Below are 281,160 nucleotides of genomic sequence, written 5' to 3' on the forward strand. Positions count from 1 at the left end.
ATTCAATGTATGTACTCATTTATTTGTTCAACAAATATCTATTGGCAGTGTACCTCAATCTAGTGGCAGGTGCTGAGGTAGGTGCTACCTTGATTAACAGGGCGGATATGTCAGCCAATACAACAAAAATTATACTTTTGATAAATTGAACCTGGCATGTAGCAGGCTCAGTAAATGTTGTTTAAACTCCTGACAGCACATCAAGAAATACAGAAAGTATCCCAAGTTACAGGCAAAATACTTACACAATGTGAATTGTTTAACCATATTTTTTTTATGTTGGTGACATTTTGTCCTCACACTTGTAGTGCTGGGTCACTTAGGAATAACTTGCTCACATGGACATTAAAACTACTCAAAACAAACTGAACCAATCTCATTTACAGCTAAGTATGCATCTATTTTGTCCTTAAATATGGAAATGACATACTTTATAGCTATCAGTTCGTCCGTTCCTCACATATTCATGAAATGCCTGAGTAGTGTCAGCTATTATTCTAGGCATACAGAGATAAATACATTAATAAGTCAAGACTCCTATCTGTAGTGATTTCACATTTAACTATATTTGTTAAACTTATCCATCTGTATCTAAAAGAGTGGTCTTTTAGCTTACTTAATATTGAAGGTCAATCAGCATGCATTGATATTAGAAATAATACCTGCTTTAAAATCATTAATATCAGTAGACAGCATGTGATCACCAGAAAATTGATGAGAATTTTGGCACACACGCAAACAAACATCTCCATCTTCAAGGTCTTCCCCAGTGTCCTGCTCTTTAAAATATTAAAATCAGAAGTATATTATGATACGATTATATAGAAGAGATTGCTGGTGAATTGTGCTATCATGAAAGGTCTTAGAGTTTTATACCATGTCTAGGTGCTACATAAACCAATTGGTTATCAGCACTTTACATCAGAAAGGTGCTCCCATCTGAGAGTTTATTGCTCCCCACCCTGCAGAGAACCCCTCTATAGGATAGTCTTTGGTTAATTTGACAGTGAAGAAATGTAAAAGTCCACCTTCCCAATGTACTATGCACTAAATGTTCATCGACAGATGAATGGATAAAGATGCTGTGGTATCCATACTCCATGGACTACTACTCAGTTATTAAAAAGAAGAAAATTTTCCTTTTTGGGACAACATGGATGGAACTTGAGGTGATTATGCTAAGCAAAAAGCGAAATAAATTAGAAAGTGAAAGACAGTTTCTGGATGACTCTTCTCATTTGTGGAATATAAATAACCAAAGCAAAAGACCTAAAAAATCACAAGAAAAGTAATTCTTAGACTCTGGAAATATGGTGGTTGCCAGATGGTGAAGGGCAGGCAGTGGGAGGACAGGAAGAGAGTATCAACTTAATAGTGGGACATACATTAGAACTCCGGTGGCAGATACAGTGAGGCATGGACATGCATCAAGGTGAAGTTACAGGATTGTAAGGCCCTGGTAAATCAACAAAATTTTATTTAAAAGAGAAAATTGCTTCATTTAACGCTACAAGCACATACTAGCTCCCAAAAGTTTAGGAGCTCCTTGAAAGAACAATATCTAAGACCTCTTTGTGTCCTGATAGCTGAACACAGTGTCCCTAGTTGTCCTAAAACACCTGTTTATTGTTTGTGGTGATGACAGAAGAGCTGCTTGCCACATATGTCTCACATGTATCTTTCAAGGAGTTTAGAGGCTTAATATACTGATAACAGACCCAATTTACTTTTCGGTCCAAGAAGACTTAAATTTCCCAATGTACTCCAAAGGAAGCCAGAAATTACTAACAACCAGATTGACTACCTCAGCTCACCTCACCACACCCAGAACGGCTGCCTTTTCCTAGTGCCGCGGAAGCTGGCACAGAACCTTGTCCAGGGATGGTTGCATCAGCTCAAGGTTTCTTCATGATCACAGAGGACACAACATGGGAGGACTGTACTTCCAGCAGGACACGCACCTTTCAGAAAAACAAACACTCCTGGATCCAAGGTATAAATTCCGCCACAACCATTACAGCCGGCCAGGTAGTCCCACAGAAAGAGACAAAAGAAGGCTGTCTCATATACACCTGTGTCAGTTTTACTTAAAGGTAACATCCATTCTTCTTTAATCAAAAGCTGCAATTTGGTTTAGGTTTTCTAAATGTGACCTACTTTCTATACAAGGTGAATATTTTAAATGATACCATTTAGAGATAAAGAAAAATAATTCAATGAAATGATGTTAACTTGCCAATAGCTTTAGCAAGTGTATATTTGACTTTTAACAGGTCTTCCTGACCCCGAAGCTGTGTGGTATATGGAAAAGCACCCTGGCAATAGAGCCAGAGAGCCTAGGTTTTAGGTTCTTATCTGGGCTCAATCACAGACTTGTGGGGCCATCTCTTGGGGTTCACCTTTCTCATCTCTGGAGTGAGAAGGACTTTCTGCCAAATGGAATGAACTGTAAAGTCCTTTGGGTTCTAATTTTGTCAGTTTAAAGTGTACTGGAAATTGGGCCTTCCTGGTGGTGCAGGGGGTTAAGCACAAAGCAGTCCGCGGCCTCTGCAGCATGAGTTCAATCCCCGGCTTGTCAGGGAGAAACCCACATGGCGCAGTGGACCTCTCCTGTCTCACCCTCTGCTCCCCTCAGCAGTGTATTTCAGTCAGTCTGCCTTTTCTGTGCCCCACTCAGTCTCTGGTGAATACTCTCACCCCCTGCATCTCTGGCCTGTACCCCAACTCTTGTGTGCATAAATAGATAAGTCTTTAAAAAAAATTTTTAGAAAATTAAGTGTACTGGAAGTTACTCCCATTAATGTTACTCCCATTCATGTCCTACTACCAAGTTGCTTTCCCTTTTCATACCTAATTGCTGATTATGGGGACTGTATGAAAGACATTTGCACGTGGAAAAATAACACCTAAGAGTAAACTGAATGTCTCAAAAAACCAATTGCAAAGTTCCTCTTATCACCCCCTCAAAAAGTTAACTTGCCTGACAAAGAGCATAACCTGTCTCACTACTTTCTAGAGTTCAATTAAATAACTCAAACACATCCCATGTCAACCTTTCACTTATCTGAAACTCTCCAGTAACTTGGTTTCTATCATAATAAAACACCATTGGCTATTTTACCAATCGATACATATTTACGTTGTAGGAAATCCTAACCTCGAAAACACACATCTTCACCATTGTCAGACCTTACCAATCAAGTTTTCAAGGTCAGTTATATGGCGATCCCCTAGGTAAGAGCCACACTAGGAACCAAGGTCTTACAGCGAGCTTAGCGTCAGAAGGCTATATGAAGGCGAGTTTATGCAAAATAAGCAACTTAATGGAGTTGTGATGATGCTAAAGGAAATACATGGACTGCTGAGGTCACAGACTGACAAAACTTCACACCAGGGAGAACAGCACATTCAAACTCTGCATTCCAGATATAAGAAAAATGGGTTTCTGAGAAACGAAATGATTTGTTTGAGGTATTAGCAGATAATTAGTAGTATAGTGTGAGCTAAAAATCAGGTTTCTTCATCTCTACATCAAAGCTCCAAACTGCTTTATCTCATTAAAATGCTCAAATAAATTGCTCAATTATCTTTAATGTCAATAATCACGCCAGAAGTCTATCAGCATGAAAGCATTTGTACTATGATATGATTCACGTAAAGTGGATGAGTCACCTGTGAGAATGCCATAGTTCATCTCAGAGCATAGGGACACTGCTTTCTACAAAGTATTCAAAAACAACTTGGTAATTAAAATTTAATAATATTTGAACAATCAATTCAGGAATTCATTTTGCTGATAAATGTCCTTTTGCCTCACTCATAAATTCTCCGTGAGTCACCCTAGCATTCTAGAGTTCTTCTGGTACTAATTGTTGTCGTTTTTATTGATATAGTTCCTTGCTTTTATGAAAACAGTAAAACTGCTACTTGAAAACTCCCACTCTAAATTTTAAAAAGGACCTTAGAGCCATACAGTGTTTTTAACTTCAGCTGAAGTTCACAATAACTCCGGCGGTTATTCACAGCAAAACAAGGAGAGCTTCAACAGAGACCTTGGGAATGGTTTTGGCAATAAAGATATACCTCATTTTCTATCAAAACTCTGATTGGTTTCATGACTAAAATGCATCAACTTCAGCTGAGTGAATTTAAAAATTCATCCATGTTTTTGGAGATTCTGTACTCATATATCATTTCTCTGGGAAACATATTTATGTTCATGAAACGTATTTTAAGAACAATAGAGATGCTAGTAGTTGAATGCTCTTTTTGTTACTTGTTTAATCAAGCTGCCACACATAAGACTTCAAATTTTGATAAGAATTTATATTATAATTTTGAAAGCCTACCCTGTTCTAGGCAATGATTTTTTAAGTCATCTTGAATTCTCATACCCACTCTTTTAGAGGAGAAAACAGGTCTAGAGAAATAAAGTAATTGCCCCAAATAAGAAGACATATAAGTGACAAGAGTTTGAATTCAAACACAGGTCTATTCGACCCTCTGTACCATATTCACTAGAGACAAATAGGCAAAGTTAAAGTCAAAAACTATCACCAAATGTTGCCGAAGACACTGAAGGGTTTCTAATCTCTGGATCTACTTTCCTCAAAGGAAACATTAAAAAAAAAAAGATTTATTTATTTATACAAGAACTGGGATACAGGTCAGAGGCAAGGGAGGGTGAGAGAATTCACCAGAGACAGAGAGAAGAGCAGGACAGGCAGAGGGACTGAAAAACTGCTGAGGGGAGCAGCAGGCGAGACAGGAGAAGTCCACTGCGCCATGTGGGTATCTCCCTGGCCGGCTGGGAATCAAACCCCCAACTTGCACTGCAGAGACTGTGGACAGCTTCACAGCGCTGTGTTCAACCCACTGCACCACCAGGGAGGCCCAAAGGAAACATTTTTATTTTACCTCAAGGGCAGGAAAGACTGTTGTTCTATTATTACAAAATCAATCAATGTTCATTGTTGAAAACTTAAAAAACTATAGACTGGTAAAAATAAAATAATTACATTTCTATTACCCATGAGATTATCAATGCTGAACTCCTAGTGTTTCTCTATCTGGATCTTTCTTCTGGGTATGATCCTAAGTATATCTATATACAATATACATAAGTACACAACACACACACATATAGGGTTATTTGTTTTTTAATCAAAATGAGACATGGTACTTCCTTGTGGTAACCTGTTTTTTAAAGTCAATAATCTTTCTCTTTCCATTTCAAACCATCTATTTCAAACCAATCCATATCCAATTTTTCCCAGTTGACCTAAATGTGGTTTGTTTCAAATCGGAACGTAATCCAGGTGATGAAATGGTTGTATGTGCCTTTAAGACTTTTAAAATCTAGTACAGTCACCTTCTCTTGATTTTTTTAGGCCATGACTAAATGAAGAGATGGGTCCAGTTACCATGTAGAACATCTCACTCCCTGGATTTGTCGGGTTGTTTTCTTATGGTATAATTTAGCTCGTTTTTCTATGCCAGTGTTTCCTATAAACTGGATGTTCTAGCTAAGGACTTATGGATTCAAGGTAACACATTCTGGACTGAATGGAATAGAGGTGGTGTTCGAGGCTTTCTATTCATCACATCAAAGACACATGGTATGTGACTGACCATCAATGACACTAAGATCTGTTGCTAACTTAGAAGGATGACAGTTTGATTTCACCACAATAGTTACTTTTTTCTCCACTAGAACATAATCTGTGTGTAGTTATTTTGACATTAGAAGGATGTTCATTTTCACTGATCATTCACTAAAATACTTCAACTTGAATTTATGAAATGAGGTTATTCTATCATTCCTTCTCTATTGGCTGACATTTCTCTATAATGTCGGACTTTCCTTTTGGAACTAAAGCTATGTGGATATTCTGAAATATAGTTCCTACTGAAAAGGGAGAAGAAATTTGTTGTTACTACAAAGGCAGTTATCTTCAATAGCTAATTCTCTAGGTTAGGCACATGTTTCTCTTGTCCATGGAAGGCTCAGGTCACGAAATACTGACATAGCTAAGCTTCTCCTTTTTCACTTACATTTAAAGAGTTCATTTCAACTTCACTTTTCTCTGTTATCCTTGGCCCTAGGACAGATACTGCCCCACCCCATCCCCTGGTTCCCTAGGTATCTACTCTTTTTATTGTATATACAACACCCCTTATCAAGCCCTGGCAATAGATCCATTCGGTTTTACCTAACAATTTCCCTTAATGGGGATTTTCAGTTTTTAGCAAGTGGTTATTCCTCAATTACAGGAGAGAAATCGAATGCACACTTAACTGGTTCTTCTAAAGCTATGCTTTGTGTCAGTTTAGCTTTAGAAAGAGATTCTCAGATTCCTGACAGTTTCGGGAGCTAATTAAAGCACATTCCAACCACCTAGCTGGTTCTGCATCCTCTAGGAGTTGTTTTCTTCAGATATACTAAGCCCTAGGACGTATGATGCTATGGCTTTGTATTTACAAACATGAGCTCCAGTTTAATAAACTTCATTTTAAACATTCAGAAACATCTTGTTGAACACAAAGAGAAAGAGAGGAAAGCTAAATCATAAAGACTGAAAAGAAATAACTTTTTCAATTCTAAAGCACACCCCCCCCCCCAAAAAAAAACAGTCTTAAGTCAGTTCTCCTCCTAATTATGTTTTTGTTATCTATTCCACACAGTCAGATGAACTGCTCAAAATGCCGAAAGTCACTCTGGGCAATTTGACAAATATCCTACACATTGAAATGAGAAGTGGGAAGCAAGCCAGGTTGCTTCATTGTTACTTGGGAATCCAAGGAGGTGGACAAGCCAAAATCTTCAGGGGCTCCAAAGAGAACAACTTCTTCCTTAGGCAGTAGAAGAAAACAATGGGTCAGATTCTCATCCTGGATGATTTTTATAGGATGATCCCATTGTATCTCCCATTGTTTCTTTCATGTACTGCCTGAAGGGGAAGTGTATTGTTATCTCTGGGAGAGCCCCCATGAGAGCTACAGAGGAGGAGAACATAGCCTCTGGGAGAATAATGAATGAATGACATTCAGTCTAGTATGGAAATTTTAGATAAACATTTGGGAACTGTGTACCTGAAAGACCTATGCAATAAGGTCAGGAAGTTCTAAAGATGAAGGGTTAATAACTAATGTGCCAAACTGATTAAAGAAGCTTTGAAAAAAGCATGGTGGGAGTGAGGGGGTGGTAAAGAGGGATTAAGAGAGGATATGGTATTCACAGATAACAGAAATGTGAAGAGACCATCAAATCTGCAGGAAGTCTTATAGAACATCTAATCTACCTCCTCTTCATTTATAGATGAAGACACCAAGGCACAGAGAGATTAAGTGACTTGCCAAATACAGAGCTAATGACAAAATCAAGGCTAGAATCCATTATTCCTAATGCTGACACCCCCGCTTAAATTATTTTTTCAACTGAATCTCCTTATTATGGGGGAGATATATCTATAGAGATAACCTTAGGAAGTCCGAGGGGGGAAAAAAAAAAACTTAAAAGGCTTTATTGAGTTATATTTTACATACCATAAAGTTAATAAACTTTACACTTACAAAGATTCAATTCAACCAATCTTAGTAAACTTACCAAGTTTTGCAACCATTGTTATAAAGATTTTCATCACTGGATAAGAGGCCTCATGCTGATTTACAATCGATCCCAGTTCACACTCCCAAACCCAGGCAATCTCTAATCCACTTCCCTGTCGTTATAGATTTGCTTTCAATGGACATTTCATATAAATGGAATCATACAGTGTATCATGCAATATACAATATATGGCCTCCTCTGTAGTTCCCATGGGGGCTCTCCCAGAGATTACAATACACTTCCCCTTCAGGCAGTACATGAAAGAAACAATGGGAGATACAATGGGGTCATCCTATAAAAATCATCCAGGATGAGAATCTGAGCCATTATTTTCTCCTGCTGCCTAAGGAAGAAGTTGTTCTCTTTGGATCCCTTAAAGATTTTGGCTCGTCCACTTCCTCAGATTCCCAAGTAACAATGAAGAAATCTGACTTTTTTCACTTTGCCTAAACATTCTGAGGGTCATCCATGTTGTCAGCAGGTATTGTAGTAAATTCCCCCTTACTGTTTAACAGTCTAGCCTAGACTGTGTACAAATATACCGTATTTTGTCTATCCATTTAGTTGAAGGATTTTTAAATAGTTGGCCAGTTTTGAGAAGTATTTAACTCAACGTTTTCATGACACAAAATTTGCAAAAATTTGCATTTTATATTATCTGGAGAGCTGGCTGATCTTACAACTGCATACAAGCAGGCTCAATGCCACTGTTCTATGATTTTGTTGGTGCCTAACATCACTACTATTATTGTCCAGGGTTAATGCCAGAAGGACATATGGCATTGAGTAGCTGCGGGTACTGAACCCCCACAAAGCAGGTGTTATAGAAATCATTTCCCCAGTTGAACTGTTAATCCAGATGTTAAGGGATTTATAACTTGTTATTTGTTTTGGTTGTATATAAGAGCAATACACATAAAAAGTTTACAACTACTTTTACATGTATTTAAGTTACATTATAATAAAAATTATGTGAACACTGAGAATTACAGAAACTTTTTCCTTAAAAGAAGTCTGCACTTAACTCAAGTGATAAAAATCTATAGCTATATAAAATTACAGTTAAAATACTTTTTGAAAAGAGTTTCTAAGCCTTTCATGTTATAAATAAAAAGGGGTGACAAAACCTGTGTAAAATTATGCAGTTAGTAACAGAGCTGGGTCTAAGCACAGCTCCTCACTGTCTTGGCAACAAAACACTGATTTCAAGTTTATATTGTTCATTTTATGGAGCCTCCAGTCATTTCATAAATAAGACATCCATTGAGATTGAGACATGAAACAGATTCATTTTCTTTTTTTTTTTTTTTAATAGAGGCATGCTTTTATTTATTTGTTTGCTGGTTTGTTTGTTTGTTTTTGTTTATACATGCACTGGGTACAGTCAGAAGCGCGGGAGGGTGAGAGAATTCACCAGAGCCAGAGCGGAGAGCAGAGCAGGCAGAAGGACCGAAGTACACTGCTGAGGGGAGCAGCGGGCGGCAGGAGAGGTCTGCGCGCCATGTGGGACCCTCCTCCGGTGGCCTGGGAGCAGCCGGGGATCAAACCGGAGCTGCAGAGGCCACGGGCAGCTTCGCAACCCAGCGCTCAACCGCTGCGCCACCGGGGAGGCCCAAAACAGATTCATTTTCTAACTCATTTTTCTACTGATGACTAAATAATGATTACAATCCAAACCTGTAATTTAGGACCTAAGATCTGCTATTAACATGGCTGGTGTGGGGAAGAAGAGGTTTTAGCTAAATTCAAGACTCAAGAAGCAGAGTGCTTTAACTAGAGAGGAGTAGGAGGTTACAAATGCAGTTTAAGCAAGTCATGGCCCTGGTCTTCATTCACTGTTTTTAAAGTGGAGATGAGGAGAGGCGAGGAGATTAAATGGCTTCTAACATTTTCTTTTACCTCTTTCATTCAGTGAAGTTTAAATATTAAGGGATAATCTATTATGAATGCCTGGCCCTAATCAGAACCACACCTAAGCTCTGTATCGGTTAACATCATCGCTATAATCTGCTCACCCATCTACCTTATTGTTCACTATTTCCTAACATGTAACCTTCAGTTCTATTTAAAAGATCTATCTATTCATGTGACTGGACAGTACTGGCTCAGTAAATGCTGAATGGATACATTGATGTATGACTGAATGGTTATCTCCCTATTTTCTGCTACTCACCAGGACCTGTTTCTGACTTCCTGGACTTACGTAGGCAATAACACTTAATAACATGGCTTTTTTTAAATTTATGATTTCTGAGGTAACAATGATGTATAACACTGTATGTTTTAGGGGTATAGTTCACACTTCCACAAATAAAGTTTGATATGGCTTTCCTGATTTACATGAAGTACATGTTCTTTGACTATCAATCATTAGTTCTTACCCATAATAACTCATTGTATATAGAGTCAATTCCACAATAATTTATGCCTCGGTTGCTCCATATATGCTTGTTTTTTTTTTTTTTAAAGATTTTATTTTTATTTATACAAGAGCTGGGGTACAGGCCAGAGGCGCAGGAGGATGAGAGGGTTCACCAGAGACAGAGCAGGGAGCAGAAAAGGCAGACACCAAAAGCACTGCTGAGGGGAGCAGAGAGTGAGACAGAAGAGGTCTTCTGCCCATGTGGGTATCTCCCTGGCTGGGCTGGGAATCGAACCCGCGCTGCAGAGGCTGCAGACAGCTTCACAACGTGGTGCTCAACCCGCTGTACCACCAGGGAGGCCCTATGCTTGCTTTTTTTCCCTCCAGGTATATAATTAAAACTTCTGAAAGAAGGACTGGCTTTAACTTAATTTGTTCTTCTTGGTATTGAAGTAGGTTTTCAAGATTTGGTGAACTGTTAATTCCAAAGAGATAATATGCATTCTTCTCAAAGGCCTTCAGGAAAGTTTCCCACCCAAACTTAAATGTCCACAAGCTCACCTCCCTACATTTTACTTTCAGAAGAGGTTTGAAACTAAGGACCATTATTTAAAGTCAACATTTCCCTTCTCTACTTGCTTTTTCCCGCTAAATGATCAGTTTCTCATAATCAGTTCTTTAGACAGGATTCAGGTTTGTATCCTTGAAAGTTCCAGTATGATACTTTTAGTTGTATGTAGAGAATATGATAGAGGCTCCACTGCTCACCGATATCTTCGAGAAAGTCACCTAGTTGTTCTGGGCTTCAATTTCCCTACAGCTAAAATGGGAAGTAACATCTGCCTTGCAGGGTTATTACCAGGAACACCTATGTCACTATATGGAAGAATTTTATACATTTTAAAGTTCTCTGCAAATGTAAGATGTCATTATTTTCCTATTGTTACCAGAACTATAAACATTTTCTTTAAGGTTATTAAATTTGAGAGTTTCACTGAATAAACATTAAAAAAATGTATGTGTAAGAAAGTTGAAACTGTTATTTCTGAGTGATGTCATTATGTGATTTTTTCCTTTATATATTTCTGCATCTTTTTTCAATAGTAGCTATTAATCTTGTAAGTTAAAAAGTTATTTTAAATAAAGATACTGCCAACAATTGAGGATTGAAAAATAACAAATATCAAATCTAGATGATTCTTTAAAAGAGACTATTAAGCAAGTTTTATATAGTTGATAAAATTAAATTAAGGTAAATGGCAGAGAAGTTTAGCTAAGCTTTTCAAAGAGAGGAAAGTTATCAAGGGTAATGTATTTCCATTTTCTCTAAAGAACTATTATCTTCTATCTTCTTTCTCTGGTATCAGCATCACTAGTCCTCACAGAGTATCAAGAGGTGAAAGCCTCCCAATGTGGAAAACCTCAGACAGGAAGTTTAACGTTAGTATTGCATAAAAGATACCACAAACTCCTGACCTGGTTACTCTTCTCTGCCTCTCCCCAACCCCCAAGAGCAACCAGGATTAATCGAGTATCTTGTGATGTTTGCAATGTATTCACAAATCATTTTCCAGCTCAGATTTTATCTCATTTACTGAGAGTTCTGGTCTTTGGTTCTGACAGTCTCAGCATGAATATCTTTTCCCCTCTTGATACATTCTTATCTTGTCCACTTCTCCTGATGAGTGTCTCTGAAATGCAGGGATTATATAAAATGACCACAGACTTTATTACCCAAACTGGGACACTTTTAAGAGTGGAAGAGGAAACTATCAAAAACTATGCCATGACACCAGTCATAAACTAGGCCTGTCATGACTAACCAAAACATAGAATCACTTCAAAATTAAGCAAAGCAAGGAGAAATAAGAGAAGTTTCATGATGTGTTTGGTCGTGAAAGAACTAGGTCACCACTGCCATTCTTTTTTTCCCCACTCATGAATCTAGAAATCATATTAACACTTTGTATTTGAAATCTATCATTAAATGTGGTGGAGTAAATTTTCTGTTTGCTTTTCTTCTCCTTTTTTTTTTTTTTTTTAATACTAAAGGTTCACACAGGGCAGCTGTTTTTGCAAAGGAGGATGAGAATTGCAAAGGTTCTGCCCCAGGCTCTCTTGCATTAAGAATTGTTGCATCTGGCGTTGGTGGTGTCATGGTGAACATAGCTGCCTTCCAAGAATTGTTGCATCTGGCCACTTTTCAAGCAACCAGATGTGAAGTAAGCTTTGCCCATTCGGATTACAAATCTCATTTTAATATCTTTCAACATAAATGACAATAACAATAGGCAATATATTTACCACAAGCTTTCCAAGAGACATTAACCACATGAGAGCCAAACTCAAGAAAAGCTGGCAAAAACAATGATGCTATTAAAGATCTATTTTTTCAATGGCCAAAAAACATAACTTAGCTTGGTTTGATAGCTCGGGGTGTAACTCTGGGCAAGCTTTTTAAACCACTATGTCTCAGTTTCCTCATTTATGAAACAGAATAGCTGTGAGGATTTAGATAAATAATGTAAATAAGGTACTTAGGAATAAGTACTTGCCAGAGAATAAGTAATATTATGTTTCTTCTCCCCAGACCACATTATAAAGAGCATTTTACTTTATTAAAATGCACCAAAAATAGCAAAGACCAGATAATTCAATTCAGTAAATTCTTAACACTGTGAAGACTTAATCACAAACCTTTGCAATTGAAATGATTGTATTTGGGGATTATTACTAAGTCTACCAATGCCCCAGATACATAAACACATAATCTCTAGAGAATATGTAAAGGTCTAATGTGGACTATAAAAAAAAAATCTTAACATCAACACTTAACATCTTAACACTTCCAATTTTGTAGCAGGGTGGCCCCATTAATATGATGGACCTTGTGATCTGTCAGATTAGATTATTCTGATGACCGCTGATATCATTTTACAGTCATAAATAAGAGTTAGATTCACAGTCATAAATAAGAGTAAGATTTAGGAATGCACAAGATAAAAGAGGGGGCCTCCCCGATGGCGCAGTGGTTGAGCGCTGGGTTGTGAAGCTGCCCGCAGCCTCTGTAGCACCGGTTCGATCCCCGGACACCGGGTGAGGGTCCCACATGGCGCGCAGACCTCTCCTGCCGCCCACTGCTCCCCTCAGCAGTGTACTTCCTCACTCTGCCTGCTCTGTTCCCCACTCTGGCTCTGGTGAATTCGCTCACCCTCCTGCGCTTCTGACTACACCCAGTGCTTGTATAAATAAATAAATAAATCTTGAAAAAAAAGAGAGAGAGAAAAGAGAAAAAAATCTAACATATACTTAGAGCAAAGATGTTAAACTGTGAAGCATTAAAATGATAATAGAGGTGGGCCTCCCTGGTGGTGCAAGGGGTTAAGACGCAACCTATGAAGTTGTCTGCAGCTTCTGCAGCATGAGTTCGATCCCCCAGCCGGCCAGGGAGCAATCCACATGGCGCAGCAGACCTCTCCTGACTCGCCCGCTGCTCCCTCAGCAGTGTATTTCATCACATCTGCCTGTTCTGCTCCCCACTCTATCTCTGGTGAATCCTCTCACTCCGCCCCCCACACCTCTGGCCTGTATCCCAGCTCTTGTATGCATAAATAAATAAATCTTTAAAAAAAGGCCTTCAAAAATTTTTTTAAAAAATGATAATAAAGGTAAGAGAGGCCCAAGTGAACAGCTGAAGTAAATGTTGGGACACAAAAGTCTACTGGTAGAATTCAGGACAGGGCGACATTCACCACAAAGCATAAGATAATCAAGAATACTTGTTCAGTTTTTTAGAGTATACAAAACATTTTTACAGATATTATTTATTTAACCCTGATAGGTAGGGATTATTTCCATCATATTAAAAAACAGAAGCTCAGGGTAATTACGTGACTTGGCTAATATCGTTTGATCAGGTAGTAAAATCTGAACTTAAAAACTTAACCCATATCAACAAACATTTGTTGAGTGAACCACAAAGAAAAAGGTGCTATTTATAAGACACTGTGGGAAATACAGAGAAGTGTAAGCCTGCCCTTAAGGAATTTATATCTTGTTGGAGGAACAAGCTGCAAAGAGGTGAAAAGTTAAGTAATTTAAATAAGAATTCTAGCCAATGATAGAAGAGATGTCACAAGGTAGCATCTGGGTAATTGCCAAATAAGTGCGAAAATGACTAGTTTCACAAGGATTCTGAAGAGCAGGTCAAAATGGGATGGCTCATGGAAAAGGCTCCAGGGAAAAAAATGGGATTTCAGCCAGGGCTTACATAGAGATCTGAATATAGATAATAAAGGAATATGGCCTCCTGTGACCACGTCATCTGTGGCACTCAGTAGAGCCTTAATAACTACTGTATGAATAAAGGCTATATTCTTACTGAACTGATTAATGATGGAATGAATAAAGACACGGAGAGCAAGTATGGCACATTTCAGGCAAGGGGAAGAAGGAGCAAAAATATATGTGGGGGGATAGTGAATGTAAATCACCCATTTATAGTATGTAGCCTAGTCAGTGGCTTATCCAATGTCATACATGTAGAGGACACAGCAGGAAAGAGAATACAGATCTGATTTCCAGTGAGGAAGAAAGATGTAAATGGAAAGAATATAAACCTATGTTAGAACCCCAGCATTGGGTGCAACTCTAGGGAAGCAATTTAAGCCACTATGTCTCAGTTTCCTCATTTGTGAAACAGAATCATGAGGATTAAACATAATAGTAATGTATATAAAGCACTTAGAAGCGCTTGGCACAGAATAAGTACATTATGTCCCTTCTCCCTCAGACCACATTATAAAGGGCATTTCCCTTTTTTAAAAGGTTCACTTTATGAAAGATGACCCTGTGCCAGTGTCTTATGACTTAATTTGCTCAAGCCTCATTGAGAGGTAACTTTTCAGACGGCTGTTCGCGGCACACATGTCCATAACGTTGGCAGAGTAATTCTGAACTAACTGCGTTACACAAGAGATCCGTAACCAAGGAGTTCACATTTTGATGAAACTAATAATACTGAGGAATGTACTGATAAACCTGGTTCTACTGGGTTGGAACCATACAAAACACACATATTAAATAAAAGTGAGTAACTTTCTTTAACTATTAAAGATACTTCACATATTGAAAGATGTTCCTAGAAAAGAGTGGACAAATGCTAAGATTAAAAAAAAAAAAGGAGGTTAAAAGTGATTAAAAAAAAACAACTTCTGGAGCATTTCCTGAGATTATCTTCAATAATTTCTATATCTCCAGTCAAATGTCATTTGCAATTCAAAATGAAACTAAGACATTAAAAGTTCCTGAATCATCAATTCACTTATCTTAATTCAATTTATATTTTACTTCATCCCCACTATTTACCCAGACAGAAAAATGGCTTAATGTGTCAAAGAAAGATTTTACACAACCAGAAATGAAAGAGCTTTCTGGTTGACTGAGTTAGCCAGAAATTCAATTGCACCAAGAACAAGGCAGACATTGTACATCCCAGTTCATCAACATTTCATGTGACTAGATTCAGATGAAAGAACTGGAAAACTGTTTAATTTGACAGCCAGTAGCATAAAACTATCTTGGTAAGTAAGGTAGTTAGACACTGCATGGAACTAACCATCTGGCTTCATCAGAGAGAAGATCTGGATCCTGGCCTTTTTGCCACTGCTGTCTTCTTTCTGGCTCCCAAGATTCTAATCACCCTGCCACTCCGGTTGCTCCTTCCTCAAGGCTGTCTTAGGCAATTCTCTGCTCCAATTCTATATCCTCTCCCTCGGCAATCCCATTACAAATGGGGATATGGTCCCATTATATGGTATAATCCCCATTACACATCTATTCCCTTAAACACATCTCTATCTTCCAGTCATCTGTTCTCTATCACATCTCTATCTTCCAGTCATAGTTAGGGCATCTCAGCCCTAAATATAAATACCTACTTGATATGTCCATTGAAAAACATCACAGGCAATGGAGACTCAGCAATCAATAGATGCATTCTCCCAAACTGATCTCTTTTAGTGAGCCCTATCTTAGTAAACGGTTCCATCAATCTCTTAGCTGATCAGTCCCCTCTATACCTGGCAAAAAAAAAAAAAAAAAAAAAAAAACCCCAAAACTGTAACTGACTGCTCTAATACTCATCTCCAACTAACTGCCGTGTCCTTTTGATTCTACTTGTTAAATACATTTAGTCACTTCTCCAGTCTTCTCTCCCACCAACCCTAATCCAAGCTACTCTCATCTCTTACCCACATCTTCCAACCTGGGTTCCCCACAATGCTTGTATCTCTCTCCAAACAATGATGTGTACTGCAGTCAGAGTGACCTAAAAATGCAAATCCAATTGTTGTCTTCCCTGTGTCCACTCTATATTGACTTTGTCTTAAATCCACACGCCTTGAAGAATCTAGTCCCTGTTTATCTCTGAATGAAGCTTTTTCCAATTAAATCAGTGAGCAAATTATGTCTTTCCCCACCCCGTAATTTTTTTTGTTTGTAACACTGCTCTCACAGTATGCCTGAGATAATTCCTTTTCTCTCTTTGATTATCAGTATAAAATTCCTTCCCCAAACCCTCAAACTAGGCTAATCACTCTGTACAACTTGTGTTACCCTTTTCCTCCTTCATAGCACTCATCATTTTAGTTATGACTTGTTCATTTTCTACTTTTCCCGTGGTATTATAAACTCAATGAGAATGTGACCATGGCAGTATCCCCGCAGTACCAAGAACGTTGAATAAAGCCTTAGAAGGCTTGCATTTTAGAGTTGGTTGGTTTCATTAACTTGCCATGTTATTCTGGCACATCATTTAACTTCTCCAGGCTACCTTTATAAATGGAGAGGAGCCGGACTTGCTGACAGTTTTTTAAGCATCACTAATATATGGGGTCCCTTTGAAAGGAAGAAAAAAGTCTTAGAGACCTGCCAAACGCTGTATTCTCACATTCCCCAGAGATCCCATAACTCTAGGTTGAGAAAACTGATGTATGACACCGAGAATGGCCTTGAATTGTGAAATGTGGGCTTTATAATGACCTTGAAGGTTACTGTGGATATAAAAACACAGTATTTTTAAATTCTACAACCTTCAGAGCCCAAGAATATAAATGTGGATCCGAAGAATCTGTGGACCCCAGTTTGAAGTCTTTTAGATCTAAAGAATACAATATTTATTGTATGTTAAGAAAATAGACATTTATCTTCTGGAGTACTTCTCAGTGAGTCACACTCTACATGTGGGCTCACCAAACTGAGATTTGGGAGTGAATGCATGGAATTCCATAACATCAAAGTATCAGAAAAAATACTTTATTTTAGAGACTGAGTCTCAGCTTGGCAACAGGATGAAAAGCAATCAAGCTTAATTCAACCTATGTGGCAATAAAAGATTGGTAGAAAGCATTTCTCTGGGCTCAAATGAAACGATCTTTTTGATTATATGGAGAAGTAAGACAACAAATTAAAAACTGAGGAAAGAACAATCAGAAGGCAAATGGCCAACCACCCCATGAAAAAATGGCAAATGAACAGACATTTCTCCCAAAGAATTACTGATATGTACAAGCACATGAGAAGATGCTCAGCTTTATTAGTTATGAGGGAAATGCAAATGAAAACCATAATGAGATACCACTTCACACCTAGTGGGATGACTACAATAAGAAATATGGAAAATAAGTGTTGGGGAGGATGTGGAAGTTGAAACCCTCATACATTGCTGATGGTAAAGTAAAATAGTGCAGTAACTGTGGAAGAGTTTGGCAGTTTCTCAAAGAGTTAAAGAGAAGTACCACTCAAGCCAGCAATTCTACTCCTAACTATGTATCCAAAAGAAGTGAAAACAGAGACTCAAACACACACTGGAATACTTAGATGTTCACAGCAGCATTATTCAAGTCAAACCATGGAAACAACCCATGCTCACCAACAGACAAATGGATAAACAACCAGTGTTAAATGCTTACAACAGAATATTATTTGCTTACAACAGAATATTATAAAAAGGAATGCTACAATATGGATGAACTCTGAAAGCAGTGTGCTGAATGAAAAATGGCACACATCAAAAGCCAACATTGTATGATCCCATTTATACGAAATAACTGGGATTGGCAAATTCAGGGAGACTGAACATAGAACAGCGGTGACCACAGGCTTTTTGGGGTGGGGAGAGATTGTTTAATGGGGCACAGAGTTTCTGTTTGGGTGATAAGAAAGTTTTGGACATTGATAGGGCTGATGATTGAACGGCACTGTGAATATAACTGATCTCACAGAACTGTATACTTCAAAATGTTCGAAATGGCAAATTTTAAACACAAATATTTTACCACAATAAAATAATGAGAGAACAGGGGCAGCTTGTTATTCTAATTTGTTAACCTGTTAATGATTTAATAGGGATATAAAATATGTAATACTGTTTTAACAGGAAAACGTGTACAATCAAGAAGTAGCAGAAGTAAGTATATAGCTAGTCACCTAGGCTACCTGCTTATTTTGGAATTACAGAGGTCCCTATAACTGGTTTAAACCCTATCAAGCAGGACAAACTTTAATTCTATGGTTAAAGTTAATTATTAACCACCCTTAGTGATGACTGTTAAAGACCTCAAGGATAACTGAAAAACAGGTGAATTACAAATGTAAATATTCTAATTTCCTATTATACATTTTATCCCCTAGTATGGTGATAACAAGTGATTAAAGGACTATCAGAATCTAGAAGAGAAAAGTTAGACACCTGCACGGTAGGTTCTCAGAACAGGGTTTAAGACTATTGATTGCAATTTTTACCCAACAGTACACATTTTACAGAGGAAAACAGAGGTCTGCAAGTGCCATTTCAATACTAACAAATTATTTTTTTTGTTCAGTTTGTCCAATCACCTTGAATGATTCTGGCAGAAGCCAGTGCTGTTCTTAATTGGTGGGATTTTAACCTCTTTTGTGACATGAATCTGTATGTTTCAAAGGTCGTTCATATGGAACAATTGTCACTCTTACTACCTCTGCAACTCTGGGTCAAAGGCCTCTCTCAACAGTGCCAAAGAAGCCTTCACACCAGCAGTCACCTTATACTCTCTGCTGTGACCTCCATTCATTGGATCCGAGCTCCTCACTGTCTTTTAAAAAATGTGCCAACTGAGTTAGAAGAGTCAGTCTTTAGTTTTTCTCAAGTTGCTTGGAATTAAAATCCTGTGTGAAGACAGGTGACATCAATAAATATTTGTATTCTTCAGTATTCTTTTTACTGGATTTCTTACTGAATCCAGAGGCCAGGCTCTCAAATTATATAAATATAAATAAAATGCTTGTTTCCTGACTGGAGGCCTCAGCTGTCAAGATTGCATGCAGACTGCTGATTTATAGGTGGTGCAAACTCAGTAAGTAGAAGATGGTAGCAGAAGTTGTGACACGGCCAATGGCCCGGCAAACAGAACAGCTAAAATAAAATCAACAGCAGTCCAAAGAGGAAGAAGAAACTAGGTTAGAACTTCCAGCTTCCTTCTCTTTTATTGCTTGATTCCTTGTACTCTATTTCTCCTGTTTTAAGTGACACGATAACTTCTTTCCCATAATGCGTGGGCAGAGCATAGGTGTAGGGTTAGCACAGTGTGTTGGTCACTCTTAAAATAGTACAGTAAGCTTGCATACTTTGAAAAAATACAAAAATGTAAAACTGCACAAATTTTTCAGGGAGAAATAAAAAAAAAATCTATCACTCTCTTCCTTCACATTCATATTTTCACAGAATGGCTGATTGCATAAGCTGTGCTACTATTTTTATTCAAAACCCAGGATAACTACCAATTCTGCTGAAACTTCATTTACATACTTGGTTGTCTTGCTCAGTGTTTTACCCTCCCAGTATTGTAGTTTCTCTCCAACAATCATACAGTCATTTGCTAGGTCTGCATTTTCATATACCCCAAGTAAACAAATACCTCTCTAGCTCAGGGAAACAGAAGACCCAAAACAACCTGCAAGCTTGAAGCTGAGTAATAAAAGAGAGACCAAAGGCATGTTCAGATTGCCAGATGGCAGTGAATGCCAACTGTGGCTCGAATTCCCAAACAGAAAGATGAGAACAATCAGTGACCCCCCCCCACCCTCTAAAATAGTGCTATGTAAGACTGATAGCACTCTGGAAAGTCCTTGTATTTGGGAAAATAGTCCTGCAGTCAATTTTCTCATTTAAGGAGATTAACTAGAGATGTCTCCTGATTTTGTTAAAATTGTAACTTTTCCACTGTACTCAGCATTAAAGTCACAAATTGGCTTGTTGTTTCAGTGGTCTGGAAAGAGTATATTTTGTATCACTGGGCTGCTGTAAATTAAATTAATTTCCTCTAGTTCTTAGTTCATGCTGATAGACTACTTCTAACTAAAAATGAAATAAACTATGTTGTCATACTGCAGAGTTTTGACAAGTCTACCTACCATATTTGGGGGTAAGGAGGATGTAGCTAGAACCAATAAGGAAGAAAATGGTATTATTGTGACATTTTATAACCTCCAGCCAGCCCAGAACAACTGAAATCATGAGTTTAAGATGGGAAGTGTTACTAAATTTGGGGTGACTTCATGTAGCTTTTTTTTCTTACACCGGCATCACTAAATTTGCTCAGAAATAGAATTATGGTTTTTTCTTAAATCACTCTTCTTCCACAATATGAAACACAATTCCTTTTTATAAAGGAAATATTCTTGGTAATGTTTAAATTAACAAAAGATGGAAAACAAAGATACTAATTAATTTTTAAGTTACTACAAAAGATATTTTTGAAAAATCCTAAGATGCCAATTTAATGTTGTTAATTCACTAAGTTTAGTTTCCTTTTACAAAAAAGTCAACATAGCAACCAAATGAGAAAACAATTAAAAGGAAACAAAAACAAGGCAGCGCATGAAAAGCTGTCTTAACACAACTCTCAAGTCTCTGATTGTTATGGGAGACTAAGAGATCAAAGAAAGAAAAATGGATGGGAAGAGAAGCCTTTTTATTGGTGACATTTTATTTTCTAATCCAACTTTCACTCACTTATTAAGCATTGAGTAGTTGCTATCTAGCAGGCATTGTGTTCTGAGAACTCACTGGAGAAGACAGTACTTACCTTTGAGGGTTTATGGTAGTAACACATTCAGACATTTTAACAAATTTTAATAAGGGAAGGCAAGTGATACATCCAGAAATTTTGACTTGTGGACTTAAAGTTTAAACATTTCCCTTGTATCTCTAATTTCACTCATCCCTGCAAATGCCTCTGATACATCATGCAATATGATTGCTGTGTCTATGAGCAGATTAAGGATATTCAGTTTCACAATGCTCAGAAAGTATTGGGTCCTTAAGCATCAATTTGTCTAACTTGACCTAATTTCTCCAACATACCAGAAAACCAAGGTTGGAAGAGGGACAGTGACTTGATTAAGTGACTTAGCTGCTATGTTTTTATTTTTATAAATTCTTGCAAGTAAGATAAAACTTTATGGTATTGACATAATTACTGCTTTCATGAATCTGTTTATCTGCTGTCGTCCTCATCTGCCCTCCCCCCATCTCCAGGGGGGGCAGGTGTCAACATCTACCTTGACATCTTTTCTTCCACTCTTTCTCATAGGGCCTGTCTCATCCTAACGTGTATTCTGGGACCTCACCCCTATAGTCTCACTCTCCCCTGCTTCACTTGACTCAACTGCTCCAGTAGAACTGCCCTATTTGCTGCCAACATTCTCATTGGTTAACATCATGCTTTCCATCCATTTACCATCAGTTAGCTTCTAAGTTCCTTGTTCCTACCACTGTACCTAAGCAGCATCTCCTTGCAGCTACTGATGGCTTTTTTTTTTTTTTCATTCTTCTTGACCTTTCATTGTCATTTTATATTCAGTAAAAGAAAACATAAGCTTGGGAGTCAAAGATGTCAGTTTAAATCCAGCTTCCACCTTAGACTAGTGGTGTGACCTTAGGCAAGTTATGTAAACATGCCCATCTTTATTCACCTGTAAAATAGGGATGATCACAATTTCTCCTTTACAGGGGTATCATGAGGACGAAAGAAGACTATGCTTGTAGTTATTAACAGATACGATGTTGGGCACAAGATAGGTACTAACTGGATTTCCTTTCCTCTTCTTAAACTTTCCTCATTTGGCATCAATGGTATGAAATTTTCCAATTGCTCATCTTCGTTTTTTATGCACTATCTCTGTTGTTTCCTAAGACCTCAGCTTTCAATACATTCCTCACTCTATGCAGATAATACCTAAATCAACACACCTAGTTTAAACCTCTCCAACAAGGTTCACCCCTGTATCTTCATATCTTCTCTTTCTCTCTCTCTCTCTGTGTCTCTCTCTCTCCCCCCCTACTCAGATATTTTCTACCCTCACTTCAAACTCACCAACTCCAAAATCAAACTTAGCTTTCTTTCTCTCCCTGAAAAAGTCTCTTCCATATTTCTTTTTTATCTCCATCTCTCTATACATCAGGCAAAAATTCATTTTGACTCTTCTTTTTTCTTTTATTCTCTTTACTTTTTCTGCAGTCACCAAACCTTATAAGCTATCAAATGATCTCTTTCATTGGCCCCTTCCAGACAGAGCTTTTGTCATACCCTTCCTAGTCCTGAACGCTTCCAGTTCCCCAGTGACTCTCACACTGAGTCCAAGTCCACTCTACTGTGGTCTTTGGTCCTGCCACACTCAGCTTCTGTTCTCTGCTCCCAGGTGAACTGCGGCTGAGGGTAGAGCACAGAATGCCCACTGGTGCCTTATGATGCTTATGTCTATAATTTCCAACTTCCTCCTTCTCGTGTATCCATGTCCTTTAAGGTTTGGTTCGGTTCTGCCTCTGCATGCACATTTTCTTCTATGAACTTTTACTGTGTGTTTTCCCCATAATCACATATTACCCAGTCCTGTTATTGAATTCTTTCATGTGGTACAGTAGGTATTGTCTTTACGGGGAGACTGTGAGTTAACAACTGTGTCAGAATTGTATTTTTGACTAGCTCAGTATAGGGCATATAAAAGTAGTTAAATAAATACTTGTTTTATAAATAACACAAAAAAATAGGAACCCAAAAAATCTCAATGTAAATAACAATGCCAGCCATTTACCTGACTGAGAAGCCCTGCTTCACATTTTATATAAAGTTGGAAGTATGAATGGAGTATTCCTCATCCACAAATAATATAGGTAAAAAGGACCTGACAAGGTCCCTGTCTGCTTTTATGGGTTCATTTTCAACATTTGCAGGAAAAAAACAAAACCCATGCAAAGGTGAAATCTATAAAATTGTAAATGCATACCATACCATAGAAAATCTGAACTTAAATATCAACAGAAATAAAAAGGTTGGAAGATAAATTTATAGCAGCAGCAATCACAAGTTTATATAAAGAATGGTGGTTTTCAAACCCCAGCAGCACAAAAGAGCAAAAGTACAAAAAAAAAAAAAAAACTTACTCTTCTTAGGCTACTTGCTACTGCTATTACTTTTATTCCAAAGTCTGATTGCCAAAAATAGTCATTCCATATGTTGAGAACACCTGTTAGTGACATTTTCTGTAACTTTCAACTATTACTTAGGGTGAAAGTGAACATTCTCACCAGCTTGCAGTCACCACTGATCCCAGGTCAGTAGACCTTGAAAGGATATTGACTTGTAGGAATAGAGTTTACTTTGTCAAACACGGGAGCATTACATTTTTAAAAGTGTGATTGCTTCCCATGAGCACTTTTTCCTGTGAATACAGGGTAGGATGTAAGCCTCCTACATCTTACCCTTTTCATGTTAGTACATGAAATAAAAATTTTAAAACTAACTAGTACAGTGGAATCTAATCAAGCATATTAAAGACACACTGAATATTTCCAGAGAGTCCTTTGAACACATGTCATATCACTCAGGTAAGCAGGTAAGTGAATTATGTATTTCCCTATGTGTGGCAATATATTATTGTGGGGTCTGAAACTAAAATAACTAAATGTGGAAATACCTAGTTATTTTCAACAAGTGGCTCTGGGGTCCGTTAGGGTCCCAGCACGTAGAGTACCCAGTTATGTTCCTATAAATCTTTAAATAGCTGAAAACACATAGTCACTCCTAAGGGCTGCTAATGAATAGCAGTAGGTTGAGAAGGCAAAAAGCCACATTCATCTCTGCTTTAAATTGTAATAAGAAAGTAGAGACTAAGGAATACAGATGTACATTTTTCTAAAGCAGGTAGATAGATAAATTAGCAAGTAAATATTCAAGACACATCACTAACAAGACATCCTTTAAAAAATGTTAATACATGCTGGAAACAACCACGTCTGACAGCAGAATGCAACCCCTGTGTGCTCAGCACAAGGAAGTGGATTCCACGCTGCCCCAGCCTCTACAGGATGACTTAGAACAGTGAGAGCAGCACAGATGAGGGTAGACTGGGGATTCACAGTATGAGTGGGATTGAATAAGTTACTACATCTCTGTCCATTTTGACTTCTTCATTTGGGAAAGAAAAACTAAAGGCAACGATAAAGTAACCTGAAGCTACATAATGCTGGACAAATTTTCTAAGTCCTTTCTATGTTTGATCTTACCTGATCCTCACAATAAACACCTCCCACTTAACAGGTAAGGAAGTTGAGGTCCAGAGCTGTGGAGAGGTGGCCAGTTAACCGAAAGGGGGAATAAGAGGTGACTTCAACCTAGGTGTTTAGATTCCTGGGGCAGCAACCTCCTCTGAAATCACATGTGAGGGTTCTTCTAAATGATAACTGGAGGTCAGTGTCAATAGAAAGTGGACTATTAACATCTCTAGCGTAATAGGAAAAACTGTGTGATTATTATACCTCCTGAGTAATAAACCATGTATTTTTAGTGAAATGAATAAAATAAAATGTGCAGTTCATTTGTCATGCTAGATTTCCCTGAATATTCATATTAGACTGCTAAAAACAAATTCGGTCTTGTCGATTATATTTATACTTCAGTGGTTACTTCTGTACACAAAAGTGCTCTCAATTTTACCACACTCTCTGGAAGAAGTTCAACAACACATTGTTAATATTCTACTCCTACAAAATCATTTTAAAGCTCCATGGGAATTTAGATTTGCACAAGTTATTAGGATGTGACCTTTCCCTTAGATTTCTTATTTTAGGATTGACTTAACATGGTATTTCCCCAGTGGGAGCTGTTGTACTTCCTTCGCAGATAAGAAAAATAGCAATCACAAATTATAGTGAGTAAACTTAGGGAAACATATATTTCTATGATGCAGAAGAAACTGAAGTCATGAGAGGAGATCACCCTACGTTTGCCTGAGTTTGAGAGGAAAGCCATGTGGCTTGCTAACAAAAGAAAACAAAAGTCATGCCATTATGGTATTTCCCTGCAATTTATACCTAATTGTTTCTTGTCCCAGCTACAAGTCTTATGACTTTTAAAGATTATTAAAGACGTTTACGTCACCAAATTTCCTATGTCCTGTCTACTGGGAGTATAAAAGGTTAAAAATACCAAACTTTCAATAATTTAAATGATTTCAGATCACAGGATCTGGACTGAAGAACAAGGAGTTCATGAGCGTTAAAAAAAAAAAAAAAAAAACACCCAACAACAAACAAATCTAGAATAACATAAAAGAGATCACAGTTGCTTCATTTTATGTTCCGTGGACTAACAGTGGCTGCAAATTACTGAGCTCTTATGAAGACACTGTGGTGGAATTTATACCCATTATTTCTGACGTGTGAATCAAGAATGTAAGACGAGGGCTGCTGAGTTTATTATTATTACTGGCATTTTTCAAATTGAGGTAACACTGGTTTGTAACATGGTGTAAGTTCCAGGTGTACAGCATTATACTACAACATGTGTATGTAACATCGTATGAGCACCACAAAAGTCTAGTTTCCAACATTTTTTAAAGCAAGCAAAATTACAGAAGCAGTATATTTGTGTGTGTTAGTAATTTGTTGGTTAAAATGAAGTACAGGGAGGAATGAAAATACAAAAGGCAGAAACAGTGGTCCAATAAGTTGAATTTTTCCCAAATAAAAAAGGAAGAAATTTTCCTAGTGTCTAATATAGTACCTACTACAGCTCTCTGCACAAAAAGGCCCATTTCAATACTTTCACATGGTTGGTAGGTAATGAAAATATTAAAATAAGATTTCATGAAAAAAAATTTAAACCCTCATGAGACTGAAAGTACAGGACATAATGGAAAGTTAAGAAATTATCAAAATTAATCTTTGCATCTATTCTTATCAGACATAAAGTAGGTTTAATTAAAATTACCACTTGAAAATACTGCTTTAAGCAAGAATCTCAAATAATCAAGCCCCTCAGTCTATTATGCATTCTGTAGTTTAACAAACTGTTAATTCATAGTCTCTATCTCACAGAAGCTTTTCTTTCAGACTTAAGTTTTAGGAATTAACCCTCTACATTTTATAGCAATGCTCCCCTTCCCCTTTTTAAATAAAAATAGCACCCCTTGTGATTGACCTATGAATTTTTCCAAAAAATACTGAATAGTTGAGACACAGCTAGGTTTTAGAACATTATTTTTTTAGTGGAAAGAGATTTTAGTAGTCATTTACCACAGTCTTTTAATTGTATAGACACTGAGGGTTAGGGATAGCGATGTATTTACTTATTCACACATAGAAATATGTATTTTACATCAAGAACTGGAAGGCAACTAGAAATAAAAATTGTTTAAATAAAGATAAGATTACAGGCAATGTTTTTCCTTAAAATGACCCCTATTGTTGATTTACAATTGAAAAATGCAATATACCGCATTGTAGCTAAAAGCTATAAACTGTATTTCATGTCATTAATTGTAACACTAAACCCAAATGAAAGTTTAGAATAAACAGGAAAGACAATCACTCAGTCTTTTTTTAAAATTCCCTGTAATACATTTTAGCTATGAAATTTCCTCACTTAAAATTCCTCTCAATATTTTTATTGTAAGCTTATTCTTGTCAAATACTCAAACCACAAACTTTAAATATTTGATTTAAATAATTCTTTTTAAAACTCTGTGTCCATCTCTCTGGAAGTACTACTTTGCTAAACCTGCATTTTCAAAAGCACTCATTCCTTTCTGATAACTAGCAACATGTGGACTTTGAGGCCACAAGAAAGGGGTGCACAGTCTTTACACTTCATTTAAATACAGCACAACCTCAGAAAATAATCTGCCACTTCCTTGACGTTAAGTAGTTTTTCTAACAACAACAGCAAACCCCCACGCTGTTCTGGTAGTTGACGACTGGTGAAACGCCTCTATTCTTCACTCTGACACATACAAAGTCACAGCTAAATGATAAGTGATTTGAATGAACGGAAGTCATGTAAACGTGTTTTGGAAGTATGTTTATTTTGTTCATTTTGCTATTAACATATCCTCACAGCAATGTGAAATGTCACAAAAACGAATTATGTCAGAGTAATGAAGTTGCTCAAATCCCTTAACCTAGAACTCCTGGCAAATTAACTGAAAAAAGCAGTATTTTAAAAAGTGAAATATGTGCATGAACACTCACTGCATGTGATATTATAAGAATAAACAGTGGTTATATGATAATAACAAACTAGAAACATTCTAAAAACTACTTAGTAAATTATGTAATCGCTAAGTTATCACTAAGATGGGCTCTGTGGCTACTATGGCAGATCCAGACGCCAGGCAGACACAAAGAAAAATGTCTGTGACCTCACAAAGAAAAAAGCAATGACATTAAATATGCTAAGTAACCCCAATGTTAGTATGTAAAAAAATGCATACCCATTAACAAAAACTGGAAGAAACGATGCAGAAGTAAGGAAAGTGGTTTATGTGTGATTAAGGATGGTCTTTTTACTTTAAAAAATACTTCCAGAACTTTTCAGTAAAAAAGAAATGAGTCTTAAAAAATATTAATGTAAAAAGAAACAAATGTAATGGCCAGAATTCAAAGGAAAAAGTAATTTGTCCTAGTTCCTCATCTTGTTTCTAAACGCACCACCTACCCACCTTAAGGTTTTAAAGGCAAACATTATCTACACTCCGATCCTGAAGCCCCGAGTTCCTACACAGCAGGATAGCCAGCCAGCGAGTTATTGACAGAAGGCAGGACTGAACTTTGCATGTGAGCACATACAGAAAATGATAAAGATCGTCGTGTCCTATTAGTAATTTACAGAATTGTGATTTGCTCCACCCAGTACACCTATAATTGAATTCCTCAGCCATAAAATCATTGGGACCAAACAAGTTCAGATATCTTTTATCTAAACCTTTTTTCTTCCTTACCATCAGTTAACATATTTCTTATGGGGCTTTTCTTCTTTTTATAGATTCATTTGCCTTAGTTATAAATTAACCCCAGAAGCAACTCTCCCAACCACCCAGCTCCACTGCTCCCTGGTCACCAGGTTTCTTTCTGCTTGCACAATTTATGAAATGGGGGTCACTCAAACCGAAGTTGGTAAATGATGTCCAGGGAATCATCTCTGGATTGGAAAAAAAAAATTCCTAAGGATAAATGCCTCCAAGCAGAGAATCCCCTCATAGCTGGACACCCTGGCAAAAAAGTAGAATATAACTGCTGAAGACTTCTGCTATTTCATTTTTTACTTTTCCTTTATTTACTCACTATTTTAACTAAAGTAATGCTGCATTATTTACTTTTTAAAATTTGGGCAAAATATACATAGTATGGAGTTTTACCATTTTAACCATTTTTAATTGTATGATTCATTGACATGAAGCACATACCTGCTCCTGACTTCCTCTTGCAAGGGTTTGGTTGTTTTTTTATTTTAACTGGCTGTAGGTTTTTCTAAACTTAAAACCTGATTTTTCTGTGCCCTGGTGGCGCAGCAGTTGAGTGCTGGGCTGCAGGGCTGCACACAGCCTCTGCAGCACCGGTTCGATACCCGGCCACCAGCGAGGGTCCTACATGGCGCAGCAGACCTCTCCTGCCTCGCCTGCTGCTCCCCTCAGCAGTGTATTTCGTCAGTCTGCCTGTTCTGTTCCCCGCTCTGTCTCTGGTGAATCCTCTCACACACACCCCCAACACACACTTCTGGCCTGTACCCCAGTTCTTGTATGCATAAATAAATAAATCTTTAAAAAAAATTAAAAAAACATCCAGTGAAAATCTAATGAGGATGTTTTCTATTTGGTGACTCCAATGTGACCTTTAAAGAAGCTTTAATTCTGAAATAACTTGAGGAATATGGAAAAGCCACACAGATAGCAGGGAAAGTTCCCATGTGCCCTTCGCCTGACCTGCCTGCTGTAGTATCACAGCCTCAGTTCCATTGAAACTAATAGTGACTTTACACAGTTCTGTAAATGATGTTCTGTGCATCCCACTAATGCCCTATTTTTGGTTCCAGAATCCAATCCAGAATCCTACGCCGTATTTAGTTGCCTAACTGCCTCCAAGTCTGTAGTATTTCCAATCTTTTTAATTCTTACAGCTAAAGCTAGATTGCAGTAGAGTTGATATATACATTCATTTCTCTTATACCTTGAAGAATGATGGCAGGTATTTTGCAGACTGTATTTCCATGTAGGTTTGTCTAAAGTTTTCACGTGATTTAACTGAAGTTATGGATTTGGGGGAAGAATACCAAAGACCTCCTGTGCTCTTTCCAGGACATCTTATCTTAGGGTATGTGAGCTCCATATGGCTTTTAAGTATGGATATTAACCTTGATCACTTGGTTAAGGTGGAATCTCCCAGACTTCTCCACTGGAAAGCTACAATCTCTCTCTGAAGTTTAATAAATATTTGGGGGAGATACTTTGAGGTTGTGTACATATTCTACTTTTCCTACCACTTTTACCCACTAGCGTTAGTATTCATCAGTTAGCCTGGGATGCAGCAATTATAACTGTGATTCTCTGGTGGCGATTTTCTATTACCCTCATTCCTTTTATATTTACCAATTTAAATTCTATTGTAAGGAAAAGTTCTCCTCCTTCTGTTTACTTATTCAAATATTCAGTCATTTATACCAGTATGGAATCATGTACATATATTTGGAGGGTTGTAATCCAATACTACAGTTATTTTGGTACTCAAATTATTCCAGTTTTAGCCATTGGGAGCTAGAATAATTTGAGTAATAGCATAAACATCTATAGTACTGGATTATAACTTCCCCATAAACGATTATACCTGAGCATTGGCTGTTGGAGCGACTTTCCCCTTTGGGACAAGGGATCATCGTTGCCTGTCCTCCAAGAAGCCAGGCAAGGTATTTTAATTCCTATTTCAATTTAATTATAATAGGAATATAAATTATCTTTATTTTATTTTATTTATTATCATAGGAATATAAAATAATGCGTTTGAGACTTATTTCTAAGAATCTGAGTTATTTTTCAACTTCTAGGTCACTTTCCTATCTTTGTTTTGTCTTACACAAAACAACTGACTGGTAACAACAAAGTAGAAGGTATCCTGATAGTCAAAATAAAAGCCCCCTAAGCAATTTTGCAATGAAATACTATAAAGATTCTTCATGTTCATTAAAAAAAGAAAAAGATACTTTAAAACACAAATTTGGAACAGTAAATTCGGAGTTTACATACCGTTAAAGGGTGGCTCTCGTTTGAGAAAAAGGATTTCTTGAGTATCTGTGGCTTAGAGTTGACTTCTTTCAAATCTGGAAAATTAAAAACAAAAATTTTAATATTTACACATATTCAAACTTCTTAGAAACCTAGGCTGCCAAAATGTACAACCACAAATAAATGTATTTTCTCTGTTGGATTTTATTCTGAATATTTGCCTCCCCTGAGCTTATAATGCTTTGCATTCCCTGTAAATTGCACAGGGCTAGGAGATCTTCCACTGATTACAAGTCCTTTATCGCCTCTGTCTCACACACCTCCATTATTGTGTAGACTTCAGAAAGCCAGATCTCAAAAGGATGAATCATCTTAAAAGACAGATGTTTGACAAAATGTATAGATAGCAAAATACTCATTAAAATATAGCCTTATTCTAGATGGCAACTGGCTGTGAAGCTCAGGTAAAGGTAAAGTTGTGCGTCCACCGTTTTGGGAAGGTGGATGGAGCACAGTCCAAGTGCAGCAGATTTTTAAAAGGAGGACCCATGGAGCAGATTAGCTAAGTAAACGTGTCTATTGTCTTAGGATTCATATCCTTGGCTCTTACAAAGGGCTGAGGTATCCTAGAATAGCTGTGCTACATTCCATAAAGACAAAACAGCACCCAGTGCCAAAAGCCTTATCATCGGTGCCTTAATGGTCCCAATAACATTCAGATACAACATTCTGCACAGTCTAATCTACAAAAAAATACTCAAATTTTTACTTTTTAAATTCTGCACCTTTTGGTTTGGAATTTGCAGAATCTATTCTGTCATCCTATGCATAGTATAGAATCAGCAGATCATGAGTATAAAATGCTTTTCCATTTTGGTGTTCTGAAAAAAATATGAACTATGGTCAATGTATTTTGTATGATTGTTTTATATTTGCTTGGAAATTAATTTTCAATATCAATGACAAAGTAACAATTTTGTTTTCCGAATGGGAGGTAGTCTCCTACAGAAAGAGCTAAATTTGTCAGTGTTTTGGATCTGTTTTATTTTCTGACTGACCATGGACCTATCTCACAGCAATTTACATAAATGCCAAGCTGTTAGTCAAAACAAATGGTATAGCCACACCAAAACTGTTCATGCAGAACATTCAAGAAACAGCTTTACAAAGATTACCACTTTAACTTATGAGCTTTAGAGTCAAATAAAAGGACTGAAATATGTAAAACAAAAGGAAAGAATATTAATAAAAGATAAATTTGAACAAACTTTATCTGAAAAATTAAAGAAGGCTGAGCTCAGGTTCAGATTGAGTAATACTGGCTTAACTGGGCACTTATCCCATCTCCTCTTTGAAATATGTATGAATTTGTTAAGGAGTAGTTGGGAAATAAAAATTCTGGAAACTGCTAACTATTCCTCACTTGTCACCCTAAGTCTTGGATCACACAGAAAACTAGGCATCTCCTGTGATTTTTCAAAGGCAACACAATTCTATAACCTTTCCCAAAACCCTGCCTCACCACTAAGACCAGTTATCTCTTTTCTGTATTCATTCAACATTTCTTTGCACCATAGAAGATATAGTTTCCAAACATAAAGTAGAGCAGGAACAAGATCTATCCTGGGAATAATATATTTCAAGGGCTATAGTTCTACCACATTCTCCATCTGGCCAGTAAAACACAAAATGTTGATATTCATTGGATTATAAATCCTTCTACTCATCCCTCAAGTCAGAGAATGGGGCTATGAAGAGAGCAGACCAGCCCCTCAGCAGAACCCACATTAAATAGGAGCTGTTCATATCTACTCACCCAACTTTTTTCTATTGGAGAGAGGGTTTTTATAAGGATCAGGCCAAAAGGGAATTAACTTAGACTACTTTGTCTGAAATAGTATCAATGGTAAATGTTGATATAAATAATTAGAAATGGAAATTATTGAAAACTTATTAAAGAATTACTTTCCCATAAAGTTCTGAGTCTAGATACTTTTTAAATGAATTTTTGCCACATGAACTATTTCTGTGTAGAAATTTTTCAAAAGTAGTATCATATTAGTATTAAAATCTAATAAATAGAGAAAAATGCCAGTTCCACTATTAATATTGATTTTAATACATAAAATGCTAAGGAGAACAGTTCTATATCAAAAGAATAAACCATCATAATCAAACTGGATAAATCCAAACCTAAAATACACTAACATACAGCAAAACAGGACTGCTGTGATATAGGATTGAGTGATAAGAGGACAAATTTTAAAAGAAAAACAGATGATTAGCTCAAAAAATGCAAAAAACAAAAACCTCAATAAAATTCAGCATCTATTTTTGCCAGTATTTCTTCTGAAAACTAAGAAGCTTTAGTAACAAGAATATTTATTTCAAATTTACAGCCAGTATCATCTTAGTTATGAAATACTAAAGCAGCATTTCCCAAAAGCTATTCCTTAAGATTTTCCAACAAAAAAGGTTCTACCATAAAACAAATTTGTTTTGCTGTTTCTTGAGATTAATAAAGTACATTAGCATTGCATATACTCTACAATTTTAAAAACTGTAATTTTAAATTATAATTTAAAAAATTTATCCACCAAAATTTTTTTTAATTAGCAACAATCATACCCTTAATCATTTAACTCAATAGTTCTGTAATTTAAACATTTGTTTATTCACTTTCATTATCTCATTCTTTAAGCCACTTCACTGTAGTTTCTGTCATCCACCTTTCTACTGAAACTCAAGCAAAAGTGACAAGTTTTCTCCTTGCTAAAAATCCATTAGACTTTGCTTAATTTATATTCTTTCTCTAATGGTGTGCTAATAAATGTTTAACAGCTTGCTCTCCTTGCAAGCAAAAATATCTAACTTACAGTGTTGGCCAATTTCTGTGGTGTAAACACTCCCACTAAAACTGACTTCAAGCTGCCAGTGTGATGTCACTGGGTGCAGAGGTGGGAAGGGCTGATACAGGGCCTACAACATTTACAGTTAGGTTTACCCCACTATCCAAAAGAGAGTTCCTATGAAACCCTTCATAAGCCAAAATGGTGTAAAATGAAGCAGCAGTTTCTAGTAATTTATAGGGAAAAAACTTTGAGCTTTCCCAGACCCAAAAACCAACCTACCAAATGATACCAAACAACATTCAAACCCTAAAATACACTAACATACAGCAAAGCAATATTGCTGTGATAAATATATAGCTTGCACAGAGTAGTTCCTGGGGAAGGAGTCTGGTAGAGCCACTCTTGCCTCCTGGAGTGCCACTGCATCTCGACAGACAGCTGCAAAACAAACACTAAATGCTGTTTTCACTTTTCACCTTCTGTTGTAAAAGCCAAAATCCTCTTTGAATTCCATTTCATCAGTGACATTTTTGAAAAGTAAAGTGGAATAATGGGAACTTTCAAAAAACAGCAAATACTGATACCCTATATTTCCACCACATAGGTACAATCAACACCTCAACACTGCAAAATAATTTGAATGAGAGGTGGCTGGTGTGTTTATTACCTTTGTTTCTAACAACACTTGCTTAATTGCAAGAATATATGGTTTAAATTTTAATAATGACTCTACAACTTGCTCACAAAAATCCGGAAAAGTTCGCCATCAGCTTTCACAAGCTGTTCTGAGCTGGCTCTAAGACCTACTGTCTGCCCTTGCGATATTTGATTTTTTTGTCCATTCTCAACTGTTGAGACCATCTCCTCCCATAGCTACCCAGAGACCAGAGTCCCCTAATTCTTATCCTGCCACATCATGGCTATTTGAGTCATTTTCCCTGGTTCCTCTTCAGTCTGAGCTTCTCTGCTTTATCTGTTCCAAAAGTTCCTTCTAGGCCTCACTCTTAGCCCTACACACTCTCTTGCTTATACTTCCCAAATTTCTCTCTAACCACAGCTCTTCTCTCAAGAGTTCTAAAGCTGTCTTTTTTTTTGAACCCCCCTACCTGTGGTCATTCCTAAATGTTGTAGGTACCTCAAACTCAGTATCACTCAAACTGACTTTCTTCTCCCCCTCAAGAATAAATGTACAGTTCAACACACAATTGCACTATTCTTTATTTCCTGCAAGAGTCAAAGGAATTCCACTCTACTCAGGTTTTTCAAAATAAAGGAGATTCAATTCATGACCACAAGTGACCTTTCTCATGGCTTCTCCCTTCCCTTAAATCTTTTTCATACACTATACTCTCCAGAATGTCTTCTTTGCCAAAGCCCCCCCGCCCCGCAAAACAGTTCTCTTTCCCCTGCCCAGTGAATTCATAATCTCTCCTTCCCTGTACCTTATTATGTATATTAACATAAATCTCTTCTCCAGTCCTTCTGATTTTCCAATACTCCATAGAAATCTAGGAACTGATCCAGTAAGATCAATTTTTCTAAGGCCTTTACTATCAAATGAAAATTCTCTTCACTGGATTGGAAGAAAATAAAAGTATATGAACTAATGACTAATGACTAATCTTTATCCCACCAAACTATATAAATACACGGGTCTGCCATCTTGACCCTTCCCCAAAGGGCTGACTGGCTCCATTAAAGGCAAACCTCAAGATGGGCTCATTACATCCTGCCTTTGATTTCTATATTGAAAATTTCGCACAAAATTTTCTATTAGATTGGCCTTTATATCCTTGATGACAAAATAAAATGACTTCTATTTGGATTTAGAGGAATTTAAGAAAGAGCTAAAAATGGAAATAAAGAATCTCCAAACAGTGGTTGGTTTCAAGTGGTGGAATATATCTTAAAGATTTGGTGATACAATTTACCTTGTCATAAGTAACAAGAAGAGGTACTTTCAAGTTGCTTGCTACTAACCAGACACATAAACTTCTTTGCAGTGAACCAGAGCAACTAAAAGTTTAGATATAATCCGTGGTTATACTTGAATACAGTTACATTTGTGTAGCTCTGACTGTTAAGTGTGGAATTGTGGTAGTGGTGGAGCTGGTGGTGGGGTGTAGACATCTCATTCTCTAGCAAGTTAAATACTGAAAAATCAGTCTCTTGCTAAAAAGTGCAAGTCAGGGTGACGGGGTTTAGGTTTCATGGATTCATATCCTAGCTTTAGCACCTGGCAGGTTATTTTTTACCCTCAGTACTCTCAGTGCTTAATTCTTCATCTGCAAGACAGAGATAACAGTGTATACCTTATATCATTGGAAGATTAAAATGAGATAATGTATATTATTTGCTAAAAATAGTGTGACACAGAATAAGTGCCCCATAAATATTAACTATGACTATCAATAGCAAGATTACTTTTTTGGTGCTTGAGATAATTAAGGAACAGTCCTTCAGAAGGATGGTTAAATGACTTTTTGGCTAAGAATTTAAACTTGATGATGTAGATTAAAGGGTAGGTGAATGGAAAGAAAACATTCTCTAAACAGGAACTCATAGAGTGACATTTATAAATCAATTACAAACTAAGTTATCCTAATGAGTAATATTAATTCCAGAGAGACATAACAGCTATTTAGGATCAGGGAGCAGAATGAGACAGGAGATTTGAAAAAAAAACAAAAACAAAAAAATTACCTGCTGTCAGTCTGATACGCTGATATGTACTTGCAGTGTTTAGGCACTGGGGATAAAGAACAAAACTGACATATATTCTAACTCTGGGTAATTGCATATATGAAGATGCAATGAAAAATTAGCTGTCCAAAGACCCTATGCTATAGCTAACATATTTGCCACTGGAAAAAAGAGGCTAGAAATTGAAGTTGTTAAAGACAAGCCTGGAGTTATCTCACAAGCTGCTATGCTTTAAGGATTTACAAGTCAAGGTCTATGACAATCTTCTCCCAGTTGGAGGATGAGTGATTCAAAGATATTTTTAAAAATCGATTAAAAATCCATTTATAAGTAATAATTTTATTTCACCTCTGAAAGAGCAACATAAACATTTGCTCATGTTAAATTCAGACAAAAATCTCTGTTTCATCATTATAATTAGATAATAATAGATAAAAAAATACATGTAATCTCCATATTACAGTCAGAAATCTAACCAAAGAGAGAGAGGTCAAGAACTGGGAAACAGGGAGAAAAAGAAAGAGCACAATCAGAGGGAGATAGACAGACAGACAGAAAGAGAAGGAAAAAGGCAGAATACAGGAAGCAGCAAGAATGGCGGGAAAAAGTAAAAATATGAACTAGAGTAAGGGTAAGAATTGAGGAAATAGGGGAGGGCAGAGGAAACAAGAGAGGATGGAAAGAAGTTATAAAAGAGAGGTGGGCTCAGAAATCTGGTTAAGTGAGGAGAAATAACTTTTTATGTTTCAATCAGCTCATACTGGATATAGACATCAGAATCGTCACTACTGATATTTTAAATGTTGTACAGAAATTAAGAAGCCACCAAAACTATGTAGCCATAAATTTTCAGACAACTACATAAATTGAGGAAACAACCTTTGCTTTTCTCTAAGTATTTTCCCCACTTATGTCTCTATGCTCATATGATCTTCCCATTTAAAGTCCTCCGTCCACCATCACCCCATATTCACTGATCAATATTCAACAAATATTTATTGAGTACCTACTATATAACAGACACTGTTTTAGACACCTATCAAAATTAACACATATTTTAATGAAAAGTATGAGCTGTTTTAATAATATACAATGAAAGTATATTGTGATACCATAAACAAATACTCCTTGTGAAAATGAGCAAAATAAGTCAGAAGGGAAAAGACAAATACTGGGTAATTTTACTTAGGTGGAAATAGAGAAACAAAACAGAGGAACAGAAAAACTAAATCAAAGCAAACTCTAGAAATCTGACTACAGAACTGAGGCTACCAGAATAAGATGAAGGAAAGGATAGCAAAGAGGGTAGGGGCCGAAGGACCAGGGTGGAGGATTACAGGTGTGCAATGGGTAGTGGGTGTGGTTTTGTGACATAACTGTGAAGAGGTGTGAACCTATACCCCCAAATCATATGCAGTGTTGTAAAACACTGTTGCATCCATTTTAAAAAGTCCCTTATTTAAAACTAAAAACATTCTAGAATTTTCCCCCAATACAGTGAGGGCCTCACTCCGACAAGAATTGAAGACCTCCAGACCCTGCCAAGTGTAATTAATCTGTGATAATTCTAGCTACTAAATGCAGACAATGACAATTTGAAGCTTATTATAACTAAGTCAAGTAGGCTGAATAATAAAAGTTATTTGAATTTTCACCCACAATGGAATCCCAAAGGCATTCCCAAGCAGGCAGGCATGCCTGGTCTTGTCCAACATGACATGACATGGCGGGAACGAGGACAAATGCAGATCTGCAGCACGACTGTGATTTATGTAACTCACTTCTGCAGGAATTCTCATTACTTGAGAAAAACATCACATGAAAGAGGAACTTACTACAACTATGAAAACTGGAAATAAAGGATGGCTGAGAAGGCACGAGAAAACAGCACCATCTTTAAAAGAAAATCTGTAAAACTCACTGTACAGATAGGTTTAAGGTAGAATTTGCATTCGAACTTTGGGAAATGCAATTGAAAGTGCTGGTGAAAATAGCCATCAATTCCAGCTACGGGGGTGCTCCAACACAGTCGGCGATGAAAGAAATAGGTTCTGTGGAGTTAAAATGATAGAATGAGGACTTGTAGCACCTCGGACCTCACTTGTCTCTCCTACCGAATCAAGCCTTCTTGATAGACATCCAGCTTTGCATGAAAATCTAATGACAAAGCGCTTACTTTTTTTCAATAAGGCAGCCTTTCCCAAGGGGACATTAGTTATTAGACTTCTTTCCTTTGGCTGAGCTGAATTTCTAATTTTCAGCACTCCGGTGCCGGAGGGACTGTCCCTGACACAGCGGCAGAGTCAGCAGCCCACAAAAGAGAGAACGGTGACCCCTGTCCTCCAGGAGTTCTCAGTCACCAAGTCCAATGAGCCATGATGCAGGACAGTGGGGCTCTGACTCTAGGGAGAAGGGATTTTTCTTTTTGGTCCATCGTGGATATACTTAGAAAAACACAAGATTCTGTGCCTGAAAACCAGGCCACAAAATGCGCATCCTCAACTCTGCATTCCCCTGTGCCATGTCTATCACTAAGGGCTGGCGGGGCCCTGTGGGCCTTAGACCATCCGTGAGAATCACTCCCTGCTGCTGTCTCCCAGCGGCCCGCATGCCCAGATTTTGAGATAGCCTCCTAACCGCGTTCCCTGCGCGCTACTGCCAAATTAATCTTGTGACCTAATCATCTTGCTCTTTTTCTCAAGACCAGGAATCTCACCACCCCTTCTAAGATAAAGCCCACACTCCCTTGCCTGCATTCCAGACCCTTTCTCATCTGGCCTAAAATCTACATCTCCAGCCTTATTTCTCATTACTCACATACACGGACCATCCACTTTCAAGCGGCTTGCCTCGCTGCAGTTTGCCCTGAATCCATGCTTATTCACTATTCCAGCTGAAATTCATTTCCCCTCCTCTTCAGCTATCTCAAGCCCTGAACTTCGTTGTTTTTTTTTAAAAGGTAAAATCCACAAAACATGAAAATTAACTATTTTCAAGCGTACAAGTATGTGCCATTTAGGACATTCTTAAAGCTGTGCAGCCATCACCTCTACTTAGTTCCAAAACATTTTAATCACCTCAAAAGGAAATCCTGTACCCATTAAGCAGCCACTCCCCTCCCCCTGCCCCCAGGCCCTGGCAACCACTAATCTGCTTTCTATCTCTACGGATTTCACCATTCTGGATATTTCCTATTAATGGAATTGTACTTTAATTCCTTTCTTTGTTGCTTTTTCCGTATATCTCTAGGTGCTTTTCTCCCCATAAGTTTACCCTGCCGATTTCTGCACGTGTGAAATCTAGTTCCACTCCCAACTTCTCTACAGGCCCTTCTCGGTGCACCCTCCAATCCACACTGATGTCACCAGGGTCTGAATTCTTGCAGCATTTGTTTTCTGCCTTCCTTGCTTGACTCCTGAATTATCTACTACTTGGAATCTTGGCTGAACTGTTTCACGGTTTCAACTTCACCCTCTAGGATTTGTGCGTCCTTTACATCTCTGAGGTCCAGGAGCTCTGCCGCCCCCCTCCCTTTGTGCCGAGAACCTATTCCGGCGGGAGTCTGACCATGAATGCTGCCTTAGTGGTGATGACAACAGTAAGTCCAGAAAACTGAAGTGTGGATAGTCCATGAGAAGATGTGTCCATCCTGTTGCAACTCTTATTCTGTCCTTCTCTCAGGCTCTGTCCTCCCTGTCCTCTGCGTTTCTCTTGCTATTGTGTCTAGCATTGCACTTCCTGGCCCTGGCAGGCGATGAACAGGTGTGGCTGCGGGAGGGGAATGGCAGGGTGCCCGAGGGTGGAGAGTGCAAATTCCCTGCACTAATCTTTTGCTAATAGACTCCTACCTTCGTTCTACATCCACAGATGAAGGCCTACCTGAAAAGAGTGGGTGTGCAGGCATGTCATGAGGCCACACAGAAAAAGGCAGGTCTATTTGCTTTGTCTTTATATGTAAATTGGTTTCTTTGTCTGGTATTCTGATTTGAAGTTGTTCATAAATGTCTATCTAGCTTGTAAAAGGAGATTAACTGTTAAATAATAAAGATGATAATACTTATGATTCACATATGAAACAGCTGAGCCATTACATTGTTTTATGTTCTATAAACAAGTGAATAGGCCAGAACTGGATGGGGGTAATGGTGGTTTTTTTTTTTAATTGAGGTAATACTGGCTTATAATACTGTTTTATACCTGGGCATCTGTATGTACTATGCTGTGGTCTAATATGCAACAAGAAGTTTGAAAGGAAAGCAGTTTTATATTATGCCTGAGTACTAAGTCTAAGAAACATTTTGTATTGTACATCATGATGAACTTTTCTCCAGTGGCAAATGGTTACAGTTGCCATTGGAAGCCTCCAAACAAGAATGTAAAGCAGGGCTTCGGCCCTTAGGCCATTCAAAACCTGTTCTTCTGACCAGAACAACTAAAAGATCCAACATGGAACACTGAGTCTATAATTAACATTTTTTTTCCCTTTCATATCCCATATTGCCCACTTTAAAATAACAAAAGCGAAACCTCTTCTGGTATTAATTTCACATTGTTATATATCACAAAATATGTTATGTAAAATAGAAATTAACATTTAAAAGAGTAATTTAGGGAATTCCTTAAAAATGTGGAGATTAGCACCGAGAATCCCATTCAAGTGGTTCTGAAAAGCATAAACTTGTCTTCAAAATCAATCAAGTCCAAAAGCACTTAAATTGCACCTTCCTCCCATGCACCCCATAATGCTGTAGGGAAGGTGTGCAGTACATATACATGTGTATGAGGAATGAGAAGAACTAAGACAGCCATTCCCATCCTCCAGGAGTTAACAATTTTGCTTGCTACACAGACCTTGCCCACATGAAAATGGAAATACATGACAGGAAAGAGTCAGTAGCCGAATTTATAATACGGACTCTTGAGCTCTTTAGATGAAATGTCACAGTAGATCTGTCTTCTCATTAGGTTTTTACTTGGGCTAAGATTAAAATCAATTTGCATTTTCTGAATTCAGAAGCTGGTGACTAGGATACATATTGCACACACGTGTGATGTGTCGTGTTAGGCCAGGGGTCTTGGCGGGCAATTTTGTTTCCCAACTGCAGATATCCAGTGTCAGCAAGTGGTCACTTGATCAATGTTTGTGGAACTGAATAAATAAACACTGGGGAAATCTGCAAAATCTGGCAGTTTGGGTTACGTCTGCACTACGTTGCATCCTAATATTCCCTGTCATTCTGTGTATGAAAAAATTAATGCTATTATACTTCAGATCAATTCCTTCAACATGTATTCTCCTTATCACCTCCCCCCCCCGCAAAAGTTTCATGTTGTTCAGAATTTATTTTTAAGTGGGGGATATTTTCTGTCAATGGCAAAACAGAACTAAAATGGCAGTGAGATAATTTGTGACATAAAAATTACAAATAGCTTTAACAAAGAATGCACCCAAAGGATTTTCTTTTGCCCAAACATTATTTTCTAAATATGTGAAAGTTCTCAGGAGGCTTTTAAAGGAAAGCTGCTAACATGATTTTCCAAGGGAAAAAAAAAAATGTGTTTTTTTTTTTTTATTTTAATGGGATCGTCCCAATGAACTTTGTTTTCCTTTTTTGTTAGGTATAAATGACTTTTTTCTTTAAAAAGGTTTGAACTAAATTTCTGTGGACAGTATTCAATGGATATAAAGATATCCATTGTGACAACTTTATAAAATAATTAATCCTCTGTAAAGTGAATAATTTTGCCTTGTCATTTGGATTTCCAAGTTACCAAAGGGTGCTTACCTACCCCCCTCTGCTAATTAATACAGAGGAACAAAGTAATATAAAAATATACAACCCACAATACATACATATGACCTACAATAATGTCATAATAAGAGATTTAGGAAAATTAGTCAAGGACACAAAATTAGTTTAGGAAACTCAGTGGACCAGGTCTCCCACCACCACACACCTAGCTCCAGACAGCCACGCAGCTCCTTCTCCGCCCAGCACTGCAGCCTGGTCCCGGGCCAGTCACGACTGTGGACCATCACCTCCTCTTTCCCGCTAATGTTCTCACCACAGTAGATAATGATAGTCCTGAGTAAACCCCACAAGGGATGACATTTGTCAGTCAGGTTCATTTCTTTATCTTCCTTATCTAAAACCGTTCTTGGCACAAACTAGGAGCTCAACAGGCAACTGTTATATAAATCAATCTTCATTAAAAAGGAGCTTCCTCCCGGTATATTTGTTCTTCGAAGTATCATCCCGTCAGTTTTACCCACAAACAAATTTTAGGGGCTATAAACTGAATTTTGTTAGCTGAGGTTTGCCTCAGGCCGTATTAAGAATTAAATCATCAGAAAGAGAGGCAGGAGTATAGGAGGAAAAAAGAATTTAGTATCACTTATACAAAATTTCTAAAAAGTTTTGTTTTCATTTAAGATAAAGTTTATTTTAAAGACAAAAGGTTTCCTAAAAGAAGTCCCAAAGAAAGTGACAAGAAAAATGTAACCTGTAATCTGGGTCAAAGGGAAAACCATTTAATTTTCCCTTTGAGATTTCCAGAACAATACAACAGAAAAGAAAGGAATAATTAATTCAAAGGCTACTCCTGTGTGTGAGTGCACATATGTATATAAGTATGTTCTATCCGGCCTACACACAGAGGTCTCTCTAGATTTTGAGAAATCTCTATTCACTTGCTCTTTTAAATCTTATTTTTAAAATTATTATCCTAAACTACAACAAGGGCTCATACTAACTGTTTATAATGAAGTTCACCTTCCCATACTTTTGCAACAGCTGCTATTAACTATTAAAGGTTCAGCATTTTGTCAAGGGTGGAAGCCAAATAACTCCAAATATCAGGAGGTTATTTCATTTCAGAAATAAAAACCATAATAAGAAGAAAAAAGTATTTTTTAGAAAATTTAAAAGAGGTAGGCTTTAAAATAAAATAACTTCTGAACACTATGTTTAAAAACTGTCAGTGTATCCTAAAAATCAAGTAGAGCATGCACTCAAAGAAATCACCAAAATCAAACCTCATGTTTGATGTTATGGCTGAGAAAATTAAGAGGCGATAACAGAGTTATTTTTTTCCCTCCCCAAAGGAGGTTTTCCAAGCAAAGAGTACAGGAAGCTCAATATGAGAAATAAAAGCGGGTAGAACAGAAAAGAATTCACATAGTGCCTTACATTCTCTTCAACAACTTTAAAGAAATAAAAAAGCTAAAGGACTCTCAATGCTGAATTTATTTTATGCCTTGATCTTTACTGATCAGGTCACAGACATTCTTTTTAAAAGTTATATGTTTTTAATTACACAACTAATTTTCTATTGAAAACATACATTTATGTCTAGCTCTTGCGCTAAACTTTGAAAAGGATGAAAAATACAAACTAAAAGCCCTCCATAATCTCTCTAATTTAATATAACTATCACCATTTTTGTATATTCCCTTTCAGACTTTTTAAATATATGTAAATTTGTGTATGGCTGCAATCAACAGCTCACATAATATTTTTATGCTATTATTTTTACTTAAGTTTTCAGAGTTGCTAGTTTTCTAAAATGTCACTGATAATTGTGCAACATTCCACTTCATGACCACTCGGCAGTTTACTTAACCATTCCCCTAATACTTACTGAACCTGTAAATTACTTCCAAACACTGGTTCCTATAACAATGCTTTACATATGTGTGTCTGTGTATTTGGCTTTCCCTCTATCCTTCATCTCTTTGAGCAAAAGTCCCCAAAGTGGAAGTATAGCATCAAAGTGGGCAAAATATTGCCCAGATGCTTTTAGGCAGCTTAAATCAAATCAGTGACATCAGAAATATACAATAGTACAAATTTCTTCAATTACTGATCACAAAATTTTACAAAAAAAAAAAAAAACCACACACAAAAAATCCCAAAAAACAACTACCATCAACAGTGACTAGCAAGGGTAAATTCTCTTACTATGATAAAAGTGGACTGAAGGTTTACACATCCCTATCTTGTAATTCAGTCTTATGTGACCACTCCAAGGTCGGTGATCCTATAAAATCTAGTCTTGAAGTTGTAGTCTTTGAATGTGCAGACTCAGGATTCCTATCCCCATTCTAACATGGGAAGAACCACTGATGCTCACGGTGGGGGGAAAAGCCAGCTAGCCTCTCCAACACAAGCTTGTCGACAACAACATTGAGCTTCTCTAAGTAATAATACAATGTCAAGTCAATAGACATGACATTATAGGATGAGCAAGAGACTCCACCGATGGGAAGAATATGCCAAAGAGGTTAACTTAAGGCAAAGGAAGGATCTACTAAAATAATTCAAACTGAATATGGGACCAATGGACTCCAGGCCACCAGGCTGGATGCAGGGAATCATCTTGAGCAACAAGTCCCCAAACAATGTAACTCAGAATCCCCTGGCCAGCTTGTTATAGGACAAGTGGCTGGCCCCACCTGCAGAATCTCTGATTCAGTAGGTCTGGGTGGGACCTGAGGATGTGCATTTCTTCCAAGTTCCCAGATGATGCACTTTGAGAACCATGCCTTAGACTGTATCTTTTTTAAGAATTTACTGAGTTCCTACTAAGTACTGTACCATTGGCTGAAGGAGAAAGATGAATAAACCCCAGTCAGTATTTGCTTCAAGACACCATGTCCATCATTTCGGTTTTTATTGAGGTGACACTGGTTTGCAGCACTGAAAGTGATTTTGAGGTACTGGATCATTCCTCTTTACAGGTATGTTAGCACCTCACACCCACCACCCAGGCACGGCCTTATACTGCTCCAGTCACAAAGGCCTCGTGCTGTTGAGTCCCAAAAGCCAACAAATTTGCACCTTGTGAAAACAGTTTAAAACCATTTATTATGTTGCTTTAAATAAAGCCAGAGCATTTCTAATTAGTTCCAAATGCTTTAGGAAAACCCAGGGCAACCCTACATCAGCAAATGCTTGGGTGTTTTCTTCGCCCTGTGGATTTAATTGACATAGGCAAATAACTGTTAGTGTCGTCTTCACATACAGACACCATTCCTGTTTCTTCTCTTTCACAAACTCTATGCAATATATTAAGAAAGAGAAAGAAGCAAACACTTGCTTACACAGAAAGTTATCAACTGACATAAAAGACCAGTGCTTGTCCAGGAAGACTTTGGTATTCTCCGCTTTAGATTCAGACTTTGGCAAGACTGTGGAAAGAGTGAACGGAAAGAAAGTAATGTGCTTAGTCATACACAAGAGGGTGACCCTTATCTACCTCCACACTATCTATCAGCTGATTCACAGACTTCAGGAACTGGCCTTTAACGTAGCCACTAAGCTTCCATTTCTAAAAAGATGCACTGGCTCGCCATATCTACTTCTGGAAAAACATTTAAAAAAATAAAACGTGTATAAAACTTTATGATCTGTGGGTTTGTCAGAGAATTATTTATACTTAGCATGGTTTTTTTTTTTCCTAAGGTGCCTCTCTTTTCAGTCTCTTAGAAAGCTAGTTTAAAAGGCTAGGAAAAAGGACTCATGAAGAGACTAGATAATTTGTGTAATATCACAGAGAACATAAAGACAATGTGAGGTGGTCTTCGGCTATTTGATTACATTAACCAGCCATGAACTCATTTACTTTACCTTTCATAACCTTTCCTAGGTAAAATGATGTTTGCAAATAACAGCATGCTTACTTTGAGGGAAAAAAAATGGTAGAAGGAAGAATTACAAATTGTGTTGAATTTTTTTTAAAGATGTATATATTATGGATTTTTTTTTAATTGCGACAACATTTGTTTACAACACTGTGTGATTCAGAGGCACAGGAGCTCACCTCCTCAGAGGCACGTCTCCACACCACCCCCACCAAGGTGCCCACAGTTCTCCCCCAAGGTCCACTGTGCCCCACAACGCACCTCCCTCCCCCCATCTTGAAGCTCAATCACAGTCAGATTTCTAATAAAGACATGTATGGAAGAATTTATCTTTTATCACTGCTATTTCAAATAGCTATTTTCATGTTTTGTTTCATGGAGGCTGGTCGATGGCGAAACTAGGACATGAATCATCTTCATTTTAGTTTTCCTTCTTCTGACCCCCTCTTTCAAACTCCAGGTGTGTTTTCCATCTGTTAAAGGCCTTGTTTGTAGATAGATAGCCAGGTAGAAACTAACCTCTCCAAGTTTTGCTAACAGAGATTTAAAGAATGAACCCAGCTAGGAATGCAGGCATTTTGAAAGTGGACTCCAAGCTTCAAAACGACAATGACAGTTTCAGCAGCAGAGTAACAGCCGGTGAGGTGGGTAGGGTCAAGGGTAAGCGATTCCTGCAGGCCTCTCATCGCTGCCCTCAGTCTGTCTGAGAGATAATTTCCCACTGCATTCGCCACTAAGGAAAACATATTCCTTAAACACACGGCGCAAGAATACCTTCTTTCCAGTCACTTTCCCAGATTCTGTCCTGCAGCAACTTACAAGACCAGAGAAATAACCATGTTGGGTGGGAATGTTAGAATGCAAAGCTCTTCTAAATTCTCGATGCCACCAAGGAGCAGGGTACATTCTTAGAACCCAGCCTTACATTGAGGTCTACGCACAGGGACGCAGCCTGCTATCGGGGAGCAGAGCATCTACAGATCTCTTACACTCCCACTCAGGGTATTTCCCTATTTTTCTTCCTCCCTCATATCTGCCTGCTCCTTATCTGTGGTAAACTGTGAAGGACTAGTCACTCGGGTTTATGCTAATCTGAACTCTTCCAGAAGGTCAGAGGCAGTCTCGGTAAATCTTACTGTTAGGCTACTATCCTCCTAGATGAGTCGGCACATTAAAATATTTTCCAAAAAACAGTAATTTAGTTAAAACTAGCAGTGAATTTCTTTTCTAAAATCAACAACACAGAATAAAAATATGCCCTAAACAAATCATGAATACAACTGAACCAAAACAGCACACCATCTAGTTTCGATCCTGACGGGAAGGTTTGCTCTCTATTTTGACTCCTAGTGTATGAATTGATGTCTGTCTTTCTTTTCCTTTATAGTTGGAAATAGTAGACTCATTCCCAACTCCCCTGCCACCCCCCTTCCCACCCCCCCACCCCCCCTTCCCCCAAAAGGTTTTCAAGTTGACAATGATCAGGTCACTGGAATAGCTGAAAAGCTGGCAAAGACTCAGGAAAAACCCAACTGTACCATTCAGGGTGGAAACTTCTACAGCTCCTGCCCCTCACCCACAAAAGGCAAGTCCTTACCAACGGCACCATTTAAGGCCGTCTTGGCCTTCTGCTTCCCCTCTTTTCAGTTATGACCCTAATGGGGCTCTGCAGCTCAGTATTTCACAAACAGAGTGGGGTTCAGGCCTGGACCCAAGTCCCTCCTTTTTTACATAGGAGACACTTCAGAAGAAAATGTAGTATTTAATTACACATAAGGAGGATTTAAAATGTATCTCTTGAATGATGCACAATGATATGCTTTTACAGTTACTCCCCAGTATTAAACTGGTGGCTTATTTGGAGGTACAGTAACTTCTCAAGCCACCAAAAAAAGACTATTTTATGACAAGCGCAAGTGACTATTTTAAGTTACAATACAAAACCGTGTTTTGAGATGAAGGATCATAGGCCTCATTATAAAACCAAACTTGCTCCTGGAAAACATTAAGTCCTACAGGGTGCACCCCAAATGATGTAATGAATAGAACTTTATCAAATAAAAGCAGACCTGGCTTTCCAGATGCATCAGACATATAGTACTGACACGAGAGTCCATACAATGTCTACAAAAGACTCACAAATACAGCATCAACAAAATTAAAATATCAGGCAGATTTTGGTCTGAAGTGATCAGATAACTAGAAATACAATTTTAAATTCAGTAGCAATGAAATGTTTCCAAAAACAGTTTATAAATTTGTCACCACGGAGCAAGCCTTATCTTCAGTTCATTCTTAATAATCTCAAAATTAATACTAAAGTGAATTATAACCATTTTGTAAAAGAGTTAGCTATAATGCAGATAACCATGAAGGCTCTCCTTAAAACATTAGCTCCATTAAATTCAAGGCCAAGGTCACATCATTTAAGACACATGGGTTTGCTGATAAAGTCTTAAAATCATACCAACAAAAGCCTGAAACTGTAACTGAGACACTTTGCCAATTTCACAGATGAGGAAATGAGTTAGAAAGGATGGTTAGCCTCGCTATAAAAGTTGAAAAGTTACAAATGTAAATATTCATATTCTGAATGAAATACTCAGTATTAAAATATTGTTATGTATTGATTACTGAAGAAAAACATTAAGAATATATAAATCCACTTTTTAAAATTAAAAAAAAATAAAGCATATTCTATTTCTATGATAGCTGTCTTAATCTGTACAAAAGTTTTCCCTGACATACAGCCTACTGCAGCTGAGTCAATTTCCTTCTAAAACCGACTTAAGTATTTTAGGTAAATAAAAGTGAAAACATGACATTTTAATTACCTAAATTCTAAAAACATAGCTCATATAACTCCCCCAAATCTACCTCTGCACTGTGATAAAATACGAACAGTAAATAAGAAAACCCGGAAGATTTCAAATAATCTTCAATTTAAAATTTTTGTGTAGAAAGCAATGAAATGAGCTGAAGTATGGTACACTGGGGCTGCTATGCCTGCAAGATGGGTTATTCACAGATCTTACGGTATTTTCTGCAGAGTCAAATTAAATCAGTTGCAAAGAACCCATGTAAGCATTTTAAGTTGCTGCCCTTTTCATTACTTTCAGGCCTCAGGAAAAAGAAAGAACAGTTACCCTAAAGTGGTGATCTACGAAGAAAAATAAGAAACCAAGTCAGAAACCCAGTTTACCAATTTTTAGGGGAGGGGTCATATGTTTACACTTATGGACTTGTGACTTAAATCAAGTTTTCTTGATTCGTGATTTTAAAAAAATCCCCACAACTAATATTTATTCAATGGAATCCTATGAGAATCAAAGACTTCTTCCACTACATTTGACATACCTTCTGACATATATTTCCAAGTTGAAGTGACAATGAATTAATTCAACAGAGCACCCACAAACCAGAACACTGTTTTGAGTCCTATCCATCAGGCAGATATATATTCCACGAAAGAACACCAATTGTGGCCCACAAAGTATAAAACATTTGCAAAGTAGTTTTTAACATTTTTTCCTACTTCATGAAAGTTGCCTATTATTAACCACTGTTGCACCATATGAAAACTAAATGAAGTGTATTGTTACTACTTGTATATATTTTCACAGCAGTGTCTTACTCACCGGGTACACACACACATGCACCCAATTATCTTGATAACTAAGGTTAGCGGCAAAGATTCTCATTTTCAGAGAATTACAGAAGAGAGAAAGTATTATTATGACTTACTAATGGAAAGCAACCAGCCATCGTCAGTAATACATTTCTAAAGTCACAGTTTTTCTCCTCTCCCGGTATAAATTTTAAGTGTCAGAGATTTTGAAATTAATAGTATGATTGTATACAAAATTATAATTTGTGATTTTTTAACATACAGTTCTGACATGCAAAAAGAAATGAACATTCAGGAAATAGTCCCTCCAAAGAAAAGCATGTATTGAAGTATTAAAAATGCCGATTGCAAAAATATTTTCCAACTCCCCTAAGTTTAATAAAGAATAAGATGCTGGTGGGCATTTTAGTTTTAACTTTAAAAAGAAATTACACTCTTATCACTTAAAAGACTAAGCAATCATCGCCCCAAAAAGCTTCAGCTTGGATTCTTCCCAATCCTTTCTACTTCACTGCAGTCATGGTTTTACAGCAATCACTGTAAAAGGCAGAGATAAACTTTTAAATTTGAGTTTTGATTAAAAATGAAATTGCCAGGTCTTTTTTCCCCTTCTAGTGAGCTGCACAACATTGCGATGGAGTCTAAGAGCTCTTAATTTAAGATGTAAGTATCAGCAAGCAACAAATAATTTAAATAAAGGAGGAAAATTATATGAAGTACACACTAAGACCAAAAAATGAATAAGGTCTTGTAACAAACTTCACTTTTTGACTAACATGGCATCACTTTTCAACTTCCATATACTGAAGACTATTTAGGTACCATAGTAACTTCAGAGTGGCTATGATTGAAAACAGACAACACACAATTTATTTTAAAACGTGAACAGGGGCTATTAAAATATCACTCTGGGCGCAACAGGTCGCTTCAGTGCTGTTTCCTGCAAGTGAAAGGTGTTTCTTTCAGGGAGAAATCGCAGTGCCTGTCTCTGTCATTCTATACAAGCGGGTTTTCTAGATCATCTTGCACCACCTAGAACCACACTGGTTCCCCTCTCAGCCCTCAATTAATCACTTAGCTGCGGAACTGGGGACTCCCACAGACACCCGAGAGCTGTCCACGCTCTGCCCAGGAGCCCTGAGAGAGCAAGTTATTGATCGCCTTAGTAACTCCAGTCACATTCTGCTTCAGGAACGCCAGCAACAGCTGACATTAAAATGCGGGACTTCCAAATCAAGATTCTCCCGGTTCCACACTGCTCAGTTCATCTGTCTGCGTCTCTGTTCAGACAACTTGCAGAAACTCACTTCACATTGTGCCCCCAATCTTGAAAGGCAAAGCGACTTCTTCACGCCAGACCACTGCTTTTTGGGGGGCTTCCTCCTAAAACCAGCGACCCTCCTCGTCAACCATGAGCCTCAGACCCAAGGGCATCAGCCTCGACGGCAGAGCAAGAGCACAGCCCGGGAACAAGGGCGCACCATCACCATCCCCGCCTCACCGCCCCAGCCGCCATCCTCCACATCACCTGGCACGCCTGGCACCAGGCCGGGCACCGCTGGGCGGGATGCGACGGCCGGGCCGGGCGCCGACTCACCTGGGCAGGGGAGTTACCAGAAGACTCTAGAACCGCAGCCTCCCGACCAGCAGCAGAGGTAGAGGCCCCTTCTTTACCTAAGGGCCGACCTTATATAAACGCGGGAGGTGACTCCCCGCCTCGGCCCCACGCCCAGGCTCCTCCCCACACGCGAAGACAGAAGTACCCGCGCCGCGCACCCAGCTCGGCCGCGCTGCGGGGCGGGCTTCGCGGCCGCTCCCACCTCGGGCGCCGCGCACCGCGCCTCGCAGCCCGGCTTCCGGGCGCCCGCCCGCCGCGCCCCGCACCTCGCCCCCCGCGCGCGGGCGCCCCTCGCCGAACTGTCACCCCGCGCCTCGCGGGGCCCGCGCCCGGGCGGGGACACCCCGCGCGTCGGCCGTCCTGGCTCCCGCGCCGGGACCCGGAGGCGCCGCTTCCCCGGCCCCCGCCCGCGCGCGGTCCCGTCGGCGCGGGGCTCGCGGCTCCCGCCGGCCGCGGGGGCGCGTCTCGCCGCAGCCCGGGCCCCCGCCGCGCCGGGACGGCTCCTCGGGGCGACCCTCGCCCGCCGCGGGCAGCCGCCGTCCCCTCAGCCGGGCCCCTCAGCCGGGTCCCCGCAGCCCGTCCCCTCAGCCGGTCCCCTCAGCCCGGTACCCGCAGCCGGGTCCCCTCAGCTTGGTCCCCTCAGCCGGGTCCCCTCAGCCCGTCCCCTCAGCCGGTCCCCTCAGCCCGTCCCCTCAGCCGGTCCCCTCAGCCCGGTACCCGCAGCCGGGTCCCCTCAGCCTGGTCCCCTCAGCCGGGTCCCCCCAGCCGGTCCCCTCAGCGCGGTCCCCTCAGCCTGGTCCCCTCAGCCGGTCCCCTCAGCCGGGTCCCCTCAGCGCGGTCCCCTCAGCCTGGTCCCCTCAGCGCGGTCCCCTCAGCCCGGTCCCCTCAGCCGGGTCCCCTCAGCCGGTCCCCTCAGCCGGGTCCCCTCAGCCCGGTCCCCTCAGCCGGGTCCCCTCAGCCGGTCCCCTCAGCCGGGTCCCCTCAGCCGGTCCCCTCAGCCGGGTCCCCTCAGCCCGGTCCCCTCAGCCGGGTCCCCTCAGCCCGGTCCCCTCAGCCGGGTCCCCTCAGCGCGGTCCCCTCAGCCGGGTCCCCTCAGCCGGGTCCCCTCAGCCGGGTCCCCTCAGCCGGTCACCTCAGCCGGGTCCCCTCAGCCGGGTCCCCTCAGCCCGGTCCCCTCAGCCGGGTCCCCTCAGCCGGGTCCCCTCAGCCGGGTCCCCTCAGCCGGTCCCCTCAGCCGGGTCCCCTCAGCCCGGTCCCCTCAGCCGGGTCCCCTCAGCCGGGTCCCCTCAGCCGGGTCCCCTCCGCGCGGTCCCCTCAGCCGGAGAGCCCGTCGCCGGCGCCCCCTCCGTCGGACCCCGGGCGCCCCTCGGAGCGCGCCCTCAGCCCGGTGCCCTCAGCCGCGCGAGCCCTCAGCGCGCCCCTCACCCCGCCGGCATCCCCCACCCCGCGGCCCGGGTGTCCCCAGAGGCGCCGGGCACCCCGACTCTGACCTGAGGCGGCGGCGGCGTGGCGCCCGTCCGCGGTGCCGGCGGCCGACCCGGCGCCCCAGGCGGCCGCTCCCGCGCGGCTGAGGCTCGGGCTCCGAGTGCGGCCCGCCCCGCCGGCCCGAGGCCCGGCCGGGCCGCGGCGGGGGCGCGCGGGCGGGAGCGGCCGGGGGCGCGCGGGGCCGGGCGAGGGCGCGCGGGCCCGGGGCGGGGGCGCGCGGGCGGCAGCGTCCGGGGCGCCCTCCGACCCGCGCACAGTAGGGCCGCGGCCTCCCGCGCCACTTCCCTCGAGCGCCCCGCTGGTGCCCGCACGCCTGTTCCTCGACACCGCCGCTGGGAGGCGGCCCGGGAAGGGTCCCTCCGCCCAGGAGGGCCCCGAACCCCGCTCCCGAGGCCGCCAGGCTCGCGGGGGGAGAGCCCCGGTGTGGGGCTCCGACTCTGGGGCCGGGGCGCGCTCTTGGCGCGGTGGCCCTCGAGGATTTTTTCCCGGTTCTTTGCGATGACTTTTTGAAAAGCGAAGTTCTCAATTTAATTTAAAGCCACCTGGTTTTTATCTGCTAACCCCGACCTGCCGCGCGGCGCCCGCTCCGCTCTCACATGCACAATATAATCCACACCCGCGTGCGGGACTCCCTGAGCGCCCGAGACTTGCTGGGCGCCTTCGAGGCCATCCTGAACCCCTTAACAGAAGTTCCAGGGCGCCCTAGCGGTGCTGCTTACTCGGGAGCCCGGGTGAGGGGCGCGGGCGTCTCACGTGCGGGGAACCCTAAGGTCTTTCCCCCCTAGTGCAGAAGGTCCTCGCTTGTAGTTTGAAGTAAATTTTTGTGAGGATGAGCATCACTTCAGAGAAGGTTGGGACGTAAATCAGTAAATTCCTGTCCTACAGGTCCCCTAAAATAAGAAGTGAAGAGAACCATGGCTACGTAGGGACTCACAGAAGACCATTTTCTTGCCACTGAAAAAGCCCATTTCTTTGCCCCTTGTTCTACCCCCTCAGGCATAGAAGAGATGCATGTCTTCCATTTCTTGATCCTTCCAGCATCATCCCAATCTACTTTTATTTTTAATAACAGCTTTATTGAGATACAATTTACAACATGTAAAATTTAAACACCATAGATTCTAAATGTACAATTCAATGAGTATCAAACATAACCCAATTTTAGAACGTTTTCATCACTCCAGAAGAAACTTCTGATCCATTAACAGTCATTTCCCCACCCTAAGCCACCACTAAATTCTGTCTTTCTCTCTAGATTTACCTATTTCAGACATTTTATATAACTGAAATCATACAGAAATAGGAGGTCTTTCGTGGCTGGCTTCTTGTACTTAGCATCCTATTTTAAGATTCTTCCACACAGTGACATTTATGGCTCATAACATGGATATAATGTCACATTTTGTTCAGTCATTATCAGTTGATGAATAGTTGGGTGGTTTTCACCGTGGGGCTATCAGGATTAGTGCTGCTCTGACTTATAAGGCTTTGTGTGGACCCATCATGGACCCTATGGTAACTGTTTAACTTTTTGAGGAGCTGCCAGATTGTTTCCCAAGTCACTGCACCATTTTACATTCCCCTCAGCAATGTATGAGGCATCTACTCTCTCCGGATCCTTGTCAACCCTTGTTATTATCTGCCATTTTTTAATTTGAACAGACCTAATGAGTGTGAGTTGGCATCTCATTGTAGTTTTGAAATGCATTTCCCTAATGACTAATCACACAACCATCTCGCCATGTGCTTATTGGCTATTTGTGTATCCTCTTTAAATAAGTCTGTTTATATCCTTTGTCCACTTAGAAATTGGGTTATTTGTCTTTCTATCATTGATTTCAACATTAATTTTATATTCATATACGTATATCTATGTCCTTTCTCAGATATATAACTTGCAAATATTACCTTCATCCTGTAAGTTGTCTTTTTGCTTTCTTTTTTTTAAGATTTTATTGATGTATGCATACAAGAGCTGCAGTGTAGGCCAGAGGTGTGGGGGGGTGAGGGGATTCACAAGAGACAGAGTGGAGAGCAGAACAGGCAGATTAACTGAAATACACTGCTGAGGGGAGCAGGGGGAGACAGAAGGGGTCTGCTGCACCATGTGGATCACCTCCCTGGCTAGGGATGGAACTCATGCTGCAGTGGCTGGCTGGGACTTTAACCCCTGCACCACAAGGGAGGCCCTTTTTGCTTTCTTGATGGCATCACTTGAAACACAGAGTTTTTCATTTTGGTGCTGAATTACCTATTTTTCCTTTTGTTGTTATATCAATGCTGACTTTAAAGACGTGGAAATTTATTCTTTAATTTTCTACTAAACGTTTTAAAGGTTTGGTTTTTACATTTAGGACTGTGGTCCAGCTTGACTTCAATTTTGTGTATGGTGTGAGGTAGGGCCAATCTGGTTTTAATGAGGAAATTCCAATCCTTTGAATTTGGTAGTACCACAACTGAGAACTCATGAGTGGTACAGTATTTTAAAGTCGCTCTGAATAATTTCTACACTCCTTTCGAGATAAAAATATTTTGTAATATTTAAAAGTGATCTATAGTCAGTGAGACCTATAAATATAAGAAGTTAAGCAACATAAATAGTATAAATGTGTCTTTTAAAGTACTAGCCTTGCTCCATTAGTGGGTTGTGCAATCAATATAACCAATATAGGTCATAACCATATATATTTTTTTTTAAGTCAAAAGAAATAGGAGAGAAGAGAACAGAGAAGATCAGAAAGTACCTCCCAAATTAAAGAAAGCACTGCTTCATCAATTTTGGACCAGGAGTTAAACTAGGAGTTAGTGTAAAATATGTTTCATACTGGGGGGGGGGGTCACATTTTTTAAAGTTGGAAAGACACCACATGAACTATAGTTGCAGGATTCTTTCATTGCACAAACATTTATTGAGTGCTTATTTTGTGCCAGGCCCTCTGCTAAGTGCTGGGGATAAAATGAGAAACAGCATCTGGGTCCAACCCCACAAGAGTACACACAGGCAGCCTGGTCCACAAGTCATGTGTAGAGATCAAAGATTGTATTGTGGTTCAGCTTTCCCCAATCACAGGACTCCTTCAAATACTGATGCTCAATCCTATGGCACTTAATCATTTTGTAATTAATGCTCAGTTGCTTATCTCATTATCGCTTTGCAGATATCTTGGCCTTTTTTCCGACTAGAGGAACTTTGTCCCCAGGTCCATAATTGCATATGTTTATTACATTGGGAAGGAAGTACAGGACTCATAGTGGGAGTAGCCCATAACTGAATTGATTTCCACTTTACTCCAACTATGCTTAGACTCACCCCACTGAGAGACCTCAGGTATTTTTAAATGCTGGTGTATTACTTTTTAAGGGGAAAATGTCTAATCATAAAATTTCATTTTCCAAGGATGCTGTTAAACAGAGTGTTGGCATTAACAGTGACATTTAATCATTTTGCAGGTTGAGCTTAAGACAATGAATGTGCAGTCTTTCCAGTCACCCAATCAAGTTACTTCTTTACAACAGCTGGGTACAATCACTGCTGTGACATTTGCTCCTTCTCTTGCTCTGAAACACCATTTCTCAACCACTAGACACCATCAATTCTCAGCAGATTTAGAAGATCTTCATTTAAAATAAAAAATATCCTAACCAGTTCAACGCGCTGGGCAGGTTACCCACCGCCCACGCCACACACACACATGTTCACAGGTACATCTGCTTTTTGAAATGACTCTTTTATGTTCCCAGACATTATTGTAAAATCTACTTAAGAAATTTTACTAAGGCCATGAGGCCACCCAATTTTACTCTGAATATTATTGAGGTTCTTCTCTCCTCCCTCCACACTCTGTATCCTCTTCTCTTGCCCCTCACCAAATGACTTGTCTAGCTGTTATACAGTCTTAAGTAGCAAAATCAAGCTTGAAACTCACTTCTTCTAACTTCAAATTGCTTGATCTTTTCATTATACCTCTCTGCTTAACTGAGCATTTAAATAAAAGTGTTGATCTCGCTTCATACAAATCGCTTCTATACAAAGGTTACAATATAATATACCTACAAGTTAGTCAAAAATTTAAAAAATAAAATAATATATAGGCAAATCAGTATTTTTTTTGTCTTAATACTCCAACTTAGAACTTTCTTTTAGGTAACTTGGAACAATTGAAAGAAATAATTTTAAAGTCATCAGTAGTACTCTATAAGATCAAATGAAACAGTTCCCTATTTTACTTAACTGATTCTGAAAATATTTTATTTCTTACAATTTGTAAACACCCATGCTTAATAATAGTATTTAATTCCAAAGAAGTTCCACTTGGTAATTTCTTTTTTTTTTTTAAGATTTTATTTTATTTATACAAGAACCAACGAACAGGCCAGATGCACGGGAGGGTGAGAGGATTCACCAGAGACAGAGCGGGGAACAGAACAGGCAGACTGACGAAATACACTGCTGAGGGGAGCAGTGGGCAAGACAGGAGAGGTCTGCTCGCCATGTGGGTTGCTCTGAGGCCAGGGGGTTCGAACTGGTGCTGCAGAGGCTTCGGACAGCTTCACAGCACTGCGCTCAACCACCTGCACAACCAGGGAGGCCCCCACTTGGTAATTTCAATAGCTTTGAGTTACAGGTTAAATTATAAGGTTGGAATGCTTTGAAAACACCTTTTACAGCTTCAAAAATACACTTGGCTTTCAGAGAATAGAAAAGGGAGTCTTCTGCCCTGCTTTATTGATTTTTTTCTTCTTTTCGCTCAAAAAAAATTGATCTACTTTGCCTATCAAATTAGTCTGTAGGTAGGAAAAGAAAGGAAGAATGAGTAGCTTTCTGGGAGAAGAGCCCCAGGCCATGCAGAGATGGCAGAGTTCTCAGAATGGGGCGATTCTATTCATCTTTTCCTTTCAGGAGTTTTGGTTAATATAGTGGAAGAGAAAGAGCACTGCCCTTTATCTCTACTCATGGTGAACTTGAGCAGGACATTTGCCCTCTCTGAGGCTTAGTTTTCTCATGTATAAAATGGAAATATACTCTCATAATCTCATCCATGGGATGACACAAGATAATGCCGCATTAGCCTTCAAGTAAAAACTCAGTGTTTATCAACAGGGTGAAAATTTTGAGAATGGATTTTCTGAGCGTCACTCAATATATTATAACACAGTTTACATGCTAAATTGAAGGACTTTGATCATATAAGTTTCATAGTCATCAGTCCACATGGATACTTCTCTGTCTCTTTCTAATATGTAAAACATCATGAGTCTAATAATTTCGAAGTGGCTATGAACCCCAGATTTCTGTCTGAGAATGGTGTCTCAGAACAACAATGTGAATTTATTGGTCTTAGGCCTTGTCAGATTAAACTAAGAAGCAAAACCTTTTGGGCCTCCCCGGTGGCGCAGCGGTTGAGCGCTGGGTTGAGAAGCTGCCCGCAGCCTCTGCAGCACCGGTTCGATCCCCGGATGCTTCCCGGCCCTCGAGGAGGTTCCCACATAGCATGCAGACCCCTCCTGCCTCTGCAGCACTGGTTCAATCATGGCTGCTTCCTGGCCCTGGAGGAGGGTCCCACATGGCACGCAGACCCCTCCTGCCGCCCGCTGCTCCCCTCAGCAGTGTACTTTGGTCCTTCTGCCTGCTCTGCTCCCCGCTCTGGCTCTGGTGAATTCTCTCACCCTCCCGCGCTTCTCACTGTACCCAGTGCTTGTATAAATAAATAAAAATAAATCTTTAAAAAAAAAAAAAGAAGCAAAACCTTATTATGATGGAAAACATTAAACATGCATCGAAGTAGACAGAATAATAGGAGCCACCCCGTTTCCATTTATGACCAAACTCATTTCATCTTTCCCGCCTCCTTCTCTTCTCTATGATTCTGAAGCCTACCCCCAAGCATTTCATCACAAAACTTTCAAACCATTTTAAAATGCTAAAGTCTTCTATGTAAAAGTTGATTTGAATGATTTGCTCTGGGAGGTGTGGGAATTCATCAGAAAGTTTCTGCACTGAAAAAATTCCAACTGGATATCAGTCCAGGTGAGTGGTAAAAGGTGCTCAGGGCTGAGAGGGCTTTGTGTGCTCTCGGTGTGCCCTGTCACCTGCACACTATCCACAAAGCACTATTATCTGCAAGTGGTAGATGCTCAAAGTAAATTGTACTATAAAAATCCCGTAGTGTCAACCCCATCACCTTTAGAAGTTTTATGCTCATCATCTATGTCTATAAAATTGATTAATATTCATCTATGTAACCCCCACCCAACCACTAGTTTAGGCCTACTTCGGCAGCCATGGCCTGCCTATTTTCATGAACATAATTTTGTCTTGAACATGTGGATCCTTGGGAAGCTTTGCCCTTGGCACACAGAACTGCTACATGACATACAATTCCTGTTTTGAGCAGAGTTGGAGGATGGGGAAATTGGAGCCTGAGGCTTCCAAAGGGAATGATTTCAGATATAGGCTTACCTCGTTTTATTGTATGTTGCTTAATAGTCCTTTGTAGATAGTGTGTATTTACAAATTGAAGGCTTGCCACAACCCTGCAAAAGCAAGACTAGTGGCCCCATTTTTCCAACAGCTCACTTTGTGCCTCTGTGTCTCACTTTGGCAAAAAATTACTTCTTCCCTTTTCGTTCTAGTTATGAAAAAATTACAGAATTAACATAAATTTCTTATAAAAAGTGAAGCCAGTTTTAGACCAATGTTCGTAGCAGCATTATTCATAGTAGGCAAAAAGTGAAACTAATCCAAATGTCTGTCAACTAATGAGTAGATAAACAGAATGTGGTGTATCAATACAATGGGGGATTATTCAGCGATAAAAAGGCAGGAAATTCTGATACATACTATGACATGGGTGACCCTCAAAAAAATTATGCTAAGTGAAAGCAGTCGATGATAAAAGCCCACCTAGGGTGTGATTCCATTTACGGGGAGGGTGGCGAAGAGGCCTATGCATAAAGACAGAGTAGATGAGCAATTGCCCTGGATGGAAGGGAGAAGAGAATGGAGATTGTTAATGGAGCCAGGTTCTTTAGGTGGTAATGAAGCATCCAGGAATCACACAGGGGGATGGTTGCCAGACTCCGTTAAATACACTAAAGGCCACTAAATTAGACACTTAGAGGTGTGACTTTTAAGCTCTGTGGATGATATCTCAATGCAAGATGATGCTGAGGAAAGCAAGATTACGTCCGTCCTCCCCCTACTGCAGAGACCTAGCACATCTCACTTTTCCCTTCTGCACCCACCTACCACCTTTGCCAGGGCTCAGCAAATTGGGTGTTGGTGTAAGGCTACGGACAAGAGCTGGCCAAGGGGACAAAGAAGGGCTAGAATCCTCCGCATGCACTCAGCCCACCTAAAAGAAGGTAGTTTTTTCTAATTCACACAAAAGTGCCTTATGGGCCAGCAGTGGCCTTGATCACTGAAATGGGCTTTTGGGGGATGAAGGCTGCTACATACATGTATTTACTACTTAAACTACAAGCTGGAATTAAAAGTCAGTCACCTCCTATAGCCATCATATTATGTTGGATGTACTATAATGGGTTACTTTCTAGAATGGGCCAAACTTTGACCCTCTCTTGCAAGTTGATTTGAAAATTATCCCATTTATCTTAAAAAAACACATTTCTAGTTTAAGTAGGTGTTACTGAATTCTTTAATTTTGCCCTTTTTATTCCAAAAGGATACAACTTCACATTATGACCCTCAAGTATGATTTTTACATTTGATATCACTGAAGCGCCACCACGACCAAGAGGATTTTCTGAGACTTACTTTTTGTAACAATGCAACTTTTCTGACAACATTCTTGTATAGATTTCAAAAGAACTCAAATGGTGTTTTCTACACTAAATTTAATCAGTGAGTCAGCATACATTTATTTGAATTACTATTATGTCCTAAGTAACACTCTATTCTAAACAAGAAGAACCCTCAGATTCTGGCATTTTACACACAAAGTGTGTGTGTGTCTGGTACACAGTAGGTGCTCAAGAAATATCTGTAAATAAACCAATGAACTCAGAACAATTTTGTTTACTTGTGATACCTAAACAAATACTGGGTAACAGCCACAGAATTAGTAAATCCTTAATTCTACTTGCAGAGAAAGATAGGGAAAAGTAAAGTATATAATTAGTGGCTACTTTTAACTCCCAAAATTCTGTCAAACTCATAACTATTGCTTGTTTTAGTATTGTTTGTACTGTTTTAAGAGGCTAATTTTCTTCAGCAATTTTTTGTGCTACTTTGTCTATTTATGAAAGAAGTATTTACTGTTAAGCTTCAAGATGACTCAAAAGTGTCTCCATGTAGAAATCAATTGTCTGTGGTTCTCAAATCTGGCTGCACATCAAACACTTAATGTTTTGTTTTTGTTTGTTTGTTTGTTCCTAGTCCTAGAAAAGTGGAATCCAGGGTTCCTAGACTAATTAGAACCATACAGCTGAGCTCCGATTCTTAAACTTAAGAAGGATCCTAGGGGCCTCCCTGGTGGTGCAAAGACTTAAGACTCAGCACTATGAAGCTATCTGCAGCCACTGCAACACGAGTTCGATCCCCGGCCAGGGAGCTGACCCACAGGACACAGCAGACCTCTCCTGTCTCGCCTGCTGCTCCCCTCAGCAGTGTATTTCAGTCAGTCTGCCTGTTCTGTTTCCCTCTCTGTCTCTGGTGAATCCTCTCACCCCCTGCACCTCTGGCCTGTACCCCAGTTCTAGCATGCATAAATAAATAAATCTTAAAAAAGAGAGAAGCATCCTAGATTATATTTTAAATATGATTTTTTTCCTACACAAATTATACATGAACAGATTTTTCTTATAAAAAAAGGGGAACTATTCACGTAATGCCAAATTCTCAACATGGTTCCTAACCTTGCTTCCTTCCCACCTTTCCAGATGTGGATACACCTCTTCATGCACATTAAACTGGAGAACCACTGCTATGCTGAAAAGGTCAGAAGCCACACAGTGAACATTTTTGTCAGAATACAGAAAAGAGGAGGCCAGGTCTTAATGTTGCCCACTGTCATGTGAATTACAGCCTAAGTCCCAATCAAGACAGAGGAGAATCACCTTTTCAAGTATTTAAGGGCCATGGCTTAGGATATCTTATCCAAAACATCTCTTTCTCATGGAAAAAAAAAAAGGTTTAATTCCAATTAACTCTCAGTGAGAAATAAGAGCCATGGAAATAGTAAACATATTCAGTATGTGGGGAGAACAGCTGGTATTCCATAAACATGAAGTAATTTATTGACTTGGCAAAGATCCCTTCAACTAGTATAGTTAACTCTTACTCATCTAGGATCAGAGTAGTGGTTTTACAAAGCATTTGTAATGTCATGCAGCCTTCTCTTCATCATTTTGCTCAATTCGAGGCTACCCATGATATGCCTGAGCTGCCAGTGGGATGAGTGGTGCAGAACACCGCTGGTTGCTCTTGTTTGAAGCCCTTACTAAGACATCCTCTTTGCCCCACACTGTGTCAGGTGGGAAGAAAAAAAAAAAACCTGGTTTTAAGGACTACAGTCCTTAGAGGAGACAGACAGGGATTTGACTGTAAATGCAGACTCCAGGGCACTAAGTGCTGAGGCTAAGAGCATGGAGTTCTGTGAATGAGGTTGATGTGAATGAGTTTGCCAGGGAGAGCAGGAGATGAGGCTGAGGAGAATTTTCAGAGAAAGAAATGGGGCGGGATGAGGATGCAAGAAGGAAGGTGGAAAGACTCTCATATACACAGAGAAGTCACTGAAGAGGAAACCCTCGACTAGAATCGTCCAGCCAGTCATTCCTGAGTCTAGTCTCTCCGCCAAGGACACTTACCAATGGCGGGAGAAAGAGTTGGGAATGATGCTCCTCAGAGACATTTGTCAGTGAGGGAGAGGGCGTAGGTTTTACAAAGGGGAAACTGAGTCTACTAAACAAGGTCGGGTTTGGGTGTTCTTTTTGTTTGTTTTTTAGATAAGAGATTTGCACACAATTATGTGAAAAGAGAAATCTCAAGAATGAAGGGGTTGATGTGTTTCTGTTCATATTTGTTCCTCTCTGGAAGGCTCAGAACAGAAATGGGAAGAAGCTGTCAATTGGAAGACCTGCGTCTATTTGGAGTGAATGGGAATGCATTGTGAAGGAAATCACCTAAAATAAATAATCACCCCAAATAGGGATGTATGTCGTGAAGGAAATTCCTTGAAATAAATAACCATTCTGTTCATTCTCACTTTGGAGTCCATTCAGATAATTTGCAATGAACTAGACCGAATTTCTTTTTGGACAACAATTCACAGCCCTATTTGCCGTATCACACTTGCCATATCTATCCAGGTTCAAGGTGAAGAGCTAACAGTCAGAGAAAGGCTCCATTTACACTTTCCCTTCCTACATTCACACTAAGCATCTGGTATCTTCTTTTCTTCTATAGCTCCAGTGCCCCAAGGGAGTGCCCCGAGTTCTAACTTTCACAACAGGGGAAAAAAAAATGAAGCCCACTGCAGATCCTGCTGTGGGGCTAGAAGTCATTATTTTCAGTTCTCCCAGATCTTATTTTTGAAAAATATAAATCAACTCTAATTAACCTTTATGTATAAACTGAGCTTCTAGTAGTGATACTAGGAAACATAACAAAATCCACTGTTGGTATTGATATTAGGCTTATAACCAGAAACCAGAACTCTTTGTTGATTCCTATCCAAAAGATAATAGTTTCACGGCTCTGGTGGAATAGTGGATTCTAATTCACACACTAGGTCATCGTCTTAAGGATTCAAGAAACGTGCTTAGCAACTACTGAGCGAAGGCCCTGATGTCAGGGCTGTGGAGACAAACTGAAGTTCAATGCACATTCTCTCTCAGAGCTTTCAACTTTCTTAGAAGAAATTAACTGGCCACAGAAATGAATTCACAGTAGTAAAGAGCCAGTATACATGGTAAGATGGTGTTGAGTCATCTTAGTTTTTTCCAAAATAAAGATAATTATACGAGTCACAAATGAAAGTGTTTTGTTGAAAGAAATACAGAATATCTAGAAAAAAATTTTCAAAGTTCCCCCTTTCTACCTCCCCACTTCCACATTCCTTCCCAGGCTTTTTGGCTATTCTCTCTTCCATGCACTCCATCGAGACATACATGTATATTTTATATAGCATGCACACTTCTGTCATTGCTTAGCATAGATTATCTCAAATACATTGGCCTGTGGATTTTTACTTAATAAAGTCTTTTTATGTCAGAACATATAGATCTATACTTTTCAGAGTCAGTGTGGTGCAACTACAGAATCTATTTTTTAAATGTACCCTACCAAAAAAAAAAAAAAAAAAAAAACATGTAAGTTCTAACACTTTTGATTGGCAAATACTTGTGATTACATTAAATTACTTCCCTGCTTAATTACTTATTTGAGAAGACTAAACCTCATAGAAATTTTTCTCTTTCATTTACAATCTTCTAAAAACATGGATTTAATGTATTATTTCGACATATAAAAAGCTTTGTGTTCTTAAAAGGAGTACTTAAGTAGAAAATACTGGAATTCTACCTTAAAGCATATATGAATGAATGCTGTGGATTCCGAAAGCAGAAATAGAAAGAAATTTTTAAAAATCTTAAATATCTAAGGATAATGGTAATTCGTCTGGTACCTAAATACATCAGGGCTTCTTAAAAATTTCAATTCTTCTCTCATTGTTGTTAAACTAATGAAATCTTAAAAACACTAAGCATCATCTACATTTTGTTTCAAGATGTATTTGTACCCACACATGTATTGAAAAGTGTCTGGGGAAAAAAAATGTGTTTTAACGGGGGTTAATTTCTGTGTGGTGGGATGTATTCAAAATAATTCTTTTTCTTTATGTTTTTCTTAACTTTATAATTTTAGAAGTAATAATTCCACATCATTTTCTTAATTAGAACAATAGAAGCAACAAGGTGAATTGATAATAAGTGAACTGAATATCTCTAGACCCAAGAATAGGAACTGTGCCTTCTTTGTATTTCCTCACTCCACTTTTACTGAAGTAACTGTTAATACAATTTTTTTCCAAATTTATAAGAACAAAATACCATTGGCTCATTAGGTATAATGTATAAAATATTAACATTGGGTCAAAAAAGCTTACAAATGGACTGGTAACATGGAAATAAAAACAATAGCCAAAGTAGTATATTCTAGTACTATTAGACCAGCACATAAAAATGCAAATCCATTCATTGACTAATCAGTTAAGTCTCTTGTTCAATAACTAATTTTTTAAGTTTATAATTTGGTCTTCAAAAGTTTATTCTTGTAATTTCCAAAAAAAGAGAGGGGAAAGGAGAGAGGAAGCTGTGCTTACTGGGAAAGTTGCAACATCCAGTTTGTAAGTACTTTTTGCTTTAGATATTTTTTTCAACTACTTCTCTTACATAAGAGTCCTGTAATATCTCCATAGGGAGAAATAACACTGGGCCACATTATGCCTTTTTAATATTTCCTCCAGATAGTGTTTACAAATCAACATGTAGGAATGACTCCATATTCAAAGTTATTAGCCAACTCTGGTGTCCATTTGCCATTAAGGACAATTGGTAATTTTAACAATCAATGAGAGTTTATTTTAGGAGAAAACTTACTGAAATTTGCAGGAAATAACCTTTTTGTTCCAAAACAGCTGTCATTGAACACCATTATATCTACAACAATTAAAATTATCTTTGGTGACTTTTAGCATTTGGCATTGCTCCATTATTGTTCAGTTAAATATTTTTCAAGTTTGCTAGGACTTTTGCCCACTGTGTGCTTACGGCCCTTTATTGTCAATATGTATCTTAGAATTCACCTTTGTGACATTACTTTTTTGTATTGTGGAAGGGAATGTAATTTCTGAAATGAACTGCCTGAGAAATCAAGTAATAATTATTAGGAAATTGCAGTCCATATCTGGAAGTTACATACAAAAAATATGACAATAATTTATTCCATGAGATTTGGCAACAGAAATCGCCTTCTCTCTTTTTCTAGATCCTTGCAAAAAATTTCCAGTTTGAAGAATTAGCTAATGTTTATCGAACAAAAGGAGCAAAGGGCGACATGTACTCTCATTTTGATAAACTGAATTGAAAATTGTGAAGAAAATTTCCAGACTGAAGTCACCCAGGCCATTCATGCAGGGGACTGTCAAGAGCAAGACAAAACAACAGCAACAACAACAAAAATCCCAAGCCCACTATTTTGCATGCCAAATGCTAATCATAAACATGTTAATTCAGCACCCATCCTGACTAGAAAAAAACAGCCAACCTGAGATCATGTAATAGGTAATCCAATTTAAATCTTAAATAAGAACTCATGTTTGTTTAACTTTGAAAGGAAGTAAATGTCTTCAGAAATGGTTAAGTGCTGGAAAAGAATAGCCTAAAGGCCTTAAAGAACTCACGTGGCAGGAGGGTAATACTTTTATGATATCTCAGGCCCAGATCACTGCTATTTTGCTACTGAATTTTAAGAGAAAAAATTTAATTGCCATTTATTTTCTTTATTCAGCTCCTCCCTCCCAAAGAAAATATGTAAGAATTACTATTCATTATTTAAACCTAGACTACAGACACTAATGTACATTTCTTATACTCTAATACATCTCTGAACACTTTCAATCCCATAACTAACCTTTCAAACAAACAAACAAATATTGGGAGGGACTTAGAAGGGCTGCTGGGGTGAAATTTATTTAAATAACTTCAAATATCTGCAGAATTTCAAAGCCCTTTAAGTTTTGCGTTATATGTTAGGGTATCACCAATTAGCCCAAATTCTCTTTGATGTTTTCTCTTATGTCACAACAGGCATTTTTATTTCTGAGTACATACTCCCCTCACATCCCCCTCACTCACCCAGCTCCACCCCTACACCCCACCTATTTAATACAATCAAATCCTGGGTTATTTTTGAGGAGAAATAGTAGCTAACAAAATTGTTTTCCCATCTCAGGAAGTTGAAAATTGAGGACTTGTAATATATTATTTAAAAAACAGATGCAAAACCTCCATAAAATTTAAGATTGAGAAATGACTTGGCAAATATGTGGCAAATGCTCCAGATGGTTCCAAGCTCTTACCTCTGGGCTAGGGAACACTGGCGACTTTGCTTTTCTTGGCATTATCTGAATTTTTCAGAAATATATGGGCTTACTTTTAGAGAGTAAAACACAGGGACCAGCATCCCATGGATCATGGGAAAACTTGAATAAAACATGTAAAACACTGCATTTTTTTCAAAGTAAAAAAAAATACTTTTGAAAAATAATCTGGGCCTCCAAGCTCTTCCTCTCTGTGGTGGAACATAAAGTATATTTTGGATCAGAACATGGAACATCAGGGACAATGTAGAACCTAGAAAGGAACTGCACCTGTATCCCCACCCAGAGCCATAAAAATAGAGCAACCAAGTAAATAGTCTTCCTAAATTAGGAAAAAGTACTGAAGTCCACTTTCCACTCACTATTATGCATAAAAGTGCAAGTTTTTACCTTGACTCAAAGAATATGAAAGGATTTGTGGAGAGTAACTATTAGTGATAAGGGATTGTTCAGAGTTTTATTACACTGAGTCATTTTAAGTCAAAGAGTAGATATTGCAGAATTTCACTCAGTACTTCAACAGAAAACAAGATAACTTTGAATTAAACTCAAGCTATTTACTTTGCAAGTTTTAAGACTCACTTGGTCAATCATTTTCCTCCAAAGCCGTACCTACACCAGAGAACACTGTGTCTTTGATGATTTGTCTCCCTAATCTCATGCTGTAGGTGGGAATGAATTTAACTTTAGCAGAATTCTCTGTAAGAAGAAAAAGTTTGACATAATGAATAACTTTGACATAATGGCAATTTGAGAAAGGAATCTTTTTCATGGGAAAATGTGAAGCAATGTATGTGGAAAGCTGCAAAATCTGGAGTTACAGGCTGATTAGGCAAGGCACATCTGGTATTTTAAGAGAATTAAATGAGGGCTAAAGACTTTTCTAGCAATAAAAAAAAGTTCATTTTAATGTGGAACAAACTATAAGATGGACAGCAAACAATATCATGGTTTGTTCCACATGTTAAAGGAGAAATAACTCAATGGCTAATATTCCAGATGGTTCGAAGCTCTTACCCTGGGCTAGGGAACACAGGTGACTTTGTTTTTCCTGATATTTTATGAATTTTTCAGAAATTTATGTGTTACTTTTAGAGATAGCAAGAGTGTAAAAGACATGGAACAGCATCCCATAGATGATGAGAAAACTTGATATGTGGAACAAACAAGTGAACGTGACTTTTTGGAAAAAACTATTAGTACAACTTGTTAAAAATTGATCAGAGTAGTAAAAGAATTCTGACAGAGGAGAGGTATAGAGGCATGAGATAAAGAGGGAAGTTGAGAAAGAAGAGGTGTATGACCAGATATGTGACTTTGTCATTGTTTTTATCCCTGCAGAAAACCTCAGACTAACAAGGAGAAAAGATTAAAGGAAGAAAAGCTGAACATTAGCTCTCCAGACCAGAGCTTTTGCTCATGTCTTATATCATTCCTTTACAAAAAAAAAAAAAAAATGTTGTGTTCATTTGGGGTATATTCCATGATAGAAAAATCTCCCCAATATTCTATTGTCTACCACAAAAATGGAAAGGCAAATGAAGTATGTGAAACTACTCTCAGACAGAGGAGAAGAAATATCGACCAGCTCTTCACCTTTGGATGTTGAAGGTCAGCAGAGGTGTCCTCACCTGGAGTCTGCAGTCAGGTGTCCTCACCTGGAGTCTGCAGTCACCTTGACTTCTCTTGCTAGTGATCTTAGCAAATGCTTGAGGAACCCAAGTTGCTTACACCAGTTCCAACCTAGCAACACAATCCGTATTTCTTTCTTCTTGGCACTTTTTTCTTATTCTTTCATTTTCTCCATTCATCAGAATTTGAAGCTGCTCTTGAATTTGTTGCCTTCCATTTAAAGTTTGATCACATAAATCATGATTTTATGTTCCAGCTATCCAATCAATCAATCATTTATCTGTCATCCATCAGTCATCTGTCATTTATTTATCATGTATCTATTTATTTGCTTTCTCCCTCTCTCTCTCTCCCTCTCTCTCTCTCCCCCGCCCAAGCATTGTGCTAGTACTAGAGACACACCACCAACCCATTCCAGACAGCTTCCCAATCCATATGCCAAGTTCTTTCCCAAAAAGGTTTGTAAGGCTTCTAAAGTTCTCCACCGTGATCACAAAAATAATTTCTCCTTTCTACTTTGGAAAACAAGAACATCAGCCATTATTTGTCTCCTAGTAGTTTTCCACATGCCAGTCATCCTTCTTGGAACGCCTTGAGCTCAGACCAAACCCTCCACTGGTGTACAGCTTTTCCCATGTGACCCTTTAAATAAATTCTAAGATTTTTCCCATAATTAATTAATCTCAGAAATCAAAATGAAACATGTCACCAGAGTCTTATTTAAAGCCAAGACAGTTATTGGCTATTATCCAGCCTTCTTTCTAAATTAAACAACTCCAAACACTACTCTCACCATCCTTGCTCGGAGAGATTAAGCATTTTCTCTTCAGAGAACTAGGGCACACTTAAGAGTTTTGAAAAGCCCGCCCTTTAACCAGGACCCCATTTATATTTTATCTCAATGATACATAAGAAAAATTTCCTCTAAAATATCCATGTGCTTTTAAAAAGATTGATGGAAAAGAAATTATTTCCCCCATCCTCAGCAGTAAAATGTCATTATAGCATTTTTCTTTATTTTTCGAATGATCTGGAATTTAGCAGTTCAAAATCTTTTCTCTGAGTCAGACTCTTTAAGCCTGGTAACAATTTAATGTACAATTATATCTTTATGATTTATGGATGAATTGCTTGAATTGCACTTTGGTGACTCAGCGCTTCCTCACCTTTGTCACTTGGGCAGTTTCAAGGATGCTGGAAAGGAAGCTGAACTGAGTCAGGATCCAACAGGTAGAGTCTAATCGAGGCGGTGGAGGTTGTGGTGGTGGTGGTGAAGGCGGTGGTGTGTGTGTATGCAGAGAGAGAGATTTAATTCCCAAGCCACATTTGACATTGTCATTTTTTAAGTCTCCCTTTTGTTGAGGTAGATTACAAAATTACTTGATTACCTATAACTAGGAGAAAGCTGACACCTTTATTCCCTCCCTCTTCCCTCCTTGGGTCTTCTCTTAGACTAAAGCAAAGCATTCCTTTGCATCAGGGCAGGGGGTTACCCCCACATCCTACCCTTAGCAAAACTGCATCTGGCCCCTGGGAGATGTGGATCAGGCTGTTAAGACCGCAGGCCCCAATACCCTGCAGTGCTGCTCACCAGGAAGATGCAGCCTCTGCAGCTCTGTGCCCCAGCTTCCTTTGCCTTCCTCCTCCATGTGCACATCCTGTCTCTAGGCCTGCTGTTCTCTTCTGTTTCTCTTTCATTCACTCACACTTTCTCCTCTCCCCACCAAAATCTCTATATTATTACTGAACATATTTTCTTTCTTGAATTTACATGAAAAAAAACTGGTGATTGGATACTTTCTTTCAAGATATCATTGTTGTTAACTTCTTTTCTAATTTTTTTCTGTGAGCCAGTAACCTTTGATAGAAAGAGGCCTTCTAAGCATGGCATGAAGAACTGTCACTTAGAAAATGTAGGAGAGATTCAACAGGCTTCTGTTAAATTTTTCTAAATTTCTGATGATAATTTTAGAAAGAAACTATCATAAACATTGAAGAGCATAATTATCCTTGGCCAGACAAGCAAATAGAAATACAGGCCACCCAGTCACATTTAAATTTCAGATAAACAATGAATAATTGTTTAGGGCAAGCATGCCCAAAGCGATGTTTGAAACACACACACACACACACACACACACACACAGAAACACACACACTTGCAGTGCATACATACATATGCTAAAAGGTATTTGTTGTTTATTTGAAATTCAGATTTAACTGGACCTTTGGTATTTCAGGCTTGACCTTTTTTTGTCATGTGTGATATTTGTAAGTGGCGTGTTTTCAATTTGGGGACTGCTGTGTGTAGAGTTCCTTGCTATTTCTTTTTTTAGCGTTTCCTGGTACACTTTCCAATTGAGATTCTATTGCTCCCAAGAAGGCCATCAGCAAGATCGTGAGAAAAATTATAATTAAAAGTTGTTAATTTTACTATTTACTTGCTCTGACCTGAGATTCTACAGTGTGTTTCCCATTCCCCTTCCCCCCACATTGATCCTGAATTCAAAATGGATGTATTGAGTTTATATTCTCCCCCTTGGCTGTATTTTTTATTTCACTTCCTATTCCATTTGAAACATAGATGATTTAATGAGAACAATGTACCTACACATTTAATCCCCATCAGCTCCCTCTGTAAAAGCATTTATTTACCTAATAAATACAGTAAAAGGGCAGCATTTCTGAACCTCTTATAAAACAGTCAGTTTTATAGTTGCACTAGGTAGACTTTTTTCCTTAATCTGTCTTATTTAAAGAAAACATCTGAAAGAAATGTGAGTACCTATAGCAGTAATAAGAGCTAAGCTTTACTGAGTATTCACCATTTGTCGGGTACTGCCAGAGTCTTATATAAAAAACACATTTAAATCAATCAAATCCCAAAACCAACGAGTTAGGTCCTACAGTAATCCCCTGCTTTAAAGATAAGGACACTGAGGCACAGATTAGTCAGGTAATACCCAGTTTCCTCTGTCACTAACCTCTTATGTTCGTGTGGCAACTTTGTCCCACTTATTGGACCAATATTGATCAGTGTAACTACTGAAGTCCTACTTTATTCAGATTTCCTTTGTTTTCACCTAATGCCCTCTTTCTGCATGCATCTAACAGACAATGTCACTTAGGTTCCTTTTGGCCACAACAGTTTCTTGTCTTCCCAGAAGTTCCTTGTTTTTGATGACCTTGGCAGCTTTGAGGAGGTATTTTGGAGAATGACCCTCCTACATTTAGATGAGGGTGATGGGTTTGGGGAGGAAGACCATCTTAGTAAAGGCCTTTCTCATCATACCGAGTCAACCTCGATAGTCAGGCCGAGGTTGTGTGTAAAGGTCTCTCTCTTGTAAGTGACTCTTCCCCCTCTCTTTTTACACTGTCCTCTTTGGAAGGAAGTCACTATTCCCAGCTTGTACTTAAGTGGTAGGAGTAATTACTGAATCATTATTTTAGTGACAGCTTGTTTTAGGTATAATTCATATACCATACAATTGCTCTATTAGAGTGCACAGTTCAGTGGCTCTCAATATATAGAGTTGTGCAAACATCACCACGATCAATTTCAAAACATTTCACCACCCCCCTAACAACCCCCTTACCCATTAACAGCCATCCCCCTTGGTTCGTCCCTCATTTCCTCTCCCCCAGCCCCCAACAATCTCTTCTGCCTTCTGTCTCTACAGATTTCCCTATTTAGGACATTTCCTATAAATGGAATCACACAGTATATGGTGTTTGGGGACTGGCTTCTTTCACTTTGCATCTTGCTTTCGAGGCTCATTCTTGTAAGAGGGGCTTCTTCCGTAGCTCATCCATTTATTGCTGAATAATACCTGCTGCACCATGTGCCATTTTTGCCTACCCATTCTGCAGCTGATGGACATTTGGGTTGCTTTTCCTGCTGGCTCTAGCAACAACGTTGCTATGAACACTCAAATACAAGTTGTTTTGTGGACACATGCGTTCATTTCTCTTGGCTAAATACCTAGGAGCAGGGTTGCTTGGGATAATTGAGCTGTTTTTATAATAAGAAAAACATGGTCAACTAAGCTGGGGCTGTGCCTGCTTTTATTTATCTGCACAGGCTAGGAAAACCTAGCCAATTGCCCTGTAAAACTATAACATAGGGCCCCACCTCTCATCTGCTGGCAGGTACCCAAATTGCAAGCATGCTGGTGATGAAAGATGAAAGAAAACAGCTTCATGAAGCCTGCCCACACATCTTAGTCCATAAACCTAGGCAGGTAACAGAGTTGATATGGCCAGAAGATATTTTATGTTCCAGTGTCTATTAAAAAGCTATGAGAAAGCTGTGCCTGCCTGGTCTAGGTGTTCTTCAGGGTGCACAGAATAAGCTATTTCCCTAAATATTCCCTTTGAAATGCTTCTAAGGTTGCTACCATCACAATAAGGACTAAATATTATTTATAAAGAAAACAGAAACAAAGGGGGTGGGCAGCAGCCAGCACTTTCTAGAGCGGGGCATGTACACATCATTTTAAGGAAGCACTTGGTAAAAGGGAAAAAGGAAGAGCTCAGACCACTTTAAGTAGTACCAGTTCTATACTGGAGAAGGAGAGGAGGGTCAGGAAAAACAATGAAAGAAAGTCTAGGACATCGCTTCTTCCCCTGAGCCATTCACCATGCTGAGAACTATTAATAGTTCAGGTCCTGGGCAGGTATCAAAAGTCAAAAGATAGTTGCTCATTTTCGTTTCATGGGTGGAAAGAAATTAAACCAAGTCGTTTGCAATTGATGTCAATTCAATGATTTCTTTCAAAATAAGCAGTCTATAAATGCCCTCGGCCATCTCCACTATGCCTTTGAGATGAGATCACCGAAATTCTGCAAGACGCTTGGAGAGAGTTAAGAAGGGCAGGAAAGTGCCTGTTATTATGAATAATGAAACACCAGGGGGTAGTGGCCACACAGACTATCAAGTCTTCCCTTGCTTGCCTCCCTGTTCCTCCTTAATCTCATACAGGATCCCCCACACAACTAGAATAAAATAACCCTTGACAGATTGCTAAGTGATTGACCTGTCTGCCTGTTCATAGACTTTTGCTGACTCCCGATAGAAAAGACACTTATCAAGCAATCCGAAAATGCAGGCACAGCCTGGTCACCAAGTGTAAAGAGGGTGTTATGCCCAAGAAGGAGAGACAGGAAATTGTTTCTTTGAAGAACACCCCCATGGTGTGTACCTAAAATAAAGTCCTTTGCCATGGTCAGATGGCCGAGGCCAGGGTGTGGCTTTAAATCGGGGAGCTCTGGCTGCCAGTCACCTGGCAAAAGCTAAGGAAACTGCTGGGGAAGAATGTGCTTCAGGAAGACAGGGAGAATCTCTCTTCCTGGAGACATTTCCCAGCAGAGCAACTGCCCCTCCGCCTGGACCAGGATAGCTCAGAGCTGGAGGGCAGGGACTGAGCCTCAGGGGAGCAGAGATGGGGAATTCTGCAGCCCAGAGGGAGCCTAGCAGGGTCCGGGTCCCAGGGAGACAGAAGGCCTAGTAACTTTATCCACAGGTGTCCTATTGGATTTACCCCCCAGCGCCACATAAATGCCAGTCTCTATGTGCTACATGTTGAGAAAAGTTTGAGAAGCTCCTATTTAAAAACAGCTTCCCGGAGGCTGACCTAGAAAAGCATTCTCTGTCAATCTTCCTCCTAAAGATAAAAGACAATAGAAATATTGCAAGCTGTTTCTTATTTAGCTTTAGGATTGGCTGTGACTTTAGATGGACACAGAACCGTGTCTAGTATCTGCAGGGTGAAGGAATCACTGTGTTTGCACCATGTGGAGGACTCAGCATCAAATAGCTCTTGCTACTAATTTGACGTGTGGCTTGGCAGCTGAAGTCTGAGAACCCACCTTTTTCCCCCTACCTGAGTCCTCCCTTGGCATTTTGCCTGATAGCCAGACCCTCTAGAACCAGGGCCCTGCTTGTTCTTACAAGTCTTTCCTCCCAGGAATGAATATCTCTGCTGCTGAAATCAAGCCCAGAGCATTCCAGAAAGGTAGAAAAAGACAAGCATCTATAGATAAACGTGGAGCGTCCAGGGAAATTGCACATAGTTTAGCACGACTAAAATAAAATGGAAAGATGTGAGAATAAGGAATTAAATAAGAAAAGTAAGTCAATGGGAAAAGTAAGAAAGCCCTCATTGGCATGTTAAGAACATGTCCTTCTCCTGTTAAGGACATGTGTGCCTATGCAGATATGAAGTGTAGCATCTATAACTAGTATACATATTTAAAAATCTACTTTATCATGAAATAGTAGAAATGTTCATTATAGATCATCTTGGAAATATAATGAACTTTTAATGAAAAGATAAAGATCACCTATTATCCCATTACTCAGTATCACTGGTGATATTTTGGTGTATTTCTTTCCAGATGTGACAGGTGTGATATATCATTATTTAACACAAGTAGAATGCTGTTTTCTTTTAATGTTATGTCTGATGCTGTTCCCGTGCAGCTAAAATTCTTCCAAAATAGAATTTTAATGATTGCGTTATAGTTCATCTTAAGTAGTGTAATTTATTTAGTCTTCTCCCAGCACTTGATGTTAGGTTTAGGTTGTTCTTAATTTTTTTTCTTACAAGTAGCAGTGCAATAAATGTTCTTATATTGAAATACTTAAGTTCTTTGATAGTTTCCTTGAGCCAGTTTGCTGGCAATAGACTGTCTAGGCAAAACCCTCATATTTTTCTTTTTATGAGTCTTCAGATTACATTCCGTCAAAATTGTATTCACTTTTAAATATCAGTGTCTCATTGCAGTCTGCTCAACACTCAGAATAAAATTATTTTTCACCTTTGCATATTGTAAAAGCGGAACACCATTTTTAATGGTGACTTAAAAATGTATTTTTTTCTTAAATGACTTGCCAATACCATTTTCTCATTTCCCATTAAAATTTTGTGTTAGAGCCTCCCTCGTGGCACAGGCAGTTGAGCGCAGCGCTATGAAGCTGTCCGCAGCCTCTGCAGCGTGGGTTTGATCCTGGCCGGCAGGCAAGATACCCACATGGAGCAGCAGACCTCTCCTGTCTCGCCCGCTGCTCCCCTCAGCAGTGTATTTCATCAGTCTGCCTGTTCTGTTCCCCACTCTGTCTCTGGTGAGTCCTCTTACCCTCCCACACACCTAGCCTGTACCCCGTTTCTTGTATGAATAAATAAATCTTCAAAAATAAATAAATAAATTTTTTGTGTTAGATTATTCATATAAATGTCCAAGTGAGCATTCGATTTATGGCCACAAGTTGATTTAAGTAAAAGATATTTCAGTTGTTTAAAGAAATGACAAAAATAACTCCACAAAAACCTAATTTAAGATTATCTTGGAAGTGATTAAATTTCTTCATTTTCATTATATCCCATTATTGATATTAAAGATAAACTAAAAATAGATAACCTTTATGATAATACTAACCTGAATAGAATTACTTGCTCTAAGTATGCTTTTACTGTAGTTACTCCTTCTCTCAATAGTTAGAAAGAATCAAATCTACTTTGTTTAAAAGAACCTATCTTCCATCTGCTTCTGGGCTGCAGGCCACATGTAAAAGTGTGGAGAAGCTGCCACCATGCCCTCTAAAGTTCCTCTTACCGGTGACCAGGCAAAAACCTTCAAACAAGGACTTGAAGGTACAATTTGGCATCAAAAACTTCAATGCAGATATATCATCTCCTACACTTAACAGAGAGCATGGACCCACAACGAGGACCAACAGGGTAGTTAAAATGCAAGATCACCAAAGAATTTCCTCCCCTAAATCAAGCATACAAATGCACAAGGAATGCTGAAAACAGATTTCCATCTCATTCTACAAACTTCAAAAAATATCAGCTATAATACAAATTTTATCAAGTTGAAAGGAGATGTGGGGAAGGGCTCCTGACTTCCCTTCTCAAGAGAGAGCTGCAGAAGGAGAATGAGCTGCTGGGAGGTCTGCACAGTCTGGGCAGTATGAGAACCAGAACTGTAGACAACACAGGTGGAGAACTTGTAACTCAAACTTGCTCTCTCTGATGGCAGATAAACAGTTCATGAGCCCAGCATAGGACAACTGAGAATTGGCGTCTCTTCCCCTTTGGCCAGGTGGAAAGTGTTTTTGTTTTTCAATCGGCAAATAGAGTCTCTGCATAGTGGGCATGAGAAAAATATTCAGATTGCACCAAAATAAAAGTTGAGGCACCCAAAGCCTTCAGATTAAATACACCTGCTGAGTGACCATGAAATACGGGGAATTCCTACAGACCTTCTGGAAAAGGGTCAAACCACCCACACAAGAAAAAGGAAATAGGCTGACTTGACACTTCTTCCCAGGAGCACACACCTAAAAACAGGAAGTAACATCTAAATGTTTTGAGTGACAATGGATTTGACTGACAAATTCAATACCCACTGTCATTCCAGAACATACAGCAGTAGCCAGCCTCATATAGGCAAGGCATCTGAAGATAAATCAGTTTTGAAAAATCTACTTGATGATATAATTCTCTCAACTAAGAGTTGAAATAAAATGAAAACCTGCAATGTCTGAATCACAGAGTAACCTATCTTGACTTAACTAGTGATTCCAAAACACTTTTCAAAGTGGTCCTATGGATTTGTTCCCCCATGTCACAATACACAGTATCACTTTCCCCACCCCTTGCCAGCACTGAATGTAAATCTCAAACCTCACGTGGGCAAGACGTTACCTCATTCCTGGTGTAATTCGCACTGCTGCTCTCCAGAGTGGCTGTACCAGCTCTCACTCCACTGGAAGCATATTAGCATTTATTTCACATTATTAGCCACACTTGACTCGTGGGGATGAGGGTGGTCATCACAGCCTGCAAATATGATATAACCTCTTTAAATACTGTTGGATCCTCTCTGTGAGAATCGCCCCCATCTTAGACACAGATCGGATATCACACTATATAGCATGACCTTTTATCACTCATCAACATATTATGTTTTTTCCAAAATACCACCCCCATGACTCTAACTCCCCAGTCCACCCTACCTCCACCCCCAAACCTCAAGAGAAAAAAATTAGAGATACTGACATTTGGGGACATCTCAATGAAACAAATGGGCCCAGCAAAGTGATATCACAGAGGAACCATCAGTTACCCACCCCTGCCCATGTGTGACACTTAGTCTAAATGGTCAAAGATCATGAACACGTTGGACATGAAAGACACATAAATGCTAAAAAATCAAAGCAAATAATTAGGGGATAAAAGAACTCAAAGAAAAGAAACCACATAAGTAACAAAAAGGAAATTCAATAATATTCTGAGATACAAAGAGGATACATATAGGTGAAATAAAAACAATCAGAAACAAGAAAGGGCTCTGATAAGTTAAAAATATGGTTGCTAAAGTTAAAACATCAATACAAGGATTAGGAGATAAAGTTGAAAAACTCCTAGAAAGTAGATCTAAAAAAAGGTGAAAAACAGAAAAGTGAAGAAAATTAGCAGATCAGGCCAGAATTTGAAAAACAGGGGGGAGGGGAGAGAAAACAGTAATAAATTATATAGAGTCCACTGAGAAAAAATATCCATGAGTCAACCATACCAAAGATGGACAGATGATAGATTCGATAGAGATATATGATAAGATCCATAAAGAGATAGATAGATAGATAGATAGATAGATAGATAGATAGATAGATAGATGAATGGATAGATGATGGTGGACGGATGGACACATGATGGATGGATGGATGATGGGGAAAAGGAAGGCTCTTGCTTTTGTAGAATGTGAAGCCCGTACTGGTGAATTTTAAGGTAATACAGAATTAAAATTATCATTTGCTGCCAAAGTAAAGTTTGGTTCAGGCAAGAATCATCAATGGGTGCTAAATCCAGGGGGAAATTTCAATGATGAAGAGGATGTTAGCATGGTTTTAAAGTGTTATTCCATGGATTGTTTATTGCAAGGAAGAAAAATAACTATCCAATGGAGAAAAAAATTAAATATCCAGTGGAGAAAAAAATGAAATAGCACCTTGACCAGGTGATCAAAATTAACATTGCCAGTGCGGGGCAGATGGACCATGGGGTCACCAGATGGATACAAGTACATCTTGTCACTTTTGTTGTATTCTGACCCGGAATACATATCTTGAATGTAACCACGAAGAAACAGGAGGAAACCAAAATGTGAAACATTCTATTTAAAGTAAAAGGGAGCGGACTTTATTTTATTAAAAAACAAAATGTTACAAAAGACAAACATAGACTGTAGAAATGTTCTAGATTAAGGGAGACTGAGAGACACATGACAATTAAATGCTATACCTGATCCTAGACTGTCCCCTGTACTTCAAGAGAAAAAAATAATATAAAATCCATTTTTTTTCAATTGACAAAAACAATCCATCAGGATATGATTGGCTGTTCAATGTATTATATTAGTGTTAAACATCAAACTTGATAATGGAACTATAAATATGTGATATCTTATTCTTTGAAATATATACTGAAGTATTTATAATTAAAGGACCATTATGTATAGAATTTGGTTTTAAATGGTTCAGAAAAAAATATTTTTAGTTTATACACACACACACATTCGGGAAAGTGTGTGTGCAAATGGGCAAAATGTTAAAAACAGGAGAATCTGGGGGAAATTATGTGATTACATTCATAAGTTTGAAGTTATTTACAAACAAGTTTTTAAGAAATGTCCCTCTTTACCTTTCCTTAAGAGGCTACTCCAACAAAAGGATGCAGTAAATCTATCAGAAAAGAAAAAAAAAAATCAACTATCCAGGGCAGAGGGAACCAAAACTTGAGAGAGGGAGGGAGGGCAATGCCCAGGAAGGCTGACAACTTTGCAGCCAAAAGAACAATTCATCTTCCCCGGAGTAGGAGGCTGGAGGGATTCCAGAAAGATGTCTCCTCAATCCCACTAATGATTGACACGAATAAATTGCCTCACATGCCTGCCCAGGAGTTTTACAGTTCTTTGGAGAGTGGGAAAAATTAGTGGAAGTAAAAACGAAAAAAAAAGGTTATTATAAATTCTAGAGAAAAATTATAAGAGAAGGAAGGAACATAACCATAATATACTACTTGCTCATGAGCAATATTTAGATGGTAATAGTCATGTAAACACAATATTCATTTGTCCAAAAATTGCTATGAAACTACGTTGAGAGTATGAAGGGAAAGCATGGACAGGGCTTGTAGGGGCGGCTGAGTGCTTGACACCCAGCCCACACAATTGCAAGTTAGAGGATGCTTATGTTGATCAGGAAGGGAAAAGCAGCAGAAGCAAACCATCCAGAAAAATATGGAGAGAAATGTCAGAAGAGAAAGAGAAGTAGCAGCAGAAAGAGGTGAAAGAGATTGAGACATGACTGAGAGACAGGAGGAGGTGATGTGGGAAGTGAACTGTCTCTTTGTTTGTGATAAGTTTTCTAATACTCTGATTTCTGTACAGGTCCCATGTTGACAGTAATAGGATGTAGGTAAAGCAGAGGGAAACTGCTGGTGAGAAGGGATTTAGCATTATATTGATGATAAAGTTAATCACGGTGAGTGTGCGTGAGCCTATTGGTTTTGAAAAGGAGAGGTAAAGGAAGGATTTGGGTTTTGAATAATTCAGGTATTTCCAAAACGACCCAGGAACCTGTCTTCATGACATGCTTTCCTGCTCTAGAAAGGAACTATGACCACGTGGAGTTTGACACCACATCAGAAAAGGAAGCAAGAACAGCGTGTTCTCATCAAATAGAAGATACTGTCTCTAATTTTGGATACAGAACAGGATAGAAAGGGGACACATGGATTGCTACAAATTGAGCCCTAGACCACATCCTGTGGCACAGCTGGAGAGTTATTTCACCTGCAGGACAGGTGTAGCAGAGCAAGGCCCAAGAGGAGTTTCCACACGTTAGATGGGTGGTAAGCCAGCATCTCCCTAGAGAAGAGGGACACGAGGGGCAGAGTGTAGGCGGGACACATCCCTCGGTCTGGTTGGTGGAAGTATCCAGGCTAGCTAGAAATATGCTGAATTTTCTTTGGCAAAAAACATGTGTAAGAATACCAGCGATTTCTTAATCCAATTTTGCAAGTACAAACAATGACTGTGTGTTATAAAAAGGGCTATTCAGATTTAGATTTCTTCACAGTTCCAATAAGGCAAAGATCAAATTTTTTATGTAAAAAAGAATAGACATACAAGCAGTGAGCGGGAATGCGTTAAAGCTTTAAAGGCAGCTTCATTGATTTATAGTTTATGGCATTTCAAACCACCGTATCAGTAATTCTTGCAAATGGGAGTTGATATGCAAAAAATGAGTTAAAATGGTATCGTTAAGGAGATTTTTCACTTTCTCATGTCAACATAAAATAAAATGAAGCCTGTGCTCTGTCAAAGGCTGATGAGGTTAATGTTATTGATTGAAAATACTTCTTGGTTATGATGCCAAGTAAAGAGGAACTTCAGGCCAACCATTTTGTCTTAGCCACTGAGGAAGGGGGCACAGAGGTAACTGACTACGGTCCAGAAAGAATGGGGCACAGATCTCGTCTTGCCTCTGAGCTTCTCCTTGTTCTCCACTTAAAAGAATCCTCTAATTTCTACCCTAAATATTTTAACTCCTCACTGAGATAGTATCTATGAATGAATTGGTCTTGAAAACATGGTGGTCCAATCGTAGAAAGAAAATCATATGTGGACTTAGGAAACCTTTGTAACCCCAAGTTTGTATTCAGTTTTCTGAAATTTTAGTTAAGTCACTTTGACTCTCACACAGACAGTTTTCTGATGTTAAATATAAAATATTTGGTCTGGATGATCCTTAAGTTTTCTTCTAACTCTCTATTGGTATTTTGCTTTTTAACACCAAACCCTAAAAACAGAATCATCTTCATAATTCCTTATGACTAATTTAAATATTTATTCTCATGATGTGGCTTAGTATTAGCTTCCCTTTTTACCCAGTGAAATAGGAATTGTCTCTGTGTAGTTCTCTTCGTACATTGCTTACTACAGCACCATAAAGACTCAAGGGCTTAATAAGTATTTTTCAATGTGATGATGATAACAATTACAAAGTATACTGCAAACATAGACATTCTAATGCCTGACACCTAAAAATCTCTATAGAAATCTGTCTGTTATTTTTGTCTTAATCATTCTTTTTTTTTTTTTTTTAAGATTATTTATTTATTTATACAAGCACTGGGTACGGTCAGAACCGCCGGAGGGTGAGAGAAATCACCAGAGCCAGAGCGGGGAGCAGAGCAGGCAGAAGGACCGAAGTACACTGCTGAGGGGAGCAGCGGGTGGCAGGAGAGGTCTGCGTGCCATGTGGGACCCTCCTCCAGTGGCCAGGGAGCAGCCAGGAATCGAACCAGTGCTGCAGAGGTTGCGGGCAGCTTCGCAACCCAGCGCTCAACCACTGCGCCACTGGGGAGGCCCTGTCTTACTCATTCTTTCAAAGACCAAGGATAAAACACTGATTTTTGCAGAAGAAAATATATTGAATTTCTGTATGGCCCATCCCTAGCCAAACTGTTAGTTAATTAAGCTTACAGTGACCCTATGAGAAGCATCTTTCCTTCCTGGCCATTAAATAGCCAGGCTTTACTTAATCCATTCAAAAAGTATGTAATTTAAGTGGACAAAAAAATAGTTGAAATAGAGGCTAGAAGAGATTTGGCCCTTGGGAAGACTGAGGTATTTCTTTTTTTTTTGTTAAAGTATATTTAGAATGAGAAAAAAGCCTTTTTGGGACATGAAAGAAGGTAATTTGTTTATAAATAAGACTTACTTAGGTTTGTGGTCTCCAGGATTTGCCATAACATGTTTCCTAGGACAGGAATTCCATACTGTTGAAAAGGGTGCAGTGTCTTCCAGTCTAAAATGAAAGTTGAGGAGGCAGAGGTCCTGCCCAACAGCAAACATGAAGCATCATTCCAAATGATAAGCTAAAGACAAAAATAAAATGACTGAGAGTAGGAGAAAAGCAGAATTCCTGGAAGCTTTATTGGGTTATCCAGGTCAATTCCTTTTTCTATAGCATGGGATTTGCCTTTCCAAGACACCCTAGCTATCAACACCATAACAGCCAGCATGGTGTCTAGCTTCATTGGGTATTGCATCTTTTTTGCTTGATTGCATCCTGTGCTTGAGAGATCGTTTCTTTGTACTATTATTTCTTAGAAAACAAAGTCTCACTTTGAACATTCTCCTGCTTTACACTGCTGCTAGGAAAATGGGATGGCTTTAAATATGCTATAGGAGTGACTTGGCTTTTTTGCATGACATTTCAAGGGAGGGAGAGCTCATGAGGTCAAATGCTATTCAAAATGTCAACATTGTCTGACAACATTATTCTCACAACTCAAGGTGAGTGAGGACAGAAAGTCCACTCATTAGATTATAGACTGACACTCAGATATTTGAGTGTCTCGGCACAGAATTAAGGCTCACTAATCATGATATAGGTCCATCAGGACAGCCAGGCTGAACCTCTCAGTAATTTAGGATAGATATGCCACCCATCAAAATCTTCTCTGTGAAGAATTTCTTTTTAGGGTTCACTATTACCACCTTTTTGTGGGTCTAGTCATAGTAGAAACACGTAGTTTAAAAAATCACTTTGATCAGGCTGACCCCCAGGAAAAGCAGGAGCTGATCATTCTGACTCATACTCCCCATTTCTGACTCATACTCTTCATTTCTTTTCCACCTTCCCTAGCAATCTTTGACTATATCACTGCTCATGAATTTCTCCAACAAAAGGTTGGAGGAAATTTTTAAAATATGGAGCTCTAATGAGAAGAGGCGGCTGAAACTTTACCATGAATTTAAGAATGATTTTCAACCAGCCATTCTTTTGAAGTCTCTTAATGAAAAATTTTCAGAATTTATCACCTGTATAAACAGGAATTTTGAGCCAGGCAAATCAGTGAATATGGACTAGATACTACTTAAAGTAGGGACTTTGTCATTTGAACTCTGACCAGCACCTAAATGTTTCAAGTCTTCCCCTGATAGGAGGGAGTCTGCTGTCTCAGGAGCAGGAAAACAGGAAGGAAGGAAGAAGAGGCCAAGCTTGGAGTCCCTGGGCACATACTTCACCCTAAAGTCATTCCCAAGAGCCTGCCTCTGAGCACTAACTTCACCATGAACAAGATGCCCACTGAGCCTTCACCTACAATGCAAATATCCCCAAAGATAAGCATGTCTTCATGATCAGGCATCTTCCCCAACTGCCGCAGCATGATTTCTACCTTCTGATTTCATTGTTTTTACTTTTTGAGTCTCTTTGCTTATAAATGACAGAATTTTGTTCTCATAATCTTGCAGGCTGGGAAGTCCAAGATCAAGCCACCAGCATGACTGAGTTCTGGTGATGGCCCTCTTCCAGGTTTGTAACTGTCCTCTCCTGTGTCTTCATGTGGAGGAAGTGGGAGGAAGCTCTGTGGGATCTGGGGAGCTCTGTGGGATCTGGGGAGCTCTATGGGACTCCTTCACAAGTGCACTGAACCCAGTCATGAGGGCTCCATTCACATGACCTAGTCTGAGTCTATTTTTAGCACGATGGTGGCCTGAGAGCCAGTTTGAGGAGTATGTAGGAGTGGTGGTGCATTAGTGGGCAGTGGGGTGGTACAGCGATGGAGGAAAGGAGGTGGTGATGAACCAAGCAAAGAAAGTTGTGCAAAGCAAGGGCGATGACCCAGGAATCTCCGGGTTGAGATAGTGAGTGCCTGTTGTCTGCCCGGGAGCTGTATGAGGACATTGGGCAAGCAAAGCAAGGAGATGAAGGATAGTTAAGAGGCTCCTGAAATTAATTTTATCTTTATGATTTAGGTTACTTCTAGCCCATGGCCACCCAGGGAGTGGAAGAGATGACTAGGTTTTAGCTTTGGTGACAGGTCCACCTTGGGGAAGAGGACTGTAGAACTGGAGTGGGTTTTTGCTTACTGTGGGGTATGTGTGTTTGTGGAAACCGGTCTCAGGAATTTGACATCAGAGCAAGGACTTCTGATGTGACCAGCAGAGTGATTTGGGCGAGCAGATGGATAAATACATAACTGGAGCCAAGAATTAGAGCAAAAGGCTGGGTTTGCGGGGGCCTGGGTGGTGAGGAACTCCATGGCTAGGGAAAAAACTGTGAAGATCTTTGCTCTTTCCTCTTGTTCTTTCTTCAATATTGCACTTTTTTTGTCTTGTTCCCTCTTGTTATTTTCTGTTTGTCTTTCTTTCCTTTTTATTTGTTTAATTGTGATTAAAGAAAACAAAAACCACATAACATATAATTTGCCCTCTTCACCATGTCTAAGTACCACTGAGCGGTATTAAGTGTGGTCACACTTATATGCAATCAACCTCCAACATGTTTTCATCTTGCAAAACTGAAACTGCTCCCCTTAAATAACAACTTCATTTCCCCCTCTTCTCAGCCCCTGACAACCACTCTTCTTCTTCCTGTTTCTATGAATCTGACTACTCTAAGTGGCTCATCTAAGTGGAGTCCTAGACTATGTGTCCTCTGTGAGGAGCTTATTTTGCTGAACACAATGGCCACATTGTAGCATGTCAGATTCTCACTCCTTTTCCAGGCCAAATAATATTCCTTTATAAGTGTGGACCACATTTGGTTTATCCATTCTTCTGTTGATGAACACTGAGGTGATTCATCTCCTCCATTTCTAGCTATTTGTTTTTTAATCAATTAAAATCTTAACTGTACACATCTTGATCAGGAACAAGTTAATTGATATCTCTGAACCTGGGCTTATACATTTGCAAAATGAGGGATTTGGTCTAGAAAATAGACCAAATATTCACTGGGCACTGATGCACATCCATAATTACTTTAGTTGCCATGGAGGATTAAAAGATAAAAAAGAGCAGGAGTGCTCTTAAGAAGCTGAAAACCTATTTGATAAAACAGGTTTTTGGGGATCAGTGATTTTTAAATTTTCTTTTGAACTCATCCTAACTTCCAAAATGATATGTCTGGTATGGTAAATCTGTCTATGATTTCCTTTTTTTTCTTCTTATATTTAAAGAGGGAATGTTAAACTGTCATCTCAAATCAAGTAGCTGGTTCCTTGCTTGTATGAGACTATTTTGGATTTTTCCCTTTGAGTAAATCAGACATTAAGAGCAAACCACTCTACTTCTGAGCTCCGTTATGAGTCAGTGCACATTTTCAACTCGTACTGTCTTTTACATGAACGAAGTTTCATAAGTTTCCTACAGATAAACTCTATGATGGTCTGTTAAAACCCTTAGCTTCAACCAAAGATTTTTAATGAAAAATATTCACTGGGCACTCATGCACACCCAGAATTACGTTAGTTGCCATGGAGGATTGAAAGATAAAAAAAGAGCAGGAGTCCTCTTAAGCTGAAAACCTATTTGATAAAATAGGTTTGGGGGGGATCAATGATTTTTAAATTTTCCTTTGAACTCATCCTAACTTCCAAAATATGTCTGGTATGGTAAATAATGTTCTGCATTTCACCCATGAAGGCGTATCATGAAGAACTAAAAACAAAAATTTAAATTTGTCAAAAATGTGTTGAGCATATGCAAGTAGTCTTAAAGGATTAAGACCACTACTCTGGAGAGATGAGGGTTTATGAGCAATGCCATCAAAATCTAATAAATATTGGCAGGTTTGAATGAAGAGGCACTGAAACTAGGGAAAATCCAACAGAACTTGAAATGGCCATTCATATCAGCCATGCTTGACACTTAAGAAATGCACTGCCCTGAAGAAATAGTGTGATCTTATCGAAGCTGGGGGAGGCACAGGTTGTAAGTAGAGTTTGAAGTAAGAGTTTGATGGATAAATATTACAGGCTTAACGTAGAGACATGCAGAAAAAGAACACTCTTTCATGTGGCTTGATGGCAGCTGTTACCTGCATCACTTTGACTCTGTGCTGTCCCTCTAAAAAGAGAGAAACTCGTGTTAAAATTGCTGTGGATATAGACTGGACTATGTTCCTCCACTCCACCCCATTCCCACCTCTGCCTCCATTCGTATGTTGAAGTCCTAACCTCCAGCCCTCCAGTACTATGACCATATTTGGAGATAGTCTTCAGAGGTGATTCAGTTGAAAGGAGGTCATTAGGGTGGGCTCTAGCCCACCAGATCATTTTTAAGAAGCCAAGCTTTTGAGTGGACATGAGAAGAAACAGAAGGGAAAATTTGGACATATACAGAAAGATGTTGGGAAGACACAGGGAAGGTATCCACAAGGCCAGGAAAGAGGCCCAGAACAGAGCCTTCCTTCATGATTCTCAAAAGGCACCCTCATGCCTCCTTCATCTCAGACTTCCAGCCTCCAGACAGACACACTACATTTGTGTTGGTTAACCCCCCCGGTCTTACGTTTTCATTAGGGGAACACTCATGGACTGATGCAGTCGTAACCACGCCTTTCTTTCCTTTATATAAGAAACACTTACGGAGAGCTTACCTCACAACAGGCACCCTCTAAGTACTTGACAAACATCACAGAATCCTCATATAGTAACACTATGAGTTAGGACCTACTACCGTCCCCATTTTACAGATGGGATAATGGAGCACAGAAAGAGTAAGCAACTTGCCCAAAGTCTCATACTCAGGAACTGAAGGAACTAGGATATGAATCTAGGAATAGACAGGGCCCCACTCTACATGGTCTCTCTTCCTTTGTATCCTGGATTTTAACCAGGGGTTCCAAGACACAGGCTACAACTTGTCCCCACAGAGTTTGTGTGTGTGTTTTAATCTAATACCACACCATCCCTTACTGCCATGTAGATAGAAATCACATTTCATAATGTTTTCCAGATTTTAAGCCTCACATCAAGGAAAAGAATCCAGGATTCCTACAAAATATTTGCTGGTGCTTCATGACAGGTAGACTACCAGGCTCCCAGGCTTTGGCTGAACAATTTTTACTTCTTACCTAGCAACATTCCTAAGAAGCACGAGCGGAGTGATGTTGTCTACTCCGTCAGCCTGCAGATAACTGCTCCTCCTTATGCGGGGCTTGGAGAACACACCAAGGGCAGCGTTCCCGGTGCCAGCAAGGCACAAGGCTCAGGTCTTCCTGTGCTCTTGGCTATGAATGGCCTGTCCGCCAACATGCACGCCTCTGTTTGGTCCCAGTGTGTGAACAATAGCTTTCTACAAAACCACCTAGAGACATCTACTTATGCAAATAAACATTCTAGAGCGTGAGCAATGAGGGGAGAAGACCAGGGAAAGAGGGAACTCTGTCTCTGGCCAGAGAATGAAGGGCTTTAAAGCTTGGTGTTGTCTTACTGGCATTTTTCACAAGGAGCATCAGAAGCTGGACTGCAGTTCTAGGGGAGAGTTAATTCCTTTCTAATTATTAAATAGAAGGCTAGTTCACATGTCCAACCTGCTGAACACGCACCCTGCCACACACCTTCCCACACCCTGCCCTTGAGAGTTTCAGGTCGAAAGGCTTTGTTTGTAGTAGTTCATTGCTCAGTCTTGAGTGGAGGAGCCAGAAACACACCTCTCTCCTCTTTCCCATTTCAGCTGACTCACTTGTAGCACTGACGGAGGTGACCGTGAGAGGCCAAGGCAGGGCAGGTGAGGCCAAGATGGTGCCAGTGAAAGTTTGGACTTCAATGAGTCAACATATTTAGTGATTGAAAAGATAGCGTGCAAGAAGGACCAGCTCACTGTGCATTTGGGAGCCTTTCCACTTCCCTCAAGAGTTGACACTGGACTCCAAGTCATACAGTGAGGATCTTGACGGAAGATCAGCAGCAGATCCTTTCCCAATCACGACAGAGGAAATGAAGCCAAAGTCCTCTTGAGAAGAAGGAGCCATGACCTGTGGCCTCTTGGAAACTGTTTCTTCTCATGTCCACTGAAAAGCTTGGCTTCTTAAAAATGATCTGTGTGGTTTCTGCCTTGTTCTGGTAGGAAGCATTGACATCCACCCCCCGCACACCACCCCTCCCCGCCACCCCCAGAGTTATCGCCGGTATTTCCTAACAGGCCCTAGTCCCAAAATTTCCACTGCAGAGAAATCCTAAGCAAGCTTGTTGGCAAGTGCCTGCCGTTGTTCTGGAAGCCAGCTCTGCCCCAGGTGTTCTTATGTTGACATGCGCTGTAGGGAGCCAACTTAGAACATCTGAGAACAAAAGGAGAAAAACATTATGAAACGTGATTTCTACCTGTGCTATGCCACATTGGAGGGAAACAAGTTCTTTGTAAGGAAGCAGGTCTCAGCTTGACTCTCAGCGCCCCAGTCAAGAATGCCAGGAGGCTGGTGCTGGTGGTGGGCTTGGTACAGAAAGAGGGTTGAGAATGTCTGAGACCACCTGGTTCTAGACAGAAGCAGCAGCAGGCCCTGGGCACCAGCGCCCACTCACTCTGCAAGGAACATGGTTCATTCTGGCAAAGTCCACTCAGGACAGGTCCATATAAGAAGTGATGTCTCATTTACCCACACCAGTCATTTGAGAAAACTTTCTAAGAAGCCAGGGAACTGGTAAAGGTTTGTAGCTCTGTGACATCTTTGAAGAGGTCACTACAGAATGAAGTTATCGGCACAGTCACCACTGGTCTGCCTTCTTTGAATGGTTTCACCCAAACGGAAGACTTAGGAGAATTCTAGTTCTTGTGTCATGCTGAAGGCCAAAACAAATATTGCAAAGCCCTCTCCTCCCCCTGCCCCAAAGTTCTTTATCACTCTTGTGACAACACAGCAGGTAGCTTTATGCTCCTTTGGGTTCTTCTAACTCGAATAACAGCATTGCTGGTTTATCGTGTCTGGCTAAGTCAGGCGATACCTGCTATGCAGGATTTCTAAACAAAATAATTTACTGCAAGAAGCTGTCGGTTGCTGGTCACTCTTGGTGACTCTAAAGAGATTGCAAGAACCAGAGATATGAAAGGAAAATATTTGAGAAAGAATCAGAGTCCCTGCTCCCTCCCCTTGGCATCGTTCTTATCTCTTAGGGTAACTCTAAGACTCATTCAGGCTGAAAGCTCACCCTGATGTCATTGCATGAGGAATATTTGTATAATTGGACGTCCACCTGTGACTCATTTCATCCACCAATTTATTTCAGATGGAGCTTAAGTGTATAAGATGTGAACCAATTTATTTGTACCTTCTGATCAGAATGAGGGCTCCCTCCCACCCCAAGAGGCTGAAATCCACAGGCAGCATCAGATGGTGAGTAGCGCTTTATAAAAGAAACATGCACATTTTCTGAAAGTTATTTTAGTACATTTAACTGGAGCGTTACAAAAGGCCTTGTCTTTATAACCTGATATTAATCAAAGTGTCTAAATATTTTCTCACCCAAGTGAACTTGTGTTGATTATATGATGCTGATGGATTTCATGACCGAATTAGGAAGCAGGGATACCAGAAACCCACTTGAGGTTGAAAGAGTAATGAAGTTAAAATAACTGTGGTCTCCAAAGTATTGAGTCAAGAAAATGGCCCTGGGTTCATGGAGAGAAAGTAAAAGGAATTCAGTGGTTCTGTGGTTGAGCAGTTATGATTTCAGCATCAACCGTCAGGAGATCTGGCTTCAGATTCCAGCTTCTGTTGCCACACTCTGGGAAATTCACTGCTCTCTGGGCTTCATCTGTGGAATGAGGTGCTTGGACCCAGTGGCCTGATAGGTCCCCTCCATGTCTATTAGTCTGTGAAATAGGTGGCATTAGTTTAGGGGATGCTGGTTTTGATTCAGGATAATTTTTTTTGTGTGTATACATGACTTAAATGAAAATTTTTAATACACTGGCCTGTGTGGGAATTTTCATGGTTTTTTTTTTTTTTTCCCCCTAATCCCTAAATTCAACTTAGTTAGCTGGGCTATTTAAACAGTTTTAAGACTACAAAAACCTGGAGGACGATCAAAATGAACATTTCTAACACTGAATAAATGATATAACATTAAAAAATCCCTGACCCATCATAGGCAGTAAGCAAAGACATAAAACCTCTCAATAAAGGTGGTTGATTATCTGAATAGATGTTATAGCCTATAAGCTATCTTTGAAAGTCTAATTTTTATGACTTCAACTAGTAAATGGACTTCAAAAAGGCCATTCTACAGAAAATACAGCAACTAGGAAGCAGGAGCAGAAGAGGAGCCAGATGGAGGGTCTAGTCTGTGGAAGACGACAGTATCCAGGCTGCCATGAGCCGGGAAACATCAGGGTGGTGCCCTGGGAAACACACTCCCAGATACGTGTTCTCAGCAGAAGATCCAAAGGGAATCTTCTCCAGAGCAACATCTGGAAGGACGTGAGGAAGCAGGATTGGGCAGTAAAAGAAGCTAAGCTGTTGCAAAGCAGCAGTTGCGGCCTCAGTCCCACAGACTGTTCTGGAGCTGGGATGGCTTTCAAAGTTGTCTCAAGTCAGGACAAGAAGGCTGGACCTTTGTTTACTCACAGAGAGGACTCTGGGTGTGTGAGCAGCACCTGAGGCCTGAGCACAGCCTCAGGCAAAAGAGCTCCCTTTGGCTGAGGGCAATGCCCAGCGGGAAACTCAGCTGAGAGTGTTGGAACCCTCAGCTGCCTGAGGATTGAGGAGCTTGTCCTGGTGGGGCACTGGGGACTGGCACCCTAGCATCCACTCTGCTGCTTGACAACAGAGGAGTGAATTGTTCACAGTGTCAAATACTATATGAGCTAGTCACAGAACCTCAACAAACAAGAGCTCAGCTCCCAAGCAGTCTCACCTAGGTGGAACTCACCTTTCGATAGGAAAGTGAGTGAAAAATGCTTTCAAGCAGACAAAATATCACCAAGTCTGTGCACCAAAGCTAATAATTACCCATACAGGGAACCTGGCCCATCCACGCCCAATGAAAAATAACAGTTTAAGAGAAGGAAGTTGTGATCTTAAATACTGTATCTGGCAGGGAGGAGTCAGAGAAAATGACACAAAGGAGGAAAAAAAAATACAAGGGCGTAGGAGTCTGGAACCACTTGGTGTCGCAGGGAAAAGGTGTGCCAGTGACTCGTGCTGCCTAAGGAACTCACTGCCTGACAGCTGGTCACTAGACATGACCATATGACTAGATCTTCAAGAAAATGCATCTTATGCATTTTGTTTATAATAACAACTTCCTTCTAGAAGTTAACTTTTTTGAAAGCTTGACTGTTTATTACAGCTATCCAGACTCCACCTCTTTCCCTGACGGTGCATAGGGCCAAGTTAGAGTCTGCAAGGATGTGGAAAGGAAAGGGTAACAGGCATGTCTTCAGCAAAGGCTTTATGGGCTGAACATCCACATCGCATATCTGTGGCAGTGGCCCTAGATCCTATTTCTTTCCTTCCTTAATCAGGTCCCCTAGGGAGTATACTTGATAAGCAAGAAACTCATACCGATTCTTTCTGCTGAATTAGGCAACTCACTTGCCAGTGGTTCAGAGTCTATTCTCTTTGTCTCACCAGGCATCACACCCACACTGGCAAGAAAAACTTTCTGCCAGCAAGCTCTAAGGGACCATTGGTGTCTTTCCCGACCCAATGGATTTAAAGAAGGCATAGCCAAAGCAGATGTCTGATCAGCTTTCTGAAGTTCTGACTCAGCTGAGTATGAAGAGAAAGTATTCCTGAAAATTTACCTAACTGGAAAGTCAATGGAAGAATTTTTTTTTTTTTTTTTTTTTTGTGAAACGCTGAATCATTCTGATGTATGTGGCCAGAAGTTTATGCAATTTCTCTTTTATCACCGGAAGATCTTTAGTAATTGTGGGCACTCCTCTTATTTCAATAGCGTCAGAGAGGGATTGTTGACACCTTAGATTAAGCCAGTGGATACAAGCCACCCTTTTCCATTCATAAAGTCAAAGAAATAGGCATCTGCTGAAAACCATTAAAAGGACTGGATTTCAACTCTTTCTTACCATGAAGTCTTTCTTCATGGTAAGATGAAGTTCCTGTAAGATCTTCACATCAGCAGTAGAATTGGGAATCCTGTAAGCTTGTTTTTACATTAGTATGAACTTGATGTGAGATCTATGCTCCTCACAAAATTTTAAGTGTATAGTACAATATTGCTGATTTGAGGTGTCCAATAGCCGATCTCTAGAATTGATTCATCTTCTCTGAAATTTTTTGATTCTGTAACTCCTTATTTCTCCCATTACCCAAGCCCCAGAAAGCACCATTCCGCTCTTTGATTCTATGAATTGGTCGATTTTAAGATACTTCGTGTAAGAGGAATCATACAGTTTTTGTCTTTATGTGACTGTGTTATTCCACAACATCACGTCTTGAAGATTCATCCATGTCTCATGTCCCCTATTACAGAACTTCCTTCATTTTTAAGGCTAAACAATATTCCATTGTATGTAAATGCCACTTTTTTTTAAGGCCAATCATTCATCTGTCAAAGAACATTTAGATTGTTTCCATGTCTTGGCTATTGTGAATAGTGTTGCAATGAAATTGGAAGCCTTACTGTCTCTTCAAGATCCTGGGAATCTTGTCATCTTCAATGCACAAAAATCAGTCATTCTCTGCTTTTGTCCTGCCTCATCATTTTTGTCCTCGGTCAAACCTCTGACTTATAGGGCATTTCTGACATACACCTCAATTGCTGTGTTTTCATAGTGTGAAAGGTGTAACCATCACTCCCTGCCTTGGCACCCTTCTACTAAATAAAACAACTCCAGTTTTACTAGCAACAATTTTACTTAAATCATATCTTTCATGCAATACCAGAACAATTGTTTCTCCTTTTCTTACCTTTTTATACTAAGTTACTTAGCATCTTGTGTTATGTTCACCAGATACAACAAAAGCTAATTCAAATCATACATTTTTATACCCAAAAGACTCAGATTGACATTTATAAAGAAAGACTTCATTTTCCCTATGAATTCATAAACAAAAATTAGCATATATACACTTTAAAACATGGTTGGATGACCAAATTTCACTATCACTGGTGCAAACCAGAGCTCATTATTTCTAATTCAGCAAAATAAGGGTCATATGGAATATCATCTGCATTCTTAACTTTACGTTGAAGGGAATTACAGAAGACAGCTAATCTTACCAGAGACAGCACCCACTGGTTTTAAAGATCAATTAAAGGTCTATTGTGAAGGGATAATTTCTGGAATATCATGGCCTTCTAGGAAGAATGGATCTTAAATTAAACTGGCAACATGATTTAAAGTATTTCTCACTTTTAAAGTAAGAAAAAGTTTCTCCAAGTGATAGGAGATCTGAATATACCATTGGCCATCTATTTTGCTATATTTCACTCATTCCTACTTTAAATAATAAGAACACAACCACAAGCTATCATTGTTCCATGAGACTAAAAAGAGATTATAGTTCTGCTTCCAGCCTTGAGGGAATAATTGGTACCAGACTTGCCCTCCCACTATAAACAATTAGAAAACTTAATAAAATTTACGAAACTAATATTTTCAGACATTGGATGACAGAAAGCACAGAATTGTGATCCTTACGAGAAGAGAAATAAAAGGGGTAAGCTCTACGATCCCCCCAGCTTTCTACCAAGGCACTTTCTGGACTACCTTCTAGGGATAGGCAATCCAAGGAGGACATGTAGGTCTTGCTAAATGAGAAGACAGGAATTAGAATCCTGGGAGGCAGAAGAGGCTGGGGTTTATGAGCAAGAACAACAATGAAGCAGGAGCTACACAGAGAAAAAGCTCCAAAAGTTTGCATGTGCTATCTTCAAGTTTGTGTCTGAATACTAAGTTGAGGATGCATAGAATGAGATTCCATAAGGCAGGGCTAATAAGTAGTGTAATAAATATCCAGGAAACTACAACAATCAGGGAGATAAGTAAACCATTCATACAACACACAAAATGTTAGAAGATGTTCAAGCACAGATCTCCTTAAAAACCCGGGGATTCAGTGGAGAACTCAGAAAGACCAAACCTTAGGAACAGGGTTAAACTAACCATAGACTAAGGTTAGGATAGTCTACACATATATAACAAAGCTTAAAAACTAAGTCTTGAAAGGAACAAGGTGATCTCCAAATATTTTAATTGCCTGCCCCCAAAGCCCACAACATTCTTTGAAGAAAGAAAACATAATCCAAACACCCAACAGAAAACATCACACTGTCCAGTATCCAATAAGTTGTTGTTCAATTTGTGAAGGAACAGGAAATGTGATGCATAGCCATAATAAAAGTTAGCCAATAAAGGCAGTCATAAAAATGACAGAGATGATGGAATTATCAGACAGGAACTTTGAAAGCCATTGTAAATGTATTCAAGGGTTTGACTAAAAATACAAACCCAGTAAGGAGTAAAGTTAAAAATATGTAAAATGGGTCCTCTAGAAATGAAAAATACAATTTGTGAAACAAAAAATTCACTGGATGATTTTGTGTCCTTTGGGTAAATACCTAGGAGTAGAATCGCTGGATCATATGGAAGCTCTATGTTTAGTAGGTCCAGAAATCTCCACACAGCTCTCCATAGTAGTTGGACCAGTTTGCACTCCCACCAACAGTGCAGAAGAGTTCCTTTTTCTCCACACCCTCGGATCATGCTCAGCGAAATAAGCCAGAAAGAAAAAGAAAAATACCGGATGGTCTCACTCATAGCAGGAATCTAGAAAACTTAAATAAGGGACCACGAAAATGAATAACTATAAGAAAGTGAAAATCAAAATCAACAAAAAACTATGAACCAGAGACACTCTATGGGGGGTAGGGGGCGGGAGGGGAGGGATTGGGGTCAAAATAAGGGGGTTGCAATTGTATGGGGAATATAAAAATAAAATTTATTATATAAAAAAAATTCACTGGATGAGATTAAAACTATTTTAGGAAATTCAAAAGAAGATTAGGGAAACTGAAGACATAGCTGTAGAAATGATGGAGACTAAATACAGAAGAAAAAGATTCGGGGAAAATGTCCAGAGCTGTAGTAACTTGTGTGACAACATAAAGTCGTCCAACATGAATGTAATGAAAGTCTAAGGAGGAAAGGCAGAAAAAAATAGGAAGAAATAAAGGCTAATTTCACTCTATATAAAAAAAAATAAAGACACCCAACCTATAAACTCACAAATCAATGAATCTCAACCAAAATAAAGACAAAGGGAACTATATCAAGTCACATTACAATCAAATTGTTAAAAACAAATTATAGGGAGAAAATCTTAACAGCAGTCCCATAAAAAAAGACACCTTAAAATACAGAAGCAGCAGCAAAAATGAGAATGACTTCTGACATTTCTTTAGAAACCATGCAAACCTGATGATTTTTAAATGCTGAAAGAAAAAGAAAATACACAGTAAAAATATACTCAAAAAATAAAGCTGAAATAATGAGACTATCAGACAAGCCAACCCTGGGATAATTCCACAGCAGCAGACCAGCACAGCAAGAGATGCTAAAGGCAACCAAATCAGGATGAAGAATGATGACACCAGTGAGAAATCTGGACTTACACAGAGAAATGCCGAGTCTCAGACACAATAAATGTGTGGGTAAATACAAGCAATTTTTCATTTTCAATTCCTTAAAAGACAATTTTCTATTTGAATAAAAAGTAACAATAATATATGGAGTGTCCCTAGCATACTCAGATTTTTAAAGTATATGGTAACACAAGAGCAGAAGGGAGAAATAGAATACCTTTTTACCTTTTTTATGGTGGTAAAAATATACTTAACAAAATTTGCCTTTTTAACTATATTTAAGTGTTTATTTCAATGTCAGCCCTGTCTATTTTCAAATTTTTTTGTTCATCCCAGACAGAAAGTCCATGCTCATTAAACAATAACTCCCATCACCCACCCCTCAGCCTGTGGTTACCTCTACTCTACTAATAATGGTCTCAACGAACTTGTCTATTCCAGTTATTTCATACATGTGAAATCGTACAGTCTTGTCCTTCTGTATCTGACTTATTTCTTCAAGCACGATGCTTTCCAGGTCCGCCCTTGTCATAACATGTTTGGGACTCTCTTCTTCCACTGCCTGTGTAGACCACATTTGGCTCATCCATCCACTTACCTGTTGATGGACACTTAGGTCCTTCCACCTTTTGGGTCTTGCGGAAAATGCCGCTAGAAATATTAGTGTTCAAGTATTTGAGTCCCTGTTTTCAATCCTTTGGGCATGCCTCTAGGAGTAGAATTGCTAGGTCATGTGGTAATTCTATTTTTAACTGTTTTGGGAACCACCAGACTGTTTTCCTCCAGAAGTGCATGCAACAGTAATACGTAAGTGCCAAAGTTTTCACACATTTGCCATACTTGATATCTTTTCATTTTCAGTTGTGAAGCGCTATCTCATTGTGGTTTTGATTGGCATTTCCCTAGTGACTGGGGACATTGAGGGTCTTCTCACGTGTGTCTTTGCCATTGGTACATCTTCTTTTCAAGTTCTTCACCCCTTTTAAAAGTGTTTTTCTTTTTGTTGTTGAGTTGTAGGAGTTTTTAAATATATTCTCAATAGTAAACCTTTCTCACCTATATGGTTTGTAAACATTTATTCACATTCTGTGGATTATCTTCTCATTCTCTGACTAGTTTCCTTTGATGTACAGAAGATTTTAATTTTAATGAATTACAATTTGTCTATTACTTTGTTGCCTATGCATTTGGTGTCATATTTAAGAAACCAATGCCAAATTCAAGATTGTGAGAATTTGCTCTAGTTTTTTTCCTAAGATTTTTAAGTTTTAGTAATAGAAAGGAATGTACTTATATATGTAACATGGATGGCTCTCAAAAATACACTAAGGAAAATAAACCAGACAAATGAGTATCTGCTATTTAATTCCATTTAAAGGAAATTCTAGAAGAGGTAAAACTAATCTTTTGTTCTAGACATCTCTCAGTGGGTTGCCTAGATACAGCCAAAGGCTGGGTGGCTGGTAGAGAAGTACAGAAATTGACTGCAACAGCCACCAGGGAATTCTCAGGGTGATAGAAATGTTCACATCTGGATGGGGAGATGATTATTAGATTAGACTCCAAGCCTTCTAACCCTTACCCTAACCCTTTTGCAATGAGTATCTTTTATTGTATGTAAATTATACTTCCATAAAATTTATTTTTAGAAGTCTTTTAAAAACCATAATAACATACAGTTAAGAGAGTGATTTAATGCAATACAACTTTTTACTAAATGCTGAAAAGGGACTACAAAGTTGAATTGTCCCCATATACCTTTCTTCAGAAACAAATAACGATTGTACAAAACAAACTGTGATCATATTCTTTTACAATTTCAAGTACTATAAAGGGACAAGAGTTGGTTCAAGCCTTCCAAAAGTTTATAGGAATAATGTGGATACAGCTGATGGGGGCATTTTATGGACATATGCCGTAAAAACTATGTATACAATCATGTACAGGAAAGCATTAAAGATGTTAGTGCAATCCCTATAGATTGTAAATATGTAGCAATTTGTGAAGTATATTTATCAAATGATTATTGAAGTTATATAACAGGACTTTAGAGTTACAATTAATAAATAACAAAGAACCAATGGATTAGGAGCACTGGCCCGTCACTTATAAAAGAATGAAACTGTATCTTATACCATTCCCCAAAATCAACTCAAAATGAATTAAACACTTGAAAGTGATATCTGAAACCATAAAACTCCTAGAATAAAACATAGGTGATAAGCTCCTTGACAGTGGTTCAGTCATAAATTTGACAACAAAAGCAAAAATAAACAAGGGAGAGTACATCTACCTAAAATGCTTCTGCTCAGCAAAGAAAAACATAAACAAATACGAAATGGCAGCATACTGAGTAGAAGAAAAAAATCTGTAAATCGTAGATCTGATAAGGGGTTAGCATCCCCAAAATATAAAGAATTCACGCAACTCAACTGTAAAAAAACAATGACAACAACAACAACAACAAAACAATCCAATTTGAATAGGAAATAGGCAGAGGAACTGAACAGACACTTTTACAAATAAAACCAAAAATGGCCAACATGAAAGACACTCAACATCACGACTCATCAGGGGAAATATAAATCAAAACTACAGTAAACTATTGTCACAATGGTAAGAGATAACGAGTAGTTTGGTGAGTATGTAGAGAAAAGGGAAGCCCTATGCCCTGGCAGTGGGACATCAACTGGTGCAGGCACTGTGTAAAACAGTAGAGAGGTTCCTCAAAAAAGTAAAAATAGAACTACCATATGATCCAGCAATTTCACTTCTGGGTACTTATCTGAAGGAAACAACATCATTAGTTTGAATAGATAACTGTAACCACGTCCACTGCAGCATTTTTTGTAATAGTCAAGACACAGAAGCAACCCAAGTATCCATCCATGGATGAATGGATACAGAAAATGTGATGTGTTTGTGTGTGTATATATCACTGTGTATATTTTTATATCAATACCTATATATAGACATAGGATTATTAGATCTCAATAAAACTAGGGGAAGAAAAGGACCCATAGGCATTGTATACATTTTTCTTTATCACATTCTTTTATTTATTTTTTTAATAATAAATTTTATTGTTATATTCCCCATACAATTGCAGCCCCCCCATTCTGACCACAATCCCTCCCCTCCCGCCCCCGCCCCCCTAAAAGTGTCTCTGGTTCATAGTTTTTTGTTGATTTTGATTTTCACTTTCTTATAGTTATTCATTTTCCTGGTCCCTTATTTAAGTTTTCTAGATTCCTGCTATGAGTGAGACCATCCGGTATTTTTCTTTTTCTTTTTGGCTTATTTCGCTGAGCATGATCCCTTCCAGCGCCATCCATGTTGCTGCAAATTGCATGTGTTTATCTTTTTTGAATGCTGAGTAATATTCCATGGTATATATGGACCACATCTTCTTGATCCAGTCATCTATTTTTGGGCATTTGGGTTGTTTCCAAAGCTTAGCTATTGTAAACAGTGCTGCTATAAACATAGGGGTGCAGGTGTTCTTTGGAATTGATGTTTCTGTGTCCTTTGGGTAAATACCTAGGAGTGGAATTGCTGGATCATATGGAAGCTCTATGTTTAGTAGGTCCAGAAATCTCCACACAGCTTTCCACAGTGGTTGGACCAGTTTGCACTCCCACCAACAGGGCAGGAGAGTTCCTTTTTCTCCACACCCTCGCCAGCATTTGTTGTTGCTAGTTTTTTTAATATGTGCCATTCTCACTGGTGTAAGATGGTATCTCATGGTAGTTTTGATTTGCATTTCCCTGATGGCAAGTGATGTTGAACATTTTTTCATATGCCTGTTGGCCATTTGCATTTCCTCTTCAGAGAAGTTTCTTTTTAGCTCTTCTGCCCATTTTTTGACTGGGTTATTTTCTTTGTTGTTGTTGAGTCTCATCAGCTCTTTGCAGATTTTTGTGATCAGTCCTTTATCATTAGTGTTGGGTGCAAAAATGTTCTCCCAGTTGGTGGGGTTTCTCTTTGTTTTTGTTATTGTCTCTTTTGCTGTATCACATTCTTTTAAACTGACATGATGGCACAATACAGGCCTTGGAATCTAATAACAGTTAACATTTATGGGAGGTTACCAGGTGCCTGGTAATGTGATAAATTCTCTGCACGCCTAACCTTACTGAACCTTCACAGTTAATCAGTCTGTAAAATCACTACTACTACTACTACTATATAGTAGTAGTAATGGATATTACTATATAGTAGTAGTAGTAGTAGTAGTAGTAGTAGTAATATCCATTAACAGATGAGGAAACAGGCTTGTCCAAGTTTACACAGCCAATAACTGACAAAGTCAGGAATTGACCTCAAGTTTATTGGTCCTGGCGCCCAGACTCCCAATCACTTGCCTTTGCTGCCTCAGATTTCAGTCTGGTGCTTCTTAGAGTATCCTTGGCAAGTAATATCAGGCCTTTGAGACTCAGGTTTTTTGTCTATAGGGCAAGAATAATTTACAAAGGGCTGTTGTAGAGATTAAATGAGATGTTTGTTAGCTCGCTTAGCACAGTGTTTGGAAGGAATATAATAAATATTACCTTTTGTTTACTTTAGATTTAATTTATAATATATAACATAGGAATTTGTGAGGATTGAATGAGAGAATTAAATAAAAGTCCTTTGCAAACAATAGAACACCTTATAATTCTGAATACTATAACACACAGAGATGTAAGTAGAAAGCCTTAGAAACTACCATTTTAGGGCATTCTTTGGAGTTCGAATTTTACAAGCTGGAGTTTAAAAAAGCCACAGCTAACTGATTGTAAAGTTAGAGTAATTAAAAGTGTGATAAGGGTCTGCCAGTCGAAAAACAGACTGACGGGTTACAACGCAGAGCAAACAGAAATGGGGCATATTTAAATAGTTGGTGAGAAGATCTACTTTCCTGCTTCTTAACCAAAGTTTCTATTTATAGTTTTTCCTTCAATTCTCTTGGCTTTTCCTCAAAGAGGTAATTCCACTCCTTTTTTCCATTCTTAGGCTTTTAGTTGCTTTCTCTTATCTAACCACATAGCCTAACACCTCTGATGGCAGGGTAAGCAGTAACGAAGACTATGCTGCCCTTGTCGGATACAGGATTCTGGGAGGAACTATCAACATTTCCATTAAATGGGACGCTGGTCTGGGGGCTAACGTGATCTCTAGCCTCATCCCCCTTTCTATCTGACTACCTTTCTCTCTCTCCCCACCTCCATCCTATCTAACATTTACTCCCATAAATTCATGTTATGGAAACGGCACAGTAATTTTTACATGTTATCACCTTAAAAAAATATCCATTGGTTCCCATTTTATTGTTTCTATCAGGAAGGGGTTTTTAATTTCATCAAATGCTTAGCTCTAGTAACACGATGGCTTCTGATTTCCTGATACTGAAGTGTTCTTGCGTTCTGGAGGGACTTCTTGATGTTTCATCAATTATGTTATCTTACTGCTGGGTTCTATTTCCAAATAGTTTATTTAAGTTTTTTGCATCAACCTTCATAAGTGATATGGGTCTGTTGTCTTTTTGCTGGTAAATTATATTTTCCCCAAACATCAAGTCTGAACTCCTTTCACGCTCATTCTCTCACACGTGTCCCATGGAGCTACCCAGAGTCTATAGGTGGAGATGGCAGCAATCTGGGTGCTAAACCCAACCATCCTCAGTGAGGCCAAATCTTCAGGAGTGTCCAAAAATTTACACTCATTTCAGCAGTTTTTAAAGGAAAATATAATTATTTTCCACAAAATTGTTATTTAGGTTAAAATGTAATCGGCTCATTATTATGTAAATTAAGTTTACACAAAATATCTTTAATTCTCAAATTTAATATCTTGTAGGATAAATCTTAATGGCTAGAACCCATATAAATGAAAATTTGGGGGGTTTTAAGTAATTATTAGGCGCCTCCAAAGTTTGAGACCTGTTACCTCTCAAGTCATCAATTTCATGTAAGTTTTAAAATGTATTTGCAGAGCTATGTGATTTTTAAAATTGACTACCTTTTGATAGTTACTTTCCCCTCACCATTTCTTATTTTGTGTTTTTAAACTTCTTCTCCCTTTTAAAATTTTTCTCTCTTTAAAGAACTGACCAGAGTTTCTATTTTGGTTAATATATATTTTTAGTGTAATTTTTTTTTTTTTGGTGACCCAGTTTTTCAATTTTTTAGTGTCAATTTTTAATCTCATTTATGTTGACTTTTATTTCTCCTCTACTTTTTGGTTGCATATTTAATTTATATTAATAGTTATTGACACAGATATTCAATACTGCTAAGCTAACCCCTGAGATCCTGACATATTCATTATCAATATCAGCATTTTCTAGAAATTCTACCATATTTTGTGTTTCCCCTTTGGTTCTGGAACTCTTTGATGAACAACATGGGCTAATGTTTTTCTTCTTACCCTTCCATACTCCTTATGAAATATGGCAGAATTTGAACTGAAAATGATTTGGATGTAGAAAGTGGCATGAGAACCCCTTTCCCCACGACACCATCTAAATGCCTGCTGGGTGTTAACAAGCTCCCCTTTCTGTGCAAGGACAAATACAAGTATCCCATGATTCCAGAAGAGCCCATCTATTGAAGTCTTGGACTTCAGGGAAGAGAAGGGGCTGGGAGGGGCAAATGACAAAACAGTGAAATGAAACACATTTTTAAAATTCTCTAAGTCTTGTAACCTTTTGTTAGTTTGATCCTTTCACTTTGGGTCAACGTTTTCATTAAAATTACTATAAACCAGAGAAACACTACGGGGTGTGTGTGGGGGGAGGGAGTAGGATCAAAACAAGGGGGGGGGTGGGAATTGTATGGGGACTATAACCAAGATGAAAATGCATACATTGTGCAAAAAATGAAAAATGATGTAAAAATATATAAAATTTTAAAAAATATGATTATTTAAAAAAAATTAAATTATCTTTGAAATAGCCAGCAGCCCTGAGGCTTGAAGCAATCATAAGGACTAAAGACACTGACAATGAGCCCACTCCCATTTTCCAAGATGCTCTCTAAAGAACCCATCCTGTGCTGTCTGCTGTCCCTGGGTTGGCGGCCCTGAGTTCTCATCCAGAGGTGCAGCATGGGCCTCAGAGTCTTACACACACAGGGCTCTATCACTCCCTCCCTGTGTATCCCAGCTCTGCATTGTGTGTCTCAGGTGCATTTTGATTCGGGCATTTTCTATTTCTTCATTGCAATAATGTTTATAATACAACTTTAGCTCAAATTCAGTGAAACAAGAAGTCTGAAATCTTACATTTAAAGGCAGACTGGGTAGCCAAGTCAGACTAGACCAGCAATAAGTCTACTAGACTAATTTTTATAGCTTATAGATTTCCTAGAGAATGCAGAGATCTCCCTGCCTTTCATGCCTTACTTTCTACATGTCCTAAGAAGTCACGAAGTTTGAGGGGTCTCAAGCCTTTGAAGGAACTGCCTGGGTAGCAGCCACTACTTTAAAAAGGTGACCCTGATGTTTGTATTTATCCCTATGTTCTAACTAAATTGCTGACCTCAGAACCTGGCCTTACATGATAGACTTGAATGTGATGCTTACCTTTTTGCCTTCTATTCAAGATATTGTGCCCCTAAGAAGCTACAATAATAAACTATTGTGCTTTGACTTCATTAAGTCAAACAATACTGGGTCCTTAAAAGGCTATGTTGTCCCACGTTCCTTGTGGTAGTTATGGAACCAGTCCCTGTAACTGCTTTGTTGAGCTTCCTACGAGTAGGGTCTCTATTGCTTACTGTTGTCTGACCTGAGTGTCTCCGCCTGGTGTCCGGAAGGGCTGATGTTTCTAGTTCAGGCTGACAACTCCACATTCCTGAGAATCTTCTTCCACAGATTCAACTGCAGCTTCAACTCTGCCTTGCCTTGTCTGGTCTCTTCTGGAGGAATTGGTGCGATGTCTCTAATTTTTAGAGTAATAATAATTCTACGCTATAGTCACTTTTTCGCATAGGAACAAAAGATGATTACTATATATGAAAGTCTCTGAAGATCAATGACAATTAAGGTCTGGAAATCAGCACACAAAGTAATGACTCCTCTTGGAATCTTTTTCTAGGCCACTGGACTTAATTAGATCCTCCTGTACTTTACTATTAAACTATTTGTAACAATCTGTTGAATAGCTCCCTTCCCTCTTAGGGCTTATGCTCTGTGATCTACACACCCCAGAACCCAGCCAAATGACAGGTACATAGTAGGGAACTCATACTTATTTGTTGATTGATTGACCAGTGTAAGACTAACTGCTTGATATTTCAGGGCTTTAGTTTTTTTCATCTATAAAATTTGGGGGATAAACTAGATCATCCCTGAATCCTTAGCAGATGGAACTAATTTGTACCATAATTTGTGAAGTGTACTGATGTCAGCAACTTACAATGAAATGCATCACAGACACAAGATAGATTGTTGGCTCATGGAGGGATGGATAGATGTGGGCAGGATAAAGCATAATAAAATGTTAACTGTAGAATAAGGCAGTGAGTACGAGGATGTTCATTGTACGCTTACTTGAACTGTGTACCTTCAAATTTTCATAATGAAAATGTTGGGGAAAGCATGTGGGGTTCAGAGCAGCCTAAAACATGGAGTGTGGCAGAGAAAGAGGCTGAAGGAAATAATTCAATATAAATATCATTCACAAGCACTCGAGATTGCGAATAGAACAAAGAGACGAAGTAGACACATACATTTTAATAAAATCATGTGAGCTTACAAAAACTCTATGTCAGTAGAAGAGGCAGTAAGTGAACTGTAATTGTTTACAGGAGAGAGAACAGCTATGGTGGGCAAAGCTGCTTCATGGAGCGGGTGATATTTCAGATGAGTCTTGAAAGACAGGCCTGATTTAGATGGGTAATGAGGATAAGAAAAGGAATGTTTAAGAGACTGAGGAAAGCTAAAAATGACAAAGTGAACCTATGTGTGCAGCAAGAAGGCTTGAAAGCAAAGACAGTGAATTTTCCATCAGCTTAGTAGCAACTAAAAAGGCAAGGCTAAGCTGAAAAGCAATGACTATGATAAATAAAATTTCTCTGTGTGAGGCATATGCGCACAGTGCTTTCCAAGCATTAGCTCATCATTCCTCACAAGCACTGTATGTGGTATCACAGCTACCAGTTACTGGTGACGGGAAGAGGTTGAGAGAAATTTGGTCACTTGCCCAAGGCCACATGGCTGACAAGTGGTAGTATCAGGACTGAAATCAGTTTGACCCCAAAATCCAACCCTCTAATCACTAGACATACTGCCTCCCTGGTAAATTGAGGCTGGACTCTCAAGGCCTTAAATACCAAGATAAGGAGTTTTGGTCTCCAGTCTCTAAGACAGGAGATCCACTAGGAGATTCTGATGCTCGGAGTTTTATAAAGCCGTGTTCCTTGCAGAAACAGGGAAGAGACTGAAGCCGTGGAGCCTAATTAGGAGGCTGTCATAATAAGAAGTGTAAAAAAAGGCCCTTTTCCAGAATAATATCTAGAGGGACAGAATAAAGAATTAGTTTTTAAGAAAAAATAATCTACTGACCTCTTCCTATTAACATTTGATTGAAACATAATGGGGAATTCACTATTTTGGTAATATTCAAACCAAAAGTGCTTTTAGACTCCAAAAGTTAAGTTGTTAGCCCAGTGAAACTCTCACAGCAAATAAGCAATCCAAATGTCACTTCAGCCCACTGGCCAAACCACTCAGGTCTCGGGCTGTTGAGTATTGGCTGTACTCGGTCTTCAGAGTATTGGTGGGAGGGCTGGACTGAGCTGCCCGTGGGGCTCCCCTGGGCCTAGGCTGGCCATTATCTGTGCTCACTGATAAGCTCCAGATTGGCAAGAGTGCCAACCTGCCTCATCCGTCATTAACCAACAGAGTTAATTCATCTCCCCTCCCTAAGAACTGCATCTTCAACTGCTAGGGTTTGTCACTGAGCTGAACCTGGCCTGCTGGAAAGGCTGTGGCTTCCAGCTGAGAGTGGCCCTGAGGTGTTAGCTGAAGGGTGGAAATTCCCAACAAAAGAGATGAATGTGGATATGGGGAGTGGCTGAAAATGAGCAGAGGGGCCAGGACTCCTTGGGGAGCACGCATTTCCCTGTGGGGTGGGCTCCCTGAAACAGCCCTCCTCTTGCTCAGGTTACTTCCTTGATAAAAGTGACAGAGGATGGATGAAACTTGAAAATACAGGCCCGTGGACAAGCACTTGTGTGTGTGTGTGTGTGTGTGTGTGTGTGTGTAGGGGGGGTTATAGACAGAAAGAAAGATCTGAAAGAATGAAAGGGTGTTGAATAAGAGAGTATAAATCAGAGAGAATGAAAAACTGTGTTCTTTTCCCATGTGTTTATAATCAATAGGCTTTTAAGCCCTAGAAGACCTGTAGAGGAAGAGCACCATCCAAGTGTGAGCCCAAAGCTCAGACACTTGGCAGTCGCCACCAGTGAGGAATAATTCACAATCTTAAGAGGTTATTGTGAGGAGCCAACAAAATGACAGATGAATTAGATGAACTTGTAAACTGTGAAGTGCCTCTGAATTGCAATGTGCTATATAAACTGCAAAAGAAGAACGTAAGGGATAATTATTCGTTGAGGAGGAAAACACTATTTTGAATGAAACCCATGACTTGAGAATTAAGAATGAGCTGATTTTTGAAGCAAACAATAGACTTTCCTGCTGACATGAATCGTCCCTCTTTGAAAATCAATAACCTTGATGAAGCTTGACACTGATTTCAAAGGAAACAATTCAAAATACAGGTGACTTGATTCTGGGATTAATCGCCTTCGGAACTAGTTGATGGGGCACAGATAAAAAAACAATAGTTACACTGTGTTTCAACCCTTAACTACTGTCCAGCTGAACCATAGGAGATGACTCCAAATGAAATTTAAGTGACTTAAAAAAAAATCAGAATTCACTCCCTAAACATGACTCATCTTTTTTGTGTAATGAACCTACGAAACACTCATGTGCACAAAACAGTTTACAAGGGAGTCTTGAGGTTCCAGGTAAAGAATCCCTGTTCTTCAAGAGTTATAGAAATGCACATTGAGGGTGACAGATCTGGGGGCAATTACTTTCTGAACCTAAGTGGCAGGCTGGTTGGAGCAGATGCTGAGTCTCCCAAAGGAATTAGAGGAAACAACATCGCTGTAGGACTGAATGGTCCATTTGAGTCATATGGGGTTTGTGCTAAAATTCCTACAGTGACAGTGGTTTTGGGGGTTTGTATGTGTGCAAGCAGGTGTGTGGTGTGTGCATGCGTATACACTTGTGCATGGGTGCAGTGTGCACGTGTGTGTGAGTGCTTGTGCATGCAGGCATTCGTCACTGGTGGGGTGCTGGCAGTGACACTGTTTCCCCAGATGCCTACCCTCCTCAACCAACTTAACCTAAGAGTCACAGTCCTAGGAAAAGGCATCAGAGGGGCTGAATTTGCCACAGAGGCCCACCTGGTTGCAGATGAAGGCAGGTTTGATGGGTTTACCTGCTCCTGGAGGCATCCTGGGGAGGGGGCTTGGGGGTTATGCTGGTGTTCTGAGACAGAGAGGATTTCTTGTGATTCTCTCACAGGCCAAACACTGTTAAGAACAGATTTTAGATGAATTAGCTCACTTAATTTTCAACTTCCTGAGAAAGGCACCATTGCTCTCATTTCATAGATGAGAAAATCGAGACACAGGAAAGCTAAATGACTTATAATCAAAGTCAGTTCACTGATAATTAGCAGAGCTGGGACTTAGACACATATTTGATTTCTAAGCTCAGGCCCTTCCCATTGCCCAGCACCAGAGCTTCCCAGTTCTCCTTGCCTCTGTGCAAAGTTCTGTGAGCCTTTCCCTGCTCAGAGCATCTCTGAAAATGAGACCCAGTCATTGATCGCATGGGGGACATGGTCCCCCGTGGTCCAGCAGACCCCTAAGAAGAGACTCCTTTGCTCCTACTAACTTCTTTCATGACCTTGGTGAGCTCCTCGAGCTGCTCGGGCCTTGGTCTTCCCTCTGAGCAGTGAGGGGCTAGAACTAGTAGAAACTTGCAGCTGCACAGCTCAGGGGCTGGGTCCCGTGTGCTCACCCATTCCCCACGGCTGGCAAGCCTTCCACCTTGTGGCCGCTCCCAGCTCGCCCCGAGGGCTCTCCACTCCCTCCGCAATGCTGCCTCCTGTCCTTCTCCAGTCTCCTTCCATATCTTATCTGAGCTTATCGGGATTCCTCAAATATTTTTATTTCTTTGACTTCTATATAGCCTTCCGCTTTAGGAATAAGCCACTATATATGCTTTCATTCCCCATGAGACATTTTTCACAAGTGGTGCTGAGATTAGTATTCTTTTGCTTGCCTCCTTGGGTACATGTGCAAGAGATTCTCTAAAGTTAATGTCTGGGATGGAATTGCTGAGTCATAACACAGCTTGTGCATTACAGATTGCCAAACTGTTCCCGGAAGTGGCACTACCAGCAATGTGCCACAGTCCTGTGTCCATGCCCTCACCAGTACCATCAAGCTTGACTACCCCCCAAACTAACATTTTGATTACATTTGTCTTAAGGTGTTTACTACTTTCTCCTTTGTAATTACATACCTGCTCCCTCCCCTAGTGGGTTGTAAACTGCAGGACAGAATTCCTGCTGATATTCCTCCCACCTTTAAGTTTATTGCGCTTAAAAAGTACATAATAGAGGGCCTCCCCAGTGGTGCAGCGGTTGAGCACTGGGCTGCGAGGCTGGTTCAATCCCCAGCTGCAGGTGAAGTCCCTCATGGCATGCAGACCTCTCCTGCTGCTCCCGCTGCTCCCCTCAGCAGTGTACTTCGGTTCTTCTGCCTGCTCTGCTCCCCGCTCTGGCTCTGGTGAATTCTCTCACCCTCCTGCGCTTCTGACTGTACCCAGTGCTTGTATAAATAAATAAATCTTTAAAAAAAAATACACAATAGAGTTATGAACTAATGAGTGGGCAGAAGACTTCTTGACCCACAGAGATGGGGAGTTCCATGAGGGCAGGGACGAGATCAAGCTCTGCTCATCTGGGATGAAGATATGGGTAAGAACAACCCCCCACAGCCACTGCAGAGATGACCACACAGTGGTCACAGTTGGCCCATAGACTGAAAATCTCCCCACCTTCTGTGGACTGTCGCCCACCTTTGGAGACCCCCAGCTTTAGATCACTTTTCACCATGGTATTCATTAAACTTTCACTGATTGTTATGAGTGGCAAATTTCCCAGTCTCTGGGATCATCTTTATTACATACCAAGAGCGCTGCTTCTGGGAGAACTTGCCCACCACTGCTCCGCCCCACTGCCAACGGCTGGACGGAGTCCATGTGTCCTTCGGACTAGGCAGACATGACCATGGTAAATGCCTCCCCATTTTGTCACCCCAGCAGTTCCGGGCTGACTCATTTTCTAAATAAGTTGCTTGTGGGTTTTGGTCTGACATCACATGTGGGAGAATGAGTAATTTTTTAAGAACCAGAATTACATGCAATCAGAATAAGACACTGTGTATGTCACTCACAGTTGTAGGGTAAGGGGTCAGGAGCAGGTAATGAGCTCTCTCACTGTCTCCCACCCTCCTTTTCCTGGGGCCAAAGGAGAGAGTGAGAAGAGGAAGGAAGGAGGGGGATATGGGTGTGTGGGAAGTTCTGTGTGTATTTAGTTATCACACTACTTGCAGTTTGATGAAACTGTTGCCTCTGCTAAATTTAATAGAAGTGCCTAGCAAAGTAGTTGGGATGAAGAGTTCTGCTACACAGCTTGGGGTCAAATCCTGGCCCACAACATCCCATCTGGGTGACCTTGAGGGAGCTACTGTATCTTGAAGTGCCTGCCCATCTTCACGTGTCAAACAATTATGGTCTCTGTTATACGGCGCTGAGGTCAGGAACACGTGAATGGCTGCGTGTTAGAGTTTAGAATTGTGCTTGCAGCTCAGCAGACACCATGAACATGTGAGGAAATATTTTCCTGGATGTATCACCATATTTATACTCACAGAAAATGTTTAATAGATGTCTTTTTTTTTTTTTTAATGAAGTGGATGCATCCTATTAAAACATTTGAAATCAGGGGGATAGAAAAGACCGCTAGTTACAGATTCTTGGAAAGAGAAGGAAACTTAAAGATCATTTACCTTGAGCATAGGCAGTACAATCCTGCAGCTTGGCCTGGCTTGTCAGTAGTTTATTCCCTAGTTATGGTGGAGTGGGGGATCCACCTCATACCACACCCCCATAGGTGTCACTGTTTTTCAAGTGTTAAGAAGGTATAGTTCTAGATCTATAGATCCTTAGACCCTGAAAATGTGGGTTGAGTTAGAAAGAATCTGGCACCAGAGAAATCCATTCCCCAACCTTGGTATCTGTGGCTTGTGAGGCGAGGGGACAAGACCACGGCATTTGGGTGTGTTGCTTTTTTGAGTTAGTAGGATGGGAACCCTGCGGAGGAAAATATGTGGACAGAATATAGCTGTATTGACTGCTTTTTTATCAGTGTGTAATATTTATCTTCATGGCATTTTTTGGTCTTTGGAAACAAAGTCTTGAGTACCAGAGAGCCACGAAGAAGCCAAAGTGAAGTGCCCGGAGCCCACCTGGACAGCAGATCAGGACGCTGGGGCTGGCTGGTGGACCCTGCTCACTGGTCCACTGTGTGGGCTTCTTTTGGGAACGCTGCAGGCCAGACAAGTGGGTCTGACTTGGCTGTCACAGAAGCCGAGGAGCTGGGCTTATTGGAAAGGCTACATGTTCAGGTAGAAACGCTGTTACTGAAGGAAGTCAGCTGTCCTGGAGGAAACAGAGTCGTGGAGTGGAGTCAGAAGGCCCAGCCACACTCTCAGCCACCTACCAAGAGAGTCTACACCCGCAGTCACACATGCGCACGCACGGACTGACACAAAGCTTCCCCCTCCTAGGCTTGCCCCTCCCTACACTCACAGACACACGCACGTGCCTCACATGCACCTTCTCAGTCACAAGGTGGCCAGGGGCGACCTCAGGGCTGAATCAAATGCTGGTTAATGCTGCTGCTTTTATTATACCAGAGGTCTTAACATTTATTCGGAGATGAACACAGACTTGGCAGGCCGCCCTGACAGAGGCATGCATTCTCTACAGCGCAGCTTCGGAGCTCAGGGTCCCCACGCACACACATCAGAAGGGCTCTCTAGAGGAGGGAGACATGGCAACTGTGGCTCCTGGTCCCCTCCATCTGGGCCCACTAACAGTGCTTCCCCTTGACGGGAGTCAAGGAGTCTTGTGAGCAGGGCAGGTGTGTCTTAAACAGGTGTGACAAAGGTTCCAGATAGGGGCAAGTTCCTAACACTCAGAGCCAAAGAGGACTTTGGGGTAGGTACAGACACCCCAGACAGGCAGCACTGGCTAAGGGGGGCATGCTTCACACTGCATCTGAGCTAGGGGAAGCTGCCAGGAGCCCGCAGGGTGGGAGTCCTGGAAGAGTAAGACAAGATGGCGCAGTCACAATAAGGCCACTAGACTCACAGCAAAGGAACAAGGACCGCAGAGGACACTCTCCTGACTACAGGGCAGCAGCTCCACCCCAACGGCAGGTGCCCCTCGCCGGTTAGGCACCTGCCCTGAGACCTTCCCACCGGCCTTTCTGAGCTGCGTGACATCACTTAGCACAACGGAGCAGAGGAGGGGGCCACGCGCGTCGCAGCCGTGGGACAGAGCCACCAAGCGTGGCTGAGTTGTTGGCAAATGTCTCAGGTGCCCCCGTGGAGAGCTAATCTGAAAAGAGGCTGGCAAAGGACTTCCTCAAGCTCCGGATGGTCTCCGCTTTGGCTTCATCCTCACTGGCTGAAGACCGGAAGAAGGAGGACTCAGAGAAGCTGAAGGCATTTGTCAGGGACTGCGACTTGCTTGAAGATAAAAACCAGAGAGAAGGTGAGAGGGTGTGTTCCCAGCGAGGCAGGAGGGATGGTGACAGGAGGAGAGAGACATAATGGGGACCCCCACACCCCCCGGGGGACCAGACCAGGTGACAGGAGAAAGTCAGCCAAGGATGCATGGCCGGGACTCTGGGGCGACCAGGTGCTATTTGTTCACCTTCAGGAAAGGTTGGGGGCAGCAGGGTTGCAAGGGAGACGGGAAAATGAGAGAAAGAGGGAGAAGGGAAAGAAGGAGGGAACTCGGAAGCCACTTCCCTTATTTAATACCAGAGGGCTAATTTCAGAGCCGCCAAAATCATGAGGACTAATCCAGGACTCTCACACCACAGGCATCTGGGGACTCGCCCTCATTTTCCACTAAGTGGTGGGGTTGGCATCAGAAGACCCTGGGCCAAGCCTGGTTCTGCTTCTCACCCCTCCTGACCTTGGGCGAGCCGTGTGCTTCTCTGCGCCTGGGTTTCTCATCTGTGACATGTAGATGTCTGATAAAATGACCTCAGACATTTGTGGGTCTTTCTAGGTTGTTTTTTTCCCTCTGACTGCAAAGAAACCTTCAGCTTGGCACAAACACAACGGCTCGGTTGACTGGTTCTTAAGATGGATCTGACCTACCCCATCACCTCCCTCAAAGGGTCCCTGATGTGAAGCATTCGGGGTTCAGGGTGTTGAGGAGCAAAGGGTATATATTGGGGCTTGCATAGGGGTATTAGGCAGTTTTCTAATTAAAATACCCAAGTCGCATACATCTTAGGGACTAACTTCTCCCTTGAGAGACAAGTGATTCAGAGAGAAAAACTGGGACAGCGAGGAGGTAGAGGGGGGCAGGCCCAGCTCAGCCTGGCCCGTCTCCTTCTTTACTTCTATATTCTGGCTCCAGAACCTTCACCTGGTGTCTTAGGACTCCCAGCTCTTCCCTGAACTCTGGGTGCTACCCCGGAAAGTCCCTTCCACAGGTGCACGAGCAGCTTCTCCCCTGCAGTGACTCTGAACAGATGCCCTGCTTTTCATTAGGGCCAGGATGAGCCCCGACACGCAGGCCTCTGGGAGGGGATGCTCCCCTGCACGCATAGGCACGGCCGAGGGCCCTGGCCACAAGCCTCCTACCCAACAGCAGAGGTTCCATTCTACGACTTCAGCCCCAAGATCTAGCCTCAGTGGGCAGACAGGAGAGGTAGGAGACTTGAAAAGTGACATGTGCAAAACAGCTGGGTTAAATAGAGATGGGTTGCAGGAGAGTGCAGCGTCCCCCTGCCAGTGCTGGGGAGCAGGAGTGTGTGATGCCCCCCCCTCCCGGGTAGGACAACCCGGAGATCAGCCCTCTGGACAATGGAGCCTGAACTCTGGCTTTGCCATCAACGAGGCAAACGGCACTGGGAAAAAAACCGAGTCTCTGCTAACAATGTTTCCTCATCTAAGATGCAATGATGACACAATCTCTAAGGGCTCATTTGAGGCCCCAAATCCAAGAGCCCCCTTCTCCCTCCCTCAAGACTCCCATCACTGGACTCTAAGAAGCTGGGTGGATGCTGCCCTCCAGCCAAGGCTGCTGCTCCGGCGCTAAGTGTGACCGCAGGCTGGTCCGGGGGCACAGGGTCAGCTCTGTCCCTCCTGAGGGCGGTGTCCCAGCTCCAGGGGCCTGTCCTCTGGAGTACGATGGTGTGCCAGCAGCTCCAGGGCCACGGCTGGGACTGAGGGCTCCCAGAGGATGGAGTCTGCCACCCCCACCAGAAACCCGCCTCCTCTGACAAAGCTGGAGGGGAGAAATTGAAATGGACTTGACTACTTCCCTTTTCCTTCTGGGCAGCCTTGGCCACCGCACACCCCGGACTGTGAGTCAGAGGCAGGAAAAAGGACTTTTTTAATGAAATTTTGAGAGAAGAAAGAGAGAAAAGAAATGGAAAAAGGAGTGGGAGATAGAATTAAAAAAAAAATCAAACAAAAACCCTGGGTCAGCAGCAGAACAGCACAGGACAGCTGCCTTGGGACCAGCTCCCGGAGGAAGGGAAGGCTCTGAGCAGTCACTAGACCTTAGTCTTTCACTTCCCTCTTTCCTATCCTCCCCAATCACCCCTAACCATTCCCCTCACCAGAAAAACCCCCAAAACCAAAAAAAAAAAAAACCCCACAAAAATAAAGTCTGTAGGAGGCAGGCTGATGGAAGGTGCTTTCTAGCAGCTCTGGAGCCCCAGGCCTGGAGGAGGGGCAGGAAGAGGGGAGGGGGAAGGAGCTGCTGAGTAGTCTCTTACTTGAGCTGTGGGTGAGGCTGGGGCTTCTGTGGTGGAGCAGCCGGGGGTGGCTGGGCCTCTGCCAGGGAGTTGCCGCTGGAAGGTGCATCTCCGTGGGTGGTGGGGCCTCGTGGCCGCTGAGGAGCTGAGGAGGAGGAAGAGGAGGAGGAGGGGGAAGAGGGCAGTGATGACCCAGGGGGGAGCCAGCGTGGAGGCAGCACCTTGCCTAGGGGCTGCATTCCTTGGGGTTACCCAGGGCCCCCTAGGTTCAGTACAAGAAAAACTTCATAATTTAACCATATCAAAGGGTTTCCTTATTAGAATCTACATCCCAACGGGTGTGGTTAGTTAATTATCGAAAGGATAAGCTCTATTGCAAGAAGTCACCTGAGGCTCTGAAGGGCTCCATAGAGATTCCCTGGTTACCCTCAGACATCGCCACTACTTGCTCCTCCTAGGGGACACACCCCTCAGTCATAGCAAAAGTGGGGCGCACAGGGAAGAAACTGTGGGGGGCAGCCCAGATCAGAGGGGAGCTGAGAGAAGGCCCCCAAGAGCAGAGGGACCCCACCCGCTTTCCCAGAGGCTCCTTAGGTGCAGGCCGCCCTGTCAAGGTTGACTGGCAGTTCTCAGATCGCACACACAGAGGTGGGCCAAGGCAGTGGCACAGGACTGGGGCTGGAACCAGAAAACCCAAGACCTGTGCAGGCATCAGTGACTCTCAGGTCAAGTCAACAAACTTCTCTGGGTCTCAGTGTTTCTAATCATAAGTGTTAAAAAGTCCTACTTTGAATTTTCTTTCAAGATGGTAATGTGTCAGAGGACCATGGCTCAGAAGGTGCTTTGGGGAGGACTCTGTTACTCTATGATCTTCCAGGAACTGCTTCCCTGGAGCTGGCCTTCCCACTCCAGCCTGCCTATGTGTGAGTGCCCTGAACTCATGCCTGTGACCAGGGTAGCTCTGGTGCTTCCAGCTACTCCTTTACCTCCGAGTACCATCCTTGGGGGGTGCCAGCCTCTCCTAGGTGTGTGTGGTGAAAGTCTCCAGAACTCCAAGTCCCCTTCTTCCCTGGACATGTCGTGGGCACCATCTGGCCAAGTAGAGGCCCCCCGAAAGGATGAAGATGCCCTTCTCCCAGCATGAGAAAGAAAACCACGTGGCAGCCCTCTTTTCAGGGGTGGACAGGCAGACGTGAACTGCCCTACTGCTCAAAATTCGCCGTGAGGGCGGTTACTACACTTAGGAGTGAACGGCGTCTCCTGGGCACTCAGTGACTAGTGGAAATGTGCAGAATCCCTGGGAGATCCGATCTCTTGGACTCAGTTCCAGAGTCCACACCCACAGGCCTGCTGGCAGGACGCTGACAGAAACTCAACAGCAGCTAAGAGTGGTGTAGTGAGTTAGTTTGCTAGAAGTACCAGAACACCTGTGTCCTCTGGAGAGGCAGAAATGCATGTCTAGGCCACTCTGTACCGGGCTTGTCAGCTTGTCTCCCCACCACACGGTAGACTGCTCTTTACCACCAATCTGTTAGTACCAGGGTTAGTCACAAATAAAGACATACATAAATGAATAAATAACTGGAATTTTCCAAGTTCGAATCAGATAACCAGTGGAGATGATAGACTAGCAGATTATTTCACGTGAACCAGTTTTGCCTTTTCCAAAGTTGGGTACCATTTGTATTGGCGTTTTCTTGTAAAGCACTGCGAGTGGATAGCTCAGCCTCTCATATCACAAGCCCGAGTGCTTTCCCATCTGTACAGAGATGCTTCAAATCGCCAGAAACTTTACAACTTAACACTGAAGACAGATATAACTTTTCCTTTATTGCACATTAAGCTGTACAAGAGAGTCACAAAAGAGAGGTACTTGGATCACACTTCCAGCATTGGCTGAGGTTCTCCCAGCTGGATCGGTACAAAAAAAGGGGGACAACATCAGAAAAGAAATGGGTACAAAACACCTGAACGGCAATCCTGTACTGTGACATGGATGTCCCCCAGGCCACAGAGTTGTCCTTAGCATGCTGCCTGAGGCTCAGGGTAGTCAGGGTTTGCTGTCTGCTTCCACTGGCCACCTGAGAGACCTTGGCTGGCACCACCCTGGAGCCTAACTGAATTCAAATGGCGACTCTATATTCGTGGCTCACGAATGTCACATGAAAAGCACCTGGATGACCACACTGAAAACATGCAGAGAAGCAACACCACCATCAGCTTGCCACTTGGACAAAAAATTAAATGATTGGGGAAAAAAAAAATCAATGAAATGCATTCCTTCATTCCAGGAAATGTTGCTTTATGACTTTCTACTGTTTCATCAGACTGAGAGGTATTTAAGGACCTGATTCTCAGGCAACCTGCCCGGAAGTGTGTCAACGCATGTGTGTCTCTATTCACACCAGATCCATCACCGTCACCCAATAAGGGTGGGGTCACCGACGAGAACATCACACTCAATGCGTTTCCCTGTCACCTCAGAATCTGCCAGCAACCAAAGGAGAAACCAGGGCATGCAGCCCTGGACACGTCAATCACGGCACGTGCTACCAACACTGGGAACGCCCCCGACCTGGCAAGCCAGCCGCTGACATGTCAGTGCAGAGTGAGCGGGAATGTCGAAGGTGGGCTGGAAGCATTTCTTCTAAAAGGCAAACTGCCAGCCTGGGCTCCCAAGGTCCGTGGTGCCAGAGGAAGCCACGGGGGCCGTCCCCGGCCTGGCTAGAAGACGGCCAGAGGAGGCATGAACGTGAGGCCTGGTGCAATGAACCACCTCATCGCCTGCCTGGGAGCCGCGTGGCGGCAGGAAAGAGGCCAACGGCTAAGGGTTCTTCCAGAACCACGGCTGTGCAGCCTCTGCCCCAAACTGGCCTCTCATCCTGGCCAAAGACACCAGCTCTGAGGGAGGATACAGCATTCCCGGGGCTCTGGCCACAGTTGAAGGACAGCAGGAGTCCACCTCCGAGTCCTGTAGGCAGTGTCCCCGCTCAAGGGAAATGGGGGGGTCTTGATTTGGTCTGGTGTAATGACGCCTCGGGAGAGGTCAAGAGCAGGACGGTCAAGGCCTGCTCAGCCTTTAAGCAGCTCCCTGCAGTCTCTGGCTAAAATCTATAAAGAATCATCTCTGCACCTGGGTAAAGCTTTGGGGAATACGAAGCAGCCTCAGTTCCACAGAAGCGCAAATGTGGTCAATTCAGAACCAGCAACAAAGGGGGAACAACGTCAGGGAGACTGAGATCAACACAGAAAATACAAATTCACTTGGATATTGCACATCAGCGGCCCCACTGTGTGTGTGTGTGTGTGTGTGTATCTACTTTCACAGCTAATTAGCTCATAATAAAACAAGGGATACACTGGGAGGTAAAATACAGAACACATTCCTGGAAATAGCTTGCTCTTGATATTTCATGTCATCACTAAAAACACAAGAGCTCTGCAGGCACAGCCAGCCTGGCCACACAGAGTCAAACTGCACCACAGTCAGCAGATGGAGAGAAAGGTGGATGCCTTCAGAGTCAATGGATGAAGCCACGGAGGTGAGACCCGGGAAGTCTCTTAAACGGCTATCTATTTACCCTAGTCATGCAGAAAGGAAGCAAGAGCACAGTGCATGGGAGGGAGGTCCAGAGCACACTCTGGAGGGAAGCAGGGGCAGGGGGCAGTGTCATCTGCACCTGGGGGGAGGACAGGCGTCGGGGTTTATTTTTGTGGTCTTTGTTTCTCCCCTGTCTGCCCCCTGGTCCTAATTCACCCCACATTATGCAACACTTGAGAAAGTACTACCAAACCACCCAGAAGATAGTCACACTGGACTCAGGAGAGGCACGGTTCTTTTGCACACTGTTGACAGACAGCCCTGGAATCACAAGTTATACAGAGAAACGTAAGTGAGCATTACAAGCACAGACAGGAACAGGCACACGACCGGACAGGGTTGCTGACACTGCATAGGAGGAACACAGTCCAGTCAGCACTGAAAACGCAGAAACGGCACCAATGGGGGGTCTCTTGCCCCCCCTCCCCGCTTTCCTTCCTTTCCTTGTTTGTTTTTGGCTTAAAATTTCTGCTTTGAAAAAATTAACTACCAATTCGCTCTAAGAGGCGTGGACTTGCTTTGGCCCTACTGCAATGCCATTACAGTCGAGAATATACTGTAAACAACCTTGGGGCGCTGGCCGCTGAGGCGGGGTCTTGCTGGAGTCCGGATCCTTAAGAATTCCACTCTGGAAGACAAAAACACAAGAGGTAAGAACGAAACTCCAAGCAGATTCCAAAGCCCTGTGGCTCTGTGGGATCCTTGGCTGTAGTGGGACCCAGCAGGACATGGCCCAGAGGCTTCTGCTGGTCTAGGGCCCCCTCAAAGGGGCTGTCTGTCAGCCTCTAGGCATAGCAAGGCTGGAGGTGTAGGCAGTATGGGGCGTGGACCCTCTGATGGGCAAGGTGGAGGGTCCCTCACCTCTTATTTCACCCCTTTCATAATTATTCTTGCTAGAAGCTCTGAGTCTTCAAACAACATCTGGCCTCTTCTTTGGAGGCTTCCTGATGCTCAGCCCCCCTGGACTCATAGATCTGACTTTCTAAAGGAAAGGGAAGGTCAACACCAAATATTAGAGATCGAGTTTACAGAACTCTAGACAGGGTCGGGGCTGGACCAGGCAACCAGACTCCCTTGTCCTGGGGAGTCAGCTCTGGGGCTGTCAGGCATCAGACCCAAGCGGTGGCTGGGCTGGAAGCCACCTTCCCCATAGGGAAGGAGGAAGACCTGGACATTGGCAGAATTGCTCAAGACCAAGCTGTTTCTCCCTCAGGATCACATTTCACCCCCAAGTGCTTCCTCTCCTCCCAGCTGTGATCTGTCTATGCCCCTGCAGGGTCAAAGATAAACATGCCTTCATTTTGTCTAACACTGGGGTGGAAGGCAGGGAGCATGTGGAGCTTGAGTCGGGCACAGGGAGAAGCTCAAGAATGCCCACAGGCAGCCTGGTGTATCAGTGACAACGAAGAGGCCAGGCTGCAAAGTGGGCACGGAAGTGTCAGCACCCCCACTTCCTTACAGTGCTCCTCTCCCCTGTGCCATGCCCCCAGCCCTCCCCTCATATTAAGATGGTTTCTCCCCCATTCACCATTGTCCACGGGCCTCCAATTCTGGCCATCGAGCTCCCCTCCTGCCTATTAAGACCCGATTTCAGCTCCAGCCCCAAGGAAGCAAGGGTAGGACTTTAACCGGGAGCATGGTCAGTCCATAACAGCACTGCCTGAAACTGTCCTGCTGAGACGGTTTGGGACAGGAGGAGGAGGGGTCTTTGAAGCCCTGTGTGGCACCACATCAGAGGTGCCCTTCCTGTCTATACCCCCCACCTGTCAGAGATCACCGCCGAAACACCCACACTTGCTTTCCCCTCCTCAGCTCTGAGCTGAGAAGCACTGAAGCACCACACCCCATACGCCAGCTCAGGCCTTCCCCGTCCAGCCAGCCAGCAAGACTGTCAGCTCTCCCTGGTGGCACCTGTCAGCTCTCACCGACTTCTCTAGACCAGCCCTGACCAGGCCCGTTTCAATTCTTGCTTTGAGCTTTGGAATCATCCCCCGATTCTCCTGCCTCTTCTCGCTCTGTGCGGTACTCTCTGCTCCACATTCTTCATACCTGACACTCTACGAGCCAGTGAATGTGACGGACATTTTTGTGCAGTGTCTCCCTTAAGCCTCACAATAGCCCTACCTGTATCCTGGAGATGCAGGCCAGTTCTAGCCTATCCATGACATCTCCCCTCTGACTTCTCCTCTCCATTTGACCTCCTCTCTGAAGTTCCATAAAGTGCCCAGCGGACTCACATGGGAAGGGGCACTCACATAGCCAGGTCCTGGGCACAGACTGCGAGTCTTCATCTTTTTGTGAATTCCTAACAAACACAGTGCCTTTCCCGCCCCCACCCCCCACCCCCCCAAGAATAATTGAGACATGTGGCCTGACATGGGAACTTTTATTAAAAGTTAAAATAGAGGGCCTCCCTGGTGGCACAAGGGGTTAAGATGCAACCTATGAAGCAATCCTCAGCCATTGCAGCACGAGTTCGATTCCCGGCCGGGGAGATACCCACATGGCGCAGCAGACCTCTCCTGACTCGCCCGCTGCTCTCCTCAGCAGTGTGTTTCAGTCAGTCTGCCTGTTCTGTTCCCCACTCTGTCTCTGGTGGATTCTCTCACCCTCTGCATCGCTGGCCTGTACCCCAGCTCTTATATGCATAAATAAATAAATCTTTAAAAAAAAATTCTAAAAAAAAAAAAATAGTTAAAATAGAATCAGGAATATTTTGGGAAATTCAAGATTATTGTCATTTTACCAACATCAAGCACAGGCCCTGAATAAATGCTTGTCAAATAAGCAAATAAACAGCAGTAACAGCGATGAAAGCCAGAAAGGAGTAGAGGGTCAGACTTTTGAGAGAAAAATGTTAAGCCACAGATGTCAAACTCTGTGGTATTTGCTGTCAAGTCTGGTGAGTGGCTCTGAAAAGGCCAGGATTGGGAAGTACACTTGAGACCACAGGTGCCCACAAAGAGGCAGAAATTGTTTCCACCAACTGCCTAACCTGGCCGCGCCAGGGACATGGGGCCAGGAGCTCTTCCCCCACAGTGATCTTTCTCTTTGCTTGGCTGACAGCTGGGCAAGTCTGGGACCAGGAAATAATGTTTGGCAATGGGCCCACAGGATTCCAGGGCTGCCATTTTACCTGAGTTCCTGACATGCCAGAATAGGCTGGGCATCACACACACACACACACACACACACACACACACACACACACACTCCCCAGCCTAGCTCTCCAGCAGCAAGTCTTAAAATTAGACAGCAGAATGTTTGAGGAATTTGCTCCAGATCTGCTCCTGCCTCGCTTTGTGACCCTGGACTAGTTATCTCACCCTTCTACACCTGCCTTTCTTCAAAAAGGTTTCTGGAATATAAAGTGAGATAATCTATAAGCACCATCCCTGGTTGGTGCTAGTGAGATGATGTTGACAGTGACAGTGAGGAGGCCTTCAAATATCTGTGGCTTCCAGGTCTGGGACCCATACTGGAACAGCCCCACCACAACTCTTCATGCTCCAAGGCCTGGCTTCGGAGACTGATAGCTGTGATGGTATAGCCTCCCCTGGGCTCCCTGGGAAGCCCTCTGGATCATGGCCCCTCATTGCCCGAGAGGGATACTGCAGCCTCTATGGAAAATGGTATACAGATGCCTCAAAAATCTAAAAATGGAAATTCTACAACATTCAACAATACCACTTCTACATATTTACCTAAAGAATATAAAAGAAATATGAAAAGATGTGTGCACTAATATCATCCACAATAGCCAAGACATGGAAACAGCCTAAATGCCCACTGACAGAAGACTGGTTCAAAAAATGGTGTTCCAGGTACTAAACAGACTACTACTCAGCTTTTAGAGCTTCTGGAGACAAAATAGAAAGATCTTCAGGTGATTATGCTAAGTGAAATAAGTCAGAAAGTGAAAGACAATTACTGAATGGTTTCACTCACTTTGGAATATAAATAACCAAAGAAAATAGAGTGGCAAAAAACAGTAACAACTCTTAGACTTGTGAAAAATATGGTTATTACCAGAGACGATGGGGGCAGGGAGGAGAAGGTGGGGAATTGGGACAGGGTGTTGGCACTGGGGCTCTGTGGAAGGCAAGTGAAGATGTGCACACATTGAAGTGTGAAGTTGTCCTTCCCAAATTCCATAATTAGGTATGCAAATAACAAATCAAGAACTTTTTTTTAAAAGAATTTTCTATAATAAAAGCAGTGGAAGAGGCTGTCTTGAGAGGTAGGTGTATTCATGCAGAAGTTAGAGAATTACCCAACAGAGATCACAGAGAATATTCCTTCATTAACTAAAGGAGAGAGTTGGGGAATGCTATGCTTCCTTCCCACCCTGAGAAGCTATGATCCTAAAGTTTTAAAAGCCTCTCAATGAAGCTCAGACACTCCCAGGAGGAGCTCACAGCAGAAGCAGACCCCGAAGCCTGGCTCTGGTTTGCCTCAGACCCACAGACATACAAATGAGACACCCCAGGATGAACTGACCCCAGGAGTCCCTTCCAAAAGCTTCAGGGCCGGAGCTCCCAGGAGCAGTCCTCTGGGCTGGGGCCTGGGAATGTGCCTTGGCCACCCTTGTCTGGCGCCTCAGAAGCTTCTCCTGTCCCCAGCTCCACAGAGGTTGTGAAGACTTCCCAGGGATGAGGGGAGGCAGGAGGAGAGTCCCCCAGGACTGTCCCTTGCCGGGCTGAGACGCTCTGGCTCCGCCCACAGCCCTCTGTCTGCTAGGCCGAGGGCCTATTCCCTGTGGGGTTTGGCTACCATGGGATCAGTCTCCAGTCACCAAGAGTCGCCTGGGATGTGGAATTCCACAGAAGTCTGGCTACTCTGGCGTCACTGCCCAAGCCTGGCCTGCAGCCAGCCAGCCACAGGAACTCGTGGCCAAACGGAGCTGCAGATTTCCCTCAGGAAGTTGGGTGGACTCAACAGGTAAGAATGTGAAGTCCAGTGCTGTGCCCAGCTGTGCAAGCGCGCATGTGCACACATACACACACACACACACACACACACACAGAGACAGAGGCAATGAATGTCCTTAGAGCAGCGGGAGGAGAAAACCCCAAGTGACCCAGGATGCACTGCGTGACAACCAGCTGAGCGGCGGAGTCAGCGTGTAAAGCTGCTGCTGACAGTGATGGTGCAGGAGGTCTCAGCACAGGGGGTCATGGTTCCACTGCTTGCTCGGCCAAGCAATCTCCATGCAGAGCACTGCAGCCAGGCCTGGGCCCCTCACTAAGGGGTACAAGGGTGGAATGTGATGGATACATGGAGCAGAAGGGTTGAGAACTGTGAAATGAAAACTTTCCTCTAGTGGCTTTGGGTGAGTGTGTCTCAGCTTCTCAAACAGGCCAACTATGTGGATTAAATGGGGTCACTGAGGAAGCACCTAGGACTGAACTGAGGATCAGTCAGTCAGATGCAGAGCTGGCCAAAGTCAAAGGCTGGCTTGGGTAGCAGTGAGCTTCCTGGCATTGGCTGTTTTAAGCAGGACCTGGAAAACTGGCCAGAGAGGCTGTAGAGGGTAGCTCTTGTGTGTAGGCAGGTAAGCATCGGATGCTTCTGGCTCTGGGCTTCTACTAACTCTTCCAGATGCTGCTCATTTCTTAGTGTCTGAGACAGAAGACAAGTCCTTCTTAGCTGTGGTCTGGAGCCCAGCAAGAAGCCAGGGCTCTTGGGCCTCAGTAGAGGTGTCCTATGGGCACGGGCTTTGAGGGGCTTAATGAGGAGAGCATGCTGCTGCCTTCTACCACAGCTGAGGGGGCTGAGTCCTCCTAGACTCACCCTCTGGGCTCCAGTGACCAGAGGAGCAGGAGGCGGAAGCAGCTCAGTCCTCCAGGCCGGTGTGCACTGTGTTGTCGGGAGGAACGGAGCAAGGGCGTCCCTTACACAGGGTCACAAAAGCCCAGTTCTCTCTTCTCTCACCTTCCCTGGTGGTCTGGGGAGAGCACTAAAAGGACACAGTTTGCAATCTTGGGGACAGCTTCCTGAACTGAGGCCTAGAAGCTCCTGTTTTCCTGCTTATAAGCTGTGTGACCTTGAACAAGTCATTTGCATTCTCTCTGCTGCTTTGTGGTAGAGAACTCGAAATACCGGCCCAGAACACCTCCCATAGCATTGCAAGGCTCAAAATAGTGAATGTGCCTTCTAAACTGTTAAGTCCTAGGCAAAGAAACTGTATGTAAGCATCATTGCTATTGTTTAAATAACAAGTATCAAGCTCAAGGAATGAAGCGCTAATGATAGGATGTCATGCATCAGTGGGGAAGACACATGGGCATCTTTCCTGTGATCCTGGAAAGTTCTGGAGGGGGTTAGGCTACATCACACCTCTATCAATGCTGTATTTGTTGCACCAAGGTCCCTGAAGATGGAGAAAAGTAATTTCAGAAATAGTAAACACTAGCTCTTGAGGTGAGCAAAAAGGAAATCACTGGTCTGGGGGAGAAACCAAGCCCAGGGATGAGGGTTTGTGGGTTCTGTCAAAGGCACCATTAAATTTGCCATCTTGTGGCTGGGAGCAGATAAGCTGGGAGAAGGGCACTCCTATCTGAGGTCCAGCAGGATGGAAAGCTGAGGAAGGAAAGACACTGAGTGACTCAGCGCTGAGAGTCGCTGGCCTGCGTCCAGCTGCCCCCACCAGGAAGAAGCCCCATGCTGGCTCAGCATATCTGAGACAGGAAACTGAGAAAGGGTCTCAGGGTCTGGCCCCAGGAAAGAGACCAGGCCAAGCTCCTTGCCGGACATGCTACAGAACTATTCTGATCAGCTCCCCCAGGCCCTGCTCCCCCGGTCTAGGAGCCCAGGGGGAATGAGGCAGCGGGAAGGAATGTGGTCGGGAGGCTGTAGGTTCAGTCAGAGCAAAGGGAACGGCGTGTTTCCAGGCACCTTGGGATCTCTCTGGGCTCCAGTCTGCGGTCACCAATGCCCACCTCCCTTCTTCTATGAAGTTATTAAAGGTGCCAAGGATGGGATCCTCCTGCACCTCCTCCTTTCGTGGGGAGCACTGCCACTCTGAAAGCAGAGCTCATCTCCTGGATAGGGGTCCTCCCACCAGAGCCATTTCCTAAGGACACAAGCAGTGTCCCATGGAGGCAGTCCCTGAGACCTATGGGGGCACTGAGGGCCAGGTCACCCGAGGTCACAATGTCAGCTTCAAGTGATTAAAGATGTCCCTCACAAGTCAAGACAGCCCCAAAATAGTCAGTTTCCCTGAATAGTCTGTTAAGGGATCTAGTCACTGGTGACTTTATCTGAACCTGCTTCAAATGTCCTCACATTTCTAGCATATACTCACTGGGGAACAAATTCCCTCAAGTCAGTCCTGCTGTGGGAAGCAGGAAGGCCTTTCATTTGCCCTAAGTTTACCTCTCGGAAGCCAAAGGAAGCCCTCCTGGTCCCTTGTTTGGGGTCTGATTTGGGTCCCCTCCCCAAGCGCACTCTGTAAAACCCCTCTTGGTCTTGGGCCCTTGGCACTCAAGAGACTTCACCTTTTCAGGCCTTTGTGACTAGAAAGAGCTGGCTTGTATCTCCTTCAGACCAGAGAGCCAGTAAAATGGGCGGGGTGGAATGTCCCCCAGAGACTGGCAGGTATTGCGCCTCAGATCTTCAACTCGGAACCCACCTCACAGCCCTGCCCAGGTAGGGCACACAGCCTGGCCACAGGGGCTCAGCTTGGAAGGCAAGTTTAACACCACCTGTCCCCAAGCCCTACCCCACAGCCGACCCTTTCACCACACCCTGGATAAGCTGCTGTTCTGTCCATGCTCCGGTATCACAGGGACGTGAAGCCTCACAGTGCTGCCAAGCAGCTGCCACCTCACAGGGCTGGTTCCCCCAGCAGGTTTGCCTTTTGGCACCATGACAGCTATCAGAGAGATGGAGACATTGTCACGGGCTTAATGGGACAATTGCACTCAGCAATTTGCCAGAGGTTTGCCAAAGGCTTCAATCTCCCAATTTCTCTCTAGCAGCGCATTCCAGTTTGAGTTTGTCCTTGTGAATGGGACCCTCAGAGTGGAAGCAACATACTGGGTGGAGTATGATCAGCTCAGGGTTGTGGAAGCGGCTGCCTTCCTCCTTGTCACATGTGTGCCCAGGCTTCCAAGCATCTTAGACTCACTCCACATGGGTCTCACTCACATGCCAGACAGAAAGTACAGTGGTGTCTGAAATCCCTGCACTGGCAACTGAACCCCTGGCTCTGGGAGATTTGACGGGACAAAAAAAAAGAAAAAAGAAACAAAGATTTGATAGGAAGATGAAGAGTGGGAGCAGAATAATGGGAAATGAGGTTAGCCACACAGAGGAGAGAGATCTCTACTGGCACGACCTGAGGCTCTGTCCACCTGCTGGTCTCTCCCTGCTTCCTGGGGTCTCGGGAGCAGCACCCACCTCTCTATAGCCCCAGGGCATAAGACCAGATCCCAGATGACACACTGGATGAGTGGACTATGTGTTGGGGCCAAGGGAAGAGCAGTGGGGAGGTTCTGTGGGAACACAACCCGGAGGCTTTGGCCATCATTGGCCACCAGGTGTCACTGCCACCCTGAGAACAGCCTCCCTAAACCCTTCAGAGTCCAGGGACTGGAGGTCACTTGCTGTGGCCCCTGGTCAGGGCAGCCCCACAGCTGACAGTCCAGATGCACTGAGGTCAAGTCATCATCAGTCAGATCAGGCTTTGCTGCCCACCTCCCTGCTTTTAGGACACAGCCCAGGCCTCCCCTATGCCTTTCAGCTGGGCACCAAGTTAACCATGACTTTGCTCTGTCCACCCCTGGTAAGGGGGCTGGCTGACAACAAGGTAAGGTGTGCCTTCTACTCATCTCCCCTCTGCCCCACTCTCCCATAGGTGCTCTTCTAGAATCAAAGCAATGAAGCTCTGACGGTGGAGCTGCAGGCAGGGAGAGAGAAAGGGAAGCACATGGCCAGTCACAGGTGTGTCCTGGTCCTGATCTGGAATATGGGCCAAGAGGCAACTCCTGGAGCTTGTACTCAGGCCAGAAGCTCTTTTAGCCTCAGCTGCCAGGGAAGTGAGAGGGGCCGGGCTTGAGGAATGACTTAAGAGTTAGTGTTAGCACCTAAAGTGCTGCCAAGTCCCTGGGCTTATACACTTCCCCTTGCACACGACCCAAGCCACTCACAGGACCCCAATGCCGACTCTAGTGTACTGCTGGGGCTGTTTTTAGACACTTACCACAACTGGGAACTCACTGGACAAATATGTATTGCAATGGCATCAAATGGGGAGGGGGTGGGCATGGCTTACCTGGGTGGGAGGAGTTTTGTCCCTGTTATTTGCATATAACTGTTATCACATGGTGAGGATACAAAGCAGGTAGGCTTAGTTTTGTTACTGTGTTTGACTTTTCTATGAATGACTGACTGCACCAGGGAAGACCACTCCCAGCCTGCACCCCCATGTACACCCATGATATGATCAACTGCTACTGGGTGCTAGGTACCCCGCAAGCCCCTAGAGATACAGCAGTGACATGTCCCCACTCTCAAGGGGACTTATACTCTAGTTTAAGAGAGAAACAAACCGATGAGAAGAACCTTTGCTGATAACAAATGCTATGCTGAAATAGAGTGTGGGCTAAAAGGAGAGTCTTGGACCCAAATATCTTGATTCTATCAGATCCAAAATCATAAAATCTAACCATGGACCTGATATTTTTTTAACCAAGAAAATCTTTATTGTCTTAAGGCTAGTACAGCATTTAAATAACGGGCCTGTATTTCCAATAAGAAATTAAGTTCGTTCTCCTAATTACCCTCCCGTAATTCTCTAGTCACCAACATGCCTGGGTAGAGGCACAGATTCTCGAAGTTGACCAGCTCGAGAAGGTGTGAAGACATCCCCCGAGAGCGCTGCGTCATAACATCCCGCTTTATCCAACTTGGATACGAGAGCCAGGCTGGCACTGCTTGTCCAGCAGCATCAGTGAGGATGGACGTATTTGACTCAAACTCATCTTAGAGTTCAAAAGGTAATTAGCTATCATCTCACTTACTGGTGGGGAAGCTGAGACCCAGAGGGGGGACTAACAGCCCTACTGTGTTAGCTTGGTCATTTTCTATAGATGTATTTCTTATGTTATGTTTCTGGATGTCTTAAGCAGAATAAGGAATACTGGCTGAAATGGAGCGCTTCCTTTAGATCCATTATTATAATGTGTGTCAACTCTGCTTCTGTGCAATGATTCTGTGATAGCCAAATGATGAGAAGATAAATGTGGGGTAATTTGCTTCTATGTTAAATAACCCAGCCTGCTTCATGCCATTGCCTTCCCTCGCTCCCCACCCCCACTGCCCTGGCCCTTTCTTCTTTCTTACTGAAAGATTTCTAGAACCCTTTATGTGGCTTCTGGTTACATTATAATCCCAGGGTGGCCCTGATCTTCAGCAAAGGGGATGATGATCTCAAAGCCCAAGCAATTAGGCTGCTTACCTAACGCAGCACAACAGATAACCTTTGTTGGGTGCTTATTTTGTGCAATGCCACATTTGAGGTTCTTCTGATGCTCATATAGATGTAGATGTTATTTCTCCATTTGATGCTCATATAGATGTAGATGTTATTTCTCCTGAGTCACTAGTGAGACCTTGTCCAAGGTCACACAACTGGCGAAAGGAGGCCCGAGATTCAAAGCCCACACTCTGAATAGCTATTCTATTCTATTTGTGTGAAGGAGCATTAAAAAAAAAAAGACTTCTAGGAAAATCATCACATACAAGGGAAACAACTTGAGGCTCAGAAAGGGCAGCAACGTCACCCCAAAGTTAAACAGCTGTTTAGGAGGAGAGTCAGACTAGGGATCACCCTCTGGCTCACTGTTCCCAGGTTCGGGCCACTACACAAACGTTTGGGTGTGTTTTGTTTTTCTTTTTTTTTTTTTTTGAAAAATAAGGTAACTCCTAGACTGGGCTTGGGCACCTCGGGTTCAGGGTTCTTCCCTTTCTCAAGCCAACAGGGCCTGCCTGGCTCAAAACCACCCCTTGAGCCACTGCCGGGACACTGTGACTGGGAGTTGGCTGGTCAGGAGTCTACTGAACAAAGTGACCTCTCCCTCAGGAAGGCAAATTTCTAATCTGAATTTCACCTCATCACCCTCCCCCCTCTCCAGACCAGCAGATTTCTCAAACACACCTGCTTTCTCTACAATGAGGTGGGCCTGTCACAGACAGTGAGCAGTGGCGAGATATGACCTAGCCTTTCCTCATCCACCTCCCACATCTAAAAGTGGGAGACTCTTGAGTCCCAGGGAACGGAGAGGCTCTGCTTCCCTGGAGACTTCAAGTTCAGAGGGTAAAGATTCAGGACTCCATTCGTGGACAGCTCTACAACTAATAAGAGAGATGGCCCAGGAGAGGCCTGGTGGTGGAAGATAATCAGCACTGCGAAAGGAAGGAGAGGGGAGGGAAGCCGGGTGAGAAGACCCTTAGGTCCCTTCCAGCCTTTGTGCCTCGGGCCTCTGCCCTGCCCGAGGGCCACCACAGACCAGAGTCTTTTCCCAGCTGCTTACCTGTGGCTGCTGGGTGGTTAAGGGTCTCTGAGGAGATAGGACAGGTGTCCTGGACAGCAGCTGGTTCATCTTGCTGATGACTAGTTCGGTGATGAGCTGTCTGTCCTCCACCTGGTGATCCCCAATCAGTGGCATACTGCAGTCCATGACCTGTGGAAGATGCAGCCGGGTTAGGAAAGGGTTTGGAAATGCTAAGTCCCGATGGTGACAGGGAGGCAATGAAGCTGGAGTTCTTGTCTTCAGCTCCTCACGCAGACCTCTGCCCTCTGCCCTCCCCCCAGATCAGTGCTCATGGGGCTGGAAGATGGGAGCCTGAAAGTAGTGGGGACAGATGGAGATCAAGGAGAGAGCGCAGACCTAGGCTCAGAGGTTTGCTCTAAAGGACAGGAACACATGAAGATCATTCCCTTAACCCTCTGGTTAGAGGCATGCAGTGTTAGCTCAGTTTTCACTCTCACAATCTCCAGCTCTAAACACTCTGCCCACTGAATGACTAACTTCCTGCCTCTGCTCATGATCTGGGAGGCCTTCCCTTCCCACCTCCAATCCTGGCTCTTCAAGGTCCAGATGATTGTTTTTCTCCCTCAAGTATCACAGATTCTGCAGTTGAACGCTCTCATTTCTAGATGAGAACAGTGAGCCCCACCAGAGAGGAAGGTGTGGCCATCCAGAAGGCTATACACCAAACGGGCCATGGAGGAAGACTTGGAAGCCCATATTCCTAGACAGACACCAAGCCTCTGCAAATACCATCAGCTTCTGCAAGGTGCCTTCCCCCTCCAGGAAGGCTGGGCAGGAATGTGTAGGAAGGATTCATACTGCACTGACCTTCCCTTTGACCCGGGAAGGGAGTCAGCACAGCTGTTAGAAAACCAGACCGAGTAAAGTGTCTCTGGGCTCAGAGATGCCAAAGTCTCCTGCTTCCTGAGTTCTAGCCCAGGATGAAAACTGATTCACTCTGTGCCCTAGGCACATGCTTCAGGCTTCAGTCTTCTCACCCACAAAATAAGCAGACTGGACCAACTGATTCCCAAGATCAGCTTTTGAAATGGAAGAATGGTGAAATCATGGCAGCTGTCCACAGCATTCAGCTAGGACCCCAGGAACCCAGAGCTCTTCCCCATGGTGGGTCACCTGCTGGGGGACTCACTGATCTGTGTGCTGGGACTCTCTGTGGCCCAGGAGATTCTAAATGCAGCCTAGGCTGCCCACAGACTTCTCAGCCAAGAGCCTGCCTCCGTCTCTTCTAGAGAGACTCCTCGGCCCAGACTTACCTCAAAAATGTAGTCTTTCCCATCTTTGCCATGTACAGCTTTGACAGCACAGATGTCTAGGCCACCGAACATCTCCGAGCAGGTATCTACCCACAGCTTGTACCTGGAGGGGACAGCAGGTGTCCTGAGGTGGGGGCATCAGCTCACATCAAGCCTCCTGGCAGCCACTGCCTCACACCCGCCCTGCCCCCATCAAACTCACTGCCTGATCTGCAGTGCTCTCAGGCCCCTGTCCATTCTGCCAGGCCCAGGGCGGGTCCCGGCTCCTCTCAGTGGCCTTCCCGGGCTTTTCCAGTGACACCAACTACTCCTTTCCCAGTGCCTCCAAGGTATATCCAGTCTTTGTGATCATACTTTGGCACTTCAGATACTGTTAATCGGGACTCTGTGCTCCAGCTGTCCTGTCTGCTGAGCATCTACCCTCAGGCTCATGACTTACAGCTCTTCATCTAGGAGCCCCTTCTCACCGGGCTGGGGACTTCCCACCCACTTACCGGTCTGACATGGCAATCTGCTCCAGCATTGCAGAGCCAGTGTTCGTCTTCCAGTTCCCTGAGATGGAGGTCCTCCTGCAACACATCCCGCCCGGGGACGACAGGCAGTGAGCAACATCGGCAACAGGAGGGCAAGAAACTTTCCAGAATGTTAGCTCGCTGCTGCTTTTCTCCCACACAGAACCCAGGTGTCTGCTAAGCCTACAGCCTGGGAGCCTCTGCCACCTGCCCACCTGGGGTGCCCTTCCCTTCTCTACCAGGCTCCAGCTCCTTATCTTTCTAGCCAGCTGAACATTTGCTTTCCACAGAACCCCTGTGGGACCTTGCTGGACTTCACCATTCTACATTTGCTTTGTACTTCAGTTATTTGAGCTAAGTCTTCTCTCTACAAGTCTGTACACAACTGGTATTCCCAGCAGCTTGCCCACTCAGTGGCTGGGCTGCCTTGGTACATACAAAACGAATTTTATAGACCCCAGGGGATCCTTCAGGTTCCTGTAAACATCTCTCAATGGCTCCCTCCCTAGCTCACTCATTCATTCCTTTGACCTTCCGAGGACCAACAGTCTCAGCAATGTGACTCTGGACAAGTCGGTCACTCTCTTCAGGCTTCAGTTGCCTTATCCACCAATAGAGTTGCTTGGATCAAGACACCACCTCTTCTCTGCTGTGCCCCCTGCACCCTATACCCAGGAGCACGTGCTGGAGTCAACTCATTTCAGACTGAAGGAGGCAGATGACCTGGTTTCTGGTTCTGGATTTGCCCCTGACTGACCGGCAGTCACCTTAGAGAATCACCTCACCAATCTGAACCTCTGATCTCTGGAAACACAGGGCCCTAGGCTGTCATGAGGACTGACTGATACAGGTTTAAATACCTGTAAAAAACACCAAAAACATTTCTTTCTAATAATTAGACTTCCCTCAGACCCAGTCAAGAGGAAGGGGATCTCAGAGGACAGGAAAGCCCAGCCCACATGACTGACGGAGCCCATCATCTGTTGGCCTTACCACTCACTAGCCAGGGTGCTGGCCTCCACCCAGAGGTTCCCAGGAGAATGCGCCCAGAGATCCAATTTAGACACTGGGAATGCCACACATACGGTGAGTTGTCCAGCCCCGAGGATTGACGTGGTAATGACAGGTCCTCATACTTGCACAGCACCATGTGCCTTCCAAGCTCCTACCCCAACTCAAGCCCTTCCCCTGAGCCTCATTTCCAACCCCTGTAGTGAGTAGGCTGGGTTTCTGGGCCCTGCTTTCCAGACAAGAAGATAAAGACTAAGAAAGGTCAAGTGGCTATTTATCAAGTCACAGCAAATAGAAAAATCCAGGACTCCCCCGTGAGGAAGAGAACTATAGTGTGTACTAGCGAGTTCAGAAAGCACAGAGCGCTTGCAAAATCTGAGTAGAAACACAAAGATGGATCATAACAGAAATAACACTCTCTTCCTAACGTAGGTGGTTTACAAGTGTGTCCCTGTGACCAGGCTGCCTCTCAAATCACGCCCACTTTCCCGGCACAGAGCCTGGGACAGAACAGGGCCTCAGAAACTTTGTGTGAGTATTGATATGGCTCCTTTCATCGGCACTTCAAAGTTTATCATGTTCCCTGAGACTGCACCTCTTACCTTCCTCTAACAGCAGAGGCAGGGCACAGATCCACCTGGGGTCTGTGGGCCCAGGGACAGCAGCGGTCACTCAGTGACAGCTCGAGGGACTCACAGGTCATCTGACCTCCTTGGAGGGACCCACATTATTGCCACTGACAGTGAACCAGAACAGAAGCTTCTTTCCACCAAACATGGCTGACTGGATCTCTAGGGTGACAGCTGAGGGGAGGGAGGAATCTCAACCTTTGTCTTGGCTGCTTCCAAGTCAACTGCTCCCTCTGGGAGCAAGGGGAAAAATTCAGGGAAGAGGAACCATGAGACCTAAACTTTCTCCAAATAACTGATGGAGCTCTAACTAGGGCCGCCCACCTGACAGGAGATGTGCTCTCCTGGGGCCCAACGACACAGACTTTCCTGCTTCTTGTAGCCGGTGTTCCTAATGAACATGTCTTTTATGTGAACCTGTGTCTCACTTTGCATATCTTTAGAACAACCCTACACTACTTTCTGAAGTAGAAAGACTGTAAATAAAAATTACAGACTTTTTAAAAGTAGGAATCTAATCAATAAAGGTACAAACATTTCCATGCCTAGTTCTCTACACACACACACACACACCCCCTCCCCCCGAACACTTCTCAGGGTCTGCTGCACGCCCACTGTGGCACAGCATGGTGGGGGCACACAGGAGGCTTGGCCATTCCTGCCTGAGCACTCAGGGTCCCGAGGCATATGATACAGCACATTGTGTGAAAGGAGCTAAAGCAGAGGGGGTGTGCAGAGGAGGGGCTCCTAACTAACTCCAGGAGTGGGGAGCATGAACACTAAAATGGGTGAAAGAAGAAAAATGGAAACAGATGGGTGGATTGCTCAACCTAGCATCTGCTAAAGTCCTGAGCGGCAGAAACTAAATTCATACACATAATTCTTTATAAAGAACATACCAACTTAAATTTGAGGGGAAAAAAAGGGAGGTTAGTAGTTCCAAAAGCAAAAAATCATTTGTATTCTTGTGTGGGGTAGTCCTGAAGTCTTTTCTTTTTCCAAATGCTAAGGAAGAAAATCTTTCACTTTCCATTTTGGCAAATGGACACCCTTAGGTGAAGCGTCTTCTCCTCTCAGAACCACTAGGTTACATTCTCTATTGGAGACAGGGCTGCCAGAGCACGCCAGCAACCCAGGCACCTAGACAACCCCCCGGCTGCAATGGCCACCACTCACTGTTATTGGCCTGTGGGCCAGAGACTCAGCTGGGAGCTGGCTGTTCCCAAGAAGCTCAGCCTCTGCACGGGGCTACAGACAGGGGAAGAGCCACTCACATGTAAGCCTTGTAGTTGTTGCCTATCTTCTGGACCCGGATGTCATACTTGGCATCGATGAAAGGCTCTGCTGTGGCATAGGTCTGGGTGAGGGCCACCACACTAGCGATGTCCTGGAAGTCATAGTGGTTTTCTACCTTGACCTAGTGTTGGAGGGGGTGGAGAAAGAGAAAGGGAGGTGCACACACGCTGAGAATCACGAGAGCCCTAGTCTCCAAACCCATCAAGACGCTTCCCGGCCAGATGCAGCCTGGGTGCCCCCCCCCCCACCAGGAAGCCCCTTCCTCCTAGCACCTCTCCTCAAGGGTAAGGAGCCACCCGCCACAAAGGCCCCAAGGCTCCAAGCAGGAGCCGTCCCCCTGTCTGGGGAACACTCGCAACACAGAGAGGCCAAGTCTCCGGGGAAAGAACTCATCAGCGATAGAGGCAGAAGAGCAGTCCATGACCAGGCTTTCTCCAAAGTGCCTTCTTGGCCTTAACCTCCAAGCACAGCAGACCCGGGTCCTACCTTGCCCATGCCCGAGTGAGCGTGGCCAATCTTCACCACCACAGGGAACGTGGGCAGTGTCAGCTGAAAGCAGAGGGAGAGGCATGAATTGGTCAGACTGCCTGTTTCTCTGGAATCCTAGAAATATTTTTCTTGAGAACACCTTTGGGAGGATGGATTAAATAACTAGCCCAGGTGTGTGATGGGGGACAGGCTCCCCCCATTGTGTCCAGGGCAGGGACCACAGTGACAAGAGCAGGATCTCGTCACCAAGGGGCCTCTTGAGTAGTCCCATGACCAGCTGTGCTCAGCGCAACTCGCACTTAGAGCTCTGGGTACATGCTGACAATGGAGCTGCCGAGCTATGCTGCACCCCTGAGGATCCACAGCTGGCCCTGGGTCTCTCCTATGTGGAGAAGCTTTTTAGTGTCAGCAACAAGTGGTCTTGGATTAACAACATTCTACAGAACTCCCAGGCCAAACAGAGTTGCAAGGAAAAAGCCCTCAGGAGGGAGATGCTGGATTCGGGGGTTTAATCCCTGGCTCCCCAAGCAAGTACCAGGCCAGAAGATGGGCCCCAGCCTCAGAACAGCACATGCACTGGTCCCCAGTTCCCTGTTGCAACAGATCCCAGGATTCCCTGTGGACCCTGAGGCATCAAACAGGCAGCCCTATGGCTTGTGTCTGAAGCTTTTCAGTCTTACGTGTTTACGTATGGGCCCAAAGAAAGCTGTGTACAGCAGGATGGGGGACCCGAGGGGCTCCATGTGGTTCCTGCTCCCTTCCAGAATGAACTGAGACCTACACACAGGAATTTATCACAGCGCTGCATCTTTGCCCACCTCCTCTACCTTCCTAGGGTCTAGCTCCCTGGGGAGGGTTTTCCTCAGCTAGGGGCCTGGGGTTGGGGATGCTGGCAGTGTGTCCTCTCCTGGAGGCTTCTTATTCTCCTTGGTTTACAATAAAGATTTGGACAGGAAAAGTCAAGGTGAGTGACCCTGTCCACACTCTGTGGTTGACTGCATGGGCTTGAATACAGTAGCAGTGTTGCTGCAACCATTTAATTCAGTAAATGCTGAAGCAGTAGTTGACGCTGATTTAAAAAAAAAAAAAGGTAGCCTGCCTGTAACTGTGTAGGTGTTTCTTCTTACAAACCCTTTTCCTCTGCAAAGCAGCAGCGACAGCTTCCTGCCCAAATGTGGCTATGTGGGTGCCTCTTGTTTCTTCCCATTTCCTAATAAACCAGTCCCTTTAGAATGTAAAATAATCATCATCATAATAATAAATAAAAGAGCTAGTCCAACCTACTTGATTTAGAAACTTAAACAACCCAAAGTCATGGTGAGGAACCCAAGATCACAGCACACCAGTGGCAGAGCTGTGAGGACCCTGCCCTTCCCCTCGGTGCTCTCTACACCTTTCAAACTCACGGCTTCAACTCTGGGCACAAGGGAAACCCGGAGCAGAAGTGGACCTCGGCTGCAGAGAACAAACGCATCTCTGAAAGGGAGGGTGATGCTACATGTAAACTCCACTTCAGTCAACCTGAAGTTTAATAAAACTCATCTTTGGAATCTTAATGTCCCTTTCCTCATGTCCTTCTACTTCTCTTCCCTCCCCATGCAAAGTCTGGTTTTTCTTGTTCTGGCTTTTTTTCTCCCTCTTTCACCCTCTCGTCATTGCTCACCAACACCCCAAACTCACACCAAACATAGCTTAGTATGCCAAGGCCTATTTCTGCCCAGCTTGGGCGTTTCGTGAAAGCGAACATGAAAACTCAATGTTCATCACTTGGAGCAATTCCTGAAGAGAATGAACTCTACGTTGAGGTAGCCGTATCTTAACAGAACAACCACAAAAACTTGAAAGAACTGTCCTCCAAGGCAGGACTTCAAAATGACGCTGGAAGAATCCTTGGTGGAGGGGAAGGAGCACTGGCCTTGAGGTCCAAAGATGGGCTTTCTAGCCGCTCCTCCACTTCCTGCGAACCTCCTCACCTCGCTGAGTCTCAGTCTCCACAGCTGTCAAATGAAGAGACCGTCTCACAGCAGCCGAGGCTGGCGGTTCTGGGTGTCGTGTGAACCAGCCTAGATGGCAAATCGCATCCTTCTCAGGCTGGCTCAGCATTTTCCATTCTGTCTTTTCAAACATCACTAGCACACCAATACAAAAGGATGCTTTGGAAGGAAATAAAGTTGACTCTGATGAAAAGCCCCCATGGGATCTAAGTGTGGCCAGATACAAGGGAGTATTTGACCTGCAGATTTTCTGGCTTCCTGGCAGGGGCCAGTTGAGCCTGTGGCCAAGAGCTCCAAGGGCCTTGCAAGTCCTGTAGTTCAATTCCATTTTATGGAGAAGAAACTGAGGCCCAGAGAGGCAAAAGCTGCAGAGCCACCTAGTTTGGCATCAGAGCACGGCCTTCACCTCCTGTCCGGCGGTGTGGAAAGACACTCCCATGGTCCCTTTCTACTTGGGGCCTGGGAGCACCGTGCTTGGTCAGCGTGGACAAGGCTCTGCTTGCAGCCACACTAAATGCTTGCTCTGTTCTCTAAGCTGCCCCACCGTATATAACAAGACAGAGTCTCTGCAGTGAACAGCGAGTGGCAGGAGCCAGGCCTCACTGTGGCCGAAGGTGTGGCAGGGCTGAGAGGTGATGCCCAGTGCTGTGAGCCCCCAGCGGCACCGTCTCCAGCCATCTGCAGCCTGCGGCCCTGGGTATGGGAAAGCGTTTCTAATGCATTGGCTGCTTTCTCGGACATCCCTCCCCACCCCCCAGCCAAACGGAGCCAAGACACACACACCCCAACTTTCTCTATCCTGCTCCACTACTGTTTGCTGTTGCTTTGGAGCCTCATAAATAGGGCATTGAAAACACTTCCTGCAGCTGAAAGAAGCCCTGAGTAGCTTGTCTCATTCCCAGTGTGCGGCTCAGCAAGGGGTCCGTCCTTCTCTGTCACTGTCTCTTTTGCCTGTTGTAATTCCGTCTGCCTCTCTCTGACTCTGCCTGTCTTGCTCTTTCTGTGTGTGCCTCTCCTCGCTCTTGTTCCTTCTGTCTGAATCACAGCCCCTCAGTCCTTCTGCCCTCACGCCTTTGTTGTGCTTTCTGTCCCTCTGCCCTGACACCGTCCACTCTCCTGGTGCCATCCCTCTACTTTCAGAAGGTTTAATTGCTCAGGCAGGGAAAGGGAGGCAGGGGTCCCTCTCCTGGCTTCCCACCTCATCTTACTGCGCCTGCCTGCCAGTCAGGAGGGTTGTCGTCCTGCAGCCCAGGGCCCAGAGCCAAAGGAGGGCGGAGCCCATGGGGCGGGATTGGCCCCAAGTCTAACTCCATAAAGCCCAGGGCTAGGAGCGCTCCGTGTGCTGAAGGAGCCCTGGAGGGGCTGTTTAGTCCTGCACCCCAGAGGCTCACAGGGGCTGTGTGGTGTCATGCCCGGGAGCCCGCGGAGGGCACCGAGCTGGGTGCTGCTGCTGCGGCTGCTGGCCCTGCTGCGGCCGCCGGGGCCCGGCGAGGCATGCAGCTGCGTCCCCGCGCATCCCCAGCAGCATGTCTGCCACTCGGCGCTTGGTGAGTCCCCAATGTCCACTCCAGCAGGTCCACGGCAGGGGGTGGTTGTGTGGGAGGGGTATGGGTACCAGCTGGAGTCCAGGGAGAGGGAGGAGCTCAAATGTCCCACTAGCTGCCTCCTACGGGGGCGGATGGTCAACAGGGCCGGCCCCATAGCAAACTTGCAAGTGCAGAGACTGGCTCATATGTAAGGAAAGACCCTTTCACGCCCGCCTAAGAGTCTATGGAACTATGGGGGGTGGGGGGGAGTCAGAGTCAGGGGGTTGGGCCTGCACCCCTCTGTATCCAACCTGTGACTGAGGTCACCCCCATACCCTTACCCCAACACACACCTTTTGCCTTTTTCTTCTGAGGATGCCACTCCTCCACAACTTTAAATTCCTGGCAAACTCCTAGTCATCCTTCAGGGTCTTACTCAGGTCTCTCTACTCTTCCCTGAAGGCTTCCTGACCCCCAGGGCTCCCACAGCATCACAATCTCTGTGCTCCTACTAAGCTGCGTTGTTTTGTGTATTCTCCACCACAGCAAGAATCCTGCAGGATGAGGCACCCTGTCCTAGACAGCTTTAAGGAGCTGGTGCCTAGTACTAGGCCAGGCACAGAGGGTGAACTTCGTAAACAACTTCTGATGAATGCTCAGAAGGCAGGAGATGAGCGCCCTCAGTGAGGGTTAGAACGTGCATTAACTCAATAAACATTTATTCACTTCAGCTCTGGGTGGGCTTTCTTTGAGGCCCGGGGCACATCCACTGCCTCCAGGAGCGCCTCCTCCCTCCTCTACCCTGCCACTCTCCTCTACCCAGCTGTACCCTGGACACTGGAGAAGCAAGAGCTCCTGGAGCTGGCAGGTAAACAGCAGAGACTGCAGGACCTAATAGGCCCAACGCAGGTAGAACTACAACTGCAGGAGTTTCCAGATCCCACTCTCACACACATCGCCCTCCTCTCACCCACCAACACCTCCAAACCCAGAATTCCCCTACAGAATTCACAAGGATCGCCAGGTCATGCAGAACTGGGCTGCTCCCACAGCTTGCTGAAGCTCCCTCTTTTTTCTCTTCCTGTGTAGTGATCCGGGCCAAAATCTCTAGTGAGAAGGTAGTTCCTGCCAGTGCAGACCCTGCTGACACTCAAAAAATGATCCGGTATGAAATCAAACAGATAAAGGTACATGCGGACAGGACAGGGCATTTTCCCTTGGGCTGGAAGGAGTGGGTCTGTCCTGGCAGGGTGGGGCTGGTAGGTCCCACAGGTCAGCTGGGTACCCCTGGAGGAAAGATGCTAGAACGGCAGCAGATGACCGGTGGGTAGCGGGCACTGTAGTGTCTGAGTGACAGTGTGGGATGTCCAGCTGCCTGGAATGGGGCCACCACAGGCACCTCCCCTCTCAATGTGATACTCCTGAGCTGAGGAATTTAAAGAGAGAAATGACCCAGCTGGGCAATCTGTATGCACCAAATTCTGAACTAGACTTCTGCTGAACTTTTTAGATTGAGAAGTACAAAGTTTCCTTGACCAGATAGCAGTTTTTGTAATTGTCTTACAGATGTTTAAAGGGTTTGAAAAAATCAAGGATGTTCAGTACGTCTACACGCCTTTTGACTCCTCCCTTTGTGGTGTGAAACTGGAAGCCAACAGCCAGAAGCAGTATCTCTTGACTGGTAAGATCAGAGAAGCAAGGAGCCCTAACAGACTCTCCCGAGGCAGGGTTCCAGGGGTCCTTCCTGGGGCTGCAGGCTGAGCAGGGTGCCATTTTCTTAGGCATAAAGTACAGGCAGCCTCTGGCTTGCAAAGCAATGGGCTCTGGTGATAGTGACCGTGGCCACTGCTTCCTACTTCAAGGCTGGGGTTATTCTCCCAGCCCAGGGTAGCTGGTTCCATTTTCAAACCATTTTTAATTGGTGTAAGATTTTTGGCGTCTTAAGTCAAAATTTGCCCCTCTGAACTGCCCCTGCGGGTTTGGTTGTGCCCTCTGCTCTCAGCCGCTGCTTTGGCCTAAGGTCCACACTCTTTTTATTCTAGGCCTGCTAGCCATGGCTCCCAGACCCCCTCCTACCTTGACTACCTCTCCAGAGGCCACCACTGACCCCTGTCCCTGTCCTAGCACAGGAGCCTGCACTGAGCAAACACTACAGGCGAGGTCTTGGTCTCACCAGAGTAGAAAGACTGTCTGTATGTACCCCTTCCCATGGGGCCACACTCCTGGTCAGTGTGATCCTAAGTGCTTCACTTGCACCCCTGGCTCTATTCTGAGGATATAGCAAATCACAGGCCCTGACAGGAGACTTGAGGCTAACATATTTCTGTCTCCAAAAATCTGGGCCCAGGCAGGTCCCCCACATATGAATTGGTTGGAAAGAGCTACATGAGGAGACTCTGGTTGAACACATTAAGTTACATTAAGTTACTCTGTAGTCCAGGACAGGTTTCCATAGTGTGGTAAACAATGAGGGCACTCCATGGTAGGACAGGGGCAGGACTCCTGCTATCTGCCCACCCATCCAGCAGTGGCACCACCTCCTCACTGCCAGCCTTGGGTGGAGACGCCAACACAAGTCACGGTGCTTAGAGGGCCTCAGACCAGATGTAGCTCTTGAGAAGGCCTTGGCGTGGGATATTGTCCTGGGGGCCTCCCCATTACTAAGCATGTGGGGAGCCCCTGGACAGCAGAGACAGACTCAGGGCACACACTGAGAGCCTCCAGTGCATCAGGGTGAGTGGAAGGTCCACTTTCTGCCCTTTGGTGTGTGTGGGGGGGAGTCAAATCTAATCAAGGTGGGGACAAATGACAAAAGACAAGTCTACTGAACAGCCTCAGTGGGGAAGGCACCAGTGTTGAAAGTACCTGGTGTTGAAAGCCCCCTGTGACCAGAGGCCCGCTGGCTTTCCAGCTTGGTCTCCTGCACCTGTCGGCAACAGCCCCAGACCTGAGCAAAACTATGTGTGGTTTCAGGTGGTGTCCTGCTGGCCCAACCCTCTGCCTTCCCCCCAGAAACCCTCCCCCACTTGCCTGGCAGACAACACCCACTGGGGAAGGCCAGTCTCATCTCCTGAAGCACATTCCCTACCCCACCCCTCCCCGAAGTAACTGTTTCTTTCATTCATCTGTGCCTGGTATATCAGCATGCAAGCCTCGGTTTTGCCTACTCTCTGCCTACCAGTTTTTCAGCCCCTAGGAGCAGAGTTCTTGGCATTCTGAATTCTGTATTCCTGGGACCCAGTCATAGTAGTTGCTCAGGGAGTGACTGAGAGGTGTGAGCTCGTGTGGTGAGGGGGTGACTGGTGGAGGAGCTGGTGCTGAAAAGGGTCTTTGGGAGTCAGGAAAGGTTCATAGGTCAAGAAGCGGAACTTTTCAGTGGGGAGAATGGCTGCCAAGGTAGTGTCTGTGTGGAAGACTGGCTGGGGTGGACCCTGGAGGGCTGGAAAGGGGAAGGGCCCATTCTTGACCAAACATCCTCTTTGAGTCCACAATTGTGTCTGGAACTTTACATTCTCATTAAACCCCACAACCATCTTCCATCTTCCAGCTAAGCAATTCCCTGGCTTTCTTAAGTTTACACATCTGGTAAAAGGTAAAAAAGCAGGGGGTTCCTCCAGAGGCCGACTTCAAAGCCATGCCCTCCTCCTTCTACCATGCCAGAGGAAAAGGCCTTCCTGCCATAGCTTTGTCTGCACAAACATCATCTCTGAACACACAAAATGAGAACTTATAAAAATTAGGCAGGTTTGTCTGTTTCCTTCATAGAGCCCCCTATCAGCACTGATACACAAAAAGCCACTCTCCAAAGGCTGAAATTCTGGGCTCTTGAAAGCCCCTGAGGCTCACAGGCTGATTCCTGAGGCTGATTTCCCTCGTCTCCCCTCAAAGGTCAGATCCTCAGTGATGGGAAAGTCTTCATTCATCTGTGCAACTACATTGAGCCCTGGGAGAACCTGTCCTTTTTGCAGAGAGAAAGCCTGAATCACCACTACCACCTGAACTGTGGCTGCCAAGTAAGAAATGTCCATTTCCAAGGTCTGCGGGGGCTGGGAGCCCTGCCAGGGGTCAGGCATTATGTGGGATGGAAAGAAAGATGAACCATAGTCCCTGACCCCGAGGATCTCAGTGTCCATTCTGGCTGGGAAGACAGCCGGCATAAGGTGGACTGAGATAACACAGCCACTACTTAAAGAGAGTCCACTTCTTGCCCAGTCCTGTAGCGGCCAGGGCCAATATCTATTTTAAATATCTAATTTAGTCTTTGTAACACATTCATGAAGGCTTAAGCTTCCCATTTTAAGGTGAAGAAATCAATGCCCTAGGAGGTGAAAGGACTTGTTCAAGGTCAGTGGTAAGACCCCTCCCCCCAGGCCTGTCTGACTTCAGATCTGCCTTAGAGAGGCCTCCTCAGACAGGAACTCAGGGAAAAGGAGAACTCCAAAAGTCCAGAGGCGAGGAGAGCTTCACCAGGCACGGCCCATGAGCTGGGCTACAAGGCTGGAGTGGTGGGAAAGGCAGAGTGGGAGAGGCCAGCCTGCTGACCTGGATGTTGTGTGGCTGTGACCCCAGATTACCACCTGCTACACAGTGCCCTGCACCATCTCAGCCCCCAACGAGTGCCTCTGGACAGACTGGCTGCTGGAACGGAAGCTCCATGGGTACCAGGCCCAGTATTATGTCTGCATGAAGCATGTGGATGGAGTCTGCAGCTGGTACCGGGACCACCTGCCCTTCAGGAAGGGGTTTGTGGACATCATCCAGCCCTAGTCAGGGCCAGACCACCACCTGCCTTCAAGAGTCCTATGACCAGGCCCGGGTCTGTCCCTGCAGAGCTCTAGCCACTGCCACCGGCCTTATCAGGGACAGCCTGGGGAAGCGCCAAGTGACGGGCCTGCCAATGGGAATGGGCATGTCCCCACAGACCCTGTTAAAGGCTGGGAAGTAACCTGGCTCTTCTACCCGCCCCCAGCCCTTCTCCCCTGCCTCCCAAACCCTTTCAGTCTAGCTGGTACTTGTTACTGACTGTTTTGATTCTGACTTATCTCATTTCCCAAAGTCTGAACTGTTCCTTTTTCTCCCCAGGAAAGTGTTTTCTCTTACCTTAACTGACCTGCTAGGGAGGCATGGTGCATACTGTGCATAGGAGAGGGTGTGGCCCTGGCATGTGCACCCAGAGGTGCATGATAAGCACCAATCAGTATCACAAACAGACTGGCAGGGAGGAAGGAAAGAACACCCACTGAAGCTAGGTGTCCTCTTCTCCTGTTTCAGCTCATCCTCATCCTCTTACTCACTTTCATCTGATCAAGGGTGTGAGCTGGGGGACACAGAGTCAGTGTGGGAGACCCTCATGGGCGCATATTCCCTCTACATCCTGGGCTCCCTGGACACCATTCCTGGCAGAGGCTCTGGCCTAGTGAGCATGCCCCTCTGGACAAGACTTAGGTATTCTCCCTCCAGGTTAACAACTGATGTCCATAAGGCTTCTCTTCTAGAAAGTCCTTCTCTGCTAGGTTACTAATATCTTCATTCCTACTTCAGAGTAGTTTGTTGTTTGTTTGTTTGTTTTTTTAACCAAAAAGGTCTTTCCTTGAAAAGTTGAAATCCTACCTTAGGAGAGATTCAGACACCACAGAGAGATCTAAGGCAGTCCCCTCTTACAGGGAAATTTCAGGATAGAGGAGAAAGAACACAAGGGCCCCTAGGGGAAAGGGATGGTAAATGAAGAATATACTTTGCAAGGCTGCAGTTTTCTTGGGGGGAAAACCCTGCTAGATGTTGTAGCAGGAATAGCCAGGGTTGAGGCCCCAGAGAGTCCCTCCACCCTTCAGTTCAGGCCCTCACCATTGGGTCCAGGACTTCCTGAGAACTCGGAGCACAGATGTCTTAGGGTCCCTCAGCCTCTGCGAGGTTTCCTGGTTTGGCCTGAAGGGGAAAGCTCTAGGGTTGCTAAGGACAAAGACTTAACATTTAGAAGCTTCTCCAGGGGCAGGCACAAGGCTGCTGTTCATCCTCTCCATGTGCTGTGCGGATGATGAGCAGAGGCCCGCACCGTGTGCCAGAAGAAGAAGGCTGCTGATTCACAGAAGTGGCGTACATGGAGATTCCTTAAGGGAGTGGGAGGGGGACAAGCATAATTTATGCCCTAGACAAAACACTTAAAGAGTGCTAGGGTTGGGCCTCCCCGGTGGTGCAGTGGTTGAGCGCTGGGTTGCGAAGCTGCCCGCAGCCTCTGCAGCACAGTTCAATCCCCGGCCACCGGGTGAGAGTCCCACATGGCGCGCAGACCTCTCCTGCCTCCCGCTGCTCCCCTCAGCAGTGTATTTCGTCAGTCTGTCTGTTCTGCTACCCCCTCTGGCTCTGGTGAATTCTCTCACCCTCCCGCGCTTCTGACTGTACCCAGCGCTTGTATAAATAAATAAATAAATCTTTAAAAAAAAAAAAAGTGCCAGGGTTAAGTCTCCATGGGTTGGTTAAGTGGGATCATCACCAATATAGGCCTGGGGCAGAGGGTGTAGGCTGTGGGCTGTGAGGGGAGGAAGAAGAAGTTGAGCTCCAGGTAGCGATGGAGGAAAAACATCAGCAACGGCCTCCGTACCAACCACCCATCCCACCTCTGGCCCTGCTGATGTCTTAGCTCGGCCTCAGAAAAGGTATGGGGTCAGCTCAGCCTTACTGCTATCTTGAGGGAGCAAAGGAAATGCAAAGACCTGGTGAATAATAACAGCAACAACACCCTACCTACTGTGCTTCCACTTTTCCAAAAGGCTCCTGCTTGAAAGAATTTCGTTCTGATTTTGTAAGTACCATATTAGACGTTCTGATTGGGAATACTATGCCCTTGGGAAGTAGAACTATTCCAGTGACATGTGACAGGACTGAGGCTAGAACCCAAAGCTGTGGGCTTTTCTGGACCTTGGCCCATAGGTTTGTTGCTCTCTCAGCTTCATAACTCTGCTCTCTCCTATTCTGTCTCCACTTGGAGCCAATAGGCTGTCAACTAAAACACAGCCTCCTGGCCCCACAAAGTTGGTACGCAGCTTGACTTCAACAGTATCTGGGTTTGAGAGTCCCTTTTCAGAGTCCCACTTTTTGCAAAGCTTGTGTTGAGAACATAAAGTCCCCACTCAGTCACCTACCATCTCTCTGTGGTTGGGATAGTATGTCTGCTCGATGAGTGGGAACTTTTCTCCTCCCAGAGTCTTGTAGATGGCCACCAGCTGTGCAAACTGCAAAGGAGAAGCAAATGTTTCAGTTCATCTAGCAAACTGCTGGAACAGGCAGACAAAATATCGATTGAGCAATCAAATATTTATTGAGTACTTGATTTGTTGTGGGCTCCATACAAAGCACTCTGAGGATGTAAAAGGTGTGTGCAATCCCTAGTCTCAGAACGTTTGTTTCAGCTGGGGAAGGGGAGGCGAGTGAGTTTACATTCATTCAGTACCTTCTCAATTTTGAATATTTCATTCAATCCTCACATCAAATTGATAAAGTATTTGATTATCTTCATTTCATGAATCCCATGAATTCCAACTTGCCTAAAGTCACCCAGCTACTGAGATTGAAATGGGGGTCTCAAAACCCTAAACACCTGCATCTGGAGGTGATACTGCTAGGTGCTGAAGTGAGGAAGATAGGGCCAAGTCCTGGATGTTCCCACGCCAGGCAGTCAGCTTTACCCTGTAGGTGTCTCTGAGGTCATCAGGGTGTCAGGGTTGAAAGATCTTTGGCAAATATCTACCAGCCTAGTGCGCCCCACCCTCATATTTTGTAAGCGAAGACACTAAGGCCCAGAGAGGTCACTCACCAAGGTCACACAGCTGAATGACCCCTTTGTTCCTGCTCCCTCACACAGCTGCACCAAGACCATGATCTGCCCACAGGAGACACACAGGGCTTCACTGCCCAGTCCATCTCACACACCCCCCTCTCTGTGCTATAAGCAGGAGTGATCCAGCCTCTTCTCTCTAGTGCTTCTTGGCTCTGATCACACTCTACGCCACCAACATCTGGAACAGCTGGAAGAACAGTTGCTAGGTCAAACCTGCCTTCTACTTGTGAGAGAAAGGAAAGCTACAACATTTTTCAAAACTTCAAGTCCTATTCCCCCATAAGGGATGCTGGCACATGAGCTGAGAAGCTGAGAGGTGAGGGGGGTGGTAAGTTAGTAAAGCTCAAAAGTGGGGTCCTTCTTATTCTGCCTCTTCCTCTAACTTGATTGGTTCCTCGGGCCATGGTGTTTCCTCTCTAGGTCTCACTTTGTAAACATCTAGCACCCCCTCGTGCACCCACCATCCCCCATATGTAAGATGAGGGGACTGACTTTGATCAATTCTTTAAGCTTTTTACCACAAAGGACATCCTGTTTGGTAGCTTCCTCCCTACCCCATTATCAGGCTGCAGTGTAAGTCATCATCTTTGGTGAGTAAAGACAGAATTTTGTCCTTGCTTTTTAAAATTCTGGGAAACATTGTAATTTCTGGGTAGTTCCATCAGTGACACAGGCTTGGTGTTTCTAGATCTCCCAGGACTAGCCCGATGATTCTATTACTGAAAGAGATGTTTAGCGAGTTCCCAGGCCAGCCACCTCACTTTGCAGGAGAAGAGCGGAGGTGGAAGCTTGCAGAAGCCTAGGGGCAGGTACATGCCAGGTCTCCCCCGCCATGGGTCTCCACTGCAGGTGCTGGTTCTCTTCAACTTGTTTTGATTATTGAGACCAGCCCCTCACACCTGTCCTGCCTTCCCTGGTCCTCTCCATCCCCTCACCTGACCTTTTAGTCCCACCTGCCCACCTGACCAGACTCCTGTCCTGCCTCTGAATACTGCTTGAGCTCCCAGGGCTCTCCAGGGGAGCTGATGCCAACTCTACTTCACAACCTCTGTCCTGCTGCCACCCACGCTCTGGCGTGTCACCAAGGCATGTGAGGCCCTATCTTCCCAGCAGGTGGGAGAGTTACACAGACACCACTCAGATGCCAGGAGGGCCCACGGCCGACTCCCCAGGCCCTGGGACAGCCAAGACTAAAATGGCAGCCAGTTCCCAGGCATTAGTTGAGTTCCTGGGAGCCTACCCCATCCTCCCACACCCAATCTCCAATAGTTCCTGTCTGCTCAATGTACTGGGCTTGGCATCTAACCCCTGCCTCCTTGGAAATTTAGATTGTCACAAGCACACAGTTACCAAATAAACAAATGTAACTCCTGATAAGGGCTAATTCCTCTGTGCACAGACAAAAGAATTCTGTGAGTTGGGGTTGGCATTTGGCAATGACCAGAAAGATAACGTTCACTATAACCACTTATCCAATGAATCAGAAAAGACTTATTGGAAGATGGGATTTCAAGATCCATCTGAATTTAACATGTTAGCCTTAGCCCTCCTGGAAATAAAATGCTTTAATTCAACACTAGCACTTATGACTCAAAAACAAAAGAAACAACCTAGGAAGAGTGACAGAAAGTCAGATATATTTGCAGCAATAAAAGAACAAGAGGTGATCTTGCTTTCTCTGGAATGGCGCTCTCAGTGGGCCACTTCTGCTTCCTAAGTCCCGTGGTGCCTGCCTGACCAATTGACGAGACAGCAGATGTGCTCAGAGGCCCAGAGCGGTACAAGGCAGAGCCTGTCCCACTCAGCAGAGGCCTCCCCTCACACCCAAAGCAGCCTTGCTTAATAAAGTTTAGAAAATATGAACCAAAGTGGTCATCTCAGAGTTACCCTGCCCTCACAGTCCCTACACTTGTCCATTCCCATGAACAGGCAGAGCATAAGATATAAAATGCCACTGGCATGGCAGCTGCTTAGTGAAAACGAAGGGAGAACTTGGTGTCTGGCCAGGGAGCCCTGCTGTTCTCAGGCGATGCCAGCGGCGATGGCTGGGGTTTGAATGGGTGAGAGTGTGAACCCTCACCAGATCCCAGATCCCAGCAGGAGCGAAGCCCAAGGCAAAGGCTCTCTCTGATCCTCCCCTCTTTGGCCTCTGGTACAATTTTGGAACTTGAAGCAGTGAACTAGTTTTTTACCGAGATCCCAAATACTCAGGAATTGTAACAAACAGGCTGGCAAAGTGATGGCAGGTACTGTTGTTATTCCCAGTTTGCAACCAAGAAATAGGAAAGATAGTGAGGGGGAGGATTAATGAAACAACCAGAAAAGGCTAACACTAGCAGAATTACCCTGTGTGGGTAGGAAGGGACCAGATCCTAAAAGGTATGGGGTGGGGGGCCTAGAGTACATTAGCAATGGGGAAGGTCGTGTGACTAAGGAGAAGGAAAAGGGGTGTGGAAGCCAGAAAAGCAAGCTGGTAAAGGCACCTAGGTGCTTTTCTGTGATTAACAACACACGCCAATCACATATTTTCAGCCTGTTTCTGAAAAACTCTAGGATTCCAGATGTGGGAAAGGCTGGAGAAGGGCAAGTGGGGACTCAGCCCTCCTTCCTCAACCACAGCAGCTCCCGGCTTCTAGACTCCACGCTCTTGGTCTTTCCCTTACGCTGTACCACCTTCCTGGTTCCCAAGAGAACAGGAAAACTGTCCTTTCAGAAGTGGGGAAAAAAGATCATGAGGTGATGGGTCCATTTGGTTAAAAAAAATACAAAGCCCCTCTCCAGCCTCCGGCATGGCTGGGGGAACTTCACACCCAGCCCCCAGAGCCATGACAGTGGGCCAACCAGAGCAAGATGACTGAACTTTTATTTGTGAACTAGGAGAGGATCACTCAGGGCAGGTCTGCCTTCCAAGAGGGCCAGCTTGGAGCAGCAGCGCTGGAGGAGCAGGGTGCCCGCCGCTGTAGGAGACGAGGCTAGATGTCTCGATGCATCCAAAGTCAGGCCCCCTCCTGGCCCCATTCTTGCTCCCGGCTCAAAAGTTTCCACCACCTCCAAGATTTCCAGACTGGCCAAGGGAGAGAACGCCAGACCATCTTCCTCCTCATGTTGTAACCCCATTCACACAAGAGACAACCTAGAGCAACTTGCTTCTGTAACTTCGGCAAGTTACTTAACCCTTTCTCGGTCTCATTTCTCTGTAAAAAGTGGTAACAATGCTAATAATAATATCTTCCTTGTAAGGTGACTAGGAGGATTAAATGAAACCGGTGGAGGGACTCTCAGGTGCTGGCATGATGGTGTGTAGGGTGCGATATGCCTCTCTTCTTTAATTTTCACATCTCTACCATGAAGGGGTGAGCACCGATGATTTCCAGGGTACTTCCCCTGGATGAATGTCTGGCTTGCATGTCTGTGGGCAGACTGCTAAGACACTGGGTAGGACTCTGTCACTCACACCCTTCTGAGATGTCCCTGCGGGCCCCACCTTGCCAGGAGTCAGGCCATTCAGTGGCAAGCAGTATTCATGTTGCATTGCATGGCTGAGGGCGGAGCCTCCCAACTTGCAAGGCCTTCTTCACAGAGTCTTTGTGTGACCTGGCCATGGGGCCAAAGGTCCACTCTGCAGCCAAGGCGGCCAGGCCCGGCATGTGGAATCTATTTTGAATGTCTCCACCTCCCACCCCAGGTGCCTCCTGAGCATCCTGAGCACCCTTCATGCCTCCTGAGGGGCAGGGAGCACAGGCCTACATCACTCACCACCCAAGGCTTGTCGCAGAAGTTGTAAATGGACTCCAGGGAGTTGATGCTGGGGAGGCCTGCGTACTGCATGCCTATGATGAGGTGGCGGAAGTCCTCGTTCTCCGCCATGCCGAACGCGTGCTGCCGGATGAGCACAAAGTCTGGCCGGAAAGACCTAGCGAGAACATAGAGGCAACTCTGACATCGGCCAGTACCTCCAGTCACATGTTGTCTTGTCTCCCATCTCCAAGGTCCCAGGTGGAGAAGTGGTCTCAGGGACCACCTGGTCCAAGCTCCTCATTTCATTATTACAAGGCACATCTCAAGGGAGATTCAAGGAATAGTTTCCTGCAATTCCCTTGTTCCTCTAGGTACAAATGCCCTGGTGGGTGGCATGGGAGGGAAGTGAAACACTTTTAGATCCTTACACCTCAAGTGAACAAGCATTTTCCCAACCCCATGGGGAGTATGAGCTCAAGCTCCCTGTGGCTCCAGAGCTGGTGCTCCCAGCAGCCTATGAAGACAATATACCTGGCCGACATCACAGCCCTGCTACAGAGACCCCTGTTCCTACTCCCAAAAATAACTGCTAAAAAAAGGCCATGGCTTCATCAGGCCCCAACAGAGCGATGGTCCGGGCTGGTGGAGCCCAGACACCATGCCTCCAGGTGCGAGTCTTCCAAAGCACATGTGAGGGTGGAGTGCATGTATTTTTCGCAGAACTGAGGTTGAGCAATGGCTACAGGAAGCCCCAGGAGTACGGAATGTTCCCGTGCATGGGATGGCTCCCTGTGTTTCACCTCTAGCCAGCAAAGGTGCAAGCCTCAGTTGCTGCACAGGACCAGGGCCCCATTCCTGGCCCTGGCATCAGGCCCTGGCCCTGGCCCTGGCATCCAGGAAGCCCCACCTTCCCAGACGCTTCATCCTATGGCAGCCTCTGCCCTCAAGTCCCAGCAGTTTCACACCTGGTTCTCTGCCCAGGCACCATCCCACCCTGGCTCAGAGATCAATCTTTGAAAGCAGCTGTGGAAGGAGTCCTTCTGGGTCACTTGGGGACTGAGCACACAGTCTGCTGGTGCTGCTCTGCCCTCCTGTGCCCATGCTGGGAAACTGGCTCCAGCCGGAGGCCTGAGCTGAAACCTTCCATCCCGGTTACTGAAACTGAGCTCTAGACTGTGGTCAGCCCCCTAGTTCCCACACTGGCACCTGGAAGGGCCTGTGTCTCTCTGCCACCCCCTCCATTGCCCTGCTATGTGTCTGCACCCCTGCCACCACTTCTACCTGCAACGGGAAGGCCCTGAGCTCACCCCACCTGAGCAGACAGAAATCCCTTTCTGTCTTCCCCCTCAGTCTCCAGGGGGATGCATGCACATATCCTGTTGTGATGTCTCAGACCCGGGCCCTTTCCTGGCACAGGCCCAGGTCCTATTGGACACTGAGGCCCTCTGGGTGAGGACGCCTTCCTCTAGCCCTTCCCCATGGCACCCTCCCCATGGCACTCACATTCCACACACTTGACTTCATAACCACCTCCGAGGGCCAGAGATGGTGACTTTGGAGAAAGCAACCCCAGGACTTACCGGACCACCTTGGTGCCATTCCGGAGCACCTGCATATCCACGGCATAGGTCCCATCGGCATGGGCCACCAGGTTGAGCTCTGAAAATTCTGCCTGGAAAAACAACAGCAGGGGATTGGACATTATATGCTTGGATTTTTTAAAACCACAAACAAACAAGCAAATAAAGTGACATAGGGGAATAAGCCCACAGTCCCAATTTTGCCACGTCCCCCCAAACTGTAGTGGTGGCATCCTCCCCAACAAACGTTTAGTTTTCAAAGCATTTTCACAAACTGACTCATCTAATTCACAATGCTATGAGGCAGGAGGGACAGAGATAATTATCCCCATTTACCAAACAGAAAACCGCTGCACAGCAAGCCCACTGCTTGCAGAGACAAGGGCAAGCTTCAGCCCCAGGACGCCAGCCCTGCATCCCAAGAGCTGCTGCACTGACAGCAGAGTGGGGACACGATTTTCTCTCTTTCAACATAAAAGCACTAGGTTTTAATTTGGACAACAGAGTTTTTCTTCAGTTCTGTCCCCAAGGAGTTGCATATAACATTAAGCAAGATACTTGTCCTCTCTTGGGGAGATAATTTCCTCCTGTTTATAAAATAGGAACCATTTTGATTGACTGTGCTAAAGTAACAAGTTGCTTGAAGAACTGGATGCAACACTGGGTGAGCAAGGACTCAGTCATAGCATGTGGTATCCAGAAGGAGGGGCCTTCTATCACGACACACAGAATGCATACACTGTCTAAATGGGACAGTCTCCTCGCCATCCAAATGGACCTAATCTCTACTCATGAAGCAAAGGTCAGAGGGGAATTAAAGAGAGGGAGAAGGGCCTCTCAGGATTCTCTGCACTAAAGCCAGGTGGTATTCTTCTCCAGATTCCCTCTGAAGTTCAGTCTCAGGCCCTGAGGAGGCCACACACCTCAGTGCCAGATGTGCCTGCCCAGGAGCACCTTGGCACCTACAGCAGGGAGGTGTGGCCCATGTCCTAGGAAGACATTCTTCCAAGCCTCAGCCTGGGAGGGCCGGAGGAGCCCCACGGCTCGCCTCTCTGCAGACACCAGAACCAGAAGAAGTCAAGGAAAGCTGCTGCCTGCAGGCTCAAGTCCACAGACAGAAAGGCCCAGGGGAATTGGGCTGGGGGTGTGGAAACCACACTCCACAGAACCAGATGGTGCTCTCTGGGCCACCAAGAGGGAACTCTGATGTACCCGCATGGCTGATTACCTGTTCCACTTTGATATCATAATCTCCAAGAACTTTTTTGCCACGGAAGCTCTTGGCCCTGGGGAAAAAAAGAAAAAAGCACCCACATGAATTAGTTTTGTGCCAATGTTGGAAGTGAGAAATTCACTATCACCAAAAAGAGGATGACAGCAGACAGCACCCCAAAAGGAAAACCAAGATCCCCTCACTTTGCTACTACATCCCTGTGAGCCGAGCTGGTAGGCTTGAGCAGACATCTTCCTCTCCTGGATGTTCCACCTGCCCTTAACAAAATAATCCAAAGCACCTTCTCATGCACAGGTCTTGTGATTTTATGATAACGTCCCTGATCTTTGGGCTACCAAAGAAACATAAAAGCAGGAATGTGCTCGCTGTTTACTCCTGTGAAGACAAAGCCAGCCTCACACACTTCTCCACAGAGCCCTTCTCTTTCCCATCCTACTTTCACTCTGATTTTTTTCTAGTTAACTTCTACCCTTGGGATCTTTAGTTTTTTAAGAAGCTCTCATCACTTCCACAAAGGATTTGGGGCAATTAATAACTTAAAAAGCAAGTAGGACCTACAAAACAAGGATTAAAGGATGACTGATGAGCATTAACTTTGCCAGGAAAACGGGGAGGGGTGGGAGGTGCTGTGGAAAGTGACTACAATTGAACACAAACCTGCTGCATTTCTGAGCTGCCAAGAAAATGAGTGACCTTGAGTCATTCAGAACTCACGTCTTCCCCCATCATGGACCCGGAGGGCCTTGCATCAGTGCAGGAGCACGTCCCAGCCCCAGCAAGTGCTCAGTCCTTATGCTAACATTTCTATTTCTACTCTGCCCTTAACCTCATACTCCTGGGTGACCTTCTTACCTGCCCGTTTAGGCTGATTCTCCATTTGTACAAAGGCCCTTTCCAGACTGGACCTGTTAACTAGGTAAGGCTGCCTGTCCAGCGCCTGAAATTAGCACATTTCCAGGAGGTTTTCGAGAAGTCCCTCTCCAAAATGAAGGGCTGCCGCATCATTTACTGGGTATCGTGTTTTAGGAGTTGTGCGCCAGTTGCCTTCAAGAACTACTCATTTAATCCTCATCACAACTCACAAGGCAGGAAGAGACATGAGGGAAAAAGACGCAGAGGAGGGCGGTGGCACACTCAGGGTCCCCAGCCCTTGGCAGGCACAGCACTGCCTTCCCTCTGCCGATTCACACCCCGACTCGTGTCCCTACCCGGTGCCATAAACTGACTTGCCACGTTTGCTGCATTACCTGTCTTGTTTTTTCTTTTTTCTTGTCTCTCCCCCCCCACCCCACCCCCCATTTCCCTTCTCCCACTCTTAAGGGACTTGATGTTGTGAGCACTAGTTCCACTACAAATACTTCCTACCCCAGTTCCTGAGAACTGCCCAGGATGAGGCCAGGCCATTTCCTTTCCTCTTGGGGTTCTGGAACAGTATGTTCTAGGAAATTGTCACTTGGCCTATCCAAGTCCCTGGCCACCCTCAAGTCGTCCCAGAGGCACTCAGCCATCCTGCAGCTCGTCACCGAGTCCACCCCCACCTCCGCCCCACTTCCGCATTGGCTCATCAGCTGGCTTCCAGCACCCTGCTCAGCATTCAGGGCTCAGCCAGACCCTCAGCAAGGGCCCTGGAGCACAAGCCACCATGTGGCCAACATCCCCTCTCACTTCTGGGTTTAAATACCAGGTACACGAGGCACTGCATCTGCTGCACAGACCTTGGCTACTGCAGGTCTATGGCCACTATACAGAGGAGCTGGGGGGAAGGACCCTGAGCTCCCCTCTTATGTCAGTGAGGGCGTCTACCCCAGCTTCTCCAACACTGCCTCCCATTTTCCTGTCTCAACAGTTTCCCTGTGAGATAAATTCCTTGCCTTTCCAAGCACATCCCCTGCCGTTTTGCTGAAACCATGTGAAGCAGTCATGCTGCTATCTAGCAACAGATGGGGAAACTGAGGCCTGGAGCAGTTGAATATTGGCACAAATTACAGAAAAATTCAGAGGCATTATGCTTAGAACTAAGAATGCAGAGTTTACATCTGGGTGCTTACATGCTGCTGGGTTTTTATCAACTAAGTCATTTATTTTGTGGGTTCAGAACACTGAATATATTTAAACATACTTAAAGATTCCAGCTGGGTTTACCTGCCACTTCCTGTACCTGCCTATTGACCAAGTTGACCGATGACTGTTTTCAGGCCTCTCCCCACCCCCACCTCTCAATTATCTTAATGCCTTTTCCTTAAGGTAATTTGTCCTGTTGGAAATCTCAGTCTGTGTTTCCTGCTCCGGGTCACTGACCTCTCTTGGCTGAGCCTCAATCTTATAGAAAGGGAGACAGGATGGCAGGCAGATGGGGCTCATTCTCTGGAGAATGAGCACATCCTCCCGGCTCCAGGCCCTGAGACGTTTGGTTCCAGGTGTTTTCGTGAAAAATGTTGTGACTTACAAGCAAGTGACAGAGGAGTCTCCCAGTGCTAAGAGAGCCCCATGGGGAAGCAGCGTGCTGGAACTCAGAGCACGGGCCCTAGAGGCGCGTCAGCCTCTGATCTGAGCTGAACCCTGTTCTTTCATGCCTGTGCCACTGAGGCAAGTGGCTTAAAGCAAAAAATAATAGTGTGTCACACGGATTAAGCAATCTTATCTTCAAAAATACATAAAAGCATAAGATGAACAATGGCAGCTTCTCCTTTCCATCCCTGGGTTCAGCTTCTTAGTGTCGTCCAGCCTAGGAATACATGTGCGCGTATCTGCAGAAGCACATGTTGCGACACACACACACGGCACCAACGCTACATCAACTCTTCTTTTTTGGACCTTGATTTTTTGTTTTGCACTTAAAGGCACATCTCAGTGGCATGCTGTCAGCACAGACTGACGGCCCTCTTCTAATACTTGCATAAAATTCCATTTGAAGATCACATGGTAACTTAACCTATAATTTATTAGCCAACATTTATGTTACCAGTTTTGGGGTTGTTTCTGCTATTACAAACAGTGCTACAATGACTTACATTTAAGAGTATATCCATAGGATAAATATTTTCCCAGCTCTACTGCGGCATGACTTCCAAATAAAATTATCATCTATTTAAGGTATACAACATGATGATTTAATACATACATGCATGTGCTTTGTGAAAAATATGTGCTTTGTGAAATGGGATTACACCATCAGGTTAGTTAACACCTCTGTCACCTCACATGTTTACCATTTGTGCGGGGGGGGGGGGGGAGGGAAAATGCTAAAGATCTATTCCCTTTGCAAACATCAAGTCTACTTTACAGTATTCTAAAACAGTTACCATGCTGTACTTTATTTTTTTTTTAAAGACTTACTTATTTATTTATACAAGCACTGGGTACAGTCAGAAGCACAGGAGGGTAAGAGAATTCACCAGAACCAGAGCTGGGAACAGAACAAACAGACTGACAAAGTACACTGCTGAGGGGAGCAGTGGGCACGGCAGGAGAGGTCTGCGCGCCATGTGGGACCCTCGCCGGTGGCCAAGTATCGAACCAGCGCTGCAGAGGCTGCAGGCCGTTTCGCAGCCCAGCACTCAACCACTGCGCCACCACAGGAGGCCCCATGCTGTACTTTAGAGGGATTAATAATTTATTGCAGAATTGCTGGTGGAAGGGATAAACACGGTTACAGTTTTTAACGAATTGCCACACTCTTCCCTAACCAAGAAAAAAAATGCTATCACTCTCTCTAGTGTTGAAAATTTGGGAAAGTTAGTTCTCCTCCCTCATTCCCTGCCCCATCCCCCAACCCCCTCACAGAAGCTGGGCACATAGAAGGTGCTCGGGAGGGGCTTTCTCACTGGCAGACTTATCAACTCAACCCAATTCACTGCCTTGTGTTCAATCCTAAACAGAACCCAATGTGTACATCCTTGAAGCACACACTAAAAATATCTATGGTGCCTGTGTTGTCAATTTCCCCCTATTGTAACATGCTTAATAAGCCTAGCAGCTGAGGAGCATCTGAGCTTAATGGCTTGCAGCTTCCTTGATGGACCCGGCAATGAACCATCTCGCCTTATTGCTAAAATGAGTAGAGGCTTCTGGATTTAACTCTTCTTCCTCATCGCGATGAATACCTTCATCAACTCCCAACCACCGGCCCCCTCAAGCTTGTGAAGCTGAGCAGCAGGATTTCAGAAACTTCTCTGCTAATGCCACCTCTAAACTTGGCCCTACCTAGGCAAGCCTTGCTTAGTGCCCTCTGTTTTATGCCTGAGATTATGGAGGAAGGTCTGGAAGTAAAAGCCAGAGGAGCTGAGTCCAGCTGCTTAGTTGTGTGATTTTGAGCAAGTACCTGCCTCTCTGAACCTAAATTTCCTCATGTACACAACAGGGCTAGTAGCTATTTTAATAATAATAGCTAACATTCCTGTGCATTAACCACTCTTCTAAGTGTTTTATCTCATTTGATAGTGCCTGACTCACAGGCTGTTGTGATGACCTAATGATACCAGATGAGAAAGCATTGCCTTGAAATGCTTTTAAAATCCTGAAATGCCATGCAGACAAAAATACTGTTAGAAGAATATCATGAACACGGATGCACCCGGTGTGACTGCGGTTTTGCTGTTACCATGGCCACCCTGGCTTCTCTCTTATCTGCACGCTTGTCACATGTGTTATCTGCTCATGACATCTGTCATAGCAGCTCATCTGGTACCACCACCCAGACTCACGTTCTCTGTGCCCTCCTGCCCCGGCCTCACTAGCTCATGTTGTTCCAATGATGTTCCAGAGCAAGGATCACCCTGGAGGTAAGCCCCGGAGTCTCCAGAACATTTTGATTTTTAAATATTGATTATGTCCTATTGTCAGATTACAGACTCTATATCTCTAAGTTTCCACCTCCTTCACTAAGCTGTGTTCTAGGCAAGGTCACAGTCAGGGCCCGCAGTTCAGGCTGCAGGCCCCGCAGTTCAGGGCCCGCAGTTCTGGTTTCCAATGTGGAAAACCAGAAGAGGCCACCTGAGGACTGCATGTGCTGCGTCTGGTCTGCAGGCCGCCCTCATGTCTCTTCTCCAAAGTGCACATCCCAGGGTGTCAGGTTCTTCTTCCCTCATTGAGCCCCATGTAGAGATATTTCTCCATCTCCCTCCACACTGGAACGAAAGGACCCACAAGTCCAGGCTGTCAATCCTCTCTAGGTGACCGAGGCTTGCACAAGGGTCAAAAATGAAAATCTCCAGCTAAAAGATGAACATGCTAACTATGCACTCAAAAGCTCCCAAATGCATTTAGGGAACAGGATTTGTTTAGAGCTAATCCAACATCTATGCAATACACATACTGGCCCCGAGGCTTAGTTTCTGGTTCTCACTGTATCAATCTTGTTTTTGTTTTTTTTTTCCTGGCCAAGCACCTCAAGACTTCAGCAAGTGAGAAAATACACTAGAAAAAGTAGATAATTCCTATTTCCTACCCTACACACAGAGTAAAATCAGATCTGCCAGTCTTGGAGAGTTTGTGAGCGCCTGTTGCCACCCACTGGCAAGATGTGTTACTGCAGCCAAGCTGTGATGCCAGCTCACACCCACTCCACCAGCTGAATAGCCTCAACTTCACTGGCCAGGTAGATATCCCACCAGGTATTTGCAGCTCAAGAAACCATGCCCAAAGAGGCATGGTTTCTTCTAAAAATTGTGCATCCATACATCCCAAGCCAGATGATTGGCCTTTTGCAATCTATAGAAAGGCTGTGATTTATCAACAAATTCAGCAACAATGTGGGGAAGCACCCAGTGGTAGGTGCTGGAAATGTAAAAATGCATTTGCAGGTGCCAAGAACAGAAAGAACAGTCTAGAAAAAGGGCACAAATAACAATGCGGGTAATTGCTGAGGTCCCTTTCAACTCTTAAGATTAATGACTAGGATTCACATTCCTACCTTTCTATCTTTTCCTTTAAAAATAAGGCAAACAACTAAATCAACAGCAATAACAAAAGTTTCCGATAGCTCAGACAGACCTTCAGGAAGCTCACAGTCGGTGGAGGACAGGAGCATAAATAAAAGATCATAACGTGGGGCATACACTGTAGCAGGAGACAGAACAAGGCCCTGCGGGGAGCAGCTTGCTCTGCCAAAAGTCTGGGAAGGCTCCAGAGATGGAGCTGAGTTTTAAAGCAGGAATTTTTTTTTTAAATAATAAATTTTATTTTTATATTCCCCCATACAATTGCAAATGCCCCGTTCTGACCCCAACCCCTCCCCTCCTGCCCCCCACCCCCCAAAAAGTGTCTCTGGTTCATAGTTTTTTGTTGATTTTGATTTTCACTTTCTTATATTCATTTTTCTGGTCCCTTATTTAAGTTTTCTAGATTCCTAAAGCAGGAATTTTTGACAGAAGGAGGAGGAAGCAGAACTGAAAGGTGAGTGCAAAGGCACAGAAACTGGGCGAGCACAGAGCAAAGCCAGTGGGCTGACCAGCTGCCCAGTGGCTGTGGGCTGGGTGGGGAGAGCCTGGGGCAGGGAAGAGGCAGACTGGCAAGGGTCTTCCGATGCCAGGCTGAGTAGTTGGGACTTAGTGACTAGCTCCCAGGAGATTTTTAAATACATTTTATTATGGAAAATTCTGCCCTCAACTGTTACCAACATTTTGCCAGTCTTCCACCTATCACCCTCATTTGTTGGGACAACTATTTTAGTGCAAATTCCAAACATCATGCCATTTTTCCTGTAAAATTTTAACTATTATCTCTAACTGGTAAGGTTTTAAAAGCTTTTTATTTTATCGTGAATGTATTTTTAACCATTCAATTCAGCAGCATCAAGCACACACATGACGTGGTGTGACATTAAGTCTGTGGTCACTAAGCAAAAACTGTCCCACCTACCCCACCCCACCCTAGTCCCTGGTGCCCCTAGTCTACTTTCTCTCTATGAATTTGTCTATTCCGGGGAAATGACTTTTTTTTTTTTTTTTTTTTGGTGGGACCCTCGCCGGTGGCCAGGGATTGAACTGGCGCTGCAGAGGCTGCGGGCAGGCTCGCAGCCCAGCACTCAACTGCTGCGCCACCAGGGGAGGCCCTGGGGAAATGACTTTTTAATAATTAATATATTACTTGAAAATTGGTAATACTTTAAAACATCTTTACTGAGTCTGTTATTCAAATTGGCCCAATGACCTCCAAAGACACTGTCAAAGACTTTAAACATGGAAGTAATGTGACCACAGGTGCCTAAGAACTGTGAGACCATTTTGTTTGGAAGGCGGAGGAGACAGGAGGGAAGTGATCAGGACCCTGGATCATCCAGGATGCTGCCGCAGGGTCTGTGGTTTTACTAGCACAGAACAAAGCAGAAGCCAGGGCACAGAGCTCATCTGGCTGATCAATGAATCTGAATTTCACTGATTAGGTCTATGAACCGGGAGGCTACCTGGGAAATGACAGTGGCATTAACAAATAGGACTAAATGAAGTGACAGAGGTACAGGGCACCTGGTACAGTTGTTCTGGTGCCCAGATATAAACAAGATGCAAAATGGCCAAGGGGTTCTTAACTCAAATTTGGACTTGTTATCTAACTCAGGGACTATTTTACAAGCGCTGCCACCTCCTCGCTGCTCCCTTTAAAATCAAGTTGCTTAATTTATCTGAGCCTCATCCTCCTTTGCAACCAGAAAACACTGAGATGATGCTCCTATAAAGCATGATAGATTGTAAGATCACACTGGGTTATCATGGAGAAATTTCTAGCATGGATAATTGGTTTAGGAATAAGAAACAAAGGACAGGAAAGGTGTGAGCACTCTTCTAGGTAAAGGTGATGTTCTGTGCTGGTCCTTGATGCTATTAATTCAGTGATTAAGTTGTTAAACGCTCAGCAACTAAGGCACTTCTTAGATAGGAAGCACGCTGTGTGGTGTCTTAGTTAACATTCATAAATGATCTGGAGGAGCACACACTGGGAAGTCGCCAAGTCTGCAGATGGCATTCAGGCTCTTCCAGGGATTAAAATGCCAAACTGATTAAGGATAAACTGAAAGAAGATGTGCACGTGGGCAGGAAAGTGGCAGAGGAGTTTTAATGTGACTAAGTGTAAGAAAACATATTCAAGGGAGATAATCCTATCAAGAGCCATGTGGTGAAGGAACCTGCACTGACAGAAAACTGTTTGCTTGAGACATCTGTCCCAGGAGATGTCAGACAAAAGAGCAAGGGAGCGAAAGGTGGAGATGCTGGTTATCACCAGCAAGTTTACTGGAAACCCAGCATAAAGGGCTGCTCACACTCCCATCTCCCCCTGCACACGCTGCAGTGCCTTCAGGCTTGTGAAAGAACATGTCCAAGTACATGTGACATGTACCGCTCACAGAAGACACGTATCCTAACACACATGACATGGCCCAGGGAACAACAGGACAAAATGAAAGATTTTAGGAAAGACTGAACTTAGGAGTCTTGTTCCATCTGTAAAGATAAAGCTCCAAAGGAGCCAGGGTGAAGGAGGAGGGAAAGAACATGGAGAGATAATGTGCGTCATTCACCCCAGGTGACCCAAGTAATCTCACGGCGTATCGGCCTCATAAGAACACCACCTCCGTGTTTACTGGTTGTGAAGGAAAATGAGGTACACAGATCAAGCCCCTTGCTTTCAAAGGGAGCAGTGAAGAGGTGGCATTCTTGATGGTCAAGTGGGGAGACTTCTTTAGTTGTGGAGCAGGCCCCGTTCATTTTTGTGTTCCCAGCGGCTGTCACATAGTAGATGCTCAGGAAATGTTTATGGAGCTGTAGGTTTGAATACAGCCAGACATCTGGAAGCTAATATCAGAGAGGACAGTCAGGCTTACGCTGACATTGAGGCTTGAAGATCTCTGAAATCTACTCAGGCCTTCTGCAGAGATATATCACTCCCTCATGTGGTCCAGAGGAGCCTTCAACAGCCTTTGGTGGCAGATGAGACCCCCTTGAGAAAAACAGCAATCTCCAATCCCTGACAAATGACTAATTTCTAAGTAAACACCCCAGCTGTGACTTCAGTTGCGAACAGCAAATCACTTTTTCTGAGCAGATTTTCTGAAGATCTCTATTTTGGGGAATAATTAAATGACGAAGAATCACAAGATAACAAGATTATCAAATACAGAAAATAAAAAACAAAAAAGAAGAACCCTGTCACTCAGCAGAACACAAGACGGGAAGATTAGAAGCATTTGTCTGTGATTATAGTGGAGCTACAGAACAGAAGGCTTTGGAGTCACGGGACAGATTCTCTTTCCATGACCAGCTTATAAAATTAAATCAGGCTGATTCAATATTGGAGCAAAGTGGGTCAGTTATAAAGTTTGCTTTGGAGAAGCACCAAGAAAATATAATTTTCTGAAGATAAGGAATTATTTTCTGCCAGATAAACAGGGTTCCTGCATTGGCCAGTCTCCAGGGTAGGGTCACACATCAGTAGCAGTCCTCAAAGTGACATCTTCTGTAATCCAACCCCATCCTTCTCCCTCCTTCAAGCCTGCTGCAGAGGTTTTGTATGAATTAGAAAAAGGTACCCTTTCCCCTGGATGGAGCACACCTGCGCCGGAACTTGGCTGGAGAGTAGAATACAGGGACATGCTTCATTCTCCTCTGTTGGATGCCCTTGTGCATCAAGCAAATGCACAAGCAAATGCAGCAGCCCTGTCTTACTACCACCATTCAGACACGGAACGGCACTCCAACTACCTGGTCAAACTACCACCTCATGGTCCACCTGACCACCCCTTTCTCACAATAGCCAACATACAGAAACAAGCTACATGTCAATAAATTAATGAATAAAGATTATGTGACAAGGGCCTCCCCTGGTGGGGCAGTGGTTGAGCGCTGGGCTGCGAGGCTGCCTGCAGCCTCTGCAGCGCCGGTTCATTCCCTGGCCGCAGGCGAGGGTCCCACAAAAAAAAAAAAAAAAGATTATGTGACAAATACCTACAATGGAATATTATTCGGCAGTTTAAAAAGGCAGCTATCCTGCCATTTGCAAAATGGATGAACCTGAAAGACATTATATTAAGTGAAGTAAGCCAGGCACAGAAGGATAAATACCCCATATACTTACATGTGGAATCTAAATAGTCAGATTCATAAAAGCAGGAAATAGAATGGTGGTTGCCAAGGGCTGGGGGTCAGGGTGATGGGATTTGGGGCAAAGGGACAAATTTTCATTTATGCAGGTGAATGTGTTCTGGCATCTAATGTATAATGTAGTGATGACAGCTGACAATATGAGCTGCATATTTAAAATCTGCTAAGAGTTTTCACCACCAAAAAAATAACAAAAAGGTAATCTCAGAGGCCTTTTACCCAGCTATTGAGAAAGTCATATTGTTTTCCTTATTATGTTTGTTGCTATGATGAATAATATTAACTGTTACTCAAGCATTGTATGAAACTTGAGTTCCTGAGATGAACCCTATTGGGCTGAAGGAATCAGGACATGAGGCCCGATTCCTTTTCATATGCCATGGTATCCAATTTGCTGAAACACTGTTATGAACTGTTGTGACTATGTTTGGGGGGATTTGGGCTTGTGGCTTTCTTTCCTTATGGTGTCTGTTTTTCGTGGTAGAGTAATAATGCCGGCTTCACAGAGTGAGTTGGGAGGTTGAGAGCTTGTGAAGAACTTGTATTGTTTCTACTATAAATATATGTTTGGGAGAATTTGCCCTGAAACAACTATGGGTTTTCTACTTTTCTTCCAACCTTTGAATCCAGGATTAAATTAGTAGATATGTTACACTGAATGACTGCATCTAGATTTGTAAGAATGGGACAAAATTCATTTTCTCATACATGTAATGGATAATTTTGTGTATCAACTTCACAGGACCACAGGAGTCCAGATAGTTGCCTAAACATTTTTTTGGGTGCGTCTGAAAAGGGTGTTTGTGGACAAGACCAATGTTTGAATCAGGACTGAAGGAAGCAGACTGCCCTCCCTGTGTGGATGGCTCTCATCCAATCCACTGAAGGCCTCCAGAGAATGGGAAATTGGAATGAGGGAGAATTCACCGCCTCCCTCTGCCTAACTCTCTTTGAGTTAGGACATTAGTCTTCTCCTGCCTTTGAACTTGGACTGAACTTACACCATCAGTTCTCCCCAGTCTCCAGGCCTTCATAATTGGACCAGAACGAAACCATTGTTTCTCCTGTGTCTCCAGTTTGCTGACAGATCTTGGGACCCTTCAGCCTCCATAAATGTGTGAGCCAACTGCTTATAATAAATTTCTTTCTTTGGGCTGCTCTAGCAAATGCTTTAAACTGGGCAGCCTAAGCAACAGACATTCATTTCTCATGGTTCTAGAGGTTGAGAAGACTAGATCAAGGTGTGGCTGTATTCGGTTGCTGGGGAGGATCCTTTTCCTGGCTTGCACACAGCCACCTTCTTGCTGTGTTCTCATTTGGTAGGGGGAGATGCTTCCAACAAGTCTAAGGGGCTGAATCCCATCATGGGGCCCCCTCCCTCATGAACTCATATAAACCAAATCACCTCCAAAGGCCCCACCTACAAATACCACTACACTGTGAATTAGAGCTTCACTATAGGGATTTTGGAGCTTGGGGAGGTACACAGATATTTAGCCCACACCGACACCCCTAATGAAGTCACCTGCCCACCTGCAACTTGAGGGAATGAGGAATCGCAACACATAAAGCAGTATTACACAAGAATACACAATTTTGTATGCTCATCAAATGTCAACATTAATAGTCATTTACACTTTTTGGGTTGGACACTCCCTGAATCAAAATGAAGAAAAAGTACCTTTTTCATCATATAACACAGAAACACATCATTTAAACCAACTCAGAAATGTTGCATTTTAACCAATTGCTGAGTGGCACAGCACACCAGAGAGCCAAGGTTTTAGAGCCAGGCTTAAATCTCAGGCCCTCAATTTACCACTGGAACTTGAGTTCTTGACTGCTGTGTATCTTCATGTATAAGATAGGTATAGAAACTGTTTCTAAAGTTTGTCAGACTTAAAAATGCCTCTGCCTTTGAAGCATCCCTCGAACATGCTAACATTACCATCTCTTTCCCTGCTGGATCCATTCCCTTCTCCCTCACCCCCAGCTCCATCACTGCACGTCTGGCTTCTTCTCACAATTGAAGTCTCAGCGGACACATGACTTCCTCAGTGATGTTTTCTGCCCCTGCTCTCCTACAATGCCAGGTAAGTGTTAAGTTAACAATGTTGTTTTTTGAATGACTAGATGAGCATGTGAGTCCTTTCTTCCCTCTTTCTATGAAAAAAACCACTGGATTAAACTATGTGTCTGCATGAGTCCTTCAGAACTGTGAGCATTTCAACAAAATGGATTCATTGTTTGAATGCTGATCAGGCATCTATAAATATAGCCAGAAATGTGGCCATTTATTCCAGTGCGCGATGAGCTCACCCTCCATCTTAACGTTCTATTTTAGGTAAAAATCAACAGGCTGGTTATTGAAACGTTCATAGATTTTACTTTTTTTTTTTTTTAAAGATTTATTTATTTTATCTATACAAGCTCTGGGTACAGACAGAAGCACGGGAGGGTGAGAGAATTCACCAGAGCCAGAGGGGAGAGCAGAGCAGGCAGACTGACGAAGTACACTGCTGAGGGGAGCAGTGGGCGGCAGGAGAGGTCTGCACACCATGTGGGACCCTCGCCGGGCAGCTGTGGATCAAACCGGAGCTGCAGACGCTGCGGGCAGCTTCACAACCCAGCGCTCAACCGCTGCACCACCGGGGAGGCCCCATAGATTTTACTCATGTAAGAGACATTAAAAGCATAATATTCCCTAAACTTCTGAGCAGGAGAATTGTGCTTGGAGTCTCACTTATTTTACATATGAAACAACAGAGGCTGGGAGAGGAAATACTTGACTAGTTCAAGGCCCAAACACCTAGCTAGAGGCAGGCCACATTCTTTCTATTCATGCTGTGTCCTGGAGCAAGAAAGGTTCCTCTCCCCAGAACTGGAGGCCACTAGAATCCAACAGAGACCCCCAAGGATACTGTAGGGTGTGTAAACTGAGGACTGATTTCCAGGCAGAGTGAGGCCAAGTATGACAAAGAATATAAATAGCTGAGCATTATGAAGGCATAAGGATGTTTTCTTTATTTTATCCCTTTACGGATGTACTGATTGTGTTTGTGATACTGCATCATCGATACATGTTCATTACAGCAAATTGCTAGAAGGAAATAAGAAACGAGCTTTCCCCTCATTCATTCACAAAGGAGACCTGGCCCTCTTTTCCTGGTCCAAGTCAAACTGCCATGGCTGGTATTATCAGCCTACTCACCACCATGGCTCAGAGAACATCCTTGTACCTCAAGGCAAAACAACACTGGATTTCCAAATCCAAACCCAGGTGGCACATTCCATTCTACAATTTCCCAACTGGCACCAAGTCAGGGGAGATAATATTCACCAGAATAGGCACTAACAACTGAATTTTGGCAGGCTGGGAGAACTGGCATTGTCCTGGCAGAGGCATGCCACGAGCTACCAGATGCACCCGAGTTCAGCCACACTGAGCCACACATGTTGGGAATGGAGGACGGGACTCAGATGCTAGCCTCTCATCTTTACAGGCCAAGGAACTAAGGCTTAAAGAGGAAAAGAGACCCGAAGTCAGGAGCGAGAACTGTGTGCAAACGCTGCTATCTTCTCAACCCAGTGCTCTTCTCGTTACACCAAGTTTAACCTAAAATGGACCTGGATGAAAGCTCACGTAGTCTAGAAGTGCAAAGTTACATGGGCTCCTCCCCTCAATGGACCTGCCTAGTCTGTTAGCCACCTCCAAAGACCCACTGAAAATGCTTGTCCCAAAAAAGTGGTTTAAAATCAACTCAAACTGACTTGCCTGACAACCCAATTCATTTTATCCCTAGTGTTTGGACATGCTCCTTTGAAAAGGAATCTATTTTATAATGAGATATTCTATAAACCTTTACAAATATAATTCTCATTCAGCAAAGATTCATTAGATTAGGTACCTCTTTGACCCGCAAGACACTGGGTGGGGGATTAGCAGAAAGAAAAACCATAGGCCCGGCTCAGCTCTGACACAAGGAAGAATAGCAATACACCAGTATGAACAGAAGTACAACAGATTATTTATCCCAGAGTCCAAGCACCAGACTTCTATTAACTATACTAAACTTAATAATAGCTCATATTAAGTACTTACTGTGCTTATTCCACAGTTCATTCAGTCAAATTTCACATCAGTCATATAAATTAGATAGCATTATCTCCAGTCTTACAGATAAGATAGCTAAGGCAGAGAAAGATTAATTTGTTTAAGGTCAGACAATTACTGAGCTGCAGATAAAGGGTTTGGAACCATGCAAACTGACTCCAGAACAGATCCTATTAGCCACCTCACACTACTTCTAAAATACGGAATTATTCAAAAAAGAATTTTAAAAGATTTTTTAAAAAATAATCACAATTTACTAATACTTTCCTAAAACATTCACTTTGATGCTTTTCAATTTTATTTTTTAGATACAATTTTGTATTAAAAAGCAACTGAAGGCCTCCCCTGGTGGCGCAGCGGTTGAGCGCTGGGCTGCGAAGCTGTCCGCGGCCTCTGTAGCACCGGTTCGATCCCCGGCCGCTGGTGAGGGATCCACATGGCACGCAGACCTCTCCTCCCGCCCACTGCTCCCCTCAGCAGTGTACTTCGTCACTATGCCTGTTCTGTTCCCCACTCTGGCTCTGGTGAATCCTCTCACCCTCCCGCGCTTCTGTCTGTACCCAGTGCTTGAATAAATAAATTTAAAAAAAAAAAAGGCAATTGAGCATCTGTTACTACTTTAAAATGGTGCTTCCTAGGAAGTATGACTTTTGTAATAAAAACACAGCTTTTTAAAATAGGTATTTACACAGGTCAGTAAAGACAACTGGTACCTCTAGATACAGTCTGGGACCTTTCTGGCTCGTCATCAACCATTCCCTATTAATTCTCTTCCTTTTCCTATCTCGGTTTTAAAGAGAAAAACCTTTTCACCAGGCTTCTAAATAACTCTCCAGCTCTTGAAATTAATCTTTCAGTTTCTTCTCAAGTAAGGCCTATATACTTTAAAATTCCCTTCTTTCTTTTATCACAACTTACCTGATAAAACATGCCTTTAAATTCCTTGTGCTCAATGGGGATCTGCTGTTCAATGGACAGGAAATTCTATTTTGCAAGATGACAAGAGGTTTATCAGCAATGTGAACATGCTTAACACTGCTGAACTGTACTCTGAGACAAGGGGAAAGACATACTGGTAGTGTCGCTTATATGTGGAATACAGAGAAGCAAAACAAAGGGTCAGATAAAGCCAAAGCAAAAACAAACCCTAGTAATCTTACTGTAGAGTTGAGGCTACAGAGGAGGGGAGGGAAGGAGGAGAGGAATGGGGAGGAGCAGAGTAGGCCAGAGTGGAGGATGACAGGTGTCTAGGTAGTGGGTGTGGTTTGGGGGTGAGCCTCTGAGGGGGTGAGCCTGTAACTCTAAATCATATACAATGTTGTAAACCAAAGGGACCTCAATTTAAAAAAAAAAAAAGAAAAATCAACATAGATACATTCCAATAAACTAAGAAAAATGGTTTAAGACATTCACTCTTGTACGTTTATTTTACAACTGAAAATAAAAATTCTTATGCTCTTTAGAGTTAGGATGCTTAAACTTCAAGGTATTGTTAACCTAGGATGGATAAGGTGCCTAGCATTCTACATACACAATTCTTTGTTGTGCCATGTTAAGGAGAAGATACATTCTGATTATACAGTGAATGGGAAAAGCCTACTAAAAAGCCAGTAGGATCTCAAAATGTGACATGAAAAGGGCATTTCAAGCAAAAAACTGGCTTAAACAAAACTCTGGCAGCATACAAGAGTAATTCCCAAGCCCTGCTAGGCTGGGGTGCAGTTAATTATATGCACATGGCAGAAAGGAAGTGATAGGCAAGGGGATGGAGCCAGTTCTTGCTCCCAGTCTCCCAAATAACAGGGGAAGATCCTGAAGGCCTGTGATAATCCCAGTAATGTGGAATTTGGGGAGTGATTTCTTGTGAATGTTGTTATTTCCTGGGTTCCAGACTCTGTACTTTGGGGATTTTCCCAAGATAAAACTGAAATCCCAAAGCCAAAGTAGTTTCCCTCCTTGTGTCGACAATCCAGGTACAAGGCCATGTTCCCTGAGTGGGTTGGAGACTTAACAAGGTATCTCTCTGTTGTTCAGGTGCAGGAAACTTAAAACTCGGTCATCAAATCCCACCTCGCACCCTGAATAAGGCTGACTCTGCAATGTTCATTATAGAATCATCAGAGAAATAGTGTTTTTCAGGGTTTTCTTTTCTTAAATTTTCAGACAGCTGATTTTTTATCTAGGCCAAAATTTGCCATCCTGAAGTGTGCTGCTTTGCTGTGGCTTTGCACACAGTCAGTCTGCTCCTGTCTCTTGTGTGTCTTCTCCACAAGGGCTCCCTGGAGATCACACTTGTTCAGGCTGCCTGGCCCCCATTCCCTTCACAGCATCAGTCTGATGGGTCCTCTTTAAAAATTCTCCGGTTATGTTATTAGAACCTGACAACTAGAACTGAGTAATTCTGGACTGGTCAGATCAAAACTGAGGAGATGGAGCAAAGCAGCAAGTATGATAAGTTGGACGAAGCTGCTCTTTCATGCAGTGTGACTTTCTCTTGGCAAATGAGCACCCAGGGAGACATGATCTAGATAAATGGAAGTCTGTTCATTCATTTGAAGTTATGGGTTTTAATCAGATGCTTCATGGCGTGCCTTAAAACATGGAAAAACCAAACTTAACAAGAATCCTCAAGCAGCTATATAAAGAATTCTCCAAATTAATGCTTTATTTGTCTAAATAGAGATTTTAAGGGTACAGAAATATTTAAAGGATGATAGAACAAATACCTGTTTTTCCATCACCCAGCTTTGTCAAATCTTAATATTTTTTCCACATTTCCACATTTAATAAAAGAAATACAGCATTAAAATATACTGCTGTAATTTCTTATACCAATCCTATTCTCCAACTTCTCCCAGCAATGACTTCTGTTTTTTATTTCTATGTACACACTTATATAGTCTTACTACATGTAAATGTATCCATAAACTATAAAAAGTGCTCGTTTGCTAGCTTTGGCTATTATATAAGTGAGGTTATTCTCTATTTGCCTGTAAACTGCCCTTTTCCACTCAGTGTCATAATTCTAACATGCTATTTATGGGGACACATAAAACCCTGGCTTTGGTTTTTCACTGTTTGACTATGTCACCAGTTATTTACCTACTCCCCCAATGATGTGCACTAAGGTTATTCTGAGTGTTTGTTATTATAAATTATGCAAAGTTAACCTTTGTTTTACTAGGTCATTCATGCAACTCTTTTCCCTTTAATTGCCTAGAAATGACAAGTTACTTCCATTCTATGTGTAGTTACCCTTAACTTTTTTAAAAAGCAAGCAATTCATCAAGTAGAAATTTAATAAGTAGCTCTACTATCCTCCCAATATGTAGTATTCTTTATTTGTTATAGATCTATTGACCTTTACCAATTTCTCTGCTCACTATTGCTTTTTCATGTCACTACTTCCTTTTGAATTTATTTCCTGCTCCTTAAAGAATTATTTCCGATTTTTGGGCATTTGGGTTGCTTCCATAGCTTAGCTATTGTAAATAGTGCTGCCATAAACATAGGGGTGCAGGTGCCCTTTTGAATTAATGATTCTGTGTCCTTTTGGTAAATACCTAGGAATGGAATTGTTGGATCATCTGGAAGCTCCATCTTTAGCAGGCTGAGGAATCTCCACACAGCTTTCCATAGTGGTGGACCAGTTTGCACTCCATTATAATAAAGTAAAAACCAAAATCAGCAAGCAACTATAGACCAGAGACACACTCCGGGGAGAGGAGAGGAGAGGAGTGATTAGGGTCAAAATAAGGGGGGTGGAAATTGTATGGGGAATATAACCAAGATGAAAATGTATACATTGTGCAAAAATAAAAAATGATGTAAAAAAATTTTTGAAAAAAGAATAAATTTAAAAAAAAAAAGAATTACTTCCAAGATAGACAATGTTTTCATCTGTATCAAACTGTTCCTATTTTACCCTTAGTCTTGAATAAAGGTTTAACTGGGAGGTAAATTCTAGACTAACTGGATTTCTACCCCACTCCCAGCTTTTTTTTTTTCTTTTTGTGGAACCCTCGCCGGTGGCCGGGGAACAAACCAGTGCTGCAGAGGCCGGGGGTTATGAGCGCTGCGCCACCAAGGGAGGCCCCCCTCCCAGCTTTTGAGGACTTTATTCCTTGATTTATTTTGACCCTCGGTTTAACTGTGATTCCTTGTACAGTATCTCCTTTACCTTTGGAAACTTTTTTTTTTTAAAAACTGATCCTTTTTTTCCAAGAAAAGTAAAATACATGGACCTGAAGTGAGTCAGCAGAGAGAACAAGAGAAGCCCAGGTGAGGCAGCTTGGTGGAACAGCCAGAGCAGGCTTTCCCTGAGGTGCATGCCTGCTCCTGCTTCTTACACACTAGCAACCCTGGATACTCTTAGGATCTACTTCTTGTTTCGCTGCTATGTAGTTTCACTTCAAGGTGACGAGACATGGTATTATTTCAGTTTATCCTTTGGAACTCAATGTGCTCCCTAACTGAGGTATTTCATCAACTGTGGAAAACTTTCAACCATTGCCTCTGAATATTCCCTCTTTTCCATCTTCTCTGCTCTCTTCTTGAACATATATTGGGTCTTCTCCTTCTACCCTCCATGTTTCCTAAGACTGCTGTCATATTTTTCTTCTGTCTATCTCTTCAAGAGGCATCATGGATCATTTTTGCCTTGCCTTCAAGCATTTTCTCTTCTCAGTCGTGTCTAATCTGTTCAAACAATCCATTCTGTTTTTGAGGGGTTTTTTTTCCCCATTATTATTCATGGTATCTGGTCCTATCCTGATGTTTTTAATTATTTATGCCCCTAATTTTTTTAAGTTTTATTTTTTGTTTGTTTTTTGGGCATGGAACTGGGGTATAGGCCATATGTGCAGGGGGTGAGAGGATTCACCAGAGACAGAGTGGGGAGTAGAACATGCGGATCTACTGCAATACACTGCTAAGGGCGCAGCGGGTGAAACATGAGAGTTTCACTGATCCATATGTGGGTTATCTCCCTGGCTGGGGATCAAACTCAGGCCATAATGGTGATAGTGCTGAGACTTAACACCTAGGCCAGCAAGGAGGCCTGCCCTTGATTTTTTTTAATATATTATTTTTATAAATCTTATCATCTTACAGTTCTAGATCTATTGTCATCTTCTGCTAAATGCCCAGTGCACACTGGCTGGGCATACTCTGGATGTTAATCAATGAATTTATATGACCTCAGCCCACACAGTATAAACCCAAACTCCAAACACAATTTAAGACAGAACTATGGTTTTGAAATCCAGAGGCATTTTTCCTATTCAGAGCATAGGTAAAGATGGACATTCTTGTGTCGTTGTGTTAGCAAGATTTTTTTTCTATCTACCATTTTAAGGAAGGTGCTACTCTCACTTGTGAGTCTCAGTTTTAATGCCTGTCTCGTGAAGACTTAAGCCTTTGTCTTCTCTTCCTGTGTGGGTATTAAAATCCAAGACCCTGGAACACTGTCTAGTGACGGAGTCAGAGACCAACAGATAAAACACAGTGTGTTAAGTACAAAGCTAGAGAGAAGTCTATTCTGTGCTGGGAGCTGCCTCGGCCCAGCTGGGAGGGGAAAGCCATCATGGAAGATGAAATGTCGTCCTAAATTTAAACAGGACTTAGCCAGGCACAGTGAAGTAAAAGAGCAAGGATTTCTGGGCAAATGGCAGCATCACTGAAGCACAAAGTGAGAACAGTGCAGCATGTGCGGCTGCTGTGCCTCGATGTGGGGCTGGGATGATGGCAGGCAGGACTGAAAGCACCAGAGCAGGGGAAAGTGCCTAAGGCGGGAGATGCAGAAAGGCTTCCTGGAGACGACCGCACTGAAGCCTGATCTGGAAAGATGGGCTGTATTTCAACAGGTGACGATGAGGAGGAAGGGGGACATGGGACTCTGGAAAGAAACTGAAGATGCTTGAAGGGGACACTGAAAACCAGAATAGAGAGTGAGGCAGCTTAGACGTGGGCAGGAGTGGAGACTCCTGGAACCCGGGCTTAGACATCTCCCTCAGGGAGTGGCCAGAGGCCTGTGAGAAACGGGAGCTAATGAGGAAACTGCGGTTATAAACACCTACCACCTCCGAGGGCTTGGAAGGCCCTGAAAGACACACCTGGCGTGGCATTCAGCTCCTCTCAGAGACACAGCCAGACTAGCCAAGGGACAGGAAACATCTGTGCCACGATGACCTGTCTGAATCCGCTCTCCCCTCTCCTCCTTGGCACGGGGGAGACTGGGAACAGAACAAAGGCTGAGGCAAGCCCTGGCCTGGGTTCTAGAGAAAAACAATAACAAGAGGGGGCCAACCTCTTGTTGGGGGTTGGGGGAGGTGGACCCTGTCAGATCTCATCCAGGGGATTAAAATAAAAGATGCATTGTTGCTTGCTCTCTCCCCTTGGGAAATGAGGCTCCCCACAGGAAAGTGTGGTTGAAACAGCTCTGACCTGGAACGGCATCCTGGGTTCAGGTCCAGATCCTGCTGAGCCTGCTATGAGGATTAGGCAAGCTGCCCACCTCTCCAGGGCTCTGTCTCCCCTCCGTATTGCGAGGGGGCTGGACTAGACCCTCAGTTCTCAAACCACGTTCGGTGGAGCCCTGGAGTCTCTCTGGGACCCACCAATCCCATTTCAACGAAGGCAACTCCCCCCCTTTTTTTTTAACCAGTTTAACACACGGTTTCAGCCTAAACCTTTGGGAAAAAATTCAGCCTTTTAAAAAAAACAACCGTAAAGACCTCTGAATGTGAATCTCTAATAATCTCTAATATCTCTTCCAGTATTTGTTTCATAATAGGTTGTTATTAGGGAGCCCCCACCTCGGGTCAGCTGGCACTGGGATTGCAAAACATGGTGAAGGGAAGGTCCAGGCCCAGGAGAACAAGGGCAGGTGCGAGGCAAGAAGGAGAGGAAGCAAGACGGAAGCGCTGGAAGAGTCAAGCCTAAAAGAGCCAAAGATTTTCCTGATGCACGTAGAATTAGACAACCTGAAAAGTGACTACAGAGAAGTCTTCTGGAAAGAACTTGGACTATTTCTAAAATTCTGGCTATTTGCTTTCCTGCAACTAATTACAACCACAAATTACAAGGTTTTGGCTGTGTGAGCCAGGCCAGCTCTGTCATAAAAACTATTGTTAAAGAGAAAAATCACTGTTGTGGGGGAAGAAGGAGCTGGCAAGGCACACAGGGAAATTATCTGTCCATTTATTAAAAATGTATCAAAATTCTGCTAGGGGCCAGATACTGTGTTATGTTCTAGGATCACAGATATGAAAAAAACACTGTCTTTGTCCTCAAGAAGTACAAAATTGAGCAGAAGAGAGACATAAGTAAAACGAGAAGGGAAGCTCAATTCCATAGAGCTGTCTGCAGAGAAGGAATATGAGCTGATTTCAAGTTGGAAGAGAAGTTTGTGGGTTTTGATCTGACCAAAGAAGGATGTCTAGCACTCAGAAGAGAAGCCTGATTCTCTAAGGACCAAAATGGATCCATTAAAAGAAAATAGTGAGGAGAGAAATGAGGGCAAGAAAGCCAGAGCTGAAAGGTGGGGGGAGGGAGGCACAGAGGCATGAAGGCTGCACTGTTGGGTCCCAGAGCCATATGTGGGACCGGGCACCTCAAGGTGGCTCACCCAGACCAGGGCGTGCAGAGTGGTGAAATACACGCTCAACTTCGAAGATTTAGGAGGAAAAAAAGAATGTAAATATCTAGTTAATGATTTGTTTTATACAGAGTAGGTGTTGAAATGAGAATATCTTACACATGTTGTGTTAAACAAACTACTACTTTCACCCGTTTCCTTTTGCTCTTTTCAACTGCAAGTACTAGAAAATGTTAAATTTCTTCTAAGACTCACACTTGCAATTGCATTGTATTTCTATGAGCCAGTACTTTGAGTACAATCCACCCCGAACTTCTGCCCCCAGACAACCACAAGTCTGCTTTCTATCACAGTATTTTGCATTTCCTGGAATTTGTATAAATGGAATTATCCAGTATGTATTCTTCCTTTGATTTCTTATTCAATGTATTTTTTCTCAAGATTTTTTTATTTATGCATCTAAGAGCTGGGGCACAAGCCAGAGATGCCAGGGTAGGAGGGTGAGAGGATCCACCAGAGACAGAATGGGGAACAGAACAGGCAGACTAACTGAAATACACTGCTGAGGGGAGGTGCGGGCGAGGCATGTGGGTTGCTCCCTGGCCAGCCGGGGATCGACCTTGCTACAGAGGCTGCAGATTGCTTCATAGTGCGGTGCTTAACCCCTTGTGCCACCAGGGAGGCCCTCAATGTATTTTTGAATTTGGTCAGCCCATTCCTTTTGATTGCAGAGTAGTATTTCATTGGCTATTTAAATTTGTTTATTGATTCACTTGTTAGTGGTCATTTGGGTTGTTTCCAATTGGGTCCCAATTGCAGAGAGCCAACACAGAAGACCCAGGCATCCCTACTTTCCAACTCCAGAAGGTCTGCCTCTTGCCTCTGGAGAAGATGCCACTAACTTCATGGCAGGAAGCTCCTTCCTCTCCCAGAAGTGCAAAAGGCAGAAGACATATTGAGAATTTAAAACCTGACAGCTTTCACTGCAACCTTGAGGCAGAATTTTTAACAGGTTGTGTAACAGGTCTTGGCACTACCCACTCACATCATCCAGAGAGCTGCTCGTTCCAGTCTCTGATGTTACTGGGAGGGTGGGCTGGGAGTAATTAGTTCTCTGTCCCCCCAGTCTTCAAAAACAATGGACGATGAGATGCACAAGCCGGCACTGAGTGGTGAAAAGCCAGAACAGCACATCTGAAATCATCTCCAACATTTCTTTGTAGATTTTTGATAGCAGATTTAAACAAAATAGGGTATTCTGGGCCTCCCTGGTGGCACAGGCAGTTGAGCGCCGCACTGTGAAGCTGTCCACAGCCTCTGCAATGCAGGTTCGATTCCGGCCGGCCAGCGACAATCCCACATGGCAAAGCAGACCTCTCCTGTCTTGCCCGCTTCTCCCCTCAGCAGTGTATTTCAGTGGATCCACCTGTTCTGCTCCCCACTCTGTCTCTGGTGAATCCTCTCACCCTCCTGCGCATCTGGCCTATACCCTGGTTCTTGTACTAAAAAAAAAAAAAAAAATTGGGTATTCCCTTTCCTAAAGATTATATCTTGGGAGGGTACAATTTAAGGACTAAATCAATCTCAGCACTGAATCCAAAGCACCTAGCAAAGTTGTCACCCAATAAATATATGCAGAATGACTCACAAGTCATACTGGAAGAAACTGCTATGTCGTTTTCTCTAACAATCAAAACTAGCGCCAAAGATCTTGTATTTGGAATGTTTTGTGGGCAAAGAGGAATCACAGAGATAGTACATCTCTAGTGAGGCTTTTTACATGTCCATGCTGATGGGGAAAGGAGCATGTGGTTGTAGCTGACTGCAGATTTTACGTAATTTCTATCCACTATATTTGCTCTATAGGAAACGCTTGTGTAACACTCAAACTGCAGCAACCCTTGCTCCCCCCAGAGGTTAGACTCCAATCAGAACACCCGAAATGAGAGTTTATAGTAACATTTGTAATTGGAAAGAGGGAAACCTCTCTAAAATGTCAGGAACTCCCCTAAAAGCCCCAATTGTAGAGGAGACAATGATTATTTAAAGCCTCCCCCATCCCTCTTTCTTCATAAAACACATAAGGCTCTGGACCCCAAGCACCACAAGCCTAGAAAAGGGCTGGGGTGTGAGGGTGGTAACTAGAACTGCTAAGTCATACTCCATGACAGTGGAGATTCTGGTCGCTCCGAGCAAACAGCTCTCCAACAATTCATTAGCCAGCAGATCACAAACCAATCTCAAAACCAAGGAGGCGACAGCCACTGCTTTCTCAGGTCATCTTTCTCACCCTCTGCATTCCTAGCTTCCCTCCCCTCTCCCAGTTGTGCCCCTGTTTGCTTCCCCTCTGCGCCCAACCTTTCTGCCTGTGCTCTCCCTTTCTAAGCTGCCAATCAGAAATATCCTTGCAAAAATCCCCAATTTTAAGGCCAGAAATCTGATGAAAACATTTTTCTTTTCCTTTTTCCAGGGGCTCGGGAAGATTCACAATTTTGCTGCCTGGGGGCTATGGGATCATTATTGGTAGGCTTTGATTTATCTAGGCCACCTCCAAAAGGAGCTGCCAGTGTAGCCCCACGAACCACCAATAAGCTCTGTCTATCTGTCTGCACTGTCATTAACCCTCTGATCCTGACTCATGACTCATTCAGAGTCCTGACACCTTGGCTAACTACACTATGTAGTTAAAAGGACAGGCATACCGCCCCTACACCCCACAAAGGTGAAGTAACAACCTCAATTCAATTAATTATTTTTTAAAACACTGAAAATCTATTTTAAGCTAGAAGGTACTATTCTAGGAGATGGCACACAGTGATGAGCAAGTTCAGATCCTGATCTTAGGAAGTAAACAATGATGCAATTCAGCAAACGTTCACAGAATGCCTACTATGTGCTACTTGCTGTATTTAGTGCTGGGTGTCAGCAAGAAGAGTAGTATTCTGGAGAGCACAATAAGACTCCAAGACATAATCTCTCATCCTAATGTAAAAGAAGGGGAGCAAATATCAAAGACCCTCAGCCAAAAAACCTTGGGATCTGGGTTTCTACATAAATTGCAACTCCAGCATGTTGCACATCTTTCCCCAGGGAACTGGCTGTTTAAGAATGGCCTTAGACAACAAAGCTTTCCTCCTCTTCCTCCTCTTCCAAGCCCCAAACTGAAGCCCAGTCAATGGCAAAGGTATGGCTCACAGAAACAGGGTGATGTTCATCAGTTTAAGAACTGCAAGCCTGTGGAAAGAGCACAAAAGTGAGGCACAGAACATCTGGATTATTTCCAGCTAAGGTCTGTCACCAACTCACTATGTTGGGCAAATCTCTTCAATCCCCCAGATTGTCCTGGTGGAACAAGATCAGTAGACGATGTCTAAAGCTACTTCTTATACAAGTCCTCTATAATGCTCCTAAGAGTTGGTCTTAGTTTCTTCAATCAAAAAAACTCAGCCTTTCCCGCACTGTCCTCCATGAGGTGTCAGGACTGTGATGGCCAGACAACTTTGGGAAATGTTGGGTTAAAAGCCATCCTGCATGGTCAGGGGAAATGAGTAAGTCTTGCTGCTCCTCCTAACATGGTATTCCTCAAAATGCAGTTCCAGAAGCCTCCATAAGTCATCTCAGATGGGAATGACCTCTGGGTGACCATCAGCAACGAGACTAGGCAGAGTCACATTACTTGTCTGCTTACACTGACATCATTACCCAGACAAGCTCTCTGATGTAATAAGTATCTGCTAATCTGTTTTTTGAGCAGATAGTCAATAAGGGCTGAGCAAATGTCATTAAACTGCAACAACACCACCCATCACTCAAAACTACAAGTTACAAAGCTACTCAAGCAGGAAGGAAAACATTAACATTAGATAGTCCCAGTGCCAAAGAGAAACTGTCCTGGAAGCTGTCACTGTCATTCATCGCAATGCCAGGAAGGAGGATAGTCCTTCCGATGCCTGGCTTCAACTGTTAGGCATCTAGAGCCAAAATGCATAAACACATGGGTATGTGAAATAATAGGTTTCAGTAGTTGAACACTATATGAAATAACAGCATTGGGCATTGGCATATAAAATATCTATCTAATCCAACTTGTTCTCACCCTCAAAGTCCTTGTTTGCTGCGCCCTTCCTGGCAACCATCCATGACCAACTCTCCCTGACATCCTTTAGCTGAAGTTATTTAAGGAAGTCATTTGGGTGAGTTACTCAGTTTTAATAAGTTTTCTCCCATGTCTACAGGAGCTATTCGTGTTATTATTAAACTTCTTTTTGGCTTTTTTCTCTAGTCAAAAAAAAGCCCCCAAGAAACTAGGAGACTATCTGTACTCTGCCATTTTATTAAAACTGCAAAACAACTGCTAACTAAATAAAGGTGATTTTAGAAAAATACATCTTCTAATATAATAACCAGAATGGTGATCATAGCACTGTTATATAATTATTCATTCTTTCATTTATTCATCTAAATATTTGCTAGATAATAGTACAAATCATCAAACACTAGCCTTGATATTTAAACATGAATGAGATTGTAATCCTCACACATAACTTCTGACATTATTTCTTAATCACTGACAATGTAAATAAATATCAGTATTTTACCAAGTGTTATCATGGGTCAAGCATTAACCTGCCCTCAATATTCTTAGGCATGAGATAAAATGCAAACATAAAGGTGACAGGCAGAATCCGCAGGCAGTCCCACACTTCCTACCCCAACCCCAGGGCTCGTGAGTAGGAAGGGCTCGCTCCCAGGACACAGGGGATTTTAACATAGGGAGACTGTCCAAGTGGACCTGACACAACCACACACACCTTTTAAAAGCAGAGAATTTTCTCCAGCTAGCAGAAGAAAAGAAAGGAAGTCAGTGATTTGAAGCACAACAAAGATTCATCCTGGCACTGCTAGGCTGGGGAATGGGAAGGCCCCAAGTTAAAGAATGCACACAGCTTCTACGCACTGAGACCCTGGTTGACAGCTAGCAGGGAAAGTAGGATGCCAGTCCTTCATGATACTGGAAGCAGATTTTTTCCCCTGGAAAGTTGTCTCCAAGAAAGAACTCAGCCCAAACACCACCTTGAGTTTGCCAGACTTCTGAGCTAATAAATGGGTGCTCTTATGCAGCCTCGGAGAACTAACGACACATACCATTGTTGTAGGAATTGTGAGAGTTTATAGTGTCCACTGAGTCAGCAGGTTGGGTCTGGGATAATAAATAGAGCTTCCATCAAGCCATGCTAGAAAACCTTCCTTCCAGTATAACGGAGTCCATATGTTTTCCAGAAATCACAAGAGAAAACTTTCAAGTGGGAAAAATTTCAATTTTCATGTGCATCTGCAACTAAAGGTTTTTGAGAGTATTGTGGATTGTCTTTCTGCAATCGCTGATGCTGTCTTTATTGAAAAAGCACCAGCACTGCCCTAGAACAATCTGGTAAGTCAGGATTTCTGCCCTTTCCTGAGGATCCCTTCATCCCTAGAAGGCATGAACCTGAACCTTCTCTTTTTAATTCTTTCCCTTCTCTTCTATCATCAAAACTTTTGTTAGATGCCCACTGTGTGCCAAACGTTCACAGATAAAAGGCTGAGGTGACTCAGAGGAGGTGGAGGTGACTTCTGGCTATGTGGGAGTGAAGTCTATCTGGAAAAGCCAAAAATTACTTTAGCAAGTTTTTGGATATGCAAATAGGTCTGAGTTTAGGGGTCAAGAATGCTGAGGAAAGGGCCCTACCCCAGGATTCCAAAATCTCTTGTGCTCACACCAGTGTTGGATACGAAGCCCGTGTCTAAGCAGCAGTTGCTGCATGAGTTGGCATTCTCCTGATTTAAACTCGAGGCACAGTCAAAATCAGATTGCTCATACAATTCAATTATGTTGTCAAAGACACAAGCAGATCCCTCTTAATTCATGGCAGGGTCTGCACTTTCTAAAAATGGATGAGTTTCATAGGATGGTCAGGCATGACCATCCTGAACTTAAAGTTGCTGTACTCACTCAGTGCTAATAATACTCAAATTCAAGAAAAGATTTAAAAGGAGAATCTTTTTTCCTTTTAAAACCATATCTATACCAGCACCACTTGTTCATTGTTTTGTTTTGGAAAATGTTTTAATGTGCTTAAGAAGGACGGGTAGTCTCCAATTTCCAGGTTCAGTACTTGTGTGTGTTCCTATTAGATTGCGTATATTTGATTATGTTGTTCAAATGTTTTATATTTTCACTACTTTTTTGATACTTGACCTTCAAATAATTAAGACAGATGTATTGCAATTTGCTTGCAAATATATTGCATCTGTAAATTTCTCCCTGTGGTTCTATCAACCTTGCCTTATAAGTTTTAGGGCTATTTTGGAATTATAAAATCTAGGTGATTTGAATCTTTTGTCTTAAAATACCTTTTTATATTAACATAGCTACTTTAGCATCCTTTTTTTTCTTTCTTTCTTTCTAAAAAGCATTGTTGAGGTATTATTGCTGCCCCAACATTCTTATGTTTGTCAGGCATTAATTTCTTTTTTGAGGTTTTCATTTCCATGACCTTATGTTAGGGTGTGTTTCTTGGAAAAAGCCTAGAGTTGGATTATTTTTAAATTCCATTTGATCACTCTCTCTTTTAACTAATTTTTAAATTTTAACCACTCACACTTATTGTAATCACTGTTATGCTTCACCTTGACCGTGCTTTTCATGTGCTCTGCATATACCTTTTTTCTATTTCCTGATACCCCCTCCCTTTAAATGTTGATTTTCTGAATTCTGTGCTGGATTCCACTATGTGGAAATTATATACATAAAATTAATTATATTGTTAATTGACGTCATAATCCCCATCCCAAACAATTAAAGAATCTTGGGCGTTTCTCAATCTTTAATGTACATATGAATGATCTGGGGAATGTGTTAAAATGCAGATATTGATTCAGTAACTGTGGGAGAAGCCTGGCATTTCTAAGCTCCCAAGAGATGGGATGCTACTGAGCAGTAAGGCTTTAGGGCATTTTCTTTCAATCATCCCCTTTTAGACTGACATATTATTTTTTTTCTTTAATGTTTTATTTATTTATTTTCTAACATCTCTGTTACTTTTCAGGGCGTATTTATCCCACCACCACAGCACCCATGTCCATCACCACCATCCCTTGTGCTCTTCCCTCCCCCGTTTTGATCTGTCCCCCTCCCGCATTTCCTGCTGTGTGCCTCAGATCTATGGTCAGCTTGCAAGTTTTGGCTTTTTTTTGCCCAACACTTTGTTCGGTTTCTCTATATTCCACATATAAGTGAAATCATTCCGTATTTATATTTTTTCTTCTGACATATTTTGTTTGGCACCATCCCTTCCAGATCTATCCGTGTTGCTGCAAATAGAATGTGGGGTTTTTTTATTATTATTATTATATATATATCTTTTTTGGTTGCTGAGTAGTATTTAATTGTGTTAACAGGTAATTTTTGTCTGAGATTTTAATTCTGTCTTTTTAAATTCCATAATTATACATGGTTCTTTTACATAGACAATGTGTAACTTCTACAGAGAAAAGTTTACTGATTTATTTTGCTCATCTTTCTTTCCTACATCTCAGTCTTTGCTTTTGGGATTATTATTTTCCTTATTCATAATGTTCCTTAAACAAAGCTCTGCTAGATGGTTCACCATCATTCTTGAAAGGAAGTATTACAGTAGTATTCTGGAGGTGACAGCTTGCACTTTAATCCCTGTTCTGTTAGTTACTGAGGAAATTCACATCACTTGTCTATTCCTCAGTTTCCTCATGTATAAAATGAAGATAATAGTCCCTAGCTCAGAGGGTTGTTGTGAGGAGTCACTGAATTAATAGGAAGGACATTCCCTTCCTCTCCTTCTTCCTTTGGTATCAGAGACTGCTGTTTTTAGTACCTTTCCTGGCATTCCACTGCTCCCTACATGTTGGGATTCCTCTGGGCTCTGAATGCTTCTCTCTCTATAAACGGTTTTCTTAGATGATAACAACCATTGCTATAGACTTCATTCCATCTTGATATAACATCCAAATTTTTATCTCCAATTTTCATAATGTCCTGAAGATAGGAAATATCAGGACTATTTTACTCATGAGGAGACTTGACTTCCTTCACCTTGAAGGGTCTCCTCTGAGTTTCAATTATCTGTATGTCATCTCCACTTCAAGAACAGAACTCTTGAATTTCCCCCCTTCATACTTGTTTCCTCCTCAACACTTTTTTTCCCCATCTTAATAAGTAGTTTCACTATGCAACAGGTCAAGTCAGAACTTTGGTGTCAGCTTAGAGTCTCTCTCCCTTGTTCTTGATATCTAATTATCTATAGCCCAACACCAAATCAGATCATTTCTATCTCCAGAATTTCTCAAGTCACCCATTTAACTCTGGTCCATGTCACCAATCACTTTTACCTAAACTCCTAAAGTAGCCTCTTACCTACTCCTACAGCTTTCAGACTTATCTCCCTGTAATTCTTTCTCTAAACAGCAGGGAAAGAGATCTCTTCAAAATATAGGTTTGAGAGGGCATTTATGAGTTAAAGATGAAATTAATCCCTTTCACATCAAAGAACAGATTCTTGTTGGCTCCTTCAGAATTCTACAGCAGGTCAGGGGGTGGCTTGGAAGAGAACCCAAGAGTCTGGAGAATCAGCCCAGAGCACCAGAAGGACAGTCTCACTAATCTGATATTCTTAGTGACATTTTCTCAAAGTCAAATAAAAAGAAAGCACATGGTTTTCCTGTTAATTCTGTTAATTATGAGACTGCTGCTCTTAGTGTTAGATTATAAAATTCATTTGTGATCCACTTATGTTTAAGGACTCAGTGTCTTTGATGAAATTGGTTCTTAATACCAATGGAGTGATAACTTCTTTACTGGAATAATTTCAAAAAAACATTTCTTTAGTACCTTCCCTATGTTAAAATCAAAGATAACTAAGTGTAGGGTAAAGAAAATATCAGGCTTTTCTGCCCTTCCGCCATCAGTATAGATGATGGATCCTTGTCCTGAATGCATGCCTGATGGCGGGCACCTGGAATAGGGTGTGGGCATAGGTAGATGGGATTCAGCTGAGTTAAGACTGTGCTTTTAAGGGCGGCGTCATGAGGACGCCAGCAGCAGCAGCAGCAGCAGCAGCAGCAGCAGCAGCAGCAGCAGCAGCAGCAGCAGCAGCAGCAGCAGCAGGAGAAGCAGCAGCAGAAGCTGAAGGAGAAGCCGAGAAGCAGCAGAACGAACGCTAGAGAGCCCAGATAGAGTGAAGACTTGCTGGGGGCTGGGAGGCTGGCAGGCCTCCCAGCCCCCCAGCCAGCACCCCTGCCTGCCATATGCCTGGTGAACCCAAATAAAAAACCTGCAAAACTACTGAGGACTCTGACTCCTCCTTTACCCGGTCTGCATGGGATCAGAAAACCTGCACCGTGTCCAGTTCCTGACATTACACTAAGGTATAGCATCTGTCCTCAAAGGTTTGGTAAAGCAGACAGGGTACATTAAATATTAGCTATAATAGAAGATGTTTAAGATGAGGGCTGACTGACTTGGTTCATGGATAGATAGACGGAAGAAGAATTAACAAAGCTGACAGTTGAACTAGATAATAAAGGGTGAACTGGAGTTTGCCATAATAGTGAGTAGGTGCCTTGTAAGAGAACATAATCCTAGGTGTAAAAATCTATCACAGGATAAAATGGGAAAGTCTTATAAAAGTGCAAAGTGACTCTAGATCCAAAAGAAAGGAATCTGTGCACCAGAAAATAAGAAATTGTGAAGAAATGGGGGTAAAGAAAGGTGAAAAGTGGATCAAAATTATAAGATTTTAGTTAAGTCCAGAAGGAACCAAAGAGTAACATCAGTGAGAATGATGGAGCAAGGGCCTGACAGTCCTCTTCATAGGAGCAATGAGAGTACTGGCAAAATTTCAGAACCAATTTTGTCAGAATTATGCAAATTAACTAATGACCGACATCAATCCAGAGAGCATTTATTTAGGAAAAACAGCTGAATCTCAGTAAGAACAGAAGCTTTGTGGTGTTTAAACTTGCCCTACACCCATTCCCACGCCCAGTTCCAATGCAGTATTGAAAAGAGCCCACAATCACCACTAAAATCAGCAGGTGGGCAGCCACAGGAGAGGTAGAAAGGAGGGTGGAGCTCCTTCAAAGACCCATTCCTAAAGAATTGTCAGTATTTGACTTGTCTGAGGGTGCTCTGGAAGATTAATTAAGCACAGCATTCAGCTGTGATGAATGCTAAGTGAGAAGGTTTAATACGGACAGAGAAATGACAGCTGGATTTGTCCCAATGTGGATAATAGTACTTTTAAAAGAGCCATTTAGGTGCAGTTCTACTGAGTTGAAGAGCAAATGAAGGTAAGAAAAAAAGATATCATGTATAGATGATTCTTTCCTGAAAGGTTTTCTTCCCTTGGTTTCAATAACTGAAGAAGCAAATAATTTATACTTTCCTGATCCTCCGATCTAGCTGGCTTCCTTTGTTCAGTCCCCTTGCTCTCCAAATTTAGATTGTCTAATTTCTTTTACTCTCTCGTCCATCCAAGGGCTTCATTTACCTCATGCAGGCCAACCACTCCCAGACTTTACACTGGATCATAGTCTCAGGTCTCTTTTCTGAGTTCTAGACTTGTATATTTGTCTATTCAGCACCTCAAAATTAAACTCAATAGCCTGCTCCCACTCCTGTCTTTTCCACCAGTGCTCCAGATCCTCGGTAGATTATATCATTATTTTAGTTGTTCAAGACAGACACCAGGGAGTCATACTTACTTTTTTCTACCCTGGGGTACCACAACCAATCCAGTAGCATGACCTGTCCATTGGGCCTCCAGATACGCCTCACTTACAGACTATCTGTGGGCAAAGCAACTGAAGGTTCCTTATCTACATTACCTTTAGTGTTAAGCTTCACAAGTACCCAGCAAGATGGGCATTCCCCCCACACACACATCTTGATATGGAAATGCAGAAAGGTTAACTTATTTCAGTAACACAAAAAGTAAATAGCAGAGAGGGAAGAATTTAATACTAAATATGTCTGACTCCACAATGTCTCTGACCTTCCTACTTACCCCAAGGTCAAGTCTCTTCAGGAATAAAATGGACCTGATATTTTCTATCTTTCAGCTGTTATGAACATTTAAAAATAAACCATAAGGTACATATCCCCAGCAAAGGATACGAATTCAATACATGCTATGTCCTTTATATTCTTTCCCTCCTTCCTCTGTTTCTGGGGTCAGCCCCATGATATTAGGATTAGAGGGATGAACAAAGATTGATCCTTGCCTTCAAGAAGCAAATAATTTGGGGCCTCCCCAGTGGTGCAGCGGTTGAGCGCTGGGTTGTGAAGCTGCCCGCAGCCTCTGCAGCACTGGTTTGATCCCAGGCCGCCGGGCGAGGGTCCCACATGGCGTGCAGTCCTCTCCTGCCGCCCGCTGCTCCCCTCAGCAGTGTACTTCAGTCCTTCTGCCTGCTCTGCTCCCCGCTCTGGCTCTGGTGAATTCTCTCACCCTCCCGCGCTTCTGACTGTACCCAGTGCTTGTATAAATAAATAAATCTTTAAAAAAAAAAAAAGAAGCAAATAATTTAAGGAGACAAAATGAACATACAGAAAACAATAAGACAGTAATTTAAGACAGCAAAGAACTGAGCAGTTTAATAAAACAACATAATGGAATTTCAGAGAAAGGGCAATGGAGGTGGGGTTGGAAGTGGGCTTTTGAAAATAACATATTAGAACAGTTAGGATATATAATGATATCAGCAAAGAGGGACAGGAGACTCAGGAATAAATATACTGATGAGGAAAGGAGAATAACATGTTCAGGGTCAGTGTGGAGAGGAACCTGATTTCAGTCAGAGGTACTGATTTTTTCCCAAATCAAGGTATTTTTACCACTTAGTTTCCTTGTTACAGTTTAAGTTCCCAATGGAACAAAGGAAAATCTGAACCCATTATTCAGACCAAATGTCCTGGCAAGCAGGGCCATCATTAAATTTTCTACCCGCCTTCCCAGGGCAGGGGAACCAGTCACAGACACTAAGCCACAGGAGATAATATTAACTCAGATCCTGGAGTGTGCTTTGAAAACAATCTCACACTGGATAATGGATCCAATGACATCAATCACCTTTTCCAAGCTGGGAGTTCTTGGCTGCAGCTGCTAATGCGGACAAATGTCACCCTCCTGTGTGTAGTTACCTTTGATTAAAAATCACAGAGCCCACAAATACTAACATGCCCATTAAGTCTGGGCTTGAATGAAGAAGTTTTTATTCTCCAGAATGTGGTCAATAAACCAAGTTGGCTTCTGTGACAAAAAAAAGTGACATCTAATTTGCACCACCATTCAGCAGAGCTTCTGGACAATGGCATCACAGAAAACTAGAGCCGGAAAGAAACTTAAAGAGCACTTTAATCATATTTTAGTAATGAAGACACAGAGACCTAAAGGCTCAAAGTGATAAGTTCAAGGTCAAGGGGCCCTGCAGGAGAGGTCACATCACCAGGATGGCCAACTAGCCTGAAGAAGAGTCACCCGGGCCCCTGGTAGGGAATAGTCATGAAAATGGGGAAGAGCGTTCTGCTCTGAGCTTCAATGGCTCTTTGATTCTGATCAAGAAACCTAAAAGATTACTCCAAAGTCACCTTCCCCCATCTCCTAAATGTTCCAGGTGGTAAATAATAAGCACGTATTTAGTATCAAATACATGCGACATTTTGAAACATCACCATGTAGAATGCAATAATAGAGGCAATATAGTCCCTTACCCCAAAAAGTCTACAGTCTGGCTGGGCTGAGTACATGAGAAATAATCCATGATACAAGAAATAGTATGAGTGGTCAAGGGATTCCAAATAAGTTGCCTAGTTATGAGGTGTTCTGAATTCAGAGGAGCTGGGAAAGAGCTCACTAGGCAGAAGTATCATGAGATCACAAGGAAGAACAAGAACATAACTCTGATAAGGATTTGGTTAGAAGAGATTACCCTTCAGCCAACTGGTGCTGAAGACCTAAATTTGTGGACCTCATCTTTGATGAAGAGATGTGCTTGGAGGAATCACAACAAAAGATGGTAAGAAAAGTACAGAATTAACCTCTGTTTCAAGACACTTCTGTCACCTACTAGTCACGTGACCACACAAGTTATGTAACTTCTGTAGAAATGAGTACAAGGCCTTCCACATAGGGTTGTCAAGAATCATAAAGTAGACATGGATAATAGGCATCTAGAATAGCACCAGGGATATAGTCAGTGACAAGCAATGGTTGAGTTTTGTTGGTTTTTTTTTTTAGATTTATTTATTTATACACACAAGAGCTGGGGTACAGGCCAGAGGTGAGGGGAATGAGAGGATTCACCAGAGACAGGGTGGGGAACAGAACAGGTAGACTGACTGAAATACACTGCTGATGGGAGCAGCAGGCGAGACAGGAGAGGTCTACTGTACCATGTGTATTGCTCCCTGGCCAGCTGGGGATCAAACTCGCGTTGCAGAGGCTGCAGATAGCTTCACAGTGTTGGCTTAACCCCTTGCACCACCAGGGAAGCACTCAATGGTTGAGTTTTGTTAATTTTGCTTAGGCTTTTGTTTGAAAGTAGGTGGGCGAGAGAAAATCCTAGGTTAATAAAATGGTGGAGAAATGAGGATGAAATGAGTTAAGTTCTGGATATGAATAGGATAAAAACAAGAGCTAGAAATAAATTTTCCATTCATGAGTAGCAGGAATTGAGTCAAGAAGGGTCTGGTCTAGACCTCTGGTTCCCAGACACTGGTCCACAAATGATTGTATGAGTATCTCCTAGGAAGTTTATTAAAAGAAAAAATAATGGACCCCAAAACTGAGGGTCTGATTAAAGAGAGCTGAGTAAAAACTGGGAACCTTTGTTTTTTTGTTTTGTTTTTTTTTTAAGATTTATTTATTTATGCATACAAGAACTGCGGTACAGGCCAGAGGTGTGGAGGGTGAGAGGATCCACCAGAGACAGAGTGGAGAGCAGAACAGGCAGACGGATGAAGCACACTGCTGAGGGGAGCAGCGGGTGAGTCAGGAGAGGTTTGCTGTGCCCTGTGGATAGCTACCTGGCCGGGGATGGAACTTGTGCTGCAGTGGCTGCGGAGAGCCTCATAGGAGAGCCTCATAGGTTGCGTCTTAACCCCTTGCACCACCAGGGAGGCCCCAACCTTTGATTTTTAAAACAGTTCTGCAAGGATTCCTGATGCCCAGAGGCTTCTAGCTCTCTTCTCTTTACTTTGGACTTGTAAAGTCAGTTACTAAAACCTCAAAGTTAGTTCAACACTCTTTATTACAGCTGAAGATCGTGAGGCACAGAAAAGGGAACTTAAGGAAATGGCTGTCACTGAAACTTGAATCTTCAGATTCCCAGTTCTGTGTTCTTTCTAACCCATGTGTCACCTCCCCTATGGGGCTGCCTGGCTTACATGAACTCAGTGTTTACACCTGAGGCTTCCATGAGAATTTGGGTTATGTTCTGTTCCATTCACATGGTCATAAAGTCAACCTCAAACCCAGCAAGTCCTGCTTAGATTGTTCAGAACCAAGTCAGAGTTTCCTGGTTGGAAAAACACATTTGCAGGAAAATAGCTGAGCTGTCTGAAGGCCACAGTCAGAGACTTCCTCTCTAACTAGTTCTGTGGGTGATCTCTTATGGAGCTGTTGATTTTGTAACTCAGAAGGACCAGGGGACCTCCCTGGCAGTGCAGGGGTTAAAGACACAGTGCTATCAAGCTATTGCCAGCCACTGCAGCATGAGTTCGATCCCCGGGCCAGCCAGGGAACTGAACCACATGGCACAGCAGACCTCTCCTATCTTGCCCGCTGCTCCCCTCAGCAGTGTATTTCAGTAGATCTGCCTGTTCTGCTTCCCACTCTCTCTGGTGAATCCTCTCACACCCCCATACCTCTGGTCTATGCCCCCTTTCTTGTATGCATAAATAAATCTTTAAAAAAAAATAAGAAATAAAAAAAGACCAAGGGGTCCAACACAGAAAAAAAAAGTTCAGAATTAAATTTGCATGTCTCAGGCCTCCCTGGTGGCACAAGTGGTTAAGCACTGCACTATGAAGCAATCCGCCGGCCAGGGAGCAACCCACATTGCGCAGCAGACCTCTCCTGTCTCGCCCGCTGCTCCCCTTAGCAGTGTGCTTCGGTCAATCTGCCTTTTCTGTTCCCCACTCTGTCTCTGGTGAATCCTCTCATCCCCCGCATCTCTGGCCTGTACCCCAGCTCTTGTATGCGTAAATAAATAAATCTTTTAAAATAAATAAATAAACAAATTTGCATGTCTCAAAGATATGTGTCCTCCAGAGGTCAAGTCAGACATTCAGGCAGAATTTTCTTAAAATACTTTTAGTCTATTTCCTGGTAATGATACTTGATACTGCTTTTGGGGTTACCTAGTACCTACTAAATTCTCTAATCTAACTATTTCATGTTATAGAGAAGAAAACTGGGCACCAGAAGTATCTAGCCAGAATTCCAGACTCACTGGGAGCACAGGCAAGACTAAACCCAGGACTCTTTCACCCATTCCAGGATTTCCCTGGTGTTCCACCCTCTAAGGTACCAGGCAAGTCTAGGGCATCTTGTCTATCCAGCTCACCATTCCCTAACTATGTTCTTCTGATTCACTGTAAACACTAGCACCCTTAGGGTCTCCGGAGGCTGCTACAACACAATTCACCCAGAATTGCCCTAAAATTAATTATTCCTTCTATCAGATGCTCATCTGATCACTGTCCAGGAGGAAAGAACCTCATTGGCTAATTTGCATATGAATTTAATAGATTACACTTTCCAGAGGCATCTGCAGGCTACAAGCGGATGTCAATTAACAAAAGGAGAATAAAACTCTAATATTTTGAAGGACTTCTCAGAGGAAAATGGAGCAGGACATAATCAAGAAACTTAAAAATGGTTAGATATTACAGGGAAAATATTCACCTTAACATTATAAAACAATGTTCAAATTGTTTTGGTGCAAATGGATTGTCTCGAGGGGCAACAAACTCATGATGAATGAAGAGTTTTAATTAAAACCTAGATGACTACAAAAAAAGGGATGCTGTGAAGAGGATTTCTGAATTATATGAGTGGGAAGAAATATCTTTGGACAAGGAACTGACCCAGCCTTCTCCCCATTCAAATCCATGAAAATCATTATATGTTCTCTAAGGAATTTTTGCTCCCAAGTTTTGGTCACATTCTTACTAAATATTGGTAGCACATGGAGCTAAATTAAGACATCGTGGTGATTCTGCTAGGTAGCTGGAGGGGTTCGGTTTTCTTCAAAGTCAATGGCTCCCGTTTCTACACAGACTAAAATTAGCTGATTTCTGGGCTCCACACCATCCTCACCTGTGGCCCCTGGGAGGAACAGACAGTGAAGGGCTGACTTCCATGGGAGCAGCAGCCCACATCTTGACTCACCGTGCTCAGAGAGAATCATGGCAGCCCAGAGAGAATTTACAGGGGACAAGAGTTTCAGAAAAGAGTTCTATGACGATAGGTTAGCAAGTGTATCATCGGACCTAGAAATCCCTGAAACATACTAGTCAAATTCTATCTCCTCCCTTAGTTTTTGCCCATCAATCCTTCAGTTCTACACCTTACAACAAATGCTAAAGTTAAAGAAAGACACTCCAAGAGGCATACTAAGAAAGAATCCTACATGATCTGGTCCTTGAAGAATGGGTGGCTTATAGCTAGGCAAGAAGAGAGATTATAAATCAACCCATTTAGACAGGCAGGCAGATGGTCTGAATATGGGAAAGCTGGGAATTAGTAGGTAATGTCATGGCAGGATGGATTAGATGGCTACTGAGAAAATGATACTCTCATTCTCTAATTTTCAAGCACTGTTAGAAATCATCAGTTCAATTACAGAACCTTCCCAACTCCAGAAATGTACAGAACACATTCTTTGGACCCATTTCAAAACACTGATCACTGTCTGAGTCGTCTTTACAAATATTCTTTTAGAACATTTGCAATTTGCACTAGTAACAAAAAAAAGTAAAATAAGGGAAGAAATTAAAAATTCAAATATCTAAAATGAACAACCTTATGATATACACTGAAAGAAGGAATACCAAGAAAGCAAATCATCTTTTAGCAACCCTTTTATTGTAGAAATGCAAAATATCTGGAACAATAGCTCATTCTTTCAGAAACCAACAGAAGGTACTATTATATATTCCATTTTTGTTTCAAGTAGTTCTTTTTGTGATCTGAAATTATGGACGTATTTATAGCATTGTACTACAAAAGACAATGGTGTGTGCATAAATAAAAGGCAGCTTTTCGCTTCCTATTCAAAGAGCATCCCTCAGGCCTTTATATGCCAAGCACTATACCAGGCTAACAGTGCACACGAACCTCTGACTCAACATGCTGTCTGCTATCTAAAAATGTTCTAAGTCTAAAATCCAGATGTGATAAATCTTCTCATCAGTGAAAACACATTAGATGAAGCCACTTACCTTTTTTATACTACTAATAACTAAGCTATCTTTCCTTTAAACTATCAGCCTTCAAATTCTTATAGTTGAACACTTTTCTTCCACCGCAATTGGGATAGCAAATACCCTAAAAATAAAAAAAGTGCATGTGAAATGTGATTGGACTCTATGGTCAGACTTAGAGCTATTCCTGCATGAATTTTCCTGGAAGTGGATTCACTTCAATTGAGTCACTAACTTAATCTCATAGCTTAATCTGAATCTACTAACCTCACTAGCTCTGGAGATTAGACTATGGGGACACTGTAACAAGACTGTCCCCTATCTGCAAACCTGCTGTAGGTAGAAAAATGAATCAGACAAAAAGTCAGAGAGGAAATTGTAAGTAGGCCTCCAAGACCTTTCCCTCTGGCAAATTCTATTCCATGGGTCAAAAGGTGGTTCAGTCTCCCCTCAACACCCCTTCTTCCTGTGTTACCATCTGCTTAAAATCTCACAAATTCCCAGGTCAAAGTTCACTTCAGTTAATCTCCTCCCTCCCAACCATGTGTCACTATACAGGCTTTGTCATGTGCACTCAGCATCCCTGGGCTACAAAGGTGATCCTGGTTTGTTTCCAGTGTGATGGGAAGTTCAAGGACTTTCTGATCGGAGTCAAGTGACAGACAAATTACTCAGCATTTCTCAGCCACAGTGGGTGTATAATACTTACCTGCTAGGACTGTGGTGAGAATAAATCAAGTAAAACACTTGCACAGCGCCTAGCATCTGGTAATGAGTGAGTAAAAAGAGAACTGCCATTAGCATTATTCCTTTAAAATTATTTTTTCTTCATTCTCTCTTTCCATGGTGATGATGTCATCAATATAAAATATTGGTACACGCAGTCTAATTGGGGAAAAAAAAACTTCTAGGCTCAGATAGCAAATGGGGGATATATTTTACGTGCCTAAACACTGGATTTTACCTGAAACTTCATGACTTATAGGAACAAGGAGTCTATTTTAATTCAGTATAGAGAAAATCTGTGAACTGTGATAACACAGCTGCACTCTGTCCAGGCACTTGTCACCTCAGGCTCGCATTACTTCATTAGCCTCTCACTGGCCTGCCTCCCACCACCGCCACCTCTAAAGGCAGCAGAGCATAAAGAGAAAAGCATGACTCTGAGAACAGTAAACCAAAAGGAGAAAGATAAATACTGATGATCTCATTTATATGTGCAATATAAAGAAACCAACCAAAGGGTCAGTCAAAAACAGACCTTAAACCCAACCTTTGAAAGCTCATATCATAGCTCAGATCATAGATCTGAGGCATCAAGATGGGAGGGCATGAGGGAGGGGCAAACGTGGGGAGAACACAACGGATTATGATGGAGGACTAAGGGTGTTTTGGTGGCGGGAGAGCCACAGGAACAACACCTGAAGGGGAAAATCCTATACTGTCAAAATACTAACAAGGATGCAAAACAATGATACTTAATCTTTAAAAATTATTTTTTTAAAAAAAGCATGAATGTTAGAGTGAGTCAGCCCTGCATTTAATTCCCGGCTCTATGACTTGCTGACTGTGGGACCTGAGCTTATTATTTCAACCTTCTGTATCTCAATATCCTCAGCTATAAAATGGGGATAATAACAGTGTCTATTTCATGGGATTGTAGTAAGGATTAAATGAACTAATACCTGTTTGGAGCCTGGGGAATAGTTAAGTACTAAAGGAAAACTGGCTGTTTATATCCCCATCTGTGAGTTCTTTAAAGACTCACTGTTTGGGACCTCCCTGGTGGCCCAAGGGGTTAAGACACAACCTATGAAGCAATCCGCAGCAACTGCAGCATGAGTTCGATTCCCCAGCTGGCCAGGGAGCAGCCCACATGGTGCAGCAGACCTCTCCTGCCTTACCTGCTGCTCCCCTTAGCAGTGGATTTCAGTCAATCTACCTGTTCTGTTCCCCAGTCTGTCTCTGGTGAATCCTCTCACCATCTACACCTTTGGCCTGTACCCCAGTTCTTGTATGCATAAATAAATAAATAAATATTTTTTAAAAAAGACTCACTGTTTTGAAAACTTCACATGTGGTCTAGGGTTGCAAATAATAGATTTTATAAATGCTTGTCTGACTTTAAAAAAAAAAAAGCATCATATACCATTAATGAGACTTCATCATCTTAAATGAAATCATCTCTTTAAATCACTGGCCAAACAGAGGAGAAAACACTGCTTCCATAATTCTTAGAGTATAAGGAATTTGTTATCAGAGAAAAGAGGGAGAGTAGAATCTCTTCCCAAATAATGATCAGATTTTTTTTTAATTCTTAAAAAAAAAAAAAACTATAAGGCTAGGAAGAAAAGAAACGGTAGCATCCACAGATAAATGTGGACAGCAGATAATTTCAACTTTCCATCATGGTCGGGTACCCCTCCTTCATAAAATTCTACCTGTGTTGGGTAGATTATAACCCCAAATCATATCACTTGTAGCCAAAGTGAATTTCCTCCAAATAGAACAACAGATTTGTCATTATATTACCTAAATGTTTAATGTAAAAGCTTTTTTCTATGATCTCAGTTCTACTTTTTGGAAAAGATGAAGCTTCATGGTGTGAAAACAACCTGTGTGACCACCTTAGGCTAACCAAAAAAAGGGAAGATGCATGGGAAGCCAATGGACTAAAAGTAAGGCCTGAGTTTTCATCTGAGCTCATTAGTCATATCTAGAAGGATTTGGGCAAGTCACTTCATCAGTCTAGGCCTGTTTCCTCACTTATCAAAATGAGAAAACATTACCTAATCTTCACAGGGAAGTGGGAGAGTGGAATAATTAATGACAGTACATATTCAGTAAACTATGAAGTATTAAACAGATATGCAATATAAATAATTTAAAAATTAGTAAAACTGGGAAGGAAATTGGCATCTTAGAATTCTTTTGATAAGAAGAAAGAATCCCACCATAAGCTACTTTAATTTTTAAAAAGTGAGAATGCATTGCAAGGATACAGGAATATCCAGTCACACGCAAAAGAATGAGTCTGGACTACTATTTCATACCATTTGCAGAAATTGACTCAAAATAGATCAAAGATCTAAATGTAAGAGCTAAATCTATAGATTTTGTAGAAGAAAACTGCCATGAATCTTTATAGTTCTGCTAGACCATAGATTCTTATGTTAGTTATGACATCCACAAAATAAATTGTGGACCTCATTAAAATTTAAAACTGTGCTTTAGAAGACTATGAATAGTGAAAACAACCCACAAAATGGGAGAAAATATTAGCAAATCATATATCTCATAAGGGTTTAGTATCCAGAATAAGTTAGAACTCCTAAAACTCAATAATAAAAAGACAAAGAACCCAATTAAAAAACAATTAAGATATGGACGCATTTCTCCAAAGAAATATACAGCCAGTAATGCACAATAAGTTCAACATCTTTAACCATCAGAGAAATGCAAGTCAAAACCACAATGAGGTAAAAATTTATGCCCATTAGGATGACCATAATCAAAAAGACAGATAATAACAAGTGTTGACAAAGATGTGGAGAAACTGGGCCCTTCAGACACAGCTAATGGGAATGTAGAAGAGTACCAGTAGCAAGTCCTCAAACAGTTAAACATAGTTACCATATCATCCTAGGTAAGTAGCCAAGAGACATAAGAAGATGTATTCACACAAAAAGATATATGAATGTTCAGAGCAGCTTATTTATAATAGCCCAAAACCCAAATGTCATCAACTGACGAAATGTCCATCAACTTGAGAAAACAACTGGACAGGTCCTCAAAAAGTTAATCACAGAGCTACCATGTGAGGCAGAAACTCAGTTACTAAATATATGACCGAGAGAATTTCAGACACATGTTCCCATGAAAATGTGTACATGAATGCGAACAGGAGCATTACTCAAAATAGCAAAAGTGAAAACAACCCAATGCCCATCAGCTGATGAGTGGATAAACAAAATATGCTATATCCATGCAATGGAATGCTATTTTGACAGTAGAGTTCATTCAAATTTTAATTTTAAAATAATTTAGTTAAGTGGGAAGTGAAGACATGAAGACAGATTGATTTTGAGAAGTTTTTTAGGAATGAGGAGCAACGAATATGGGCAGTACAGGAGTCAAGAGCATGTTTTTTATTGTTATTTGAGATAAGTAAGCCTGGAGCTTATAATATGGTGATAGGCAAGATTCGGTAGAGAGGAAGAAGCTGGTACTACTTGATATGGCCCTTCCCTCTGCTCTGTGAGGCTTCATTTAGAGCAGCATAAAACTTCCTAAGGAGCAAAACAGATATCCACTAAATCTCTGGCAATTTCCTCCACATCATTAGCACCAACTGCAACAAGATTCTCAGGTTGGATCTTTGTGACCCTTCCTGTTCTAGAGTTGCAATGACCATCAAGTCAGCCTGTCTGGGAAGCTATATTCCTGGTAGTGCTTAAAGGGCTAAGACAAGTAGCAGTCATTACAGAGGTATTGTCTGGGAGAAAATACTGATTCTCTCAGTGCTCTGGGCTCAGTGCTCTGAATGTGGTGTGATTAATGATACTTTCATCAGGAGCTCCAAGCAAAGCCCATCATCTTCAACTAACATCTAAGCCACATAAGCTCTCAAATGCTAGCTCTAATAAGCACTCAATCACCTTGTTCAGTTCTTCAGTATCAAGATGAAGAGTCGAAGAACCTCGGTGATTTTGTTAAAGGTCTAAAAAAGAAGAAATACCATGAAAAATGATTTGGGGTCAAAATGTTGGGATAAGAGTTTCAAAAGACTGGGGCCTCCCTGGTGGCACAAGGGTTAAGATGCAACCTATGAAGCTATCTGTAGCCACTGCAGCACGAGTTCGATTCCGGGCCAGCCAGGGAGCATCCCACTTGGGATGCAGACCTCTCCTCACTTGCCCACTGCTCCCCTCAGCAGTGTACTTTGGTCAATCTGCCTGTTCTGTCCCCCGCTCTGTCTCTGGTGAATCCTCTCAACACCCCCCACCAACACCTCTGGCCTGTATGTACCCTAGCTCTTGTATGCATAAATAAATATTTTTTAAAAAATTTTTTCAAAAGAATTTTGTTTTAAAAATTAAGTTAAAACCAGAGGCAGAGCCAAAACCAGAACTTAGAATTCTAAGTTCAATTTTCTTAAACTGCCTCCTACCTTGCCTCCCCTGGATGGGAACACCTGAGTGCCTGACACCCTGTATTACTGTCTCAACATACATCCAGAAGTTACAGTAACTCAGCTTATAGGCTGACACAGTGCAGACACTCATCTGCAATGCTCTACAGAGAGCCCTGGGATATGGACAAACAGCACATGCTGACTACTGGACTCTTTAGTGTTTATGTGAGATAAATCTGCCTTTAATAACAAAACTCCACATACAGTGCCTGGAAAAATGTTCAACTCAAAAGAAATTTTTTAATTAAAATCCTAACAGGTATTAGGCCTGTGTTAGTGACCCAGCTCCCAGGAGAAAACAAGTCTGCTGACTTTCTAATTAGTGTTCTTAACACTCCAGCTGTAACCAGACACCCATGAGAAATGTTAATGTTTAAATCCTTTTGCAAAAAGTTTTCATAGTCTCCAAAACATATACTGTAAAGAAGAACAAGAAGTAAATAATGGTGTAATGGCAACAGAAACAGCAGGAGAAGAGAATAATCAAAACAGGAGAAAGAGCAAAATAGATGTATATGCCACAAGGCCCTCAATACAGCTGCTAGTGATGGGCCATGAATGTGTCACTCAGTTTCTGTACAAGAGAGCAAGGGAGGGAAGCCAATCAGACTTGCAGCATTAGTCAATGAAAACAAATGCGTTAGTTAGAAGATCCCTAACTACTACTTATAATAAGAACGAAAAGGAATTTCTCCCACAGATTTCTCACAAAAATGAAATATATATATATGAAATATGTGACTATCCCAAATAATCAGTATACATTGTAACAGGCTCTTATTTAAGAACCAAGGTAGTGTTGCCAACTACTGTTTACTAGAGCAAATTCACAAAAGGACATATTAGGGACTAGAGAGAAACAGGTTTCGTGAAGACTTGGCCTTAAACGATGGAAAGAGTTTCACGAGGAAAGGGAAGAGCAGAAAGAGTGGAAATGATAAGAATAACTTTCCCTTTTGGCACTGAATGACTTGGGTTAAAACCTTGCCAAAGGCTTGTTCTGTTTCTTTTTCCTTGCTGAGATCTGCATCTGTCCTATCTCCCCCAGGGAGACAAGAAGCAGAATTTAACAAAAGCTTGTAAAGAGCTTCTTGAACAGAACTGCTCTGCGTTTTGAATGTAACTACCTCGCCACCCTCTGTGATGCCAGCATATTTATTTCCATATCCTACATGCTGCAAACATTTTGATGTAAGTACCCAAATGTGGCTGGGTGAAGAGGGGGAATTACTGTGGCAGAAAACTCAGTAGCTACTCAGTGATGGTGTTGGGTTTGCTAAGACTCAGCCAGATACCTCTCTTCTTTACCAAGGCTTCCAACAGTTTTAGTGAACACACTCAAGTCCTGCCTCGCAGTTTGATTAGATGTTTTTTCTCCCTCTGAATCTTTTTTTCTAAAACAACTGGCTCCAATGATCCCTGTTTTCATAAGTGAGATTTTGTATATTTTCACTTCTGATATTAAAACAGCTTCTCATTTTTTAAAACTAACTTTAAATTTCACAACAGTGTTAGGTGTACAGAACAGATTTTGACAATTGAACAGTGTCAGGCATCCACAAATACAGTATCATATAAGTGTTTCACCACCTAAACAATTCTCTGCTTCACCTAGCCAAGTTCCCTGCTCCACCTTCCCCATGGCAACCACTGATCTTTTCACTGCTGCTGCAATTCTGCCTTTTCAAAATGTCATATGATTGGAATCATATAGAATGACATCTTTTCAAATTGGCTTCTTCACTTGGCAATAAGCATCGAAGAGTCCTCCAAATCTTTTCATGACTTGACAGCTTATTTCTTCTTATCACTAAATACTGTTCCATTGTATGGATTTTTCCAGTTTGTTTATCCCTTCACCCACTGAAGGACATCTTGGTTACTTCCAGTTTCTGGCCATTATTCATAAAGCTGCTATAAACATTTGCTTGCAGGTTTCTGTGTGGCAAACATTTTCAGATCAGTTGGGTAAATACCAACATGTATAAACACTAAGTCATATACTGATAGTAAGGTTGGCTTTGTAAGAAAATGCCAAACTGTCTATGCTTCTCATTATTGAATCATGGAGTTCTTTGTATATTTAGATACAACTCTTTTATCAAATATATATTTTGCAAATATTTCCCTCCAATCTGTGGCTTTTCTTTTGATTCTCTTAACCATGTCTTTCAGGGAGTAGAATTTTTTTTTAAAGTCTTTATTTTTTTTTAATTAATTTATTTATTTATACAAGCACTGGGTACAGTCAGAAGCGCGGGAGGGTGAGAGAATTCACCAGAGCCAGAGCGGGGAGCAGAGCAGGCAGATGGACGAAATACACTGCTGAGGGGAGCAGCGGGCAGCAGGAGAGGTCTGCGCGCCATGTGGGACCCTCGCTGGCAGCCAGGGATTGAACCGGCGCTGCAGAGGCTGCGGGCAGCTTCACAGCCCAGCGAGCAACCGCTGCACCACCAGGGGAGGCCCTCAGGGAGTAGAATTTTTAATAAGGTCCAACTTAACAAATTTTTTCAGTCATGGATTGTTTTGGTGTTGTATTTGGTGTTGTATTTAATTAGCTCTATCAGAAGGACTAATTCTAAAGTAGAAATAACAGAGGTAGGGCCTCCCTGGTGGCACAGGGGGTTAAGCACTGTACTATGAGGCAGTCCACGGCCTCTGCAGCATGAGTTCGATCCCCGGCCGGCCAGGTAGCAACCCACATGGCGAGGCAGACCTCTCCTATCTCGCCTGCTGCTCCCCTCAGCAGTGTATTTCGGTCACTTTGCCTGTTCTGTTCCCCACTCTGTCTCTGGTGGATCCTCTCACCCCCCAGGTCTCTAGTCTGTGCCCCAGCTCTTGTGTGCATAAATGGATGGATCTTGGAAAAAAAAAAAAAGAACAGAGACAAACTGTCCAGCAGAAGGGGCTGCTTACTGCAGGAGTTTCCTGCCACTGTCATGTTTAAATGGGGATGGATCATTTGTTTGTCAGGAAAAGAAGTAAATTACTGTTATCTTAGAGCACACAAAGGTTAATGACTGGAAAACGAACATTCATTCTAGAAAAAAAAATTCTGAGTCTTGATTCCATTTTAGTTGTGTACATAGATACAGTCATAACTACACATCTTAATGCCTATGAGAGCGTGCCTGGGAATCATTCAGAAATCATTTACTACCATTAAAGGGATCATTAATTTGTTTGAAAGAATGGATTTATGTTAAACTGCCAAGGTGTCCAACTTATATCAGAAACCTAATATTTCAAGAACATGAAAAAATGGGTGACCAAATGAATCTCCAGAAAACCTACTGATACCTACACATGCTCACAGACACTGCTGGAAAGGAGTGCAAACAGATGACAACATAGGAAAACTGGAAAAAAGGGGACAAGGATCAAATTCTAGGCAGTTGCACTAGTTAAAAATACACAGAGATTCTGACTCCGAGGGCTGGAGCAGGACCTATAGGCTATGCTTTTAAAGGCAACATCCTAGGTGATTTTGACGGAGGTGACTACCACACTCCAGAAACCAACTGTAAAAATGGTCAAAATATTCTTTGCATAACATGATAGATTTGGTTAGGAAGGGCAACCTAGCCATTGACAGAAAGATTGGTAGGACAAGAGACTAGCAGAGGGAAAACAAGTAGGAGGTGGTTTTAATTAAGATTGCCCACAGGAGCCATGCCTGGATGTATCTTCCTCTTTCTTAGGGAAAGGAGATTTATTTTAATGCCAAACGAGCATAAAAGTCTTGGAATTCTTGCTTTGCCCCTGCAGTTCAGCCTTTAAAGAAGGAGGTTAGGGCATCTGGATTCATCCTACTTCTCTTCCTTTGACCCCAGAATGCTACTTTGAACTTGCTGCTGGTTCTAGGCCTCTTCTGAAAGGTGACCTTTCTATTTTCAACCTACTTCCACATACTTTCATTTTTATCTTTACAACAACCCTGCTGCCAATGGCGTGGCAGGTATTTTTCCTGTTTGACACTAGGAGAGACTGGGACAAAGGCAGACTGGACATGCTGTACAAGATCACATGCTGAATTACTTCAGGGCTGGGAATAGGATTTTGGTTGCAGGGTCCTTCTTCCTCCATTACCTGTAGAGGTAAACTTGGCTCTCACAATTCATCCCACCCCCTCCCACCCACCCCCTACTAACTTAATTCCATAATTTCTACTTACATAGTGGTAGTGTCTACATTGTAATAATTATGTAAATAGTTTTCTGCAGATTATCTATTGTGCTAGACTGTAATGCTTACCTTACACAACTTTTGTTTTCCATCTTGGTGAGGAATTGAGAGCAGGCAGACATGAAGCTGTGTGCAGGGAGTTATACATGCGCATCCACTTCAGAACCTCCCTGTGCCGCTCTGGCTGCCTGCCCTGAACTATGTCCCTCTCTTGTTCCTCTCTTCAGTTCTTTATTCTCTAAATAAAACCATAAATTCTGTATGGTGTGCACCAAAGAAGGGGTGGAGAAAAGCCCAGCATGACAGATGTGAGCATCTGGCCACAGTATTCGGACGTGAGTTAATGGGTGTTCTGATGTCTTTCACTGAATAGCTTTTACAAACCTAAAATAAATATTTTCACCCTGTTTCATCAGAAGCTGTCATATACCTGTGACTTGGTCCCAGGCTTCCTTAGTGATTTGCTGTACACCCTTTGACAAGACACTTAGCCGTTTGCTATTCTCCTTCTGGGTCTCTATATTTAAAATGAACAAAGATCCCAAAGATCTTTCCAACCTATAGACCTGTGAGACCATTCCAAGCTGGAGCCATCACTATCAAGGAATCTACGTTAACTGAAAGGCACAACTTAAACTTCCGCTAACATTTTGGGATTCTTACAGAGAACTGAATCATTGACAGCCTAAGGGCTGCTAGGATTGGTCTGTGCTGCTCAGCAACGACGCCCGCTTGGACCTCTCCAGGGTACTGATTCCACTCTGGCTGGTATTCCACTCTGCCCTACCACTCCTCAGAATGTAAGTGTTTCCAAACCTATCAGCCACACATGCAAGGTGTGGCACAAACCTAAGCACTGCCTGATAGCTATATGTATGACAAAAGAGAAGAATGTCATAACAGAAAACATCACAGGGCTGCCAAACAAAATGAGCTCGTCCCCAGGGTTTTCATTCAGTGTGTGCTAGCTACTCTCCAGGGAATGCTATACTATTTCCCTCACACCCCCTAAGCCCTCTGGAGCACTGTACTCTGGTCTCACACTAGAACCAGGCCTCTTAACCCTCAATCTAATGGTCTTTCCACAGTTCTCTCTGCTTCTCTTTGAGTCCATATGTTAAAATTCCCAAAGTTATGTTCAATCAGTTAGGAATCCAGACGGTCTTATCGCACACCTGGCAGAATGGCCAACATACCCTAGGTGTTCAACATACCCTAGTTGCTTGCTGAACGACTGATAAAGACAGGAACATAAGTCTTTCTAAACTTCAAGTGCCTCCAGTTTCATCATGTCTCATCTGTATATTCATAAAGCCATGACAGTCCCAGCTTATAGAGAACGCAAAAGATTGATGTACAAGCTTCCAGAGCTTAGGTCAGTGTGTGGTTGTAAAATTAATAACCAACTGAGATAACGACCAAAAGAACACACTACCACTGACTGCGGCAATTCCTGTGGAGTGTTTATGAACAGGGGATGGGAGTTAAACTAGGTTTGAATCTCAGCTATAATTTCTAAGTACACAGCTTTGGCATATTATTTATCTTTCCTAAGTCTCACTGATTTGTAAAATGGGGAGGAGGAGATAGCATATGCTCTCATAAGACTGCGGAGAGGATTAAATAAAGCCCATATTACAGCACTTACTCAGCAGGCACTCCTTCGACTGTCTTCTTTGCAATGTACTAGCACAACGCCTAACACAACTCGTGCTCAGTGACCTCTGCCCTAGTTCACCACTTCCCTGCCTTCTTCTGTCTTCTTTTCAGCTATGATCCAATAACCTGATATCCCTTTCCCTATACCAGATCCTCCCTGCCTGGTAAAACTTAAAAAACTCTTGATAAGCTCAATTATCCACCTTCTCCAAATGTGTCCCCAAGTTGCTAAGGAATGACAGGGGTGGGGGTGGGAAACACACACAAAAATGAGGCCGATTCACACCTCAACAAGGCCTTCAACAGTTAATAAATCATGTGCTTGATCTGAAAACAATGGGATTAAGTCTTTTCATACCCTTCAAATGGCATCCTTTCTTCCATCCCCATAGTAGATGACCTAGACTCCTACTTAAGAGAGAAAATAGAATCCACCAGAAGGATACATCCTCAACTTCCCACCATCAATCTACACAACTTTCTGTATCTTCACCCATATTCTCCTCTTTTTCTTCTGTTAAAATAACAAATCAGGTAGCCATCCTCTTACCTAAGGTCTAAATCACCTGTGGGCTGGACTGCATTTTCTCTTGCTCTTAAAGGAAACTCACTTTATCAATTATTCCTCTCTATCACATTTATCTTTTCCTTAAATTAATTATGGCACATAACTGGTACTTTATTATAGACAATGAAATGTCATGCAGTCATGAAAAAAAGAATAAGGAAGTTCTTTCTGTCTTCAGCTGGAAGTTACGGAACACAATGTGCTTTCCTGAAGTTCACACCACGTGCCAAGCTGCCATCACAAGTCTTCTACTGAACATCTCGCCCCAGAGCCTGCCCTTCAGGCTCCTCTGGACTCCTGTGTCTGTAAATGGTATGTCCACCAGGTGTTGCATCAGAAACCTAGCTGACATACATGGCTACCTCCCTCTCTATCTCCCATCCAATCAACCATGGAGTACTGACAATCTTAGCTATTAAATATTTCTTATACTTTTCCACCTCTCTTCATCTCCACCATCACCGTGCAAGTTGCCTTCATCTCTCACCTGGGCTTCCGAAATAGCCTTTTAATGGTTTCTCACACCCACATTTCCCTTCCTCCAATCCAGTCTCCACTAGATGGCAGTCAGGACAGTCATTTCAAAGGGAATACCTACTCGAGGCTCTCTATCAAAACTGTTATAACTTCAAATTCAGGTCTTTCGGCTCCAGCATCTCTGCTTTTCCTTACTACATATTCTATAAATCCAAGCCTCATTTTTATTTCTAATCATAACTGATTTAACTTTCTTCTTCTTAACTCCGGCAGATCTAAATGCTATCTAATTCTTCCCTGGGCTTCTGGAAGGCAGATCTTAGCTCCCCACCACTTGACTCCGCAGCCCTCCAACCCCACTGGACCCGTAAATCAGCTCACTGTGAACACTATTTGGAGAGACTGTACTAGGGCAGGGATTATAAATGACATACAAAAAGTACTTACAATACAGTGTAGGCTTTGTGCAGAGGACTATGGGAACACAAAAATGGAGAGATTAATTTTATCTGGGTCAATGGCATAAGTGACAGTACTCTATAAAATGAAAAACACTACTGAAATGATTACTTATTAAGTGCTTAGTGGAAGTAATGGTGGTAGCCTAAGGAATAGAACCCTCCAAGGACAAAAAAAAAAAAAAAACCTATTAAAATAGAAAAACAATATACCCATTTACTTATTTAACCCCCCAAAAAACCCTGAAATACATGTCTCCTCATTCATTCTTAGCATCATTTAACTCATTTAGCATTTTATAAATAAAATTTTTATTTGCAGCAAAGGACACATTCATATATGTATTTTTATCCACTTTCTTATCGCATCAGAAAAATCTTCAAAGTCTGGTAGTTCTATTTTATCATAATCATACTCAGCCATTAAGCAGTCACTGAAGTTTAAAAAGAACTATTAAATGCAGAAACCTTAAACTTGATTTTTAGCACAAATTTTGTGATACCAGATAGAGCCCCCTGGTGGTGATACACTGCAATGACAATGGGTTAAAAAGGGACTGACTAGATTATTAAAAAGAGAGAACCCGGCTTGAAACCTCTGGACACATAAACTTTAAGGCATAGAATGAGAGTTTTGATGATTCTGGCTTTGCCACTTCTTAGTTATGTCACCTAGTATACATTTCTTGACCTCTCTAATCTTCATAGCGTGGGAATAACTGCAACTATCTCAGGGTAATCCTAAGAATTAAATATGTATAGAGATTAGCACAGTACATAACACACAACCAGTGCTTAATAAAATTTTCTATATTGTTCTTATTATCTCAGCTCTAAAGCCCTTTGAGTTCTACAAATTCAGTGCCACAAAGCACAGTAAAGTATAGAGCACATAAAAGAAAACCTATGTTACAGGTACTATTCTCATTCACCAACAGCAGAAGCGGGTTGTCATTCACAGCAAGAACCACAGCAGGTAGGACTTAGAGCTAAAAGGAACACCGGGTGTTCATCTGATATCTATAAAACTATATATCGTGCCCCCAAGATAAAAGGAGTCCTCTTATTTTGAGGGGTTTTAATGTTTAAATATCTAATATCTCAATCAAAATATCTAAGTATCTTGATCAGATTCCCAAGATCTTATTCCTTTTCCTCTAGTCCTGTCCTCTAAAAGAATGGAAGATAACTTCTCAGAATTATTTGGACCACAGAGCAAAGTAATTTTAGACAGTCACCAAGGTTTAGTCATATTTTTGGAAGCCTTTACTTTCCCACAGAATCTTCTTTTAAATATTTGTATCCTAATTACTCAAGAAGTGGATAAAACAAAATAAAATAAGATAGTCTACCAGGTATCCAAACAGGTGTGACATACAGAAGAATTCCCATCCTGCTCTGCCTTTGCTTGCGCTGTTCATGTTTCATGCCGCTCCTCATCTGAATCCTACCCACCCTTTCAAGCCCAATTTACTCTTCTCTTGGACCCTCTGATTTAAACCCATTTGACCTGTTAGTTGCCCAAGACAATAGTCAGTATCAGCTTCCTAAAAGAGGACCCTGAAGTTCAGAAGCTAAAGATTTGTCCAAGTTTACACAGCTAGTGACAGTACTATCATTTTATAAATCCACTGAAACCTCAGTGGTCAGAATTAGCTATATGGAAATACAATGGCTATATGGAAATACAATGTAGTAGCATCATGAATAGCAAGGCCATGGATTATTTTGAAGAGATATCCAGTTTATTTCATGTAAGTATCAAGAAAGAAGTAAATCTACATCTTTTTTTTTAGTGGATATTTTATATATTTATTTTCGTAAGTAATAGATTGTTTTAGAGCAGTTTTAGTTTTACAGGTAAATTGAGCAGAAACAGAGAGTTCCCATATACTTTCCCGCACACCCATCCCTGACAGCCGCTGATCTTTAAATCTACATCTTAACAAGCATGGTGTATTCATTTTAATGACAGTAAAGTCTCAGAATATACTGCTTATATATATATTTTCAGATAGGACTCATATTTGTAAGTATACATCAGGTCAAAAAGACTGAAAAGTCAAAAAATGAAAAGTCCAGGTTTTCAGTTCAGCAGATTTTAGTAGTTCAAAGAACCTAGTTGTTCTTCATCTCTGTTTTGGCTTCACTCCCAGGTAGAGCTTCTTCTGAGATCCCCAGTCTTACATCCTCCCGGATTCATGCCAATTTAAAGAGAAGACATAGAAATGAACACTTTTTGGTGTTACAATTCATTATGTGCATTTATTATGAGGATCCTCATCCTCAAGAGGTCAGCTGTGTCCTTGGACAAATGAGACATAGGGAGTAATCACAGACTATGGACTGTCATTAGAATCAAAGATCAGCTGCAACAGTATTTCAGATAAGAACATGACAGAGACATTGAGAATATTAGGTAAAAAGGACTCTAGGTAAAGTTTCTTGAAGAAAGGTGTGCATAGGTATTCATATGTGGTAAGAGTGATCCCAGAAGAAAGGTCGAGGGAGACATCTGGACTCTTTTGACCAAGCCACCTCTCCCATCTTCAACCATCTAGGAGGGATGGAGCATCACAATTCAGGCCACATAATAAATTCCTCAGACAATCCACAGGAAGAAGGAAGGAAATGGCTGAAATCAGAGTGAGAGAGTACTCCAACTTTCGATTTTATCTTCCTGAGTCTTATTTCTGACCTCTAACATCTGGATAAATGGGCCCTACCCATATAAAATTGGTGGGAGATAAAACAACACATTAAAGTACCTAGAACATGCCTGGTATTTAAGAGACCTTTTAATAAACATCCGTGGTTTCCCTCCTGTTTAACTTCTGAAACCTGCTGTAACAAATCACCACAATGTAGTGACTTAATGTAAGTGAAAGTTGTTCTCTCTCAGTTTTTGAATCCAGAGTCTGAAATAAAGATGCTGGTCTTCCCAAGATGGCTGCTTTCCCTTGAAAGCTGAGGATCCATCAGGCCCTGCTCTTCCAACTTCAGAGGTCACCAGCTCCTCACAGTAGCCTGGCCTGTAGCCACGCAGCCTGCTCCGTGTCCAGCCACGGAGCTTCCTCCAGCGAGGCTTCCTCCTCGCTGCCCTGTGCTTCTCTCTGCTCTTCCTGCAAGGGCAGACATCCTGGGAAGAAGAGCCCTCCCTACATTCATCGCGATTTCATCTCAAGATCCTTAACTACCACATCTGCCAAGACCCTGTTTCCTAAAAAGGTCACAGTGCTGTGTGGACACGAATCTGGTGGACAACTATTCCATCCTGGCACCTCCCTCCCTCAGTCCCTCTGAGTGTAAGACAATCACAACACACTGTAGCCATCTGGTTTACTGAAAGCCATTGATTTGCCAGCAATTTCCAGGGTATTAGGTAACAATATCTTTAAAATCCCTCAAGGAAAACAAATTTTAAGAAAACCTGTGGCAAGTCAGCATTTTCAACAGACCCAGAAATTTGGGTTCCAGTTCTGGTCTCTACCATCTACCAGCTGTGAGACCTTGGGAAAATTATATTGCCTCCTTAAGATTTTACAATTTCTTCATCTTTAAATGGGAATATTCACCAAAAAGGGGGACAATTAAGTAAGATAATAAGTGGGAAAGCCTGACCTATTATCTAAAATAATACACAAATACTTATTCACAAAACTTTCAATGTTTATTTAACAAAATGCATCTACCGGCCCATCACTTCACAAGGCTCACAGTCCAAGGTGAATGTATAAACAAAAGCAGTGAAACAACTTACAGTTAAAGTATCTGGAAATTGCTAGATATGTCAAAGCAGAAGTGGCCAATGATAGCTTGAAAGAGGAAGAAGTGTGCTGGGCGTCAGGGGGTGGTTAGGATTTTTAGCTGAGCAGGAAGGGATGAACACTGAGAGGAAGCTGAAGCATCGCAGTCGAGGAAACAGATTTCAAAGCTACACACCCGGGCTGGATGCAGAGTGGCAGCTACTGGAAGGACCTGAATGGAGAGGTCAGGATGAAAGGGGGCAAGCCTGGCAGCATTTACAGTCTAGATTGGTGGGGGAGGAGGGTACTAAAGAACAAGGACACCAACTAAAAGGCTATGGCCCTCATCCAGAATCTGCTGGTCTTCACCAGTTGCTTAAATTGTGACTGGCAGAAAGAGCTGTGATTGCAGAAAAGCTACTTACTTCTTAGGCAAGAATACAGTCTCCCCAGGATGTTTTTCCTATACCAACCCTCACTAAGCCAGTCACTAGGCTGTACCAAAGCTTCCGCTTCACCTTTCTCATGACCTCAGGGCAGAAAAGAAGTGTGGAGGGCACACAGACCATCCAGCCCAATGGAAGAAGCCCCTATACAGCACCGTGGACTGGGGGAGTCATCCATTAGTGGTTATGGCCTCTGCATAAACACTTCAGCCTAGGAAGTACCCGTTTCACCAAAGCCACAGTCCCTGAAAACCATCCAGGTCAAATACATCAGCTCCTTGCGGGAACCCTTGGTCAGCCTGAGTTCTGGGCAGCTCTTCGTTTGAGAAGGCTGGTTTGCCACTGCTAGAGTGTAAGGAGGAATAAATAACATGATCCTGCAGCGTTTGACAAAGATTCAACCATGCCCAGTAGTGGCTGGCTGCGGGAGGCAGGTCTGAGTCAGTCTTCCAGGCGATGAAGCCTCCCTCCATCTGCCGAGGGGCTTGCCTGCCAAGTGTGCGCCTGGACGCATGAGCCCCCACTCCACACCCACTACTTTCTCTCTGGGAAGCAGAAACAAAATCTGTTTCAGAGCTTCATCTTTTCTTTTCTCCCCAAAGCTGAGCTCTAAAAAATTACCTTTCAGTTACAGATTATGGAATAAAATAGAGAAGCACACATTCGCCTAATAACATCAAATGGGCAAGATGCCTATCACACAACATATGTTAAGAAAAGGCCATCTCACTTTTCCATTGTTAACATATTAGCTCCTTACTAGCGCTTGATTCTCTTTCTTTATATTTCCATCAATTGTTTCCTGCCCACCAACCTTCCTCCCTCTGTTTCATCACCTTCTTTTAAATTAAATGTTAGATATATTTAAAATGTGATGCATACAGAAGTTATAAGTCTAATAATAAAAAGAACAACCATGGACCCACCATTCAGTTGAACTTGCTGACACTATTAAAGCTCCCTGCACACCCTCTTGCCTCACCCTCTGCAGAATATTGTGTTCACCCTTTTTCTCCCTGCTTATCAGGACCTCCTCTCTCGTTTTTCCACTTCAAAGTCTATTTTCACTGCATTTTCTGTCTGCATACTTCCCAGCCCATCTCTCATCAAATTCCAGTCACCTTTGAGAAGCTGAATCCCCTCAAAATCGAAATATATGAAAATCCAACTGTTGAACATCCACAGAGTCTCCTCCTCAAACATACGTACATATCTCCCAAGTCACCAATTTGGCATATTTTACACCTAATCATTCCATACTTTATTAAAGAAACAAATGACCAAAAAAAAAAAAATGAAAAGAGAACTGTGTTCATGGACTAAAGAACAGATGCCAGTAACCTTCAAATCTATAGATTCAATGCCATCCCTGTTAAAATCCTAACTGCCTTTTTTGTAGAAATTGACAAACTTACCCTGAAATCCATAAGGAAATTCAAGCTGTCCAGAATGGTCAAAATTTTTGAAAAAGAACAAAGTTGGAGGGCTCACACTTTTCAATTTCAAAACTTACAAAGCTATGATAAAGATCAGTGGTACTGGTATAAGGCTCACTGGATACACTGGATCCATGGAACAGAATTTAGAATGCAAATATGAACCAATAATTCTACAGTGAATTGACTTTCAACAAGGGTCTGAAGACAATTCAATGGGGAAAGAAGAGTTTTTTGAATAAACGGTGCTGGGAAAAATAGACATCAATACGTATAAGAATGAAGTTGAACTCCTACTTTTTTAATATATAAAAATTAACTCAAAATGGATAAAAGACTTGGGCCTCCCCAGTGGCGCAGCGGTTGAGCACTGGACTGCGAAACTGCCCGCAACCCCTGCAGCACCAGTTAGATACCAGCCGCTGGCAAGGGTCCCACATGGCACGCAGATCTCTCCTGCCGCGCCCACTGCTCCCCTCAGCAGTGTCTTCGTTAGTCTGCCTGTTCTGTTCCCCGCTCTGGCTCTGGTGAATCCTTTTACCCTCCCACACTTCTGACTGTACCCAGTGCTTGCATAAATAAATAAATAAATCTTAAAAAAAAAAAGACCTCTTTAAAAAAAATGGATAAAAGGCTTAAATATAAAATATTAAACTATAAAATTCTTAGAAGAAAAAGTCTCTCACACTGAATTAGGCAGTAGTTACCTAGATATATACCAAAGGCATAAGCCACAAAAGAAAAAATAAACAAACTGAACATCAAAATTGAAAAACTTCTATACTTCAGAGAATTTTCAAAAGTGAAAAAACAACCCAATGAATGGGAGAGAGTATTTGTAAATGACATCTTTGACAAGATACTTAAACATATACAAAACTCTTACAATTCAGTAAGACCCAATCAACTGAAAGAACTCAATTAAGGGCCTCCCCGGTGGCGCAGTGGTTGAGCGCTGGGTTGCGAAGCTGCCCGCGGCCTCTGCAGCGCCGGTTCGATCCCCAGCTGCTCCCCGGCCACCAGAGGAGGGTCCCACATGGCGCGCAGACCTCTCCTGCCGCCCGCTGCTCCCCTCAGCGGTGTACTTCAGCCCTTCTGCCTGCTCTGCTCCCCGCTCTGGCTCTGGTGAATTCTCTCGCCCTCCTGTCCTTCTGACTGTACCCAGTGCTTGTATAAAGAAATAAAGAAATAAATGAATGAAAAAAAAAAAATACAGAACCTTTAAAAAAAAAAAAGAACTCAATTAAAAAATAGGAGCTAACTTGAATAGCCATTTCTCAAAAAAAGATATAAATAGCCAATAAGTACATGAAAAAATGCTTAGTATCATTAGTTTTTAGGGAAATGTAAATCAAAACTACAGTGAGATACCATTTCACACACACTATGATGGCTATAAAAAAAAAAAAGAAGTGTTGTCAAAGATGTGGAGAAAATGAAACCACCACATACATTCCTGATAGGAATGTAAAATGATACAGCTGACTTTGGAAACAGTTTAGAAGCTCCTCCAAAAGTTAAACAGTTACTAAACTACCCAGCAATTACACTCCTGGGTATTTACCTAGGAGAATTGAAACCATATGTTCACATAACAACTCGTACACAAATGTTCATAACAGCACAGAAGTAGAAACGACCCACATGTCCATCCACTCATAACGTGGATCAAGCTTGAAAAAATCATGCTGAGTGAGAAAAAGTCAGACACAGGAAAAGAAAAGGCATATATTATATAATTCCTTTTATATGAAATGTCTAGAGACAAAAAGCAGGTAAACGGTTGCCTGGGGCCGGGGAAGACGCTCACTAGATCCATGGAACAGAATTTATAATGCAAAATTGAACCAATAATTCTACAGTGAATTGACTTTCAACAGGAATGATGGCTAAAGGGGGCAGGGTTTCTTTTAAGAGCTATAAGATTTCTAATCTTAGAGAGTGGGGAGAGTTATACAAGTTGTAATTATATTAAAGTCAATGAATTGTAAGCTTCAAAAAGGTGAGATTTGGACCTCCCCGGTGGTGCAGCGGTTGAGCGCTGGGTTGCAAGGCTACCCGCAGCCTCTGCAGCGCCAGTTCGATCCCCGGCTGCTCCCCGGTCACCGGAGGAGGGTCCCGCATGGTGCACAGACCTCTCCTGCCGCCCGCTGCTCCCCTCAGCAGTGTACTTCAGTCCTTCTGCCTGCTCTGCTCCCCGTTCTGGCTCTGGTGAATCCTCTCACCCTCCCGTGCTTCTGACTGTGCCCAGTGCTTGTATAAATAAATCTTTAAAAAAAAAAAAAAAGGTGAGATTTATGGCAAGCAAATCATCTCCATCTTTTAAAATGCCCCAGTTCCATCTATCAATGTCTTGCTCCCTACTCTGCCTCACACCTGGAAAAGATCTAAACTTGCCATTGACCATGCAAAATGCACTTTATGCCCAAAATGAAGAAAGCACTAGAATTTCTTATAACTCTTTACTCTGTATACTTTAGAAAGGTTACTCTCTGATTAAGTGTTAATTCTCTAAAATCTCTTTCCTGACCTTGAGACCTAAAGTCCTCCCCTTAAGCTTTTTCCCACTGAGCTTTGAAATTGCTATGAATCAAACAGCACAATTATTCTGCTTTCAGAGTCATAAAGTGGAAGACACACAGGTTTGTAATTCAAACAAAAATTCAAATCCTCATCACCTTCCAGCTGGATGCAGCTCTGGGATGCTGTCACATGTTAACTTGAGCTGGCATGCAGAATGCTACAACACCTCTTTGAAAGGGTAAGAATTGAAGGACAGGATCTATGACAAGTGCTGGTCATACAACTTTCAATCAATGTCTCACTGCTTTTGTAAAATGGGTGGATCTGACATTGGCCCCAACTGGCAGGTACTGCACTCCAATCTGAAACCTCCTCTCAACCAGAATAGGAATCTCATGGGCTCTGGACACATCTCAAGTCACAAATGATAAGAGGGGGGTGGGGAGAGAGATGGTTGATCTGCCTAATACAATTCACAGGCTCATTGGATCAGGCTCTGAGGCTCTCTGGGCAGTGAGACAGGCGTTTGACAGGAGATGAAAAGGCTCACCACTCCCATGACCACAAATGGAATGCATTACCAGGAAACACGTTTCCCAGGGCAGAATGTGGAACTTCCTTAAGAACCCTGAACCACAGGCTGATCCAACTTCTTCACAAGGGAGGTAAAGTTACAGTCTTGCCAGTTGCACCTCTAGGGATGGGTTTCAATGGTCAGATCACCACCGAGATGATTACAGTGCAGACTTGTTGCTACCCCTCATCACTGCCTTCCCCCATGCCTGCCCTTTTGCATGACACATACCAATACTCAGGGCTGATTAAGAAAAAACAGGTGGAGACCCCAGGTCTCTCATCAAAATAGCCAATAAAAATCATTCCTGAGTGTATGTGCATCACCGCTACCAAAACTACCATCCAGACACTGCTGTGTGTAGAGAGACCCCGAGTCCAGAGAAGCCTAAATCCACCAGGCGGTGCTAATACAAATGGTGTTCATCATTCACTGGCCCTCACGCCCACCGTATTCAGGACCCTTTAAAAGTGGCCCCGTGCCCCGCCGCCACCTGATCTCCTTGTATCCCTCCTTCTTCCACTTTTTGTCAATGCAACAGCGAAGCTATAGCAAGAACTCACTGTTTCCAAAATATCGTTGTCTTTTCATGCTTCCCTGCCTCATTCCTCTACCCGAAATGCCTCAATCCCCCAATCTCCTAATCAGCAAGTTCTCCAGTGAACTTTTGCTCTTCCTTTATTTTATTTTTTTAAAGATTTTTTTTTAATTTATTTAAACAAGCACTGGGTACAGTCAGAAGCGCGGGAGGGTGAGAGAATTCACCAGAGCCAGAGCGGGGAGCAGAGCAGGTAGAAGGACCGAAGCACACTGCTGAGGGGAGCAGCGGGCGGCAGGAGAGGTCTGCGCGCCATGTGGGACCCTCCTCCGGTGGCCGGGGGAGCAGCCGGGGATCGAACCGGCACTGCAGAGGCTGCGGGCAGCTTCACAGCCCAGCACTCAACTGCTGCGCCACCGGGGAGGCCCCTTGCTCTTCCTTTAAACCCAGTTCAGGGCCTCCCCGGTGGCGCAGCAGTTGAGCGCTGGGTTGCAAAGCTGCCCACAGCCTCTGTGGCGCCGGTTCGATCCCCGACTGCTCCCCGCCACCGGAGGAGGGTCCCACATGGCGTGCAGACCTCTCCTGCCGCCCGCTGCACCCCTCAGCAGTGTACTTCGTCCTTCTGCCTGCTCTGCTCCCCGCTCTGGCTCTGGTGAATTCTCTCACCCTCCCGTGCTTTGACTGTACCCAGTGCTTATATAAATAAATAAATAAATCTTTTAAAATAAATAAATCCAGTTCAGACGCCTTCTCCTTGGTTACTCCTTCCCTATATAATGGCAGGAATGCCTCAAGGGCCTTGTGTACATAACAAAAATGTAAAGGGGGAAAACATTGTGTCACTCAGTACTTCACAAGGCTTCCAAAGTGCTGCTTTCACTCAGGACAGATCACCAAGTCTAAATGATTTCAAGCATATATTTGTCATATGATCCTTTGATTTAATTAAATTCTCAGGCAGCAGGTCAATACATATACAACAAACAAATAAAAACAAAGTTGCCCTGGTTGTAATAACACCCAGAGGAGCCCCAGCATCCTCTACTTAGGTCTTCCCAAGACAGGCCTGAGGACAGCCCACCGAACACTGGGCGCACACCAAGCCCTTTTTATAAATCAACAAACCTGAGTCAAGAGAAAGAAAATGCAGTGCCAACCACAGACAGCATGATTTAGTAATAGGGCCAGGAACTAGGTCTCCTGATTTCTAGCTCTATTACCTACCACTCCTGCTTCCTTCTCCTGGGGGAAAAGCTACATAAAGGAAACTGGTGAGGGAGAGAAACATGAAGCTCAGCTAGCCTTAAAGTTTTGATGGGAATTTTTTCTGTCAACCTGCCAGCTAGAGCAGAGGATGTGCCAGAATAATATCTACCTTGAAAGAGACTTAATGACTAGCTGCTAAGAGATTCGGTGGGGAAGCAGAGAGGGCACAGGTAGGCGGAGGTGCCTGGTTAGCGGCTGCTGTTTGCAGGGCCAGCTAAGCACTAAGTCTCAGAAGGGGGTCCCTACATTCTGGGCTCTCAGGGCCATCAAGAAGAGTCCCCTCTTTCCACCAAAACAAAACAAAAACAAGTAACAGACACTTCCCCGACAAGCTACAGCCTCAATGTCAGGTGACTGATGTGGATTGGAGCAGATCTAGGTTGCTTCCACATGGCAGTTAATAGCTGCCTGGAGAACCTGTGAGAATGCTTTCTGGCTGGTATCAACACAACAATACTGAGCTCACAGTTAACTGAGTATCATCGAGATTAAACAACACGAGGGAAGTAAAGCACTCCTAAGTAAGTGCCTGGTATCCAGACAACACTCATAGCCACTAGTCCCCGTCCTTATATCATAGCCCTCTCTGTCCAAGTTTCTTATAACATAAAAGTCTTTGATATTTAAAATACCGACAAGGCTAAGCTATTATGTACCGAGAGTTTGTGTCCACCTCCACCCCCCACCAGCCCCACCTCACCAAATCCCTATGTTGAATCCCTAATCCCCAGTGCCAAGTATTGGAGGTGAGGCCTTAGGGAGGTCATTAGGTAGAGATGAGGTGACAAGGGTGGGGCCCCCACAATAGGATTTAGTGTCATGTCAGGAGTTAAATAGTCCAGGGTATAGATGGTTTAGGCACCCACATTCTCCACCCCAAATACTAGCCTCACCATGGAAGGATAGAACAAAAAGGTAGCAGCTCCAAGTCATGAAGGGGACATTCACCAGAACCTGATTTCAACAAAGTCTCACAACCCTGGGAAGCCCTGGGAAGGAAAGTCTCGTCCACCTTTACATACAAAGACACCAAGGCTCAGGGAGCAGTAAGGTTACTTTCTGGTCCTCATATTCCCGGGAATCTGCAGTAGATGAGGTCTGATACCGCTCGATACCACTTTTCTCTGAGCATCTCTCTCACCCTATCCCCACTCCTGTACCGCTGGGTGTCCACTCTATAGCCCCTCCCCCTGGTTGGTGCTCTCACGTTGTGATTAAAATCTCTGGGACCACCATACTCAGTCTTCTTGTTAATATTAATAAGTTCCTAGAGGCCTCCAAGATTAGCACATTTTTAAGATCCAAAGGATGAGCCGTAAGTGCTGAGATTTTATGCAATACAAATGTGAAAATGATATTTGGAGGACTATTCAATGGTCCCAGGAAGTTCCTTTAACAGTTTTTTGAGTCCTACTATAAGCCAGGCTGCTAAATACTGAGGGAAAGAATATAAGGTGTGCTCTTCCCTGGAGAAAAGCCCAGCCTACTGCAGACCCCACATGTGTCAATAACACCCCCACTGCACTGACTCTAGTTCAAAGAACCTGATTCTTGAATCAAATCAGTTTTTTGCCAAGTTAGAGCAAATGCCCAGGAAGACATTCTAGCCACATCAAAACACCAAGTAAGCAAATCAACAAGGAAACTGCAAAAAGACAAGAGCAACCTCTTCACATGACATAGTCACATGCAAATGTTAAAGTAAATATACAGCCTTATTGGTACTTATAGACATATATGCTAAAATAGTCAAATATTGCTTTTATACTGACTATACTAACAAGTAAAGAGAGATTACAGCTTGCTGGAGACTGAGTGAAAATGGGTGATTGACTGAAAACTGGAAAAAAATCCTTCATAGGAAGCCACGAGCAATCTTTCAAGAGCTACATGTATCATTATCATCTCTGACCAAGCAGTTCCTTTCCCGAAAACTGAGATCACCTATGGGCTTACTGTGTAATAATGGTGAAAAACTGAAAGTTGTGTGAGAGAAATATAACTGAATAATTGAAAGTAAACCAGCTATGACAAACGTGATTATTAGGATGATGTAAAATACATAAAAGTTATGTATGAGTGGGAAAAACATAAAATTTTCACTAGGCAACAATCACAATTAAGTAAAAATACATTTGCATATGGACAAATATTGGAAGAGAAGGGGAAATATGAACACAGCTGCTCTATTGCTATGGTGCACTGTGAGAGAAACATGTTCTATTTAAAGCTTCCTTTAATCATGGTAATATAACAATAAATCACACTTTATTACATGGCTTGCTTAATTGCCTATCCTCTCAACTAAGTGACAAGCTTTGTGAAGGCAGGACAATGTCTTTGTCCTCAGCAGTAAGTACCAGGTCCTGAAGAATAATTTACAAGAGAATAAATGAAATGCATGGGAAATCTCTAAATAAAGACCCCCAAGAAGGGGCGGTAAGATGTGCTATTAAAAACAAATAAAAGCTCACCTCTAAGTGCCTGTTTCTAAGCTCAAGCTATTGGGAAACCTGGTCTGCACTTGGAATCTCTGGGGAGTTTTTCTTCTCTCAAGGCCACTGTCCAGCTTCTCCTGAAGGGCCTACAGAAGGCCCAGGTACCTGAAAGTGGAAATGGCAGCAGGTACTCCCAAGATGTTCAGGAAACATGCAGGGACAAAAGGGACAGGAGCTTTATATCCTTTCCCTTCCCCCCAAATCACCACCTCTTGACTTCCAGAACCTTCCATGTAACTACATCTGGGCTTAAAGGGAGGGATGCAGCAAGAGGGACTGGCTATGTGGGGGATTAGGGGAGGGAAAGAAAGAGAACAAAAAAAATAGGTCTGCAAGGAAATCTTCTTAGTAGGAACTTAAGTCTGACACCAGCCTGAGCTCTGGCTGAGAAATAAATTTCCAGCTACAAAAGAAAGTCAAAAGCTTTAAAGGAACTGAGCTCTGGAGTGAAAACCCCCTTTCCAGAAAACTTCAAATCAGTCTGAAGTATACCAGTCACACCAGAAGGACTCGAAGTTATGGAAGTATTATAAGCATTAACAAAAACACAGAAGGAAAGGAGACAATCTTTAAGCTCTTTTTCAACCAACCTACGCAGCACCTGTCACACACCATACAGGCGCTTTCCAGCTGAAGCCATTTTTTATCCATCCTTGGTGCTTTTAGGCAACGGCATCATAATTGACTAATGCAGAGTTCAGAAAGGAACACAGCTGCACAGAGAAAAGGGACACTGAGTAAGGAGAAAAGGGGACAGAGTAAGAAGAATACAGATTTTAGATGCAGCTATATCTGTTCCATGGTGTAACTTTAAGCAAATCACAATCTCTCTCAGCCTTGATTTCCTAATCAAAAGAGGAAATTACGACGACCTACCTCACAAGGTTAAGGTGGCCATTAAAGGAGATGAGACATATAATTCGAAGTATATAATAAATTATACTTTTAATTAAAGATATTACCTTCTCATAGAGTCACAAATGCTATAGTTTCCTTTCAGGGTCAAAGTTAAACTGGGTGCATTTTCTGACCAAATCTGGATGCATAAGCCTGGGGGTTACAGGAAAATCAATCTGATCCTATGTTGCCAAGTCAACATATGGTTTGTTCGTTCAGAGTAGACTTTTCATGTAGGCAGGTAGCAAGAAAGTATGGTTCTCCTCTCCCCCCACCCCAACTTCGTGTTGAAATTCTACTATTCGTGACTTAGAGTCAGAGAAATTTTTCTATTTTCCAGCTCCCTCTATGAAAATGCAAAAACCTGTAAAAAAAAAAAAAAAGGGGGGGGGATTGCCAGAACCACTAACAACTCATAGTCGAGCTAAGATTAACTCAGCCTGCTGAGAATTGAAGTCTAGGAAACCGGGATGCCAACCATTTGGTCTGTAATTCCCAAGAACCTCCTGATTTCGTTGTCTTGTTGCCTCCATCCACCAAAGCGCCCCACCAATTCCCATATTTCAGCATCTAAAAATCCCCCCAGAGCATTTCTTACACTGAACAATAAGACTGTGTCCCAATTTTGTTTCAAAAAATAGGTTCACTGCTTGAACGGGTTGCAGGTCATAGGTCCTACATACAAGAACACAGAATGAAAGGCATCAGCTGAAAGGGAAGGCACAGAAAAATGAAAAAGCAAAACTCCCTCCCTCCACAATTCTGGCTAGAGTCAGGAATTCTGATACCTATTTTCTCCCCTAAATTTTCTGATTTTTAAAAACTAGAAAAACTGTCCATGATGATACTTAAGAGGAAATTAAGTGAGAAGTTCTTCATTCCCACCTGTTGCTCCAGTACCAGCCCACAATCACTTACCTCTGTTGTATGTGTGTTGCAGATTGTAATCTGGTCTCCCCAAATCCCAGGAAGGAAGCAGGGCAGGTAGTTAACCTCAGATCATCGATTAGTCCGACAAATACTAGTGGAGGCCTTCCTCATAACAAATGCTAGGGATACTGACATTAAAGTTACCAGTCATTGACTTCCAGAGGATCTCAGCAATGAAGGTGGGGGACCAGGAAGAGAAATAAAACCTGATTATGAAACAAGTTAATTGCCATGAGAGGTAAGCAGGGAGATGTACTAGGTTTCCAACACCAACTGAAAGGATATAAGGAAGGCTTCAGTTTAGTCCTGACTTCAGAAGAGTCAAGGACAGAACTGAGTCTTGAAGACGCAGGAGAAGAAAGCCATTCCGGGAGTAGGAATGGTAGAAACTGACACAGGGTCTGTCTTGTCAGGGCGACATGAAAGTGGGTGGGAAGTCAGTCAAAGACAAGGAAGATTGAGAGGTAAGCTGAGTCAGAGCATGAAAAACTAACTAGGTTCTTTCTTTCAACATGTTTCGGATACAGTGCTGTCTTCCCTCTCCAAAGCCATGCTCTGGTTAACCCAAAGGAATTTTTCACTAAAGAGAAAGAAACAAACATTTTGAGCAGCCGGTGGCTGGAGTTTCACATTGAGGGAAATGTTCCCTGGATATGGCAAGAAAACAGGATTAACTCCAGAAATATGAATGCCAATGCAGCCTAGGAGAGGGAAACCTGCTCCTCAATTTCATTTCATTTCCTTTTGCTCTGTTTAAAGCTGCCAAAGATTGGGTAATACAAATTTTCTGGAAATTTAACTCTCATTCAGAGCTAAATCTCTAAAGATTTGTGACTTGGAGTGGATGAAAATTAGTAATTAATTTGTATATCACAGATCAGAAGTAATGTCAAGCTTGTATTTGCAGTTGAATATGGGTGATTTCTAAGATGATCTCATATCTTTAATCCTACAGCGCTTGCACGCGCTCTCTCTCTCTCTCTCTCTCTCTCTCTCTCTCTCTCTCTGCCTCCTTCTGTCCCTTTTCGCGCTCTCTCTCTTCCCTTCTGTCCCTTTCTCAATCTCTGAATCATCTTCTCAACTCAATTTGACCAAGATTTACTAACTTCAAACTATGTGTCAGACACGCTAGAGGATGCGAAGGATACAAAAATGAATAAAACACTGAGCCTGCCCTCAAAGGTTCGAACCCACCATCACAAAGATTGTTGTATCAATTCCAGTGATAAAAATGTCCCCAGGGGCACAAGACAAACATCAACAGATACACCAAGATTGAAATCATATCAACCATCTTTTCTGACCATGAAGGCATCAAACTAGAAATAAACCATAAAAAGAAGGCAAGGAACTTTCCTACCTCATGGAGATTAAAAACCACACTACTGGAAGACCACTGGACTAATGAGGAGATCAAAGAAGAAATTAAAAAATTTTTTGAATTGAACGACAAGGAGGACACCAATATCCTAAATGTATGGGATGCAGCAAAAGCAGTAATAAGAGGAAAATATATAGCAATAGAAGCTCACATCGAGAAACAAGAAAGAACTCAAAGAAACAACCTAATCTCGAAGCTCAAAGATCTAGAAAAAGAACAACAAAAAAACCCCAAAACCAGTAGAAGAAAAGAAATAATAAAAACCAAAGCAGAAATAAATGAAATTGAAACTAAAAAAACAATCCAAAAGATCAATGAAACCAAGAGCTGGTTCTTTGAAAAAATCAATAAAATAGACAAACCCCTAGCCAGGCTCACAAAGGAAAAAAGGGAGAAAACACAAATAAACAGGATCATCAATGAAAGAGGAGAAATCACAACGGACACAGCAGAAATCAAAAGAATAATCAGTAACTACTATGAACAGTTATATGGAAACAAGTTTAACAATCTAGAGGAGATGGACAAATTCCTACAACTCTACAATCACCCAAAGCTAGATAAAGAAGAAATAGAACACCTAAACAGACCAATTACAATTAGCGAAATTGAAATGGTAATCAAAAACCTCCCCAAAAACAAAAGCCCAGGACCTGATGGATTTACAAATGAATTCTACCAAACATTCAGAGACAAATTAGTGCCTATCCTGCACAAACTCTTCCAAAAAATTGAGAAGGAAGGGACAATACCAAACACGTTCTATGAAGCCAACATTACACTAATACCAAAACCTAACAAGGACAACACAAAAAAGGAAAACTACAGGCCAATCTCCCTAATGAACACTGATGCAAAAATCCTCAATAAAATTTTAGCCATCAGAATCCAACAATGTATCCATAAGATAATTCACCACGACCAAGTAGGATTCATTCCAGGGGCACAAGGATGGTTTAACATCCGAAAATCAATCAACGTTATCCAACACGTCAACAAAAAGAAATATAAAAACCATATGATAATATCAATAGATGCTGAGAAAGCTTTCGACAAAGTGCAACACCCATTCATGATAAAAGCCCTTGAAATTCTTGGGATACAAGGAACATACCTCAACATCATAAAGGCCATCTATGACAAGCCAACAGCCAGTATCATTCTCAATGGTGAAAAGCTGAAAGCAATTCCATTAAGATCTGGAACAAGACAAGGATGTCCACTCTCACCACTGCTTTTCAATATAATACTGGAAGTCCTAGCCAGGGCAATAAGACAAGAGAAAGACATCCAAGGAATCCAAATAGGAAAAGAAGAAGTCAAACTATCACTATTTGCAGACGATATGATATTATACATAGAGAACCCCAAAAACTCCACAGAAAAGCTAATTCAACTCATCAATCAGTTCAGTAAAGTGGCAGGATACAAAATCAACACGCAAAAGTCAGTAGCCTTCCTATACACAAACAATAAATCTGAAGAAGAAGAAATCAAAAAAACCATCCCTTTTGTTATTGAAACAAAAAAAATCAAATATTTGGGAATAAATCTAACAAAAGAGGTAAAGGACCTATACAAAGAAAACTATAAAACACTGTTAAAAGAAATAGAAGAAGACACAAAGAAATGGAGAGACATCCCCTGCTCGTGGATTGGAAGAATAAACATTATTAAAATGGCCATCCTTCCAAAAGCAATATACAGATTCAATGCTATTCCAATCAAAATTTCAATGTCATTCTTCAAAGAAATAGAACAATTATTGATGAAATTCATATGGAATCACAAAAAACCCCGAATAGCCAAAGCTCTCCTGAAAAAAAAAGAAGGGAATGGAGGCATTACACTCCCAGACTTCAAACTATACTACAAAGCCATAATCATCAAAACTGCATGGTATTGGAACAAGAACAGACATACAGACCAATGGAATCGAATAGAAAATCCAGAAATAAACCCACAGATTTATGGTCAACTAATCTTTGACAAAGGAGCAAAGACTATGCATTGGAGCAAAGAAAGTTTGTTCAATAAATGATGCTGGGAAAACTGGGTCGCTACATGCAAAAGAATGAAGCTTGACCACTACCTCACACCATACACAAAAATCAACTCAAAATGGATTAAAGAACTAGACATAAGACCTGAAACCATAAAAATATATAGAAGGAAATATAGGCAAAACACTACGTGATTTGCACATCAAAGACATCTTTACAAACACATCACCCAAAGCAGTGATAGTGAAGGCAAAGATAAACAGCTGGGACTACATCAAATTAAAGAGCTTCTGCACAGCAAAAGAGACAATAACAAAAACAAAGAGAAACCCCACCAACTGGGAGAACATTTTTGCACCCAACACTAATGATAAAGGACTGATCACAAAAATCTGCAAAGAGCTGATGAGACTCAACAACAACAAAGAAAATAATCCAGTCAAAAAATGGGCAGAAGAGCTAAAAAGAAACTTCTCTGAAGAGGAAATGCAAATGGCCAACAGGCATATGAAAAAATGTTCAACATCACTTGCCATCAGGGAAATGCAAATCAAAACTACCATGAGATACCATCTTACACCAGTGAGAATGGCACATATTAAAAAAACTAGCAACAACAAATGCTGGCGAGGGTGTGGAGAAAAAGGAACTCTTCTACACTGTTGGTGGGAGTGCAAACTGGTCCAACCACTGTGGAAAGCTGTGTGGAGATTTCTGGACCTACTAAACATAGAGCTTCCATATGATCCAGCAATTCCACTCCTAGGTATTTACCCAAAGGACACAGAAACATCAATTCCAAAGAGCACCTGCACCCCTATGTTTATAGCAGCACTGTTTACAATAGCTAAGCTTTGGAAACAAGCCAAATGCCCAAAAATAGATGACTGGATCAAGAAGATGTGGTCCATATATACCATGGAATATTACTCAGCATTCAAAAAAGATAAACACATGCAATTTGCAGCAACATGGATGGCGCTGGAAGGGATCATGCTCAGCGAAATAAGCCAAAAAGAAAAAGAAAAATACCGGATGGTCTCACTCATAGCAGGAATCTAGAAAACTTAAATAAGGGACCACGAAAATGAATAACTATAAGAAAGTGAAAATCAAAATGAACAAAAAAACTATGAACCAGAGACACTTTTAGGGGGGCGGGGCCGGGAGGGGAGGGATTGGGGTCAGAATGGGGGGGCTGCAATTGTATGGGGAATATAACAATAAAATTAAAAAAAAAAAATTGAATTAAAAAAAAAAAAAATGTCCCCAGGACTGAAAGAGGGCCTGGAGGGGGCACAGATGCCTAATATACTCGAGGGGTAAGAGAGGGATTTCTGGAAAACATTTATCACAGTCCCAAAAGATGAACATGAGTTTCGTCAGGAAAAAAGGAGAGGCAGCTGCAGTAGGTAGACAGTACAAAGACAAGAAGGAGAGATGCCACACTGTGTGCACACAGCTGCAAACAGCTCAGTGTCAATGTGAATGGAAGCTTAGCGATGGACATGGTTAAAAAGAGGCTGGAAGAGTAAGCCAGGGTCAAATCATAGGAGGAGGACTTTATCAAAGGACAAAAGTTTTAAGCAAAAGTGTGAAAGGTCAAATTTGCATTTTAATAGCTCATTCAATCTATAAAGTAGAAGTCATGGAAAGACCTGAAGGAATTTCTAGGTAAAATCTAATGAGAACTCGATGGAAGCAACCACTGGTGTCTCCCATTCAATACTGGAACAAGGAATCTTGAGTTGCCCTTAGCCACACAGATGGAGAAGGCCAGCAGGCAACTAAAAATAAGTCTGAAGAGCAGGACAAAGTTCTGGGCTAAAGTAATGCTTGGGAACAGATTGCATTTAGGAAGTAACTGACATCTTGAGAATGCATGGACCAGGGAGTGTGTGCAGAATAAAAAAAGAGGTGGGCCCAAAACTGGGCCCTGAGAAACACCTACATTCAATGAAGTAGGCAAAGGAGAAGACGAATGAGAGGGAATTTTATTTTAAAGACAGGAACAAAGAAAACTGAGTATGAGGGGTTCAGATCTGCAGGCTCAAGGGACTTCCTAATGAAAGGTAAGGAGTGTCGAGCCCATAGTGGGCACAGAGACAGACTCCTTCCTTTGGAGTGAGCAACTGGACACCTAGCAAGAGCAATTTCAGTCTCATGGAGAAGGTGGAAGCCCAGCTTCTCTGGAGGGTGCAGAGACACAAGATGAGGAAAGAGAGACAAACACGAGATTTCTCTTTCATGTCTGAAGAGTGATTAAGAAAGTGAGTGGCAATTTTTACCTATGTATTTACAAGGATGGGGAACTAGTGGAAGAAACAACCTGTTGAAAATCAGAGTATGAACTGAAGGAAAAAGAAGGAATGAAATTTGGGGCAAGGTCACAGAGAAGGCAGAAGGAGATGGGTCTTTTAAAAACAACCTTCAGCACCCTCCTCCTCTGAGAATAAAATGGATGCTGAGGGAAGAGAGAAGCTGATAAAGAGCATTCCAAAGGTTACTACGTAGCAATAGCCCGGAATCTTAAAAGTCAAGTGCATATTGAATGAGAAGGTGACCCAGGGAACAGCAAAAATTTAGGACTGAGGGAGCAGTGAGGAATAACTCTGGAAAGATAAGCTGGACCAGGTTGTGAGTAAGTCTAATCATTAGAGAAGAAAGTTAAGAAAGAAATTCTGTGAATGTTCTCATCTTGTTTGAGAACACTGAAAGCAATGTGAAAGAGGGATTGGACAGGGAAAGAAAACAGGCAACCTGGATGCTTTTAAGCCATCCTGTATATTTCTCTCTTCCTATATTTCCATCTGTAACCACCCTTCTTTAATGAATCACATGTGAAACTGCAGTAGAGCTATTTAAGAATTCATTTATTAAATTTATGTGGTCCTGCCCTTAATTGTTAAACATAGCTGAATCAAATGGGAAATGTTACTCTTATAAAAATTATATTCTTTAAAATATTAAAAAAAAAAGCTTTCAATGATTTCCTTTTAGTCAGCAGCCCTCAATTAAAAAAAAAAAAACTCCCCATTGCAAAAGACAATCTTTTGAGCAAAAAAATTCGAGGAACTCAAAAAAAGGGACCAAGACAAGAGGCTACCTGCAGTCAGGAACAGGGAAGGATGGAACAGTCACCAGTGTGGCTCTTTACACTTTACAAAATGGTTCTTGAGAACCTTGTTTTACTCAATACTCACAACAGTGCCATGAGGTATACATATCATCTCCATTTTACAGACAAGGAAACTAAGTTTTGCCTGTGTTATTCTACAACGTTTGCTGTCATACAGCAAACCTCAACTGAAGTTTGTCCAATGTCAAGGAGGGGAGGGGAGGGAAAGGGAGGGAAGAGAGGTGTCAGACAGGTTATGGAGCTCTGACAGACACTTGTGTCTCAACCCTCAGTCTTCTGACCCTCACTCCTGTAGGTTTCAGTTTCATGCTGCTGAGAAGAGAGCAGAATGCATAAACAGTCCTGATCTGCTTTCACTGTCACATGAACTGATTAAAATGTCAGAAGCTCCTGCTGTCAATGCCTCCGTACTGCCTCCTGTTCCCCATCATGCTGCACCGGCATCCTCAGAGGTCAGGGTCTGTGGTACTTGCTCACTTTATTCTTTCCAGAGATCGCTTGCCCTGTGCTAAGATACTTCCTCCTGCTGCACTGAAGCAGCATCTGCAGAACAGAAAAGTCTTCTCCACATCCTCTCTTCTCTCTAAAAAGCTATGGCAGCCTCCTGGCAACTCAACTGCATCTATGCGGGAAGCTAAAACAAAAGATGGCAATGGCATTGCCACCCAAGGAGTCTGCAGAAGCTCTCCCTCACAAGGTGGAGAGGTGTCACACAGCGTGAGTGCTGTTAACAAAAAAATGAAACCTCCGTGCAGAGGCCAGAGTGTCTGACTGGGCTGTCACTTTCTGCAGTGAACAAAGGGTTGCAAAGCTCTGAGTATATATTTGCAAACTGAGTAATTTCAAAAGCAATGGGGCATTTGCCACGGGTTGAATTCTTTTGCAAAAGAAACACCTTTTTTTTTTTTTAACAAGAAAAAACTCATCTTCTAATTTTTCTGCTTAGATCTTCTGCTTATAGAAGTCTGTCAGTCCAGGTTCAGATCCTGACACTTTAGCTGAATAATTTTGGGCCGGTGACTACTTTTATGAGTTGTTCATAAAAATGGATGTTGTTCAATGAAACAGATATTCAACCAGCTGCTTAGGATCACTGTGAAGATAAAATGAGACGATCGGTATAACTATGTCCTGCAAACTGTGAAGCACTATGCACATGGCAGAGATCAAGAAATAAGTGCTGTTCACCAACATTTCAACACATGAATACAGGAGTCCTTAGATGGATTCGTAGAGGGCAATGTGACCCCAAGCCCCCAAGCCCCTAATCCCATCACAGAGGAGGAAACATGTCAGCCTCACCCTTCTTTCAGGTTGCATCCCGTGGCAGTGGCAACACTGCAAGGAGCAGATAGGGATTGGAGAAGACCCGAAGGAAGATGAGCTTTGCATCTAAGGACGTGGTTAGTCATCTATTGACCTAGGCCTCTTCCCCAAAGATTTACAAGTATTATCACACAGAAAAAAAAAAAAATAGAGCTAAAACTTTTGAAAGAAAATGGCACAAAAACCATAACAGAAATAATGGGATGCTGTCAAGGATCTTAGAGAAAAAGATTTCAGTTGTCTCATTTGACAGATTTTGGAGAATCAAAATTCAAAGAGACCACGTGGAAGAAATGTTTCCACACACAAGATCTCCATTCCTTGGGATTGTCTGCCTCTGGGTTCCCACACACTCACAGGCTGATAATCACGCTATGTTAAAATTCTGTCTAAATGCCTATCTTCACCCCATTAGAGTGGAAGCCCTCAGCAGGCAAGGCCAGTGCCTAACTCATCCTTGCAGCTCCAGAAATTAGCTTCCATTAGATGTTCAACTGCACATATCCCAGTTAAAAGTGTTTTGGAAATTTGAGGAGATGGTAAGCATTTCTGGAAAACTTGCTATACATAAGCCTTCATTATTTTTTGTTCCAAAATGGCTAATGTCATTATAGTGCTGAACCTAGTACAGAAAGACAGCAAACAATCTTAGGTAGACAGGAACACGAAGGTAAAAAGGGACCCCTCAAAGGGACGTCACTATTATAACACAATCCTACTAACTTTGTTTTGGATTTTGATGATTAGTTTTCTGAGAGCCTCCTTTAACCATTTACAATGACAATTATTGGAATAACAGTACCAGGAGACAGTGAATTGCCTGTGTAGGTACAGTGTGATATACTCTGCAATTCTTTTTTTTAAAAAAAGATTTATTTATTTATGCATACAAGAGATGGTGTACAGGCCAGCAGTATGGGGTTGAGAGGATTCAGCAGAGACAGAGTGGGGAACAGAACAGGCAGATTGACCAAAGTACACTGCTGGGGCGAGCAGCGGGCAAGTCAGGAGAGGTCTGCTGCACCATGTGGGTTGCTCCCTGGCCAGCCGGTGATTGAACTCATGCTGCAGAGACTGCAGACAGCTTCATAGGTTGCGTCTTAACCCCTTGTGCCACCAGGGAGGCCCCCTCTGCAGTTCTTTTTTAAGCACTAACGAGTGACTCTCTGATAAATCGAAAAGAAGTACACAAATATTATTTTTAAGGAGAAAATAGACTAAATTTGAGGGATCTACCCAAAGAGTGACTTAAGAGTAGAAAGAAACTTGAATTAAGAGTCAAAAGATCTGACTCTTACTGAGTTCCCATTCTCACTTCGTTATTTGATCTCGAGCAAATCATTTTATTTCTCTGGTCTAGATGATTATTCTGGTTCCTTCAAGTTCAAATACTATACTAAAAAGATCAAAAGTCCCTGTGGTCCTTAAGAGTTAGAGATGGAGAAAGATAAAAGGGAGAACAATAAACAGTGAAGTCGAGGGATCCTGGGATGTAGTGGGAGGTTAAGAGTGACACAGAGATTGAAGTCCTTGATTGGTTCTGCCCTTAACTGGCTGATAACCTTAAATGTCACTTCCTCTCTTCAGACCAACATTTCTCCCATTAGTACCCAGATCATTTCCCAGTTCTAACAGCCTAGAATTCTAAAGTATAGGTTACTGCTGATATGAGCAATGATGTTCTACTGAATCAGTATGTTCATGTCAGTAAGAAACAGGGCATATGGATAAAATATTAAGCAACCAGAAGCTTCAAACTTTACTTGAGGTATTCCCCCAAGTTCTAACCCAAATAGAGTCACTCACAAGCATTGATCTAAACTCACTGCTGGACTATACTGAACTCCCCCCTCCTCCATTTTTAATGAAATGCCAAAAACTGACCAGAAAAGAAATAGGTGCTGCTCAATCATGTATCAATCCAGCTTCTCTGTTGTCTCTTTTCTGCTATTGTACATCCTTACTCTTGTCACTGTCTGGACCGAGCCAAACTTATCCCTCTTGACTCAAATTCTTCAGGTTCTTCTCAAGGTGCAAATCTCACTTCTTCCATGAAGCCTAACTTTCTCACACTAGCCCACATTTATCTCTCATTATTTTAAACTTCTGTGGTTCTACATTGCTGTGGTAAAGGTTAAACAATATTTGTAAAGAGTTTAAGTACAACATCTGGCACAGTAAGTTTAAGTACAACATCTGCTCAGTAAATAAATCATAGTTGTGTTTGGTGTTGTTGCACACCTTTAGAGCTAATCATGCACTCCTTAGTTCAGCGCACCTTATAGTTAATATGCGTATGAATTACCTAGAGATCCGGTTCAAATGCAAATTACGGTTCAGTAGGTCTGAAGTGAGAACTGATAATCTGTGCTTCAAAAAGCTCCCGCTGTTGATCCAAGGACCATACTCTGAATACAAGGGGTAGTTTCTAATAAGCTTTTAAAAATGTATTTATCATATCTACCCACCCCGGACAAAAGGTCTTGGAAGACAGATACCATGTCTCATTTCTTAGCAGCTATGCCTTATAGAGAGGAGATGCTATGGACTTATTGTAACTGCAGTGTCTGGATAATCGCCAAAGCACTTGTGCTGTATTGATTTTCAAGTCAGACACTGAGACATGCTAGGAGGGAAAAGCTCATCTGGTCACTGGAATCAGAATTGCTAGAATGAAGGCAAGGGAGTCTCTAAAAGAAAACTTACCTCTTCTGTGAGAGTGCAGTGCACAGGAAAACAATATATACAATGGATGTCACTTGTCTTTTAAGCCCGAGGTTCAGCCTTAGCTGCACTTCACACTTGGTCAAGAACCATAAAAGAAGACATGCATGTTCAGGCAGTATGTATTTTTCAATAACACTTTTAATAATTACTAGTAAGGTATATATGAGCCTGATTTCATCTTCTTAGTGGTACAGATACATTTTTCAATGGTCTTTTAGTGTGCGATTAATCTAAAGATCTCAGATAACCAATGAAAACAGACAGAGGGAGACAGCAAATGAGCAAGCAAGCGAGAAGAAAAACACCTTCAATGTTCCCATCAAACTGGTCAGTAGTGAGGTCCCCAAATGTCACTGCCCACAATTACATGAAGAGAAATTCAAAGGACTCTGCTGTGTAGGAAAGCTGCTCAGAGGATGCCTATTTTAAGCCCTTCTTCTAAGTCCCCAATTATTTAAATGCTTGTTAAAACGCTCTTTGTTTGAGCATTCTATAATTCAGATGGGACCAATATTATTAAATTCTTTGGGGAGGATACACTCTGACTTCCTATTCAAGCACCAGGATAATAACATTGGGCATATATGACACTGCTCGCTGAATACTATCTCAGTAGTTTAAACTCTGAGACAATTTTACCAAAAATAGCCTGTGGAACAACAACAACAACAAAAAAGACCTTTTTAAGTCCCTTGTCATAAGCAGCCACCTGCTCCTTAACCCAAAGAGACTTTTCAATAAAACCACTCATCAATATTTAACTGGGCTGTCTTAAGCAAATTTAGACAGGGTTGAGACAAACTCTGCAATTCTGAGAAATGCAATTAAGCACTGAAACAGAGAAGCACGGAACTGCTGTCAAACATTAGACCCAGACTGGGTTTATGAGTTGTAATAAATCAATGATATTACTTCAGAAAAAAAGTAACGGTTGGGAGTCAGCCTGCAGGAAAGTGGCTTCTATTACTTCCATCAGAAGCCTAGCCTCCAGGGCAAGGCAACTGCTCTGCTACATGCCAGGCAGTCTTTCCAGAGAATACTATCCAAGGACAGCATCAAATCTCAATCTCAGAACTAAACACAAGCCTACAGCAGCCTCCCCCAACAATCATGCCCAGCACACCCATACAAACTCAGCTTTCCACCTGCAGGGACCTAACTGTAACTAGGCTCAAAACAAACACCGTCAACAGGGTAGATCAGGACAAGGCACAGGAGGCTCAGACTCTTGCACAGAAAAATGAAGCACCAAGATCATTCTATTTCTCCCCTCCTTGTGCTGGCCTCTCTTTAAGACTCGTCTTTCATGACTCTCCAATAACTGACTCTTACCAATCACTCCACTTACTGAAATAGTAGTCTCAACTAGTAATTCTAGATTCTTTTTTATTAACTAAGTCTCACATTTTGTCTCCCAAATTAGAATGAGTTTTCTGAAAGGCCCCTGCACTGCCTAGCCCCTAGAGGGAGCCTATTATCAATATTGTTGATGATAATAATGAGATGCAATAAAACATAGTAGAGGAAAATAGGTTTAAGTTCAAATTTCGGTTCTACGATTTGTTGGCTAAATGACTGCAAACTCATGACTTACTCCCAAGTCTCAGCCTGGGAGCAAATTAGTTAAGGTCTCCTTCCCCTTGATAAGCACTTGTTGATTGGAACTAGGAGTAATTGGGGGAGGCGGGGTCTGGAGACACCATCACACTCTTAATCACTTCCCCCCTTCACTGGTACTTGTGTCTCGCTGATTCCTAACAGAGAGAGGTCCCTTCAGATTTTCTACTCCACCGTCCTGAGAAAAAGCCAAGGACCCAAGTCACCCAAATGACCATTCAGAATGGTTATATTCCGGGCCAGCAGGAATGGGGGATCTCAGCAGGTCCATTTCACCCTACCACACCCAAGCCAGCGCTCCCTCCCTCTGGGTCTCCCAGTGGGAAGTGAATAAACAGAGAAAAGAGGTGAAGCAGCCAAGAGAGGAAATGGAGATAAACAGTTCTGTGGTTGCTCTATGCCTTCCTCATGGAAGGAAACCCCGAGGTCCAGGCTCCAACCTCAACCCTATGAGGAAGGAGGGAGGGAAAAAACCCTTCACGAATTCCTGGAGAAAAGCACCTGACGCCTCACCTGTCAGTTGCTCCAGGCTCTTGAGCTGTCCTTCCCCATCATCACCCACCCAACCACCAGAGGGTCCACTTCTGCTCCACAGAAAGCCTCTCCCTTCACTGGTTTGTGCTAAATGAACCTCACTGATGCTTCACAGCTAGAGAGGACATCTCTCCAGCCTTCACCTGCTAAGTTGGAAAAACGCCACTTACATGCCTAAAAAAGAGAAAATAATCCCAGTTCTTTAACGCCCCGTCTGCTGCATGAAGGCAGGGGTGTTTCTGTGCTTCCTTTTCAAGGTCCACAATGTTTTGCCTCGGTCACCCTCTTTCCCCGCGCCCTCCCATCCCACAGACCCCAGGAGCAAATTAAAAAATCCACCACCCGCTCCGGCAGCACAAAACGCAACAACTGTATTATTCCTAAAAGGACTTCAGCGGGCCCCGCGGGCCCTGCAGGGGCCACCTGCCCCCCACACCCCCAGCTGGGGCCTGGCCACCCGAGATGTCAAAAGGGACGGCAGCCTTCGGGGGGGGGGGACCCCCGCCGCCCTCCCCGCGCCCATGTCCCCTCAAACCCCCTCGGTCCCTCACAGAGTCGAAGCTTCTGACCGGCCTTCCACGTCCCACGGCCGGCGGGGCCATTTCACCTCAGCTTTTACGCGTCTGAGTTGGCCGGGCCCCATCCTGCGCCCCCCCCCGAAAAAATCCCGTATTTCCCCCGCCCCCCTGCTGCAGAGAGCAGCGCCCCTCGGCGGGCCTCGGGGTCTGAGCAACCGAGGAACCCCCCCCGGGACGCCCCCTCCAGGCGGACGGCCGCCTCCGGCCCCCCGCGCCCCAGCGCCCCCGGGCCCCACCCCTCGCCCGGCCGGCCGGCCCTACCAGTCGGTGTGCGGCGCGTCGACGACCAGCAGCACCTTGGCCCTGCGCGCGGCGGGCGCGGGCGCGTCCACCAGCCCCGCCGAGGCGGCCGTCTGCTTCACGGCCTGGGACAGCGAGCTGAAGAAGCTGCTGCCCACCGACGGCGCGGGCGCGGGCGCGGGCGCGGGCGGCGCGGCGGGCGCGGCGGCGGGCGGCGGGCGGCGCTCGGGCCCGGGCGAGGCGGCCGGGGGCGCGGGCGCCGCGGCGGGCGCGCCGGGGCCGGGGGGCGGCTGCGGGGGCTCGGGCCGCTGCAGGTCGGTCATGTAGCCATTGGGCAGGTTGGCGATGAAGCTGCTGTCCGACAGCCGGCGCCGCAGGAAGTTCATCATCGGGCCGCGGGGCGCGGGCGGCGGGACGGAGGCGGCGGCGCGGTCCGCGGCGCGCGAGCCCGGCAGACCTCGGCGGCTGACTGGGCCGGGCGGGCCGGCGGCGGCGGGGGCTCCGCGCCGGGGGGCGGGGCCGGGGCGGGCCGGGGCGGGGCCTCGCGTCGCCCCGCCCCGCGCCGCAGCGCCAGCCCCGCCCCCCGCCGGGCGCCCGCGGCGGGCACCCGGGCGCGACCCCCGGGGTCGGGGGGGGGGGGGGCGGGGCGCGGGAGCCGGCGCCGGCCGCCTCCGCCGGGCTGGGTGGGGAGCGCGCGAGAGCCGGTCCTGCTCCCCGGGAGTAGCGGGGGACGGAGCCCAGAGCCCCCGCCCGCCTTCTCTGGCGGGGATACCAGAGCCGCGTCCCCCCCCCCCGGACCCCCAGACGGAGGCTGAGGCAGCCGCGTCCGTTTCCTCTGGAGGGAAGGGAGTGTCAGCCTCCCGGCCGGGGGTGACACGGGGCCATCGCCACCCCTCGCAAGCGCACACACACGCACACACACACACACACAGGCACACACACACGCGCGCGCACACACACACACACACGACCTGCGGTGACAGAGAAAAGAACCACCTTCTCTCCCCAAGCTGGCAGAAAGGTGCCATCTCCCCAACCCCCAGGTGAGGAAGGAATAATCCACCCCCCACTAACACATACACACACGCACACACATACACGACCTGTAGTGACATGGAAAAGAACCACTTTCTTTCCCCAAGCTGGCAGAAAGGTGCCATCTCCCCAACCCCCAGGTGAAGAAGAAATAATCCACCCCCCCCACACTAACACACACACACAAACACACACAGGCACACGACCTGTAGTGACATGGAAAAGAACCACCTTCTTTCCCCAAGCTGGCAGAAAGGTGCCATCTCCCCAACCCCCAGGTGAAGAAGAAATAATCCACCCCCCCACACTAACACACACACACACACAGGCACACGACCTGTAGTGACATGGAAAAGAACCACCTTCTCTCCCCAAGCTGGCAGAAAGGTGCCATCTCCCCAACCCCCAGGTGAGGAAGGAATAATCCACCCCCCACTAACACATGCACATGCTTTATGGTGGGAAAAAAACTACCTCTTCCTCAGTGCTGGGGGAGAAAAGGCATCCCCCCAACCCCAGGGCGATGGGGACTTGAAATAAAGGGTCACGTTCTGTGTTTTCAGGAGTTGGGGGTGGGGGGCACAGATCCTCTCCACCCTGCTTTAGCAGCAGGAGGGCGGGAGAGGGCATTTTCGGCTCCTGCGCTTGAGGGATGAGTCACTTAAGAGCATGACTTCTCTCCTCCTCCTCACATCAGAAGGAAAAACAGTGTGTAAGACTGGAGAACCTCCTGCAGGACCCCCAAGTGGGACATCTGAGGCTCCCCACCCCTTCTGTGTTCACCTTTCTGACAGACATTGGTGCAGCCTCTCTAGGACCAAGAAGGCTGTCTCTTCAAGAACTTTCTTTGCATTTGTTTTTTTATTTCCAGTTCATTCAATGGCCAGATCTCTGTTCATCACCTCCCATGTGCACTCCCTACATCTTGTGTCAACCTTTGTTTTCACCTCTCAAGAGATATCCTTAATCCTTGTGTTGTATTGGAGCAGGACATAGCAAATATACTCTGCAGTCAGAGCACCCTGGGTGATGTGTTACCTTACCCTAATTAGCTTTTGAGGCCTCTTTTCCCCACCTAAAAAAAAAAAGGAGAAAAGTAACGCATTTCTAAGTTGTGACACAGGGTAAGTGACATCAGTATGTAAAGTGCCTGGCACACGTGCCAGGTGTTCTAGTAGCAGTGGCTGGATTCTTTTTCTTATTTGAACCACCTCTTAGTAAGTGCTTATTGGACAGAATGGAATCCATGAGTGGCTTGTCATGGATATTGGCAGAGACGTGTGCAATCACAGATTCCCCTACTTCCTACATCCCAGCTGCTGACACTCAAGTTGTGGCCTGGAGATGCACAATCCGCCCTGAACCAGAGCCACGTGACATCCAGGAGGTCTCTGCCAACTCTAATAACAGTGGTCTCCCCACCTGCCCTGTGAGCCAGGCGGTGGTGAGTGCTGCAAAGACTGACACAAATGAGTGTGGTCCTTGTCTGTGGGAAGTTCATGGTCCATGTGGACTACAGGAGGGAGTGGGGAGGAGAGATAGAGGACACTTCACACAGGAAGATGTGAGGAGTGCCATAATACAGTTGGGCAGGGTTGCTGAAAGGCACCCAGGAGTGAGGGAATCATTCTGCCTGTGAGGTTTAGGGATGACCTCTAGAGAAGGGGACATCTGATATGGGTCTTGAGGCAGGGGTAGGAGTTTACCAGCAGAGAATGGGGAAAGCATCCATGTGTGGAGAAAACAACTATGACTGGGGAAAAGTCAGGTGAGCAAAGTCAGGGAAGCTGGGCTGCATAGTTCTAAGGTACGGCTCTCAAAGGCAAAGACCTTCCTTGTCTTATCACTATATTCCCTGAGCTTAAAACAACACCTGGCATGTACTATACACTCAAATATTTGTAAGAGGGATTCTGAGAAGCTGTATCTGAGTATCTTTTTAAATTATAGTGTCTATCCAACTTTCTTTTTAGGTGGCAAGCCCCATACAGTAAAGAATCCTGTCTTCTGCCTCTCTACTAAGCCTGATTATAACACACAGTAATTGTCCCAATCATGGGTGCTAGATCAGAATGTTCCCAGAGATGTGTGCAATCACAGATTCCTTCACTGATACAGTAGAGGACCAAGAGAACCATTAAAAAATATTCATCGAATGTTCCATTAACTTAAATTATTTTTAGTAGGTTTTAATAAGGATATTAATCTTAAGGAAGAACAGATGACTTTCTTAGGATCAGGCATGGGTGATTCCTAATCAATTGAATATAGTCAGAATATGAAGTTGGCACAACTGTAAATTACATCTTTTTAAACATATATCCTGCATGTTCCACTGAGTCCTTGCCAAGAATTGTCTTAGACATTTTATCATAAGTGGGTTTTTAATGTGGGTTTTTAATGTGTTAAAATGAAAATTTTCCCCTTGTCCTTTCCTGTGGGTCTGGATACCAGATGCAGAGAGGTGTAACACTCTTAGTTTATCTTATGTCCTGCCTTGTCTCTGGAATTGAAAGGAGAACAGGATTTGGAGATTCTACAAACTATAAAATTCTGGTGCAGTTAGGTCTATTTTGCTGATCTCCCTCTGAGACCAGCCAGCCATTCCCTGTCTGCAGGTGGAAGTCTTTCCTCCCAGAGCAATCAGTGAAGGTGTCTCCCCAACCTTTTTTAGTCACTTAGGGCCTGACTAAGCCAATGATCAGAATCCCCGAAGTCTCTTCCAATTCTAGAAGCCCAGGATTCTTTGAGTAATCTTTATCTTCCCACTGAGTTGTAAACACAAGTACACATCTGGCACCTGCAGATGAAAGAATCCTGTTAAAACTAGAAACCAATTTAAATGCTTTATTGCCTCTTTGATTCCTTTCTTTCCCTGAGCAACTATGTAGAGGAGAAAGCTGACAGGGAGGAAGGCTGGGTCCCAGGCTGAGGAACCACTGAAGTGCTTTCCACCGGCAGCTCAGAAACACAGCTCAAAGCAAAGAGCCACTGGAAAACACCCAATTGGGGTGTCCTCCCAACAAGGAAGTTTGCTGGAACATACTTGGCCCTTGCTCACCTCTCAAGACCAGGAACCCACCCACTTAGCCCCACCTGCCCTAAAGAAGAGTCGAGATTTTGGAATTTAGAAACAGTGGGTTCCAGACTCAGCTCCATCACTAGTTGGCTTTGCAGTTTTCAACAACTTGCTCAACTCTCTGGGCCTCTTATTGAACACAGAACAATAGGTCTGCCTTGGGCCTCTCATGAGATAATATGGGGACACTTTGAAAGTGACAAAACTTTAATCACCAGAAGCAATATGATCACCCTCCTTGATTGGAGCACCCAATTGCTTTGAGAGTTTGTCTTCTCAGGTGGGTGTTCTTGGCAGTCAGTCCTGAGCATGCCCATCTCTGCAGAGAGCTCAGCTGTCTCCCTGACACTGAATTCTCCAAAGGTGTCCTCGTTCGCTTGACCAATTTGCAATCATTAAGAATTACACAAATATAAGCTCAATTCCTAAATCTGCGTTGTAGCAAATGGAACAAATCACTGGCAACCTTGGTTTCCTATTCTGTAAAAGAATGGTGATAATTATCACAACTACCTTGAAGGACTATTTCAGGGGCTAAATAAGATCAAGTATATGAGTGTATACTTTATAAGCTGTAAAGCACCACGCAAATGTTAGCTATTAATACTCCTGATGCCAGGGGAATCACAGAACTTACCAGCACCACTAAAATAGTTATCCCAATGTTAAACACCCAAGAGAATCCAGGCAGACATGAGGTCGACTCTGCAGCATCCCCAGGCATAGTACCTGCTGCAATAAATGCAACAACCACTTCAAGTAATGGCTTCTGCCTTCCTGGGTGACCTTCAACAGTGCACTTAACATCTCTCTCTAGGCTTCCATTTCCTGGCCTGAAAAATGAGGGAGAGGGAGTTGAGCTGAGTGATCCCCAAGGTCTAGTGTTGTGAGATTCTCTGGGTGGAGTCCCACAAGGGGCAATAAGCACCTGATGTCACCAGGCTGAGCCAGGGAATACAGGGATGGAGTCTGGGGAGCAGAGACTGAGCTGATGGTGTTAGGAAGAGAGACAGAGAAGCAGGGGTACCCAGGAGAAACATGGGTGGCATGGATTCTCATTCCAGGTCTGCTCCTGACTTAAGGGAGTCAGAGATGGTCCCGGGGCCAAGTCTGTATTTCTCTGATGTGTGGTTAGACGCTAACCACATGCCAGAGACGGCCCCTGACTTATCTCGTTTACTCTCCCACAAGAGGCATGCAATAACCGCCCCCTTTTTTAAACCAAAGAAGCAATTACACTTCAGAAAAGTTGTATCAACTAACATGAGATCTTAGAATTAAAAAGTTACAGAGCTGGGGCCTCCCCAGTGGTGCAGCGGTTGAGTGCCCGGTTGCGAAGCTGCCCGCAGCCTCTGCAGCGCTGGTTCGATCCCCGGACACCGGGTGAGGGTCCCACATGGCGCGCAGACCTCTCCTGCTGCCCGCTGCTCCCCTCAGCAGTGTACTTCGGTCCTTCTGCCTGCTCTGCTCCCTGCTCTGGCTCTGGTAAATTCTCTCACCCTCCCGCACTTCTGACTGTACACAGTGCTTGTATAAATAAATAAATAAATAAATAAATAAATAAATAAATAAATAAATAAATCTTTAAAAAAGAAAAAAAAAGTTACAAAGCTGGAAGGCATGTCTGGTTTCCTGCAAAGCCCTTGAGATTGCCCATTAGGACAGACTGCCAGCCTCCTTAGAAAGATAACCATCCTTCAGCAGCTTGCCTAATAAACACATTTATCCAAGCCACAGAAGAAACAATATTCCCTCCTGGACTCTCTTCATCAGCTTCCCTGCCACCTTCCTTTGCTCAGAGTCCTGCAGACATAGGAGGTTTAGCCCAGCGAGAACCCTGTATAAACACTCCTGCCCCAGGAACTAGCTAGTCTCAAGCCAGAAGAATCTAGCTGATGAAACATCCCTCCCCCACCTACTCCTACTTCTCCTCTCCTACGCCCACCCAACTTGGACCACAGCTCCCCACAAGCTGCTCTGGCCTCTCTTGCTGGCTGTGGGTATATTGGCTGTTGCCATGGTGACAGAGGAACATTTCTGTCACGGCACACAGGAGCAGCAGAGAGTGGGTTTCCCCTGCATGGGAAACTCAGTGGATTCATGTGAGGCTGTTTTCCAGCAGCAGCCTCATACCACTTGGAGGATAAGTCAAAGAGCAAAACTTCCACTCAGCTTTCAGCCCACCTGTGGACAAGGCTGAGCTTTCTGTCCCAAGTTAGCACAGAAGGCAGCCCCCTCCTTCTACCCTGGTCAGCACCTTCCAGGTGGGAGGAAGAGCTGTTTACAGGCAATTGTTTTAAAGAAACATAATGAAACAGATTACCTGATTTGGAGACAGACAAGTATTTGAATTCCTGGTTCACCCCTTAATAGTTCAAGAACTGTATAATAGATATTCTGCAGTCAGTCTTGAGCCTCAATTTCTTCACATGTAAAATGAAGAGGTCAGGATAGGCTCAGGACCTATGAGATTATATATGAAGATTTTATTTTTAATAGATGGTTATAATACCTCCCCTGGGACTCTGAGGACTTGGCTTAAAAAGAAAAGAAAGGGATAACCTCTTCTTTATTGGTGAAATGGCATAAGGCATTAAATGGCATTACTCCTTCATGTAGGTATCTGAACCTTTCCCCTACCCCCACCCCTGACATCACATCCTGAGAGTTCCTGCACAGCATCCCCAGAGAGGTCATTTAGTGCAGGCCCAGCTCTGAGCAGATGGCCCCATTCCTTCTTCCCTTGAAAACAGTCAGCTCCAGGGATCGGAGAAAAATAGAGTCACAGCCCAAGGTCAAAAACCAAACCGTTGTCTCAATGAGTGTGATTCAGTCTGAAAGTCATCAGCACTCCCTCTCCATCCCCTCCCCTTCACCCTGTCTGCAAGACTCTGCCAGGAATGGAGGCCTTTAGAGGGCTGAAGACACCTGTCTGGTTGGCCTGTCCCCTTATCCTGACCTGGAGTGAGTCAGTATTCCTACGTCTAGGTTTTTATCTTTCCCCTGCACGGCCGGTGTTAAGAGAATGTCTTTTCTCATCTTCAAAACAGCATCTGGTCCATTTGAAGCAGGCTAGCAGTAGGCTCCCTGCCAGCACCCTCATTTCTTGGAGGAAGAAAGGCATCCCCCATCCAATTATGTAAAAGTCCCCTTGCCTGATGATTCAGCCAACCCCTCCTTCATGAGTCAGTCCTGGGAATCCAAAAGTCACCTTGAGCAGATCAATAGTAATGATCACTTCACACAGTGCCTTACAATCATTCTACAACATAGGAATCATACTCTCATTTTAGCCAATGTGGAAGCAGAGGCTCAGAGAGGGGAAGGGGCTTCCCCAAGCTCACACAGCAAGTCACAGAAAAGCTGAGACTCAAGCTCTCATTCTTAACTTTAGGAGGAAGACTTATATACTCACTTGCCACTTACTTGCCCCGCAGGTCATCATGAGTGCTTTAGAAATTGCTGGGGACGTGACAACAGAACATGGCAGACAAGGGGTCCCAAAAATCAGCCTCCAAGCCTTTGTCCAAGCTGTTGCCTAGCAAAGGCTTGGAATACTGCTCCCTAAAACCTTGCTGCATGGTGCAGGAGAACAGCCACCAGCTTTGTGTTAGACAAAGCTGCTCTGGAATCCTGGCTGCACTGTTTGCAGTTTATCATCTCAGACCATGTCTGTAATCTCCCTGAAGCTTTCTTCCTCTGAAAAGTGGGGCAAGCTCCCTCGTGGTGTTGTCTCAAGGACACCAGTTCAAAGAGCCTAGCATGGTGCCTGGCCAGCTGGGGCTGGGGATTATAACCAGTCCTTCCATATGCAGCTCAGGCACCACCACCTCCATGAAGCCCTCCCTGACTGTGCCTAACATTCATTCATTTTTTTTTCCTTTCTTTATTCAACCAACATTAAAACTCCATAAGCAACGCTATCATAGTAGTCACCCTATGAAGCTATAATTCTTGGGCTATGTTCTGTTTCCCTCCATAGACTGGGATCTTTCTGAGGGCAGAGATTTTGACTGAGTCATCTCTAAAGCAGAATAAAAGGAATGACAGAAGGAAAAGAAATCAAGGCACAGGAATGCTTCTGAAAACTTGCCCCCCCCCCCATGTTCCCTCTCTGTATCCAGGCAGATAGTAAAAGCACCTGGTCCTTCCGCAGCCTCCTCTGCAGGTCCCCCAAACCCCCCTTTCACCAGCACCAACACGAGGGCTGGAATATCAATGACCTCCTGAAGAGGGGGCCTCGCATGAGGCCCGCATTGAGAGTGGAGACAGGAGAGTCAGTATTGAGTGGTAAGGCGCAGTGGCAGAAAGGAAAATTCCGTCTGTGCCGCCGGGGAGAGACCGCAGCCGCAGGCCTGGTAACAAACAGCGTTTGCGGGCTGGGCCCGAGCTCCGCCCACTTCCAGCGCTGCGGCTGCAGCCCCGCAAGAGCTCCTCCTGGCAGGTGATGGAGGCAGCACCCACCCACTCAACTGCGGCGGGAGACTCGGCCGGTGGGGGCCCGGGGCTGAGCTGAGCTAGCAGCCCCCAGCCCGCGGCAAAGCACCAGGGAGGAGGAGGGTCTTCGTGCTCCCTGCTCCCCAGAAGTGCCTCTGCCCACCTCCAAATCAACTGAGGGACTTTAAAAAAAAATGCATTCTAATTCCACCGTCCTCCGTCCACAGGGGGGTCAAGCCACTTGGAAGCCAGGCATTCCTGATTCCCCATACTACTCCTCGCTCACCATCTCAGGCTTCCTTCGACTGCTCTGCAGCCACTCAACTTCTCCCCTGTCCCCAGACAAGGCATGTCACGCCGCTGTGCCTTTGCAAATGCCTCCCCTCCGTGGGGAATGCACTCTGCCCAGGCTTTGCCTTGTGGGCCTCAGCGTCCCAGCAGGGGCCCTGGCACTGGGATTTGACTGCAGAGAGTTTAAGAGGTGATCCCAGGAAGGACCAGTGGACACTTGGGCAAGTGACCGGGGAAGGGAAGGAAGCAGGAAAGGGGGCATTGTGACCCGAACCACTCCTGGCAGCAAGGACCCAGTCCCACGGAGGGACGTTAGCTAAACAGTGCAGAGCACATATCAGCCTCACTTGGGGGTGGGGGAGGTGTGCGGGAGGGAGATAGTTATCCGTCCACCAAATTCCGGTGGAGACCGGTGATTATTGCACCTGGAAGCATTAACTCCCTCAAAAGCCTGCCCTGGGCTCCCTCAGCAGCCTGACCCAGCCCCTCACCAGAGCTAGCTCGCAGGTGGAGAGTTGCAGGGTACCAGTACCATGTGCTACCCCTGCCAAACCAGCTAAAAATTACTCCTTAGCTTTCAAAGCCCGCTCATAAACCAGCATCTCTAATCCCAAATAAATCTCACAACTCCCTCTCCTGCATTCCCAGAGGACATTGAACTCAACTATTGAATTTTTATTCTTATTCATTAATAGAGATTTTCTGCTTGCTCCCCTGGGGCAGGAATTATGACTTCATTCATTTTTGTGTCCTCAGCTCCCAGCACAGGGTGACACATGGGTAGCAGGTGCTCATTAAATATTAGTGATGGTTGAGAATGCCAATGAATGTTGACAGATTCCAGCACTGGCCCTAGATTCCATTTTTCTAGGTGGACACAGCACCCAAGAGAAATCTTTCCGAAGAGTCTCAGAGAGAAGCAACATAACTTGAATTTGCCATTTTCTGCCCTAGTGTGGGTACCTCATGGTGGATAAAAAGGCATTAGATTCATACAGATGTGTTGTTTATAGCATACATAGAACACCATCCACCTATTTTAGTATCCATGGCAACCATGCTAAGGGAGCTTAGGGTGTATGGACAGAGCACCCACCTGAACCAGAACACTGCAAGCTGGCAGCAGCAACTGCAACTCAAGTCTACTCAGATAGAAAAATTTCCATGAGATAACCTGAGGCAGTACTGTCCAGTGGAGATTTAAAGTTGTTTCCAAAACAATATCCTGGTAGGAAGTAAAAGGGACGGGGGGAAAATATAATAGCATGAAAATAGATAGCTTACCCATCAGTAAGTTTAACAAGGATGTGTGCAAATTCTATTTGAAAAAATTTATGTAGCTAAGGGACACCAAAGAACACTTTAAATAAAAAAAAAATCATTTTCTCTGATAGGATGAATCAACATCATAAAGATATCATTTCTCCCTGTAATTAATCTGTAAATTTAATGCAATTCCAAAAGAAAAAAAAGCAATAGATTTTGGGGGGAAGTAGACAAATTGATGCTCAGATTAATTGGGAAAGATAAACAAGCAGGAATAGCTAGGAGAATTTTGATAAAGAATAGAAAAGGAGAGGCTGGCTCTCCCAGATATTAAAACATAGTACTAAGCTGCAGTAATTTCAACAGTGTGATACTTGGACAGCAAGAGGCAGATATTAATAAACAGAACGCTCTAAAATAAACTTAAATATATCCAGAAATCTTAAATAGACTCTCTAGACTACATGGGGTGTTTTAAATCACTGGGGGACAAGATTATTTAATAAACAGTGTTGAAATAACTGGACAGTTAGTTACCATGAGAAGAACTTAAGTTGGGTCTATATCACACACATCACATCAAAAAATTTTCAGAGGGCTCAAATGGAAAACAGCAACAGAACACAGTGTAAGGAATTTTGTTTTATAATGTTGGAGTAATAGCTGCCTACGAATGATATGTCCCAGTCATAAAATTTTAAAAATTGATAATGTTTCTCCGTGGAAAAAACCTTCACATATTCAAAAGGCAAGAGACAAACTGGGAAAAATACTGGCAATTCATATCATGGGCGTAGGACTAGTTCTCTTAATATATTAAAAGCTTCTACATATCAACAAAGAAAAAACAATTTTATAGGAAAATGGGTAATAAAAGAAAGAAAATACAAATGACTTCTAAACCTCATGCACAACAAGAGAATTAAGTGATGGGGAAATGCTTATGTGCTCTTTCGTATCTCTAAATTTTATACCAATTGCTCCTATTACCCCGTTTTTAAAAACCAAGCTCAGAAATATAAGAACAAATGAAATTATTTCTAAATAGTAATCATGAAGACCCTGGGTACCAGCTGAAAGGATGTGTGGGCATAGGAAGCAGACAGGAAAAGACAAGTAAGGAAGTTGGCAACTGAAAAGGTTAAAAGAGGGGGACTATCGTGGGGTGCCCAGTCACACAAGATTTGGTGTTCAGGTTCCAGGTTGCCTTCGAGCTAGTTGTTGACTTTGGCAGTTGATTTCACTCTGTGAATCTCAGTGTTCTCATCTGTGAAATGGGAACAATTGTAGTCATTAACTCAGAGGCGTTTTTTGAGGTTAAACGAAGCGATGCCCAAAAAATGCATAGGTCAAGGTCTAGCACACAGAGAGTGTGTGTTAGGAGAGTGGGAGTGACAAATTCGTGGCTGTGCAGAATAAGTACAGGCTCCCTAGACCATTGCCCTCTGTCCTCTGACTTCCCCAGCTTCAAGCCGGACAGACTGTGTCTGTCCTCCTGCGGGCAGTCACAAAGTCACCTCCTTTTAGCTCCGAAAATCCATAAGAAAAAAAAGCCTCCAATCCTCTTTTGCAGTTATTCTCTTTATTTCCCAAAGCTTCTAATACCCAAGAATTGCAGATTTCTGATGACCAGGCTCTCTGGCCTTGGATACTCCTGGAAAATTCCATTAAGACTCCAAACATATAAATCTATAATGGTGACTGCCTTGGGCTCCCAGCAAGGGTTCAAGTGTGTGTTCCACGCCTGAGTCTTTCAGGATGACCATTCCACCCACTCTCAGTGTTCCTGCCAGACCTTAAAGGCAAGCTATAAATGGTAGCTGATACCCTAGGCAATCCCTGTGGCTATTTAATCAAACCCGCCCCAATCAATCTCTGTCTCCCAGATCTGGACACCTGGCTCCACTTCTGGATTTTGAGCCCTGCTTTTCACCCCTTCTGGGTGTTTGCATCATGGCCCCCTCTCTGGCATTTGGACCTCAGAGTTCATGAATAATTGTTGATTTGCATATTATTATTGTGGTTAAGGACTACTCTGATAAGTCTGGCCCCAACTGAACTGGGAAAAAAGTTTTCCCAGTACATAAATGGGACAGACCCTGCCTCCAAGGAGCTCCTAGACTAGTAGCAGAAACAGACATAGAAAAACTCACATGGTTGGTGCCTTAATAGAATGACATGCAAGGTGCTATGGAATCAAAGAGTCAAAATCAGAAATGAGATTGGGGGTCAGTGGCTACTCCCTCTCAACCCAAAGCCCTGTTCTTCTCAAGGGCCTGTGTCTGACAATTCAGTTGTATCCTCTCCTCCCAAACCCCAGCATACAAGCCTCCATGGCCAGGAGGATCCTGAGGTGGGTAGAAGTGGAGGTCTTGCTTAAGGTCACTTAGCTAGTTCATAGTAAAGCGAGGATGCTAACCCAGGTGGTTTTGACTCCTAAACACATGTTCCTTCCACAGACAGCTTTAGTCTAGTTTTTATTTTAATTGACTCATTCTTCTTTCCAGTCATGGTCTTTAACAAAAGGGGAGGCATCTAGAAGCTTTTGAGGGGTTGGGTCAAACCCTTGGTTTCACCAAATACACAAACTGCAGGTCAGTACCTGACCCATGTTGTTGGGCCCTCCTCTTTGGTCCACTATGTCCAAAGCCTTGGCACTTAGATCTGTGCCAACTTGGGCCTTTGAAGGAATTTTTGCCAGGAGATTATTTGGGGAAATTCTCAAGCAATAAGACCTATTACTGTGTTCCTTAGAGGAAGGATCGCTTTCTTCCCAATCTGTGTCGTTGGTGAAAAACTATTCACAATCTCAGTTTTAAAATCTGAAGTTCTGTTTAAATGTGTCCTTTAAAGTTATGCTCTGTTAACTTGGATCTATGACTGAAATCTCCTTGGCTGGAAAAAAAATGGCAACAACTTCTAAACGAGCTGTCAGAAAATGTGGTAATTGGAGAAAAAAGGAGTTTGAGGCACTGTGAGATCACACCATTACATAAACTGTTGCTTTCTCCTTCTGCTTTGCCCAGAGGTGAAAAAAGACCCCTCTGGAAAAAGAATGACAGAGACTTCTCTAGCTGGGCAAGAAAGCTGAGAAGGTCAGCTGAGGCTACTACACCAACAATCACTAACAGGAGAGCTGTATGAACCAGAGAGGCCTGTGGGCGTTGAGGTCTCTGGAAAGATGTTTGAGGTCAATCAAGCTTGCTGGAAGCATAGGATTTAATACTAGGAGAGGTTCTGAGTGTTTCAAAAACATCACCTACCCAAATCAATGCTTAATTCTGGTCTTTCCTGTTTTCCCCTTCGTGATAGCCACTCACCTTAAAAACTAAAGTGGGGGGTGGTGGATGGAGCAACCAGCCTGGGGTCACAGAACAAGCTGGTATCAGATTCAGGACTTTTTCTCCAAACTCTTTGTAGCTCTGCAGCCATATTGCATTTGTAGGTGATGTTACAAGAGGAACGGGTACTGAATGCTGTTGTTATCCTATTTAAAACAAAATGAACCATCAATCCCATGAGTTCCCTTTGGTCTGAATCAGTTCTTCTGCAAAGTAGTTAGAGAGGAGAAAGCTGTTATTCAGATCCCTAGCCCCTCTTGCCCCTCATTTTTTCAACCTTTTCTTTATTCCTTCTACTCTCACCCCAAGTCTTATCTCAGTTTGCTTTTGCTCTCCCTCTTGATTCCCTCTGTCTAGTTAAAACCTGGGTGCACAGACCTACATTGAAAGGTTGAGCAAATGCATTTGAACAAGGATATAATAATGGCCTCCATTAGACCATTTAATGGGAGAAAGCAGGTCTTGGGGAAAAACGTCTTCCCAGGGCTCTCAAAGTCCTATCAATAGAGAATCACCTATATGCATTACAAATCAGATTTATTTCACCAATGTGATAGATTTGGGCCTGTTTCAGCAAAAGAAAGATGCATTAGAAACCACGCTGGGCCAGGTATCATCTGGGCTTTGATGCCCTCCTATGAATGTACTAGAGGGTGGACCTTACAATCTCCTGCTTAACATTCTAGACCTCAGTAGGGGATTTTTAAGGGTAATGAAGCTGCAAGTTAGCCCAATCTGGATTAGGGTGTCCTCTCTGTCACATCCCATCCGGGAGAACTTGGCAAATCACTGACTTTCACTGAGTCTTATTTTCCTCATCTATTGAAAGGAGTTGAAAGGACTTAGCCCATCCCCTGGTGGCACAGCGGTTGAGCGCTGGGCTGCAAAGCTGCCCGCAGCCTCTGCAGCGCCAGTTCGATCCCCAGCCACAGGCCAGGGTCCCACATGGTGCACAGACCTCTCCTGCCGCATCCGCTGCTCCCCTCAGCAGTGTATTCGTCAGTCTGCCTGTTCTGTTCCCCGCTCTGGCTCTGGTGAATTCTCTCACCCTCCCATGCTTCTGACTGCACCCAGTGCTTGTATAAATAAAATAAATAAATCTTTAAAAAAAAAAAAAAAAAAGGACTTAGCCCAAAGTGTTGTAAGAACCCAACACATTGTATGGTGTATGAAAGGGCTCAATAGCATTATTTAGTATCAGTTATTGTCATCACTGCTTCCTGTTAATTGAGATCAGTTCTTCCTCAACCAGTAGTCTATCACTTGATAGTCAGATGTTCTCTCAAGAAAGTTTGGGAATGAAACTTTCTTTAGTTTTAAATTCTCTAACCTAAATTCACAGTGAAATTGGTGCCCCAAACAACTGGAAGTCTACAGAGAAAAAGGAAAATGATTTCTTTTTTAAACAAATGAAGCCCTAATATTCTAATTTTTCACCCTAGCATTTATGAGTCATTGAAATTAATTAGGTTCAGTATCGAAAGAAGCACATTTCGCCCCTCATGTTTTCATCATCAGCTCCCTGGAAAGTATTTTTAAAGAGAAATCAGTATGTCACACCTGGTCAGCTTTATAACATGATTAGTTCTTAAATTAACTAGGAGGAAAAAATATCATATGTTATTAAGTCTCCTTGGGAATAAAGTTAAACTCTGGCAACTCAATATTTTATAACAATTCAGCACAGATCACACCCAAGAAACTATTCAGGAGAAGCATATATCTCATTTGTCAAAAATTAAAATTTTTATCATACTTTAAAACACTTTACCTACCTGAGCTCCTTATCATTTATTTCTTTTCTATGTCTTCTCTTCAGTGCACAAGTAAATACATGCAGTTTCTTTATAATAAATATTAATCAACAAAAAGAAAAGAAAATCCCCTAAACTGTCACATATCCAAACCAAAAGCCTAGTATTCATTCTTGATTTCTCTGCACATCAGAACAATCACCTAATCTTGTTAATTCCACCTCCTTAATAGCTCTGGGATTCCGAATCTCTCCATTCCACTGCCACTAACCTAGATGAGTCCTTCATCCAGTCTGCCCTAGATCCTTGCTGCTCCAAACGTGATCCATGGACCAGCAAGAGGCAGAGGCAGCTGAGAACTCCTTGGAGATACAAGATTGCAGTCCTCACCCCAGACCTGCTGCATCAGAATCTGCATTTGACAAGATCACTGGGTGATTCATAGAGACCTTAGGGTGTGAAGAGCACTGCATGACACCAGGGCAGGAGCGGGACCCAAGACTCTGCATGTCTAATGAGCCCCCAGGTTATGCTCAGGGAACACTTCCACAGACACACATTGAGTGGCTCCTTGCTTATTTCCCCCTGCCTGGTCTTCTTCCAATTCAATCCAGGTTTAGCCAACAAAAGAATCCTTCTAAAGCAGGTTTAGTTATGTCCACTCTCGTGCTTCAAGTCCTTCTGCAGTCCCTGCAGTGGACATTTGTTTTAGAAGCAGCAGTGGTAGTAATAACAGTTGTGGTACCTGAGGATTTGGGTTGTCATTATTTTGGAGGGGCAGTTTGGTTGACTCCCCTTCCCAGTCTGGGAAATCCCCTGCTCTAACTCTTGATGGGAGATAATGGCAGCCTGCCAATGTGGAGGCTGAGAGCCCACATACAATCTTTGTCTTAGATTTTCTGGCAACCAGCTAACCAAGCACATGCCATCTTAGGCTGACCATGGGGCCATTATAAGCAGTACAGGGGGCGCACCTACTAGATTTGTTGCCCTGTATTCAATCCCCGTCCCTCTGATGAGAGCACCATGGGGTCTTTGAGTTTCTTTCCCCACTCTCAGTGGAACTGACACCAGCCCATGAACCACATCTGCCTAATTAGGCATTCCATCTCCCAGAAGGCAGCAATAACCTCAAAGTTGAACATGTCAATGAGTTAATGGTGAGAACTTTCTTAGAACTTTTGGGAAAGAGATGGGTCTTTCTTTTTTTTTTTTTTTTTAAAGATTTATTTATTCATGCGTACAAGAACCAGAGGACAGGCCAGATGTGTGGGAGGGTGAGCGGATTCACCAGAGACAGAGTGGGGAACAGAACAGGCAGACTGACTGAAACACACTGCTGAGGGGAGCAGCGGGCAAGACAGGAGAGGTCTGCCGCACCATGTGGGTAGCTCCCTGGCAGGCCGGGAATAGAACCCACACTGCAGAGGCTGAGGACAGCTTCACAGCGCTGCACTCAACCTGCTGCACCACCAGGGGAGGCCCAAGAGATGGGTCTTTCTACAGAGGAGGAAAGTATAAGAATCTATGATGGGTCTTCCAGAAACCATCCTTCTACTATGAAGGAGGAGCCTGCCAAAAGCTGATGTCAACACAGAAGAAAGCACAGCCAGAGGACAAAATCAGGCATTGGATCCAGCCATGCCTGAAGCTGGTCTTATTCTTTGAGCCAACCAATTCTCTTTCATTTAAGCCAAGAGGAGTCAGATTTGTACCATTTACTCCCTAGGGTACTGACCAACATAGCCAAGAGATACAATTGGGGGATCCAGGGAGCAAGTCTCTTTCTCACGTTCTCTCTCTCAAGGGCCCATTCACCTGCTTCTGTCTCTTTTTCTCCCTTATTTTTTCTCTACAAATTTCTGTCTTTGTGTGTACCCAACCATTAATAATCACCCCATAGCTCCCAAGTGTATGTGCTTTCATTTCTAGTGACCAGCCCAGACTATCAAGCATCTCAAATTCAAATTTCTTGGAGAGAAATTCTGGTGGTCCAGATTGAGTCAGTATCTAATCCTGATGCACTCAGCTAAGCTGAGTTATTTATTTATTTATATAACTTTCCTGGGCCCCAGTTTCTTCCTCAGTAAAGTTGAGGGACTAGTACCGATCTCACAGTTTTGGGGGAGCACTACAGGAGATCACGCGTGTAAAGCTCTAACCAATGCACTGGTGTGTCGCAAACACATGGTAAATGCAAGCCACAAAAATGATAATTCACTGGTAAGCCTGATGTTCCTCTTTGCTCTTGGTCCCCTTAGATTCTGCCTGAAGTCAGAACCCGACCAACAAATAGAGAGAAGGGGAAGTAGCTCATGGAAATCTCAGCTGTGGATAAGCAGGAAGATGTGAGCCAGGAAGCCAGAGAGAAGACCACAGTGCTACAGGCAGATTCCTCCAGGAGACAGCCTCCAAATGTGTGAGAGAGCGAGAGGATGCTTGAAATTTGGCCAAAACACTCCTCCCTCCAGCTAAGGAGGCTCATTAAAATAAGCTCTTCTCCTCTAAACTGATGCTGCTGTCTTCAGAGAAATTCTCAGTCAGCTCAACCTTCTCACCTTCTTTTCCCTGGGGCTTGTAGACACCAATGTCTGACCCATTAGAACCCTGATTTTACAAGTGATGAAACTGAGTAACTTATTAAGCAACATAGCCCATCATAATAGCAGAGCAGAGAGGACAACGCAGGCAGGCTGACTCCAAAGCCCATGTTCTGAACTGCAGAGAAACAGAGTCAAGGCCACACGCCAGCTCTCCAGCTGCAGGGGGAAGGGCAGGCAGGAGAGAAGAGGCAGGAGGCAGGTCCTTACGTGGAGAAGGCTGTCATGAGAATCCTGGATAAATACAGAGGAGTGCTGGATTATGAACCTAACCAGCAAATAGAGAGAAGGGGAAGAAGCTCTGTAACCCACCTGGTAGCTGGGTCCCCCTCAGCCTTGCACGGAAGGGGTAGATGAGACAGTTTGCCTGGCTTCATGCCACAGAGTCACTTCCTTGGAGCCATCACTGTGCCTTTCCTGGCCACTGTAAGGAGATGAGATGAGGGGTAGAACCTGCCCTAGGAGGCGCACCAGGAAATCTTTCGTCTCCCCATGCCCCGCTGTACACAGTTTCAGTGAAACTAGTAAAAGTGAACCTCGCAAGGTGGCCTGGACTTGGCTGCATGTGTTAGTCAGCTTGGGCTGCCATAACAAACTGCCACACACTGGGGGCTTAAATGACATTCATTTCTCCAAGCTCTGGAGACTGAAAGGCCAAGACTTGCAGCTGGCAAAGCTGGAGGCCAGCAGGGCTATGGCATGGTTCTAGCCGACGTCCTACGGCCTAAGAACAAGAAGAAGTAATGGCGTGAGTTGCGATCCATACTGATTCCAAAGGCCCAAGACTGTTGCCATCCCAGTAGAAGACAGCCAGGGGGAGAGAAGTGTTCTTTGTCTTATACAGACGTATTTAGGCGGTCGATGACTTGGACGAGGCCCATCCATATCGGCGAAGGGAACCTGCTTCCCTCAATCTACTTACTGAAATGTGAATCTCATCCTGAAACACCCTCAGACACACCTAGAAATGATGCTTAGCAGAGCACATGGGGCCTCATGGCCCAGGCAGAGTCTATCGTAAGTCAGAACCTGACTCAGCTTGTGGCCATAACAAAACCCCATAGATTGCATGGCTCAAATGATGAGCATTTATTTCTGTAGGGTTTTGGAGACTGGAAGTGCAGGAACAGGGCGCAAGCAGGGTGGGGGCCTGCCAGGGCTCTTTTCCTGGTCTGCAGACAGCCTCCTCCTTGCGGACCTCCCATTGTAGAGACAGGGTAAGCTCAAAGGCATCTCTGCTCACAAGGACACTAATGCCACAGTGAGGCCCCAACCTTACCCTAGTCCCGAGAATGTGGGAATGAAACCTTATTTGAAAAAAGCAAAAAAGATATTCACAGATGTAATTAAGTTAAAGGTCTTAAGATGCAAGTTTCCTGCGTTCCCCAATGAGCCCTAAATCCAATGACAAGTGTCAAAAAAATCAATTGACCATAAAAATCAGGCTCTATTTCTAGATGGGTTGGATGTTGCCAACAAAATGGGGATCCTCTAAACTGAGTCCAGCTGGCTAACTTTAAATATAAATTTTTCCCCACTAAAAAAAATAATAATGGGCTTCCCTGGTGGTGCAGGAAGTTGAGCGCCGCACTGTGAGGCTCTCCACAGCCTCTGCAGCACAGGTTCGATCCCGGCCGGCTGGTGAAAATCCCACGTGGTGCAGCAGACCTCTCCTGTCTCGCCTGCTGTTCCCCTCAGCAGTGTGTTTCAGTCAGTCTGCCTGTTCTGTTCCCCGCTCTGTCTCTGGTGAATCCTCTCACCCTCCCGCACATCTGGCCTGTACCCCAGCACTTGTATAAATAAAAAAAATAAATATTTTAAAAAAAAATGAATAAAGCTGAACGCCCCATGTCCCAGAAATTCCCTTGTTTCTGGGCAAACTGGAACAGGCATTCACTTTACCTGGAGCATACATCTTCAACCATCTGCCTGTATTCCCTACCAGTCACCCTCCCCATGCTGGTTCCTGCATCTCCTCATTTAAGGCCTTCTCCCAAATGTGGAAGCCTGCTCTAGGGCAACTGGAACAGCAGTGCCCCGGCTCTCTCATACTGGGGTGGGGTAACCTGCAGGCGAGAGCTTTGCACTGGCTTCCATAGTTCCCCAAAAAGATAAGCTCCACTCACCAGTGCTCACTGGCTTGATAATGTGCTCTTTATTGTCTGACTTCCCTTCTTTGTCTCACTTTCCCATTCTTGAATCTCAGGCTCTGCTTCTGGCCAAATCCAAGCTCAACTCCCACAACTAAATCTTTGAAACTCTTTGAAATAGACATTGAACAATTTCTCACACATGCGTCAAATGGAAATGGAGCATCCAATATCTTCTAGCCAGAGTGCTGCCCATAAAGTCCTCCATATAGAAATTCTGGAACTTTGCTGGACAGACCTTGATGCCACCCCTTTTACACACACACACGCACACGCACACACACGCACACACCCTTACCTATACCTTAGCTTACCCCCAGTCTTTCTACTCCTCTTTGGACCCAGGGAAAACCTACTTCCAAGCTGGAAACTTTCAGTCTTTGCTTACTGGGTTACATCTGATGGCACTGAAGCAGATCAGCACTTTTTATTCCTATTTATTGTCCATGTCAGGTCCCCTTGTCAGGCAGGATCACGCCCCTGTCTATCCATGACGAGGGCTGTCTGTGCCTTCTGAGAAAAATGAATCATGAACTAACTGCAGTGAAAACACAGAGCAGGGGAAAGCAGAATTATGGATGCAGGAAGCTGGAGCAAGGGGATCTGATTAGAGCCACACCAAGACCTCCCACTGTCCAAAAATCTGTTCCCACAAGCCTGACTCAAGCATGAAATCCCACCCGCTAGAGAGAGGTGCCAGAATGTATTTTCCAAAGATGGTAGTGTTATAGGACAGGGAGAGGGGCAGCCCAAACCCCGCAAACCTGCCTATTCTAAATGGGTTCTGCCATCCGCCGCATCAACACAAAACACATGAGACTTTAATGGGAAGGATCTTTAATAAAACTAGGAAACAATACAGGTAAGGCAAAGAGTCTAGTTTCTAAATGAAGCACCCAAAGTTACCCGTCCCCTCGTGGGTAAAAGTCCATCCATACGGGATCGGCCCAGAACAAGGCCACAAAGCCTGCTACAAGTCTAAAGCATCTTCCAGTGGGGACCCACAGAAAAGGGTCACAAACAACCGGACAAGCCCGGAAGGAAAAGAGCAAAATCAACATCAAGATAAAAGCTGCCATTGTCACCTCCCCACGGGTCTCACCCACATCTGTGTCACCCAGTCCACGACCAAAAGACAAGCGCAGTTTCTTCACGTGTCTCTAGGCTCCATCCTGCTTCCTTCCTCAGTCTCTTCTGCAGCTTCTCCTCTTCCTGCTCAGCTCCACCCTCCCTTGGGTGGGGCAGGGAACCTGGAACTTCCCCCTTTCCTGGGGACCACCCTGTTACAGTAGCACCAGTACATAGCCATCCCACAGGCTCTTTTATAAGTGATATTAATACTCTTTCATGGAGAAATGGGGGTCCATGTTACCTCCCCTGGGAACTGAGTGAAGCTTGGTACTGACTCAATGAGATGAGGCAAAAACAACATATCATGAATTTCAGACTGGGTCATAACAGGCAATATGAGCTCTGTCTGGATCTGTCTTGGAATAATTCACCTGGGAACCCAGTTACCAAGTTGAGAGGAATTTTGGGCCATATGGTGAAGCCAAAAGAGAACCAGCACCAACCATTAAATGTGTGTATGAGTGAGTCTTCATTTTTACCCTTAGCCTAAGGTCGCACAGCTGAGGACCAAGATGTCATAGACAGAGTTCAGGCTTCTCTCTGCCCTGTCTGAGTTCCTGATCACAGAAACTGTGAGAGATAATAAATAGCTATTGCTGTATCAAGACACTCAGTTTTAAGACAATTTCTTATGTAGCAATAGACTGAAAATACAAGATTGAATCCCTCAGTGGCACTAGAGAAGCAACCCCTCAAAGTGCAAACATAACCAGATAAGGAAACATGAAGCTAGGTATAGTCATTCACAATTTAGTATGAATCACTCATAATTCGCACCACTTCCCCACCCTTACTAGAGAAGAGATAAGATTAAAAGTCTTATGAATATGGGAGATAGCATTAGGATCTAGGATCTAAAGAGGAAGAAATGGATATGGGACATTTTGCAGGAAGACATCTGTACTTAAAACAAGCCATAACTGAGTTCTAGTCCTAATCATGCCACTTTCTGACAGAATATAAGTGGCTCTGCCACTTATTAACTATGTGAGCTTGAGCATAACCTTTGTTTCCTCGTTTTAATAGTGCTCACAATAATACCTACCTCTCACCCAAAACTGTTGGGAAAAGCAAGTAGGACAATAGCTGTGAAGGTAAATTGCCATGTAATTTAAGAAAGTAATGGCATGAGGTGGATCCAAGTAGCACTCAGCAGATTTGGATTCTAGTCCAAACTTTGCCAGTAACTGAGTCTGCAGACCTTGGCAAAGGCATGCCTCTCCATTGTCGCCCCCACAAAGTATATGCAAATGTAATACTCACCTCTAGACACAAGCCTCCCAAGTGCAAGAATGCCTTCAGCCCTCAGTGCCAGGAGAGGGTTACAGAGTCTCAAAAGCAGAGAGTCTCAAAGTCACCAATCCAGGTAACAAGAAAAGGTCCAGGTCAGACCAAGTTTAAAGCAGAGTCAAAATAGTAAAGTGAGAGGCCAGTTATCAGACAGGATTAAGGGGATCAAGGTCCTATTGTCTAACACACTTCGAAAGCTATGAGAGTGAAAAACTAGGAATACAGGTGATGACAGGTAATAAGACCATCCACTATCAATATAATATACTAGTTAGGAGCTTGGACTTTGGAGCCAGGACAACCAAGTTCCAAATCCCAACCCTGCTACCAAGTAACTATTAGCAATCACAGGTATGTTAGTTAACCTTTCTATGGCTCAGTTTCCTCCTCTGTAAAATGGAGGTGATAATTGCAGCAGCCTCTCCATAGGGTCATTGGGAAGTTCCCATGAGCTTATGCAGTGAGAGTTCTGTCACACCTAGGAAGCTGTCCCTGGGGAGGCAATTCTGGCCAATGTTTCCCAAAGTGAGGGAAATGATGGTTCTAGCGACAGTTTTAGCAGATCAGTCTGTAACAGTTTACTCACCGATGCTTCAACATAAAATTCCATGCTCCCTTCCTCTCAAGAATCCTTCTTCATTGCTCTTTTGACCCCGGACTATATGGAGTATGAGCAGGTGCTAGTAAGTCTTTTACACCTCTCTAGCTTTTGCTAATTTGCTAATCCTCCTCGATCAACAAAGCAAAGAACAGGGCCTGGCGCTGCCCAGGCAACAGTGTCTATTTAATAACACTTCCCTTTTGTTATGTTTATTTTTATAGTTACTTTCTTTTTATGGAAATGTTATTATGGCTTTACACTTACAGTAGCGATTTGAAGTTTTCTTTGTAAATAACTACATTTCAAAAAATAACCCCTATTTTAAATATTAACTATATTATTATAGCCAACGCTTGGATATGTAAAACTCACAAAGGTGGTACTTATGTGAAAGTCAGGGAAACACAGGGCTGGGCTGCAAAGGGCCTCCCAGATGGAGAGCATCTCCATGGACTGCCAGGATGTAATGACCAGGGGTGCATGCCTCCTGGTCCCAAGTGTGTCCCCAAGTCCCTTGTTCCATTTCCTAGGACTTCAGACACACATGCTGCTCTCCTGTCCTTTCAAATGTTGCCAGAATGCAAATTGGTACAACTTTGAAGAATTTGGCAAGTACTACGTCCTCATTAAAATAGCAATTCCATTTCTAGGAATTTAATAAAATAACCTTAAATGTGCTCAAAGACACATGGTTGAGAATATTTGTGGCCATATTACTTATGATGGGAAAAATTGCAAACCATTTAAAGGGACAAGAGAGGACCAGCCTAGCAAATTATAGCATATTTCTAATATGGCATATTTTCTAATCTGAAAATAATAAGATGAGAAATACTCTGTGCCATGTGTTTCTTTGGGGACTTTGGAAATGCTCATTCATTTCATCTTTACAGCAACCCTACAAGGTAACTGTTAGTATTAATAGCTCCATTTTACAGGTGAGGAACCTGAAGCTCAGAGAGGTTAATTTTCTTGCCCAAGGTCACACAGCTAGTAGGAGGTAGAACTGACATTTGAAAACACTGGCCACCTAGATACAGAGCCTATGCTCTTAATTACTGCTCTGTAGTTCTCTCATTGAAGATGATGTTGCCAACGAAAATTTGTGAACCTGAGACAGCATTCCAATGTACTGGTATGTGGAACAAGCAGGCAAAAAAATTTTTTTGGAAAAACAGACATCATACATCAAAAGAAGCTCTTTCCAGTTGGTGAGGGGATTATCATATTTTTGTTGTTTGGTTTATTCTTGGTTATTGTATGTGTTGTTCAGTTGTTCTGTACTGAATGCTTATTGCCTTTGTAACAGAGAAATGAAACTTGTGAAAAGAACCTTTCTCTTCTGTTCTCCCATTGCCTACAGCTTCTGCAGACAATGTCATTGGTCATTCATGATGACAATAACAATAATAATAACAGTAATTATAGCAACATCTAATGAACTCTGAATAAGCAGACTGCAGGAAAGACAAGCACCAGCTCCTACAGCTCTTCACAGCCAGGACCACTGTGTCCGGCCTCCAGGCTGTGCACTGCACAATGCCAGGTAGGATCGCTCGAACGTCAGCTGCAATGTGGACTGTGCTGCAAATGGAGCTGCTTGCCTCTTGGAGTCATGCAGCACAGCCACCCTGGCAATACCCTTAAGGGACAAACAATCTCCATTTCGTAGAAGAAGAAAATGAAGCACAAGAAGGCTCATGAGCTTTTTGTTCCTGAGTAGAACCAACACCAAGATGCAGGCAGTTGGACGACAGGGTCTGTTGTCTCGTTTCTGATCGCAGAAGAGAGAGAGGCACATTCTAGGGCATGATGAAGAAGACAAGGTAAAATCTAGACTAAGGTGACAGCCCCCCCCAGAGGCATGGTGACACCATGAAAAGGGGTGAGACATCACATCCTACTTCCCATTCTGTCCCCACCTGGCTGTGTGATCTCAGAAAGTTTCTTCTTTCTGGGCTCAGCGTCCCCATCTGTAAAACGAAGGAATTAACAAGATGATCTTTAAGATCTCTTGCAGCTCTGAGCGTCTACAATTACAGATGGCATCCCAATATGGGCCTGAATCGTGCCCTCCCACTCAGCATGGGCCATTCTCCCTCCTGCTCGCTTGAGGCAGTGTCTCTCCAGCTGACCTACTTTGTGTGTGGGGGAGAGAAGGGCAGAGAGGAGGGCTTCAGGGGGAGTGAACGATCCACCATTTGCCCTCCTGAGAGCGTTGGGCTCCTCCCCAGCGTGCCGCCAGCTCGGTCAAAGCCCATCTCACCTGCTTCTGAGGCCTCTCTTGCCTGCTCTGCAGGATGCAGCAGGCTTAAAATATCTGACGGGCTTGGGAGTGCTGTTTCAATGCTTTGCTTTTAGTTTTTAATCATGTTGGTGATTCACCAGAGTTTTTCTCTGACTTTGCAAACATGCTTTGTTAAAGTCACTCTTGCAGAAGTCTCAGGGTGTTTTATTAAACAAAAAAGCAAGGTGCAAACTGTGTAGAGGGTGAGAAAAATAATTTAAATATACATTTGTGTTTGTTTGTGGAGGGAGAAGAAAGAACCTCTTTGAGAGGAAACGTGAGACACTGGAAACCATTTGTCTCTGGAAGGGAAGGCAGATGTGGGGGTGGGAGTGGGGCAGGGTTGGGGGGGAGACTCTCTCCTGAATGTGCATTTATTATTACTGAGGCAATTCTAAAAAATCAACAAAAGTTATTCTTCCTCCATTTCAACACCGTTTAATTTCCACTCTTCTTTTTCCAAGGCAAACCTGGCTGTACTGGCTATTGGGACCACCATAACAGAGCAGCAAAGACTGGCTGCCTTCAACTGGGGAAATTTATTTTCTCACAGTGCACAAGGTTAGAAGTCCAAAATCAAGACGTCAAAGGGTTGGTTTCCCCTGAAGCCTCTCCTTAGCTTGCGATGGCCATCTTCTCTCCATGTCCTCCCAAGGTCGTCTCTCAGCTCCTCTTCTTAGAAGTCATATTAGACTAGGGGAGACCCCATTGAGCTGATTTTAAACTAATTGCCTGTTTAAATACCCTATCTTTAAATACAGTCACATTCTGAGGCATGGGAGTTAGGAACGCACAAATGAATTTTAGAGAACACAGTTCAGCTCATAATACTGGCCTATGCTCATAAACTCACCTCTTCAGACCAGTGGCCTCTGAGCTACAGGAGCCAGTGCTTCTACTCATTCAACTTTCACTGAACATCTCTTGAGAGCAAAGTTTTAGGATTGGCATGTGGTATCTGGGAATTTTGCAACTGGCTGTTAAACCCCTGGTAGTTTGAAATTGGCCATAATGAGAAGATTAATACCATGATGCCACCAGACACTACAAATCAAGATTCCCCCCAAACCCAACGCCTTTGGAGAGTCAATTTACCAGCAAGCCCCAGGCTTTGGTCTTAACAGGTCCCAAAGTGACCAGTAAGAGTGACTATTAAACAATACTTACTCTCTAAATCCTGCCCCATAGTCCTTTCTTACCCATAATCTTACTTCATTTCCTCTAGCAAGGCTCTAAAAGACAAACTATTATCCATATTGGAGAAATAAGGAAGCCAAGGCCTGGAGATTTGTCTTGCTCATGGTCAGGTGGCAGAGCTAAGAAATAAACTCAGAAATCCCATGTCCACTGTTGTTTTCCTCACACTCCTGTGGGAGGTGACTGAAATATCAAAACAGGCCCTAAACAGGTAGTTTGGTCACTGGGTATGGAAAAGCTGTTTCTATAAAAAGAGCTTTTTAACAATGTCTTTTAGAACAGAGGTGGCCAATTAGCAAGGCAGTTGCCTGGGTTTAGCTATAATACTGCATCACTTTGATCTACTGAGAAAACACAGCATCACTTCCGATAAATTATATAGCTCACATTTGCACAGAATTTTTTGATTTGTAAAACCCTTTCAAGTAGGTCGCCTCTGTTGATCAACTCATTTAAAATTCTTAAAAGCCTGGACTCTGTTTTAAACTGATTAACCCAAAACCCACCACCGACACTCTTTTCCCTTACCTTCCTCCACTAAAAAGACCTGGAAAAACTAAATATTTGCTTTTTCAATCTCCCTTAGCAACTTAAAGACATGTGATCTAGTTTGGACTGTTGAGATGTAAACAGTGGTCTGCTTTCCTCATAAAAAGTATTGCCTTTTTCTCTTAATCTTGCCTTAAACAAAGATGTGATATCTGGTGCTGCAGCAACTATTCTATAACCATGAGGTGATAAGACAAATAGCTAAGAAGAGCAGAGCAGAAAGAGAGTAAATATACAGGTCTTTGCTGGCATTACTGATTCCACAACAGGCTGCTTTCACTGATTCTTTTACCAGAAAACGTACAAAACACTGTTATTTGGATATTCTGTTATCTACATTGGAAAACATTCCTGATATAACTAAAAATTCAACTTCAAAGAATTTATGATAAATATCATCTCTAATAGAGAAATATTGGACTCCAACAATAAGAGATTGATGAAACAGGGATCTCTCTGGTGGCTCAGGGGTTAAAGTCTCAGCGCTATCAAGCTATCACCAGCCCTGCAACATGAGTTTGATCCCAGGCCAGGGAACTGACCCACACAGTGCAGCAGACCTCTCCTATCTTGCCTGCTACTCCCCTCAGCAGTGCATTTCAGTAGATCTACCTGTTCTGGTCCCCACTCTGCCCTGTATCTCTGGCCTACAGGCCAGTTTTTTTATGCATAAATAAATAAAAAATAAATCTTTAAAAAAATAAGAGATTGATGAAATAGATTGTTGAGTGGCCATGGAATGTATATTATTCATTTGCTGAGAATTGTATTGCAGAGAAGGGATTCTTAACCTTGGGTTCTTAAATGAGTGTCTTTAAATTACATGTGACATTTTTGTGCGTGTGCATATGTGCATTTTTCTGCATATGTAGTTCTTATCAAGTTCTCAAAGTTTTCAAAAAAATTTTAAGACCTTTACACTATTACCACTATTACAAAATAATGTTTTCAGACATAGAAAGATATTCACAAAATATTGGAGGAACAAAAATTTCCCCCTGAAAAAACAGTATGCACAATACTCTTCCATATGGGAAAAATTACATATATCTTATAATTGTATGTATAAGGGAGTGAGCTAAAATTTATAGAGAACATATTTGGGTATCCAGAGGAAAAAAGCTTTACTTATTTCTTTAAAATGAATTTATCTGAGGCTACCATCACACTTTTCTGGCTCATTGTAGAAAAAAATTAATCTTACAGTTCAACGTAAGTCAGACACCTCTAATTTCAGGTAGTCAGGTCAAGATCCTCCCCATTTTCCTGCTCTTCCCCCGCCTCTCTAGTTCTTCAGGGGACAGGTGAATATCACCCTGGGACCCAGAAGAGAGTCATCTGGTCCCTGGCTACCCTCTCCTCTTCCCAGACCCTGGCAGTTCATCTTATCTGATCCCCACTGCCAGACTCTGGTATCGGCTGCTAATGTCTGGGGTACTGTCCTGGCTGTCAGTGAAAACGAGTGTTTACCCCTAGTCTACCTTGTCCCGATTTATCCTCAGTTTAGTAGCCATCACAAGGGTCCTGGGGATTTCTTAGACACTTCCCCACATCTCTGAGCGGAAGCCTGCACCCCCATCACCTCCGAATACTGGCTACTTTGCCCCTCAAGTCGCCAGGTTGACCATGGAGTGACTTTATCAGACTGACATCCTGGGAAAAGGCTCAGGTGCCTTCTGCTTTCCTATTCTCGATAGACCTATTTAGGATTCCTGACATCCTTCCCAGCCTCAGGTGTGGGGCAGAGTTCCAAGTCCCTTCTCACAATCTAGGAAATGTGTCAGCTCCAGCCTCATCTGCCAGAGCTCCATGCTCTCCTTCACTCCAGATATTCCAACCCTTCTTTTATTTGGCCCTGCATTCTCTTTATTGTGAGGGTTATCTTCCAAACACTGTTCTCCAAGGCACCTGGATTTCCTATACAAAATCAAGCTATTGCAAATCTAGAGACCAGTTCTTTTCTTTAAAAAATCCTGGCTCTGGTGAATCAAAATGTCTTTGTCTTTCAAACTTTGTCTCTGCTGTAGGGTTTCAAGTGATCTTAGGAGTGGCCAAGAATTTTAGCTTTTTGTTTTTCTAGCTTATTTACTGTCCTGAGTAGTGCCTGGAAAATGCCCTAGCGGTGGATGTATGTGGAAAACACAAAATACAAAGTAGCTCGGGTTGGGAGGAAACCATCTCTTAATAATTCACGATGTTTTCCTGCTATGTGTGCTTTGTAAAAGACCGGAAAGGACATCCCCCTCAGGTGTTAACAGCGCTGCTCTCTGACTCTTCGGCATTTCCTCCATGTAATAGCTAGAGTAGAAGTTCCAGAGGACCCAACTAACAGTCACTGAAAATAACAAGAGTTTATTCTTCTCACAAAAGAAGAAGTCTGGAGGTAGGCGGCTGCTGGCTCAGCAACACGACATTGTCAGAGTGGGCATCTGCGTAGTTCCCTTGGCCTTTCCCTGCAGTCCCAAGATGGTTGAGGCTCCACACGCTACATCCCACATTCAAGGCACGAGTTCCATCTGTTCACATGTGCTGGAAAAGCCACAGCCTCATACTTCCATCTCATGGCCACTACTGGGTCACATGGCCAGCTCAGCTGCAAGGGAGGCTGGGTAAAGGGCTAGGGTGAGGTGAGGGAGATAAGGTAACAAGGGTCAGTCAGCCAGTGGTGCCTACCTCAAAAGGTATTTACATTGCTTTTTCATCTCTGTCTTCTATTTTTTCTATTATTAATGAATAGTACATTTATAATGTGATATTTAATTAAACACAAGTATATAATGTTTAGAAATCAAATTCTCTACCTCATGTGATCCTCCTAACATCTGTGCTAGAAAGTCTTAGCCTTGTTTTAAGAATAAGTAAAGCTGGGAAGTAAGATGACTTTTCCAAGGACACATGGTAAATTATTGACAACTTTGAACAAAGAGCATAGTAAACCAAGCTCCAAATCCCCTGATTCTTCACTACACCTACTTGCTGTTAAAATTCAGGAGGCTTGCAAATGAAGGTTACAGTCACCTTGACAAAGAGGTTAGAGGAGAACTAAGCACAGGCACAAAAGTCCTAATGCCCAGGCTCAGTCAGTTTCCAATCTGAATGTCCTTGCCCTTCAACTTCCTTCCTCTTTCTTCCCGCTCTCCACATTCCACCCAGCCTCTCCCTCCTGCCAACCCCAGGGGCAGAGCTCCAGCTTTGCCTTTAGCTACACCTGGGTCTGATTCCTAACCCCACACTAAGCAAGTAGCTTCAATTGCCTGGGCTCTGAATTCTTCATCTGTTAAATGAAAATAACTGTTTTTATCTCAAAGGACTAATACAGTAATTTTATGAAACAGCACAAGTGGTTTTAGTTCCTTGAGCACATGCTCACTTAATTTCAATACTAGCAACTATTGTCATAATACAGAACCTCAGCAATGTGTGAAATTTCCACCTTGCATTGTTATAAACTAAGAAATGCACCTGCCAGCGTGGACAGTCATCAACCCCATTTTGTCAACAAGGCAGTCACTTGATTGTGTCACTTTGGACTTAAAGCAAGTGGATTTAGGAACAGACTTGGGCACCCAATTAGTGTGAAGAGGAATTTTTAAATAGCATATAGTTTTGAGTATGGATTGAATTTATAGCTCTGACCCTTATTCGCAGTAACCTTAGTCAAGTTACTTAAAGTCTCTGTGCTACGGTTTGCTTGTTTAAAAAAAGGGGATAATGATAGTATTATAGGGTTGCTGTGCAGCTCCTATGAGTTAATATATGTAAAACATCTAGAACAGTGCCCAACACCTGGAATGTGTTAGGTAGCTCATTGCTGTTAATACTAGTATTGTGTCCAAGGTCGTGAAGCCAGTAATGAGGGGAGCCAGAATTTAAATTCAGCATTGTCTGATTTTGAACCAAAACTCCTAACTACTAACTGGCCTTCATCTACCACTGTCAACTCTTCTATCTCCCCCATTGCTTCCCCTCTGCTTCACAATCCAACCCTTCCCTCATGTTCCTAGGATACAAGTTTTGTCTTGCCCCTGTCCATTCTTGCTACCCTTTGTCTTACTTCTCTTTCTCCAGCTCTGTCCTTCTGCCACAAGCCCAGAACTGAGGGTTGGTTGTAACACCAGCTCTAGCAGAGACCCAACTCTGGTGACTTGACCACATTTTTATTTTCTCCTCTCTTTCACTTACATAAAATAAGTCTGGGAGTAGTGAGTTCAGGGCTGGTATGATAGCTCCACCATCAAGGAGTGTTGCTTATCTAATGGCTTCCATCTTCAAAATCACCTCATGGTGACAAGAGTGATGCTGCATTTCCAGCCATCACATCCATTTTCCAAATAGCAGGAAAACTCCATGTCTGTTCAAGATCTTTCTTGAAAGTCCCACCCAAGTACTGTCATTTGGCCACTTTTACCTTCAGGGGAGACTGAGAAGTATAATTTTTCATGTGGGCACATTGCACTTCCAACTAAAACCAGAGTCCTGTTTTTGAGGGAAAAGGATAATGGTAACTGGGTGGGCAGTAGCTCTCATTTCAATCATATGTTCTGAAGGAAGAAAAAGAGAATGGATGTTGAACAGGAAGTTGAGCTGTCTCTATCACTCCATTCTTAGAATTGCTGCTGTGGAGACAACTGTGTGTGGCTGGGAAGGATTGTCTGATGAGCCACTGAGGTCGATGATAAGACACACAAGAATCATGGCCTAATAATCATAATCACAATAATCGTGGCTCCTTAACTCATCTTTTAGGAAGGAGGGTTCAGATTAATGGTGGCCTTCTGTTTTGCTGAATGGAGATGTAAGTGTGAATCCAGAGCTTGTTTGCCTGGACAAGAGAGCCTCCAGGCTGCCAAGAAGAGTCCTATTTGTTTTCATTCTTAACACTCAACAGCATTTAGCCTCTTCTCCAAATACCCTTTTAACAAATATTTGGAAAAAAAATGACTTGAAGGGATGCCAAATTATTATCCTGCCTGGGATTGACATTGCTCATGCTCACCAGTGTCTAGTTCTCCTTTTGCACCTCTTGAGTGCACAAAAAGTCACCACCCCACTCCTTTGCTACCACAGAGGGCTGCATGACCAGTTCTGGTGACTCAGATATTGTTGAGGCCTAAAAACCCAAGAGCAGAAGCCATTGCTTCTCTCTTCCGCCGGCCAGGGTGCTGCAGAGGTCTTGTGTTGAGACGGTGGAGCCACAAACTGAAGCAGCAACTGGAGCACTGAGAGTCGGCACTTGGAGGAGGTGGCCCTGCGGTGGGATGGGGGTATCAGTGGACTTTGACAAACCCAGAAATAAATGTTTCATAATAGCCCAATAGTAAAATAATCAAATGACCATCAACTGGTGAACAGATAATTAAAATGTGGTCTATCCATACCATGCAATATTATTCATCAGTAAAAATAGCTCCTGGTATATGCTGCAGTATTGGGGGAACCTTGAAAATAAGATGCTAAGTGCAAGAAGCCAGATGCAGAAGGCACACATGGCATAACTGCAATTATACAAAAAGAAAGTCCACTAAGACAGAAAGCAGATTAGGGCTTGCCCATAGCTAGACGGGAGAGGGAACAGGGAGACTGTGAATGGGTACAGGGATTTTTTTTGAGGAGATGAAAAATATTCTAAAATTAAATAGTGGTGATGGTGGCACAACTCTGTGAATAGACTAAAAACCATTGAATTTTATGTTTCAAATAGGTAGATTTTATGTCTATGCATTTTATATCAATATAACTGTTTTAGAAAAGAGGGAAATTTGTGCTGTGTTCAACCCCTGAGATTTCAGGGCTAATTTGTTCTATGAGAGCATAGTTTGGTCTAGATAAAGCATTACCCAAGATGCCACATGTCTACAGTCTGCCTTGGTTTTAATGAAGTATGAATAAAGTACCACGGAGCAGAGAACAAGAGTCAGGTAACTCCTCCAGGGGGTGCGGGAAGAATGGGTGAAGTGACAATATTTGCACTCTGTATTGAATGATGAAGAATAACTTCCTCTTCCCCCAAGAAAGATAGGTGGATGGATGGATAGGTAGGTAGAGAGAGATGTAGAGATAGAGATGTCAGGTAGGTAGGTAGATAGATAGACAGACAGACAGACAGATAATGGGTAGATGGATGGATGGATGGGCAGAGAGAGGTGTATGAATAGATAGACAGAACATAAGTCATTTATTACAAGACATGGGTTCATTGCAAGAGGATATTAAGGAAACTATGTGTAGTTTTACGTGGTTGAGAATGAAATATATATCATCAATGCCTTACGTTCCTGGCTAAGGCACTGGGATCTGATCCAGTCAGAGGGGTTTCAGCAGAGGGCCAGAGTGGAAATATCTGTGGTCTCAGATCACTTTGGCACCAGGACAGAGACTGGATTCGTGGAAGTAAAATACTGGAAAGTCGAGTCTTGAGGCCTATGAGTGTATTCTGCTGTGGGGTCCTCACATACACCCTCTGCCTGCTATCCTCTTTCTTCACCTCCTTCATCTGGTAACTCCTTTCAACCTTCAAGTCTTGGCATCGAAGCCACTTACTCCAGGAAGCCTGCCCTGACTCTATACCAGGTTAGGGTGGCTTATTTTGTGCTTTTAGCGTGTGCTCTCCTAGCACTTGTCTCAATTGTAATTAATGAGCCATTTGTACATTGTCTTCCTCCCTCATTGAAGTCTAAGCAACCTGGAGCCATGCTTTGTCTTGTTCACAGCAGTGTCTGCCCTATAGTAGGTGCTCAATAAGTATTTGGTGAATAAACCAAATGGAGACATACATAAATTGGTAGATGACTCTGGAATTCTCATACCTGGCTGGAGGCAGCATTTCTTCCGAAGGGAAAGAAAAACATATACCAAGCTTCTAAGATGGTGTCAGCCTGGCTGAGTGCCCCAGCTCTGTAACCTAGAGCAAGTCACTTTCCTTCTCTGAAAATTAGTTTCTTTTTCTTTAAAGGGAGTCAATAATATTTACTTCATTCGATCAGCATATTTACAAAGCAGCTAGTAGGTGTCACACAATAGTAAACCCTCAATAAGTGCTGATGATAATAATAACAAAATAAGACCTTTGTTTCTTTTATTTAACCCTGATAATAATCCTTTGAGGTTTATAACTCTGTTTTCCCAAAAGTGCCTGATTATAAGACTCACCTAGAAGGAACATGACATAAAGACAGTGTAAGGCAGGAATGGGCACCGAGCAGGTTTTCTGATCCCATGCAGACCGGGTAAAGGAGGAGTCAGAGTCCTCAGTAGTTTTGCAGATCCTTTATTGGGGTTCACCAGGCATATGGCAGGCAGTCTTCACTCTATCTGAGCTCTCTGGAGTTCCTTCTGCTGCTTCTCAGCTTCTCTTTCAGCTATGTCTTTGGCTTCTACTGCTGCTCCTGGCGCACCCGTGACGCCGCCCTTAAAAAGCACAGTCTTAGCTCAGCTGAATCCCATCTACCTATGCCCACACCCTATTCCAGGTGCCCGCCATCCGGCATGCATTCAGGACAAGGATCCATCATCTATCCTGATGGCGGAAGGGCAGAAAAGCCTGACATTTTCTTTACCCTACAGACAGATTCCCAAACCCTCACCTGTATGCTCAGTGGGACTTGGCGGGGAATCCCATACCTCTATTTTCATCAGATATTCCAAGCAAATTTGAGAAACATGTGCTGTTATTAGCCCTACTTTACCGACAAGTCCCAGACCAGGGCTTCCCCTGTGCATGTTAACGTACAGGAGAATCACCTGCAGATTCTGACTGAGTAGGTCTGGGGTGTGGCCTGAAGCTGAGGACGTCTAACACGCTCCAAGGGATGTCACCAGGACTGGTGTGAGGACCGCACTCCATGGGAGAAACTAGCAGCCTTGAGATTCAGCTCTCTGGTCCTGCACATTGGCACCCACTAAAAATGCTGCTGCCCACACAGTTTCAGGTGTCATCAGAAGAGGGTAACCTGGGCATCAGAGTTCTGTTGTATGGCAGAGTTTGAAATCTCCTGGTTTAGGTAAAAGTCATATAGTTCAAATTCAGAGGTAATAATTGACCAAGCCAGGATGTGACCCCAGAGCCAAGTAGATGAGCATACAAAAGGGGAACTGATCTGATTGCCGCTGGTATTATCACTCTTGGAGAGGGTAACCCAGAAACAAGGCACAAAGAAGTAACATAAAAAAGGGGTGGGCATCTACAACCTTCAAGCAATGAAGTGGGCCAGGTCACCAGTACTGGCAGGGGAGACGCCTGTTTGTGCTGCCCAGCTGTGGGCAGCAAAGGCAGACAAACAGGTGTGGGTGCTGCTCCACCTCACTTCCTGGCAACCATCCAAATGGCAGGAGCAGCTGCTGAGGCCAGAACTCACCTCCAGCACACATTTACAGCTTTTTGAAGCACAATACTAAAGCCGGGTTGCTGTGGCCCCTAGATGAGAGATGTATGACTGGACAACCTCAAGCAAACTGTAGCAGCCCCTAACTCAATTTCTTACCAATTATCCCAGCAAAATGTCTCCATGGGACAGATGCCCATGGCCTGATTAACTAGAATGCCAGGCCACCGGAGACAGACCAACATTCCGACCAGAAAATTCATTTGAAAGAATCAAAGCAGAGAAGGATGTCAAAGAAACCTGACTGTAATCTCAGAAGCCACGGAGGCACCCTTGATATGAATAATAAAAATAAGTGCTATCATTGACCTGCTGTGTGCCAGACTCAATATATTATCTCATTTACTCTTCACTACACCCCTATGCGATCAGTGCTCTTGGCCCCTCTGGATATCAGGTGAGGGAATTCAAGGTCACAAATCTCAAGGTCACACCACCAGGAATGATGGAGCTGGGGTTGGAACCCCACCCTCCTGTTAACCGCTTTAGATTTTCCTTCTCACTCTGAGCTGAGACTCATAAATCACTGCCTACTCTGGCCTTTAAGCAAAGAAAGAAATATTCTTCTTCTGCACAGGGTAACAATTATTCCCACTGAGCTGAGGAGACACAGAGCCCAGCTGGGCCTCTGTACCCACATTCATCTCTTCAAGAGCCTGCTCTCCAGCTGGGAGAGGGACAAACTCGGGGATGGCTACAGGACCCCAAAGAGAGAAACTAACAAATATGTGGGCTCCGAAGGGCGCAGCCCCAGAAAAAGTGAGTTTTTTTGAGCCACTTGTCTTAGTTTTCCATCAGAGCTTTTGGCTGTTTTAATTTGCCCCAGGGATCTAGAAAGACAAGCCCTCTGTTCCAAAGGCTTCATGCAGAAATAATGTCAGGTGTGGCCATTTAATTTCCTATCCTAAAAAAAAAAAAAAAGAGGCAATGACATTTGGAACCAGCTGGCAAATTTGTGTTTTAAAGAACAGGCTTGTTACTGGTTCTTATTTTTCCCTCCACCTCCAGGGCAGGTCCTGATTCTACGTCCTCCACCAAGGTGATGCCCAGGATCCTCCAACATTATCCACCTCCCTGCCTGATCTCTGAAACCTAAAAACCCTTTCACAGGAGGACAAAAGCTTTCATTCCACAGTTAGAGACAGGACTGAGTGGTAGGGAGATGAGGAAGGCCAGGGCAGTTCTTTCCAGCCTATCTAGAATCACCATCAAAGACAAAGACCTAGAATCACCATCAAGAATCCGAGCCTCCCCTTCGGCAAATCACAACATCTTCACCAGGCAACTGTAAGCAAAATAATTGAAAGCAGCACTCAATTTTAGGCTTAACTAGCTAACAAATTCATGAACAAAGAATTTCAATTGCCTTTTTCAAAAATGGACCTTGCAAGCTAACAAAACGTCTTCCTCAAGTTCACAGCTAGCTGATAAGATAGTGATTAACTGGACCGCATAATGGGTTTCAAGCTCTTGCTGACTCAAATCAGTGTTGAATTAGGAACTCTCTAGCTAGTGAGGAGACAAGCAAATCGTCTGGGAGACCATCTCATATTTTTATTATTTTGGCTACAAAACCCCTCAGCAGTGTGTTTCAGTACATCTACCTGTTCAGCTCCCCACTCTCACCCCCTGCAACTCTGGCTTACACCCCAAATCTTGTATGCATAAATAAATAAAAAAATTTTAAGTAAATAAAAATAAAAATGATCATTGTATATATTTTATAGAAAAATAACAGACAGGAAAGTGTGCAGGTCAGCAGTATACAGTTCAAAGAATCTTCACATGAACACAGAGAGAAACAAGCAGAACCAGACCCCAGAGACTCCTTCCTATTCAACTCTAGCCCCTACTCCCCATCCAGAGCCACTACCCTGATTTTCTGCTATGTAAGTTCCTACTCTCTTTACAGATTTTTGAACTTTATCTAAATCTGATCATACAATATGTATTCTAGTATGTGTAGCTTCTTCCATTCTTCATTGTTGTAAGGCTTATTCATCTAACAGCTTCTCTACCCTGCTGCATTAACCTATTTGTGGACTGAACCACATGGTCCTCATTACAACCATCTAATGTTCACATTTGATAGTAACAGAAACTTTAAATAATTATGACAGATTTGTTCATCAGGATCACTTTTGTTATTCCCTGTTCTTTCCCAGGTGGGTCACTCTCCCCCAAATAGCTGTTGGAATTTTAACAAAATTGAGGTTACTTTAAAATTATGAAAAAAGCTGGTGAGGATTGTCACCTTTACAAAAGTGAGTCTTCCAAAGGAACTACCTCCATTTTTTTAAGATCTTAAATTACTCTCAATCATGTTTCATAGGACTGTTTTCTTATGCCTTATACATCTTTCATTCAGTCTATTCCTACATACTTAATGTCTTTTATATGATTATGTATAATTTTTAAAACTTTTCACTTCTGGTTTGTTGCTAATATCTAGAAATAAAATGATTTTTTTTTTTTAATAGAGGCATGTTTTTATTTATTTATTTATTTGTTTGTTTGTTTTTGTTTATACATGCACTGGGTACAGTCAGAAGCGCGGGAGGGTGAGAGAATTCACCAGAGCCAGAGCGGGGAGCAGAGCAGGCAGAAGGACCGAAGTACACTGCTGAGGGGAGCAGCGGGCGGCAGGAGAGGTCTGCGCGCCATGTGGGACCCTCCTCCGGTGGCCGGGGAGCAGCCGGGGATCGAACCGGCGCCGCAGAGGCTGCGGGCAGCTTCGCAACCCAGCGCTCAACCGCTGCGCCACCGGGGAGGCCCGAAATAAAATGATTTTTGCACCATGACCTCTATCCAATAACTTTGCTAAATTATTGACTTATTAACTTAATAGTTTTTGTGTAATTTTTTTTTTTGGATTTTTTTTAAGATTTATTTATTTATATATTTATTTATACAAGTACTGGGTACAGTCAGAAGCGCAGGAGAGTGAGAGAATTCACCAGAGCCAGAGCAGGTAGCAGAACAGGCAGAAGGACCGAAGTACACTGCTGAGGGGAGCAGCGGGAGGCAGGAGAGGTCTGCGCGCCATGTGGGATCCTCGCCCGGTGGCCGGGAATCGAACCGGTGCTGCAGAGGCTGCAGGCAGCTTTGCAACCCAGCGCTCAACCACTGCGCCACCAGGGAGGCCCTTTTTTTGGATTTTTAACATACTTAATCACACTGTTCACTAATGAGGACATATTTGTTAATTCCCTTCTGAGAGGTATACCTCATGTTACTCTTTCTCACTTCAGTGCACATTTTTTAATTATTCTGCTGTAATCCAAGTTATGTAGGAAATCAGAACCCTGTAGAATCTGCTTCCCTTTCTTAAGTCCAATATTCCTGGGACTCCACAGCAGATATTCTTGATGTGTGTTTTTCGTCAAGCTGGCACTATTTCTGCCCTCAAAGAACAGAAAACCTTACAATTGTGACATAAGCAAATAAAAGGGGTATTTTTGTTTTGTCTTGTTTCGTCTTACCTAAGGAATCATCTAATGGGTAGATAAAGAAATTACCTGTGGTTCCAGCCATCACATCCACGTTCAAGGCAGGAAGAAAAAGGAACGGGCTGGGGACCCTGTGTTTCTTCCCTTAATACACTCCCAGAAGATCCCAGAACAGATGGCCTCTTAAAACCCACGGACCAGAACTAGGTCACATGGTCATTCCTAACTTCAGAAAATCTGGGAAAGGGGTGAGGATTCTGCATAATTATAACTGACTTAGACCAGATTCATAATCCGGGCCAAACATATTGTTTCTGGACAAAATGATAGTTCCATTTGCAAAGAAGAGGGAATGGCATCAAGTGGACAGTTCACAGTGTCTATTAAAACTCACACTTCCAATATGGGCTTCTGTGTGCTCTCTCTGGCACCTGCTGGGGATCCCCAGGTTCCCCCTGGACAACACCATTTTCTCCCACTGCTGAAGGCTTCAGATGGTCAAGCTGCCCTTGTGATGTAGCAGCCAAGTGCAGCCAATGTCTCTGGCCTGTCTGCTGCCCTCTGTTAGAATTATCACATGGTAGTGCTGCTCACGCTCAAAATAATGTTGCGTTTTAGCAAAACAGATCACTTATAATCCTATCCTTTGCAAGGGCCTCCACACAGCTGTCTGGGGCTGTCCAGAACCAAGTGAGAATCATCAAACTGTGCCTGCAGGAGGACAAGCATTTACCAGCTAGTCAAGCTCCTTCATCCCAGAGCCCTCTCTCCTTAGAACCAGTGCATACCCAGGAGGTGCTGGTTTCCAGGAGCCAGCATTCTGACCCCAGCCCCTACTCAGGCTCCTGCTGGGAACTACATATGTATGTTGGCTAAAAGCTGGGATATTCTTTTGTCCTCACAGCACTTTTTTTTTTAAGATTTATTTATTTATTTTATACAAGAACTGGGGTACAGGCCAGATGCGAGGGAGGGTGAGAGGATTCACCAGAGACAGAGCGGGGAACAGAACAGGCAGACTGATGAAATACACTGCTGAGAGGAGCAGCAGGTCAGACAGGAGAGGTCTGCCCCGCCATGTGGGACCCTCCCCAGCCGGCTGGGATCGAACTGCTGCTGCAGAGGCTGCAGGCAGCTTCACAGCGCGGCGCTCAACCTCCTGTGCCACCAGGGGAGGCCCTTCAGAGCACTTCTGACTTGGATGACAAAGCAGTTTTGAATTTGTTTGTCTGTTTTTATCTAACTGTCGAGTTAAGAAACCTGGTCTAGACGCTAATCCTGGCAATAATTGGTTTATTAATCTTAGACAATTTCATTGTCTCTCTGGGCTCCTATTTCCCCATCAGAAGACAGAAGAGAGTTGGACCAGATGGCCGCTTGTGTTGAACCCCACTCAGCTCTTTTTAGAGACCACCCATGAGAATGTACTAAGAGCGTGTCCCCGCAGGCCTTCCATGTTTTGAGTTTAGATCCTGCATAATCTAGGAGGCGGTCCTAATATCATTCCTCTATTAAAGATGAAGAAAAGGTAAGGCAACTTGCCAATGAGGGTACAGATGGAAGGTAGTAGATCCAGATTTGAACCAGGCCCACTGACTTCCCTGCAGGTTCTGGGCCACCAGAACAACTGGTCTCTACCTAACCTCCATGCCCTGGGAACAAGGCCCCAGAGCTGCTATACAAAGTCTCTGCTATAGGGAGATATTCATGCCTCTGGATGGAGTACAAAAACCTCCCAGGTGAGGAGCAGGATGCCATCCACCTACCACCCTTCCTTTTCTTTGCCTGCCTACGTGATTACAATTTTCTGCTAAGCTTTCAGCTTTCCTCTGTTTTTTCCTACCATAGACTTCTTATCTTATGAATTCAATATAAATGATTTACTGGGAATTGTTATTCTCCAGATGGCTCAGCCTGCAATAGAAATCAGATTGCCCAAATCTACAGCGGAGTTGAATAGAGGAAGGAAGCACATCCTTAACTCCAGAGACCCAGCACCGAGCTGGCAGACCGTCCTCCACACTCTGCCTGTGCTGTTCACTCAGGGCGCATCTCAGGCTGCCCCCAGGGAGACCTGTAAACACCCCCTCCCACTTGTCTCCATGTTCGATATAAACACATGCCATAAACTTCACCTAGGAAAATGTTGGATGCCATCCACCTTTGGGAAGAACAAAAGGTAACGAATGGTGGTGTCCTGTTTATTCTCTGAGACAAAGAGCCAGGATCCTAAACATCTTCATCGCTGCCATTTACCCACTGTGGCAGGTTCCTGAGTCAGATTTGCAGAAATCTTAGTATTCCCCTGGTCTGCTAGTCTAACCACCATGCTGGTCCACAGAGGAACAGAAAGGATTCCTTCTATATTTTTGGCCTAAAACTCCCAGCCAGTGCCTAGCATCTATTTGGTGAAGGGTCATTTCCCCAATCTGGCATGGACTGATAATATTATAAAATATAATAAAAGTGAATTACTAGGGGAAAACATCCTTCAAAATAAAAGCCTGAATGTTTTATTATTAGTTCAATAGATTCAATAAATCCACTATATTCAATTAGATCCAATGCATTTGATAAAAGTACTCTGTCAAACTGCTATAAAAATTTCTAAATGCTTACTATTCATTTCAGTTCATAGCTTGTCACAGCTTCAAACTGCTTACAGATGAGCACTGGTCCACGGATCATGATTAAAAAGCACTTTGCCCGACCATTGGGGAACAAATGTGTGGCATATGTGACACCATCCTCCTACCCCACAACCACAGCAGACATTGCTAATGGATCACAGCACTCACTCTGGAATGCAGCCCCAGAGTCTTCTCAGCACATCCATCCCCTCCCCACAAATAAGATTAGGTATGCAAGATGAAGACTATTTTGTTGTCCCTGGTTCCCTTTTGTTCATCCCCAACCCTGATCCTGCCCCTTCTGACCCTGTAGGGTGTCCCAAGCAGTCCACGCTGCCTCTCTCCTTATGGCAAGGTCTTCCACAGGGCCAGAGCCTGCCTGCCTGTGGGGGAGGCAGCCCAGTGCTGGATTTACTGGAGGGAGAGACAGAAGTGCAATTCTGAAATTTCAAGGAAAGAAAAGGCCAAGAGAGTCTCCCCCCACCAACTGGTTCTATTTATGATCTCTTTACACCCCCTAGCAGTATGGCCATATCACATGTTTTCAGTCTCTTACTAGAGATACCATCTGTAGAGCACCTGCAATGTATCAGATCTTATTTTAGGTAATTATTTTTGCTATCTCAATTCATCATATAACACCCCTCTGCAACAGCCATTATTTCAGCTACATTTTAACAGAGAAGTACGCTCAGGGAGGGGAAGTGACAGCTCCAGGTCATGCAGCTGTCAGTGATGGAATTTGGATTCAGAGAGTTGTCTCATTCCAAGATCGTGCTTTGATTCCCTTTATCTCCTCATCTCCACCCAGATCCAGTTTTGCCGTTTGTTCAGGCAGGCAAGCTTGACATCCTTCTAGAGGCGACATTCTGTCATCAATCCATCAAACCCTCTTCAAAGGTTAAGGAGAGGCAGCACTTCACCTCCTAACCCCTAGATGGCAGCAGAGGGCAGACCAAGCCTTGGCCCCAACTCAGCCTTTACCTTAAAGATCATCTATTGATGTGTATTGAGGAATTACCATGTCCACTCCCATGGCCATTAGGTGGCACCAAGGCAATTAGTTGGACATTATTCATTTGCTTTTCTGTATCCTGGAATCTTGACATTGTTTGGTGGGAGACTATAGAGTGTCCACTCAAAAAAACAAAAACAAAACTAGAAAACACCTAATAGAATGAGTCAGTATTTTATCAAAACCATTGGCTAGAGAATTCACCCATCTGGTCTCAGCAATCTGGCCTCCTAGACTACTGCGGAAATAAATAAAACCAAATAAGAAAATGAGAATAACAACTGCTACTATTTATTGAGCTCCATATGCTAAGCACCATGATAAGCATATATATTCCTAAATATATATGTTCCTAAAATCCAAATAACAATCCTTTGCATTTCTTCAGTGAAGAGAAATTTTTTCATACTTTGGGAGAGTGATTATTCACAAGACCCTCAAGCCAATTGGTATAGAGGCAGATGAAGAGAGTGGGCGGTGGGATTGAATCATGGCTGAATTTGATCCAAAATGAAATGACTATAGAGTAACAAGATCAATTTCCTAAGAGTCTCAGAAACCAGCTCTTTAGACTGCTAAGAAGGGGGCCGGAGGAGAAGATTTTGAACAGTGGCAGCTTTCCAAAAGAATATTTGTAGTCAAGGTGATTTTCTTTCCCATGTCAAAAAAGCAGCAGTTCTTTGTTTTCTGAATTGCAAAGGCCATTTATTTTTACTGTGGAAATAGAAAATAAGAAAGCTCAAAAAAAACATAAATTATTTGTAATTTCCCATTATTGCTTTCATTGTTTCCAGTTTTGTTGCTATTAAAATTATGTGGCAATAAATATTCTTGTGCTTATATATTTTTTGCACATCCCTGAGGAATTAATTTCCTTAATGTGAATTTCTGGGTGTAGAATTTCTCAATCAAAAATAGGTATATTTTTCAAACTTTCAAAATCCATTGCTGAGTTGGTAAGTGAAATATGTTATCTTCTTTTAAGGTAAATGCTTTGATTATTGATAAGATGAAATTTTTATAGGTTTATTATTTGTATTTCTTTTCCCTATTCATGAATTTTGCTTATTTTCCCACTGAAGTACTTAGACTTTTCCTTTTTTTGGTGCGGAATGCTTACTGAAGAAGCCAACCTTATACTTTGCTTTCTCTATTTTGCCATTTGCCTTTCAATCTTTAATGAATTTTTAATTATGTTTTTGACTTTCATGTAGGTAAACAGAGAGATCTTTTCCTATATGTTATCTGTCTTTGTCTACTTTAAGAGGCCTTTTCCCATAGCGGTAAATACCCTCTAAGGTGACAAAAGCATGTTTTGAGGATGTATAAACATTGATACATTGTTTTTAAAGTCTCAGTGTATTGGAGTCACACTTTCAATGTAGTCATTCAATCGTTTTTTAAACTAACATGCAATGAGTGTCTCTATTTGCCAGGCTGTATGCCAAACTGGGGGTGCAATGGTGCATATTTCAAGAGCTTGTTGATCACTGACTTCCCACTCTACTTTGGTCAAAGCCAAGCTTAGCCATTCAGAAAGTAGCAGGAAGAAGTAAGTAGGGTCAGTCTCCTCTCCTTGACCTCAGTCGGTCCCCTAGATGTCAGTGTTTTCTTCAGTGATGGCCGTTGCAGGAGGAAGGTGACGTGGTCAGAGTGGCTTCTTAGACTGAGCACTCAGGCTGATGTATGATACATGGTTGAAGGGGTCAGTGGGAAGAACGGGGTTTAGTTAGGAGACTGGGGTGGAGATGAAATTTGTTTGGAGGTAGGATTGTTGGGATCTGGCTAGGAGTGAAGGGTAACAACAGGTCACTGGGATGACCCTTGTGTGACTTGTGGGGTCATTTACTGAATTGGGCAGGGGAGGTGGATTTTGTGTGAAAGGTGATGAGCTCCATTTGGGATACATTGGGTTTGAGGTATGCATAGGGCATAGGTGTTGATGCAATTAGCATATATAATTTTGATGCTCAGGAGAGTGGGATGAGGGTCCTCGGACCCCCACAGTCAGAGATGATCACCCAGGGACCTTGCGCGAAGGAGAGGAAAACAATCCTTGAAACGAAGAGAGAGCCCCAGCTGGACTGCCGGGATGCAGAATGCAGCTGTGAGCCTCTGGGGTGTGCAGAGCTCTGTTCTATGCCGAGCAGTAATATTTATGCTCATGACAGCAGCACCCGCTGCAGTGGCTGGAATGGAACAGATTCACATTGGCATCTGCCCATGTTCTGATCAAAGGCTTAGGACAAGAGCTCTAAGGAGACCGAGGCCCCAGCTCTCAGCCTCAGAAGGACTGACAATGTTCCTGGCTGTGTATGGGGGCAGGAGGGTGTTGGCAGTGAGGTCACCCGGTGCCCTAGACAACGCAGACATCTCATAAATCTGATTCAAGTGTTCCATTTGAGAACTAACTTTAAAAAAATTAGGTTAAAGACAGCCAACAGTATAGGGAGTAGCATTAAAGATGACTTCCATTTTCTTCTGTTTTCTACTTCTCTCCATGAGTGCTTGTTACCTTCTAATCAGAAAAAAAATAAGCAGCTGTTTTTAAAAATCTGTACATTATATCCCCATATTGGTAAAATAAGATCTATAAAACCTATAATTATGTGTAAATGCACATATATTTTACATAAATATATTAAAGTAGATCAATAGTTATTCACAAGAGAAAAGATCAGAAGGGCCAGCATCCAAATGTTAACCATGATTATCTCTGTGTGGTAGGGATCTAAATGATTATAATTTTCTTCTCTTTGCTGCTCCATATTCTTGTATAATGAACATAAATTACTTTTGTAATAAGGAGAAAAAATTATTTTCAACATCACAAGTTTTCTGACTCCAATACCAGAATTCTATCGTGGCAAACTATCAGTGTCTTTTTCTGAAAGCCCCTGTTTCGAGCTTTTTCCAAGAAGCCAGTCTTGTTTTTCTGTCACATACTGTGACTAACCACCCCTCCTGTTCCACATCTTCCAAGAAGGACCCCAACTTTCGACGATGAGCCTCGCGCAGAGCTGCCAGATCATCCCTGTGATTCAGACAGATTCTCTGTTGTTCTAAATAAAGACCAGAAGCACACTTTGCCTTTCACTAGCTAATGGTTGAGCTCCAGCTAATTATGGCTTGCTCCTCTCTGAATTTTGACTGTAAGCAGATCAGAGCAATGTTGTGCTTTTCCAAGCATTTCAGAAACACACAGATAGGCTCAAATTCTGACTGTTTCCGTTTCGTACCAACCCTTCTGACCTTGGACAAAAACTACATGTCTCTTGGCTTTAACTTCCCTATCTCTAAAATTACATCTTTTTTCAATGTTTTGAGAACCCTCCAAGGCCCACAAGGCTGCACCAACATCCACTGGAAGAGGTGTGAACCTGAGCTCCTAAAACATAGACAGTGTAGCCAACCAATGTTGCTCAATAAAAGTAAAATAAAAAGAATTGAAGAAGGTAATCAATGCCTTTACAGACTGCCGTCGGGAACCAGCCAGACAGCATATGTGAAATTGCCTGGTTACTCTCAATCTTAGTTCCCATTTTCTCCCAGGTTCATAGTTGGAGTCTGCTAGTTACTAACCATGAGTGAGTTAGCTTTGGTCCACTGGTTTCCTTAGCTGTGACATGAGGCCAATACTTCCTGCCCCTTCTGTGCTGAAGAAGTGAGGTGGGGTGTCCAGATGCCCCCCCGAGGGCCTTGCTCCTGCAGGGTCAGGCCCAGGATAAGTACTCATCCGAAGTCTGATTGCGGAGCCACCCAGGGTCCACTGCAGCAGGCTGATGGGGTGGCCCAGACTTCGTCATGTCTACATCGCAGCTGGACTTCTCCCTCTGTTCAGCCCACCGCCTCCTTCCCCCTTCGTAGCTGGTGGCCCCTAAGAAATATCCTGCTTGCCAAACCCCACCCAAACATTGTCCTTGTGGTGAACTGGGATGGTGGGCACTGATGGAGGGGATCTGCCCTCCCTCCTCTCCTGGTCACCAGGCCTATAGTTAGGGGACTTGCTGAGCCTGTGAGAAAGGAAAGGAAGTGCACCCTCCAACAGCTGAGAGACCAGCAAGCATGTGTGTGGGAGCCAGGGAGGCTGGGCAGGACTGGATTCTGTGCGGGTCTGATCAAGGGGTCTCTTATGATCACTAACACAGGAGTGGGGGCCTCCCTGGTGGTGCAGGGGTGAAAGACAGCGCTATCAAGCTATCGCCAGCCACTGCAGCATGAGTTCCATCCCCGGCCAGGGAGTTAGCCCACATGGCGCAGCAGACCCCTCCTGCCTCGCCCACTGCTCCCCTCAGCAGTGAATTTCAGTAGATCCACCTATTCTGTTCCCCACTCTGTTTCTGGGGAATCCTCTCACCTTCCCGCCCCCCCCCCAGTTCTGCACCCCAGCTCTCTTGTATGCACAAATAAATAAATCTTTAAAAAAAAAGAACATAGGAGTGGATTCTGGGGTGTTCATTATTTCCAAGCACTCTCCCAAGATACAGGAATTCCAAGAGGTGGCACGGTCTCTCCCTGAGAATGGGTCCTTTATAAAAGCCCAGGCAGAGCAATGGCCCACGCTGGGAGCAGCTGCCAGGCGGTGGTTAAACGTGGTGAAGAGAGAATGAAAAGGCTCAGGTTATATTGTCACAGACCCACCCGAGGATTATGTTTCATAGAAAACCCAGAGGCTCTGCCATCTACCATGACTGTAAATAATGGGCTGGGGGGAGGGGCATTCACCCAAATCGGCCTGAGGGGCTCTTTTGTGGAGCCTGGACTGACGGTAGAAAAGACTGGCAAGAAGGAGACTCACTGATGACAGTGGAATGATAGGATGCCAAAAATAATGAGGCCAGGCAGACGCATCATGGGGAGAAGCAGCAGGCCCAAGAGGCAGCCCAGAGGTCTGAGCTCAGAGCTATGATGGGGGCACATCGCCCGAGGGCACAATTCGCTTGTCCCATGGAGGAAGCCAAGGGGGTAGGTTGCAGGCCTGGGGCGTTGTCCTAAGAAAAAGCCTGGTCCCATGCCCAGTTCCAGACCTGTGCCAGGTTTTGAACCTAGAATTCACTGACTGAAATGAGTCCTACTTCCATCTTGGAGTCTCAGGCTATGTAGCCCCAAAGTATTAAAAAAAAAAAAAAAAAAATCCACTGTACTTTCAATATTTTCAAATAAAAGCTAACAAAATTATTCTTTTACCTCCCCACACTTGCCCAGAGCAATCAAAAACACATCAGGCTTCTCTCCCACAGACAGGAATATAGGACTTCAGGGTGCAATCACAGGCTCTTAGTTACCATTTTTATAGAGGGGGAGGGGTGGATTCAAGCTGCTTATGTAACAGCTGCCAGTGGTGCAGGGGAGGGGACTGACCCCCGGCTCACTGGGGAAATATGCGGAACCAGCAAAAGGTTCCGACCCAAGGGCATCTGGAGAAGGAGAAAGACACAGCCCCTGGCCTGGGCACAGGTAGCCCAGGAAGGCCCCAGCAGTAGGAAGGCCCCTTCACTGCGAATGGAGGAGGACGAGGATGCTGCAGTGGGCTCAGCAGCTGGAGGGAAGAGGGACAGGGGCATTGCTCCGGGATAAAGGAGGAAACTGGGGGTCACGCCTGATACTTGATTCCCTGAGTCAAGGGTCCTTAGATATCAACAAGTGTCAGGTCACCTGGAGGGCTGAGCTAGACGCTCTCATCTCCTGCAGCCCGAGGGCAGGTTCACCGTCCAGATATGTTGTCTGAATAGGTCTGGAGAGCGGACCAGAGACTTTGCATCTCAAGGGGTCCCAAGTCATACTAAGTCTGCTGGTGTGAGCCCAAATTTGCTGCCCTTGTAAAGCAGGAAAGGCTATGTTACAGCAATAACTAAACCCCCCCCCAAGTTTGGGGCATTTTACACTAGAACATTTATTTACTGGCTCTGTGTTTTGAGGTTTCCCTACCGGCACCCCCATCTTGTACCTATGCCGATTTGACTTTGGAAGAAAAAGAGATGGAATATGTTTTAATACCTGGAAGAGGCTGACATCACTTCTGCCTCCCACTGGCCAGATCTCAACTGTGGAACTCCAACCTCCCTGCAAAAGACAGTGCTCCTTCCCCAGAGTGCCGCCCCTCCTCCTTGTGAGCAGATTTTTTGGGGTAATACGCTTATTCTTTTTTTTAAGATTTATTTATTTGTGCATACAAGAACTGGGGTACAGGCCAGAGGTTTGGGTGGGGTGAGAGGATTTACCAAGACTGAATGGGGACAGAACAGGCAGATCTACTGAAATACACTGCTGAACGGAGCAGCGGGGAGATAGAAGAGGTCTGCTGCGCCATGTGGGTATCTCCCTGGCTGGGGATCGAACTCATGCTGCAGTGGCTGCGGATAGCTTCATAGGTTGCATCCTAAC

The 281,160-nt window shown here is 43.2% G+C and overlaps 2 protein-coding genes across 3 annotated transcripts; one reads left to right on the forward strand and one right to left on the reverse strand.

Moving 5' to 3' along the window:
• Positions 1-117,896: 117,896 nt before the first annotated feature.
• Positions 117,897-232,682, reverse strand: SYN2 (synapsin II; the record flags this gene model as incomplete). Its single annotated transcript, XM_084247628.1, has 11 exons — positions 117,897-118,025; positions 128,935-129,084; positions 130,209-130,311; positions 130,703-130,777; positions 133,635-133,777; positions 134,143-134,205; positions 144,805-144,894; positions 149,256-149,412; positions 150,818-150,909; positions 152,046-152,103; positions 232,315-232,682. The coding sequence occupies 11 exons, from the start codon at positions 232,680-232,682 to the stop codon at positions 117,897-117,899; spliced, it is 1,428 nt and encodes a 475-aa protein (XP_084103754.1).
• On the forward strand, positions 137,548-142,432 carry TIMP4 (TIMP metallopeptidase inhibitor 4; the record flags this gene model as incomplete). 2 transcript variants are annotated; one of them, XM_084247429.1, is made up of 5 exons in its annotated part: positions 137,548-137,686; positions 138,755-138,852; positions 139,232-139,346; positions 141,554-141,678; positions 142,235-142,432. In XM_084247429.1, the coding sequence occupies 5 exons, from the start codon at positions 137,548-137,550 to the stop codon at positions 142,430-142,432; spliced, it is 675 nt and encodes a 224-aa protein (XP_084103555.1). The 2 variants fall into 2 exon arrangements, with proteins under 2 accessions (XP_084103555.1, XP_084103556.1); XM_084247430.1 differs by having other exon boundaries at positions 142,254-142,352.
• Positions 232,683-281,160: the final 48,478 nt, after the last annotated feature.

Source organism: Talpa europaea (genome assembly GCF_964194135.1).
Source record: "Talpa europaea genome assembly, chromosome: 11".
Lineage (NCBI taxonomy): Eukaryota > Metazoa > Chordata > Mammalia > Eulipotyphla > Talpidae > Talpa > Talpa europaea.